The 288,358-nt window shown below is 35.9% G+C and overlaps 2 protein-coding genes and 1 non-coding gene across 3 annotated transcripts; 1 reads left to right on the top strand and 2 right to left on the bottom strand.

Moving 5' to 3' along the window:
- Positions 1-56,122: 56,122 nt before the first annotated feature.
- LOC128772678 (U6 spliceosomal RNA) lies at positions 56,123-56,229 on the bottom strand. Its single transcript, XR_008416827.1, has one exon. It is a non-coding gene; the product is annotated as a U6 spliceosomal RNA (small nuclear RNA).
- Positions 56,230-78,191: 21,962 nt separating this feature from the next.
- On the top strand, positions 78,192-119,120 carry COL3A1 (collagen type III alpha 1 chain). The gene is made up of 51 exons (XM_019461899.2): positions 78,192-78,396; positions 88,945-89,147; positions 89,409-89,459; positions 89,901-90,014; positions 91,329-91,409; positions 93,412-93,465; positions 94,118-94,171; positions 94,941-94,994; positions 95,640-95,693; positions 95,861-95,914; positions 96,568-96,621; positions 97,044-97,088; positions 97,227-97,280; positions 97,745-97,789; positions 98,359-98,412; positions 98,814-98,912; positions 99,512-99,556; positions 99,711-99,809; positions 100,010-100,063; positions 100,153-100,260; positions 100,475-100,528; positions 101,131-101,229; positions 101,541-101,594; positions 101,753-101,851; positions 102,235-102,288; positions 102,397-102,450; positions 102,782-102,835; positions 103,611-103,664; positions 103,993-104,037; positions 104,858-104,956; positions 105,044-105,151; positions 105,411-105,464; positions 107,188-107,241; positions 107,328-107,381; positions 108,079-108,132; positions 108,705-108,812; positions 109,249-109,302; positions 109,529-109,582; positions 109,758-109,919; positions 110,034-110,141; positions 111,059-111,166; positions 112,324-112,377; positions 112,473-112,580; positions 113,015-113,068; positions 113,452-113,559; positions 113,859-113,912; positions 114,009-114,116; positions 114,980-115,277; positions 116,334-116,521; positions 117,010-117,252; positions 118,005-119,120. The coding sequence occupies exons 1-51, from the start codon at positions 78,315-78,317 to the stop codon at positions 118,149-118,151; spliced, it is 4,404 nt and encodes a 1,467-aa protein (XP_019317444.2). The 5' UTR covers positions 78,192-78,314; the 3' UTR covers positions 118,152-119,120.
- A 15,142-nt stretch (positions 119,121-134,262) lies between these two features.
- On the bottom strand, positions 134,263-281,458 carry COL5A2 (collagen type V alpha 2 chain). The gene is made up of 54 exons (XM_019461888.2): positions 281,146-281,458; positions 209,294-209,518; positions 206,263-206,276; positions 201,959-201,991; positions 200,572-200,604; positions 199,549-199,602; positions 194,302-194,412; positions 192,660-192,737; positions 190,430-190,474; positions 189,424-189,477; positions 188,726-188,779; positions 187,605-187,658; positions 184,622-184,675; positions 181,398-181,451; positions 180,196-180,240; positions 179,701-179,754; positions 176,743-176,787; positions 175,590-175,643; positions 173,249-173,347; positions 172,724-172,768; positions 172,508-172,606; positions 171,235-171,288; positions 170,838-170,945; positions 169,711-169,764; positions 169,050-169,148; positions 167,339-167,392; positions 166,525-166,623; positions 166,363-166,416; positions 166,198-166,251; positions 164,754-164,807; positions 163,919-163,972; positions 161,570-161,614; positions 160,915-161,013; positions 159,796-159,903; positions 159,321-159,374; positions 157,065-157,118; positions 156,793-156,846; positions 156,320-156,373; positions 155,804-155,911; positions 155,633-155,686; positions 155,046-155,099; positions 154,142-154,303; positions 153,164-153,271; positions 151,474-151,581; positions 149,951-150,004; positions 147,954-148,061; positions 147,403-147,456; positions 143,890-143,997; positions 143,468-143,521; positions 142,342-142,449; positions 140,146-140,437; positions 139,235-139,422; positions 136,719-136,958; positions 134,263-135,962 (listed from the first exon to the last, which is right to left on the bottom strand). Exons 1-54 carry the CDS (start codon positions 281,240-281,242, stop codon positions 135,816-135,818), a joined length of 4,500 nt encoding a protein of 1,499 aa, XP_019317433.1. The 5' UTR covers positions 281,243-281,458; the 3' UTR covers positions 134,263-135,815.
- Between the last annotated feature and the right edge of the window lie 6,900 nt (positions 281,459-288,358).

Genomic DNA, 288,358 nt, shown 5'->3' with positions numbered 1-288,358 from the left:
CATCTAAAATTGTACAAAATTTGTTTATTGAGTTTGTGACTGTAAAACTAATTTAATGCTATTTTGCTGACAAAGAAAAGTCAATCTGTGAAAAAGCAAATCTCTAAGAAAATGGTCTCATTTACATGGATCTGTGTTTTGCTCATGGATGGTCTATGTAGTAATTCTGTTTACAATTATTTAAATTAATTCAAGGAACGTTTGAATGGAAATCATCAGTGCAACTTGGGATCATGCATCAAATCCCACACTTGGAAGTGTTGGAGGTATCTCTTTTATTATAAGGATAGTTTCTCTATATTTAATAAGCACCTTCTTTTATTATCAGATGCTGTCTCAAGAAAATAAATTGCATATTGGAATCTTAAAAAAAGAAGACACACAAATATTTGAAACATTTTATTTGAGTCATTTTTCTTGGCTATTTGCTCTTTGTACGTGTAGTATAACCATAATCATATGTGTGCATTGATGAGGGCTAAAGCTAAAAAAGGAATATAACAATATTCAAATCACAGCTATTAGCCCATATTCTTCTCTGTGCTGAGAAAATGTAACTTAACTTTTTAAATTTTTATTTCATAGCTGAGAAAATTAACAACCTGAATATTTATAAAAAAACATAAATATGAACGGGGGAAGATTCCATCAATTTTCAGTCTTTTAACTAATTTGTTTAACTAATAATGTTTTATTTAGTTGCCAAGCAAAAGGAGTATATGAAAGGAGAATATAATTTTGACTTTAAAATTTTAAAATCAATAGCTACTCAGTTCATTCCCTTGTCAAAGCACAGGAAGTAGTATCTAAGAAGTAGATTCCCAACATACACATTTCAAGATAACAATTTGAAAACATCTCTTGTAATTTGTTTTTAGTGCTATATTAGTGTTGGTTGTTTTATTAAATTTTACCCTTTTAATTTGAATATCTAAATACTTCTGAGCTTTAAGAAGCTCTGAAATAAAAAAAAATAAGAATTTTTAGCATTTGGTTTCTTGCTATTCTTTCTCCTTCAAGTCAGATGATAAAATGTGTAATGGATGGATTCATTTTTCTTGTATGACTTGGAACAATGTGTGGTCTATATTTGTGTGGCTATGAATCATGCAGGTTTACAAATTGAAAAACAATGAGCCAAGTTCAAAATTCTATAGGGAGAAGTTTAATTTTTCATCTAAAACTCTTGTTATTATAAGGAAATTCTCTATATTGGCAAAAATTTTTTCTATGATCACTATATATATGTGTAGATTTCATTTCATTTGCATTTAATTTTTATTCAGGGATTCCTTAGGTATGGCAGAACATGCACTCATTTCACTCACAATTATTTCTGAGAGCCCATCAATAGCCAGTAACTATATTAACAAAATAGGGATAGGAAAATAAAACATATCTTTATCTCAGGGAACCATAAGTCAGCATGTTCCCTTGAAGCCATGGAAGTGGTTGACATCATCTAGGAAAAGATTAAAGATTGAAAATATAAAGTCACTAAAAACAAAAAGCAAGTAACACCAACATTAATGGACTGGTAGAAGATTATGTCTAAAATAGTTGAGGAGTTGTCATGAGAGAAAACTAGGAAATAGTGATGTCAGAAAAGAAGGGCAAGATGGATGTTGGCTAAATTTCATATTCCTGAAGGATATTGGCCACAATTCACCAAGATGTCTCTTATATTTTTTCTTCACGTAACAAGAATACTATTTAAAGGGGTGCCTGGGTGGCTCAGTTGGTTAAGTGTCCGACTTCAGCTCAGGTCATGATGTGGCAGTCTATCAGTTCAAGCCTCACGTCAGCTCTGTGCTGACAGCTCAGAGCCTGGAACCTGCTTCGAGTTTTGTGTCCCTCTCTCTCTGCCTCTCCCCAACTCACACTCTGTCTCTGTCTCTGTCTCTCTCTCTCTCTCAAAAATAAACATTAAAAAAAAGTTTTAACAGAATAGTATTTTAAAAAATAATCCCAGGGGCGCCTGGGTGGCTCAGTCGGTTAAGCATCCGACTTTGGCTCAGGTCATGATCTCGCAGTCCGTGAGTTCGAGCCCCGCGTCGGGCTCTGTGCTGACAGCTCAGAGCCTGGAGCCTGTTTCAGATTCTGTGTCTCCCTCTCTCTCTGACCCTCCCCCGTTCATGCTGTCTCTCCCTGTCTCAAAAATAAATAAACGTTAAAAAAAGGTAAAAAATAATCCCAAATTTACATTACTTTGCTGAAAGCGAGTTTTTCTCTCCCCTTACCTCAACCAGTATTTCAGCTTCAGGGAAGTAGGTGGAGGAGATGTCAACTCAGGAATCAGAGAAAACCATGGAGTATAGCCAACCACTTCCCATTGAGGGACTGAGGCAAAACAAACAAGAGTGGAGGAATAGTTGGTGAGTGAGATATATGGATCCAAGCCTCCCCTCTCTGGAATTAGCCTGGAATGTGATGAATGTGTTAGGTAAATTGAGGGTGATGCCAAAGAAATGAGGTTTTTTGGAGAAGCAATCAATTTTCAAGGTGATTTCATGCCAACAAAGGGTCCTTGCCAGACTATGAGGGAGGCATGGTGTAGTCAAGCAGGCAAAGAATCTAGTCCTCACTTTATGAAGATTATGGATGCAAAATTTAGAATCTACTTATCTATCATGAGGCCTGGCATGCTGTGGCAAAGTGAGAGATTAGAAAGCCAGAGGACACTGGAGGATGAGGCAAAGATTCAAAAAGTGTACAAAACTAGCAAGAGTCCAAGAGAAGGCAAGCCAGCAAAGAAGGAAACCCCAGGTCTGAGCAAACCAAGAAGGAACAGGCTACAACTTAATGAGCAATCATCCATAGAATGACCTTGGGCAAGTCAGGTCATCCATTTTTCAAGAAAGATCCCCAGTATGTACCAGTTATTAGCATAAAGCTAGTGGGCTCTTTTTCTCTTGTCACCAAAGGTCATAAATGCCTTTCCCTCATACCTCAGGGGTGGAATCTGAAAGTTCTGAGTTATTATGCCAAATAATTGAATTAAGTCTGAAGAGACTCTCAAATTATCATATATTCTAAATTTTTAACTAAATCTACCTATTTAATTTCCTCTACCCACCAACCTGCAATCACTCAGTGGATGAGGGTGATAGGAAGATAAAAATCAGTTTTAAAATAAAAGGAAATTGTATATTTTTTATGCACAAATAGCAAAAAAGTAAGTAATTTTTCAACCAAACTATTATGCATCATTTGATTTTGGTTCTCATCCCTCAACAGATTTTTTTTAATTGAAAAGAGACATGTTGGGTGAATAAATGAGCAGTTCAGATCTTTCCATTATCCCAGAACTCTCTGTTCTCAAGCAAACACATACTTTTTGGATTACTATGCATCTAAAAACCTTTGATTAATGACTGATGCCTTTTGTCAAAAGACTTAACAAGAGAGACACAATTGGTAGCTATTGGCCATTTAGTGTATATTGATTATTGGGTATATTGTAATTAATTCTAGACAAACTTGGAACACATATATAGTTTGTACAAAAAATATTTTACACAAAATAGTATGTAAAAAAGGAGGCAGGGGGTCTGATGTATGGCTATTCCTAGGAAAAGAGAATAAAGATGGAGAATAGACCTAAAAGCATGCAGTTGAAGCATAGGGGCACTAGGCTATTCAGATGGGAAGAAGATTCAAAGCATAGGAGAAGATATTTAAATTAAGGACAAGGGGGACTTAAGGGTAATACCATTAATATTTCTTTTAATTTAAAATATACAAATGTTTTGGGGCACCTGTGTGGCTCAGTTGGTTGAGCGTCCATCTCTTGGTTTTGGCTCAGGCCATGATCCCAGGGTGGGGGAATTGACTCTCATATTGGGCTCCATGGTGAGCATGGAGCCTGCTTGTGATTCTCTTTCTCCCTCTGCCTCTGTCCCTTGCTTGTGCTCTCTCCCTTAAACACACACACTCACACACACACACACACACACACACACACACATTTTAATCACATCCAATATTCTATTGCTCCTTCATACCAACCTCATGTCTTATGTTCTCTATTTTGTCAGTGAAAAGCCCAGGATTCCAAGTAATAAAGTGACTTATCCAAGGCCACATTACATTAAGTGGCAAAACCTGGCTGGAATTCATGTCTCCTTCCATGTCCATTTCTCTTATGATTATAGTCCCAGTAGCAATTTTTTAAGCTTCATAATTTTTTATATGTCCAAGACTATGTTTTTAAGCAACCCAGAACAAGTAAAATCTAAAAAAACAATGTCCCTCCAACATCTAAGAATGTAAATATTTCAGCTCATGCAACCCAATCTAATCTCTTCAGCTCTGTTTTTCATTAATATTTAGACTTGCTAACATGTACCTAAAATCTAGGATTAGTGTCCTTGAAATGATTTTAGTAAAAATGATTTGTTTGTCTATGTAAGGGAAAAGATGGTATGGTATATGAGAGTTTCTTGAATTCCAGACTTGTCAAAATGAGAAAGACAAATGAAATATAATAAAGTATACCAATTGATAATGGGTCTTGAGAAACACTCAAATCTGCAAAGATTCACAATATATTGTAATATTCTAGTAGTAACTGCTATTGTTTAGTAGAGATGCTTGAGAAAGACAAAGATTTACTTTTCCAATTGTAAAATGAGATACTTTTGCCCTCATGCTTCAAGGAAAAGATTTTCATAACCATGAAATGAGCATTTAGTATATCTAGAAAATCACAGATAATTATTAAACACAGGGAAGATCTGCTCTTCAAGGAAGGAAAAGACATAGAATTAAGAAAGAAGATAATATATGAGAGCTGTTTTCACTTGGGTGATCAGTGTACTCATTACCATTTATGAAAATCTATCTTGAGAAAAGAGTTGCCAAGTTATAAAGATTTCTTTTACCTAGTGTTTTTACAATACATATTTAATCTTCCAAACATCAATTTTTCTGTATGTTTTGTTATAGATATATCTTTTTAACTAGTTTATAATTAGATTGTTTTTCATCTACTCGGACAATCTTTGTCTTTTAACATGAACACTTTTAGTCCACCTGTATTAAAAAATGATTACTGTTGTTGTTGCTAAAAGTGTTGAAAAGTCAACTAATTGTCACTACTTTGAAGGCAGTATGTCTTCTGTAGTTATATTTAAATTTCTTTTGTTTTTGATCTTTGTTTATCTATTCATTCAATCATTTTCTAAGGCTAATTAAACTTCCTGAAATAGTGGATGTGTGTTAGTGACATGTTTTGTTATATTCTCACAATTCTTTCTTCCCTGCTTGAATATTCCTTGGTTTACAATGGGCAGAGTATATGTTCACATCTCATTGATAATGAGCATGTCTATATAATGTGCTTTGATCAGTAAAATGTATGAGGGCTAAGGCTGTATGAATACCTAGTGTTTCCATTTGCCCTTATTCTATTGCCAACCAGCATGAGAAATGCATGTTTAAATTAGCTGGTAGTCCCCAAGTGAGTCATATAGAACAGTATTAAACTTGATCCTCAACCAATTCGAAGAATTGTGAACAACAAAAATAAATTTGTTGTACTATAGGCCACTGGCATGTGGAGGTCATTTGTTAAACTATTATTGATGCAGGTTTCTGAGTAATGCAATATCTTCTATCAGGTCTTGAAAAGTCTGTTTTCTCTTTTATTTTCTTCCTTTGTCTCTCTTCCTAGCTTCCAATTATACATATGCTAAACCCTTTTACAACTTACTCTCTTTGAGTCACATATGAAAATTTCCATATTTTGGTCATTCCATGCTCTTCAGATAAGTTTTCTAACCTATATTACAGATCATAAGCTCCCGCTGTAACTGTTTAATCTGCTTTTAAAATATCTATGGAGGTTTTTTTTTTTAATTTCAGTGTGATTCTTTTTCTAATATGGTATGCCACTTTAAAAGATTCCTATTTGCTGTAGATATCTTTAATCTTGTATTTTATTATTTTTTTTCTTCATAATTAGGATAATAATTTCTTAGTCTGCATCTAATCATTTCATCATCTTAAAGTACTCCTTTTCTCTTGTTTTTTTCTGGTTCATAGTCATTTCCTTTGTGACCAAGTCTCTTTTATCACTGGTTATATTTTTAGAATTTTGAACCTATGGAAAATTTCCTTGTTGGGGCAAGATTTGTGTTCTCTTCTGACAGATGACTAGGTATTCCACCTGTCCATGTCCACCTTCAACCATGCCAGTTTCAAATTCCTAGGAGCACTGAAGGGGTAGAAACCCGGATTGTAACTCCATTCAAGAACCAGATCTCTTCTTGTTTACATTCATCTGGAGTCCAAGATAATAGGTGGGCCTCCTGTGAGACTCTCTACCTTATGTACACTCTCAGTTTGAAATTCATACCTCTTCATCATAGGCAGTTTTTTTATTAATTTTTGTTAGTATTTTTTGAATTTATTTTTGAGAGAGAGCACAAGCAGGGGGGCTGGTAGAGAGAGAAGGAGACGGAGGACCTGAAGTGGGCTCTATGCTGTGATGTGGGGCTCGAACTCACAAACCCTGAGGTCATGGCCTGAGCTGAAGTCAGACAACAGACTGAGCCACCCAAGCACCCCATCATAGGAAGTTTTTAATTTTCTAGGTTAACAAATGTCAATAGGGCAGAAGTAGCATCTGTGCGTGTTTGTGTACTTGATTTCTAACATTCCCTTTATTTTGCCATTGGTACTTGTTGACAATCTTGTTCTTTTCTTCATGTTTTAAATAGGAGATTTATTTTTTTAACCTTTCATTGAAGTTTTAAATTGCTTTCAACAGTATGAGTGATCTGAATAACGTATTCCATCATTATGAGAAAAAGGAAGTGTCTCAGTTTTTCTAGGCCTTTTAATTATACTGCTATGTTTTTCTGTTTAATTCTCTTTTCTTCCATCTGTTCTTTCCACTATTTTACATGTCTGTGCTGGACTCAATCCTGTCCCAAATTAAAGTACATTTGTAAAATCTAGAACAGCATAAAGTCAGCATTGCCATTAGTTTGACTCTCATCTTTTGACTTTATGGAGTTGGGAACAAACCCTCAACTTGGGCCTCAATTTGGTAAAGTCATTTTTTTCCCCTTTCTGTGTAAGAGATCATGTCTAGAAAGTCTGGAAAATTTTCCAGCATAGTATCAATGCCTTATTTTCTAAATCTCCTTTTTGGTCCTGAAATCCTGTCTCTACCCTTCAAACCTCATGGCTAGTGTTGTGTTTGTTTAGGAAAAACCATGTTGATGCAGACCTTGATCTCTCCATGTTATTTTCTACACAAATCCTTGCCATAGTGTTTTATTGGCTTTATGGAAATCTCAATGCCATTTTCTGAACCTCTTTGGTACTGTTAATAGAGTTACTTCTTTTCAACCTACTCTCTGAATGCCAAATTCTTCCCCTTGACTCAGTTTTCCCCATCTCCTAGACTCAGATATATGATATGCCCACACATTGTACCCCTCGCATGGATGAAATGTCATCCTGGCTTTTGACCCCTCTTTGATGATGCTATCAGCTCCATGAACTATTTCATAAAGAGATATTTCCATATCTCTGGACATGACCCTTCACCATTTGCTTTTGAGTAGTAAAGAAAATAGATGAAAAATTAACCTGTTGATTTAATAATTTGTTTATACATTTTATCAAAGCTGTGATATTTAAAAATAAATCGACCACTGAGTCAGCATTATCCTTAAAAATAAAAATTTCTACTAATAATAGAAAGACCCCTACTTCAGCCTTTGACAGTTAATTGCATTGGCAGATTCTCTCTCAGCAAAATTTATTAAATGTACTTCTTCCAATATTTTGGCTTGCTTTTGCAAGTTAACTCATGAAGAAAGGTATCAGACACAAAATCTGAATTACAGCTGTGTTGTTTCGAAATGAATAATGTCTACTGGGTGAGACACTGAGTCAAGGGTTTAGTTTGCAGCAAAGGAAAATATTTGTGAGTGCTGCTGGAAAAGCTGACAGCCTAACATATGCAGCCTCTCTTTTGATAGAGAAACATGGGAATGAGAGCAAATTGCTAATTTGGCTAGAAAAGCAAATGCAACTTTTGTAACCATGTCAGTAGTATCCCAGAGAATCTCTGATTACAAATAATCCTCATCTGCTTCCTTGTTTTAGAAAATAAAGTTATGAAAGTTTAAGACATTAAAATAAACCTCTGGTCTTAAATTCCATGAGAAAAGATTTCCTGGAAAAAGGCAGTGAAAGCATTCTTGTTGCTCAACACAGAATGTTATCTAAAAGAGATAATAGGCCTAAATTTGAGTTCACTAGCTATTGCTTCCACAAGTATAAGCAAGCAATGATTATTGTGTTGACCTAGACAAAATGCATATTAGTTGAGGCTACATTTTCTAACTTTAATTCATTGATCAGATAACACTTAAAAATTTCTTTACTAAAAATATGGGTTTTTCATTTAAACTTTCCACCAGAAAGTTTCACCAGACAGTTAATGCTAAAAGTTAGAGGGGGCACCTGGATGGCTCAGTAGATTAAGCATCTCATTCTTGATTTCTGCTCAGGTCATGATCTCATGGTTCATGGAACTGAATGTCCTGCACCAGGTTCTGTGCTGACAGTTCAAAGCCTGCTTGGGATTCTCTCTCTCTCTGCCCTTCCCCACCACCCCTCCCTCTTTCAAAGTAAATAAATTAATGTTTTTAAAAAACCACTTAAAGTTGGAGAAAGTAGTAATGACTTTTCAGGAAAAATGGGTTTTATTATTTATTTATTTATTTTTATTAATGTTTATTTATTTTTGAAAGAGAGAGAGAGAGGGAGAAAGCACAAGCAGGGAAGGGGCAAACAGAGGGAGACAGAGGATCTGAAACAGGCTCCATACTGTCAACCCAGAGCCCAATGCAGGGCTCAAACTCATGGCCCCATGAGATCATGACCTGAGTTGAAATCAACAGTTGGCTACTTAACTGACTGAGCCATCCAGGTGCCTCATCCAGAGGAATGAGTTTTAAAATACTAGGTTGTATGTCTTTTTTACTCAAATTTTAAACACTTGATCTAAATTAAATATACCTAAATTAAACCACCAGAACAAATTGATGGATTTTAAGTTGAATAAAAAGTTTGGTTCATTAAGTCTGAGGAGTATTCATTTGCTCTCATTTTTTAAGCCAAATTTATCCTAATAAGTGAACGTATATGAATATGTAACTTGGCTGTTTACATACTTTGATGGGATTGAAGGACTACTGGAATAACAGACTAATGCATTTCTAGCATCATCATAAACTAGCTGGGTAACTCCAAATAAAGAGCAATCCCCCCCCTTTTCATATGAAAGTTCTGGAAGTACTAAAAGTGTAATAGCACAATGAATAAGTCATCGAAGGGGCTGTCTAAACTTTTCCATAAATCCAAGTATTTTTCAGAGTTAATTAATAAGTATATATTGAGCTACAGACTTACAGGCCATGACCTTGCCTCAGGTAGTTCTTCATCTTCTGGAGACGATACTGATCAACAGGGAGAAGCATAAGGTAGATAATGTAAAAGGTCATCTAGTTTTTCTTTGACAGTTCAAGACCAACCTGGGTGTTCTGACTGCACATGCAGTAAGACTTCAGAATCAAGAAAGTTAGGACAGGGGTGCAGCGCACAAAGAGTTAACTGAAGGAAAATGAGCTAATGAACTCTAGGGAGATAACCATATTGCAGTATAAAACATTTTCTTGGCTTCCAAAGTAAGAATTTATTTAATAATGCAATAAATGAAGTAATATGAAAACAGAGAGCCAATATCAGTCAAAAACCTACTAGCAAGTTGATGGACATGACTTGTTTTTTAAAAAGCTATTTCTGTGGGCAAATAAGTACCATCATTACAAAGTAAATACAATACAGAGATATTTAAATTTAACCAGTAAATTTTAGGAACAAATTGCAATCATTATTAAGAATGACTGTGGTTTTTAGATAACTTGAAAAAAGTCTAAGGTCATGGTTGGTCTGTCATATGAAAAGCCTTAGTGTTGAATTTTGACAATTGCTGTTAACTAGATCCATTATCATACTGTCACTTGTTAATGAAGCTTAGTGAACATTGGAATCAGTTATGTACTTTAGAAGTGACTTGAAGAAGTTTTTAAGTCAATACATTTGGTGCTATGTAAGAGACCAGAGCAAAGAAAGGGGGGTGAGGGTGAGGGGAACAGAGAAGGGAAAGGAAATACAGTCTCTGATGATTCAGCTGGAAATATTTAAATCCTCAGGGATTACCAACAAAATTCTTTAGTCTTACTTAAAATAGCTGCTTTTTGAATTCAGACATATGTGAATTAAATTAGAACAATGATGAAATCAGATAGTGTTGCCAGTAAACTTGCCCATTGTCTTTCCCCACCCCCAACTCCTCTAAGGAAAAATGAAATAATATTCTAGAGTTGAAAAACAACTCTTTATTGTACTGTATAAGTATAGCAAATTGGCTAAGAAATTAGAAATACATACAATACATACATACATTCTTCTTCCTTTTCTCTACCTAAAGAAATGAGTAGAGTTTTATGATGTAAGACATCAACAATATAATTCCTTTGCAACATTGTAAATTCAAAATGCTAAATTCAGACTCCTTTGCTCACATATATCATTTTGTTAGCCATTTTTATCACAAAACATTCTCGATTAATTGTAAGTCATTAACGTTACTGTATAAAACAAAATGAGGTACAAAATAAAATTTCTAAGATAATTGAGAATTCTTGAAATTAGTTGTTGTATGTGGTTACTAATGACTGATCTTCTTCTACACTGGTTTATTTCAGAATTATTAAGTTGTCCAGTAAAGAAAAACCTCATGTATTTTTAAAAGAGAAGATTAGTGTTACCAATAGTTAAAACAAACTTGAAGTCATTATTTATTTCATCCATACACGAAACTGACAAGTCATTTTTAAGTAGAAAGACAATTATTTTCAATGTTTGCATATTAGAAAAAGAAAATATGAGTTCTTTACAAAGCAAAAGTTATTTTAACTTGAAACAAACACAGAACAACAACAACAACAAAACCCCTGCTCTAGTAGTAGATATTGTCCATAGTTTCTCTACCAAATAATACATGGGATGTAGTGTTTGTTGCAAAGAAAAATATTTGATAACGAGTGGATATTTACTAAATGATTGTTGTATATATCATATTGTATATAGTGGTTTGAGTTTTCTTGAACTAAAAAAAGTCTAGCTAGAATGTTTTTACTTCCTTTATGGGCCATAAGGAGTTATTTAAAAATAATTAAAGAAGAGGCAGAGAAGGAAAAAAGGAATTTCAAATCCTTCCTGTTTTTCAACAGAGATGTTATCTTTCACCTACCTACTCAATGGGTTTCCACCTTTAAATAATGTTATCTCTAAACAATATATACATGATACGGAAATTTAATAGAAAATAAAACTAATGTTCTTAGTCCAGTGATCTCACAATATTATTGAACTAATGAATTAGTTAAATAATTCTCATCTCTCATTACTACTTGCAATCTCCCAACTAACAATAAGGGAACCCATAAAGTGATTTCTTTTCCATCTTATGGATGCAGAATCAAAATTAATAAGCCATTAGTTCAAATAATAAGCTTTTTTGTAGTTCTTAATATGTGGGTCTCCACCGAACACTGCCATTCTTGCTGGTATCATATCTTTATATGCTCTTGTTCTTTTATTCTGATATTGAGCATCTACTTCATAACACCATGGTCAAGTTCATTATAAAGAACCAAGTAGTAAATCATAAAGTACCAAGTTCATATTCTTTCTATCTTTATGGAGCCAGTGATCAGATACTTTTGTTCAAGATTTTGAGCCAAGAGTCAGAGAAAATAGTCTGAGTTACATTGATGGTGGAACATTAGAAAGAATGTCTTTCAAATACCACTGCTCATGTTTCCTGACTGCAATCACTACCACTCATGTCTTTGACCCCACATGGTGCTCATGTCACCAGACTTCCCTGGCTTTCTTCCCTTCTTGGTTATTCAACTTTTGCTCAAACTATATAAAATGCCTCAATACATTTCCAATAGAACTTTTGTTTAGATTCTATAAAATGTCTGAGTACACTTCCAATAAATTCCATTGTATACTTAAACTAGATTAGGTAGGTTTCTGTTACTTGCACATTTGAAGAAAATTACAGTATGTAGCTTGTGTACTAATCCACATACAGTACATAATTACTAAAAACCACTTTTCTTGATTTGAAAGAAGGAACTTACACAAACATGAAGGAAACTGGAAAATACATTTCTGAAACATAAAAGAGATTCTCAGAAACTCTGACATACAGATCTTCACATTTTCTCAGCTTCATATTATAAACTGGGTTTGGCTATTTAGAACAATGCTAAGTGTCATTCATTGCATATATTTGGTGGGGAGAGTAAAAACCACTACATCTTTATGTAAGAATTTTTGAATGTTTAGTCTATATAAATATTGCCCAAATCTCACAAGTGAGACAAGTACTAGTTACTAATTAAAAGCACAACATTTGCGACATCTTTTACTCTGTATTCATTGTTTTTGAGAGTCAAACATATAGCACCACCAAAGAAAGTTCCTCATTGTTGTTCAAAGTACATTTATACTCCTTTCTCACTAATATGCTTGTTGAATCAAGAAGTGAAATATTAAATTTTGTGTTTACTAATAATTGATATAGATATAAATTTTCAAGTTGAATGATATAATGGAATTCTCCAGATTATAAAGCAAGATATGTAAATATACAGAAAACAAAAGAACTTATATTATTGCATTACAGAGTCATTCTCTGTGGGCTCTCTGTTTCACACAGCCTCTAACAATCAGGCAGGGTAAATGGTTTTAAAGTAGGATCATGCTTAAATAAATACATTCTCAGCCACCCAAGCGTCGGCTGATTTTTGGAGGTCCAGAAACATTGGTGAATGTCTTGCATTTCTGGTTTCTGACCTGGGTTGAACTGGACACACTAAAATTATGTGAGAAAGATTGTTTTTTTGGCTAAAACTGGAAGTAAATCTGCCAGCATTCCCGTGAGCATGTCTTTTTTTTCTGTCCAGCTTTGACTGTTTGAGAAATCAAGTTATGTTAGGCACAGCCCTTAATCTGAACTATAGCTAGACCATGAAACTTTTTTGAGAATGATAGAAATGTCTAACCCAAATTTGTGACGGTGGAGCTTTTAGGAGGGCTGGCATTGTCAAATCAGAAACATGTCATAAGTAAAAGAAATGAATTGTCAAAACATGTTTTGCTAGATATTTTGTCTCATCCAGGTGAGGTGGCCTGAAAGTAGTTTCTCACCTAGAATGTGACCAACACCACTCCAGACAGAATTCCCTGGTAGAGGTTTTTGAGATATGCTAGTGGAAGTCTATCATCCACATTCAGTGGGAAGAGGAAGGCAATAGTTAAACCTCCAATTTAGTCTTAGCATATTAACTCAAATATTACAAATAGGATATTTGAGATGGCATAATTTTATAATTTATAAGTACTTGCAAACTTTATTAATCTTCAAACTGATCTCCCCCACTAAACATTATGTTTTACTTTCAAATTTATAAAATTTTTCAAAGAGGAACAAAGAGTAATGACTAATCTGAGGCTGTGTGTTATTAACATTCTGATGGTTTTTTTTTTATTTATTCTTTTATCTTATTTAAACATAACTTGGTTCTCTTTTAGAATCATGGAACAGAGTTGAAAGCCTTCTTCAAAGGTCAAAACATCCTAGAATATCCTTTTGAAAAAAGGAGTGGCACATTATCCCCAAGTTATGCAAACATTACATTTTGCCTAGGCCTAGGTCGACAATATAATCACAAGTGAAGCCCATTTTTGCCTTTTCAGTCACCACTGAAGGAAAACAGCTGGATTTTCTCCTTTGTATATTCATCTTTTACATACTTAGAGATCAGGCTCATCTCTCAGTGTTTCATCAAGACTAAACAATAAAGGTCCTTTGGACTTTACTCATCACTTTTATTTTCAGTCCATCAATAATAATGTGGATGACCCCTAAAATTTTTCTCATTTTTCCCTCTCTAAAATTGTAGAATTAGAAGAGAGAATAGTAGTCTCAAAAGGATTAGCCAATCCTGAAGAACATATTTTTAAAACATTTCTTTACAGTTCTTAGAGTTTTTACACATTACCTTACTTTCTATAACAAGCATGGCACAAACTGTTTGTTATTTCACTCATTTCATTTGCTCTGCAAGTGTGCTGATGGTATATAGTTTCTTCCTGTGTGTGCTGCATGCAGCCCCAGCTCCATTCAAGAAGCTAAATATTTACATTTGATTTTGACTAATAACCAATCTGATGTCTACAACCTCCTGATGTCTGTGTGCCTGTCTATATCTGAGGAGTGTGAAAACATTGCCACCACCCATGGCAAAGATTCTAAAAGCGTGTAAATTTAATTTAATAATTAAATAGAAGAAAAAATTAATAGAAGAGCACATTTCGGAATCAAATACACAAAGGTGAATTACCCAGTGACCATTGCTCTAAATCAAACTGAAATTAGACTTTCTAATGGACTCTGCTATCGAATTATCTATACACAAGCAACCAGAACCAGAGGTGTCCAAAGCTGACTTTTGTCATCAATGATAAATTCAAAAGCACAGGAGTCCAAAACATAATAGCTAGATTTCCATGTTTATTGCTGTTGTTGGATATAGTCTGAAAACTAAAAATAGGGCACCGGAACACATTAATGAGGATTTTTTTTTCTTCATTTAAAATATCTACTGTGCCAATATTCTCATCAAATACTATTCTCTAACAGGGTATGTTTGTTAGGAAATATTTGAAAATAGATAATAGAATACCCGACAGTTTGACCATAAAAATGTTTATTATTTACTTAATAAAAATTCTCTGTGTTGGTCCAGCAGCTCAGAATGTTATCATGGGTCCAGGTTATTTCTCTCTTTCTGCTCTGCCATATATTTATATTTTTTCTATTTGTCTTCTGACTGATATATGTCTACCATAGCTCCATACATTATAATGTCCATCTTCAGAGTAGGAAGAAGAGGAAAGAGGAGGTTCATTTCACATTAGTCTTATATTTGGCTCTTTTATTTGGAAATTAATTGGTGTTCCAGAGAAAACCTCCTTCAGGAGAATTTCTCTCTAAGCACCTGGTCACTTCCATCTGCAGGAAGTTTAGAAAAATGAATTTCTATCAAATGAGAATAAAGTTACATGATTGGAGTAAACTAAGCACAATTCATTTCCTGGTTTGGCAGATTGCCTCATTTCCTGGAGATTAAGATTTCTCAGTTCACCACTTAAACAAACTTGATTTCAGTTAGCATAAAAGTAAGGTTTGGGAGTGGTTATTAGTAGGCAGCCAAAATTGTCTACCATCGTAACCATCTCTCCTGAGTCAGTAAGTAGTTAAACAGGTACCATTTACAACCAAACATGTCTTGGATATGTTTCAGGAAATAACATCAGATAATTTTATGTAAAGGTATGCAAGTATTTATCAGAAACAAAACTGTTCTGAGCCAAAGAAAGGCTGGAATGTAGAGATCAAAGGGCTCACTGTGTCTTCAGGCCCCACATCAATGTTTCACCTGAGCAGAGGGCTACTGGGTTCTCTGGGAGGCCGGGCTGTTTCTGAGAATGCCCCTGACATTCTTAACATTCCTTTCTCCACAGTGATCATGCTCTTCCCACTGTCAGGCTGGCTTCCCTCCCTCTGGAACTCCCCTCTTCTCAATCTGACAAATTTCCCATAAGAGCAAGATTCAATCCAATTCAGCCTCAAGAAGACTCAACCAGCCGGTGAAGGTATCAAGCACACAGTGCATTGTGTTGATAGCTGTACCATGACATGGATCTCTCTATGTCTCACTTACCTCCCCTGTGAAATGGACATAATAAAACCAGCTGCTTCACTGGGTTGTTGTGAGGATTAAATAAGATAGTTACACACGATAAAAGTCCAATCAATGTAGTAGGACTACCATAAAAGATGTGGATTTATGTATGTAGTTATTGATAATGATGACTGCTTAGATATCACTGGTAAGATATTTGAGGTTCAAAGGTCAGTAATATCAGAGATTTCTATAAAAAGACACAATACATGTTATCTACACTCACACAAAATGAAAATCATTTCATTTTTCTCCTCTACCACATTGAATGCTAGAAGACACTAGCATATCTACTGAATTTTCAAGTGGAAAGTTTAGGACCTGAGACATTTTTACTCATACAATACAAACAATAGAAAGATAGTTTCAAACACTCAAGGACTCAGAGTGTAATCTATGTAGTCTTCATGAAAAAAAAAAGTTATTCAAAACATACTTTGACTGAGAATAGCAGCCAGTGTCATCCTTTTAAAAAGTAGGTCAGATGAGATCATTATTTTGTTCAAAACCATCCAATCACTCCCTATTCACCTTAGGGTGAGTTGGCAATGGTCAAAAAGGACTGAGAAACTCTGGCCCCAGTTACTTCTCTTACCTCATATCCAACTACCCTCTGTGTTGGTTACTCAGCTCTAATTGCAGTGACTTCCTTGCTGTTCCTCAAATAAGTCAGGCTTTTTTTTTTTTTTTTTTTTTTTTTTGCATCTGGGTCTTCTCAGAGACAGTCCTCTCTGCCTGAAATGCTTATCCCACAGTTATCTGCAAGACTCTTTCATCATCTTACTCACATATCCCTTCTCCCTGTGACTCCTGACCAGTTGTTTATTTGATTATCCTTATCTTCATTCCATTTTCTCTGTGCCATCTGTAGTATGTTCTCTGCCTCTTCCATATCTATGAACTCTTTTCCTTCTTTTTTTCTCTTTCTGCTGAGGTCTGAGCATTTTGCTCAACTTTATTTCCAACTTTCTAGTTACTTTTTTTAAATTAGATCCATACTCTTAATTTAATTTTTCTACAGATTTTTATTTTTTTAAGAGTTGTCCTTGGTCTACGATTCCTCCTTTCCCTAGTATCTTGTTTGTGCTCTATGGCTGATATATTCATTCCCTAAAATATTTCTAAGGATACATATCCAAATTTTTTAATTATCTACTATTTCTTGCATTATTTCCATATCTGGGATCTGTTGTTCTGATTGCCCATCTTGGTCTTTCTTTTCCAGGCCGTCAAATATTCCTCAGAGGTCTAAGAGTCCTTGGCTAATGATTCAAATTTGTAAACAGAGTTTGATCTGACTCTGCATAAATCATGATCAGGCTTTTCCTTTTCAGTAGTGTGTGTCTGTCAGTCTAAATAGGAACAGCTGACTGAGATCCCCATGTAAGTTGATGGATTCTGTTGAAAACCAAGCTTTTCTTTATGGTACACACCTGGGAGTAGAAAGGGCAGCTCAAGAACTCCACAAATCCCAAAGTAATGTATATGTTACTTTGAAAGTTGACTTTCCTACAATGTACTTTTTATAGGCACTGTCTCTTCCCATACAATTGTGCAAATATGCTGTCCTTTTGGCTCCTTCTTTACTTCCTTCACCTGACTACACAGGCTCTGACTGACTCCTCCTCAAATCTACTTCTCTGTATAGAAGGAAAGTCTTGGATTTCCATCTGTGCACAAATGTTCTAGAACGCTCCTCCAAAACTGCCCTGGAAGATGAGGAACCAACTTAGACCATACGCATTTCTGCAACTCTGCAGCTCCAAACATGGAATTTCTCTGGGGCTCAGCTAGGAAGAGCGTCTCCCTCATCTGTAGCATCTTACTCCTGCATCCCAAGTGTGACTTTTTTTCACCCATCTGCTTTATCTATTAGTATAACCCCTTCTACTTTAAGATTTCCAAAAGTTTGTAAAATCTCTGGTTTGCTAGAGGAATCCTCTCTTGTTTACAGTGTTCCCAGAGACTTACCATGTTTTATACTTTTAGTGCCATTCAGTGAGATCTATGGATGGAGGAGAGATGTAAGTACGTGTCCCGTTTGCAACTATGGAGTGAAAAACAGGGTGAAATGTTAACCGTACAGTGACAAGAGGCATATTTCAGATGAAGAAATTAAAATGATAGGAGTAGGAATGCATATCAGGGGTTTTCCTAAGACAAACCACCATGCTATCGCCTATTACTCACTTTTTAACCACCAGGAAAAGGAACTCCACTGTGTTTTCTTTTAATGTTTATATATTTTTGAGAGAGAGAGAGAGACAGAGCGTGAGTAGGAAAGGGTCAGAGAGAGACAGAGACACAGAATCTGAAGCAGGTTCCAGGATATGAGCTGTCAATACAGAGCCCGACATGAGGCTTGAGCTCACAAACTGCGAGATGACCTAAGCCGAAGTTGGCCACTTAACTGACTGAGCCACCCAGGTGTCCTTCACTGTGTTTTTATCTTTATGATTTGTCTCTCCTTGATTCTCAAGGCTTCTCATGAACTGTAATATAATATCCCACTGGAGCCAACACCTATCTTTGTAGTCTGTACCTGTCAGAAAAGTAAATGTAAAAACCAGCCAGAAGTCCAGGCTCTGGTCTTAAGTCTTATGCAAAGGTGACAATAAACTTCACTGAAGAAAACAATGACCCAAGTTCCATGCAAATTATTTGAATGTGACAATAATTTTATAGAAATAGTCTATACATTTCATCGAGAAAGCTTCTTTCAGACATACTTTATCATATCCTTATTCTGACTCTTCTGTCTTTGTTGATTTAAAAAAATTTTTTAATGTTTAATTCTGAGACAGAGACAGAGCATGAGTGGGGGAGGGGAGAAAGAGAGGGAGACACAGAATCAGAAGCAGGCTCCAGGCTCTGAGCTGTCAGCACGGAGCCCAACATTGTGCTTGAACTCACAGACCATGAGATCACGACCTCAGCCGAAGTCAGTCACTCAACCGGCTGAAGCCACCCAGGTGCCCCTTTGTTAATTTTTTTAAATTTGGTCCTTTGATTTGTGATTTATTCTTTCCATCTCTACCTCCTCTGCAAAATCTTGCAAGAAAATAATTCAAGATGATAGACAAGGCAACATCTTAACTTCATTATGTTTTTCCATCCCTTAACAATTATCATGACTAGAGAATGACAGATGCAATTGGCCCAGGAGCCCGATACTAAAATTGAGCTTTTGAGAACAAAAGTCAAGATATCAAAGCCATCAGCACAAATGAAGGAAGTACAAACCTCCTACATTCTCTAATTTTAAACAAAGCAATGAAAATCCTTTTCATTCTAAATTGATGACTCAAATAAATTAGGGCAAGAGAAAGTAAGATATAATAGGATTGTCTAGCGTGATGCAAATGCTAATTTAAATACCATTGTTTCCACATTTGCCTTTATAACTACTGAAATATACATATGTTGATGATGTCCTTCGCTTATAATCTGAAGTTTCATTAGACAGTGGAAAATCTCCTTGGGAGGCTCTATAATTAGCATAGACAATCATCATCTGTTTTGGATGATTTTGGAGACAGAATTTTTAGGCCTCTTCCAACTCTGATCCTGTGTCTGGGTCTAAACAAAATGAATCACTTCCAAACAATGTTCCCAAATGCACACATCAGCACTTTCTGGTACGGCCATGTCTCAACTACAAGTGTAAATTTGGGAATAACCACTCCCCACCTTTTATCTCAATACCACTCACCCCAAAACACACTTCTGGCTGTGGTCTTCCCAGGATGCTCCAGTCTCACCTTCTCACACCTCATTCCCCTTTCTTTCCCTAGTCCACCCACACACCATACTCGAGTACATACACATGCTTACTCTTTCTAGCTCATCAACTAATCCTTCATTTCCCCTCCAAGTAAGGCTGCCCAGCTGCAAAGAACATCATTAAATCATAGTTTATATGTTCTCCTTCCTGCTTTGATGTGAAGTAAATAATTGTTTCTCTTGAAAATTCCTTTCTGTTTTCAAAGAGCCAAGTTTTCACACAAATAAGATAATTAGAAGTTTTGGCCTTGGTAGGTAAACAGGTGGTCACACCTGCATACAATGATCCACCATTGAGCAAAATTATTTGTCAAACTCAATATAATCCCTCTTTGATGTATAACATTAATCCATATCTGATATATATTATAATATATATTATTATAAAATTTCTAAATAAAATTAATATATCTGACAAAATTAGAGTTAAGTAGGTTTATGAATTCTATCTTTCCATTGACTTTCATTATAAAATAAGAGCAGGAAAAGATGGAAATAATAATAATATCTAATGTTTCTTGAGATCTAACCATTGTTCTCAACACTCCAAATGGAAAAATCCATTTAATCCTCACAACAACTCCAAAGAGTGGGTGTATTTCTATCCAGATTGTGTGTGTAAGGAAATGAGATATAGAAATTTTACATATCCCACCCAAGATCACTGCTACTAAGTGGCAAATTCAGGATTCAAACCATAAAATACTTGCAGGATTCCTGGTCTTAATCACCATGCTCAAGATATAATGGGGTAGTGCTAATAGTCCTTTAAAAAACATTTAAAGGAAAATAAAATTATAGAGTACCAATGATAGCATTGAACATTTTAATAATAATAATTATGTGCTGGACAATTTTATCAAAGCAGGTTAAAGTAAACAGCTGCTAACAAGGAAGAAGAAAAACAACCCAAAAGCCTTTCTCTGGTAAAATTATGCTATGCATATGCTGCATTTACATACTCTGCCAGAGCTACTGTGAAATGACAGACAGGTAAATATACAAAATGCAACATGACTAAAATTGAATTTATGCCTGTCTATGTGACATAATTATGATTTTCCTAGTGCCTATATAGCAAGTATCCTTTGCACAATAAATGTTTGTTGAATTGTATGAAATTTTATTCGTAGCCCCTTAAGGGAATTATAAGGCATAAAGTATTCAAGTGCCTTCTTTGAATTAAGTTGAATTTAATTCTTTATGATTTGTAAACTTTGGAGTAATCTTTCTTCAAAAACCTTCAACAACATACAAGGAAGTAAGTATTTTGTCCATAGGCTGTGAGAATGTTAAAGCAGAGCCATTAGAAACTTTCTGATCTAATCCTCTCATTTAGAGGTAAATGGGCCAAGAGTGGTTCACTGACTTGCCCAATCAGCTGTTTAATGGTAAAGTGACTAAAACCCAAGTTCCTTGATGCCTGGGTTGACTTGAGAGATGCACATGTGTACACAAACATGCACAAATTCCGTCTGCCCTAAACTCTCTTGCTCACTAGTATGCTACAGATGCCACAGTTCTGAAATCTTACCTTAAAAGGATAAAATTATATATATATTGGTCTTCTCTGCATCCAATACTTCTTCCAAAACTACCATCCATGAATTTGTAAAATGCCTTATCCACCATCATGGTATTCCACACAGCATTGCTTCTAATCAAGGAACTCACTTCACAGCAAAAGAACTATTGCTATGGGCCCATATTCATGGAATTCACTGTTTTTACCATATTCTTAATCATCTTGAAGCAGATGGCATGATATAATGGTGGAATGGCTTTTTGAAGACTTGGTCACAATACCAGTTTAACAATACCTTGCAGAGCAGGTGAAATGTTCCTCAGCAGGCTGTGCATGCTCTAAATCAGCGTCCAACGTATGGTGCTTTTCTCCAATACCAGAATTCATGGGTCCAGGAATAAAGGGGGTAGAAATGAGAGTGGCATCATTCACTATTACTGTTAGTGATCCATTAGCAAAATTTTGTTTCCTTTTCTCATGACTTTATGCTCTTCTGCTTAATAGTGTTAGTTTCAGACCGAGGGATGCTTCCACCAGGAGACACAATAATGATCCACTGCAGTGGAAGTTAAAACTGCCACCCAGACATTCTGGGAGCAAAGAAGGGAGTTATGGTGTCATCTGGGGTGATTGTTTCTGACTGTCAAGGGGAAATGGGACTACTACTCCACAATGGAATTAAAGAACCACATGTCTGGAATATAGGAGCCCCTTCCAAGTGTCTCTTAGTATTAACATGTCCTACAATTAAGCTGAATAGAAAATTATAACAACCCAATCTAAGCAGAAATACTAATAACCTAGACTTTCCAGGAATGAAGGTTTGGGTCACCCAGTCAGGTGAAGGACCAGGACCAGCTGACATGCTTGCTGAAAGCAAAGGAAATACAGAATGGGTAATGGAATAAATTGATTATAAATGACAGCTATGATTATGTGACCACTTATAGAAATGAGGGCAGTAATTGTCATGAGTATGTTCTTCTTATTTTGTTATGAACACATTTGTGTGTGTGCATATGTATGTTTTCATCCCTCTCTTATTCCCTTATCATGTAATATAAGGTGTATTGATTGATTTTATGTCATATTCTTTAAATATTATTAATTTTACTTCATAGTGTTTAAGTTACAGTACATCAAGAAGAGTAAACATTACTCAAGGACTTTATCTCCTCTTCTAGGGGAGATAGTGTGTTTTGGGTTGTATGCAGAATAGTTGTATCATATTAGGTGGAATTATGACCTTGTTATTGTCTTTATTTGGAGATTAAGCATGGTTTAAGGATATGTGTGTGGGTGCCAATTTAACAAGGGGTGAACTTGTGATGGTTAATTTTATGTGCCAACTTGAGTGGGCTACAATGTGTCCAGATAAAACATTATTTCTGGGCATGCCTATGACAGTGTTCCTGGATAAGATTAGTATTTGAGTCAGTAGACCAAATAAAGTAGTTTACCCTCTCCAATGTGGTTGGGCATCACTTTATCCATTGAAGGTGTGACTAGAACAAAAGGCAGATGTAGGAACAATTTAGCCCTATTTTTCTGCTTCACTGCTGGCGGTGGGGCGTCTCATGTCATCCTCTCTTGCCCTCAGACTGTGATTTACATTATTGGCTCTCCTAGTTCTCAGAACTTTGTACTCAGGCTCAATTACACAACCAACTTTCCTGGGTCCCCAGTTTGCAAATGGCAGATGGTGAGACTTCTCAGTCTTCACAACTGTATGAGTCAATGCCTTATAATAAATCTCATTTTATAGCCCATTGGTTCTGTTTCTCTGGAAAATTTTGACTAATGCAGATTTATTTTTAGCTATATAAATAAGTCAGTTGTTACCCAAGATTTTAAAAGAAAGAGAAAAAAACAATAACCTGACTCCTTACACTTTTCATGAGTTTATTTGTGTTTTAGTCACCAGGCAACTGCTAATTGAATGCTTTCTGCGGTTGCATTGGTAAGCAATACATCATGTATCTGGAGAATGAGCTCTGCACACATCTGAAACTTGCTCTTTTGTAGTATTTTTATTTCTCATCTTAACCTTCTTTATCCTAAAGTGATGTATCCACCTACCCAAGCCTAAGAGAGTGCTAAGTATATAGAGGAAAGCATACGCTGTCATCTCTTGGCTGTCTTACCCACTTAGCAGCTCTGAGATATAAAAAGAAAATTAGAGAATTGAACAGCTAGTACACTATGTAAAGAGAATCACCTTTTAACTCCTTAAGGCCATATTTATCCATGTATTTTTTGGTATAGATTAATTACAAATATAATTGTTCTAATGACTGAAATTGACTCCCCAACATCTAGTTCACCTAGCTGCAACAAGCACTATCAGTACAATTTTGTGACCAAGGTTGGACCCTGATTATTCTGAGATATTCATGATAATCTCATCCCCTTTGCCAGTGATTGGCTTAAAGGGTCCCGTAATCAACTTGGTCTGATGAGACATGTGAGAAAGTATTCAAAGGCTTCTGGAAAGTTTCTTCAGTCTCAAAAACAAGTGACAGAAAAAATTCAGTCCCCCTTTTTTTCCCATACTGGATACAGATAAAGAAACATGTACTCCTTATGCTACTGAAACAATTATTCAATGAAATATCAGGGTTACTCTGACCAGATAATTCTTTATTTTGAGGTATTACGTACAGGATGTTTAGCAGCATCCCTGGCCTCTATAAGCTAGGTGCTAGTAGAAACCTTCCAGTTGTGACAATCAAAAATGTTCTGGACACTGTCAAATGTCCCCTTTGGGGTGAAATCTCTCCCAGTTGAGAAATACTGACTCAGATGAAGCTAAAAAATGGACAATAGTAGGAAGAGACCAAAATAAATTTGATTCGTGATTATGTCATTAAAACTCTAGGTCAACTAATTATGAGAACTTCTTCACATCTGACCTATTATATGAACTAATGGATTTCTTTACTTCTTAACCAGTGTGAGTTGATCCGTCACCTGCAGTGGATACTGGGCAAAACATGGAGTGAATTGGAGAGTGGTAGGCAGAGATAAAATGATACAATCTTAAAGCAAAAGCTTGTGAAAGAAAGTGAGAAATATGGGGTATTGGGCACATGATAGTTTTTAACTTGGGGAAGAAGTACACAAGTAGGTAGTTGAAAAGAAGGCAAGGAATGAGCCAAGGCACAAGACATATTTATTCTATTGGAAAGAATTTTAGACTAATTATATCTCCCATTCTATTGTTCTTCCATGAATTTTTTTCAGCAGCAAACATAATACATTTGTGTAGTACATTTGCTCTCCCACTTCCCTAAATGACTACTTTATATGTCTAATCTCCTCAGACTATCTTCTTACCATATTCACTGTTATCCAGTGACATTGCTCCCTACTACACTGAGAAGATAAAGCCGATGAAATCTATTTATATCCCACATCTAAATCTATTTACCAACCAGCATCTCTTTCCATACACTGTACCTTGTCACTATTACTATAGATGAATCTTTCCAATCTCTTCATTTATACAATAAATCTCATTATTTTTCTCCTAGTACAACTCACTACCCCACAAATTTTCTCCCTTTCTCTTTTCTGTCTGTATCATTCCAATCATTAGGCAATGCTACAATTTCTCCCACTTTGTATTAGTCTGAGTTCTCCAGAGAAGCAGAGCCAATAGGATATCTATATCTATACCATCTATATATCTCTATCTCTATCTATCATCTATCTATCTATCTATCTATCTATCTATCTATCTATCATCTATCTCTATCAATATATTATAAGAAATTGACTTACACAGTTAAGCAGGCGAAGAAGTCCCAAGATTGGCATTTGGCAAGCTAAAGACCTATGAGAACCAATGGTGTAAGTTCCAGTCTGAGTCTAAAGCTAGGACAAGACCAATGTTCCAGTTCAAAGACAGTTGAGAAGAGAAGTAACATTCTCCCTTGCTTAGCTTTTTTGGTCTATTCAAGCCTTCAGTATAGTGGATGAGGTCTGCCCACATTGGGGAAGGCAATCTGCTTTACTCAGTCTACTGATTCCAATGTTAATCTCATCCAGAAACATGCCTATTGATACATCCACAATAAAATTTAGTCAAATATCTGGGCACTCCATGGCCCAGTCAAACTGACACATAAAATTAACCATCACACACTTTAAATTTTAAAAATAGCATTTTTATGACCTCACTTTCCATGCCAGCAACAGACCCATTCATCTACTTTCCTTTACAGCAACCCCTCAAAAGAGTTACACTCATTAGAACTGCTTGTGCTCAATATCTCCAACTTTCTCCCCAACTATTCTCTCTTAATGTCATTATAATCAAACTTTCAGTCCCATTTCTCCATCAGAGCTGCCTTTATCAAGATTAGTAATGACCTTTACATTGCTATATCCAACTGTTAATTCACAGCCCTCATTTTAAATCACTGATCAGGAGCCTTTAATAAAACTAATCACCCTGTCTTCCTCTATATATTTTCTTCACTTGACTTCTTACCTCATTGCAAACCTCAGGTTATTATACTGAGTTCTCTTCATCTCATTCACTTCAATTCTGAGCTCTGTTTTCAGTTCTTGGTTCTATTCTTTTCTCTATGTAAATGTAACTCCTTTGGGGATTTTATTCAATCATGGTTATAAATCGATATGCTGAGGTCTGTCAAATTTATGTTTCCAACCCAGATCTGTCTTAAATCTGAAACATGTGTATGCAACTATCTACTTGATACATTGTCTTAGCAATCTAATAAATATCTCAAATATAAGTCCAAAACTCTATTCTTGACTCCCTCCCACCCAGACCCAATCCACCTGAATTCCACCCCTGCTAAGTTGAAGATGAAGCTATTCTTTTAGTTCTCAGAACAAAAACCTTAAAGTTGTTTATCATTTCTCTCTTTTCCTCACTTTCTAGATTCAAACTGTCTTGAAACCCAGTTGGATCTACCCTCAGAATATATCTGGAATCTTACTGCTTCTTATCAGCTCCAGTACTACATCCTACTGTATATCTTGCCTGAGTTACTGAAGTTACTTCTGTTTTTCCTTTTTCTTCTCTTCCCACAACCATAATACATTCTCAGAAGCCAGAGTAATACCTTTATAAAAGCAATATCATCCCTTTCTTCAAATCCTCTCAATGGTTCTCCACCTCAACTTTACGAGCCAAACTTCTATCAAAAATACTAAAAATCCTATGTGTGTGGCTTCTCTAACTTCTTGTACTGTATTCCTCTTTTTCTCATAGCTCTGGTTGTCCAGGCTTCCTCCATGTTCTACAAACATGCCAGGCATGCTTCTCCCTTAGGGCATTTTGCACAGACCCTCTCTTCTGTCTGGAATGCTTTATCTCCAGATATCAATATAGCTTACTCCTCTAACTTATTATATAAATATAGATATAGATGATATAAGTATTGATATTGAAGAAATATGGCTAAAACATTACCAAAATGTTGTAAAAGACACACACAAATGCACAAATCCAAGAAACTCTATGAATCACATGCCATATAGATACAAAGGAAACCACACTCAGGCATGTCTAACCAAACTGATGGTAAAGCAAAAAGAAAAAGAAAATTTTGAAAGTAGCTAGAAGAAAATTACACATTACATTCAGGGAAAAAATAAAAGTTGACTTCCTATTAAAAAAACGAAAACAAAAACAAAACTTGAGTTTTATCCCAATGGAATTGTATCCTTAAATTCTGAAACAAACAAACAAAACATACAGCAATTACAACAAAAACATCAATAACCACCAATACCCTATCCAGTAAAATACTCTTTAAATATGAAAGGAAAAATAAAGAAGTTTTCAGATTAAAATGGAGAAAGGGTATTTTCAGTAGTTCTGCAATAAAAGAAAAGCTAAAGAAAATTCTTCTGGCTGAGGAGAACAGAAACCAGATGAATACTTTGATCTATAGGAAAGAATATAGAAAACTAGAAATGGTAAATATAAGAGAATTAAAAATGACTATTTTAGTATGACTTCTTTAAAAGCCATATGATTGCATGAAAATAATAGCATTGTTGTGGCATTTATAGTATAAGTAGCTGGAATATATATAACAATATCAGTGACCAGATAAAGATAACTTTACTGTCACAAAGTTATTACCTTTTATATAAAGTACAATGTTAATTTTAAGATAAAGAATGCATACTGCAACCTTTAGGACAACCACTAAAAATAATGTAAATAGTTATAGCTGAAAAGTATTAAATGACTAAATTAAAAATCAATAACTATGATATATCTAGGAACTCTCCAAATATTTCAAAATTTGACACACTGCTAGGTAACTCACAGCTCAAAAACAAATTGCAAGGGAAATTAGAAAATATTTCAAAGAGAATGATAATGAAAATACATCACAACAAAATTTGCAGCGTAAGTTCAAAGCTATGTTTAGGAAAAATTTGTACCTTTAGGATGTGTATATTCAGTTTTTCCCTGAGGAGACTAGAAAGAAAGAACAGCATAGACTTGAATCATATAGAATAAAGGAAATAATGGTGATTAGAGCAAACGTCAGTAATACAGTGTGAGAAAAAAGATAAAATTAATGAAGTCAAAGTTTGGGTCCTTGAGAAGGTAAATAAAATTGATAAACACATGCAAGATTGATCAAGGAGAGAGAGAGAAAGAGAGAAGGGGGACACATTCAAAGAGAATTAATAAAGCAAATTAGGGTAAAACATAAAATAATTGCTGAGGGGTATGGAGAAACTCTTTGTAGTATTCTTGCAAATTTTCTTTATTTGAAAGAATATCAAAAATTGTGAAATAAAAAAAAATCCTATATATTACTTGAAATTAGAGTAATATCTGAAGAGTCTAAGATAAAACTCAAGTTGGCTCATACCAGATTTCACTGGCTGTTGTTGGGAGGATTTACCCTCTGGAAATCAGCAAACTTCATACATAAATCAAGGTTTGATTTATTTTTTTGTTGATTGGCTAGACTTAAGAAAATGATTGAGGAAATGTTAATAATGCAGATTAAAGTATACTTAAAAGTATGTCAGGTATGTATCCTTTATATTTTGAATAGCACAAAAACAATTAAAGAAATATTCTTCCAGTATTCAAAAGCTAGTATGAGATTCAATAAAAAAGAGTTGCTGAACACATTGACCAGTGAGTGAATTTCTGATAGGTGTCTTTATTATTTCACTTTCATCTTAGTCATTAATATAAATGAAAATGTAAAACAGTGTTCATGTCAGAATTTATCCATCATTTCCAATCACACATTGGCTACGGACAGAGTCCAACAAAAATCCAAGAGAGTTTTCTGTGAGACTTAATTGGTTATGTGGAATTGACATGGAGTATTTTATAGTTTATTGATATTTGTAAATTGTGTGCTACACCTCTTTTACATAAGTAAAAGTTACAATAAGCTTATGTATATACATGGGTTTATCTACAAATATAATTACATATGCGTGAATATATATGCATACGTTTATTTTTCAAAAGAGCTGGTGGTTAAACATTTAGCATCACATCACTGAACTCTAAGCACATCCCTAAACTCTGAAAATTTCCTAGAAACAGTTTTACATCTGAAAATTAATATGATTAAGAATTACCTCATCGGTTCAATGTGAGGCTATTGATATAACCTAAAAACTGCCCAGTCTAGTTCTTAATAGAAGATGACGATTACTATGACAAATATTATGATCATTGTTAGTATTCTTACTACTGCTAGATGGTCACAGCTGATCACTGCTGCTCTAATTCCCTCATACTATTCCCCACTTACTTTGTGTGTCTTAGAGAAGTTTATCTGAAATGTATCTGTCCCATCATCCTCTCAAGTATTGTTTCTTTCTTTTCTAGTTTGCTAACCTCAAAATCATAAGCAAAGTTTATATTTCTTTCTAGGTTTCAATTTTCTTATCAGTAAATGAGGGGGTGACATGTTGTCCTTCAGACAGACAGTGGCATACACCTATTTTTGTGAATGACTAAATGTATCCACTGAGCACGACTTACAATTCCAACATTTATATTTGGAAATTGGAAACTCTTCCTCTTTATTTTTCTTCTAAAAGTACTGGAAAACACTATAAGGTAAAAATATCCTCTAAGTCTACCACTTAAAAAAATATATGAAGATGTGAAATTAGATGTAAAAGCCTCCTTCACACTGCCTCTACCCATACCCAGTCCATCAAATCCTATCTCCTGAAGGCAACTACCTGCAATTTGGAGTATAGTTTTCCAGGCGTGGTCATGAGAAAACTTTTCAAGGAAAAATTTTATTGAGACATGAAAATAATAATTAACATTTATTAGTGCTATGTATTATTCTAAGTTCTTACACACTATTTGACTTGTCAAGATTAACACACCATATATGCACATGTATACACACATAGAGATATAATATTGAGGTTTTCCTTTTTTTCTTTTCTTTTTTTAATGTTTATTTTTGAGAGGGAGAGAGGGAGCTTGCATAGCAGGGGAGGGGCAGAGAGAGAGAGAGAGAGAGAGAGGCACAGAATCTGAAGCAGGCTCTAGGCTCTGAGCTGTCAGCACAGAGCCCTATGCAGGGCTCCAGCTCACCAATGATGAGATCATGACCTGTGTTGAAGTCGGATGCTTAACCCACTGAGCCACCCAGGTGCCCCATTATCAAGGTTTTCGTATAAAATATACATACAAATATATGATATAAAAGCTGTATTTTTGACACAAATAAAAATGTATGTATTAGTCTTATTTTATCATGAACATATTTTCCAACTACATATACATCTATCATGTTTTGATAATTACATGTTAATATATTAAGAAAATTTACTATAATGAGGTAACCATTTTCTTATTGCTGACATTTCAGTTGTGTCCTGTGTTAGCCTGTAAACTCCATCCTATAAGCAATATCTTTTTTCTTCATTTTATGTATTGGTATTTTTTATTCTTCTTTTTGTGAATTAGATATTTTCTTTTTCATACCATAACTCATTTGCAGCATAAAGAAAAAATATAGTTTGCCTTATATTTAATCAGCTCATAGTATTTATCTTACTAAATTTAGTAGATTTTTAGTTGAATACTTCGCATTTTTATGACAGTATCTTTTCCTATGTGATATCTTATGTGATTAATTCTGCTTGATATATTGCATTTTGTAGAAATTCCAAAAATTACTTGAATAATAGTGATAATAGAAATAATCCCAATTTCTCCCCAAACTGATGGTGTAGAATATAAGCACTTAAAGATATATGAGGGGCACCTGGGGGCTCAGTCCATTAAGTGTCCGACTTTTGCTCAGGTCATGATCTCATGGTTCGTTGGTTGGAACTCCGGATTGGGCTCTGTGCTGATGGCTCAGAGCCTGGAGCCTGCTTCGGATTCTGTGCTTCCCTCTCTCTATGCCCCTCCCCAGCTCCTGCTCTGTCTCCCTCTCTCCCTCTCTCGAAAATAGATAAACATTAAAAAAAATTTTTTTAGAAATATGTGAAAAACTGATGCCAATAATTTTAATTAGGTTTAGGAGGTTTCCTTTTATTATTGTTTTTTATCAAGAATGGAGGATGCTTAATCAAATGCTTTTTTGCAAAGTAGCATTTCCTGATGTAATGGTTGGATTTGTCTCCTTTAATTTTTAATAAAACAAATTACTATGGTGAATTTCCTAATATTGCACACCTTTCATTCCTGAAATAGGCCTGTTTAGGCAATATTCATTTCACTTTGTTATACAATGATTTATTCACTTTGTTATACACTAGTTTTATTTAAGGACTAGAACAGGTATGGCATATGCTTATTTGATCAATGTGCATAATGGGATAAACATGAAATTTTGACTGCCGGTGACCGGGAATAAAAGCCTGCCCTCCTGATTTAGCAGCTATGTGATTTATGCAAATTAGAATCTTTGAGTTTCAATTTTCTCCTGACATGGGGCTCGATCCCACAACCCTGGGATCATGACATAAGCCAAAAACACGAGTCAGATACTCAGCAGACTGGGCCACCCAAACACCCTCAATTTTCTCATCTTTAGGCAGAACTGTTATGAGTTGCATAGAAATTTTAAAGGATAAAATGTGTGGAGATATATGAAATCCTAGCAAAGACCTCTGCTCTCAGTAAAGGTTAATTTACCTGTTCTGTGAGCTAATAACTAAGAATAGTAGCATAACACATATATATGCTTTCAAGTGGATGAGAGTGGCCTTTTTCCTGAGTTACACTGGAAAAGTCCAACTGTGTATCTATCCATAAATAGCAAGGTCGATATAAATATCACACCAAATCAAATATTTTTTGACTGTTACTACTTTAATAACAGCAGCCGCTGGTGAGTGAATCTCCTGGCTGGGGTACCTTTCCAGCAATCTGTCTTTTGCAGAACAGGACTGTTTGATCCAAGCATGTGTTCTTGTCAAACCTTTCCCAGGACTCCTTATTTATAACTACACCATGGCCAGTGTAGTTCTCCTTACATATAATCTCTAAAACATATTTGCAATTTAATAGTTATGCCATTTCCTTCTCTGAATTTCTTTCTAGGACACATGGAAAGGAGGAAGGCCCACTGTTTGCATAGCCAAACATCCTCTGTGTCCAGAAATTTCCTTTGGCAGTCAATGCGGTAGGTTTCTAAGTATGATGAGGATACATATTACACTGTGAACTGTGAAAGCAGCTACCAGCACTATGCCTGGCACAAACTGGGTTTGAAATAAATGAATGAATAAAGGAAAGAATAAGAATTCAATTAAAAATAAAAGAAGTTACTCTTTTGGAAAATAACACTTTAGAGAGCTGGGAAAATAGAAATATTTTAATAGTATTTATTTGATAATAATAGAAAATATAACTCATCCATCCATCCACTCATCCATTCATCAAATATTGACTGAGGTTTGCTATTTTCCAGACACCGTGCAAGTTACCATGAATATTGTGCTTCACTATGACATGCTGGTCCACATCGAGATTGAAGTCTGCTGAGGAGATAAATATTAAACACAATTTCAAAATTACTGACAGTTATCAGGAAGTCCACTTGCACAAGTATAACAGGGAATACAAATATAGAAATTTCATACTTTATCTATACCATTATAGGATTCAGTTCATCGAACCCTGCTTAATCTACATGTGTACAGTTAATGTTCAAGGACAACAATCAAATATATCATTATCAGGTTCCGAATGTTGGATTGATCTAAATTGTAGTTCAGGGTCTAATGCGAAATAAGTTTATTATAAATTCATCAACTATAAAATCAAGAGATAATATGTACTATCAGGACAACGTTGAGATTCAGTCCAAATTTATGAAATCAATATCTCTTATCTCTTATCATAGCAACATAGCATCAAAAAAATAATACTACTTGAAAACAGAGAGATAAATCTTCAAATGTTAATCTGGTATAACTCATAAAATCCTGATACTGATCAGACAAAAGTAACACAAAACAGATAGCAGAGTATGCTCAAAAAATTGAAATATAATCAAAACAACAAAATATACTATGATTCAGTGTAGGAAAAAAGGTAAAGAAAAATTACAGTTGAATTTCATAGAAGATTGAAGGCTCTAGATAGATAATAAGAAAAGAATACTTTTAGACTAGTCTGAATCTACAGGCTAAGCATGGGTAACTTTCATTTCTGGTGAGATAAAGCAAACCGATTAGCATGAGTATGCTCATCCATGGAAGTAATTATCAAACTCTTTTGCTGCCTTATTCCTATAATTTTCTGGCAACAGTCATTGGACCCTGAAGCTCTATTAGCTTCTATCCACACAAATCCCACTATAACTGAATGAGACCTTGATAAGATCCCTAAAAGCAACATGTATCAGCCACAGGAACCTCTTCCACCCTTCTACCACTTTGATTATAGTAGATAGAGCCCTTCCCATCACTTCCTACCCCTATAATGTAATCCTCTCACAGAGCACAGACTACAGGAAAAACAAGATTCTGGAAGGCAGAATTAACCATCCCCTGAAGCAAGGGATTGCCAAGGTTTGACTCTCCTTAGAAAGGGAAATGGAAAAGTACAGCGACACAAAATACATACGAATATTCCAGTATACACATATGAATATTCCAATATACTCAGCACACTCTCTCTCACATGGATCCCTTGCATCAAAATTCTAAAATCCCAAAGTAACATCAACAACAACAAAAACACCAAGAATAAAAACAAAAATCTCACCACCAGAAACAGCTACATTGTCAAATTCAGCTCAGACTTTTTTATTCCCAAACTTCTTATTGACCTGATTTCACATAGGAATTAAACTTCGACAAAAATTAATTGCCAACCTAATTGCTCAGCTGTTTGCAACAGTTTGGTCAGCTCTTCCTTCTTCAAACATTCCTTTTTCTTTCCCTGCGTAACAACCTCTTGTTATACTCTTAACTCTGCTCAGTGCTCAGCCTTCTCAACCCAGTGCTGCAGTTCTTCAAGGTTATACTGTAAGCCTTCTTCTCATTCTATTCATTTAACTCGACAGTTTCAATTATCGATCTAGCCAACTGGTGACCTGACACTACTGTCTTCCAAATTTCCATTTTTAGCCCCCAGATCATTTCACTGGGTTCTAAGTCTCTGTATAGAAATACTACATAGGACTACACAGTTCCACTAGGGCATCTCAGCTACATCTCAAGGTTAACATGGCCGAAATAAAATTCCTGCTTTCTCCCCATCAAAACAAAATTACACAAATGAATGAACAAAACAAATCCTTCTTCGCAAAAACATCACGCGGTTCTCTTCCAGTGTTGCCCAGCTCAACACAATATTCTAGTTTAAATTAGTATAAATTCTACTAGAAACTTAAAATAACATTCTTCCTTATTCCCATATTCAATCAGTTCTTTAGACTTCAGTTCCTACATGCCTCTTAAATGCATTTACTCTTCTTTATCCTGTCTTTCACAACTTTAGTATTGACCTCCGTTTTCTCAAAGCTTGATTTCTGAATTGCGTAATAATTGGTTTCTTTATGTCCACTCTTACTCCAATCCAATCCTTTCTTCATACTGTCTTCAAAGTAATATTTTGAAAGCTAACATTTCATCACTGCTTTCTTCCTTCCTTAGACACTCTTAATGGCTCTGCAGCCTACTGAGAATAAACACGTGTACCTTTATGTAGTATAAAGTGCCTTCCATGGTTTCACTCCTGCCTGCATCTTCGGCTTTGCCTGCCATCTATTCTTGCTCTTTGCTCCAGCTCCACCAACATTTTCTCAGTCCCTCAAAGTGTCTTGCTCTCTCCTATTGCAGGGCTTTTGCTAAAAGTCTTCCCTTAGTCTCTAATACTCTGCTTTTCCCCCAACTTTGAAGAATACTTATTCAGGTCAAATTTCATTTCCTGATGGAATAATTCCCAAACACCAAGGACCAGGTCAAAAACTTTTGTTCTGGACTCTGGTAGCACAATTTGTCAGTATTTCATAGCACTTGCCATTGTTATGTATCAGAGAACAATTTGTATAGTAATAGGATTAATGTTTCTCTTTCCCAGTCCCTCTCTGTAATACTAGGCACGATGACTACTTTTGTCACAATTACATACCTCGAGTCTAACACAGGACCTATAGCATTATATTGATGTTTAATAAATTTTTGTGGTATGAGAAACTAAATTAACCAATTCTGTACAGATGGAAATTAGTTAATTCAATTTAGGGAAATAATGAAAAATTTTTTGATAACTTTATAATAGAACATAATATAATATGTTATTATGTTATAATATAACATAAAAATGAAATGCTTTTTTGATCTACATGGATATATTTGATCAAATAAATCTGACTCGAAAAAATGCTGATTTCTGGGGTCCTGGGTGGCTCAGTCAATTAAGCGACTAACTTGAGCTCAGGTCATAATCTCATGGTTGGTGGGTTTGGGCCCCTGTAGGGCTTCGCACTGAAAGCATGCTTCAGATTCTCTGTCTTTGTCTCTCTGTCCCTCCCCCTCCCTCTGTTTGTCTCTCTCAAAAATAAATGAATAAACATTAAAAAAATCCTCTAAAAAATGCTGATGTTCTTAACCATGTGCAACTAGTAATATTGGTTGATATTGGTTAGCAGCAGAGCAAGAGTGATCTACAACTTTGTACATTTTGCACCTCTCTATTTGCATGATGCAAAATTCCAGCTCTTATGTATCTATGACTTGAAACATGTAGTTGGCATATATATACACATACATAAACATATATACATATATAATGTGTATATATGTATATGTGTTTTTTATCTTAATATATAATGATAAAATATTTAAGGGAGCTGGGCCCTCCCCATCTCCCACTGTGAAATTTAGATTGAGAGTAGTCTTTTTTAATTTAGGAAGAGATTCTTTTAACATCCTTTTTTTTTTTTTTTAATTTTATTTATTTTGGGGGAGAGAGAGAGAGAGGGAGAAAGAGCACAAGTGGGACGGGGTCAGAGAGAGAAGGAGAGAGAGAGAATCCTAAGCAGGCTCTGAGCTGTCAACATGGAGCCTGACCCAGGGCTTGATCTCACAAACCTTGAGATCATGACCTGAGCCGAAATCAAGTGTCAGACGCTTGACCGACTGAGCCACCCAGTAAATTCAAAAGTGATAGTACATTAACTTAAATATGACCTTAAAGAAGCAATGGGAATTCTCTGAGCAATGCTTGACTCTGCCTTTGAGAAAGCATCTGATTTTAATGTCAATTGGGCATTGCTGGTGATTTACCAGTCACACGTTGGAGACACATGCCAAAAAAGGAGACACATCATTTAAGTGGTTTATATAATTTATGATAGTTATTTCCATCTTTGAGCTATTTGTAAATCCTAAAAAAAAATTACAGGTCACTGATAAAGAATCTATATTCACAAGGCTATATAGTCAATATTTTATCATAGCCAACTCTTTGGAAATCAATGCATAAATTCAATGCATATGTAACATCTATGAAGGTATAAATGTTTTTTAATTATCACACAAGATATCAAAATCCATTCTATATTTTTATTTTAAAATGTTTTTTAGGTGTTCATTGATTCTAAGATTGTTTATCAGTTATAAAATTCTCAGCTAAATGTGTCCTATAACATAATAAAGTAATTATTATGTGTCACTTTACTGTTAGTATCATCAAATCAAAATTTGTATAAGACATTCTTTCTTTTTAAAAAAGCTATAAAGGGGTGCCTGGGTGGCACAGTCAGTTAAGCGTCTGACTTCAGCCAGGTCACGATCTCGCGGTCCGTGAGTTCGAGCCCCGCGTCAGGCTCTGGGCTGATGGCTCGGAGCCTGGAGCCTGTTTCTGATTCTGTGTCTCCCTCTCTCTCTGCCCCTCCCCCGTTCATGCTCTGTCTCTCTCTGTCCCAAAAATAAATAAAAAAAAAAAAGTTGAAGAAAAAAAATTTAAAAAAATAAAATAAAAAAATAATTAAAAAAATAAAAAAGCTATAAAAACAACTACATGGGAAGAAACACTAAGACCAGACTCTGAATACTTTCGAATGAGAACGTGGCAAATGCACATTTAGCTTCTAAAGACCCCTCTTCATTCATTCAACAAATAAATCTCCCAGACACTCAGAATGTTCCTAATAGCTAAAATGGTCCTGTGTATTAGATCTCCAGGACTTATCTACGTACTAGTTCCAAGTATGTACCCTAAACAACATCTCTTATTCCCCAACTTCTTAGCTCTTGGTGACCACCACTTCACTATCTGTTTTTTGGAATTCATTTATTTTTAGATTCCACATATCAGAGCTATCATAGAGGATTTGTTTTTCTTTGTCTGACTCATCTCACTTAGCATAATGTCCTCAAGGTCCAGCCATGTTATTGAAAATGGTAGGATTTCCTTTTTTCTCATAGCTGAGTAGTATATACACAACATCTTCTTTAAACATTCATCCAGTGACAGACACTATGTTATTTCCAGATCTTGGCTTTTGTGAATAATGCTGCACATTAAACTTTCTTGGAGACTGGATCTTAATTGTTCCCACCACTAAAAGAATTAATAATTATGTGGCATCAAAGAGGTGTTAGCTAATGCTACAATGGCAATCATAATGTAATATAAATGTATCAAAGCAATATGTTGTACCCCTTAAACTTATATAATGTTTTCTATCATTCAATTATATCTCCATTAAAAAAAATTTATAAAAAAGAATTTTTAACAGTGAAAAAAAATTACAACCTCAGAGAGCTTAATCTAGTTCTCTAAGAATTTTAATCTCAATTTTGGTAAATCCCATCATATAGAGATTTATTTTTTATTCTCGATCATTGAGCTTGTATTATGATCATCATTATACTCAAATAGTACCCAATAGTATTTGAGGTTGACATTCAATAGTTAGTTCATAGCATATACACCAAGTAGACAAAATACGTGTTTTAATTTATTGATTGTTTCTTGTGTCTTTTTCCAAGTATTTTAAAAATTTATTTCATATGTGCATAAAATAAAACATAAAATAGATATTGTACTTAGAAAGAAAATTGGTTTTTCAATTCCTTTCAGTAGCAGAGACTTCCTATTTTAAATTATTCTAGGTCATTTCTAAAGGCAAATTTTGTCATCTGTTCCTCATAACTATTTATATACCTTCTGGATCCTACCCCTCAGGTTGGCAATAATCTGCATGGTATGTTGTTGGAGAGAAGTATTCATACTCCTGAAGGGGAGCATGAATGAACAGGGTGTGTTCGGGGATCTGCAGAAGTGTTTTTCTTGAACTGCAATGACTGTTCTTTAATTCCAATTGACTCATGCAAAATCACACATACTTCCAGCACAACGAGGGAGTAGGATGGCTATTCTCCATCATGTTATTTGACTGAATTTGGAAAACCAGGTGTCCTCTCCAAGAACTGTTTTCCTTTATTTTTTTCATCAGAATGACATCTTGCATTCTGAGGAACTATATTTGGATGTAGATAGAAATGTCTCATGCACAACTATTATTATTGATGGATGATGTCATTAGGCAAAATCAGCCATGCATGCCTCATCTTAACATTCTTTTCATGTCTTATATTTGTCAATGACACAAATTCTTCATAATCTGACCCTACCATGACAGAGAACCTCAGGGACAGGGAATATATGTTATTTGCATTTATATTACCAGTGTTGACCAAATATTTGGACACTTAGAAGGCACTTTAAAAATGTTTGTAACAGTAGGAACAATATGTACCAACTCTCCATTTAATGTTCTAGTCAATTCATAAAAGAACTCACAAGGTACAGAAGAAAGACACCGGCATTATATCACCAATAGCTTAGATTATTGCTGCCAATCCTGCTTACTTTGTTGATCTTGCAGTGGTTCTCAACTCTGACTGCATGATGGAATCATCTAGGGATTTTTTTAGAAGACCCAACCCAGATCACATCTCAGATTAAACAAACCAAAATCTCTGGAAGTGAGATGCAAACGTCTGTATTTCTTAAAGCCTCCCTGTTGATTTCAATATGCAATTGAGTTTAAAAAGCACTTTTGTGTAGGAACCTGAAGAATACTGTTATTTCACTGATATATCTTAAAAAGAAAAAGCTAAGCTGACTTCAAAAACTGATTATAGTAAAGATAACTAATTTAAACAACCTCAAATTTCTTAGAGAAGAACAATTAATATTTCAGTTCCTCAATCTTGATAAACTGGAAGATATTTTTGGCTGAAAAGACAAAAATGTACTTGCTTGAAAAGTTGTACAAGTAATACAAAATACATTAAACCCGGAGAAGCTTCCTGGATTTTAGAGACCTTCATTCATACAGTAAGCTGTGCATCTCAGTTTCCTCCCCCGTCAAGTGACCAGGCTGAGCTGGATCATCTCTCATTTTCTCCAGCCCCACAATACTATAACTGATTTGAGAAGCATCCTGAATGATTATTTTAACCAGTTTCTAAACTGTACTTTGCATTTGAGGGAGTATCCTTGATAATTGTGATGAGATGTGCTTTTGATGGCCATCAAAACTTTTTGTTTTATATTTAAGAGCTCTATTATTCAAGAAAAATAAGTCTAGAGTCCTTGTATTTTGATGAAAGGTTTTCCTTGGCTCAAATTCTTTAAGGCTCAGTCCAGATACCAAAATTCCTGCCCGCAGTCCACATGAATGATTCCAACAGTGTTGGCTATTATATTCTGTAAATCAGAGTTCATGGAATAGGGTTGATTCTGATCAAGAAAGGGCTTTGCCAACTAAACAGAATCGTAAGAATTAATTCTAGCTGCCACAAATCTGTAGCAGAATGATATGATATAGAATATTTCACGGTTAAGAATCAGCACGATAATACACAATTAAATCTATTGTCGAAAATTTCACAATACCAATCCACCATTCTACTTTGTTTCTCAGTACTTTCACCTGTATCTCAAAGCAATTCTGTGAATCAGAAAACATTATTTTGACATTTTAAAATGAGAAAACTGAGGTTATAAGAAATTCAGTAACTTGTCTAAAGCCAGCCAGTGGCAGAGCCAAAGGCTTGTATCCTGTGTTCTTGATTCCAAGTCTAGGGTGTTTTTGTTATGCCTTGCTGTTTCATAAGCAGGCACATCGTTAGTCAAGTTGCTCTTTTTATTTACTCTTAAAAGCTGGACTCTTACTTTTTTATTTGGTTTAGAGTGACTACTTCTTCAGTTCTTTTCAGGGTAGAGGAAGGGACTGAATAGAGTTGCAGACTCATACTTAGAAAACACTTGAGACAATGTCCTAACCAACTATGATGGGTGTCAGTGATGTCAGTTGTAGCAGAAGAAACAAAGCTCTGGAATTAGAGATGGGCACTCCAGTCTCAGTTTTGCCATCAAATAGCCATATCTTCTTGCGCAAGGCACAATCTCTCTGAATCACAGTTTCCTCTGCAGTAAAGTAAAGGGGTGTGAATTGAAAATCCCTTATCTTTCTTCTTCAATCTCAATGTGATTATCTTAGTACCATACAACAGATGATATTCAAATTGACTAGGTTGTCACTTTTAATTTTTTCCTTCTATCTACTACAGATATCAGCTAATCTTATTTGTCTATAGTGAATGCTGTATAGGTCACCAAATAATTTTTCTTTGACTAAATGTTTAATGAAATAATTAAATGTCTTATTGTGCCTTATCTCTACTTATCATTAGTAGGCAATTGAAATCTTTCTTTGTGGTCTTCATTAAATTACTAGAAATGACTACCATGTACCTGATTTTTCTACTTACATTTGTATTTCATTTACTTATTTCATTGTATGTTGGCTAAATTATAATTTCCCTTGACCTAATAATATTAAATATTGAACAACTTTAAAACTTTGTAGAAATCACATTTCAAATTTCCAATTACGTAGGTGTTAACAAGTCTAACTGTATCTAAATATGTATAAAAAAATCATTGTGGTAGACAGAACTCTAAGATGACTCCCAAAATATTCTGTCTTAATCTTTGAAACTGTGAATAAAATAGATATTACTCCCATGATTACATTCCGTTCTATGGAATGGGTAATTCTAAAGAAGACAGATTATTCAGTGATTATTCTACTCACTAGAATCCTTTAAAAGCCAAGAGTTTTCTGAGTCTTGTTACGGAAGAAGAAGTCAGAAATTCAAAATACAAATGTCACACACCATTGCTGATTTGAAGACATAAGGGTATAGCATAGAATGTGGGTGATCTCTAGGAGCTGGGAGTAGTTCTCTGCAGCAAGGAAATGAAGACCTCAGCCCTGCAACTGCAAGGAATAAGAATGAACTTGGAAGTAGTATCTTCTCTGAGCTTGCGGATGAGAACTCAACCAGGCAATGTGTTGATTTCAGCCTTGTGATACCCTGAGCAGAGAATACAAGTACACCATACCAAACTTCCAGTAAAAGTGAACTGATAAATGGACATTATTTTAAGTCATTACAATTGTGGTAATTGTTACACAGAAATAGAAAACTAATGGATACCACCTTGGCTTTAATTTTCTGTATATAAAGTTAATAGTTATAAAGGCATACTACACAGAAAACAATTATTTAAAAATAAATCCAATATATTTTTCAAGGGAGGGCTCTGGTATAGCATTTATTCAAATTTTCTCCGGGCAAACAGAAATCTAACTTATTCCACCAAATGATAAACTATTCTATTTCTAAGCCATTCCAGAGAGTCCCTGTCCAATCCATTCATGTGCTAAATAATTCATCATTAGGAATTTGTTCTTAGTCCTCATTTCTTCCAAATAATAAAACTTAGCATAATTCATGCATACTATTTACTGCTCCTACCTAGGGATATTATCTCTTATATAAAAATTTGTACATGCTGCTGTTAAAAAAATAAAAATACATAACGAACTTCTTGAAGTTGTTACAAGTGTAAGGGAAAGGACAACAATGAGAACCAGAATGATGGTGTGTGCTCAGGGAGTCTTAGCATCCATCTTATTTCTCTAATTCGCCGCAGGGTTTTCCTCTTAATGTATTTCTCACAACAAATTTCCCTCGATGTCTCATAACTTTAGCTTCGTGTATATAAATGCTATATATTTGCTATAGTCACTCTGTATTGTAATTTTTCAGGTTGCACCCTTTTTCCTAATTGGTAAATCATTTTCTGCATCTGATTCAGATTTTATGAAAGGAATCTGATTGGATTGGCTCACTTTACCCCACCATTTCATGGTTAAGGCCAGGAACCAGCCTAAGGATGTTGCCACTGGATTGCTGAAGCAAGAGAGCGATGAGGTCACAAATTCTATAACATGGCTGCCCATGCAGGCAGTAGAGATAGCGATCCCCCAGAACAGCTTTACCCGCTAATCATGAGCTCTAGTATAAACCTCATAACCTCTCTCTGTCTCTGATTTACAAACTAAAACAAAGGGTAAAAATTTGCCTTATCCCTTCCTATTGAGACAAGAGGAAACCATACTTATTTAATTGGCAAGAAGCATAGGTACAAAAGAACAGTCTCCATAATTGAGAAATAAAATTGCAACTGATCTTCCCATAAAATATTTTACTCAAAAATGTAATTGAACATTTCTATAGCTATACTATAACCAAACATTGTAAAAGTAAATGAAAAGGAAACAAAGGCAAAGTTAACTGGAAGCCATCAGATAATCAGAGCTGAGTTGGGAATAGTTATTAAATTATGTCCCTCAATCTTTCAAAAAATATCTGACAGCAGAAGTGAATTTTGATTTTGACATAGCTTATATTAATAGGGCCATTCTGGTCCTAATTGGCCAACAGGGACAGAGGCTTTAGGCCATTCTAAATTTTGAAAATATGCTAAATATCATAAAAACTCAAAGGGGATATCATCTCTTTCTAAACTAGCTTACAACAACCTGTAAAATTGATCTTGCCTTTGGATGACAGTAGTTCTTGGATACATGCAGAGGGATTGAGAAATGCACTGATAGAGGGGTTAATAGTTTAAGGATGACAACGATGAAAATGAACAATGTCCCCTGAGATAATGTCAAGGCCTGGAGAAAAGCATTCATAAAGTATCTTAGAAGTTGATTTGTACCAGATTAAGCTGTCAGTATGAAGGCAATCTGGATAGAATGATGTAAAAGAAACTGGTCATAACAATTTCATGAATATCAGATAGTGCATTTTATATAATGACTAAAACTGATCCAGCCTTTATTTAACTATATGCCAGGATTTGTGCTTTGTATGTATCAACTCATATAATACTTACGAAAACCCTTTGAGATAGTTGTTATTTTTTTTTTCCATTTTACAGTTAAAGGATCTAAGGCAAAATTGGCCTAATGACTTGCCCAAGGTCATGCAGATTAAAAAAAGAATTTGAGGGGCACCTGGGAGGCTCAGTAGGTTAAGCGTCCGACTTCGGCTCAGGTCATGATCTCGCAGTTTGTGGTTCGAGTCCTGTGTCTAGCTCTGTGCTGGAAGCTCAGAGCCTGGAGCCTGCTTCGGATTCTGTGTCTCCCTCTCTCTCTGCCCCTCCCCTCCAAAAGTAAATAAACATGAAAGAAAGTTTTTTTAAATAAAAAAAAGAATTTGAAACCAAAAATGCTAGTATCTACTTTTTCTAGCCTGTGCTTTCTTTATTCGTGTGTGTATGTGTGTGTGTATTAAGAAAATTGTCTATAGTGTATAGAGAAACCCATTGTATGCATATGTATTTGTGAGATGTGGATGAGGTCATTTTTGTGTTATTGCTCTTGAGTTAATGGGAGAGGAAATGGCAACAATCAAATATGGATTGGGCAAGCACAAACTTGGTAAAATAGAAAGAATATTCATTTTTTTTGAAAATTCATTTGAAAGACTAATAAACAACAATTTCTTTGTGGGCAAATTTGCTTGTGAGCCTTTTTAAACCCTGAAATGTTTAAGGCAACATTCAATATGCCATTTATTTCAAAGAGCATATAGTTTATAACTCTGAGCTGTCATTTATCCCAGTTCCCACAATTTATCACTGAGACCACAGACTTGAATACTCTTTGCAGAAGTTAGCTGGGGTTGCTTTCATCTATTTTTTAAAACTGAGATCTATAAAAATTTCTTGTCAGTTTATTCTTTTCAGGCCAACAATTTGTGATAGTACTAACCATGAAAAAATTTTTAAAGTTGATTATTGTAAAAAACAAACAAACAAAAAACAAAAACAAAAAAAAAGAACCCACCACCACCAAAAAAAACCAAAAAACAAAAACAAAACACCATTTAATGTGGTGTTTGCCTACGATTCTTGGTTGTACTGAAGTGGAAAAAGAAACATCAAATTGATTAGTAATTAGTGATTTTTCCCCTAAATTTATGCCTAACTACTAATATTCATTGAACTTAAACTTCTTTCATCAGTCAAGTTCATGGAGCTGAGGAAACAAGCTTCCTGATCACTCCATTTATTGATTTTTTTTTTAAATTCCAATGACAATTGCAATTACACTCTTTGTTGAAAGAAGTTTTTATTAATTAAATACTTCTGTACTGAATTTAACTGAAGGGTGAAAAAATTCCAAAGAAGTAAGACCACCAAAGCTTGCATAAAAATTTAGAGGGACCTATTTAAATGACAGTGGGTTGTGATAGTAACTTATTTTTTTTAATTTTAAAATATTTATGTAAGTGAGTAAAATTTGAATAATTCATTCGCAGGTCTCACATGGAAGTTCTTTCAACCTAAAAACTTCTACAACTTGGTTGAATGTAGTGGTTTTCCTTTGAGTCAGGAAACCCCTCATGTGGCCTTCTCATGTTTTTATTGTTTTTAAGTTCACTTTAGAGATCTAATTGAACCAAAGAATTCAGCAACTTTAGAAGAAACCACTGAGGTTTACATGGTTTTATTAAACATTCCTCTGAAGTTATTTTGTTTCTAACAATCTTGGCTGTATACAGTCACTTTCAAAAGGCGTATTTGTTTTCTTTCATCTTTGTCTTCTCAAAGATCTTACGTTTTTTTACTGTTCATTTATTTATTTTTATTTTGAGAGAGAGAGAAAATTCAAAGGGGGGGAGAGGCAGTGAGGGAGAGAGAGAATCTCAAGCAGGCTCCACCCTCAACATGCAGTCTGAGGTAGAGCTCAATCCTACCTGAGCCAAAATCAAGAGTCAGACACTTAATCGACTGAGCCACCCAGGCATCCCTCACGATTTTCTAAGATGGATATCTAATGATTAAATTACAATCCAATATCTAAAATAAAAGTTGAATATTTTAATGCTTCAGACTTAATCTCTTGTAAAGATGGGAAGTAACTAGGTTCCTATACCATGAAATCTCTAATTTTTATGTATGCAATGTCTTTTTTTAATATGCCACAATTTTTATTGCAATATAGTCATTTTTGTGAGGGTAGGGAGTTTGATCTATGTATGCAACTGTGGAGAGCAAAATGGAGTCTCTCATGTCAAGTGGGAGCCTGTGTCAAGCCGTGATGCAAGCAGTTAAATGTACCGCAGCTACAAGATATTGCTGAGACCAGCATTAGCTGACACTCCAGAACTGAGAACAAGCAGAACCAGAGGAGGTCTGCAGGGGCCCAAGACCAATCAAATCCCTTTAAAAAGGGGAAGACTTTTGCAACAAACTGTCAGACTCTTCAGGTATGACCTCTGTATGTCTGGCCACTTAAAATGGGCAACTACTGGGGCACCAGGGTGGCTTAGCCGGTTAAACGACTGACTCTTGATTTCGGATCAGGTCATGATCTCACAGTTTGTGAGATGGAGACCCACATTATGCTCTGCACTGGTAGTGCAGAGCCTGCTTGGGATTCTTTCTCTGTGTCTCTCTCTCCCTCTCTGCCCTTACTTTGTTCTTGCACACACACACTCTTTCTCTCTCAAAATAAATAAATAAACTTAAAAAAAAGGCAACTGCTGGGGCCCCTGGGTGGCTCGGTCTGTTAAGTGGCCGACTTCGGCTCAGGTCACGATCTCACGGCCCGTGAGTTCGAGCCCCGCGTCAGGCTCTGTGCTGACCGCTCAGAGCCTGCAGCCTGTTTCAGATTCTGTGTCTCCCTCTCTCTCTGCCCCTCCCCTGTTCATGCTCTGTCTCTCTCTGTCTCAAAAATAAATAAACGTTGAAAAAAAATTAAAAAAAAAAAAAGGCAACTGCTGCCAAAGGTTCTGCCCAATTGATCTCTGAACAGAACTGCGACCCTTCACTCCTTGAACCTAATATTCAGTAAGTGCCGGGAGCTGACCTGAATGGGACCCAGGCCTTATCTCAACTGCGCACCCACAGACTGGCTTTGAGTTTCGTTCCTTAACTTCTTATACCCTTCTGTTATCTTGTTTGTTATAGGGTCTGTCTTATGTACTGCTCTGTGTGTTGTGTAAGAAGCTGAGTTTAATCACATGGTGAAATGTCATTCAGTTTGGAATCCTTAACCTGCTTTATAATTGTGATTATTTTGCTTATGATTGGATAAAGTTGACACCATGGAAAAGCTCAACTTGTGTGTGTGCCTTCATAGTGTGCTCCTGATAGCAATGTTGAATAATACCATCTAAATGGTCTCTCGTATGTTTGTGCACATATGAGTAACCTGATGCTCAATAAAATTTCCAGATTTTTCACTGGAAATTTTCTTCTGAGAGCACATCTTAGGTCTTATTATTTTCTTTAGCCCACAAAAGGTGAACAGAGGTGGCATGCCAGTTACTAACAAGAATAATTAATAGTTGTCTGATTCTCTATATTCTCTCCAGCTGACAAAGGTAACCCTAGAGCCTCCTGTTAATGTGACAGCAGATTTTCTATCAGCCTGATTCCCTGAGTCACCACGATGGGCAAAATCCCTACTGATCTTTAGCGACATGTAGCATAAGCACAAAATAAATCTGTATTGTTTTAAGAGTTCTTTGGGGGGTACCTGGGTGGCTCAGTTGGTTAAGTGTCTGTCTCTTGATTTCAGCTAAGGTCATGATCTCATGGTTTATGGGTTTGAGCTCCGCATCAGGTTCTGTGTTGACTGCACCATGGAGCCTGCTTTGGATTCTGTCTCTCCCTCTCTCTGCCCCTCCCCCTGCTCTCTCTCACACTCTCTCTCAAAATAAATAAATATACTTTAAAAAAAGTATTCTTTGTATATTCTGCATACAAGTCTTTTATCAAATATGTGAATTTCAAATATTTTCTCCAGTCTGTGGCTTGTCTATCCACTCTCTTAGTGTCTCTCACAGAGAAAAAGTTTTCAATTTTAATAAAGTACATTTGTTTTCCTTCCATGGATGATACTTTGGGTGTTGTATCTAAAAATTCATAACCAAACACAAGGTCATTTAGATTTCCTCCTATTTTTCTTACAGAAGTTTTATAGCTTTGCATTTTACATTTATATCTTTGGTCTATTTTGAGTTGATTTTGTGTACGATGTGAAATCTGTGTGTGAGTTTATGTTTTTGCATAAGGGCATCTAATTATTTCAACACCATCTGTTGAAAAGACTATCTTATCTTCATTGAATTACCTTTGCATTTTTGTCCAATATCAGCTAACTATATCTGCGTGGATCTACTTTTTGGCTCTCTATTCTGTACTATTAATCTGGCTTCCATTTTCCTCAATACCAGACTGTTTTGATTCCAGTAGCTTCATAATAAATCTTGAAATGTAATAATGAGAACACCCTGAATTTATTCTTGTTTCTCAAAATTGTGTTCACTATTCTAGGCTCTTTACCTTTCCAATAATAGTTTTTTCATAGTTCCAAAAATGCTAGTGGGGATTTTGATTGAGATTATGTTTAATCTATGGATGAGCCTAGGAAAAACTGATAACAATATTGAATTTTTCAATCCATGAAAATATCTTTTCTTTATATTTATTTGGATATTGTTTGATTTATTTCATCAATAATTGATAATATTCCACAGATTCAGAACATATTTTGTAGATTTAAAGCTAATTATTTCAGCTTTCTTTTTGGTACTATTGTAAATGCTATCTTTTTTTTAAATTTCACATTCTAATTTTTTTAATGTTTATTTATTTTTGAGAGAGACAGAGACAGAATGAGAGTGGGTGAAGGGTAGAGAGAGAGAGAGAGACACAGAATCCAAAGCAGGCTCCAGGCTCAGAGCTGTCAGCCCAGAGCCTGACGTGGGACTTGAACTCACAAGCTGTGAGATCATGACCTGAGCCGAAGTCAGATGCTCAACAGACTGAGCCACCCAGGTTTCCCTTCTAATTTCACATTCTAATCGCTAATTGATGGTATATAGGAAAGCAACAGCCTTGTGCCATTGTTATTTTAAACCATTAAAGCTTGGGAGTTATTTGTTACCAATTGACTGTCTTGATGAATATGAAAATTGTGGATTTCCTAACAAAAATTTAAAACATTTGTCATTATCATTGGAATCTAATAGCTGGTGGTAGGGTATCATACTGGAAACTGAAAAGTTGGAGACTTGTGCTTTACAGCATGGTGAAACATTTGTGAAGGCCTGTAATAACATGAAAGATACATCATGTTCCTAACGCACTTGTAGTTCTAAAGGAATACGTTGGAAAGCAAAATGTTGGTTATGTGTTTTGGTAACCACCAGATAGCTTGGCAATAAATTGCAAGAAACACATGAACCCAGGAAAGAACCAGCCAGTTTCCAAAGCAGAAGGGAAAGGAAATAGAATGAGTCCAGAAATTACTTTTTCATCCCAAACAATGAAAGTCTTATCTTTCATTGAGATATACTTTGTGGAGCCAAAATCTACTAAAACCTTTGAACTGATTAAATTAAATTTGGGCAGAGAGCAAATTAGGAATGAAAACTCTTAAGTCCTTTCAATTAGGAAAAAAATTCATTATTAATAGATCCTAGAGTGTCAAAATACCTGACACTTAGGAGAAAGAGAGAGAAGGAGGCTGGGGTGGAGGGGTGGGGGCTAGAGAGAGAGAGAATGAGAGAGAATGTGGAAGAGAAAACATAGAAATGTAGTTCTGGGAACTATATCTCAAAAAAATAGTGTTGATCTGGTTACTAGTCCAAGAAGCTGACTAAAAGCACATAGATAATAATCTCACTGAGTTTCTGAGGAGTCTTCCAGACTTTAAATGATCTTTGGGCACTCCACCTTATAAAGGAAGAAAATGAGTTAAGAAAGCAAGTACATATTCCCCAGTGGCCACTTAAGATGTGGCCAAGAAATATATTGGAAAAGGAGTACTCTCCCAGAGGGTGTAGCTAGTGACTTGAAAAACAATGAACAAAGGAGTTCCTCCCACTGAATACAATCAGGGCATAACCAAGGAACATTCCATACCCCCAGGATAGGGAACCTCATAATATCTTCCCATTGGAATTTTAGAATTACCATGAATTAGAGTTTAACGAAAGTTCCCCATTCTTTCCCTTTCTGAATGGGAGTGTTAATTGTTTTCCTTTCCCATCCTTGCTTGCTGTGTGTCTATCTGGTTGGGAGGGTAGCACATTTTAGCTGTTTTTAGCTCCCTATTCTCTAGATCAAGGGAAGTCACACTGAGACTTGATGAATAAACCAATGCACATTAGTCAGAGATCCTGGATTCAAAAATTCCAGACCATGACTGGAATGGATTTTTGCATCGCCTCTTTTGAGGTGGTGATGGGTGTGTTCTACACAAGAAAAGCGAACACAATATTTGATGATCAGAGAAGCAAACTGGTAGTTATTAATATTGTTCCCAGAGATTACTGATTCTCCTCTCCCTCCAGAAACATTCATTCTTTAAATTACCCTTGTCCATATGACTTGTTTTGGCCAAGGAAATATGAATGAAAGTGAAGTGTCACTCCTGGGCACTTCAGAAATTCAATTCTCCGTGTTCTTTCATCCTATGGTAGCTAACCTGAAACCTCATGCTTAGATAGCAACAGAGCTTCAGTCAAGGTGGTCTCCTGAGCAATTCCAGTGAGTGGGCTGCCCTTTGCCAACCTGGATTACACACATACCATAAAGAAGAAATCTATCTCTGTTATTTTAAGCCACTAAGAGGTGGTGATTCTTTGTTTTACAGCATAAGGTAATCTATCCTGATTATTTTAAAAGGTAAATTACATAACAACATTTGACACTTCGATGCATTAAAACTCAACAACTTTGCAGATAGATAAAAATGTCCAGATTCTGCATGAAATCCTTAGGGGAAAAAAATCATGATTTTAGTTCTCTCTATATCCTTCCAAAATGCGGTAGCCATAATAAGCATACAAAAAGAGCAAGATATACAAATCTAGATAAAGGCAATCTTATGAAGTTTGTTTTTTGAACTTCTCTACTTCCTTTTTCTGTGGCTATTCAGTCTCCAGAGAGCCTTAATCTCCACTCACCAACCCCAGACTCTAAATACATAATTGTACACAACTCAGAGCATGATCGTTTTGGAGAATATGTAAAAGTGGTGCCATTTGGAGTTAGTGCAAATTATCTCCATTATTTGGTTTGGAAAGCTTGGAGAAAATGATATGGGATGTGAAAAGTAATGAACAGGTTTATACACATCTACACTAGAAGCAGTGTTCAATCATACTTTCCCTCCTCTTCTCACTCTTACCCATTTTTTCCCCTTTTCTCTTTTTTTTCTATTCATCTTTTATTTTCTCCTGTTACTATGCCTCCTTTACAAGGGCAATTTTAAGATAAAATGCAACAATTTGATGTGATATCAGGAAAATATATGTGATGATGTGTTCATTTGAGCTTCTTTAAAATTTTTTTTAACGTTTATTCATTTTTTGAGAGACAAAGCATGGGGGGAGGGGGGTGGGGTGGAGAGCGGAGGAGACACAGAATCTGAATCAGGCTCCAGGCTCTGAACCAAGAGCACAGAGCCCAACGTGGGGGCTCGAACCCACAAACCGTGAGATCATGACCCGAGCTGAAGTCAGACGTTTAACCGACTGAGCCACCCAGGCGCCCCTATTTGAGCTTCTTTTAAATCCATGTTTTATGATGTCTTATTTACATATTATACAAGAATCATAATAAATTCCATTTTAGAACTTGAAACTTAGTGTTCAGAGAAGTTCATTTGTCTGAAGATTTATGATAACAGGGAAATTCAGGTACTGCAGTTGGAGAAAACAAATAGGACTAAATGGTAATAATGCAGGATCTCAAATAGTATAAACAGTAGGTGTGTTGCTTATCATACCAACAATTTTCACTAAATGTTAAATGAAATAAATATAAGCACTTTATTCTAAAATAAAGGCAGATGTTTTATGAAGTACATCCTAGTTCTCCTATTTCCCAAGATGTTATTAAGCATGATCCGGTAAACTATTTTTTTTATGAGTTGTTTAACATCTAGATAAGGCCTAAACTTTCCAGTGTCCTTTAGGTGTAAGAAATTCAGTGTATAATACACTAATTTCCAGTGACAAGAAATCAACAAATGCCCAATTGTTAATAGGTTTTTTCAATCTTATTTCAAAATTAAATGCAATGCATATTGATTTTGATAAAATATGACAGAAAAGTATGTATCTATAGGGCTGTAAAGCACTTAACACAAAATATACACAACAGTGTAAGCCCCTTAGGGTGGAAGCCATTTTGATTCTCTCAAGAATACGTTCCCAGGATCCGACCATTGACTGAGGGTTTTTTTCCATGACTGTGATGAGACTCAGCTGGGCCTCTAACAATCCCCTCCGGGGAGCTGGCAAGTCCAGAGGATATTGCTGCAACTGGCTTCCCTTCCCCCACCTTCACTCTGCTGCCCTCAGTGAGACTGACTGTCTGGGGAGACAAAAGTGTACAGACAGAGGATTGGACACCAAGTTTAAAGCATTGCCAAAACCCACTTTATTTAATGTAGGCTGTGACTTTCCACCCACAGCTTCCATCTCTCTAAACGTTCCAGTCCTGCCGGCTCATGAACAATCTTTCCCTGTGGACAACTGCCAGTTACTTGATTGTTATATTTTCCTTTCTAACTTTTAGCTGAATTATCTTCCATTGGTTGAAAAATCTTTCAGAAATATTCCCCAATAAAAATTAACTCTTTTTTTTAATCTTTCCCTTTACTTGTGGAAAACTTGTAGATATGTGGCTAGGTAGCATTAAAATGAAATTACAGTTACAAAATAAAAAAATCGAATATATTGATATGGGGAAGGAACTGATAGATGTAGGGAAAGTAGTTGATATCTGCTATTATATGTTATTTCTTTTCAACATAGATCTCAACTGCTGATAGCATACTTCCGCTGATACCATACTATTTTTTTTTTTAACTTTTTGGATAATTGCATTTAATTTATTCTCATATTCATTAGTATAGCCACAAAGAGTCTGCTTTTCTCTGGTCCAATTTTACCTTAGAATTCTTCATTATGGCTCAAAGAAGCTACAAGGTGTAGAAGGTACTAACTGTGACTTTATATATCATTCAATATGGCTATCTTGGTCAGAATAGAATGAGAAAGTTCTGGGCTGCCTGGGTGGTTCAGTCAGTTAAGCATCTGACTCTTGACTTTGGTTCAGGGCACCATCTCATAGTTCATAAGTTTGAGCCCTACACTGGGCTCTATGCTGACAGTGCAGAGCCTCCTTGAGATTCTCTCTTTCCTTCTCTCTCTCTCTCTGCCCCTCATGCTTCTCTCTCTCAAAATAAATAAACTTCAAAAAGAGAGAAAGTTTAACCAAACTCATTAAAATCTTGTTACACTGACATTTCTACCAAGTAAATTTGATAATAAAGGATAAGAGATGGTAATGAGAGACTTCAAACACTAGATATAATTATCAGATCAAGAGAAAATACATAAATGATCTTGAATTCTCATCCTCCTTGAAAAGGTGTAACAAAAATTAATCACCAGGTCTAGTTTTCCTAGACCAATTGTTTTCCTATACAGAGTAAATTCCAAATTTTTAAGCTAAATTTCATTAGGAAAGTAATTGAGGCTCAGATCTCATGAGGGATTGGTAAATTGTTGGTTTCTTTGGATATGTGTGTAAACATTGACCTATATATACAATATTCAACGAGTATTAAAGACAACATAAATGTGTCCTATTTTTTACATAAAGAATTTATTGAATATATATACTTTACACATAACATTGTGTAAATTTAAGGTGTACAACATGTTAATTTGATACATTTACAGATCGCTGCCATAATAGGATTGCCATTGTAGCACCTCTTTCATAGCACCATTTAGCACCTCTATCATATTACATAATTATCTTTCTTTTTAGTGTCGGTAAATTTTTTTAGCGGAAAAATGTCAAGAGACAATTCTAGAATAGTGAAGGGCATGCTTTTTGGAATAAACAACACTTAAAAAAAAACACCCTTTGGCTGTCATATTGTAATGACACACACCATTTCTAGTTCCTGTATAAATGCTTCCATTTCATTTGAGGACAGGTGTCATTTGAGGTCAAGAATAGGGTGGTCAGAACACGTATTACACATTGGCAGTGTTAGACATGACTTCTGGATAAAAGAATGAGAAGTTAATATATTTCCATTCAGAGTGTCAGTTAAAAACTCAGTCTTTGGTGTTGGTGACGAGTGGGTGGGGAGAGACTTGTATAGTTTTCTTCTTTTGCTGTGGCTTTTTAGAATGTCTCAAAAATACATACACTGTGCCAAAATAAACCACATAGTTTGTAATAAAATAATTGAAAAATTTTATGAATTTTAATGGTGCTCTTTACTTTGATGTAAATAGTATGGCTTTCTATAGGTAATTGAGGCACTAAAATATTAGTGGCAGTACTGGTAGTAGTAATGAAGATGATGATGATGATGATGGTGTTATGTTTGGCAAAGAGAAGCATGTATGGAAGTTCTAAACAAATTGCACTTGCCACAGTAGCAGATCTCTGTCCAGTTGGGAGGTGACAGCAAGATTTATTTTCATTAAAATCCAAGACTCCTTTCCACCTTCACCAGAGCACCTGTTGACAAAATCCATCAAAACTATTAAGGAAAAGCACAAGGTATAAAGCTACTGTTTTTTAAACAAATTAAAGGATTTTTGAAGTAATATTGGTTGTCACTTTTGCCCCCTTGTTTTCTTAGCTCATAAATTTTAATTGGGGTAGCTAGTTTGATCTCAACAGATACTACACAGAGAATATTTAATTTACTATGTGACTTGAGGAAAACTGTCTTTCCGGACATTCATTCATGTGACATAAAAGCCCAGGATGGTAATTTCCTGGCAGGCAGAGCCACAGTCTTTTATACTGATTGAAAGTATAAAGATTGTATTAGTTTTCTATTGCTGTAATGAAATGCCACACACTTAGTGGCTTCAAACAACACACATTTATTATCTTACAGTTCTGGAGATCAGGAGTCCCAAGTGGGTCTCACAAACTAAACTTAAGGGGTTGGTAGGGCTCTATGCCTTTCTGGATGCTCTGGAGGGGAGTTTTCTTTGCACTTTCCAGCTTCTAGAGGCCACCTCATGACTTGATTTGTGGCTTCCTTCCATCTTCAAAGTCAGCAATGGCTGGTTGAATCTTTTTTACATCATATTACTCTGCCTTACTGCCTTACTGTTCCACGTTTAAGAAACCTTGTGATTATTTTGAACCCATGCAGGTAATAGGGATAATCACTCTATTTTAAAACCCACTGATCACCTGAATTCCATCTACTTCTTTAATCCTTTTGCACTGGAATTTAACAAATTCACAGGTTCTAGGAATTAGAACATCTTTGGTGAGTCATTTTGCCACCTGCCACAGAGCTATTCTTTACACATTTGTGAAGTTGAGCATCTTAAGGAGGTGATTTTCTATATGAAACATGTGGCTACTAATATATTTCCATCTGCTTCTTTTCACAAGGCCATATTCTTGTTATATCTAGCATTTTATTTCTTTAAAGGAAAAAAAAACTTAAAAAAATTCATTTTCCTTAAGTGAGTCACTTGCCAGGAATATATTTAGGCATACAAATTGATTAAAAACTTTGTAGAAAAAGTAATGAAATTTCCATATTTTAATTTTTTTTAAGTATATTCATTTTTGAGAGAGAGGGACAGAGCATGAGCAGGGGAGGGGCAGAGAGAGGGAGGGAGACACAGAATCCAAGGCAGGCTCCAGGCTCTGAGCTGTCAGCACAGAACCTGATGCAGGGCTCCAACTCATGAACCATAAGATCATGACCTGAGCTGAAGTCAGATGCCTAACCGATTGAGTCACCCAGGTGCCCCCAAATTTCCATATTTTAAAAATGGCATGTGGCTCAGCAATAGTTTCAAGAGAATGAGCAATTCTTTAATAATGACTGATTTGTAAAGAACCCTTCAAATCTATAGTTCTCTTCTTTAGAAGTTTGTCTTACTGAAATATTTTCTTTTATGCATTAAGAGGAGACTTCACTTAGTTAATTGCATGCATTCTTGGGTTTTTTTTCCTAATGTTTATTTAGTTATTTTGAGAGAGAGTGTGTGTGAATTGAGGAGGGGCAGAGAGGAAAGACAGAGAATTACATGCAGGCCCCACGTCATCAGTGCAGAGCCCAACGCGGGGCTTGATCATAGGAACCATGAGATCATGACCTGAGCCTAAATCAAGAGTTGGACACTTAACCGACCGAGCCACCCCGGCGCCCCAGCAACCTTGGTTTTTTTTTTTAATATTGGAAATATTAAAGCAATTGTGTGTTTACTGTTTTACATCTTTAAAGGTGTTATATATACTTTACCCACTCCCTCCATCCCAGACAACCATTTATTTGCTTTCTGTCTTTATAGGTGGATCTGCATTTTATAGAATTTCATAAAAGTAGAATCAAATACTACATACTTTTTTTAGTTTGGTTTCTTTCACTCAGCATAATTATTTTCATTTGTTTCAAGATTGGTGACTGAATCCATAGTTCATTGCTTTTAATAACTGAGTAGTATTCCATTGTATACCAAATTATACAATTTGTTATCCATTGACCTTTTGTTGGAGACAGGGATTGATTCCAGGTTAGGATTATTACAAATAACATTTGTGAACAAGCAAATGAAATATGCTTTCATTTTTATTGCGACAATAGCTAGAAATGAAATGACTGGGTCATATGGTAAAAGTATATTTAACTTCCTAAGAAACTGAAAACTATTTTTCAAAGCAGTTGTTACATTTAGTGTTTATGCCAGCGGTGTGTGAGGGTTTCAGTTGTTATACATCTTAACCAACATTTTAACACCTCATCAGTATTTTAATTTTAGACTTTCTAATATTTCTAATAGGTGTGGGTGTTATCTAATTGTTCTAATTTATATTTCTCCAGTGATTAATGATGTTGACCATCTTTTCACGTACTTTTTACCATATATTTATATACTCACACAGACATATATATATATATATATATATATATATTCTTTGATAAAGTAGCTATTCAAAATCATTTGTTTGCTTTTCTTTTTTTCAAACATGAAACCCTTCACAAATTTGTGTGTTATCCTTGCTCAAGAACCATGCTAATCTACTCTGTATCGTTCAAATTTTAGTATATGTGCTGTCAAAGCAAACACTCTTTCTTTTTAATTGGGTTGTTTTCTGTTTCAATATTGAGTTTTGAGAGTTCTCTATGTATTCTGAAAATAAGTTATTTGCTAGATGTGCGGTTTGCAAATATTTTCTACCCGTGTTTGGTTTCTGTTTTCACTTCCTTAACAGTGTTGTTCAAAGAGCCAAAGTTCTTAATTTTGATGATGTTCCATATATCAACTATTTCTTTGATATATTGTGAATTTGGTGTTACATCTAAGAAAACTTTACCCAAAATCAAAAAGATTTTCTCTCACGTTTTCTTCTAGTGGTTTGTGGTTTTTGGTGTTTCCTTTAATTTTATGAACTACCTTGAGTTTATTTTTGTATGGATTAAGATTTTTTAAAAAAATAAATGGATACTCAATTATTCTAGAACACTGTAAGAATTCTATTTCTTCCCTATGGAATTGACTTTGTACCTTTTTGGAATATCAATTGACCATGTATGTGTATGTCCACTTCTGTAATTTCTATTATATTCCATCAATCTATTTGTTTACCCTACACCATGATCACACTGTATTGACCACTATAATTTTTAATAAGTCTTAAAGTCAGATAGTGTTAATCATCCAACTTTAGTCTTCTTTTTCAAGTTGTTTTGTCTATTCTGGGTAATTTGTATTGCTATATGAACCTTAGAATGAGCTTGCCAATTTCTACCAATAGAAAAAATTCTGTTAAGATTTTGCCTGAGACTGCATTATTTATAGTCTAATTTTGGGAAAATTGACATCTTAACATTATTTTGTGCTCCTTTTCGTAAATGAGGTGTGTTTCTCCATTTAATTAAATTTTCTTTGAAATCTTTCATCAGAATTTTAAAATATTCAGCGTGTATAGGCCTTGTACATATTTTTCAGATTTGTTAAGTATTTTATCTTTTAACGCTATTGTAAATACTATTTATTTAAATCTAAATTTCCAATTTTATGTTGTTAGTATATATGATAAAATTAATTTTAGTATATACATCTGGTATTCCCCAATGTGCTAACCTCACTTAGTAATTCCAATTTTTTTATTTTCCAATCTGGATGGCTTTCATTTATTTTTCTTATGCTACTGCACTCTCTAGTGCATCCAATGTTGAATAGAAGTGATGAAAGCGAACATTCTTGCCTTCTCAAAGATCTTATGGGGAAAGTTATATGTATACACATAATCATGTGAGAATAAATTAAATAACCCTTTGCCTCTAAATATGAAAAATAAAGATATAATCACATATAATTATCAATTTCATAAATTGACATTGATATGATACTTATATCTAATTTACCATCAATACTCCAATTTTGTTAGTTGTTCTAGTAATTTCTTTTATACCATTCCCTCCCTCTTTCAGAGCATGCAGTCTAAGGCTAGATATAGTGCTATCTGCCATCTCTCTGTAGTTTCCTTTAATTTTGAACATCTCCAGCAGTTTTCCTTTATTTTTTATGACATTGACAGTTTGTAGAATAAAGACCTATTTTTTCATTTTAAATTTTAGTTAGTTAACATACAGTGCAATATTGGTTTCAGGAGTAGAATTCAATGATTAATCACTAAACATACAACACCCAGTGCTCATCACATGTGCCCTCCTGAGTACCAATCACCCATCTAGCCAATCTCCACTCACCTCTCTGTCAAACCATAGTTTGTTCTCTATCATTGAGTCTCTTATAATTTGTTTCCCTCTGTTCTCTTTTTGCCCCCTCTTCCCAAATATTTATCTGTTTTGTTTCTCAAATTCCACAGTGAGTGAAATCATATAGTATTTGACTTTTTCGGATTGACATTTCACTTAGCATAATTCACTCTAGTTCCCTCCATGTCATTGCAAATGGCAAGATTTCATTCTTTTTGATGGCTGAGGAATATTCCATTATACACACACACACACACACACACACATACACATACACACACACACACACACACACACACACCCCACATCTTCTTTATCCATTCATCAGTCGATGAACATTTGGGCTCTCTCCATTGTTTGGCTATTGTTGATAATAGTGCTATAAACATTGAGGTACATGTACTCCTTAGAATCTGTATTTTTGTATCCTTTGGGTAAATACCTAATAGTGCAATTGCTGGATTGTAGGATAGTTCTATTTTTAGTTTCTTGAGGAACCTCTATACCATTCTTTAGAGTGGCTGCACCAGTTTGCTTCCCACCAATAGTGCAAGAGGGTTTCCCTTTCTCTGAATCCTCACCAACACCTGTTGTTTCTTGTGTTGCTAATATTAGCCATTCTGACAGGTGTGAGATAGTAGCTCATTGTAGTTTTGGTTTGTATTTCCCTGATGATGAGTGATGTTGAGCATCTTTTCATGTATCTGTTAGACATCTGGATGTCTTCTTTGGAAAATTAAGACCATTTTTTAAAGTCTAATGTTCTTCTCCTATGTTTGTCTGATGTTTTCTTATGATTAGGTTGATGTTATGGACACTGCATAGTTGTGTTGTATGTTTCTAAGTTATCACACCTGGAGACATAACATATCCATCTATCCTTTATCGGAGATGTCAATTTTGATCACCTCACCAAAATGGTACCTAAATCTCCACTGTATAATTACACGTTTTTCTCCCTTGAAATTAATAGTTAATCTGTGGGGAGATACTTTAGGAAAATGCAAATATTCTACTCCTAATTAAAAATTCGCTTTAGGGATGCCTTGATTGCTCAGTAGGTTGAGCGTCCAACTTCAGCTCAGGTCACAATCTCACAGTTCATGGGTCTGAGCCCTGCATCAGGCTCTGTGCTGACAGCCTGGAGCCTGGAGCCTGCTTCGGGTTCTGTGTCTCCCCCTTCTCTGCCTCTCCCCTGCTCATACTCTCTCTCTCTCTCTCCTTCTCTGAAAAATAAATATTAAAAAATTCTTTGTAAATTTGTCATACATTCATAATTTTGCCTAATTCAATGTATATAACATATTTATCAAACGATTATTTTCCATGTTTAACATTCCCTCCACATTGATCAGTTAGTCATCTGTATTTACTATAAGGAAGAGATCTCTTTTCTTCAATTATTCATTTCTCCATTTATTACCATTATAGACCCATTAATTCCCATTCATTTAATGGATTACAATTCATTAAGGTGTATAATTATTTTGGTGCTAAAATTGTCCCAGGTTTGGCCAGTAAGCATCTCTTCAGACTGGTGGTTGTATCCTTATAAGAAGCTCCCATCACTCTTTTTTTTTAGTGCTTCTTTACTTTCTGGCACAACAAGAAGTGCCAAAAGCAGCTTGTACTTACTGTGCCCAGCCATGGTATCAGATTCTTCAAAGTGCCCTCGTTCATCTTAGGGAAGAGTGGTAACAGAGAAGAAGTTATGGGCACTAGGTGGTTTCATTGCTACTGGGGTGTCATTTCTTCTTGATCCTTTTCTTGGACAGAGCTAAGAAAAAATGCGTATATATACATATATACATACACGCATATACATACACTTACCTAATTGTAGATACCCACTTACATATGTACATGTGTACATAAACATGCATATACATACATACTAATAAACATACATAAGAAATCATAAGTTCACACTAGTATATCCAATTCCAATCCATCCCTATTGGGTTTGTACTTGCCTTTCCCCCATTTAATATATATTGTTTTTCCAAAGTGAAACATCAAAACATTTACCCATTTATTCGATTATTTAATGCATCAAAAACATAATGCTTTGCCTACAGTAGTACAATCAATAAGCCTATTAAAAATACTTCAGGATTTGTCTGTGATTCTTCACACCGTATTTTGCTCAAGATTGAGGGTATATAAATACTATGCTCATGAATTACTTTGATTAGTTTGTTATTTATTTTTCCTGCAGCATGTTTATGGCAGTCAATGGAATTACAATTAGGACATATATTTCAGTGTTCTTTCAGTTTTTGAGTTACCATTAATTTATATCTAAAAATAGGTAGAATGTTGCATGCTTCCAGATATCAAAATTACAAAGAAGAGTATATAGAAAGTGCCTCTCTCTCTTCCTTATGCCTTCTACTTCATTCTCCCCTCAAGGTTTCCTACCACGTTTGTCTTTTCAAACTACTGTGAAACTGTGATTTATAAATCAGGCCATGACAGCATTTGAACGTGGAGAAAATTCAACATTTATATATTAATAATTTGACTTCTGCTCTTCTTCACTGTTCTCAACTCAATTGCAATGGTTTTATTTGGCAACAAAAAGCTGCAAATACAAATATAAATACAGAGACTAATGTTTGGCACTACTTGGTTATAGAATTGTTGTTCATATTATCCAGAGTATACATATGTGTGTGGGGGGGTGTATGCTTCTCATCAAAATGAGAACACAATAATGTAAAATCTCACAGGGAACACACTGAAAATTCATCTGTTCCAAGGACAAGCAGGATGTGTTCTCTTCTAATTCTTTCTTTGTCAGGAATCACACCATAATTCAGAAAAAAAAAGGAAAGAATGGATGCCACCTTTAATAAGTCTATGCATAAGCCAGTTGTTTTTTGCTCTGCAATTGCATATGAGGTATATAAATAAGTTATATTTTGAAGAGATAAGTAAATGTATAGGTTATATTAAATACAATGTGTGTATGTTCTTCCTAATAGTGTGAATATGACTAATATAAGGCAAAACCTGAATTTAACTTACAACATTTTTTAAGGTTTATTTATTTTGCGAGAGAGAGAGAGAGAGAGAGAGAGAGAGAATCCCAGGCATGCTCTGCATTGTCAGCACAGAGCCGGACACACAGGGCTGCAACTCACAAACCACGAAATCTTGACCTGAGCCAAAGCTGGACATTTAACTGAGCCACTGAGGTGCCCCTTAGCTGACAACTTTTTTTTCACATTCTTCATGTGAGTTTTGGTGGGAAGTGTACTCATTATACAGGGTTTTTTTTTTTTTAATTCACTAAAGAATAAAAAGAGGTTCAGTGATAATAATCAAATTACAGGTGTAAAATAAAATAGAATTTATCCGACTACCCGTTTTCTTGTATCTCTTCCTCCTGTCTTGGCTTCCACTCATAAGCCAGTCAGCACTCTGGCTTCTACTTCACAGACTTCCTCAAATACTTTTTCCATCTCAAAATCTCACTCCATTCAATTCCCCTTCCAAGTTATGTCAGATGTTAATTTCACATTCTTCCCTCTCATTGCTCAGATCTCACTTTAACATATCAAGACTTATTGATCACATAATTCTAGAAAGTACATTGCCGTGAATTGATAATTTTGTAGTGAATTAATACCCAACACATTATCAGATAATTTTATTTTATTTTTTTCAGATCATTTTAATAATTGCAAAAATAACAAAAAAAGTTACAGAATTACAGTATAACAGTGACAGTATATGCCAGATATTTGGCTTTAAATAATAAAATTTGATAAAATCTTATTCTCTTGTATCAACGTTTCATGATTTAAGTCCCCATTTCCCACATTTTACTCTTTTATTCAGTTAAGAAATGATTACTATAGTCATAGGTCTCTTATGTAAGCAGACCCTGAGAAAAAGTAGTGCACAAAAATGTAAGTTGGGCATATTTTGACTGTAACAAAAAAAAAAAAAAAATCAAGACACAATATAACAAGGAATTGCACATTCCTATATAATTTTTAGTTATTATTGTTTTATTTTGTTTTGTTAGTATAAATATAATTTTGCCAGTTTGGTATGAAAGAGACAGTTCTGTTTAATAATATATGGGAGCTCCTCATCTGCATTCTTGTCTTAAGCATAAAGATCGAGTTTAGTTCTCCAATGACACCAGATGCTGTACTATCCTGCAACATGAGCTCATGGTCTGCGGAGAATTGTAACATGTGGCAGACTCGGCAAAGAGATGGATTCCAGATCCTTAGCAGAGTTCTGAAAAACGGCAATAATATTTTAGCGAGGGAAAGTCAATACACATGGTCTTGGCAGCAGTCCCAAACTCAAGACAGCTTCCACCCTTTTTCCTCACCTACATTTCCAACTTTGTTTCAGGCTGGTTATTGTTGCAGATCTGAGAGAGGGACAAAAAGCCTCTAACTTGGGCTATACATTTGTGAGGGTCCACCCAGCCTTTTCTACGGCACGGTTTCCAGGTCCAGGCAGGTCGATATTTGGAAGTGCTTGCCTCTGTATCCTTGAAAGACAAGAGCAGATACAAAATTTGATCAAAGTTGGGGGAAGTAAGAGGGAAGCTGATCATATGGTGGCTTGGAGTTGTTCGAGACATCTGGACATTTTAGAAGTATTGTGGATCCTGGAGAGTTTTGAATAGGTCGTTTGACAACAATTGAGGACACGTATTTAACAACAATGACTAATAATTTGTGGAACTTGATTGCCCAGGAGTTGATGATTCCTGAAGATGTAACCATTTTAATAGCAATTTTGAAGAAAATATAAGTAATATATACATCTGATTTAGAATTACTTGATTAAAAATCCATTATATTAAGGATGTCTGGGTGGCTCAGTCAGTTAAGCATCCGGCTCTTGATTTTGGCTCAGGTCAGAATCTTGGGGTTTGTGGGTTTGAACCCCACACTAACTCTCTGCTGTCCATGCAGAGCCTGCTTCAGATCCTCTGTCTCCCTCTCTCTCTGTCCCTTCCCCACTCTCATGCATGAGGGTGCACACTCTTTCTCACTTGTCTCAAAAATAAATAAACATTTTTTAAAACAACCCATCATATTGAGATGACATCTGAGGTTCTCTTATTTATTTCTATCTGTGGAGTCACCCTCAGTCTTACAGTGAACACTAAGTTGTGTGAACCATACCCTAGCCTGGAGGGCATCTTGAGTGATCTCACTGAAGTATAGTAAATTTATTGAGCAAACAATCTATATATATTCACAAAGATTACCTCTTATCTAGCTGTAAAGAAGAACAATCTTGTGAGTTATTTACCCGATATAAATTTGGCGTCTGTTAAGGCCTAAGGAGGCTGTTGGGTTATTAAAACAATATCGTAGCTTAAAAATAATTATTGAGGGGTGCCTGGGTGGCTCAGTCGGTTAAGCATCTGACTTCGGCTCAGGTCATGATCTCGCAGTTTGTGAGTTTGAGCCCCACGTCGGGCTCTGCTGACAGCTGGGAGCCTGGAGCCTGCTTCAGAATCTGTGTCTCCCTCTCTCTCTGCCCCTCCCCCACTTGAGCTCTGTCTCTCTCTGTCTGTCAAAAATGAATAAATGTAAATAAAATAAAACAAAATAAAATAGATAATTCTTGAAATGTTCTCTAAAATCCAGCAGACCTCAGGAAAGAAGTCAGAGGTGAAGTAAAGGTTTAGGGTTTATTTATTCACTCCCTAATTTTACATATATTTGTTAAGGATCTATCACATCTAACACTTGGCACTTGCATATTTGGTGTTGGTACTACAAGAAAGAATAAAACAGACAGAAGTCCTTGTCTTTGTGGAACTTAGAATCTAGCTGTAATGACAATAACAGAAAAATAAATAAGATATATAATATACCAGAGGATCATAAGTAGTTAGAAAAAAATAATGCAAGAAAAAGAAGGAAGAGGGCTGGTAAGTTGTGAGATTTTAAATGAGATAGTCAAAGAAGTACTTATTGGGGTGAAATTTGAGCAAAGGCCTGGAGAAGATACGCAGATACTGGGAAGGAGGGATCCAGGTGGAGGGACCAGCAAGTACAAAAACCGTAAAACAGGAGTATGTCCTGCGTCCATCAGTCTATGTTGGAGGTTATAGCCATAGAATACACAAGAAAGAAGGAGAAGGAGGAGGAGGGGAAAGGGGATGCCAAGATAAAAAGATATCTAGGTTACTCTAAAATACAGACACCTAAATAAAACTCTTTCTCAAATGTGTTACAAAATTACTCAACTCCTTTAATAGAATATAATGTATAACATATTTCTCTTACTGCTAAACATTATGGAGAGTACAATGGAATAAGATTTGTTCATGGCTAAGCTTTTGTAGATTTGTTTGCTCCTGCTCTGAATGTTTTGAGGCTAATGGGATTATCATCTGGAAAATAAGAAAGAAAAACAGATTTGCCTTTTAGATTTCTTCTATCTATCCTCTTTTTTACTTTATCTCATAAACAGGCTATTGGGGTGTACAACTTAAATGCAACTCTTTCTTACAAAGGAGAAGCAAGAAGGATTATGAAAGCTCTTTGGTTCTCAGAATCTATCATTGCCCAAGTTCACATTCATAAGACTATTCTGGATGGTTGAGGAAGTTAGAAATGGTCCCATGTCAATCTTTTCCAGATAGTATAGGGGATGGAGAAGGGTTGCAAGATCATTATAGAACAGGCCAAGCTTGGGATCTAGATGTCACTGGATGAATCTCTTTGTGTGAGATTGGTGGAAAACAGGAGGTGTTATTTTCTACATCACCTTCTCTGGAAAACCCATCTTGAGCTCTATTGAGGAAATCATGTGCCCTTCGAATGTTTCAGTACCAACTTTATCATGACATTTGTCACTGTGAGCTGAAACTGAAGGCTTCTTGTCAGCCCTCCAGACCAGACCATAGACTTGCTAATGACATGGATCAGGTCTGTTTCATCACTAAGCCCTGTACTAGCATAATGCTAAACACATAATAGGCACTCAATCAATATATGTTTAATTCATGAATGAGGGCATGGGCTAATTCAGCAGTCATATCTCCATGGTAGGATCAACTAAAATACACCAACATTTTTTTTTCTACATCAACTACTACTAAAGCCATATTTCTCCTCACTATATTCTTGTGCAATCAGTTTTTAATGGATGTTTTTACAATTAATCTCTTACGTAACTTGATTTAAGTTGGTTTCAGCCCACCAATACTCTGAGATTTTTATTTTAATTCTAATGCTATCATGCAATATGTAGCTTTGTATCACTTACAAATTTGATAAAAATTTCTGTGTCTGTCATTATTTTATAGGAATATTTAATTAAACTTATTTCATATCTCCCATTTTAATATTATCCCACGAAGATGTCCTCACTTACCTGGCAAAGTATAGTATGAGACACTTTGCCAAATTCACTAATAGGAACTCTGTAGTGTCAGGAAGACAGCTGGCATCTCTACTTAGCCACAAACATATAGAATTGTTTAATCATAAGGTATTAAGTGACTTATGTTCTGTCATTTTTAAGCATATTCACTCCTCTCTACACAAATAAGGGTTACATTATTGTCAGCACTTTCTCAAGCCAGAGTGAAGCATTTGATTAGAAATGCGTAAAGAATGCATGCATGCAAGAGCTTGAGTCTTCTATAGGACAAGATGAATCAGACTCAATTGCTTGGACTGAAAAATAAAATAATGTGACAGCCAGATGAAAACTATGCCTGCCATAACTCAACAGTGCAATCATGAATATACTAAACACCCCACCTCTGAATCATGGATAACGACAGCCCCAATATTTATTAAATAGTTGATACTATTTTTAAAAACCCTACTTCTTTTGATGTGAATTTCTTTGATCTCTTGGTATAAGAAACATTATATGTGGAATGAGAAGGTAAGCTTCTTTCTTTTCTTTTCTAGGCCTATTTCACTGAACTGTACACAATAGGAAAAAGTAGATGTCACCTACCATTAGTGAGAGATTCTAAGCCTGTTGCCACATTTTGAAGCATCCCATTCAAAATTAAAACATCAATTAATCAAGGTGCTCAAAACAAAAATGAAGTCAAGAATGATAAAAATAAATAATAACAGTATAGGTGATTCCAGAATTAGTTGTAATTCTCTATTATAAAGTACAAAAATTTCTAGCATGACCTTTAAGTGAAAAACATCCATATATCAGCTCCAGAGAGAGCTTAAATAGTGTAACATCACACACACACACACACACACACACACACACACACACACATGTTTGGATCTCTTTTTTTACTTTTTAAGTTTATTTATTTCTTGTAGTAATCTCTACACCCAGTGTGGGGCTTGAACTCATGACCCCAAGATCAAGAGTCATATGCTCTTCAACTGAGCCAGCTAGATGCCCCCAAAACATGTTTGGTTTTCTTTACCTGTATTCCTCTGCTATAGGAAAAAGGACAATGTTCTGTTAAATCCAGAGAACAGTTGCGTCTAATTCTGCTGGAGCTATTTGGAAAACAGAAACTTGTCTATAAATACAAAATATATTTTGAGAGAAAGGAACAAATTTGAATAAATAATTATACCTCTTTTAAATTGGGGGAAAATGTGTCCCATATGATTTTTTTTTCTTTTAGAAAATTGCTGAATGTTTAAATGAAAATAAATTTCAGTCAAATTATGTTTTAACCTTATCATTTCATAAATGAATTTGTGATGAGTGGCTGAATAAGTGGTTCAATATTAGATTATAATCTCTTTAAGTCTAAGGTTTATATATTACTTTTCTGTTTGTACCCTAACAAACTCAGTGTGTGCCTTGTACACATTAGGTATTTGAGCAGCATAATTAATTTAGCAAATGAAAACTATTGAAACCATCAGTTAGAAACCACTATTCACCTGGAGGCATGTGCATGAGTTGCTGGGAAGTAACTTGGAGGCAAAAATGCAGAAAGTGAACAATGTCCTTGAAAATCCAAATTTACAGAGTGAAAGGAAATGGCACATCTATCAAATGATAAAAGTATAAAAATGAAATAAAATTTATGGGGCACCTGGGTGGCTCAGTTGGTTAAGCGTCCGACTTCGGCTCAGGTCATGCTCTCGCGGTCCGTGAGTTCGAGCCCCGCGTCGGGCTCTGTGCTGACAGCTCAGAGCCTGGAGCCTGTTTCAGATTCTGTGTCTCCCTCTCTCTGACCCTCCCCCATTCATGCTCTGTCTCTCTCTGTCTCAAAAATAAATAAATGTTAAAAAAACGTTAAAAAAAATGAAATAAAATTTAAAAATGAAATATAATAAAAATTGGAATTTGGTTAGCTGCTTTAATTTATTTAATTGTTAGTCCACAGTTGTCTCCCAGTTTGTTTTGTGCATTCTTCACTTGCTTCTTGTCACCAATAAACATGTAAATCAAAATGAAAATTTCTCTGAAGAAAAAATTTTCTTTGAAGAAATTGAAAATTAATCCAGCTCTTTTTTGAAAAAATGATCAAGAAAGAAAGTGATAAAGAGAAGGTCAAGTTGAGAAATGCTGGAAAAGTCTAGGGAATTCTGTTGTAAAGAAAAACCTATGATCCTTTGGAAATATTTGTCTAAGTATGTCATTTCGGGACAGCTCCTGCCACATATGTAAGTTTGCTGGAAACTGTTCATTTCTGCACTGTCAGGAAGGGATCATCTTGTACAGTTTACAACGTGGACGGGGGCCTGAGGGGAGGGAAGGCCTAATTTTTCACTTTCTGGTTTTGCTTGGCTAATCCTAGCTTAATATTGACTACAATAAACTTGGACTGTCCTAGCAGATTCGGAGAAAAACAGAAATAGGATTAAAAATATGTCATTTGGTAGAGGAGTGAGACTCTTCTCACAAACAGACCGCTCATTTTACAGACCTCCTCATTCCGATGTATATTCACACCATCTCAATACAAGACAGTAGGTTCAAAGAACTCTTATACTGACTTAAATTCCACAGAGCACTGAGATTTTTTTTATCCTTTCTCTCCTTTTCTTTTTACTAACACAACAGAACGGATACATCTTTGACTATGTCTTCACATTATTTTTTAGAAAAAGCACTTTTGGATCTACTCTATGGGATTATCTTTGGAATAATTTTAGGAGACATGCAAGAAAGTTGGAACTATTACCTTATATTCACATTAAAACAAATTTTTTAAGGTTTATTTATTTTTGAAAGAAAGAGAGAGAGAGAGCATGAGCAGGGTAAGGAGCAGAGAGAGAGGAAGACACAGAACTGAAGCAGGCTCCAGGCTCTGAACTGTCAGTACAGAGCCTGACACAGGGCTCGAATTCCTGAATCGTGAGATCATGACCCTAGCCGAAGTCAGATGCTTAACTGACTGAGCCACCAAGGCGCCCCTCACATTTTGTTTTTTGACACAGTTTCACTCAACTTGTTTACTCCCATTTACTCATCAGAAATTGCAGCAAATTGTTTTTGGTAGTCTAAAAAAAAGAAAAAAAAATTAAGCCTGCCCTTAATGGATCCGCCAATGGAAATACTCAAAATAATATATTTCTAACAAGTATGCAATTGAGAAAAAAAAGCTGAACTAAATATAGTTACCCAAAATATTTCATTGAAGATGAAAACACTCATTTCAAGTTTCTGATCTCTTTCAAAGAAATTAATGCTACTCAATTCAATATAATATATGGGGATAAAAAGAATGCATTCCAGAACCAGACTTCACAGGTTTGAATCTTGCCTTTGCATTCACTAACCAGGTGATCTTTGGCAGGCTATTGTACTACTCATCTGTAAAACAGACATAAAAGTATATGCTCATAAGGTGGTAGTGAGGATTAAATGAAATATATATATAATATTTTTATATATTATATCTGAAATACTTTAAATATATATACAGTAAAACCTTAGATTGCAAGTACCTTGTTCTGCGAGCGTTCTGCAAGATGAGCAAACATTGCTAATAAATTTTAACTTGATAAACAAGTGATGTCCTACAAAATGAGTGGTACATGACCCCGGAAGGCAGATGACGACAACTGAGCCAATGGTTCTTGAAGTTTACTTTGATACACAAGTGCTTTGGATGACAAAAATGTTTCCATAATGAATATGCCTGCAAACCAAGGTTTTACTGTATAAGAATTGATATTATTATTTTTATTAAGGAAGGCTTTGTTTATTGTTTTAATTACAGACAACCATCCACAATTATTTTTCCCTGACAATACCCTTCTTCGTACTAATAAAATAAAAACGTGTAAACCTGCTTTATAAGTCATTCATTAAACAGATATTTACTGAGCACCTACATGCCAGGAACTGCATTAGGCATTAGATATTTAATATTTTTCAGATTTTATTATGAGATGTTTGGAGCTCTCTGCTTAGTACTTTCTGGGGCTAAGTGCTTAGACGACACTGTCAACAACAATTTCTGAGAATATTTTCATTGTGGGAGACTCTCTTCCTCTTCTTCACTCAACCCCATTCCTTGCCTTTATCTGTGCAAACCAGCACTAAAGGGCCAAGCTTTTTCTTATAAGGCTTTAGAAAAATTATCTCTTGGATACAGATCCAAAATAAACAGTTCAAATAAGATATGCTTTGGGAAAATGTTAATAAACTTGCCTCAGGCAAATTATTTGAGTTTCCTTCATTTCTTCCATTTGGCAGAGATTTTACTTGGGATTAAAAAAAGAAGAAGAAATGAAGAAAAACGTCACTAGATTTTATAGACGAACACTTTTATTCTAAAGTGATGACTTTCTTCTAAAACCACTATTCAAGGTTGAGAATTGGGATGTCTTTAATTTAAATTTAAATTATATAAATTAGGCAGGAAAAACAGTGAAATCACCAAAAAGCTTAGAGTCATTGGCATTGGACTAGATTCTCAGCATCTCCTCAGTGTACAGGTTCTTAGGGAGAGCCTTCCCTGTGAGGCTGTGTGCTAGGTGCTAGAGAAATGGTGACCACAAGAACAGGCACAATCCTTTCCCCATGGAGCTTGGTTTTGCAGGAAATATAAAATAATAGCTATGAGTGATCAAGTAAATTACCATAATAAATAAATACCAGAAAATAAATTAAGCAGTTTTGGAATGTGATCATTCAATATGGCACCTACTTTGGGATTCTTTCTCAATACCTCAAAATCCTGTGTCTTACAATTTCTTTACCCCAAACTTTTGATGCCGATTTTCCCCCAATTCTATGTTGTTGAAAAGAGAAAACAAGAAGTGTTGCCCTTATCTTTTTTAGCTGAAGATGAGAAAATTTAACTGCACCAATGTAGTGCTAGGAAGAACAAGAAAGGGAACACCATGATGGGTACACAGAGACACTAGAGGTGGCAGACATGACTGTTGTTTCTTTCAGTTCACTTGTCACCCTTTCTTCTTGTGAACAGCAAGGAAGGATTTTGCTAACTAGTATTGGCCTCAATCATTAACAATTTGGTGAGGTTCCAAAATCCACAGCCCCTAGAAATTTTCCTGGATCCCCTACTTGGAGAAGCACTGCAAGCAACTTACAGCACACTAAATCAGAAAGGTTGGCCTGGAAAACCATTTATGTAATTTCTCTGCCTTTGTTTTGGGGAATCTTCCAAAAGAAGTGTCTAGAGAATCAGATATAATTTTGAGCAGGGTATGCTAACGTGGCTTCAGCAATGATTTTACTTTTCTTGTAATTTTGCACTCGACATCATTTTTTCCAGTGGTGTGTCCCAAATGCTGTCCCAATTGACTGGCCATATTTTGCTCCGTTGTTTGCTATAGCAAAAAGTGCAGATATACAATTGCCTTCTTCAACCTGATGTTAATTTCAGTGAAATCTCCCAAGATGTATCCTCTCCCCTTTTCCCCTACTAAATTTACATGATTTCAAAGAGCCCATCCGTTTTTGATTATATTTTGAATAGGAAATAATAACTCTTTGCTATTTTAAAATAATCCAAGAGCCTTATTTTAGCTATGGATTTCTTCTTATTAACTAATCATCATAACTAGCAAACATATTTTTTTCTTTTTTCTTCCTTTCTCCAGCATAAATGTATGTTGCTTACACCACTTCAAGCCGGGAGATGGGGAGAGTCAGGGAATTGTCACACGATCCTACTCAGTTTAATCACATACTGCCTCCAGCTACTAACCATTAGCTGCTGGCTTCCCATTGCCAGTCACACCCTAAATGGAGTTTTAGGAGTGACTGCCTCAGTTCATACCACCAAGAGTGATACAACGCTGATGCGGAATCTAGGTCAAAGAAGGTGCCCACTTGTGAGTTAACCTTGCCCCTAACAACCAAGAACTGGATTCTAATTCCCACACACAAGGGACCTCTTGAGAATACCATTATCTGACTTCTATCTATTTTTCGGCTTGCTCAACTAACCGTACTGAAGTTTCCACACTGCTCCATGGAATTTAAACCAATAGAGCAAGCAATATAAAACAAAGAATTAAACAGTTGTGTTACATTTTGTGTGGGTGTTTGGATTTGTGGCAGGGAAGGGAAATTTCAGTATTTTGATTTGATATTTTACACTTTTTTTTCCTTTTTAAAATTTCAATTGCAAGGAAATTGAGTCAAGGGAAGTAAAACAGCTCAAACAAAAAAGTGTGAGAACTTCTTTTTCAAGTATTTTGTTCTTATGATACTCATTTATATGCCATTTTTTTTTGTTTTTACACTCCACCCCCCAAAAAAACACGTTAAAATTGTGATGAATTTCTAGTTCAATTATTTAAATTCATTGTGAAATGACGTATGGGTTTTCTGTCATTTTCTCTTACAATCCTTGGTAAATTACCTGTGTTTCTTTCCATTGTACAAATTACTTTTTTTTTTAGTGGTCTCTTACTTGTAATACTTGTGGTAAACACAGAGTTTGACTGCTTTCCATTTGTTTGCTAACCACTTCTATTGTTTATTTTTTCTTATTCTAGAAATAAATTAATACCATCTGGAAGTTTTAAAAATCCATTACAAATCCAAAGACTTCCTTTGCTGGAAAGAGTGACCTTTCTTCTTTCAGAGTGATAGAAATACTGGGAGTTATTAGCTTTTTGAAAATTACATGAATTCTAAAGAATACAAAGGAAATAGAGTATTTCATATGTATTTTGTTGAATTAAGTGTTTCGTATTTTAAATCACATGTCACTTGATATTTATTAATCACCTACTGTATGCAAGATTCTATAACAACTGCTATGGGGTATAAAAAGGTGAACAAACCTAAATCTTACCCTAGAGTAGCTTTTCATTTAATAAGGAAGATAAAAAGCTGTAAATCAAAAGAAACTAATAGCCATGGGGAAGATCAGAGAAGTTAGGGGAAGAGGAAAATATTTCAACAGGGTATATCAGAGAGATTTCCTATATTAGGTGATCTGTGGGTTGAGTCTTAAAAATGTGGTAGAGGAAAGATCATACAGAGATGCATATACAGATATAGGAAAGATCATGTCAGACAGAAAGGCAACACAAGAAAAAGCATGGAAACAAATAAACATAGGTTGGATATTAGAGAAAGAGAGCTATTCGATTTAAGAAGGTAGTGCCTAAATCAAGATAAATTGCATATTGGAAACTATCTAAGAGAATTTGCCTCTTGTTGGGGTGGGGATGGGAAATGGAAAGGGTGGATGGACATGAAAGAATAGAAATAAAGTAACAGTAATCTATTCAGTATCATCATCCAAAGATTAGCGCTTTGCATAATCATGATGGCATAATTTTTATGTGGAAACTTTTTACTTGGAGTGGTTATTTTCATTAGTCAGATGTTTTGATTTAATCACATCATGAAATGTATCTAACATCTGTAAAATGGTGAAGGGTGGAAGCAAATTCTTAATATGATTCCTATAAATTTTAAGAAATACTTACATTATTAAACACCTAAAATCTTTCCACACTTTTATTTATTTACTTTTCAATAAGTTTAAATCCTTGAGGGGTGCACCATCATACAGATTCTGTGTCCAATGACCTTAGCAGGAAGATTGCTTCAGAATTTGGCAGGAACTATGCCTCTGTTTTCACTGGCACCTCTCCCCAGATTACTTTGATTTTGTTTGGTTGGCCACCAGGAGTCACTGTGTTGTCCTTTGTGTGCCTAAGAACATTTCTTGTCCAAATAGAATTCAGTTTTATCTCAGGGATAAGTGCCTTCAATTTAAGAAGAGCTATGTGCACCCTCTGGTTCTGGAGACTCCACTTAAGCCATCAAAAATGGTCTTGGACCATACTCTTGCAACCATACTTTCATTTTAGAAATCCTGTTCCCAGCAGGCTTCCATAGGCCCCAAAATGGCAGGAAGAGAATGCCTAATATTTTAAATACTCCATTCCAATCCCATAAATTTTTTTCACATTTCCCAATACCTATTATGTTCAAGGGACTGTGCTTGCTGTTGTGTACGATTTTAAAAAGAAGATGGGGTAATAAATAAGAATGACCTATATGTAGGAATAAAATAAATACATAAATAAATGTAAATATAAAGCAAAGCTATTAAAATAGTGTTGCCACATGAAAGCTAAGATTCCAGAGGGCTGAACTTGGATCCTTGAAAACAAAAGGAGCCCATTTGCCATAGCTCCCTCCCACCAAGAATTTAATGTTGGTATTATTTCATAGAACAATAACATACCTAAATACAGAACTTTTTAAAACTTGATTTAAGGCACAGTCAAAAATAAAGTCTTTAGACAATTAAAACAGGATATTTTTTACATGAACACTATAACCTGAAGACAGGTTAGCTGTATAAAGTAATAGTCACAAAGTTAAACAGAGAAAGGCCACATTTTCGTTTATTTTGGGAGAGGGAGGTCAATGGCTTAAAATTTCTGTGTCCTAAAGAAGAATTATATGGATTAAAAGATCCTAAATCTGGGCCCCCTCTCCCCCAGTGAATATCTGAATATAAAAATATTGATAAGAATTAAAGTTAGTCTGCATTTGAAGCATGCAAATCCAACAAGTTCAGCTTTGGCCTATCTAATGCTTCTATCTGTAGATCGTGATTTGGGCCTCCTTTTTTTTATCTGTAGACGGAATTGGCTACGTTTAAAAAGCTATTGCAGCTGTGTTGGATATTGCTGAAAATTCCTAAGTATGACTCAAATGACAAATTATATTTGATATAGAGTCTAGTGGGATTTGCAGAGAAGAGCTTCAATCCTGAGAATGATTAAGTTAACTGAAGACCCAACAGGGAACTCCTAAACTACAAGATGTTGCATCCAAGCCTCTGTCACCTTTGTGGCAAAATTTATAAAGTAATCACACTGTTCTGGATGAGTCAGTGTGTTAGGTAATGAGATGAATTTCAGTTTTCTATGAATTTTCAAATATAGTTACCATAATAATTATGATGGCAAATGAGTCATCACTGAAACACAAGTATATAAAGACTTCATTCAAGAGGACATATTGACAATGCTTCAGAAACTTTCACATGAATTAAAATATGTATATTAAGGCAATTTCCAGGAAATTGCACTTGCTCAAATTTTTGTCAATCCTTAAAAGTGTGTATGCATATATATGTATATATATACACACATATACATATACATATATATACATATATACATATATATATATATAAACATACACACAGACACACATGTAAACACACTCAGACACACGTGTGAATTTCCTGCATGTCCTAAAATTGGACCCCATCATTCAGTGTAATGGGGTTATACTGAATATAGTATACAATATTTATTCAAAAACTTTTAAATTATAGCAATGCTGGAAATTACATAAAATTACATAAAAGTTAATAACAAGCCAGAAATCAGAAGAATAGCAATTTTTAGATTGGCTATTAACTCTCCAACTTCATTCTTTCTCTTCTTTCCAAACTTTTACAATCCTCCATTAGAAAACATACAAAATTAAGTGCCAAATTTGTGTTCACCCAATTCTTAAATTGCATAAAAATATCTTTACCACAATCAGTGACTAATCCAAGTGGAAAACATTTGAAAAAAAAATTGGAAAGTGTGCTATTTAATTCCAATCCCAATGAGTAATTTTGAGAGTCGTGTAACCTCTTTGAACTTGGGATGATTTTCAGTAGAAAAACATAAGGATAGAAATGCAGAACCTCAGTCAGACCAGCAAAGGATATAAAAAGAATAGATTTGAATAAAGCTATTTAGTGTTTCCAAAATGAGCATGTGGTAGCACACTTCATTTTACTAAATGGCAAGGAAATCGGAGTCTTGTCCAAAAGTAAAACTTCAAGGCTAGAGACAACAGGTTATCAATATAGTTCAATGGGAACAAGAATAAGAAGACAAATAATTCTACCTTGTGCACTAAGAAGAAATTAAAGAAAGGAATCTCAAAGAATTAGTCTTAGTAAATCACTCAAATATTTGTCTGTCATGTGCCCTACCAATGTCATTGCTTCAATCTTGGATTTATCTATGGTTAGATATGCTCAAGTTCTTTATCTACAACATGACATTTGTTTTTAACATTTATTTATTTTTGAGAGAGAGAGAGAGAGACACAGAGACAGCATGCGAGTGGGGGAGGGCAGAGAGAGAGGGAGACACAGAATCCAAAGCAGATTCCAGGCTCTGAGCTGTCATCACAGAGCCCAACACGGGGCTCAAACTCATGAACAGTGAGATCTTGACCTGAGACGAAGTTGGACGCCAACCGACTGAGCCACCCAGGCGCCCCATGACATGACATTTTTCAACCATATTTCTAGCTCAACTACACACATAGTGTGTATTTGTCCAAAATTTTTTTAAAGGGAACATAACTCTCCAAATGTGTTTTCACACATGTAAACTAAATGAACTGATCCATCTCTCCATAAATAGCAAATAAAATCTGCATTGTGTTTTACAATTGGATTACAAATTATCCTATCGTAGGGTGCAATTCTGCTATGGATTTGGTATGTTTTTAAGTCAATCCCATCATAGATACATTTTAAAGGACCTTACAGTGATTTGAAAGCACATAGAAAATGTCCATAAAAATCATGTATCTCCTTGGCTTAGAAAAGAAAATCACACAATGAAGCAGTACAAGTAGGAGACAGAGTTCTCCTCCATGTGTTTCTCATGATGGAGATAATTGATTTTCTTATTGCAATTGTAGAGAGCACTGCTGACATTCACTGGTCTACTGAGTTCATCACAGCTGTGTTGATGCATCTCTCCCAGGCTGCCTTTTCCACTGAACTGGAAAAGATTTGAATTTTTGGTTGATAATTTGCCACACCCTCGTTTTGCCTCATCTTTCCAGTCTCTTTGTTAAAGGAGAGCCACATTAATCAGTGCTTTGAAGGGTACAGGTGTTTAGATTTGTGTTAAAGCTCCAAATGTAATCCAGAGAACAAAATGACATGTCTGTGTGAGCTGGTTAATATCAGTGGATCCAGGGATGTATGGAAAAGAATGATAAAATACAATAGAAAGGGTACATATAATACCTGAAATAAAGCATAAAAAGCATTATTTAAAAAAATAATATAATTTTTCACAATGATTTTAATGAAGAAATTAAACAAATTTCAACTTTTATTGACCAAAGCAATAAGATAATAAATATATATACATGAATTTTTTTTCTGCAAGTGTCAGGGGCACCTAGAGAAAGATGAATCACGTTTCTGGCTTAGTTTGAATGCAAGGTCTTTTTTGTTCTGTTTTGTTTTTATTTTTTAAGTATAGGGTGAAGGTTATTGGAAGACACGAAGATGTATGTAATAGTCTTTTCCCCAACATCTTCACAGTGATCCAGTAAAACAACTTATTTTTTTTTCCCTGTTTACTTTTTTTTTTCCCTCAAGTGGTGATTCTCCAATCTAAAATCAGAAGGCTCACAAGAGATTGGTCCAACCGGTTCTCTTTTCCTGTCATCAGATTATGTCATCTACACTGGGACATCTCTGTGCTTTTTGTAACTGGGCCTGGGATTCAAGCCTACCACTCTCCATCCTTACAGAATAGATATATACCTGGGAATATACATATAGCATGTAAATTGAATAAAAATTGGGCAACATGAATTGAGAGAAAGAAAGAGATGAAGGCAAGTTTAAAGAAGGACAGTTTTGAGCTGGGTCGTAGAGAAGTGACTTCCATGAATTGGTGTGAGATGGAGAGAATTTTCTGGGCACATGCACACATGGAAATGGCCACAGTTGAGTTAACATGGAAAAAATAAAATAAATACAGAGGACCGTGACTAGAGTTGAAGAACCAAGATAGAATATACAGGTGACTGGTGATTAAGGTGTAAATAAATGTCCTCCTTACTAAAAATATCTGGATACTGCAGACATGCATGTTTTTCTGGCAAAGATTTATCAAAGACTTGCAGATGGTATTTACACACCTCTTTCAAATATGACCCAGAAATTACTCTTTAGATCCAGAACTGCATTGACAAGCTATGTTAATGTGGCCTGGAAATTGTACGTATGAACATCTAAATTTAGAAACTTATGCCCATCTAGATAAAATGAGAACTTCTACTGGTACTCTTTTGATATTCCATGAGATAAGCCCTTTCCCTTCCTTTTTCTTACAAAGTCAAATCATGAAAAAGCTAAGTGTTTCTCTAGAAAACTCTGTTCTGGCTTTCACAAGCAGCATGAAAATTTGAAATCTCACCAGAAATCACTCTTTGGCTTGCCAGAGACATTTGTGAGAAATAGAAACAGCTATTGGTAAGTATCTAACTTTTAAGATGCCACGCAAACATAGCTCAGATACTTAGTCTTTTGACATTCGCCTGACACTGAACTTCTAGGACCCAGAGTGGGTGGATGAGAAGGGACAAACAGAGGCTTTTCTTCCAGTTAATCTCTTACAGTTCCCTATTTAAATTGAATGAGGGTGGATTCTGGCAAAACCCCACTATAAAAAACTTCTAGGAAGATAAGATTTGCAAATTAGCCATGCCCAAGAAAAGGGCATCAAGCAATTTCTCAAAATCAACCAGTTGTTAATGTTGTCAGGGGAAATGAAAAATATATACATTTAATTCTTTCACCAAAACACAGGGCAGAGCATGTGGACATACATTCTTAAGTCATACAAACATATATGTATATGAATAAAATACGTAGCAAACTTGTACACAAACCGATGCACACAAACTCCAGATGTATTCTTTTTCTTACTTTGTGGGTTGTGTCTTCTATAAGGGGAAAAAGACATATTAATCACTTCTTTTACTGCTAAGGGGATGGGTGCTGCTCTCATATTTCAGAAAGGGGCTGGAAAGTGAGGGAAGCCAAACTTTTTCCTATTTAAGGCCAAAGCAAAGGAATCTCAGTGGCTGAGTTTTATGACGGGCCCGGTGCTGAAGGGCAGGGAACATCTGATGGTGCTACTTTGAACTGCTTTTCTTTTCTCCTTTTTGCACAAAGAGTCTCATGTCTGATATTTAGACATGACGAGCTTTGTGCAAAAGGGGACCTGGTTACTTCTTGCTCTGCTTCATCCCACTGTTATTTTGGCACAACAGCAGGAAGGTGAGTAGGTACTGCTTTCAAGAAACTTCATGCGGTTTTTGTCTTTACTTCTCCGTACAAACACGTATAAAGGGGAAATTAATCTCCGAGAAGTTAATTGCCTCCGTAAGCTCCCAATTGGGGAATGTAGAACGGACTGTGATGGTGCTTTTTTAGACTTGCTTAGAAAGAATGTTGTCATTTTTGTATTTAAAAGTTTTCTGGTTGTCTAAGATAAAGATGTTCTGGTACTAACTTATTTTCATGTCAGCGGCACTGGAAACTTTTTAAATGGCTTTAAAAAAAGTGCCCCTCCTGGATTGTTAACATCTTGGAATGCTTCCTTAGGCAGTCTGGAAGTTATTGGTCTCTTGTAACACTTTTACACTCTTTTGTATGCTGGATTCTTTGTAAGGATAGACTACTGAGCATTGTTTTCTCAATAAGATAATGCATTTTAAGGACAGCATGCATTCAGAATAATTTAAAGGAAAATAGGCACTATTAAAGTCATTGAATATATTTCTGTAAAATGGCAACAAGTGAGTATCTTCAGTGTTCTTTAAATGGACTCAAACGGCTAAAAATGTTTCATCATTCCTATATTTATTCTGTTTCAAGCACTTACACGGTCGATTAATACATGTTTTCTAATAATTTATTGCTAAGGGTCTGGTGTTTTCCACACGTCCTACATTTTAACTGCATTTGCATTAATGAAGAGAATATTTAAAAAAATGTTTTCAAAAAAATGTTTTCAACAGGAATGTTTGACTTTTCTGCAAACAAGGTAAAAAGATACTGGTACTGTTTGACTTCAAAAGTTGATTTGTTTTATTTTCTAACAACTGCAAACAATGGTTTTTCAGCTCTAATCCCCCCCAAATCACATTTGTTTTCATTATTTGTGTGAAAATATTTCTTTCAATTCATGTTTCTCATAGTCATGAAAATACTGGACGCATTGGGATACAAACTTCCACAGAAATAAATATTTAAATGCTAAATTTAAAGATGTTAGAAGAAATTATTACACATCAATTTCTGTTTGCACGTAATCAAAAGGATTAGTATTTCAATCTAGTTTCTGCAAACATGTGTCTGAAAATAGTTTTTGTGTTTAATTTCAAATCTTTGATGTCCTTGAAAGTCATATATAAGTGGGGGAGGGGGCCGGGGTGGGGGTGGGGGGACACCCAATGACATCTCTTCAGTTACAATCAGCCTGTGGCCACGAAAGAAAAGAAAAATCCATATTGCTTGTTCCTCTCATTTCCTCTCCCCCTTATTCCTCTTTTCCCTTTCTGTCCCCTCCTTCTTCATCTCCCTACCCCTTTGGCTCTTTTTCACCTCCTCCCCCTTTTCATTCCTTCACTAGTCACCCCCCTTTCCTAGGCAAGCCCATGTTTCCTCATCTCTCCTCCCTCTCTTCCTCTAGCACTTCCTCCCTGGTCCCCATGTGTCCTCCCTGTGCCTCCATCTCTCCTGTTTCTTCTTTCCTCTTGCCCCCTCCCACCGTCTTTCCCTAGGACTCTAAGTCCTCCTTCCTTCCTCATTCCTCTCTCCTACTCCTTCCCCCTTTGTCCCTCCCAGAACCTGCTTCAGCTCCTAGTCCTTGGTGAGGGTACCAAATGCCTACTGCCATATCCCTAGCTCAATAAAGACATTTACCTCTTTTAAAGCTCTTAAGTTCTCCTGATTTGGGGGGGGTGGGTAGGTAAAAATCACAGAGTTGCCATTTATTGGAAAGACTAACAAACCTTTGGTGTTTAGTTCAAAAGACTGACAAAATATTTGCAGTTGCCCGGTAATGACAATCTTATATCAGCACTATGGCTGTTTTTCTTCTCCATCCAACTTTAGAGGGAAAATAAGTGTTTAATACCTTTGTTATCTCTACATCACACAAGTTCTTTGCATTTTTCCTTTTCTCTTTAGCTACAGAAAACAACAAATTGTTATGAAATTTGCCATTACATTTGTGTGCTTTTAAGCTCAAAAGAAGTTGAGAGGGATTTTGGTCAGCTTACGATTTTTGTTTGTCATGAAAAAAAATTTAAGTATTTTAATATAGTAAGTACTTTTTGCATTCCCTATAAATTTAACAAGAAAATTCTGCTGGTAGATTAGCTTTGGGGACGGTACAGACAGTGGCTGAATATACAGCAGGCTGAGAACAGAAAAATACAGTTCTGGGTTATAGGTTTCTTATATCTGCTCTGAGAATTTCAGAGACAAGTAGCCCAACCCGAAAGAATACTAACTTCTAGTCCACTCACACACGTTTTCTGGAGCATAAAACATGTCCCTCCCAAAGAATTTTGGTCCCTTTACAAATTTATAAAGTTCTATTTAATTCATGTATTTTATTCCACCAATGGAGAAATGTGGTCTGTTTTATATTTCCTGTAGTTTATAAACATGCCAAATTTGTAGCACAAAGACTCGCCACCTAGTGGCTGACAGTGTTACCATTTACACAACCAATGCCAACATAAATGTTACACAGCTGGATTCCATATTTTAGAATGAGATTTAAAAATATTACATGTGCGAATTTTAAATATGAAACATTACTTTCCTAAGGAAATAGTGTATCACTGATAAAATATTGCCAAACACACATACACACAAACACATGGTAGCAATAGTCAAAGACTGGAAATGAGCTTGAATGTTATGGCCATTTTCAAAATTCCACATGTAACTATTCCACATATAACATATAACTATTTTTTAATATTTGTCAAGTTTTTTATGTAGTCCTTATTTTACATAAGTATTTTAGTCACTTATTAGATGGATAAATTAATAGATATTATTAAGTAATATTGCTTCTTTAGGGTAAGGAGATAAACTTTATTTTAATTAAAAATGTTCTAATGATTGAACTTATATTTTGCTACCCTGATAATTCCACTGTGATAATGAACTGTGGGACTTTAATTATTTTAGGATTACAAAATAAATGGACTTAAGAGAACCAGTTCCTCATTACAGGTTATGAGAGTCTATTTTCCATTATGCTTAAGGAGAGAATTTGTAACCCATAAAGTAGCAATCAAGTTTTCTGGTTGGTGCTGCTCCCCAAATTAAACCTATATAATAAATAAAATATGGCATAAAATCACAAGAAACACTTCTCCCTTTAAGAGAAGAGAAAGCATAACTGCTCATGCATTTCAGGGTCAGTAAATCTCACATGAATTTAGTGCTTTAGTTGAGATTATACAACTAGGAAATGACAGGGTTAAGACTAGGACCAAAACTCTGATAAATCTTAGGCAATTAGAGAACACAAAACATACATTAATTCTAGAGCATCTGACTTTGCTCATTCTTGTAACTGTTTGTCATTGAAAAGGAATACTAAAAAATTGTATATTATCCTAGAAAATATGAGATAATGCATTTCTAAAGGGGAAAAACAGTAGATTTTTCTCTATTTAACACTCAACGTTGAATTGGTAACCCTATTTTTAAACAAGAGAAGCAAAATCTCAGTTATGATTTAACCAGAAATTATCTTCCGTTCTGTAATAATATAAATTTTAAGTAAATAAAGTATTGATACAAAATGTTGTGTTTTTCATTCATGATACCTTGCATATTTTACCATCCACAGAGTATTCAACATCAGATGATCTAAAGACCTATGGGTAATTAGATATTCTGATTAAATTCTGGAATTAAACAACTAAGTGTCATAAGCAGAAAGAGCAAAGCCACTGGAACAATTCTGGGAAAGAAGGAAATACTGTGATAATATGCCTAATTTAACTAATTTAGGTTCCTGGTTTGATGTCTTACCTACAGGCTTATATTAAAAGGTTAAGAACTGTTGGCTCCAGGAGTTTTCCAGGAGTAGAGTTGAGACAAAATAAAAGAAAAAGCCCCTGTTTTACACCTACAGAGTCACTTGCCAGACCTTGAGTAGTCACTCAGAGAAGAGTGCCATCTACTGAAACCTCATGGTTTTCATTGCCGGTGACTGGTGCAGAGTTCCAAAGGTTTTGTAGCCCAGTCTTTTATTTTGTAACATCAAATGATATCACCGCCTTGAAGTCATTAAAGTGGATTGCTTAAGAGTTAAAGTTTTAAAGATGAAAGATGTTATTGCCTTTGCTGGACATGGAGAACATTTGTAAGGTTTCCAGGTCTGCAATAACCTTCTGGAAACGTCTCAGTGGACTGTTTCTTGTAAAACAGTCTTCCCTGGAAAAAAGCTCAGTCCCATTGTTTTCCACACTCAAAAAAAAAAAAAAAAAAAAAAAAAAAGAAGAAGAAGAAGAAGAAGGAGAGGGAGGTGTAGTGTAAAAACAAATCCAGAGTTTTCAAAGGGGAAACTGCCTGTTTCATATCAAAATGACAACGGAAAAAATGAGATAGCTACTCTTACACAAATCATTTGTTAACTGCAGTTTGAGGAGTTACATGAACCACTAGAATGTCTGTCTGTGTCTAATGAAAACACAGCAGAAGTGGATTCCTTTCAGATTAACTAATAAAACCCTTGTATTTTCCATGGCTGAGGTCAAGAACTGCCATTTAAAATGTAAATTAATGAACCAAATGAAAAGTTCAAAGAAGAAGGCAAAAGTTAAAATGCCCAAAAGATCTAAAAATCAAAGACAAAGGATCCAGAACCTATTAAAAGTTAAATTTGCTTTAAAAACTTGCATTGAGAAATTCCTGTTTCAGTGAAATGGCATTTATTTTTCTGAAACTATGCTTTCTATCGTATTTGGTGTGGAGGATAACAAACAGGGAATGTGTTTCTCAAAATTAATTAAAATCAGAGGAACATTCTTTGGAGCTGCAGAGTATGTTCATAATGTTTAAGCTTAGAAGGGAAGCTCTAATGAAGTTAGGAGTTCATCAATATGAAACATTTAGAAAAAATAGATTTTCAGAATCATTATCTTAGTGAGACACCCTAATTATGATTTTTTTTTTTTTTTTTTTTTGCATTGGATACTTCAACCTTATCTGTTTGTGGCTTTTGCTGTGAGGATAAGGCTTCTCTGTATACAGTAAAACGTATGCTGGGTTTCCCAATCACACGTTAATCGTGTTGGTGGTCTGCATGTCATTAGGGTGGCCTTGGAGATATATCTCTTTTTCCTAAGGTCAGGAGAAAATAAACATCAGAATTGAACTCCAGATGCTATCTTCTTGTTTTGAGACCAGATAGAAAAATATTCTGCAGAAGAATGTTATCCCTTAAAAAAAAGAAAAACAAAAGCAAAACACTGTCTTGTTAGACTCTGCTTTTAAGCTTGCAGGGCTTAGAAACCATAATGGGATAGGGTTTGGAAGTTGCCCTTGAAATTGCAGGAAGAGCATACAATGCAAGAGTTAAGAGTATCAAATTTAGAGATAGCTTTTCCAGGTTCAACTCTTAGCTTTGCTTCTACCATGTAACCTGGGAAAATCACTCAGCTTCTCTGGGTCTCAGATCCCTTATCTGTAAAATGAAGATTATAACAGCACTCAGCCATAGGGTCTTGGGAAGATTAAGTAAAATAGATGTGCAAAGCACTCAAAACAGTGTCAGTGACATAGGCAATACTATACCCGCGCTGCCTAGTATTAGTTTTACTAGTAGTGCAAAATAAAATTACTGTAAGGAATTAAAGCACTTAGTGACTTAGTGATAAGTAAAGGAAGATATAAAATCTTGGTGATGAGATGCAAAATTTGAAGATGTTTGCCAACTGTAATAAAATAAGTAGAATATATTTTCTTCAGTATTGCTATAATTTGTCACTAATCAGTTTATATTATAATGAGATTGCTGATTGTTAGATACTTTTAATTCTAATTCTCTAATTATTTTTATTTTTCACAGGACAAAGTGTTAATCACCTTAAAGGAAATTTCTAATGGGAGACATAAAAACTCATTTATCTATAAAGAATAAAACAAGGAAACATCTAGAAATGATGATTCATAAAGCTTTTTGTTTTGTGGTTTTTCTGATGGGGACAAGAATAATCAGGATACGGGGCGCCTGGGTGGCTCAGTCGGTTAAGCGTCCGACTTCGGCTCAGGTCATGATCTCACGGTCCATGAGTTCGAGCCCTGCATCGGGCTCTGTGCTGACAGCTCAGAGCCTGGAGCCTGTTTCAGATTCTGTGTCTCCCTCTCTCTCTGCCCCTCCCCTGTTCATGCTCTGTCTTTCTCTGTCTCAAAAATAAAATAAACTTTAAAAAAAAAAATTAAAAAAAAAAAAAAAAGGAATAATCAGGATCCACCTTGGCCATGTAAAACAACATTTTGAAATTGAAGTTACCCACCTATATAGGTGTATAGATATTTCCTTGAAGATCTTTTTGTTAACTCATCTAACATATTTTAAAATATTTTGGTAGATGTAAGCAGCAGAAACATATTTAATAAAAATGTGTGCTTTCCAAAAAGTATCATTTAATAACAAAACATATTTCAGTTGGAAACTATATAAACTTTATATATTCACACCATATTCAACTTTCTCAAGTAACAGGGAAATAATGTTATGATAATTTGCATATCACATCTGCTATTTTTAATTTTCAGATTAAAGAACACCTTTTCACAGAAAAGAATTCAGTAAGAAGAGAAGAGAAAAAAAAATGAAATCTATCATTCAGGCTAAATTAACAATTTGATTGGATGCTTTGGGACATATTACTTTTACTCCAAAAGTGGAATTAAGACAAACATAGTTTACATTATTTTTTTAGTTACAACAATAAAACTCTAGCAAATCATCATAAATTAATGTTTACAGAGTGGAAGCAAATACAATAAAAAGGAAAGTGTTACACATATCTAAAAATATTAGATTATGTTACTTGATTTTTTTTCCTCTGGAGTTTTGAAACAGAGAGCTAAGCAATAAAAGAAGCTAAGAGTGGATTATGTCATTTACTAACTTCATTTTGTTTTATAATTTTGATCCCAATAAGGAGATGGCTTAGTCTAATGCATTGCGTGTGTGGCCACAAATAAATTTATTTGAAGACTGTGCTTTGTAATAAGGAACAGAAACATCAAGTGACATGAGAGGTGGAGTTTAAAATTAATTACATATTGAAACAGGGAGACTTAGTTCAAGTAATAACAATAAAGGAAGTAACTGGAAAATCTATTACTTGTTCAGTAGAAAAATGAGATTATTTGTCTTTGATTTACCGCTTTAAATTTCTGAATCCCATTTTCTAAATGCTGCAAGTGACAAACTAGAATATTTTATTCCTCTTGAAAACAAAACATTCTTTTTCCTGACTCTCCCATACTTTTCCCACATACAATTAAACAAAGGTACTAACATTGAGGGCCTTGAGACATCTAAGAGGTTTAGCTTCTGGGAGAACATATTGCCAACCATATTTTGTCATGCACGGAACAAGAAATTAGGGGAAACTGCACAAAAGTCTCCATTCTTTCAACAAAGGTGATTGAGCTAGAGCAACAGAGAATGGTCTTTCAACCACGTTTCTATAGAAACTGACTTCAGGAGAGCCAAATTTCTTTTAAACAGATGTGAAATAAGTTATGGCAATAAACAAATTGCATTAATTCTTATTTTTCAAACATCCCAACTTTCTTCTTTTTCCTTAGAACAATATCACTTATAAAAAAAAAGAGATGTACAGTAAGGTAACTCAACCTTTATATTGAGACCTCTGTGTTTTAAAAAGCATAATAAGCATAGTTTCTAATAAAATTTGGAAAAAAGAGGCAAAGTAATAATTTTCATTTAGATAGCATTGGGTTTAACCCAATTCTATCAAATTCACATATAAAATTTTAAGAAGTCAATATTGTGCTTACTTGATAGTTTACAGAGCAAAAGGAAAACACTGTATTTTTAGTGATGTGATGATACTTTCTTTCAATGAGATATAAACATGGGAGGATGAATATACAGGGAAAATTTACGTTAATTTTAGGGCAGATTAAGAACATAAGAAAAGATATTCAAAATATGAGATGCTTGACTCTCACTTTAACTGTTATCATTTGTGTTTAATAAATCATTAGTATTCAATATCTATGTTTTGTAACATAGGTCCTGTGTTACATGTAGAAAGATATTCCTCATCCAAAGACTTGAAAGAATCATTTGAATAAATTAGTAGTATTCTTTTTTTTCTCCCCCACAGTTTTATTGAAGTATTATTGACAAATAAAATTGTATGTATTTAAAGTGTACAACATGAAGATTTGATAAAAATATACACTGTGAAAAATTACCACAATCGAGTTAACTGATAGTCACCCACATAGTTACCTTTTTTTGTGTGTTGGGTGTAAACGCTTAAAATCTACTCTCTTAGGAAATTTCGAGTATACAATACACTATTATTACCTGTAGTCAACATAGTGTTGTACACTATGTGGCATTTTCAAGAAGGCTGGGGAGCCTGAAGTCCACATTATTAAAAGGGAAATCTTGAGCTAAAACTAATCTTTTGGGATGTGACATGTAATGTTAATTGAGAGAAAGTTTTAAAATGATTCATGTGAAGAATGAGAAGCCAATGCTAAAACCGAAGAATGCATTTCATGCAATTTTGCTAAACAATCTTCCATCTCATTAAAACATTCAGACTTTTTCTGAAAAATAGTGAACTTAGTCCCTAAATATAAAATGTCAGTTCCACTTAGAGAAAAATGAGTTTGATACCTCTATCCTTTAATATTATTATTGTTCACAATAATATGAAAAGGATTATGCTTTTCTGAAGCATATCTTTCATAACACCATTTAAATAGACCCACTTCATTTGCATTAGGTAAGCATTTTGGCATTCAGCTTTTATGCTCACTAAGTAGAAAAGAATGTTCCTCCAAAAGCTTAGACAATATTTCTTTCCAATATTCTCAAATATCTGCTTCAAACATGGAGGAAGAACTAGAATAACTTTTTAAAATAAACAGATTCTTGCCTTCTTAAAATTGCAATTAAACAAACGTGCTTTCTTTTATTAGCTGTAGACCACGTTGGGTAATTGTAACACATTGAGAACAGACTTCTACACTTCCTAAATTGAGCAAGGATATTGCACAAGATCATGAAAGTTGTATCTGCACACAAAAATGGAAAGGAGGAATGGAGGCAATTTCAGTATGCTATAGAATCTATAGGTTCTGCGAATACCGTTTTTTGTGCGTGAACTTTTGCTAAATCAGCTAAGCCTCTGAGCCCAAAGTATTTAGCATGAACCTAAATCAATATTACTTCAGATATGAGAGGATGTAGAAGTGGGAACTTATCAAGGTGATCTTCATGGCTGTATGCAATATCCAGATGGAAAAACTTCAGCAGCCCCTCAAAGGTCTCTGGGCCACAAGGCAGCAAAAAATATGGTTGTTAAACCACTTGCTTCCTCCCAAGCGAGCCTCTTTCAGCAGACATTTTAAAGATCTTGGCTCTCAGAAAATAAAATTTCACTGTTTTACAAAAATATAAATCCTGAACAGTACATCATTTGTTGTTTGTAAAAATTTTTGCAGATGTTTAGAAACTTCTTATTTACTCAAGTACTGGCAAGCTATCACAGTAATCCTCAAGAACTAAAGTTGTATTTAACCACAATCCACAGCTAATGCTTTAAGAATTGAGAGCAGGTTTTGTTTTGGCAATCCCTGAGCTGATTCATTGTTAATGGCTGCTGAAATGTGAGTACCTTACATATAATTAGGAAACAAGTTTAAAACTTTGGTTGAAGCAAATTTTTGACCATGTTAAGCCACAAATACACATGGTCATGATTCATATGTTTCCCTATTATTCTTACTCATTCCTTGCCCATATTTATCTTTTAAAAACACTATTTATTTTTAGTGATTTGGAAATCTCTTTACATTCATATGGGATATACGATATATTATGTCAGATCATCTTGACCTACTAATGCCCAATGGAGTGGCAGTGATAGTCAATACATACAATAAGCTTTGCTAGAGCTTTCTCAGGAATCTGGAAGAGTGTTGTGCAGCCAGGAGTATCTGTTTTCCCATGAATTTCCTAATTAGCTTAATAAAATCCAGAAAGTTTTCAGAGTTAGTGACAAAATCATCATTATAGTTTAATACTCTTATCTACTGTTAAAGCAAAGGTAGTGATGGCTAGAAAGGCTTGTTTTCAATCACACAAGGAATAAATAAATGTTTAAGTGCTTGGTGTGATTTCCATTGGTATTAAATTCTTAACTCTAATTGAAATTGAAACACTTATTGGCCTTAAGGAAAATTTACTATGATGTACCATTTTGAAATTAATAAGCAGATTTGGTATTTTAAGCAATCTCTTACCAGTTAGCAAATTATGTAGAGAGAATGTGATGCTCTTGGCAATTTAATGTGTGGATTTTTGTGGGGTTTTTTTTTTTTTGTGTGTGTTTTTTTTTTTGCAAAGGCATGCTTATAAGAACATATAAGTTAGTTTACTAAAAGGAAGAAATCCTTTGTTTCAAACTCTCTCCACTTTGGTTATTGGAAAATCATGATAGCGTAACAAAAATCATATTTCAGCAAAACATAAGATAACAACACACCATCTAACTTATTTTCCAGCTGTTGATGGAGGATGCTCCCATCTTGGTCAGTCCTATGCGGATAGAGATGTCTGGAAGCCAGAACCTTGCCAAATATGCGTCTGTGACTCAGGATCTGTTCTCTGCGATGACATAATATGTGACGAACAAGAACTAGACTGTCCCAACCCAGAGATCCCTTTTGGAGAATGTTGTGCTGTTTGCCCACAGCCTCCAACAGCTGTGAGTTTACCAAAAATCTGTACATCTTCAAGATTCGTGTTTTAATACATGAATAGTTCCTATATCATAGGAACCTGAAAGGAAAATAAAGTAATGTCTGCCAAATAATCATGTTGGTATTACAAGTAAAAGGTGAACATTCTGGCTTAAAACTAGGGACTGGATGTGATTGGGATAAGAAATAAATATGCAAATTGGGGCACACTTCGTGGGAAAGATGTTCTTATGTCTTATTTAATATGTATCTTTTCCATTTATTAGCCTCCTCGCCCTCCTAATGGTCATGGACCTCAAGGCCCTAAGGGAGATCCAGTAAGTAAACATTCTTCAGGGGATTGAAATGAGTTCCTTAAGTAGTTTGCTTTTTTTTCTTCTTCTTCTTCTAACAGCTTTTTCATATTTGAGCCTTCATCATTCAGATATTTCCTTTACTACCATATATTTAAATGACACAAAAGAAGGCAAACAGAGAATCCATAATTGTACATGTGAATATTTAAGTTTCCCAAACTTTAATAATGTCTTTATCCCCAATATCAGTTTGAAAAATAAAATATATGTCAATATACAAAGAAATAAATCATACTGAAATTATTCACATGATTTAGATAAAAGTGTATGAATCCACAAGAAAATATGTATCACGTATATTGATTCCTCATCTTATAAAGTAGAGAAGCTACAATTCGATAATGATTCTGAATCACTAGAATTTTGCACTGTTTTATGAGTTTTTGTCTCTGATTCTTTTAGGGCCCTCCTGGTATTCCTGGGAGAAATGGTGATCCTGGTATTCCAGGACAGCCAGGTTCCCCTGGTTCTCCTGGCCCCCCTGGAATCTGTGAATCATGCCCTACTGGTCCTCAGGTAATAAATTCCAGGACAAAAAGATCCTCCCCTCTTTCCCCCTTTAAAACTACCTACTTCACTTTCTTTTCTTTAGCCTATGTTACATCTCACTTTTGTGGATTCCTTATATCTATTCTCTGACTTTATGTATTCAACAAATCCTTATTTAGTGTTTATGAGTGAGGAGCAGTATTTTAAGTGCTTCATAGATTTTACTTTTCCTCATAATGTCAATGCTGCTGCTATTATCTTTGCAAAATTTCCCAACTTCTCAGCAGGCATATAATATATCACTATGGTTGTGAAATGAGCCATTAACTCCCAAAATAATTAACCTAGAGTATTTAGGAATTGCTGCAACTGTGCCTTATTCTATTCATAACCTCAATGGTGAAGCCTCTGAAAGTTTGGACAAAAAGCAGTTGAAGAGCTGCAAACACTCCTTGTTGACTTCAACAGGATTATTCAAGCTTATGCAGCTACTCTTGCCAAGCCTTCAGAGCACATCCAGCTCCTCCTGAAAAACATGGCAACCAACTACCTCTGCATTTAAAACATCTAAAACAAATAAATAAGACAAGATTTCTGCTACATGGGGTTAGGAGAAATAAGAAACCACATATGCACAAATCACTCTGAGTGCAAAAAAAAAAAAAATGCTGTACAAAAGTCAATTCAACAGAAAGCAAAGCATACCATCTAACTTATTCTTATCCTGGTACCAAACATAACCCATTTTTAGGCCTGGGATTCAAAACAAAATAATCTGCAAAGAAATCCAATAAGCACATGAGCTTTTCTATTATTCTTGTGCCTATTTTCTATGGGGATGTTGACTTGGGGAGTAAATTTGTTAGGCATACTAACCAGAAGCCAGGCAATGCAAATTTTACTTGCATCATTAAATGTTGGTAAAGCAATTTGACTTCTCCATTTTTTCTGCTCAAAATGAGAAGATCAGACTATATGATCTCAAGACTCTTTCAGCTTTCAAATAGTCTGTGATCCTATGTTTCTAATGCTGCAGATATCACTTAGAAATAATAATTTGAGTAAGACCAAATAGAAACAAGTTATTTGGAATTAACATTGCATAGAATTAGTTGAAAGATTTGTGCATTACATAAGCAAGTATTTCTGTAGGGTATCTACTATCTGAAGCTACAGACAGACAGGATAAGCAAGATAATTAAATAATGCATACCACATCCTCTGGCATGCAGAAACTTTTTATCAGTGAATAATAGATGTTACATGCACCTCTTCTAAATGCTTTTGGAAAGAACTATAATCTATATGTCAAAATGATCATATCTGTTCTCTTTGCTGCAGAACTACTCTCCCCAGTTTGAATCATACGATGTCAAGTCTGGAGTAGTAGGAGCAGGAATTGCAGGCTACCCCGGGCCAGCTGTATGTACAAATGTTTCTCAGCATTTTAGAGCATTATTTTGCTTCCAGTTTGTTAATTCTTGAATGGTTGTTTTTCTAGTAATACATTATTATTGCATACTTGTACAAAATAGCTCATTTTCCATTAAGGCTGGGAATGCACATGGTAGGATTATCACAATCCTTCCATCCTCGCTCATTTTTCCCTCACTCCCTTTCATCCCATGCCTGTTTTGCCACCCCTTCCTTCTTTACACAAGCACTCCTACCAGGGGCCCACCTGCCTTCATGATTAGGTCTCAGACTCATGTATTTCCTCATTTTAACCCAGTTTTGTTATTTTTCCCTTTCATTTTCCCTTTTGCTCCCTAAATTGTTCAGAATCTTCTTTTCATGAGCTTTCATCAGTTAAATGCTCCCTTCTAGATGACAATCCGAGTGATGAATTGTCCAAGATTACAATCTGCCTTACCTCAAACCCTAAAATCTAATACAAATATTTCCAGAATTTATTGAGCCTTAAGTTCTTCTATTACAAATGGTAGCTATTCACATTGAACCCGAATGGTTTCCCTGAATGTAAATGACCTAGAGTTTTAACAGAAGAAAATAGAAAAAATCACTGAAACCTGGGCACCTTGACATGATGCATAGTGTCCCGGGTAAATGACCCTTATCGTAGAACAGGCTGTCAGGAAAAGCAACGTGGGGAAGATTATGGTTTTACTGCCAGTAACAGGTATGTAAGTGTAAATGAAACATGACACTGGATTTTCAGGGATTATGGAAGATGGCCCCCCGGATCATTAGACACCACGTTTGTGACTTCCAAAACTACAGAAGACAAAATTTTAACTAATAGATCCAAATGACCACTTTGGAAAGACCCTTAAATTTGATATAAGTTATAAAAAGAGAATTTTAAAGTTTTGAGGAACGTGAATTTTGTGTTTGGTTTTCAAAGCCAGAAGGAGACCTATTTTTTTTAAGTTTATTTACTTATTTATTATTGAGAGAGAGAGAGAGAGAGAGAGAGAGAGAGAACACAAGTGGGAGAGGGGCAGAAAGAGAAAGGGGGAGACAGAATCCAAAGTAGGCTCCAGGCTCTGAGCTGATAGCAGAGAGCCCAATGCAGGGTTTGAACTCACAAATCTTGAGATCATGACCTGAGCTGAAGCTGGATTCTTAACCAACTGAGCCGCCCAGACGCCCCAAGATGGAGAACTATATTAACAATATAAATACCTGGTCTTACTCAGCTACATTGAAATTATGAATTCATTTTTCAACCCTATATACAGTTTTTACTAAAAAACAAAAACTAAAAAGAAAACACTACTTATTAACATTCCAGAAAAGCGGTTACAAGAGAAAGTTTAATTACAGCCTGTAGTTTTATATCTTTAGTGTCAGTGTTTAGATACAGCATGCTACAAAACTGAAGGTTTTCTAGTTTAATCTGTATTCCTGAGCAATGATACATCGATTGGTTATAATTGTAATGTATCATTGTCCCATGTATGATGATTCTCAAATACACATCTAGACCTTCATTTCAACATAATTCAGTGACGTAGTTAAGAACTTCTGGGTTGATTTACATCATTATTTTTAGAAACTTGGATTTACAGTATGCAGATAAATATTTTTCCACAGGGAGTTGGGATGGCAAAAATGCTTCTTTCACCAGTACCAGTTTAATCTTAATATTGCAGAGACTCTGTTAGCATTTTGCATGGATTTTTCCAGATTTTGAATCCCCTTTTGGAGGGATTAGCAATAATTTTAGCAATGATTTTTATTGATTCTGTGGAAATTCCATTTAGAGTGATGTTTTTAGTGATATCTTTACTGTATACCTAATAAAATTAATCATATCCTTGAATAGTTACCATATAACAAGGTATGCTATTCTCATTGTTTTAAATGTATCGTTTCTAAACAGAGGCATCTCTTTGATGCCTGAATAAAGTGTATTTCAGATGCATTTATTTTATATTTATCCCTCAAATTTACATTCCAGGGTCCCCCTGGCCCTCCTGGTCCCCCTGGTACATCCGGTCATCCTGGCTCTCCAGTAAGTATAGCCATTAGTGGTGCTTTCTATTTTCATGCATATTATATAAATCAAGGTAACATGGATCTTGCCGTAATTTCACCATTCCAGCATGCATAGTCACAATTAAGTACAGATATCACATCCAAAAAGCTATCATTTCTTCAAAGATGTTGGAATTTCATATTTAATTCCTTTCTACCAATAACTACGAGCAATTAAAACCTTTGTAAAATTAAGCCATAGGCTTTTCAAAGCCAGAAGGAGAATTATATGTTTTTTTTAAGTTTGTTTGTTTGTTTGTTTATTTATTTTTGAGAGAGAGAGAGAGAGAGAGAGAGAGATTGAGAGAGAGAGAGAGAAAGCGCACAAGTGGGAAAGGGACAGAGAGAGAGAGAGAGAGGGAAACACAGAATCCAAAGTCATAGGCTAAATGTGCATGTGTTATGGCTCCAAGTTCAAAACAATTCAATTTCAATGGAATGGAGTGGATAGAATGGAATAAATATGCTTTATTCTAATCTGAAAAATTTTGGTTTCAGTATTTATAAAATGGAATAAAATTCACTGACTGCCTACACGAATCCTGATTTCACACTGTCTTCAAGATATAAATGTCTGGTATGAATATTACATTACTTTTAAAATATTTACACATTATTCTACTCATTAGGGTTCTCCAGGATACCAAGGTCCCCCTGGTGAACCTGGGCAAGCTGGTCCTGCAGTAAGTAACAATTATATCTACATTTAAGAAATTGACAATTCTACATAGAAACCAGCTTCATTTTCTGAAACATAATCACTATAATGTCCTATAATGTATAGATTGAATTTAAACTCAAATTTTAAAATAATAACTGATATTTTCTTATGAGAGTTGAACTGGTTTCAAAGATCTTTTGGACTCATTTAATGGTTTAGATTTCTTAAGGATACTTGCTATTTATCTAGGAATTCCCTGGCTAATTAGCCACCACAATAGTTCCCCTCCTAGTGTGGATGCAAATCCTCTATCTCTTAAATATAGATTTAACTGTAGCCACTCAGTTCACCTTAATATCTACTCTTCTGACATATAATTTTTAAAACTTAATTTAAAAGAAATAAACACAATCTAATAGAGCCCTGCGAAAAAACATGCTGTGTAAACAAGCAAGTGAGGTGAAGTTAGTTTAATATTTCAAAATATTTGGAAATACCTAGATATCAAAAATTCAATCTCTTACAAAATGTAAAAGTGCACATTGGTGTATAAATACTTACATGTGATGTAAAATACAGGTATGTGATATTTTTAATTCCTATTAAAAATAAGTTCATTAGAGAGTAAAAACTTGATATAATATAGGTGTAATATTAACTCAATGTGTCATTATCATAATGAAAACTGTTGAATTTCCTAAAAGGAGGTTCCTTTGAGGAAAACATATATACTCATAAATTGTAACAGAACAACCTACAGATATATTTGTATTTTATTTCCTTATTTTCAGGGCCCCCCAGGACCCCCTGGTGCTATAGGCCCATCTGGTCCTGCTGGAAAAGATGTAAGTTTTTAAAGATTGAATGGGGATATGGCAAAATTCAAGTTGGCATATCGTAAGTGGCATATGGTGTGTACTAGGCTCAGAAAAACCTCACTCAAAATGTCGCTATCTTAGTGACATTTTAGCTCATATTAATCTTTGAACATATAGTATTTGTATAGCTATATATACATCATATTTTGAATTCCAAACTAACAGAACCCCTACATGTGCTTCTTCACTGTCAAGAGGACCCATCCAGTGAATATATCACTCAACTGGAGGAGAAACAAGTGTCTTCTCTCTGCCTCTTGTAATGGAGAAACTGATATCAATACTTTATGAACTTGGAAACTTAAAAGCACCTTCAATATTGTGCCATTCTTCCTTTCCCATTTAATTTCCAATCACAAATTTTTCTCAGTGGATTGAGAGAGAGTCATAATGTTTCAACGAAGAGTAATGCCTGCATTACTCACAAGTTCATATGGAGACGGGAGAAGCCCTCCCCGTTCCTTCTACCAGGAAAGCTGTCCTAACAACATATGCTTAGCTTCACTTTCATGAGTCTTTGGGGAGAAAAAAGCTAAGTAATTGGTTGGCTACTTGGCTACAATGTGTTTACTCTTACACAAGCACCTATGTATTTTTTATTTCTCCACCTAGGGGGAATCAGGAAGACCTGGGCGACCTGGAGAGCGAGGGTTGCCCGGACCTCCAGTAAGTCTTCAGCATCTAAAGAAATAGTTGGCGTAATCACAATGATCTTAGCTTGAAAATTATGATATAATTAAATGGCATTAAACGTAAAAATAGAAGACATTTTACTACTTCATTGTGATTCTATTTGAAAATTCCTTAATAACTTTTCTATTCCTTATTTTTAGGGTATGAAGGGTCCAGCTGGCATGCCTGGATTCCCTGGTATGAAAGGACATAGAGTAAGTAGAGTTTCTAAATTGACTATAAACTGTTTCATTTCGCTGTGTTTACTTGCCTAACCAATTTTATTGGGCAATTGAGTATGTGTCAAATATATGTTTGACGACCAGTTGATTAGATTTTGTAAGTCCATCAACTTTGTTGACCAAACCAACTAATTATTTTACAGATAGTAATGGAACCGATTTTAAATGTGTGAAAAGGCTTGGGAAATAAATATTTAATTTTCTTATCATCACTGTCAGAAAAAAATGAAAATATATTATTGAGAACTGTATGTTATTCATGGACTTGGTAAATGTAATTTACACTTGAATCAAGCAACTTTATTCTATGCAAGCATTAGGTACATTCAACCAACCGACTCCCAAAAATAACAACTTAATAGAATTAAATCTATGAAGCTGATATTTGCTATAGTTAAGGCAACTTCCTAATTGAACTAAATTGTACTTGCTAATTAGTTCAGATTTTTTACTATAAAATCAATGTCAAATGTCTTCAATCAATTTAAAAGAGCTTTAAATTATTTATGTCAGTGTTGAAAATAGTGCTGAGTGGTAAAAACTAGTTATGAAAAATTCAGTGGTTTTCAACCATTCTGGATAGTTAACAGATCTTAATATTTTTACTACTTTTATACATTTCCTAGGGCTTTGATGGACGAAATGGAGAAAAGGGTGAAACAGGTGCTCCTGGATTAAAGGTAAATCAAAACAAAATCACATTTTCATAAGCAAGTTCATTTAAATGTTATAGCTATAATTAAGATTTAGATTTTGGGGTAAACTTTTTCTGAAATTTACCTGAATTTTGTATTTTAGGAGCTGAATAACAGTGACTAGTTCAGATGGTCTGTTCAAGCTTCAATTAAAGCAGATAACTTGAACTGTCTAGATTAGAAATGATTGTGCATCTCTGAGTAACTCACTGATTACTTCTGTTTCATCCTCAAGTTTTCAAAATGCTGACTGGGATTTATGATAAATAAAATGCTAACAAAAGTTTGATACTGCTAAAACATACATCTTTTTCTTAGGTTCTGTAATATTCTTCATAATACTTCATAAAACTATAAATTGCTCTCCCTGTTCTACAAAATGGTAACATATTTTTACATATTTCTAGGGGGAAAATGGCCTGCCTGGTGAAAACGGAGCTCCTGGACCCATGGTAATTGTATTTCTCATGTAATTTTCAGTTTTATTTTCTTAACCTCCATCTAAAACTAAACGCGCCTTACTCCTTCTCCAGCTGTTCTTACACAGGTCAGGTTTAAAGTACCACCATTGTTTCTGTCTTATTCTGTAGGGTCCAAGAGGAGCTCCTGGTGAAAGAGGACGGCCAGGACTTCCCGGAGCCGCAGTGAGTATAGCCGCCCACATTGCACAGTTCCAGCCCAGAGTCACAGATAAGGGTCTCAGCCAAGTTTTCAGGCTGTGACAATCTTCAGGAAAATCTTCTCTAGAAAATAGCACTTAAAGACGCCTCCGTAAAATCTTAGCCTTAATGGTAGGGAAACAAACAAGGGTTTTATAGTTATTCTCTCTTTTGAAAAAAAAAATTTAAGGGTTATCTTTGCATATGTTGTTAGAACCGTTAATTCACATTCAGTTCTGGTAAATGCAGAATCCAGTTCTTCCACATCAGATCATCTCTGTATGCATCAGAATTTTAAAAATTTGACTCTAAACATATACAATTGGTAAGCAGATTTGAATACACTGGAGGAAAAGTCAACACAATGGAGTCAGCATTTTAGTCAGAACATTATCTGTGACTAGCTTTTCAGAATTAAGAAGATATTTGAGACAAACTTCTCTTTTTAGGGGGCTCGAGGTAATGATGGTGCTCGCGGAAGTGATGGACAACCAGTAAGTAACTTTTGATCTAACCCTGAGTTGCCTCAGGGTAATGACAGATTACATGGTATGGAATGTTGGAATAATATGAACTGTAGACTCAAAGCTCAACACCGTTTATAAACATTTCACTCAAACTGACACTAACTCCATAAACAAAATCTAGACACAATGTAAAGAGACTGAACCCATAAATAGAATTCTGATACTTTCTATTATACTTGGCCAATTACTAACATCTGTATAGTGCATACAGAGTCAGTTAATAGCCAGTACTGGACATGACAATTAAAAGGGCCCTGCAAAACAGATAATAATGTTACCTCTATTTTATAAACAAGAGGACGAGAGCCGAGGGCTAAGAAAATTGCACAAAGTCACAGAATTTGTGGCAGAAAGATTTTACTCTCTAGTTTACCACATTGTTTCTCCACATCATATTCATCCAAGGTGACAAATACTATTTTGTCTGCATAATTGTCTTCTGTACTGTGTATGTGCTAACTTATTACGTACTAGTTGCTATAGTGTTAGATTTTGTTTACTCAAGAGCTCTTGAAATTGTATTTAATTTTTTTCAGGGTCCCCCTGGTCCCCCTGGAACTGCAGGATTCCCTGGTTCCCCTGGTGCTAAGGTAAACATGCATTTCTATAATAGAATATAAAATAGATCTTGGAGAGGACAACAGAAAATCATTGGATTGCTTCTTGAAAATAATATTTTCTTTGTTACCCATCAAGTAGATATATTTTTACTGATTCAGCTTTTTAAAGCCTTATGTTTTTATTCCAAAAAGGGTTATCCCTGGCATTCAACTATTCTGATATTTCTTTTCTCTTTCCCCAGCCTCTTTCTAGAAAGCAGATAACATAGTCACACACATAGTTACCATTTTTCTCCGCCTTTGTGATTCAGGATTCTTTGCTTGTGATAAAGTGTATTGTCCTGCTATCCCAGCCTTTGGGAGATGGGTTTGAACTAGCTTAGTGATTAGAAATGGCAAGAGAAAATGACTACTCAGGGTTTATCCCCTAGGGTGAAGTTGGACCTGCAGGATCTCCTGGTTCAAGTGGCTCCCCTGGACAAAGAGGAGAACCAGGACCTCAGGGACATGCTGGTGCTCCAGGTCCTCCTGTAAGTAACCAATACAGCCATTGTGAAGAGTTGCTACACTCATTTCATGGAACCATATGTTTTAATGTTGCTATCAATTAAAGTATTTTTTTGAGAAAAAATGTTGCTTCGTCCTCTGAAATGACTTTACTGTGATAAATACTGATTGGATTAGTGCTAAAAATCATGTCTTTTGAGGTTTAAGCTCTTCTAGAATTTATGAATTATCTGTTTATACGACTAAGTGAAGTTGAGGATGTCGAGTTATCAGATACTTCAAAGAATGTGCCCCAACTAATCACCAATTACAGAACTTCAGAGAAGAAACAGTATTAAAAACCGCTTCTATATATTATTTAGACCATATACATATGATCTTTATATTCTATAAATATAATATCTCTATATTCTATATATTATTTAGACCATATACATATGATCTTTAATTTATTCAGATTATGATAATTCTTTTGCCTACATTTTATGTGTTGTGCTGTAGTTGGAGGAATCATGAGGAATCACCGAGTCTCTATAAAGCACAACACCCACCAATATATTTACTTTACAAATGTATATTCACTATTTGCATTATTTTTAATATGCTCTTTTTTCCCCTCCAGGGCCCTCCTGGGACCAATGGTAGTCCTGGCGGTAAAGGCGAAATGGTAAGGTGCCCTCACCCCTCACTCTCATTTCATCCACACACATTATTGGCCTCCCTTGCATTTTGCATGACAAGACATTTGCGATGTTTAAGTTGGCTATTCAGAAAAGAAAGTTCAAGTTTGACTAATATTAGTGTCCCTCGGCTATTTTTAGGGTCCTGCTGGCATCCCTGGAGCTCCTGGACTGATAGGAGCCCGGGGTCCTCCTGGACCATCTGGAACCAATGGTGCTCCTGGACAGCGAGGTGCTGCAGTAAGTTGCCTATTTTTCCTTCATTGCCTGACCGGTGTGATTTAACTCCCCCAACAAAAATACAAACAGCAGACTTTTTGTACTTGTTCAGCTGAATTTATGTTGGTTTCACCCCGGTTTTATACTTGGATCAGCCGTTGCTGCTGCTGACTTTGTTGGTCTACTCTCCCTGTTTTTACACCAAGATTTTGTTTCACTAGGGTGAACCTGGTAAAAACGGTGCCAAAGGAGAGCCAGGGCCACGTGGTGAACGTGTAAGTATTCCCCCAACGGAACTGGTTATTTCTTACTTCGGATGAAAATCGAGCAACCAAATTATCCCTTTGGTGATACCCCTTCATAGGGTGAAGCTGGTTCTCCAGGTATCCCAGGGCCTAAAGGTGAAGACGGCAAAGATGGTTCGCCTGGAGAACCTGGTGCAAATGGACTTCCGGGAGCTGCAGGAGAAAGGGTATGTTTCCCAGGAACATCTAAAAGGAGAACAACATCACTATCATCCACATAGAATTTCACCTTCATGGTGAGACGACCGTGATGTTTCTTGAGTACTCTATCTCAAATACTGGTTTTGAAGCATTGTGTAATATGGGAAGATATCGCTACTCAAAAACTGTGAAAAATTGTTAATGCTTTGGGCTGAAACATTTGCCTGTCACTATTTCCAGGGTGCTCCTGGGTTCCGAGGACCTGCTGGAGCAAACGGCCTTCCAGGAGAAAAGGTAGATAATTTATTTTCTATCTTGTAAGGGCTGCTACTGCAAATAGTTACATTCTTCCGTACAGTTCCCCATTAACTGAAACCTAAATATCTGAAAGAAATATATTGGAGTTTAAAAATAATAAAAATTCCCAATATAAAACAATGATTCCAGCCCGGCTCAGCCGTTCTCCTAGCTTTGTAACTAAAGCAAATCACTTAACTTCTATGAGAATTCTTGAGGTTATCTGAGAATCATTTATTTCAGTATGATTGCAAGAGTAAGATAAATTAAAATGCCTGAAAGTCCTTTGAAAACCCTAGAGTGCTATGCAAATATGACTTTACAACATCAAAGATATTTGACTTTATATGCACAGAAATATGTCGCTATGCCCACTGAATATTGCTGGCATGTGATGTGCATCAAAGTTGCCTCCAAATATTCCCAATATGATCATCCAAGCTAATAGATAACAGTGATTTTATACAGGGCATGTAAGCAGCATACCAACTCTCTTTAAGAGACAAAAGGAAGTGTTCTAGTTATAACACCTGAATATGGTCAATGTCCAGGTCAATAAAAGTTCTTTTACATATTTGCTGATTTATCTCACCTCTTAGGGCCCCGCTGGGGAGCGTGGTGGTCCAGGCCCTGCAGGGCCCAGAGGAGCTCCTGGAGAACCTGGCCGAGATGGTGTCCCTGGAGGTCCAGGAATAAGGGTACAGAGAAACACTCATTTGATTGACACAGCCATTTAGTAAGAAGAAAGGCAAATAAAGGATTAAAGGCAAATCAAAGCAAACTATACTTTTATAGCCTCAAAACAAAGCAAAATACTCTTAAGATAACTTAAGGTTAGAATTGATGGAAGAAAAACGGAAAATAGAACACTTGACTGAGACACTTTATAGGCAGAAAAATGTGTGCGAATAAAAGGCTGCACATGAAATCTCAGAATTTTACAGATGGTTATATACATTTTTTAATTATCCTTTTTAAATCACCTGACTGGCTGACTTCTTCAATTTAGGGCATGCCTGGAAGCCCAGGAGGACCAGGCAGTGATGGGAAACCAGGACCTCCCGTATGTACATTTTGACATCTCGTTTTATAAGCCCAGTGAATAATGGAATGCACAGTTTGGCCTAGCCTTGATGTATATTGTATAGCCTTTATATGTATATTGTATATTTTGATGAGATCTTTATCAAACCTCTATTAATGTAATTTTTTTCTCATTAGGGAAGTCAAGGAGAAAGTGGCCGCCCAGGTCCTCCAGGCCCATCTGGTCCCCGAGGTCAGCCTGGCGTCATGGGTTTCCCTGGTCCTAAAGGAAATGATGTGAGTTCCTTCCTTTATTTCTTCAATAAATATTTGACAGAAGGCTTTTACTTTCCATATGGGAGTGTGGAGATGGCCAAAATGTGATCTTCACTTCAAAGCACAGAAGAATATATGAAAATCAAAATACCATGTGAGACAGGGAGCTTTGTGGGGTTTTCTTTCTTTCTTTCTTTCTTTCTTTCTTTCTTTCTTTCTTTCTTTTGGGGGGGGAGGGGGTTCTGGGGGAAGAGTGGCAAATTTATGGAAATCGAGTTCTGGAAAGTTGTTTTTGGTTATGGATGTATGTATGTGTGTGTGGAAGAGGCAGATCGAAAATAAAAGGGAACAAGACAATGAATGATTTCTTTTTGGGAATTAGTAACACCTGGCCACTTCTTTAGGGTGCACCAGGCAAGAATGGAGAACGAGGTGGTCCTGGAGGTCCTGGCCCTCAGGTATGTAGCTTTCATTAACTTCTTTCCAACTTTCTATCGATGCATTCATTTCCAACCTATGAGTTCTATTATCTCTGTGACCTCTTCCCTAACTGCTTGATTTTTTAGGGTCCTGCTGGGAAAAATGGTGAAACTGGACCTCAAGGCCCCCCAGGACCTACCGTAAGTTCACTCGCAGAAGGTGAAGGAAGTGAGTGGGAGTGGGGCGGGGAAAAGACCGCGGGAATTGTATAATCTTTGACACTAACTACATCACTCTAGTTCACCAGAGCAGTTATGAAGTTTGGTTACTTAACTAGCTGAATGCTGAGGGACTAGAAGTAAAGATTAGATTACATGTCTCCTTTGCATCAGTTCCGCAGAGCAGACTCTGGCCTGCTTCCCTCCATTAAGTTTTAAATTAAGTAATGAGCCTGTTGAAAGGAAAACTGTGTCTGCTAAATATGAAAGGATATTTTGTAATAGAACTTCTCATTATATCTTTCTACATTAGGGGCCAGCTGGTGACAAAGGAGATGTAGGACCCCCTGGTCCACAAGGATTACAAGTAAGAACTTGTTATTTTAATATCACTCGGCTCCTGCTTTAACCAGACAATTCAGTACTTTCCCTTGAGAGCTATACCTTTGTTGAGCTAAGTGAATTATTTTTTTGTGACACTACTAGATTGTAATACATCTGAAGATGTGTGGGTCTGTTTTCCACCTTGAAATAAAATGACAGCCAATGTTAATAGACAGGCAAAACTTCCATGTCTGTTCCAGAATTAATTTTTTTTAACTAAGAATGCATAATTCTTTTTTTAAATTTTTTTTAATGTTTACTTATTTTTGAGAGAGAGAGAGACAGAGTGTGACGGGAGAGGGGCAGAGAGAGAGGCAGACACAGAATCTGAAGCAGGCTCCAGGCTCTGAGCTGTCAGCACAGAGCCCGACGCAGGGCTCAAACTCACAAACCACGAGATCATGACCTGAGCCAAAGTCAGATGCTTAACCGACTGAGCCACCCAGGTGCCCCTAAGTATGCATAATTCTTTATGCTTATACTTAATTTTATCATTATTTAAGTTCACATAGCTAAATCTATTTGACCATACTCATTAATTCATTTTTATATGCAGGGAAAAATTAGAGGGAGATAAACATAAGTTTGGAAGATATGATTGTCACATCTCTGCCATTGAATTTTGAGAGCCACAAATATCCTAGCCTTAAAAAGATTGCTAAAACCATTTTGAATACCTTGCAGAAGCATACATATGAGAAGCTTTTCTGTAAGCAGTGTTTGAAGTGATTACACAATACAAATATGATCCCTCGTAGGGCTTACCCGGAACCAGTGGACCTCCAGGAGAAAATGGAAAACCTGGAGAACCAGTAAGTTGCATGCCTTTTTTTCAAAACTCAGAAACCAAAAGAATAAATCATAATCATTTATCAGTTATTAACTTTTGCGTTTTCTCATGCCACAGTTTCTGAGTTTTAACATTAAGCTTTTAAATATTCATTAACAAAACAAACAAAAATTACTTAATCATAGCTATCACATGGAAAGTTTCAATTTTACCATAAAATAAAAGAAAGACTACATAGCTCAAGATTTAACAAATTGTACAAAATGCAAACAAATCAAATGTGTACTTTACTTACATTCGTGTAACATGCATTCTGATATAGGCCTAATCATATAATGCCAATCTTCTAGGGTCCAAAGGGTGAAGCTGGTTCACCTGGAACTCCAGGAGGCAAGGTAAATATCTCTATTTACTTTCTAATTTCGTCAGCCTGTTATAGAGCAATTGATTAGTGATTCATTTTTAGTATATCAAACGAAATGGTCTTTTTTTTTAGAAACACAACATTGCAAATATTTGGTGAATACATTCTGGGTAATCAAGGCATTTCTAGTATATTAGATTTGCTTCATCTGGAAAATCAAATTTTCTGACATGAATAAATGCTATAGAAGCAACTAAGGGCCTGAAATTGCAAAAGAAAAATCTTTCCAGTGCATTGATTCTGCAGAGGAAAACTGTTTTGGTAGAAAAACTTTATTAAATATTCGCCCTTGTGAATAAAATAATAACATTTTCAGAGCAAGCTCATCAGATCAGGAATCAAAGCTACCTCATTGACACAGACTCTTTTTTGGTTTCCATTTCTCATTCAGTTGATCAAATGTCTTTTTGTAACTATAAAAATTTCCATATTGTTCAAAAATATACAGTAAGAAGCGAGTGGTGTGCATCAGAATAATACAATTCAGGGTGGTTTGGTTTTGTTTTTAGCATTGGGCTTTCTTTTTTTTTTTTAATTTTTTTTTAACGTTTATTTATTTTTGAGACAGAGAGAGACAGAGCATGAACGGGGGAGGGTCACAGAGAGAGGGAGACACAGAATCTGAAACAGGCTCCAGGCTCCGAGCTGTCAGCACAGAGCCCGACGCGGGGCTCGAACTCACGGACCGTGAGATCATGACCTGAGCCGAAGTCAGATGCTTAACCAACCGAGCCACCCAGGCGCCCCAACATTGGGCTTTCTAACAGAGCTATTCCATTTTCCTCCCACAGGGTGATTCCGGTGCCCCCGGTGAACGTGGGCCCCCTGGAGCCTTGGGGCCCACTGGACCGAGAGGTGGAGCTGGCCCCCCTGGTCCCGAAGGAGGAAAGGTAACTCTACATCGTTCATTTTACCTAGATTTCACAAAATGCACTCGATCTCCTTCTTCTGGTTTACTATTTGTCCCTTAATTTCAGGGGCCTGCCGGTCCCCCTGGGCCAGCTGGCGCTGCTGGGACTCCTGGTCTGCAAGGGATGCCTGGAGAAAGAGGAGGTCCTGGAGGCCCTGGTCCCAAGGGTGACAAGGTACCGACATATCCGCTGTTAATTATGTCATGAAACAGACTTCATAGTTTGAAGGAAAGAAACATTGTTGTAAAGTAACCTCTTTTCAAAACTAATGTTACCGTTTTAATAGTAAATGAAAATTGAGATGTATTGCCAGGGCAACTATTAATCGGAACACCTACTATACATCACAGCAGACCTTAAGGGTTGGTCTTCTTCTTGACAGATTTTCATTAAGGATGCTTCTAATGGGATGACATTGGCTTTTATTTGACAGGGTGAACCAGGCAGTTCAGGTGCTGATGGTGCTCCAGGGAAAGATGGTCCAAGGGTGAGTATTCGCACTGGGGAAAAATAAGACTTACCCGTATGTGACAAGGAATAGTTCTTCTCCTCAACCTATATTTGCTCTAAGAACTCATCATGATAACTTATATCATGTTTTGCCATTTTCTGGCCATTAGGAAGGCCCAAATGACTGTTAAAATTCCTGATTTATATCTATCATTAGCTGATAGTTCAATAGTGACCTGAGAATAGAAAAATCTCAAAATTGTGATAAAGGTTACTTACAAACTAAAGTCATAGTGACTCACTAAAATCCAAGATAATCAATACTGCTCATGATTTTATGAAAATTATAATTCTGTGGTATAGTCATACCATGGAATACTACTTAGCAATGAAAAGGAATGAACTAGTCATCCATGCAACAACTTATACAGACCTCAAGGACACCATGGTGAGTGAAAAAAAGTCAACCTCAAATGGATACACGCTGTGTGATTCCATCCATGTAACACTTATGAAATAACATAATTAGTGATTGCCAGCAGTTAATAGGGGAGAGGAAGATGGGTGTGACTAAAAGAGGTGATGTGAGGGAGTTTTGCAGTGATGGTACGTTTGAGTATCTTGATTATGGTGGTAGTCGTATAAGGCTGCACTTCATAAAGTTGTGTAGAGCTTAGGCACACCCACCCTCACAAGTGAGTGCATATAAAACTGCTGAAACCTGGAGGCGCCTGGGTGGCTCAGCCAGTTGAGCGTCCGACTTCAGCTCAGGTCATGATCTCACCACTTGTGGGTTCAAGCCCTGCATCAGGCTCTGTGCTGACAGCTCAGAGCCTGGAGCCTGCTTCAGATTCTGTGTCCCGCTCTCTCTCTGCCCCTCCCTCGCTCATGATCTGTCTCTCTCTCTCACACAAATAAATAAAACATTAAAAAAAAAAACTGCTGAAACCTGAATAAGCTCTATAGATCATACCAACATCAGTTTCTTGGTTTTGATATTGTATGATGATTGTGTAAGATGTTAACATTGAGGGATGCTGGGAGACAGGTGCACAGGATTTTCCTGTAAATTCTTTTGCAACCTCCCAGGAATCTATAACTACTTCAAAATAGGGGTTAAAAACAAACAAAATGAAAAAAAGTCACCATCAATTATATTCACATTAGCAAACACATTGTAGAAGACTGCAGCAAATAAGCACAATAATTAAGTCATTACATAGATGTTACATTTACTATGGTTGCCTTAAAGAAGTTCATAAAAATTTCACTTTTAATAGACTTGGGTAAACCATCATCCAATTAAGAAAAAACTAGTATCTCATTTATGTAACACGAGTAAAACTTCAATATTTGAAAATGTCAATCTGAAAACTTTAATATGTGTATTTATACTCTGAGTAGTTAAATTAAACATTTTGGATTATCAAGCAGTTGTATAAGGCCATGTACCTTAATTTTAAAAAGAGATTACTGTAAGATCTTACAGCACATCATTTATCTTCTGCAGTGGAAAGAAAAATGAATCAATAAATGGTCACTGAATCTTATAGTCTTTTAGAGGCATCTCCAGAGAATCTTATATTTATTAAGGTCTGCAGTATTTACACTCCAAGTGAAGCATATCATTGGAGTCATAAAAAAAGTCCTACTACCTAGTTCAGTAGATGAATGTTATGTCTATATTCTCTCTGTTTGATTAACAGGAAAAAGGATGCTTTTTCTCTTTAAAATTAAAAATGTATTTCTATTTTCTCCAGGGTCCTACTGGTCCCATTGGTCCTCCTGGCCCAGCTGGCCAGCCTGGAGATAAGGTAACACTTAATACTTCCTATAAACAAAAAGAAAATATCCTTGGCTTTTTGGATGCAAGGCAATATTTTTTTCCTCTTGTTTTCAGGGTGAAGGTGGTGCCCCTGGACTTCCGGGTATAGCTGGTCCTCGTGGTGGCCCTGTAAGTGTTAAAGACATCTTCAGTGTGCTTGTTAACCCCACACGGGCAGGCAGCTATGTGGGCTTGCTTCTTTGGCAATTCTGCCCCGGGCCCCTGACTCTCCACGGCGGGATACCGTTTTCTTAGGAATCATACGACATGCCAAGGAAGGCCAAAGTCCTTAAATCTAAAATTCACAAGAGACAGTTTTAAATCACACTTTCTCTCCGAAATAATTCTGGAAAAAATATAAAAAAACTCACAAGTAATATACATTTGTAAATAAGTATTTCTCAAGCCTACAGGATTGTTGCCTGAGGCACCTTCTAGATCTAAAATTCTCTACCTTCAGAGTTGGCAACTCAGGACAGATATATACTAAATGGTTTTAATTAATTAATCGATTTATCAATTAACTCTTTTACTACATTTTCAAATACTTCCATTGTTTAGAAGTTCTGTGATTACACTTCAAAATTCTCAAATTATTTTTCTTGCAAATAGTAGAACAATCAGAGGCGGAAAGAATCCAAGGTTTTGGTGTTGTCCACTCCTAATGTTGTTGAGAAATGGAAAAGTCTTCACAAGTTAAACCATATCAGCTAGCTTGGCATACTTTCTGCTTGAAGGAAAGATAAGATGATACAGAGGGTGATATATCATTGCCCCTTTGGAAAGATGTCTTCACTGTGACCAATGAGAATATTTTTCACTTCAGGGTGAGAGAGGTGAACATGGGCCTCCAGGACCTGCTGGCTTCCCTGGTGCTCCTGTAAGTATGAACACATATGAGTCACACAGCCCAGAATCACTCTCTTGCTGGAAAACACACGTTTGAATCTGGATTCTAGTCAAGCCTCAGCTGGTCCTTCCCTATAGCGTTATTTTGCCCACCTTTTTGTTTTTTACTTCATTCATACTCTTTAAAAGATGGAGATAAAAATACCTTCCGTCCCTTTATGCCCCATCAAGGAGGCTCCCAAGATACCCTAGATTTTAAAACACTCTGAAAATTTTTAAAGTTATTCTATTATAAAATGATACTAATTAAAATTCGCTCTAAACCTTATCTTTCTCAAATGAATTTATGGGTGCTTATTTATAAAGCATAATCCTTGGAAAGACTTTCTCCCTAGGACAAATAACATACACCTTAACATTTTCCTGATACTTTTATCATGGAAGTATTTTGATCGGCTTTGTTTTGCCATGTCTTCAAAAAACCTTCTCTTCCAATTCTATTTCACCATCTCTTCCAATTCTATTTTCTGACGAAAGAGTATGATAAGCCAAGTGTATTGTGAAGGGTGTCAGCTCACAAGTGCTTGTCATTTCTGAATGCAGGGACAGAATGGTGAGCCCGGTGCCAAAGGAGAAAGAGGTGCTCCTGGTGAGAAAGGTGAAGGAGGCCCCCCTGGAGTCGCAGGACCCCCCGGAGGTTCTGGGCCCTCTGTGAGTATTCTCCTTCAGTGAGCTTTTGAATAGAAAGCCCTCGGGTTCCTGGATAGTCTAATACTTCGTACTGAGGGAGATTCTCATGGTGACAAGCTTAGAGTCTTCCTTGGAATATAGTTCGGAGTTTGAAGCTTGGCTCCAACAGTCTCAATCAAGTTGCTTTAACCACCTCGTGGTTACTGTCTTGCTGATTTGCGTTTGTTTGTTCATTTGTAGGTCTGCTGTAGCTTTTCCCCCCAGTTTTATTTAGATATAATTGACAAATAGCAGTGGGCCAGTTTAAGGTGTACCACACAATGATTTGATACGGGTTCACACTGCAAAATGATTATCATTATAAGTAGAGTTAGTGTTTTTCAAAGACCTAATGCTTCTGTGAAATTTTGATTTTGGTGCTATTCTGATAAACCTTGTCTACCTCTATTCCATATAGGGTCCCCCTGGTCCCCAGGGTGTCAAAGGTGAACGTGGCAGTCCTGGTGGTCCCGTAAGTATTGATTCTCTTAAACTGGTATTCTCTAAACCCTTATTGAAAAGCAAGAATTAATATCAATCTGTATAAAAACTGCTTTGAAAGCACTAGATCCCTGTAGAGGGTGTAAAAACTATAATGCAGAACCTAGCACGTTTCTCACACTTGATATTTGTTTTTAGCAGTTTGTTAGTCATTCTCCTTAACTTCTGAAATTCACAAACATATTCTCATTTCCCAGGGTGCTGCTGGCTTCCCCGGCGGTCGTGGTCCTCCTGGTCCTCCTGGTAATAATGTAAGTATTTTTAAAAATATTTTTTCTTTATTCCATGAAGAACATTCATATATGCCCAAAATGAGAAACCTACCCCTTGCGACTTTTCTGTATTAAGTCCCATATAAAATGTGAGAGGGAAGACAAATCCACTTTTTCATTAGAAAATACTCAAGTTTCAAAATTTTCTTTGTAGGGGAACCCAGGCCCCCCAGGCCCCACCGGTGCTCCAGGCAAGGATGGGCCTCCTGGTCCACCTGGTAGCAATGGTGCTCCTGGAAGCCCTGGAGTGTCTGGACCCAAAGGTGATGCTGGCCAGCCTGGTGAGAAGGGATCTCCTGGCGCCCAGGGCCCCCCGGTGAGTGGTTTCGTTGCTTTCTTGATTGAAAATACCGTTTTCTTTGTAATGACGAATTCAGTAGAGGAAAACATAGTCACACAAAGAACTAAGGCTTTATTATTTGCTCAACAGGGAGCTCCAGGCCCACTTGGCATTGCCGGGATTACGGGAGCGAGGGGTCTTGCAGGACCACCAGGCATACCAGGTCCCAGGGGAAACCCAGGCCCGCAGGGCGTCAAGGTGAGTGTGGCCATCTCTCACGCGACTCTGGTTTCCTTTGGTAGCCTTTGGAGATCACTTAACCATAATAAGTATGTAATGAGCAAATTTTCCTCTCATAGAAGCAAATTCTTGATCTTTTCGTATTATTAAAAGGCTGCAGAACACAAAAACAACACACATCATAGGGCAGCCTTGAACATAAACACAAATAAGTTGATATCACAGAAAATATCTTGCCATCTTAAATACTTCTGGTAGATTTGTGAGCATTCTTTCATTTGCTGTCAGTTTTGAAGAGGGAAATAGTTTATAGATCTATGAAAGCCTTTAATTAATACCATTTTTCCATCAGCTCAATTTATTTTGCACTCCTAGTGCTTAGCATCTTAAGTACCCATTTAAAAAATGGGGTAATATAATTCAGTATTATTAGGGCTCACATTTTGACACTTTGAGTACCTCTTTAAGTAAAATGTCATATAATATTGTAATGAAGTTCAGATATAACATTTAAGCAACTCAATTTATAAGAACATATCTGATAAATGTATATTCTTTAGATAGAGCAAATGTCGAAAATAACCTAATTCTAATGGTTTTTATAAACCTATAATTTCATGATGGTTAATCATTATTTTTTCTTACAATGGTTATGTCTATTTATACATCTCATATTAGGATGTATTCTGAATAATATAACCATGTAATTACTTAGCTGTTCGGTATCCAGAGTCACTGGGCAATGTGGAAAATGCAGGAAACTTGCTTCCCCACGGCTTTTCCTCAATGGTGGGGATAGTTTTAGGTAAAAATTCAATAGAATTTTAATAAAACAAAGTTTTTCCTTGAAAAATAAGGACATCTCATAACATTATATTGATTGATTGCTTAGGTAAAATAAGAAAACAAAATGTCTTTGATTTCTTTGTGCACAGGGTGAAAGTGGGAAACCAGGACCTCCTGGTCACAATGGAGAACGTGGTGCTCCTGGACCCCAGGGTCTTCCTGGTCTGGCTGGTACAGCTGGTGAACCTGGAAGGGATGTAAGTGCTAACTCTTAGTAAATATCCAATTATCCAGATAGTATTTGGCAATCTATTTAAGCAAGGGTCGAATTGTGCCTTAATGTCTAAGAGTGTAAATATTGCCAAATTCCAGAGTTCTCCTTTCCTTAATAACAATATAACCTTTCTATTACAATTTACAATAATCTTAAATGCTCATGTTCATTAATATTTACCTGATGAATGATCATTAATGTAGAAGCATATGAATGCTAGCTAAATAAAGAAACAAGCTGAGGATGGGGGGAAAGACCCCAATTTACAGCATCCCTCCTGTGTGAAAACGTGCTGCGTGTTATCCGTGATTAAGGTTTTTCTTAAATTGTAGATTTCCATTATCAGCTTAAATTACTATTTCTCAAGTTTTTTAAAAACAATTTATTTTGAGGGAAAGAGAGAGAGAGAGAGAGAGAGAATGTGAGTGAGGAGGGACAGAGAGAGAAAGTGAGAGAGAGAATCCCAAGCAAGCTCTGCACTTGTCAGCTCAGAGCCTGATGCAGGGCTTGAACTCACAAACCATGAGATCATGACCTGAGCTAAAATCAAAAGTCAGGTATTTAACCGACTGAGCCACACAGGCACATCAGCTTCTCAAGCTTTCTCTATTATCTCTTTCCTAGGGATCCCTTTTAGACAATTTTTTTCCCTAATCACTTCTCCCCTTCTCATCTGTGAAATTTTAGTGACATAGGTATACTGCTTATCTATTTACACATTGTGACCCTTTGAAGCGTCACAGCCATTGTAATATCTAAGATTTTTCAGTCCTAAGCAAGAACCAGGTTTAAAACAAAATTTTTTTTAATGTTTATTCAGTCTTGAGAGACAGAGAAAGAAAGAGGGTGAGCGGGGGAGTGGCAGAGAGAGAGGGAGACACAGAATCCGAAGCAAGGTCCAGGCTCTGAGCTGTCAGCACAGAAATCAGTGTGGGGCTGAACTCATGGACCTTGAGATCATGACCTGAGTCGAAGTGGACCACTTAACCCATTGAGCCACCCAAGCACCCTGCTGGGAACTAGTTTTTATGCTCTTTGGATGCTGTTGCTACCATTGAGAATACATGGCTTGGATAGTATTTGAATGGTTCCAAAGAGTTTGATTTCTTTTCTCCTTTTTTTATTTTTTTTTTAAATCAGGGAAACCCAGGATCAGATGGTCTGCCAGGCCGAGATGGAGCTCCTGGTGGCAAGGTATAATAAACCCATAACCCAGGTAATCCAAGTTTGTGTACTTCAAGCAATAACTACTGATCATATTTATTTGGGGTCTGTGAATTTGTCCTCAGGGTGACCGTGGAGAGAACGGCTCTCCTGGTCCTCCTGGTGCTCCTGGTCATCCAGGCCCACCTGGCCCCGTCGGTCCGGCTGGAAAGAATGGTGACAGAGGAGAAACCGTGAGTTCTAATGAGCACTCTCTTTCTTTGCTTACCTCCTTTCCTCCAGATCTGCCAACCAAACGACCTACTATCATTCATTTTAGTTTTTATCCTAGTTGTTCCTTAGGTAACTGTAGTAATAAAGGTGTCTGATGAGTTTCTGGCAGTAGTCAATGAGGAATTCATTAGTAAATTCAAAGCAGCTTTAATCAGACCAATTGTATATTCACTGGGTGAATGCAAGGCTGAATTAACAAGCCTTTCTTGGATTTCCTGTTTGGAGTCCTTGGTAAAGATATACATAGGGAAAGCTCTTTGAAGGAGAAAATGGCACTAACTTTCAATGCTAGTGTGCATACTATTCTTCCATCACTGTGAAACTATTCACTTTTAAAGGAAACAAACCTGTATCAATTAACAAACAATTCCCTGTGTGTTTGGTTTTATTTCAGGGCCCTGCTGGTCCTTCTGGGGCTCCAGGTCCTGCTGGCTCCCGAGGTGCTCCTGTGAGTTGTTTTTTTGTTTTTTTTTTTTAACTCATTCCACGGTATAAGAAGTGTTCTATTTTCCAGCCTGTTCAGAAAAGGAGATGACAAAACACTCCACTATGGGACAGAATTTTAAGTTTCCTTTCATGATACAGAAAGCAGTTCAGGATCTAAAAGTTTCTTGGGGCCAAGGACTTATATATCAGACACTGGAGTTTCATGCCATTATCCTTCCAGAAATGAAAGTTACGAGAACAATCTTTATTGTTGCATGCATGCAGTGTCGATGGGATCTGTACCTAATAGAATGTCATCAAATAGACTTAATTGCTATAAATTCTGTTTTGTTTGACTAATATGTATGTGTGTTTATGACCTTAATTTGAAATGTGTTTGTAAAGGGTCCCCAAGGCCCACGTGGTGACAAAGGTGAAACAGGTGAACGTGGTTCTATTGGCATCAAAGGACATCGAGGATTCCCTGGTAGTCCAGGAGCCCCAGGTGCTCCAGTAAGTGCATTCATTTTGTTAGAAAATCCCCTTCGGTGTGTGTTAACTGATGAGATAGGCAAATGGTAGAGACCAAAAGTAGAAAAATGCCCATCTTTAAGAGAAGATGCTAACAGAGAGGTGAGAAAGGGTTCAAGGGCTTATTTGAAATAGTAGTTGGCATGAGACAGTGGGGAGATTAAGGAAAGAGAAAATCATATTCCACCATGATCCCCACGTTTCTTGATTTGATCTTGAGTGTACAGTTTCATAAATCTCTCAGAAGTCTTCGTTTATATCCACCCTTCTCTTCCTTGCAGGGTCCTGCTGGTCACCAAGGTGCAGTTGGTAGTCCAGGACCCGCAGGCCCCAGAGTAAGTGCCACAGAATGATATTGGAAAATCAGTGTTTTTAAAATGTTAGCACTGGAGAAAGATATTCTAGCACCGTGATATCATGACATTTTTTAGGGACCTGTTGGACCCAGTGGGCCCCCCGGCAAAGATGGAACAAGCGGACATCCAGGTCCCATTGGACCCCCGGGGCCTCGAGGTAACAGAGGTGAAAGAGGATCTGAGGTAAGACATCTCTTACAAATACGTGCATTTAATGTGCTGCAATCTTCATATTTTCAGAAACACTTTGCAAGACTTTAAAACTGAGACAGTGAGTTAAACACAATGTAAGCATCCAGTTTACTTTAGAAAATGAGCAATGGCTTTAAGACATTCTCTACCGCATTAAGACTTTCTCCAGCACACGATAGCCACAAGAGAAAAAAACCTTTTTGCAGTTTGATCGGAGAGCAGTTGTATCAGAATAAAGGCAAAAGCCCAAGTAACCAAATGAACTCTGCCAGTGTTGATTTCACACTAGAGATCTCACAATCATGATAATCATAATAATTTGCAAGCATGTGGTACATCTCACTTCTCAAACAGCTGCCATGACTCCTGTTTTGCTACTGGTATCGTCATTCCTACTGCCTTCCTATCCTACGTCTTTGGCATAAGTGGAATGAAACCCTTATCCCCCCAAGTTAACACATGTGGTAATTGAAACGCAAATAAGTCATCAGCCCAAAGACACAAAATTAATGACAAATCCGGGGGCAGAATCTAGGTTTCTGGTCATATTTCCTCTGTCATGTCAGGATTAGAGTTGTTTACATCATTTATTCAGAAGGAAACATGATAGAGTAAAATTTGTGCTCTGACTCCACTGATTCGTATACAGGCGAGCACAATAAATTTCATGGTAACAAATTGAATGTATTATAATTCGGTTATCATTTGATTATAAAACAACTCAAATAAATCTTTCTTAAAATAATTTTGATGACATAACATGACTGTTTTTAATGCATTCTATTGGCCTAACAACATGTTCTTTCAGCAAAGACCAAGTACACCTCAATGATGCCTGTTCTTACCTGTCCTAGGGCTCCCCAGGTCACCCAGGACAACCGGGTCCTCCTGGACCTCCTGGTGCCCCTGGTCCATGCTGTGGTGCTGGTGGGGGTGTTGCCTTCACTGGTATTGGAGGTGAAAAAGCTGGCGGATTTGCCCCATATTATGGAGATGAACCAATGGATTTCAAAATCAACACCGAGGAGATTATGACCTCACTCAAATCAGTCAATGGACAGATAGAGAGCCTCATTAGTCCTGACGGGTCCCGTAAACACCCTGCTCGGAACTGCCGAGACCTGAAGTTCTGCCATCCTGAACTCCAGAGTGGTATGTTGGGGAGTCTTTTGTATTCATGGCAACAGGACTCCAGAGAAAGCTGCTTATATTAGAATTGGGGGAAAAGAAAACTTTCACTGAAAATAGAAAAAATTTCATAGCCAAAACAGTACTTAAAGAATGTTAGTTGAATTGAAACTGCTTGATATTTTAAGAAAATAGAAACTGAAGGTGTACTTTAGCTGTAACATAAATGCCTTCAAAATATTCCAAACGTAGGAAAATTTAAAGACAGTTTTGCAGAAATTTTAATATAAGTCATAGTTTGGTATGTTTCTGCCTATCATTCCAAAGTTATTTGAATGATAAAGCAACATATATCACAGTGTTTTCAGGATAAAATTTATATAACTTCATAACAGACATCATTTGCAATTTAATTTTTGCAGTATTTATTTAATGCAATTAATTTTTAATAAATCTAATTAGATTTTTAATATTAAGAAACAATGAAATGAAAAATCCCAGACTTATAAAATAAAATCAAATATTGTAATATTGTAAGGTTTTGCATATATTGGGTTAATTCTTTCTGAGAGGCAAAGATTATTTCAGGCTTTCAAGTATCTTGGCAATGGAACATTGTCTTTGTTAGGAGTCATTTCTGAAAATTACTTAAAATAGAGACTAACCATCAGTGGGTTAAACCTACTGGCATAGATCTAGATTAGACCAAAAGCTTACATTAGTTAGTAAACCCACATTAAATAATCATCTTAAAAGAGAGGGAGAGAGTTCAATAAATACAAAATACCAATCAAAATGTCTTGGCTTAGTATATCATTATTGTTCAATATCAAGACGCTATATTGTACATCAGTGCTTTTTAATTATCATAGCTAACTCTTTACCTCAAGAATTTTAATCTAAAAGTTTCTATATTATATTGTACTATAAAATACAAATACATTAGCAAGTAACATTTTGCATGCTTTACCAGGTAAACAAACAAAATCATTCTGACCCAAACTTCATTACTGGATTTTATAACCAATTCCCATTCTTGTGTGTGTGTGTGTGTGTGTGTGTGTGTGTGTGACTATTCAGGAGAATATTGGATTGATCCTAACCAAGGCTGCAAGTTGGATGCTATTAAAGTATTCTGTAATATGGAAACTGGGGAAACATGCATAAATGCCAGTCCTGTGAATGTTCCACGTAAGAACTGGTGGACAGATTCTGGTGCTGAGAAGAAACATGTTTGGTTTGGAGAAACCATGGATGGTGGTTTTCAGGTAATAAAGGATATTTTTTTTAACTAAATCATTCCTACTTACCTGACTTTTCTGGTTCCATTTACTTGTTTATCACAAAGCTAAGTTAGTTAATAAATAGAAGAGCCCAAATGATTTTATGTATTCAGGTGACTAATTTTATAATTTTATAACTTCTCTTCCAAAGCTAGGTTAGACTGAATTATTCTTTTTTTTATTTTAATTTTATTTTTTTAAAGTTACATCCAAATTAGCATATAGTGCAACAATGATTTCAGGAGTAGATTCCTTATTCTTGTATGCAACCCCCTTTCTTTCAATTCTTAACACCTTTTTTACTCTAGCGTTATATGTTATACATGCAATAAAGCATATTTGTATATAAAATATTCATTCATAAAATATACGAATAACCTACATTATAATGACCATATTATACTGCATGAATCCCTTAGGAAATACGGTTGCAACTGAGATATTCAAGCAGTTTTGTTTGTTCCCTTCCACAGTTCAGCTATGGCAATCCTGACCTTCCTGAAGATGTCCTCGATGTCCAGCTGGCATTCCTCCGACTTCTCTCCAGCCGGGCCTCCCAAAACATTACGTATCACTGCAAGAATAGCATTGCATACATGGATCAGGCCAGTGGGAATGTAAAGAAAGCCCTGAGGCTGATGGGTTCAAATGAAGGTGAATTCAAGGCTGAAGGGAATAGCAAATTCACATACACAGTTCTGGAGGATGGTTGCACTGTAAGTAATAACATTTTTATAAGCAAGGGTCACAATGATCTCAGCATTTTTAGTTCAATCATGCTATTTTGAAAAGCAGAAAGGAAAATAATGAGGGTGAACAAAAGATAACATTTGGTGCAAGTCGCATAGAACCTACTGATTCGTTGCAGGGAATGTTCAATACTACACAAAAAAATATATCTTCCCAACCTCCAGGTGAAATCAGTTGAAATGAAAGCAGTTGAAATTTAAATCCATAATATAAACTTTATCAGATAATCCGGATGGTTACTATACATTCTGCATAATAGCCCTCATATGGACTCAAATCTAAAATCTCTGCTTTCTTCTCAAGTTTCAAGGTTAACTTTAAATCTATTCTTTGTTTTTACCATTTATGACCAAAGGGAGAAAACACTTCTAGAATTACAAATTCCATTATGAGAGACCTATCCACTTCTAGTAAACCTGTCATATACTTGGTAGCTGTGACCAGACAGAACCAGGCCTCCTGAGAATGCACTGGCCTGTAGCGATCTCTCTGCCGGGTTTACTTTGAAGCTCTATAAGGCTTTTGATGAACAATATGGTTTATTATCTCGTATGATTATAGCTTTAAAATGGAACAGGTCTCATATGCATGGAAGATAACATGGCAAGTTAGCAATTCCCTTAGAGCAAACTATTTTTTTTTAACTTGGTCAGTCAGAGGAAGTGTCTGAGTAATTATAATGTCATAATCACTTACATTGTTTTGCTCTTTTTTACAGAAACACACTGGGGAATGGGGCAAAACAGTCTTCGAATATCGAACACGCAAGGCCGTGAGATTACCTATTGTAGATATTGCACCCTATGATGTTGGTGGTCCTGATCAAGAATTTGGTGTGGACATTGGCCCCGTTTGCTTTTTATAAACCAAACTCTATCTGAAACCCCAGCAAAAAAATTCACACCCCATATGTGTTCCTCTCGTTCTAACCTTGTCAACCAGTACAAGTGACCAACTCGATTCCAGTTATTTATTTCCAAAAGTTTTGGAAAAAAGTATAATTTGGCAAAAAAGGATACTTTTTTTTTTGCTGTTACACCAAATACAGTTCAAATGCTTTTTGTTCTATTTTTTTACCAATTCCAATTTCAAAATGTCTCAATGGTGCTATAATAAATAAACTTCAACACTCTTAAAATAACACTGTGTTACATTCTTTGAATCCTAGCCCATTTGCAGAGCAATGACTAGGCTTACCATAAAAAGATAACCTTTCTCTCTGAAATAGTCAAACATGAAATTAGGAAAGACCTCCCTGTTTCAACTACCTCAACCTGGTCAGAAATACAGATGAATTCTAGAAGTCCCAGAAGATGAGAAAAATTATATAAATCGGCAAAACTTATGAATTTCATTCATTCACTTCCCAAAAAAGTGATAGCATAAGAAAAAAGTATAGCATAAGAATTGAAGGAAATATTTTAAAATCCACAATTATTTGAATCTTGGATACCAACTGCTTTTAAAGGTGCTTTTCTCTTTTCTTGTCATTGCTGAAACGATCAAGATTACTGATATTTGGGAAGACTTTGAAGACACATATTATGGTGCTAATGTACTTTCACTTTAAAAACTCTAGGTCAGAGTTGTTGCCTTGCCTTCAAAACATAAATGCACACCATCTGTACATGTCTCCTGTCAAAAAGATTTATTGGCGTGTCACTTCAGAGGACTCTCTCCCTTGATCCTGTAAAAGTCAACAACAAGAAACAAATGAGGCTGCTGTTGTCACAGTAACACAGAGAATGTGTTGAAACATAACTTTGTAAACTTGTATGTGGTTGTTGATCTTTTATTCTTACAGACACCCGTAATAAAATATCATAATAAAACACTCCTGGTTTTTGTCACTTTTCATAGCTACAAGAAATGCATGTGTACACTCATGAACTCTGGAGCATACTGAATTCTTTAAGCATACTTGAAAAAAGGCATATTGAATTCTAACTCTCTAGCTTAATAATGTAATGAGCTCAGGAATATGAGATAATAATCTCTGTTCAGAAGAGAGATAATGCTCAGTGGGAAATCTCGCAGATTTTTACATCAGATTTTTACATCAGTGAAACTCCTGGGACATATTGAAAACTGAGGATGTTCTATCTCAGTCATCCCTGGAAATGATAACATTGTAAATTCGATGGTCCCCAAAGTGGGAGTAATCAAGAAGGAAGATGCTGGTAATTTAGCGGAAGAAAGCAGGGTCTGGCAAAATAGACGTTAATATTAAGAATAATTGGAGGTTGAGGCTTCTCTATCACATTTTTACTGCACACTGCCTCATTGCCCTCTTGAGTCAGGTCCTTTTCTACCATCAAATTCTTATTCTTTTAGTTACTATAAGTATAGTCTTGCACATTTGACTTTATAGTTTGAAGTTTGCTTAGTCTATATGATTTATTTATTTAAAATTTTTTTTAATGTTTATTCATTTTGAGAGAGAGCAGGGGAGGGACAGAGAAAGAGGGTGACAGAATCCCAAGCAGGTTCTTCACTGTCAATGCAGAGCCAAATATGGGGCTCAAATCCACGAACCGTGCATATATATATATATATATACATATATATATTTGTGACAAAGAGACAGAGACCGAGAGAGAGAGACAGAGAGAAAGCTGAGTTTGCATTATGCATTAAAATTAAATGATGTGGAGTTTTAAATTTAGGCATCTTCAAAGCCAGAAATATTTGGCCAAGTCTTCTTCACATTGCATCACTCTGGCATTGACTCTCCTCCCTCTTTTATTTATAAGGATTCTTATAATTACACTGGGTGCAACTTTGACAATTTCTGATAATCTCCCCATCTCAGGGTCAGTTGATTAGCAACCTTAATTCCATCTGCGGCCTTATGCCCAAAATAGCATCTAATGTGCAGTGCTATGATGGTTTCACCAGGCTGCTTTTGGGGTATGATTTTGAATATGGCACTGAATGTCAGCATTCTCTTCATTTCTGTTTATTTATGAGCCTGGCTTCTATAGCTTTCTCTGAATTTCCTTGAACTTTTGACAAAATCTATAAATTACATTTCTACTTAAAACAACCAAGTTGATTTAGGTTGTTTGTAACAAAGAACCCCAACTAGGTCAGCAATTGATAACAGCGGTGATGGTGGTGAACAGAAATTCAGGAAAATGGAAAAACTCTGGGATCAAATGTTTGAGCTGGTTAGGGGTAAATATAGGAAAATCCAATGTGAATGCAGAGATGAGAACTTGGCAGCCTAGGGAGATAAGACTCACATCTGTCATCACCCGGAATAATTTGCACTTTGAAGCTAAGGCTGAAGAGGATGAATGACCTCTGCTACACAGCAGGACATTTAAATTTCATGAGAAATTGCAGTCCTGCATGTGGGTGTGTCTGCTTTATTGGTGATGCACAGGAAGAGAATGACAAGTTCAAACCCCTAACTTCTTGGCTCAAGGTGCAGGAGGAAGTTTCGTCCTTTCTCTGTGCTGAAATAAGTATATAAATGTGAAAAAACACATTTTAAAACTCATCTATTTGCACAGGCTTTGAGATTACCAAAAAGCAAATATAAACCTTAATTTTGCAGATCAGCAAACTTCAACATAAATCTAAATGGATTTTCAAATTCCTTGTTTGACTGATACATAAGTGGGAAATAATAGGACCCAAAAATCCGCATGGGATTTTTGAAAGAACTCTCTTCAAATATTCCTGTTTCATATTAAATTACTCTAACCATGTAAAATAGGACCCTTTATTTTCTGCCTGGTAATATTTTTGCCTTTCTTGAGATGAAAAGATGTCTGTAAGAGAACAATTCTTCTCATACTTCACTCCCACCACCGCTTATTGTCTACAGATTTATAAATAAAGCCAGATCCCAGAATGCATTGAAGAGCAATTATAACAACTAAAAAGTCAATCTCAGGAGGAGGCTTACACATAAAAAGAAAGAAAAAATTTAATTAAACAATTTGTTCTAAAATCTGGACAATATGTGTGGAAGTGGGTTCTGAGGTACTAGACAAAGAAGAATTGTGCAATTCAGATTAGACAAAATGTACCAATATGTGAAAGTTAACAGAAAATTCTAGGTTATAATTATTAACATGGTTGGTTGACTGAACCAGGCCTCTAAGGCAGCCCAAATTAAATGAACAAAATGATTTGAGACATCGCAAAATTCCTACCAGATGGAGAATTAAAGAACTTAAGATAGAAATGTTGGAATGGCTTATCCTATGTGAGACACGATATACCTTCTAACTATAGTCTCAGGATGGACCACCAAGATCTCGAGAGATACACAGTGAAGTATTGCCAGCGCTTTTGAAAACCTCCACATAAGTGTGTCTTTAGTCTGGAGATGGAAGTGGAAAACAGACTAGCTGAAATAAACTCCTTGCTTCAGTGGAGATGACAGGAGTGAGCAAAGGCCAAAGAGCATCTCTAGATCTCACCAGATCACCAGAAACAAAGTGAGAATAACTGTTCAAAGCTGTTAAGAGACAACAGGGTTAGAACGGTTAAAAAAAAAAAAAAGCCTAACTGTGAAATATAATATCTTTGGTGATGAGTAATTGATAAAGGGCCTACTATTTGGGCCCTATTAGATGGGCTGACTGTGAGAGCCGGGCTTAGTTTTTTCTAAACAATAATGACAAAAAATTCCAATGCAGCCCAGGTAGAAAGACAGCTTGGTTGAACAATCATGTAAGACATGACTTTCCACCCAGTTTCCAGACCATGAGACACTTCATACAGCCAGAACCTTGAATGAAATAGAAGTTCAGAACTTTTCAGAAGTTCAGAGGAATTCTCCTACAATAACAACATAACTAATGAGCCAAGCATTGTGAATATGGCCAAACATTGTTCTAGTCACCTTAAACTTATCAATTAATGTACAATTCAATTCTATGAGTATTATTATCTTCATTTTACAAAAAAGAAAAAAAGAAAAAAGAAAAACATCATGAAAGATTAGGTAAATTGCCAAAGGTCACTTAGCTAGTAAGAGGTTAAGATTTGGGGTTAATTTAACACAAGCAATCTGAATTTAGAGCTAATTCTACAAATCATGACAGCAGTCTAAAAGTTACCATGCTAGTGGTACACTGGAGAAAGGGGAAATGCCTGTCTTGGGGGAAATTCTTTCTCCATCTCTATCCTCTTCCTCTCATCAGTCATTACACTGCCATTAGTCTTTCTAATATCTCCCCCGCACAATCTTATCTATGTCCAAAACTTCAGTCAGTACTTTCCCTGAAGATAACTCACAAGTTTACATCTGCATTTAGTAGAACAAATGAGCCATGTATTCTGTGGTCTAACTGAGATCCTCACTAAAGTTTCCAAATATCTGTCAGGAAGCAAGCAATATGGAGACCTTGAAGAAGATTGCTTCAGACAGAGGGTACAGTAATTGCAAAGGTCTTGAGAGTGGGATGTTCTTGGTGTGTTCAAGGGACAGCAAAGGTAGCATGGTAGGAGCAGTTAGCATGTGGGAGAGTAATATAAGAAAAGACCACAGAAATAGACAGGGAGGCAGATAGTATGGACTCTTAGAGGAAGGGTGACCATGGGTCCTTAGTCCAGCTTTGCCTGGGAAAGCACTAATTGTAAGTATTTTCTGGATGTCTCATGACATTCAGCATCTTAGCACTCTTGTAAGTATTCTGATTTGATGATACTATATGGCCACTCTACTTCTATTTGACCACTGCAAGGATCTTGGTCTTTGCCCTCAGTAAGATAAGAAGTCATTGAGCAAATGGACAGCATGATCTGACGAACAGTTTTAGCATGTTGCTGTAGTTGCTCTTTTGAGATAACAGTGTGTTGGAGCAGAATCTATGAGAATGATTAGGAGTCCATCACCATAATCTGGACCAAAGATCATGGTAGCTTCCACCAGAATGGTAATAGTGGAAGTGATGAAAAGTAGTTGAGTTCTAGATATATGTTGAATATGGAGGCAAAAGGAATTGCTAATAACTTGGATGTGTGATCTAAGAGAAAAGGAGATGTCAAGCATGAATCCAAAGCTTTTGGCCTGAGTAACTGGAGGAAGAGAGTCGCTAATAGCTGAGATGGAGGAGACTGTCAAGGTTAGAGATTTGAGGGGTTCAAGATTCTAGGCTGGACAGGCTACATTTGAATGTCTATCAATTATCTAAATAGACTTGCTGAGTTGATGGTTAGACAAATTCGGAGGTCAGAGGGGAGGTCCAGGTTAGAGAAACACACTTAGGAGTTTCAGCATATGTATGGTCTTTACATTCATGGAAGGAGATGCAATCATGAAGTAACTGAGTGTAGAAAGATAAGAGAAAGTGAATAAAAACTGAACTCTGGAGTATTCCAATATTTACAAGTGGGAAAAATGAAGAGGAAGCAGCACAGAAGATAGAGAAGTAATGAAAGTAAACCAGCCAAGTACCTAGGCAGCAAGATGAAAAAAAAGTTTGTTGTTTCAATTTTAAAATCACAGCATACTATGAGGATAAGTAAGCTTAGAATATGTATTCCAAGGTCACTAATCACAGATTTTAAAAAGTGAGATCAAGTGAGGTTCTATCAGTTTTCCAGTGTCTTATAGATTACAGTGATGTGATACAATCCCCTAATTCATATTATCATTTTAAAACCATATTATCACTTTATTATCTCTTACTCATTGAAGGATTGAACACAACTCTCTTTACCTTCACACTGGCATTTAACGACAACTTTATTATTTGAAGTCAAATTCATTTTATAAGTCTTGAGGATGAAATTTATATAGTCATTGTAACATATTGGGAACATGCAGACAAGTAAGAAGGAAAATGGATTATCCTTGTCCCATACCAGTGGATATTTCCTTAAAATATTTTATGTATATTCTAACATAACTGTGACAATACCACAGAGGCAATTTTGTATTCCACTTATTTCATTTAATGTGATACCACTTTTATATAAAAATATTTTTTTTGATTTTGGGAATAATTAGGAAAAACACAAAGGCAATCATTTTTAATGAGTAATGGCTTCAAAGTTAGAAATCACACCAAAATGTCTTTACTTTTATCTAGTTTATGCTAAAATTTTACTTGTCTGGGTTCTATCTTAAAGGAATGTGCTTATTTTTAAGAGTGAGTCATAAACTGTGAAAAATGTTTTCCTTTCAGACACAATTCTCCATTGAGTCATAACTCACTGAGTTTGATATAATATTAAGGACACATTCTACATGATAGAACATAGACAAAAGCTCTCACCAAATCTTTGTGTTTCCCAGTCTGCCACACTATGGTTTTCACAGCCCTTATAAAGAATCACTTGTTGAATTCATGTCATAAAGAAAAAAATATATATCATCTATGGCCAACATTTTTTTAAACAAATTCTTCTCTGATGATAATTTTGCTTCTCTTTTTTCTTCTCATCTCTTTAAATACTGTCCTAAAACATACTTCCTTTTAAAACTCCTAAATGTTTTACTAAAATGTACAGAATTACTTGGTATCTTTTAATCATATCTGATATGATTCTTATTAACAGAAATCAGACTACCTTTTGTGGTCCATAAAACTTATTTCACATCAGTTTAATGATGATGTGAAAAAAATGATATGCTTGTTGCAATGTTGAAAATGAGATACTTCATAATTAAATAGGAAGAGGAAAAAACCCCCGAAAAACTAAGCTCATTCTTAGATTGAGTTCTCTGGAAACAGACTCTAAACTGGCAAAGTGTGAGCAGAAGATTTATTAAGGAATCATTTCAAGAGATACAGAAAAGCAGGTTTGGACAGAAGAAGCTGACCCACATGCAATTGACACTGAGGTTTCAGACAACCCTGTAATAAATTCTGGAACCGAGATGTCCTTTCAGAGTTGTTATAATTCACAGTAAGAGGGATGGGTCTGTGCATCCTTGAGTTAGTCATTGACTGGACCTGGAGGGAATGGAATTTACCTTCAGTAAGACAGTCCTGGTGACTAAAAGCAATTCTCAATGAGGGGCATGGTTGTGAATTCTCAGTAACAGCTACAGGTATTCCCAGGTGCTGTTGATGCTTTGGCTTTGAAGAGAAAGTATGAGTGGAGCAATGTATTATCTACAATAAGCTCCTACTCTGTGCTCAGCACTCTGCTGAACACAATAGGGGGATATAACAAATAATTGCTTCTCCTTAGGAATATGTTGTCTAGAATTGGTAAATTGAACTCATACGAAATAATGCAAAAGCATTCATGGCGGTAAACAATTAAGTGCCAAATTGTGTGGGTTCAACTAAGGAGATACAGACATTACATGAGAAAAAGAAATGGTCAGTGATGATTATATTGTCAGTACAGTCTTCAAGAAGATAAAACTTGAGTTGTGCAATAAAAAAGGAGTATGATTTGGGCAAATGGTGGAGAAAAGGGAAGGAATTTCAGACTAAGAAACAAAAGAAGAAGAGAAATAGAGGCAGGAACAATTATTCTATGCCCATGGAATAGTGAAGAATCCATACTACCTAAATCCATTCATTTGAATTCAGAAACATTACTGAGCAATTATTTAATGCAAGGCCCAGAACCAAATGCTCAAGAAGGCTCAAGGAGAATGAGAGACCATGAAGTTTAGAAAACACAAGACTCAACATAATAAGTTGTGTTAGAGAGACATGAGGTACTAGAAAGGCACAAGGACGGAACAATCATGTCCACTTAGCAGAGCTCATGAGGGGTTATATACAGAGGGTGGCCTTTGAGGCAGACTTTAAGTAACAGAATGTTTTCAGGGAGAGAGAGAAAAGAAGTTCACAGGAAATACTGTAAAGAAACAGGTGCAGAGTTATGGGGTATATTTGTTGTTTAAATTCATCCAGTTTCAGATGGAGCATGGGTTTCTTGTGGTGCTGTAATAAGATAAGGCTGAAAGTATAGTCTGGACCAAAGAACTTAGAAAGGTAAGGTGACAGGTTTGTTTTTGTTTTTGTTTTTGCTTTTTATTTGATTCTTAATGCAGAGCCTTATAAAGGTTTTAATTATTGGAAGACTATTGCTTGAGGAGAGTACAAGACCGAGGGAGGTGTGGGGGGACAGGATCAGATTTACAGGCAATTAAGGTATATCTATTTTGAAGAAGGAAGAATGAATCACCATTTTCGGGAATAAGTGGATAAGACTAAAAAAATTTGACCAAAAAAATCAGAGTACTTTTTTTTTTCAAAGACTAGACAAACGAGTCACAGAGAGTAGACATACTTGATGGGAAAATTGGGTTAAGAGGAGAAAAAGGGGTCAGCAAAAGGAGGACATCAAAAGTCATGCATGAGATGTTTCTGTTTAATAAGGGAGGACTAAGTGGAAAGTTACACAACTTTCTACGTGGCAGTTCAACATAACAGTGATTCATCTGGAAGAGTGGTTGAACGTGATAAAATGTGTGACTGATTGGAGAATACTAGGTCAGGGGCGGCTAAGTAGATTTGGAAATTATCCTTCTACAGATGGTCGATGAAATCATCTGGCTCCAGATGAAATCATTAGGGAGCAAAACTTCCAAAGGAAAGGGGAAAAGGTCAGCATGGTGTATACGTGGTGGGAGGGAGGCTGTGGAGAGAGCACCAGCAAGAGTCTCATTTGGCATCCTGTAGCTTTTAATGGTTGAAGAAAAGGAGGATTGAATTTTAAGGGCTAAGATGGTGATGAATTCAAGGGCTATGAGCACAGAAAGGAAACTGAACAGGAGGCAGGTATTGTTAGCGCTGTTGATAAAAATGATTTGGGCCTGATTGCAAATTTTGTCTTGAATTTAAGCCACCTGGAGACTATTCTCTGTGGAGGCAGCAAGAGCACATATTTGAAGGAATTAAGGCATTCACTGCCTGGAGGAACCCACAGAGCACAGCGTTATGTAGCGAAACACATCAGATGTCCCAGGGAGGAGCATGGACTGCATTGCACTTTCCTATCTGAATCTTTGGGGCTTACATTTTCATTACAGATGTCTTCCATTTCTGTTATTAGTGGCTAATAATTGTTATCATTCTGTATCTCCAGCTGCCTTCCCTTGTATGATCTATCTTAGAACAGCTTCAACTGTTGGAAAAATCGTTCACATTGACATTGCTGTTCTACCTTCCTCTGTTTATTACCATTGAATCTGTTATTTTTTATTTCACATACATGCAGACAGATCTCTTATGATACCTGTGGCATTTAAGCATAATTGCTTATATGAATAGGCTTTTGGTGTGCCGTCCTTGAATGGTGGTAAATCATATTCTTTGATTCAAAGAAATACAGTTTGGGTTTTTGGTTTTTTACCTTGTAGAGATAGTCACGTGGTAAGGTATTAATATGAATTAAATATCATTTGAAATGCTTCTTGGTGGCATCAAAATAAAATTCATCAAAGACTTATAAGCATAATTTATATAGAATTATTGGGGCTCCTGGGTGGCTCAGTCTGTTGAGCATCTGACTTCAGCTCAGGTCATGATCCCAAGGTCAGTGAGTTCAAGCCCTGCATCGGGTTCTGTGCCGACAGCTCAGAGCCTGGAGCCTGCTTCAGATTCTGCGTCTCCCTCTGTCTCTGCTCCTCCCCTGCTCACACTCTGTCCCTCTCTGTCTCTCAAAAAAAAAATAAATAAATAAATAAAACATTTAAAAATTTAAAAAATTATATAGAATTATGCTGACTTTCATCTTTAGGGCTTCATATTGTAACAGCCTCACTGGTATCTTTGCCTACATTGATTTTCAACCAGAATTTTCATCCACATATTTTCTTCTGTTGGGCCTTCATGGTTTTAGTCATGAAAGTGTAAAAATGAGAACAAGAACTGCATTACAGCATCAGAGGTGGCTTCAAGCTCTCTTTTCCAAAGTTTGTGGTTACTTTTAACAACTAAGTTTCAGGATGCTGTAATTAAAAAATAATACTGGTAGTAATAGGAATATAACTTTTCTCTTTCTCTTTTTTCCCCCTTAAACATCAATGTTCCCAGTGATCTGTCCTAGTTCACTGCTCTCCTTTTAATTCCTTCTTGAGTGATCCAAAGCTTTAACAGCTCGTTGATGGGAAGGCTCAAATATCTTTAAGTATAATACCAGCCTACGTCCAGCTGGATGTTCCGCAGGCACATTGCATGTGTCCTCGGCCTGTCCCCTTAACCACTCCCCATCTTAGTAAATGCCACCATCTTCCATCCAGCTACCGAGCCCAGAAACTTGAGAATTATCTGAAATTGCTTGCTGCCTCACCCCCTTCTTTTTCATCATATTCTATTGAATATCTCCCAAATCCATCCCTCTTTCTCCATCCTCAGTGGCCTTGACTTATTCCTTGTTTCTTTTTCTCCAACATTGTTCTAACTAATCTCTCTATTTTCAGTGTCACTCATTTTGAAATTTCTCCCTTAAGTATTGTTTCCAAGGTGATGTTTCTAATATGCAAATCACAATATGTGTCTTCATTTCATTCAGTATTTTTCAATAAGCGTTCTATTTATATTTTGGATGGTTTCGATTTTGTTCAAAGAGATTGGCCTGCATGCAGGATATTCAGCATCTTTGGCCTATGCACAAAACACCTAGAATATCTCCCAATTTTTATGCTAAGCACAAACACCCTCCTCACACACTTCCAAGGGCCCTCTAGAAGGTATGCTGACACTCTCCGCCGAAAACCAAAAATAGTTTCCTAAAAGAAACTCCTCCAGGATAATTTTCATTCTCTTTAGCTTGACACTCAAGCTTCTTCAGGATACCTCTTTCTGCTGCTTTTATTTATTTCCCAACAACTCGCATGCAGCCTATGGCCATGCCAGCTCACTTGGGGCTCCCCACACAGGCCACATCTTTTAAGAACTCCGTGCCTTGATCTATGTTGTTCTCTATTTCTGGTCCCTTGCTCAAGACAGTTCTTATCCTTCAAGACTCAGGTATCCCTCTCTGCTTTCCCTTCTTTGCAAATCCCTGCCTAGTTTAGATGGCTCAGTTCTGTGGTTCCACTGTGAATACTTGCTTCATCAAGATCAGCTGTCACCACGTATCTATCCAATTCAGTTGCTGGGTTGTTCTGTTTCACCCACTTAACGGTAAATATAAAGCTTGAAGTGGCTTCCTGTAGCATCGGCTGGATAATCGTTTCACATTCCAAATTTAAAAAGTGCCAATATCCTTACATGAAATACACATGCAAATCATGCACCCACCACCAATTCCTAGGCTATAGCCTAAATCAGTCTGCCACCATTGTAAAATTGCTTTTGTCATGTGGATTTTAAGTTCCACTCTGTTCGTTATCTGTTCTTGTAATTTTTACAAATGATGCTTTAAATTACTTGTCATCCTGTAAAATTGATGGTCCTGGAAGATACCCCATTGTACACCTGCTCTTTCTCTTCCCTGCAGATCACATCTGGCCACAGCAACTCTTCACATTAATAGGAATCCAGATAAACTAATTTGAGAAAATGACTTCCACATTCAGTTAAAAAAAAAAACAGACAAAAAGTATATGTTTTCCTGCATCTTCTTTTATACTTACTACAATCAGACATTTTAAAATTTGTCAAATTCTGATAGAATTTAGTATCTTACTGTTTTCATTGCATCTTTATTTCTAATAATATGAAATATCTTCCACATATTTGTTGGCCTTTATATTATGGACTCTGTGAATTATCAAGATAGGATTTTGCATATTTTATTTGCTTTTTTCTTATTGATACCTAAGAACTTTCTGTAAGTAAATCTATTAAGCCCTTTCTGTCACGTTAATTACAAAAATTTTCTGGACTCCTGGGTGGCACAAGTGGTTAAGCATCCAACTAGATTTTGGCTCGGGTCATGATCTCACGGTTTGTGAGTCTGAGCCCTGCATCGGGCTCTGCCCTGACAGTGCGGAGCCTGCTTGAGATTTTTTCTCTCCCTCCCTCATTCCCTCTCTCTCTGCCCCTCCCTTGTTTGTGCACTCTTCTTTCTCTCAAAATACATTGTTCTAATAAATGTTCTAATGTTAAATATATATATACATATTTATATATATAACATTAAATATAAATATATATAAGTATATATATATAATTATAAAACTTTTCCAGTTTGAACATGCATGTAAGGTTTTATAATCTAGATTTAAAATGTCTTTGAGAATCTGATCTTCCAATAGTTTATTATTTATATATTTGTTTTCACTCCCATTCCAAGATTATTAAGCTGCTCAAAATATTTTATTCTAATATATTTAGAGGTTTTTCTTTTCAAATGGAAATATGCAGTTCATTTGGGAAATTTCTTGGTATGAGGATTAGAGAAGGAAACATGCTTTAAAATTATAAATGTATATTGGGGTGCCTGGATGGCAATCATGATCCCAGGGTCCTGACCCCAGGGTCAGCAGGTTGAGCCCTACGTTGTCCCCTGCACTGAATGCTGTGTAGCCTGCTTAAGATTCTCTCTCTCTCTACCTCTGTCACTTCTCCCCCACCTGAACTCTTTCTCTAAAATAAAAGAAAAATAAAATAAAATGATAAATGTCTATCAAGTGCCTGTAATATCTTTTACTAAATGAAAATTTAATTATATGTTAAATTCTAATATAGATACATAGATTCATTTCTGAATACTCTTCCACTGTGGCCAGTGGCTTTTTTTCTATATTTTTCATCTAATTTTATCTAGTAGAGCCAGTGACCCATCTTTACTCATTTCTGTTTTGAGAGGGATTCCTCATCATTTTCTTGCATATTTTTTATTCCAATGAACTTTAGAATGATTTTGTCATGTTCCACGTTTTTAAGATTCTATAGGGATTTTGAGTGGGGTTGTAATTAATTTAGACATGAATTTAGGAAAAACAATTACATTTCTCAAATACTGAGCTTCTCTATGTCAGAGTAAGTCACATTGATTCCCATTTTAATCTTATTTTACATATCTTAGTCAAATGTTATAGTTTTTCTAGTCAGGTTCAACAAATTTATCATCAGGTTTAGTTTTTAGTGTTATATGCTGTTATTGCCATTGGAGATCGAATCATTTATTTTTTTTGTGTGTTTCCTATCCAGTAATACTAATAGAAACAGAAACAATAATACATAGTAATAATTATATATACTTCACACTAGTAAATCAAGTATTAATACTCTCTAAATGTACTTTTCCAATTACACAGTATATAATTTATCATCATTCAATGAATATATTTTGGACAAACACAAATACCAGGGAGTATGTTAGATCCTTATAAACAGCCCCTGCCCTTGTAACAATGAATAGAGAAGACTGACACTAACTGAATAATCATACAACTGTATAAAGCATTGTAGTTGTGCTACAAGGAAAAGTACAGAGTGCCAAGAGAATTTATAACAAGGACTTTATTTAACCAGGGTGATAGTGAAGGGTGAGGATGTATCTAAACAGAATCTAAAAGATGAGTACAAGTAAACTGAGCAGAAGGAATACATATCCAATTAGATTTTGACAGGCTGGGGAATCCGCCTTTCAGGAAATGGACATAAATCCATTGTGTGTGGAGCAGAGAGTAAGGTTGATAGTGGCAACATGAAGCTTCAAAAGTCAGGTGTCAGGTCATGGAAGAGGCTCAGAGTTTAAGGATTTTTATCTTTATCCTAAAAGTTTCTACTAAAGTTTTTTTAAGGGGTGTGTGTGTATGTGTGTGCATGCACGCATGCACGTTGGAAGGACGAGGGAGAATGAAGTGACATATTCAGATCAGTATTTCAAATTGACCATTCTGGCTCTTTGGGAAGAATGGATCAGAAAAACACAACAATAAATACCTGAAAACCTATTGGAAGGCTACTGAAGGAGCCCAGGTGAGAGATAATGATAATGTGGACTAGCATAGTGGCAGGGGACACAAAGAGAAGAATATGGTTTTAAGAAACATTAGGCTGACTTAAAAAAATACAAAAGCACCAGTTATTTTACTCAAAATGAGTTTATTTGGAAATAGCAGAGGAATTGCAATTCGGAACCAGCAAACTACTGTGAACCCATAAGCCATAGCAAGTCTGGAGTCTTGTTTTTATAGCTGAAGGGAGGAAGCTGGGAGGGACTGTTTCACTGAATTCTCATTGGTTGTGCTGTTGCTAGGCAAAGAAAAATTCTTCCTTCCACCTGCTGGGGTACATAAATTATGCTTCTTTCCTGCTGGGAAATTCAAGATATACTTCTTACAACAAGTGGTAGTTTGTAAGAGCTCTCCCTTCAGGGCTTCCCAACTCTGTTATAAATTAAGTTTCCTTTATTTTCACAAGGCAAAATTGAAAATACTTAGCAATGCCAGAATTCTGGCTTGGTGAGGGAGGGAGGTGACAAGAACAACTCCCAGGTTTCTAGCCTGACTAAATGGATGGATGGTGAGGCTATTGTCTGAGATAGGGAACACAGAATATAAAACCAGCTTTGAGATAGAAATATCAAGAATTTTTTTTAAGATGCTGTGCTACAAGTACTTCTGAACACTGAATGAAGATGGTGAGTTAAACATTTATGTACGCATTTCTCGAACTCCGAGGGATTTGTGCTGTGTATATGCATTTTGGAGCTACTGACACATGGTAATTAAAACTGTGGGCATAGATAATGGCCAGTGATGACAGAATATTGTGTGTGAAGGTAAAGAGAAAAAGACTGATCCTTGGGGAATGCCAACAATTAAATTTGGATAAAATGATGCAAAATGGGAAGAAAAGCTGTTCTTGGGTAATCCAGCCATTTGATTAAAAAAAATCAGTTTATGGACATGCCTTGTGCTCCACAGGCTTTTGGTTGTCATGTGGTATCATTGCCTTGGTTTACCATTGTTGGAACTCTGCCCCCAAAATTACCTTTTAAGAGATTATTCTTAGTCTTTCCTGAAATCTTCATAATTTCAAAGAAAAAATGTTATTTTAAGATGCTCTTTTCCATGGTGGGATAGGGACTCTGAGGTAGTTCTAATCAGTGTTCTTTTTCTCCTCCAGTATTTTCTTGCATCTGCTTTCTGCCATATAACACCACTCTATTGAGAAGGAATTTTGACTATAATTTCTCTGAATCTCTTTTCAATTGGGAATAAATTATTCAACTTGGCCATAATTTAACACATTTTATGAGTTTGGGCCTTTTTCAGCATTCTTTATGCTTTCTTTGCTATTTTTTCTTTTTTTTTTCATTTCTGTTAATTAGGCAAATTTTCACTTGTATTTTTAATAAATTAATATTAAATTAATGTCACCATCCTCCCTAGCTATAGATTAGTTCACTTTTGATCATGTAGAGTTTGAAATATCATTTAGAAAGGTAAAGAGGTCCATGAGTCTAGTGGAACCTATCGATCTAGAACTCAGGCAAGTAATTTGAGGGCTTTTGGAATTGTCTAGGGCAAACTTTTATTCCTGAGCTCCAAATAAGAGCTGGTATTTCTATAGCTAGAGATTATTTAGTGTTTTTGACTTAAGAGAATCACCACATATTTCTGGTTTATCTATCTAAACTTGTACAACCTTTATAGGTTGGATTTGAAGGAAGTTTTAATACAAACAAAACTCACAAATGTCCTTAGGTATATAAATACTCAAATGTAAGATGTAGAGCTCAAATAATAACCAACTTGGGGAAAAATAAAGTTGTGAAATAAATACTGAAAATAAAACTCTGAAAACATTTAGGCTAAATTCATATGTGTTATACTTTGAAACAGACATTTTATTATCACAGTTTATTCAACCATGAAAAACCAGTTGCATTTCTCTTTTTATCAATAATACTACCGAGATTTTTAAAGGCAAAGACAGTGATAATTAGTGTCGTGTTGCCTTTGTGGGTGATTTTAAAATTGATTTTCATTTCTAAGCCAGTATGTACACAATGGGAGGTATTTGTTGTTTTATCCTTTAAATAAATGGCAAGTAAAGAATACCACAACACTTTACTTTTCACTATTGGAAATAAAATGGATCTAATATGTTCAAAGGAATTTCACAAAACGAAAACCATTGACATGACAAAAGCGTGCATTTAATTTGATGCTTTGCAGAGATACATGACTAAAGTTGCGTGCATGGCTTGTCCTTTGGGATGGTCCCAGCTGTTTATTTTTAAAGAAAAAATAAAAATGGAGCCAACAAATGCAATTAAGGGGGGAAAAAACCTTGAGACACAAGGGGACCTACATGTTCTGGTCTAAGAAACATGCAAGTATCACAAAACATTCCAGATACAGTATGACAGATGAACAATGAAAAGGCACTGGAACAATGCTCCTTCTTTCAGAAATGGGAAGTCTAACAGTTATTTTTTCACAAATGGTATTGGTGAAACCATCTTTATTTTTAAAAAAATTTATAAAAGGAATTTTAGCACCATCATTAGAGGAAAAATAATAATACATTTTAGCCCTGCCTATCTCCAGTCTTGGAATAATAACAGAAGCATAGCACCTTTTAGTATCTAAAATATAAACAAGAATAGTAAGTCCATCCCAGCTTCTAGAGATGAGGTAGCTCACGCTAAGAAATGTTGGGTCACTTTTCCTATGAGAGTTCAAAGGCCAAATGTTCTACTTCCAATCATCACATTTGATTAGAGTCAGCTCCACCACTTGAGTTTCTAAATCTTTTTCTTCATTATAGCCTTCAGGATGATGAGATTGTACATGTGGAAGACTCTCGACTTTGGGTCCTGGACATATGTTTATAAAGTTGTACATGTAAATTATTTTTCATTCAATGTCTTCTTAAACAAGAAAGTGCAAATGTATTCAATGGTATATTCATGGTAACTTCTATCTATATTGATAGACTGAGTCAAGAGGGAAAGGTACCTTTAAATTTGAATGAGAAAAAGTCTGAACTTACCACCCTTTACAAAAATTTCAGATCACTTTGTTTTCCAGAAATTCCAATCAATGTATAGTATTTAAAAATTCCATTTAATACAGTGAGAAATTGATGGGGTTTTTTTCAAGTTCTCTTTGAAGAGTCCCTACGGTAGTTACACAATCTCTAGACATGCATGTGGGTTTCAATCACAAGGGTAAACATTCTGATTTCATTTTTAATTGATAATTTGGGAATGAGAGGTCACAAAAGGGCACTACTTTGTATTTTTCAAACTACAGTCAAGTGAAACAAACATGTGTTGTGGTTTTACATACCCCACTCTTTAAGCTACCTGCCAGGAAGAAGAATTTTCTCATAAATACTAAGCAACTTTGTCATTACATTGAAATAAATTGAAGAAAACGGAGATTCATTTTATTCAATCAGTTTACTTTTTTAAAAGGTGGTCAATGTCATTGGTCGTCTTAAACCTAAACTGCTGTATTGAAAAATATTTTAAATCAATTAAAACTTGAGGATTGTAAGTAAAATAAATATTCTGAAGGATAAGGAGGCCAGGCACTTAAGACCATATATACAATGCTGATGCAGGATCAGCCATTACTTCAAGAGTCTCAGGATCAGCTTCAAACAGTCAAAATTCTTGTGAATGGTGGTGGTCATTGATGGCGGGGGTGGTGCTCATTGTCGATGTATCTTGGCTTGCTTTACACAAAACAAACTGGCCCAATTTCGATGCCAAATTCTTGGTCTGTGCTGCCAACATCCACAGGGGCAAGATCTATGATGGGCAAGCGTGCCACATTCTGTGTTCTATATTCAAAGATGGTCTTGCCCACATTTCCATTTCGTTTCTAGAATTAAATGGTGCAACAGGTTAATAGTATATACAAATTATTCCAAAGATGTTAGGCATAAACTTCCAAGCCAAACTTGATAATGTGAAAGCAATTTCTTTTAGTGCACTACTTGAAATTAAGAGCACTGTTAATATCAAGCTGTACTGGCATAGCTGGAGGCATTTCTTACATACTTTAAATTGAGAAAATGCCTTTTGTTCTTTTGCAGCTTCCCAAATGGTCACTAACAACAAACTGTGAAAGCCTTTTTTGCTTTTCACAAATGAAATAATTCACCATGAAATATTTTCCTTTTTTATATCTATATATACAAATGGGGAGACATACAAATCAGTGAAAAATACAAGGAGTATCTCAGATTGATTATCTGTTTTAGAATCAAGGAATTTTAAGCATGTAACTGAGCTGAAATAAAGTGATTTGCAGGAGAACCAAAGTGCGTTTGCAGAAGAGCTGGGTTGAATCCCAAGGATCCAGTCCTTTGTTAATTATCGTATTAAAACTTCTACCATGCTTCATGTACTAATACACATTCACATTTATGCTAAAGAGTATAAGTGAAGCTATCCTAAGCTTCACTAAGCTATACTATACTATTCACTATAGCTATACTAGCTATAAAAAGTATAAGTGAAGCTATTATACATAATCATATACTGGGTAAAATTGCCCCCACTTCTGCCAAAGCAGCATTTTTAACAAAATACATTTTTACTCAACCAGATCAATATATAGATTAAAAGTACTTACAGAGCAAGTATCTTGAAGAACTATGTATCTGAATCTAACATTTCCCTCTGCTTTGATTTCCAAGTCATTTGACCCTTTGAGAACCACAGCTTTCTTGAGGTTTTTGGCTTGATCATCCATGTATCCTACACTGTTTTTACAGATGTAAGTAATGTTCTGGGAAGCTTCTTTTGATAAAAGGCGCAAGAAGGTCATTTGAGTAATGGCTGCATTAGGTGACCGATGGTCTCCATAAACAAACTAGAGAAACAAAGAGTCTTTGTTATAGGAAACACTGAAAGGTTTTAATAAGTGCTGTGTGTGTGTGTGTGTGTGTGTGTGTGTGTGTGTGTGTGTGTCTGCATGTCTGTGTGCATGTGTGATTTCAGACATCAATTTTGAAGAGTATTACTTTTATTCTTTCATATAACAACATACTCTACCTATATATAAAAATATTTTAAAACTTCTATGAATACTCGCAAGGGAGAACCTCTGTCTTTATTACCCCAAACAAAAGGTAATGAAATCAATGACAATTACAACTCACTAGAGAAAATATAAGTATTTTAGAAATCTGCTTCTGTTTAAAAAAATCTTGCATATTGCTTTTTAGCAGTTATACCTGAGCACTAGCTCAATCATGTATCAAAAATAACTCACTGTCCTTATTGCTAATTATAATAAGAATTGGAACTTAATTTTTTAAACCCACTGTTACATACTTACAGGAAATATGAATTACAAGCTTTCTATCAGCTAACAAAAACAGATAATCAAAAAAATTTGAAACATAAAGAACCTTCTTTTCTGCTCTTCTCTTTTAAGCTCTATTTTCACAGCTCCTATTTAAGCCTTTTACATAGTATATTGACTAAATTACATTTCAATTGGGTGTATTTAAATGTTAAAATTTCCTACCCATTAAATAATTGTAGATTCTAGTATATCCTGTACACACCTATAATATCTCATTATGTTTACTAGTAACATGAATTCTGACGAAAGGTCAGAAGCAGAGTTGAGAAGAAAGTTTCAGAGTTAGGCTGCCATAAAGAGATCCAGAATGAAATATTCTTATTATAATAGGAAATGGCAAGGCTGGTTGAGAATCTAAATACAGGACCATGAAAGAGACATAAAGGAAAAATATTAATAAATTCATATGCAGTTGACCGTGAATAACATGGGTTTGAACTGCATGGGTCCACTTACACATAGAATTTTTTCAACATACACAGTACAGTGCTGTGAATGTATTTTCTCCTCCTCCTGAGTTACATTTTCTTTTCTCTAGCTTACTTTATTCTGAGAATAGAGTATATAATCCATATAACATACAAAATATGTGTTGATCAACTGTTTATGTTATTGGTAAGTCTTCCAGTCAACAGTAGGCAATTAGTTGTTAAGTTTTGGGGGACTCAAAAGTTGTATGCAGATTTCTGACTGCACAGATTTTTGACTGATTTTTGTCCCTAACCCCTGTGTTGTTCAAGGTTCAACTGTAATTACAAAGACACCTTAAGTTTAAATAATACTACAAACTTTACAAAGTGATTTAATTATTAAAAATACTATTACAGTGATTATCTAATATTTATTTATAGCTTATCATGTACCAGATATACACAGAGACTGCAATATATTATCACTTTCACTTTAAAATTGCAAAACTGGGGGCACCTGGGTGGCTCAGTCAGTTAAGTGGCTGACTTCAGCTCAGGTCATGATCTCACAGTTTATGAGTTTGAGCCCCAAGTTGGGCTCTGTGCTGACAGCTCAGAGCCTGGAGCCTGCTCCGGATTCTGTGTCTCCCTGTCTCTCCTCCGCTCCCCAGCTTGTGCTCTCTCTCTCTCTCTCTCTCTCTCTCTCTCTCTCTCTCTCTTTCTCTTTCAAAAATAAATAAACATATAAAAAAATAAAATAAAATAAAATAAAATAAAATAAAATAAAATAAAATAAAATGGCAAAACTGGGGCGCCTGGTGGCTCAGTAGGATGAGCAACCAAGTCTTAATTTCGGCTCAGGTTATGATCATATGGTTCATAGGATCAAGCCCTGTGCTGTGCTGTGAGCATGGAGGGATTCTCTCTCTCTCTCTCTCTTCCCCTCCCCGTTCATCCTCTGTCTCTCTCACAAAATAAATAAATAAAACTTTTTTAAAAATGCCAGAACGAGGCTCCAAAAGGTTAAGTGACTTCCTGAGGTCACAATGTCAGCAAGAGATGCAGGTACTTGTCACCAAGGTCTCCTGACACTAAGGATAATCCCTGTCTTTCAACTCTGGCAAGATCCTTTTAGATATACTCCACAATCAGTGTCACACGCATTAAAGGAACTAATATTAAAAATAGTTACTTTTCCACATTCCAAGCAAAATTTGTCATGCAAAATTTATGTTAATATAATTTATAGTAAAATTTGTTTATGCAATAATAAATGTGGTCAAAAATAATAGCATAATCCTAAATAAAGAAAGTACAATAAATAATGAAAAGCAAAGAATACAATTTTAAGTAAGCATATTAAATTACCTGAGATCCTCTATTCATATCAAGACCATACCAAACAGGCTTATGGTCAGAAGATTTGCTGGCCCACCAGGTTTTACGAGGCACACTGGATGGGTTTGCTGAAATACATGTTTCTCCTGTTTCCATGTTGCAGTAAACTTTGATTGCATCTTCAGCAGATCCCTGGTTAGGATCAATCCAGTACTCACCTATTTTCCAAAATAAAAATATTAGCCACATAAAGAGAATTTCAAGCATGATTATGAGTCTCTAGAAGAATTAACAGAGGGTTTGAAAATATGAATTCACTGATGAAGGACTTTTTTAAGAGAGAGTATCTCAGTTAAGAAAATACTCTGCAGTTAAGGAAAAAGTAACTGGTACACATTTGAGTCCTTTCTACACAGGAAGCACTGTTCTAAGGCACTTTGCCAAATCATGTGCTTAAGGCTCAACATATACATGGGAAGGAAATATCATAATCCTCATTTTATAAATGAGAAACCTCTACCAAAAAGAGATAATCCACCATAATTAAGTGGCTTTGCCAAAATGAATGTGTTCTCATGAAATTTATAAGGATAATATTTTAAAGCAAACTATAATTGGAATGTAATAAAATAACATATTGTGAAAACTATGAATAAAATAAGTAAATGAGTTGAAATACAATTAGAATGCTATAAATTATCTCTGTAACTACATGAAAATGGATCAATAGAATATGTCCTCTTTTGTAATACTTATCATCTTATCTTATAATTTTTCATGTCACTGACTGTCCCCACCACTAAAGCATAAATTCTGTGATGTTTGCCATTTTGCCTTTTGTGTCTGTCTGTAAGTAGAGAGTCAATCAAATATTTTGGGATGCAGTCGAGAACACAATGGGAAACAATGGACTTTGCTCAAATGGGCACGTGTGTACTCACCACTCTGCTTTGCAGAATGGCAAAGCTTTAAATCATCACAAGTCCGGGCTGGATGCTTTTTAGAGCCATCAGGGCTGCGCATAGTTTCAATCTGACTACTGAGTGACTTCAGGGTAGCATGGACCCCTGGGTCAGTTTTGTTTTTGTCATCAGGAGCCGCCTGATCTTCAGTAAACTCTGGAAGTGGATCTGGCATGCTCTCATCGTAGTGACCCATGATATCCCCAAGAGCAGCGGTAAGGTGCCCGGGGGGGCCCGGGGGACCAGGTGGACCAGGCTCACCAGGAGGACCCTAATTTTTAAAAAACATCAGAAATACAGTTAATATATTTTTTTGGTTTTTGTTTTTCAGCTGGACACAATGGCACTGATGGGACTTGGTGCATAGGGAGTTACACGGCTATACTGCAGTCTGATGGCACTGACCGATCTATGACCTCATGACCTTTTAATAAAACTAGATGGCTCTGGCCTGCCAACCTCTAACTTCCTAAGGATGAGAAATGATGTGTAACTTTTATCAGACAACATTATCTGCAAGTCAGCATCTGAGATCAATAAAAATCAAAGTGCAAAACATTTGCTCTTAAAGATACAATATATTTTGTGTTAAGAATGTATAGATATGTATATTCGTTTCCACACTATTTGGGGCAAAGCACAACTAAAACGTTTTAAAAGGATTTATGGACACAAGCCGGAAAAGGAGATGTAAAAGATTTGTGGGTGCTAGTTCTTTAAGACCTCATATCTCTATCAAGGACATACCCACAAGAAACACTCACAGAAGAATTCTCCCCATCTTCCAATTACAGGGGAAAGTATAGAAAGTCGTTTTATGTGCATTAATTGGTGTGTAGATCAAAATTCTCTGTACTAAACAAAACTGGAGGAAGTTCTCCTTAGCTTTTTTATCAACAAAAGTAAACAGCTCTCTCTTTCTCTCTCTCTTTTTTTTTTTTTTTTTTTTTTTTTTTTTTTTGGTGCCAAACAAGAACTATTGGAATAGTAGGGAGATAAGCACAAAAAGTTTCAGGGGCTTGGAAGTGGATCCTCGCCATCAATCCTTTCTGCAATTTCCCAAGGAAGAGCTCAGTGACTTGAGAGAATCAGCTGACAACCGGAAGAGATGTGGCATCCATGTCTCCTGTGGGGAGCACAGTCCTGGCAGTCAGAGGGCTGAAGCTCTGAACTTGCCATGCCACTCATCAAGTGGCTCTGGACAAGTTGCTTCACCCTTCAGTGCCAACCCTGCTTCATCCTCAACAGACTGTTAAACCGTTTTTTCTTTCTTTCTTTTTTTTTTTTTTTTCCCCAGTAAGGTCATATCATGATTCTATGCATTCCTTTCTGATAATGAGGGGAAGAGTTTTTTGGTTTTTTGTTGTTTGTTTGTTTGTTTGTTGTTTTTTCTATTAAGGACTGCTGACCCACAGAATAAAGTCAAACAAGAGCCACATAAGTCAGGTATTCCAAATCTGTAGCTGTTCTTCATGCACAGAGAAATAAATAGGAAATATTCCTCTTGACCATAGAAAAAATAAGGCTATTCCATTCATATAATAAATAATAAATATTTAATTTAATGATAATACCAGTAAAAGGAAGAGACAGGATAAGGAGGGAAAGGTAAATAAGACCAGAGAGGAAGAAACACCAGAGAGGGATACAAAACTCGTATACATACATGCACACACATACACATGTGCATGGCAGATATATGAGGATGTTTCCCGAATTCCTGCTGTTTCCCAACTTCATATTGTTGGAAATTTTTTCAAAAAAGTTTTAATTTAAATCCTTTCTAAATGTCATTTTCAAAAGAGAAAAACTTTAATTTCATACTTTCCCCTTTCTAACATTTCCATGAATGACTATATTTATCAAATCTCACATTTAGCATATTGCCATTGAAAGCAAAGCAACATTTTCATAATTTTAATTATAATTGCTCTTTTCTCTCCTTGATGTCACATGAAGTCAAGTTACATTTGGTAGCTTGGACTCTAATTTTACATACTCTGAATAATCGGTATTAAAGTATTTGAGTTACTTAGACAAGCTCTTGTGTGACTTTTAGGTTTGTTTTCAGAGTTCCTTAAATCTCTCGTCCATCATGCTGCACAGATGTTCCCTGGATAGAATCTAAGCGATGGGAACCAATAGCATCACCTGCATGCAAACCCCTGTGATTACCTCAGGTCCTGCTTCTCCGACACTGCCCCGCACACCAGGAGGCCCTATAGGCCCCAGTGGCCCGGGGTTTCCTTCTTTACCTGAAGGACCAACTGGGCCTGGCGGACCCTGCCAGAAACAAAGACTGTATTTTAGATTCTATGAAGAAAACGTTTACAATGACCATCTAATCAAAGAATTATTTTCCTTATGGAGTTGTCACAAAGGTTTCTCATGCATATTCCTAATGACTAGTCAATAGAGTTCTGGCTCTCTAATGTTCCCTGTTTCATCACACATGAACTCTCCATCATACAAGCTGCTCAAGGCATTCAGCTTTGGTTTTAACCAGCATTCAGTTAAAAACTTTAATGGACTGGTTATCTACTTTTTTTGGAAGAAGGCTGTTTCATCAAATCTCATATATTGGAAAGTTAATTAAAAACTTAATTAACTTAGGACTAAGAAAATGACAGAAGTTATAGGGATTGATATAAGTTAAATTTGTGTGTATCCCCCAGGATCTCATCACATCTCAGTGTTATGTATGATTTGTTTACACTGTATTTAGACATAGCAGAAATTCTTTCCAATGGTTTTTAAAAATAATTATGTATCAATTGTCTTATGACATTAATTGGAGGCATATTGGAGGCCTATTGGAGGCAGGATTAACACTAATGTAGAATTTTTAAAAGCTTCAAATATTGCTTTCATTTTATGATTTGCTTCCAAATTAGGCTTATGCAAACTCATACTTTCTGGGAAAGTATCTCACTTACTTAAAGAAAAAAAAACATATCCAGCCTCAAAATCTGTTTCTACTTCATGGTAAGTCCTATTATATATTCTCAAAGAGTACAAATGTAATGGAAATTTCTATGAACACAGAGTAAGAAAATGAAGTAACAGATGAGTATATGCACACTAGGTACTTCATGGTTCCATGAAGTAATATGTCATATTTCAGAATATTTTTACACAAAGGTAATTGCTGAATGGTTTGTCTCATGTATTTGCTGCCAACTGCAGACAGCCTGGGCCTGACTCCCGCTTCAATGCCATGAAAATGATACTGAAGCCCAGGCATTTTGTTACCAACAGCATTATTATTTACATCAGCAACCTACTAGGTTTCATTACTTACTCTAGGGCCAAATGGTCCAGGAATTCCAGCACTGCCTTGTTCACCATTTGGACCCTAAGTAGGAAAAAGTAAAAAATGTTGCCAAAATATTTACACCTACATTTTGCCATTCTCAGCTTTTAAAAATGTGCTCTCATTGACTTTAGCAGCATACGCTAATTTCTTAAAGTCTTCAATCTCTATGATGTATACATAAGTTGACTAATACTAAACTGTAGGAGTAAGGGAACATATATCCTGACATATATACATATTGGCAAATTATAATGGGCAACTGGGTAATTAAATATTCATCAAGATATGCTTCAAAATGAAAATAAGATACAAAAAGTCCAACCATTTTATAGACAAATAAATATTCATGTCAAGATACCTGTGTGTTTTCATATAGCAGGCAAATAATACTTCAAGGAATAACTTACGGGAGGTCCAGGAAGACCCTGAAGACCAGTGAAACCTCTGTGACCCTTCTGACCTCGGTCACCTCGGTCTCCATGATCACCTTTGTCACCTCGAGGTCCTTGGGGTCCCTAGAAATAGGGTCATGGAATGGATATTGCTTGTTAAGATTACAATTTACTACGATTTTAATTTTTACAATTGTATTTAGTACAATCTTGCAGTAGTCCCCCCTTATCTATGGGGGATAAGTTCTATGATCCACAGTGGATACCTGAGCACTATATATACTATATTTGTTCCTATACATACATACCTATGATAAAATTTAATTCATAAATTAGGCACGAATTAAGAGATTAATGGTAACTAATAATAAAATAGAACAATTACAACAATATACTATAATAACAGTTATATGAATGTGGTCTTTCTGTCTCAAAATATCTTATTGTACTATATTCGCTGTTCTTCCTGTGATAATGTGAGATGATAAAATGCCTATGTGATGAGATGAGCCAGGTGAATGATGTAGGCATTGTGACGTAGTGTTAGGCTGCTATTGACCTTCCGATAATATGTTAGGAGGATTAATTGCTTCCTGACTGCAGTTAACTATGGGTAACTGAAAACCCACAGAGCAAAATAGGGGAGGAGGGACTACTGTATGAACTAACATAGTTACTTATAGAATTAGACCTAGAAGTTTTTGTCCTTTTTTCTCAAAAAATGAAGGTGATCACTAAAAACATAAGATATATAATACTGCTTTCCTAATGATTCAGTTTTTTCAATGTTTATCCTGCATTACACTAAAATGATGTATTTTTAAAAAATTTAATGTTTATTTTACTTTTTAGGGAGAGAGAGACAGAGTGCCAGCTAGGGAGGGGCAGCAAGAGAGGGAGACACAGAATCCAAAGCAGGCTCCAGGCTCTGAGCCGTCAGCACAGAGCCTGACACGGGGCTCGAACCCACAAGCCATGAGATCATGACTTGAGCCGAAGTCAGACGCTTAACCGACTGAGCCACCTAGGCATCCCATAAAAATGATGTATTTTTAAATTTGAGCTAACCTATCTGAAACATTTTCCAAATACTGTATTTCATATATTATGCTGATATCATTATGTAAAAATATTGCCACCATACATAGATTCTTTTATCAATGTTTATTTATTTTTAAAAGACAGAAAGAGACAGAGCATGAGCAGGGGAGGGGCAGAGAGAGAGAGAGGGAGACACAGAATCCGAAGAAAGCTCCAGGCTCTAAGCCGTCAGCACAGAGCCTGAAGCGGGGCTCAAACTCATGCACAGTGAGATCATGACCTGAGCCGAAGTCGGACACTTAACTGACTGAGCCACCCAGGCGCCCCCGTAGATTCTTTTAAATTAAAACATGAGCTCTTATTCACTTATACTACCTCTAAGAAAGGAATGTTTATGATTAAATTTGCACATGTAGATACATTAACTGGATATGACAGCTGGGACTATATTAAGAAATTGGCCATATTTGAAAGTTGCTAAGAGAGTAGATCTTAAACATTCTCACCACAACAAAATAAAATTTGCAGCTATGTGAGGTGACAAGTCCTTGTTAAACTTACTGTGGTATTGTAGTGATCATTTCACAATGTATACCTACATCAGATCATTGCGCTATGCACTTTAATAATGCCAATTATATCTCAAACTTGGGGGAAAATACAAAATTGGCAGTCTTGTTCAAACAAGTGTCAGAAGAATATTATCATTAAGCCACTCTCCTCTAAAGAAAATACAGTGAAATACTTGTTATCCTTATATCTGCAATATCTGTACCCAAATCTATCAATCCCAATCCTGAGAAACTAAAGAAAAAGCAATAATAAGCATCTTATTGTGGGATAAAAGCTGTGCCTAGAGAAGAGGTGGGAATGAACAGATCAGTCTGATCAGTCTTGGGCCGCCCTTTTATTTGGTTGTTTTTGTTTGTTTGTTTGTTTGTTTGTTTTTTTAAGTCTTAGGAAATAGAAGCAGCTCCAGGGGTCCAGTGGTTCATGGTAAATGGCCAAGAAGCATAGGGTCACGTACTATATAGCAACAGCTTCTGCTCTCTTTAGTTTTCCTAAAGACCATTCAAACTGTCAGTCTGACTTCAGAGAATGAAAAATATCATCAAATAGACTGGCTCTCAGGTTAATTTTTCTCTGAATATTTCTTGTTCTTATTTTTTTTGGTTCTCTCCCCCCCCCCCTTTTTAAATTTGTACATCCTAATTGTCAAACAGTATGCGAATCTTTTTATAATAAAATTAGTTCTCAGTTACTTTTACATATTCTATATAACAATACAAATTTAAATACTAAAATCAGCCTGAATGCTTTCATGTTAGAGAGGTTCTTTTATTTTGGGAATGCCCTAAAATTTTTAAAATGAAAATAAACTAAACCAGAAAATACCTACTTAAATTATTAGCTAAAATTCATTTAATCATGAAAAAGAAATCACGTTGTTTTTGTAACTAGTTAGAAAATCGTTCACTTGACATGCTATGTAACTATGAAATTTCCAGTCAGGCTCAAATCAAAGCTGAGAAATATGAGTTAATAACAGATCATGAACTGGAGAGTGTGATGCTAAGTGAAACAAGCCATACAGAGAAAGACAGATACCATATGGTTTCACTCTTATGTGGATCCTGAGAAACATAACAGAAACCCATGGGGGAGGGGAAGGAAAAAAAAAAAAAAAAAAAAAAAGAGGTTAGAGTGGGAGAGAGCCAAAGCATAAGAGACTGTTAAAAACTGAGAACAAACTGAGGGTTGATGGGGGGTGGGAGGGAGGGCAGGGTGGGAGGGAGGGCAGGGTGGGTGATGGGTATTGAGGAGGGCACCTTTTGGGATGAGCACTGGGTGTTGTATGGAAACCAATTTGACAGTAAATTTCATATATTAAAAAATAAAAAAATAAAAAAATAAAAAAGATAGAAAAAAAAAATAACAGATCATGAATTTAGTCTATAATTTTTCTTCATCGATATAGAGATTAATTCATATAATGAGTGTCAAAGGAACATGGCCTATTAGACTGCCCATCAGACATGATTCATTCATTGTAAAACATTTATATAATAATCATTAACCTGGAGGCAACTGCAAATAGCAAAAAGATCAGAACATGGGCAGGGTAGTCTAGCTGAAATTAAAACATATTTGGCTAGCACATTTCAAGTTTACAAAGAGATTTCAAACCCATTTTCTATGCGATTCTCAGAAAATCTCTGAGAAAAGGGCACTATTATTCCTATTATTTTGGGAGAAAACTGTGACTCTAAAAGTCTTCATTGATCTCTGAAAGAATTAACAGTGAAACTCAGAGGACATGTGTTTGAATTATAGAAACAAATACAAATTCCTGAGTATTAAATTAATATTTTTGTCCAAAGTTTGAAGAACTCGTTGATTTTCATTGATGAATCTTAAATTGTGCTTCTTCGGCAGTGTATTTTGTGTGAGATGACTTTTATTTTTAAAGAAAAACAGAGAACTTACAAGTAAACCACGTTTTCCAGTTCGACCAGGTGGTCCTATAGGACCCCGAGAACCCTAGAAGAAATTTTCACAAAAATTGGTATGTAAAAAAATATGCATATACTATATAGATATAGGATTCACAAATATGTAAATTGTATATCTATGTGTATACTCTTATGGCTAATTGATTAAAATCAAGCTAATGTCCTTAGGTATACAATGACACTTACTTAGTCCATTTATTAATTGACTTCACGGAATGAAGATCACCTTAGTCGACTATGGTAGGACATTACTTGCTTAAATTTAACACAATGCATACTTACTACATTTCCTATACATCACAACATTTTTAGATGTTGAAACTCAAAACATCAGGATTTTTGAATATCTATTAGAAACCAAATGTTTTCCATTAAGATTTAAAAAATTAAATCATAATTGGCTGTCATTCTTTGTATAGAGTGCTTAATCAAGTGCACGTGTATGATTGTATGCAGGCATACCTGTCGCTCACAATATGGCCTCCTGATATTTATAACTGTCAGTATGAAATTGACTCTCCTTACCGGATCTCCTCTTTGTCCTGCATCTCCTGGAGCACCGACAGGACCAGGAGTTCCAGGGGCACCCTGAGAGCCTGGCAGACCTGCAGGCCCAGGGTCTCCACGATCACCCTGATGAGAAGATCCATGGCATTATTCTTTCGATATTTATTCTAAAATAATGGCATTCTATATGCTCATGCTATTCATGAAAATAAAATATATACCTCTTTTAAAACTCATTTTTATTATCCAACTTATACTTTACTTAAATATTTTACTTACATTGACTTGTTAACCCCAATTTCAGATGTCCTCCCCCCCCCTCACTCTCACCCTACTCCTCCTATAGTCAGGATTGCTGGAGCATAGCAGCGTCAGCTCCCGAATTTACGTGTTTCTTACACCAGCAGTCTTCAAGTGTATCCATTAACTTGGGGTAAACAGAGACTTTCCAGAGTGTGAAAGCTGAGAAAATTTTAAGGAAACCACTTTCTAGATTTTCATCTCCATAAGTGATATCTCAGAAAACTGATCTGAAGCATCCTTCCCTACTTCCTCTTTAATAATCACTCCTCTCCCATTTTATGAAAGAAAAAACAGACATTAAAATCTGTCTGCAATCTTTTTATGATGCAATGCCCCCAAGGAATAAACACCTCAGGGCACAAAACTAAAGATTTTTCCAGAATTCATAGTTCTCTTGAGAATAAAGCAGAGATATTTGGAAAGAAAGAGGATGTTGCTTATTTTATCCAGGTGACCCAACTATGACAAGGCTCCAAATCTTATTGTCTCCTTAAGAAAGTCAGAGATGAGATTATTATTATTATATAAACAATGTTATATCATAATTATTTGACTTGAAAAATGGAGTCAGACCTATTTTGCTGACAGAAATTAAGTCTTATTGGACTGATTAGTTTGGCAACCAGGATAAACCTTGGCCATTAGGTTAGAGAATGGACATATAATACATTGAATAAGCTAAATCGGCAAATACAAGATTTTGAAAAAAATATACTGAAAGCACATACACATTTAGAATTTACCAGGAATTACTCCTTTTGCAACTATTTAAATTTAGAATTAAAATAAAATGTGATGACAACTTAAATTGTGCATAGGGTTTCACAGACTATCGAAATTAAACCAGGGAATGCATCAGAAAAATCTTTGAAGATTACTGCACTGCATAATGTATACTGACCAAGGGAAAAACCCAGGTGCCAAGAGAATTTGCATTCCCTGGCTTTATGGTAGATGAGGGGAGGGGCTTACTCCAAGAGTCCTCAAAGCTCCATACTCTAAACATGTTATTTAAAGCACAAATGTCCAGTGGAATAGGCATCGATCATATTTAAAGCATTTGAAAACTGACGTTCCAAAGATTTGTTCAAGACCTCATTGCCAGTAACTTAAGGAATTAAGATTCTACTTGAGGTCTGTCTGACTGCAGAGCCCATTCTGCTACATGATGAGCTCTCAGAATGAAAAGAGCCGTTGTGTCATAATAGACATTAGAGGAGGGATTGGAACTTCAAATAAAGTTGGTGATATTTTCAGTTCAGCAGTCATGGGATTTCAAATACATCATGAGATATATAAATATTTAGGTAGCCACATGGTTTATTTCCTCATGGGGCATTCACTTTAGGAGATGAGTAGAGAAATTTAGATGTCACACAACTCTATTTCTGCTTCCATACTTTTGTGAATGAGTTTGCAATTTAGACTACTTTATCTGTATCCTCATCCAGAACCTTCATGTTGCACCAACTATGAAAGCAATTTGCTTCCCCATAGTTAATAAGAAATGCCATCTCACTTTGCTGCATATTCAAATCTCATTTCATTTACAAGATCTATCTAAATTATGACATTAAAAAAAAGTAGCTACTATCAGAAAAATCAGGGCTGCCCCGAAGCTATGAAAGAAAAGGCAGATTTTACTCTTTAGTATTACAAAAATTTTAAAAATACATGACTGCAGATTTTCTAATTAGTGAAAATGCCCTTACACGTTCTCCAACAGCACCATCCCGTCCCGGAGTGCCATCATTACCAGCTGGACCCTATAAAGAATCATATTTGAAAAATGAGTTAACTGAGTAATGCAAAAAAAAAAAAATAATAACCCACCTAATTCCAATTGCCAGAAAAATTACAGCATGTTTTCCACTTCTCTTCTATAAACTATAAATTAGCACTTATGGAAATTTTAGGCAAAGAAAGTCTTCTGACAGCTTTTCTATTACTTGGAATTGCTTGTAAAATTATTAACACATTCTTACTTTTTTGGGCCAGCTTTAATACAGTTTTATTGAAGACATTGCATTTTCCACTTACAATACAGTGCTTATAAAGTGTAATGTTATGACCTTCCCTGTGCACATATTCCATATTGAAGCATGAAGAATGCCCAGTTATTTACCATGGCAGCTGAACTTTAAAACTACCATGGAATTTGCTACAAATTTGGGTCCTTCAGTGTCTTGTGTGGAACAATACTTAATCTATGCTCAGGTTGGCTTAATGATCTTCTTCAATAGTGGGGCTAGAGGGGGGAGTGCCAGATGGAGGGAGGAACTCTACCAGCAGGAACCACCCACCCCCTCCAGACACTCCTGGCATGCCTCCTGCACTTAATCTAAATTCTTGATTTCTATTTTTTATTTTAAAACAGGGCAAGGGGGATCCTCAAATCCTTTGAAATACATAGGCAACAATTACATTCTTGCCATTTTATGTTTTGTCTGTATTACCAGTGAATGGTTTTCCTTACGTTCATATCTTAAGTTTATCCAAACAATACCCTTAGAGTTTTAAAATAAAACAACTATGTTTAGACATTAAATAACTTGGTGAAATATATGTTCTTTATTATTTTTTTTCAGAACTCTGTTTTTATCATTTGACCAAAAACTGCTCTGAAAGGCATTGACTTTTTCAAGACAATGAGACACTGTCCAGGAATGGACTCATTAAAGCACTGTACAGAGGGGATTCCAACCTATAACTTCTCAAATCACGTTTCAAAAATTGATTTCCTCTCAAATGACACTTAGGGATCAGGACATGCATCATGTTACTTTAGAATGATAATTAAATAAAATTATCTTACTTCTCTGTTTTTGCAAGCTGCAATAGTTATATTAATCCTATCACCACAGAACTTGGCAATTTTGACAAATACGCCATTATAGAATGGAATAACAAGGAAAAAGATTAATGGACATGTCCTTTCCCCTTCAAAATAATTTGGCAACAGCCTAAATCAACTAAAATACTTGGCTCTAGATTAGATGAAGGGTCAGTGCAAAGTACCAGTCTTATTACCTTCTGTTTTTGTCATCATTTAGTCTACTTTCCTGGGAAATAAAGGACATCAAATAACAACACTAAGAAACTTCCTTCACATCACATGTGCAATCAATTTCTAAATTTCTAAAATGATTTCTAAAACAAACAAACAAACACACAAAAAACCGTCCCCATGACACCCAGATAAGGAGAGGAGAGTTATTTTCATTGCAGCACTCACTTCCGGTCCAGGTTCCCCTACGGGGCCATTTGAGCCTGGGGGTCCCACAGGTCCAGGTGGACCTTTATCTCCGGGTGCACCAGTAGGTCCTACTTTTCCTGGTGTGCCCTGAAATCAAAGTATAAACATGTCAATGGCTTCTGAATAAATGTAAAAATGCCAGTTCACAAAAAGGCTGTGTTTTTTTTCAAATGGCACTTCAGTCCCTCCTTCTCCACAATGATTGTCCATTATCCCACAACATCCACGTCATTGTAGTACCTCCTTAGAGGCATGCTCGCTTATTATCACAGTCATTCTGACATATCCCAGAGACTAAAAAGCATCCTTTGCCATCAGTTCAGGTGTGTGGTTTGGATTCAAATGTGTTATATAGTCAGTTCTGGCTGCTCTAAAGGAATCTGCATTGCTGGTGAGACATGCTCATCCACATTCACTTCCACTTTGTTTACTCACTTTATTTCTGCTGTATCCTGGCACTTTGATCTCACTATGGGGAGATTTTACTTCTGGGTTTGGCTCACTTCTTCTTCTTTTTTTTTTTTTTTTTTTTTTTGAGGGAGAGAGAGAGAGGGAACGAGCTGTGGATGGGGCATAGGGAGAGGGAGAGAGAGAATCTTAAGCAGGCTCCATGCACAGCATACAGCCTGACTCTGGGCTTGATCTCACAACCTGAGATCATGATCTGAGCCATAATCAAAAGTCAGACAACTTTTTTCTTTTTTCTTTTCTTTTTTCTTTCTTTTTTTTTTTTTTTTTTGAGAGAGAGAGAGCACATATGTGCATGAGTAGGGTGGCGGGCAGAGAGAGAGAGAGAGAGAGAGACAGAATCCCAAGCAGGCTCCATACTGTCAGCTCAGAGCCCAACACAGACTTGATCTCACCAACTGTGAGATCATGACCTGAGCCGAAATCAAGAGTCAGAAGCTTAACCAACTAAGCCACCCAGGCGCCCCTCCTTGGCTTACTTCTGAAACAATAAAATATCCCCTAACTCCTGGTTTGCTGGATTCAGACCTCTATCCACATGCCCCCAGTTCCAAGGTCCCAGCAGTACATCTCCCTGTCTACATTGCATATAAAAACATTATTTCTTTTCCACAAGCATGTAAACTTTCAGCAGTAAAATTTAATTTCTTCAAAGCTAACAGTGAGTCAAACTTCTATCCACATCCCAGGGAATATGAAGTTCTTAGCACCCTCCAGGGAAAAGGAGATTACTTTCAGAGTCCATCTTTATAGCTCACCCCACTTTCACCTCCAATATTACTTTAGCTTAACTACTCTTCCCTTTGATGATTTATGAAAACTTACCCTCTGAACTGTGAAGTATGAATGTTTTTGTCAGGCATGTTTATTTAAAAAGCAGCTACCTACTCACCAGAGGAGATTATCCCCCTTCTTTAGCTCCGTGGATATTTTTAATCTTTGAAGAAAGCTTTAGAGTCATCAAAAATCCAGATCCTTATTTGTCTACTTCTCTAGTCCCAGGGTTAAATAAATATATTTTTCAAAATTGTTGTAAGGTACTTAAGTAAAGAATTTGACATTCAAAGTCAAAGGTTTTTAAGATAGTCAGAATTTGTGTCTAAAAAAGACTTTAAATCTACTAAGCACACACTCACAACAATAAATTCTCTCTTCACAAATTATATAATCAGATAAAATATTGACCAACACGACCACTCACCGCTGGGCCTGGCAGGCCGGGCATGCCTCGCTCTCCACGCTGCCCTGGCATTCCGACAATTCCTCTTTGCCCAGTAGTTCCGGCTGGACCAGGGGGACCATCCGGACCCTAATTGTGAGGATAAACTATAATTAGAAATTCTCTGGGACTTCATAATAGATCACGGCTTTATAAATTTTTCAGTAGAAGAAAAAAATTCTCTGTTTCATAAAACATGATGATACATGAGTAGTCCTAATTTATACTTCACGCAGAGCCTCTAACATTGTTTCAAGGTGAAAATGGCTCATTAGTTGCAAAGAAACATGAAGAGTGATGTGAATATTAATGGAATAAAAGAGATGCTATTCACGCAGATATTCTTCCTCTTTTTAAAAAGATAAAGAAAATTTTAAAAATAAAATAAATAATGACCTATCTAAACACATTAGTGTTGAGACATATAGATATTTAAATAAAATAATGTACTTTTTAAAAGTTTATTTATTTATTTTTGAGAGAGAGAGAGAGACACAGAGAGACAGACAGAGTGAGTGCACAGCACGTGGGGGAGGGGCAGAGAGAGACAGAATCCCAGGCAGGCTCCACATTGCCAGCACAGAGCCCTATGCAGGGCTCGAACTCACAAACCATATCATGACCCGAGCAGAAACCAAGAGTTGGATGCTTAACCGACTGAGCCACCAAGGTACCCCTAAAATAATGTACTTTTTAAAAATTTACTTTATCCAGCTCAGATATTTAACAAAGAATGTTTTCTTGTTTGGTTTTTGAACACCACATCCATTACTGTTATATTTTATACTTACACTTTTTTTCTAGAGCTGAGAATTGTAAATTAAAAACATATAGGGCATAAGGATTTATGAAAGGACCCAGGTTAATGTATAAACAGCTTCCTTGTGGCAGTGTATATTATGGATTTCTATTGTAAATATCTCTATTCGAGGTGGCCTCGAACAAAGATGCGAAACTTACAGGTTGCCCATCTTCTCCTGGGTCCCCTTTGTCTCCTGGGCCACCAGGGGGACCTGCTGGTCCTCGATCTCCCACTCGCCCATGAGAGCCGGGGTCTCCACGAAGACCTGGGGGTCCCTCCTTCCCAGGTTCCCCTAAGGGCCCTGCAGGTCCTGGAGCTCCCTAGTATAAGACAGAAAGAAACCCGGGGTGGGGGTGGGGGGCAAAGTGGAAGACACATTAGAGGACTTGATGCTTGATGCAAAGGCCTCTCGGGTCCATTTTTCCTGTTAGATAATCAGTCATCCACTGGATTTAAATAAAATTAAACCAAACACAGCTGCAGATTCATTTCCCAGGATGAAATCTAAATTATTTGCAGACAATTACCTTTGAGTCAATACCAAAAGTGTGCTGAAATTAACTTGACTTTTCAAACTTCTTAAGGTTCTGCTCCATTAATAAATATATAACATTTAATTCTATCTGGCCTAATCTTGTAATGAAAGAATATCATTTATTTAACTAAATTTCAGAGATGCCGCCTAACTTAAGGAAATGATTATTAGCACACCATATTGTTAGTATTTAGTACCCAAATGGAATAATGGTAAAACATTGGGGCTAAAAAAGGACTTTTAAATGAGCTTTTCATTTAAAGATGATTAAAGATGAATTTACTTTGACAAGATACCAGTATGTATGAATTCTTAGGATAAGGGTTGTTTACATGGGTTAATCATTAAGAGATTAAATAAAAGAATGAAAAATAACTCAATATATATATATATATATATATATATATTTCTATATAATGTGTACATATATGTGTGTTATCGTGTGTGTATGTGTGTGTGTGTGTGTGTGTGTGTGTGTGTGTGTGATGGCTTCACTACTAATGATCTGAATTACTGAAGTGACTTACAGGAGGGCCTGGAGGTCCAACTCTGCCGGCAGAACCAGGAAACCCTGTAGCACCCTAGAAATATAATATCATATAAGACATTTTAAAATAACTATTAATTACATATTCTTTCTGGGATCTAGTTTTTCACAGGGATACTTAGGCCTTTAGATTCCCTTTCTTGTTGTAAACAATAAATTTATTCTTGTATCCTATACAAGAATGGATCAGAATTAATCGGTTGGAAAGATGCTATTTTTCTCTTTCTACCTTTCATTTATCTTGAACGTATACAAATGTGCGCAAGACTAGAACTAGAATCACATTAATATTTTGCATAACAGAGTTCTGTAAAGCAATTCCCTGTTATTCATTACCTACGTCTTCAATAGGTAATATATTATTTATGTTACATATGAGGTGGCTGGGTCTTCAAGATCATAAAACTAACTGTAACCCAGATCTCCATTTAAGTGCCCTTTCCATTACAGTTTGTTATCCAAGTAAAAATTTGTTGTTACAGCTTCAGATGAACTTTTATATGGTCACAAAGTGCCACGTATCTGTGACTAGCTGCATGTAACTCCCAGAGCTTCAAAGCAACTTACAGGTGGACCCTGAGTTCCTCGACCACCTTTTAGTCCAGGAACACCATTAGGACCCTATATAGAAAGACAGAAACAAAAGATCATTATAGTAAAGCAAAATGGGCTAAACACAAAGTCTAAACATTGGGTACTTGACTCAAGTTTTTGGTTTTTATTTTTCTTTTAACTTACATGAGGGCCTGGGGATCCTGCTAGACCTTGTGGTCCAGGTGAGCCAGCATCTCCCTTCTGCCCTGGCTCTCCAGGTTCACCTTTTACTCCAGGCTGCCCATCAGGACCCTATATTAGTTGTATAAATAAGCAACTGATTATAATACTTGTAGACAAGTTATTTCACAGTAATTATTACTAACATATCACTTAACCTTATATTGTAAAATGGTGCTTTGTGATCGGTATTAAAGCACAGAAGGAAAAATGTCCTCGTGGGATCTTTGAAGACAGTCTGAAAAAATAAGTTATCCCACCACATTTTTATTAAAACAAATAAGTATAGAATTTTAAATGGTGCATTTTAGTGCCAGTCATGAAAAAAATGTATTGAAAATGAGAATATTGCCCAGAAACCTGTAAACTTCCCAGAATCTTTAATATATCTTCAGTACATATCACAATGATGATTAATTAAATCTATTGCTATAGCAAGAGGAGTGCCCACTGTAAATTAGAGATATTTGGAAATTATACCTGAGGTCCAGCAAAACCAACAGCCCCAGTTGGGCCATTTTCACCACGAGAACCCTAGGATAAGAGAAGTATTATTGTTGTTTTCACACGTTATTCTAAATGGGAACAGTATTTAAAAATATAATTATATAAACTTGTAGGATCTTGAAAGGTACATGTAGATGAATTAGACTTATTTCTTAAGGAAGACTTTTAAGGGTGAGATAGAGATAAGGGCCATATAGCATAATTTCCAATGTCTGAAGTCTCAAAAAAGCTTAATTATTTGGTAAATGAACTGCTTAGTTGGGTTTAACAGATTGCATAAAAATTACAGACTGTTAAGTTTTTGAGTCTCCTGTAAACACTGAAAACTAGGAAGTTCTAAGTAGCCTGACCCAACAAGCAAGGTTTTATACAAACATCAATACAAAATGATGAATTGTTTTTCTGCTTAACCCCATTCTAAAGAACATCAAAATACTGTCACTTACAGGATTGCCACGGGAGCCGGGAGGCCCAACTAAACCTCGAGGGCCAGGTTCACCCTAGAAAGCAGATGTCAGATGGTTATTGTCCAAAGCAGGAACAAAACATAATACACCTGGGGGAAGCTGAGCCCTGTGTGTAGGGCAGACAGTGGGGGAGAACTCTGAGATGATCTGGCCCAACTACTACATATTAGGAAAGAGAAAACATTATGAGAAAGAGCTATCATCCAGACTCCATGATTCTGAGTCCACAAAATACCAATTTATGATACTACCTTTTCTCCAGTGGGACCTGCAGGACCTGGAGGGCCCAAGGGACCTGGAAGACCCTGTTAATGAATAGAACATAGGTATGTTGAGGAAAAGAATGAATGGAATTTCCCACGATTATACAAACATTCAAAGAAGGTATTATTTTGTGATTGCTTTAGTTGCCTTTGCAAAACATTGTCTATAACAAGTGATATAATCTGTATATTGTTAAGATTTTTCTAGTTACTCTAAAACAACTTCTGGAATTTTCTCCACAAAGTGTCTTAATCTCTTTCATCTATACATAATACAATACTGTGTTCAAACATTAGCTCTAAATTAATGTTATTTTTCCACAATATTTCTACGTTTCTTAGCCTATTTAATATTGAAATTTGCGAATAGATTGAAAACAAAACTTTTCTTCTTTTGTATAGGATACTGTGTTCTTAAATTATACAAACAAAATATCACTCTATTTTATTTTTTTAAGTGAAATTCTGATAAAGCATTGAGTTTTCTACACTCTCCTAAGATCACAAGGAGTGTGACTACCCAGCCACACTGAGGCTGAGTCCTTTAGGCTCAGAGCTTAGGACGCTATCACATGGGGGTTCAAACCACGTCTTCTTGGTATGTGGTCACAATCTTTAAACTGCTTGACTGTATTGGAGGCTTTTCTAAAATGGGTTTTCTATCTGATATTTGTGCATTGCCTCTACATATGAAGCCTAAATATTCTTTTGTCTTTTAATTTTTGTATGTATTATGGAAGAAATTTAAAAAACAAAAAATTACTTCATGTTTTTATGCTCTTATAAGGACATAAGAAAACTGTGATCACATGTTCTCTAGATCTATAATGGAGCAATAATCTTTCAATAATCTCCCTAATCTATTTCCTTAAAGAATTGGATTAAATATGAGGATCACTTCATTAAATTCACATTTTTTTTCATGCAGAGAAAGCATGTTATTAATTTTTCCCCTTTACTATGAGATTACAATAAATGGTCTGCTCTGCTTCCTCCCTAAAGCAATGTATTGTCATTACTAAAAATAAACCAGTCATTGCTTAAGTCCTGTTCCTATCACACTGCATTTTCAAAGTTAGTTCATAGAAACAACAGATATGTATTTCAGAATTCACCTTAAAATACAGTCAATGCAACATGCCTTCAAACAGTACTGCACTACTTTACTATGCACTATAGACCATCTATGACATAAAATACAAACAATATGCCAGATTTACCTAGACCATTTTTGAAATATGAAGTTAAACATTAGAGTTTACTAAAAGGGAAGAAATATCTCGTGTTCATAATTCGCTAAATTAAGCGTGTCACGCTTAAGTAGATATTTAGAAAAAGAAAAAAGGGTTAATTACCGCTAAGACTAAAACTTGTCTGTATTTTACTTTTTTTTATTAAAAGCTAATGTAAACAATGTATTAACAGTGGCTCAATGTGCAGCATCAATATGTTAATGATGGTTCGATGTGAGCTCTTTCTGTATGACACAACTGCTCTTGCCAGGGCACAGCATGACAACTAATAGCAAACCATGTCATCAAATATCAGGAATTACTCCAGGGACTGTTGAATGTCTGAGCTCTATCTTACATGAGAGAATCATGTCATTAATGTCTAAAAAATCATATTCAGTCTGTCCTGAGAATTGTAAATGCATTCTATTTTTGAGGACCTAAAGCTTATTAAAGGTCAATTTCTCACATGACATTAAACAATGCCTTGGTATCAACCATCTTTCTTTACATTTCACTTCTTCATTCTCTTTATTGATGAAAGAATTAATTCATTGGGCAGTAATTTTCTAATCCTTAAATATACAGTATATCGGGAAATATTTATCTCAACTTGGCTGCTCTACAAAACTCTAAGTGCCTGCCCTGGAATGAGGTCTAGAACAGCTCACTAGATCAACATTTTAACAAAAATAAACATTGCATGAGAAATAAAAAGATGATAGAAAAAGATAAAGAGGGCCCCCCTGCTTAAAGCACTGGTCTCAGATGCACAGGAAAATGTGTTTTATTTCATTCCCTCAGCAATGACTGCTTTTTGGCTTGCTCTAATTCAAAGTAAGCAAAACGAGTATCCATGATTTTTCAACATCAAATCTCAAAATTCATCATTTTCCAAATCCTGATTATTATAGAAACACAATGAACTTTATTTTGGAGAGTTCAGGCAAATTCACATAATAACGATAATACTGATTCCTTGCTTAGCTGGGAAAGGAGAGATTTCACTTACTCTTGCTCCGTCATTTCCAGCTGTGCCTTCAGCACCTTTCTCTCCTATGCCACCCTGGGAAAACACACGAAACACCATTATTCATTTAATTGTCTTTTTTCTCTCATTTGCCTGGATGCTTCATGAGGGCAGGGGCTTATCCCTCCTGTTCATAGATAAATCCCCTTGAACCTAGAAAAGTGCCTGGCATTCTGCGTTCTGCATTCTGAAAGAAAGAAAGAAAGAACAAAAGAAAGAAAGAAAGAAAGAAAGAAAGAAAGAAAGAAAGAAAGAAAGAAAGAAAGAAAGAAAGGGAAAGAAAGAAAAGAAGGAAGGAAGGAAGGAAGGAAGGAAGGAAGGAAGGAAGGAAGGAAGGAAGGAAGGAAGACTGATTGACTTGTGACTCAGGATGGTAGAAGTAAAAGCCTGCCCAGGAAATCATGTTCAGTAGAAATGTAGAAAGTCTAAATGAATGAACTAAAAAAAAAAGACTTACCCTGTCACCCTTGGGGCCAGGAGTTCCTGCGATTCCTCTTTCTCCTGGCATACCTTGAAGACCTGGTGGGCCTGTATCTCCAGGGGTCCCAGATGGTCCTGGACTGCCCTAAATAAACCAACAATAAGTGACCTCATCAATATAATATTAAAATTCAGCCACATTAAATTTCTCTTCTGGTAGGCCAAAAAATAGTTGCATGTGAGCAATTTCATATGGTTCAACTTAGGCCTTACATTTTTCATTTGTGAAATGTCTCTGAAGTGATATTTTGAAATAAAAAGAAAGATTTTGCTGTTTTGATTTTTGGTTTATATATTCAAGTTTTTTCTTTGGGGAAATTGAGCATTGATTCAAATAAAAATTAAAAAAAGAAAAAATAATTTTCTTTTTTTGACAACATCATGGGGATCCTAATAAAGAATGAAGACATTACATTTAGAGAGTATTTCACTCTCTCTCTAATGAACCCATGATATTAAGCTTGCTTACAAGCTAATTCAGTGATTAAATTGAAGCAGATCCTATGTAATCACTCTGGACCTTGAAGATGACAAAGGATCTAATGTTATATGAACATGAAAAATTCTACTTTAATTGTTTACACTGAAGTTGTCTTCTTGTCTTCTACCAATCTTAATGTGGCACCCAAACCAAATAGTACTGATTTTTGCCTTATGATGTATTCTACTTTCATAATTAAAATACAACATCCTTGCATATGATTAGTAAGCAGAACTATGGAACCTGAGACAGAAAAACAATGGAACACATAATTAGGAATACCTCTTAATAAATTATGCAATTTTCTATTTATTGCTTCTGCTTATTAATGGAAGTCACTAGTTAAAGTTACACAAACAAATATTAGGAATGGATTTCTAGATGAGAATGTATTACCATGTGCACTAGACCATAATTCGCATCACAGAAAAGAGGCTTCTTTTCAACTGATTCTTTAGCGCCAAGGAAAAAGCCTAGTAGATGTTCATTCAATATTTGTTGAAGAGGAAAATCATATAATCAAATTATGTTGGAACCATTAGGGAAACACATTCTAGTTCTGTCATGTGTTTACAGAACAGTAATCTTGGGACATTTGGTCAGGGCCATACTTACTTTTGGGCCATCAGGGCCATGTCCTCCAGCCATTCCCTTCTCACCAGGGAGTCCGGTTATTCCTGGTTCTCCTCTTTCCCCTGGATTTCCGCGTTCTCCCTAGTGCAACATTGGGATGTCAGACAGTCTTAGCAACTGATCTGAAAGTAGGTTAAAAAGGTTTCTGGAAATCTGCAAAACTGCTTCTACTGGAGGAAAATTGAGAAATGAGCAACTATTGAGGCTCAATTTTCCTTTAAAAATTTTTTTAATGTATATTTATTTTTGAGAGAGAGAGGCTGAACACAAGCAGAGGAGGGGCAGAGAGAGATGAAGACAGAATTCAAAGCAGGATCCAGGCACCGAGCTGTCAGCACAGAGCCTGATGGTGGGGCTCAAATTCACAAACCATAAGATCATGACTTTCGCCGAAGTCAGATGCTTAACTGACTGAGCCACACAGGAGTCCTGGGGCTCAATTTTCTAATTTAGTATTAAGAAATGAACCTGGAATAAGGATGTGCTAGTTTCACAGCACAAGATTTTCTCATAAGATTGATTTTCATCAGGTTAAAGAAACTGCATGCTTAAAATAAAGCCCAGTTTATGATGAAAGATGCTTTTTAAAACTAAAGCCAATGGAAACAAAGTTAATGACGAAGGAGAAAATACTTACTCTAGGTCCTAATGGGCCAACTGCTCCAGGATCTCCAGGAACACCCTATAAGATATAATTTTAAAAACCGGAAGAATTGCTTTGAGCTAAATTTTAGGTATTTATTACAAATCTTTCCGTATCACATGTCTAGTTTCTTTTAATTTAATATTAGAAGTTTTGACTAAGCCCATACATTAGATGGAAATATTTTTCTAAAAAAAAGTTTATTATACTTGAACATTTGATTTTGGGCAATGAAACATGCAAAATATTATCTCAGAAATATAATGCATTGGTTTTTTTAGAGACAACAAAATATACAGTAATTTTATTTCCTAACATGAACAAATTTTAACAGATGAAACTGAAATAAAAAGCAATAAAGAGACTGATCTTTTAAACAGAACCAATTCAATTTAATAAATATTTTTTGACCATACACTATGGACAATGTACTGGGAACTGTGGGTTCAAACTAGTGCAGTCATGATATATTACAAGTTTCAGTTTGTTCTTAACTAAAGGAAATTTTGTCATGAAGTTCAAAACTTTTTTCTTTGATTGAAAATAGTAACTAATGACAAAGGAAAGATGTTGTGTAGAAAATCATGGTTGTCAAAGAGTGAGATGAAAAGTAATTTAGAAGTTGGGTTGGTTCTGAATGAAGTTTTAAGGATAATTTAATCAAATTATTTTTCTTTCATTTTCTTTTTTAGGTATGCTAATGAGTGATATATGGTTTAAAAGAAAATCTAAATATAAACAAATCTGAGGGTTCTTTCAATAATATTTTATCTCATAAGAAAAATATTTTATCTCATAGTTTAATCAGCTTTATGTGGTATTTTTTAGTGATATGTAGTTAATGGTACATCTTGCAATTACTAAATATAATATTGCTTACAATTTTGTGGTAGATAGTGCACTATTCATAGTGTCTTGATTTATACCATTACACCCTGCAATATTTTGAATAGAGTATTTTTTGTCAAAGTAGCATATTTCTGGCAGTTTGGATGGTGACAGATAACTATGGTCACTAAAACCTCTACCGTCTATGTTTACAAAATCACAAATGTTAATCTCAATATATTCAGTTATGCTTGCTTCCATCATAATCCTCCATCATGAGAAATTTTCATTTGTCTGCTAGAAGAATTCTCTTGGGCATATGGATATGTCTTAACTTTAGATAAGGCATCAGTGTCCACCTTCCATCCCCAGCCCAGGACCTTGCCAGGCAAAGTGAAACATGAAGAAGCATAAACTGTCCTTGGATGGTAACTTCACATCCTCTGAAATGGAGGGCTGGCATTTCCTGTGCATTTAGCACCAGCACATAGGCTGGTAGCAGCCACACTAGAACGTCACTGCTACTACTGACTTAGGGACCTGCCTCTTATGTCAATTCCTCAAACAAACTTTGCCTTTTTCTAAAAACATGAAACAAAACAAAAACTGTACCAGGTGGGCCGCCAATCTGAAGAACGCTATCGTTCTGCATGTGGTGTGGTCTTCATAAAACCCAAATCTAGTCGTACTACTCCCTACTTAAAAGCCTTTCATCATCTTCCATTAGAAGAATAAGAGCAAATAATATTCAAATTCAGATTTTCTATAATCTGGCTCCTGTATCACCCACCAGCCTCATCTCTACCTCAAGTTATACTCTGCATTCCTGACTTACCAAATTTATTCAATGCCTTAATTTGATCAGCAAAACCTTTGCACCTGCTGTTCCCATTTCCCGGAGTATTTTATTACCTTCCCTTCTCCCTTACCATCACTCATCCTTCAGATCTCATAAAATATATTACCTGGTCTGGGAGACTTTCCCTAAATCCCCAAGTCTGAATTAGGTACACCCATACACACAGTGCCTCCCCAGAAACTCTACCTCATGTCCATTTTGTTCAGCTGGTGGGGGCCAGGGATGATAAATATTTGTTGAAAGGTTAAGTGAATGAATGAATCACTCACAGAAAAATAGATTAAACTGATGTCTTAATAAAATAATAGAAATAAAATGGTTAGTATCTGTTCATAACCATTTATAAAGCCTCCAGTAAAACTCTGTAGATATGACAAGACATAGACTTAGGGATTAAGAACAGTCTTGGGAAGCACACTACCAGGATTCAAATAATATCAGCTGGGTCACTTTGGGAAAGTTACATAACATCTGTGTGCCTCATTTGCCTCATCTGAAAAATGGTTATAATAATAATATGGATACCTAGATATATAGGGTTGCTTTGAGGATTAAGAGAGATAAGGCAAACCAGAACAGAACCTCAAATATAATAAGTGATATTATGAACCTACAATTTTTAGTATTGTTATTGTTACTACTACCTTAAAACTTACCTGATCACCTGGCTTTCCACCTTCCCCAGGAGGCCCTGGAGGACCAGGAAGCCCCTAAAAAAAGAAAAAAAAATTGTAGATTTGTAAAAGTTTAATAGGCCACTAGCATTAACAGGTTACCTTTTATATATCATGGAGTCTCCATGACTATACTTTCAAGCAAAAAATTGTTTAAACACAATCAAAACAGAATGAGAAAACCATTATCTTCTGTGATAATGCAGCAGCCAGTCAGCTTCTAGGTTTAGATTTTCATTTGCACACCACTTAGCAAAAAAAAAAAAAAAAAAAAGACCTAAGACTCTAACAGGAGATTCTTAACATTGGCCCAGTTTTTATGGGTCAGAAAGCAATATTTTAGGCTGCTAGAATAATAATAATAATAATGATAATAATAATAATAATAATATTAAAAGTCATTCCTAAAAGTTTTCTTTGCCAAATTATGATTATCCATGCTATTAAATAATGAACAGTTTCCCACACCACATATATTTAAATAAATCATGAAAATTTGTTCAGCGAAAATTTTAAGACATTTTGTCAATAAAACTAGATAAACCTTAAAATAGTTCAATAAAACTTCTTGAGGTATCAAGAACACCTAAAAATTTTAATTTGTTAATAATTTTGGATTTTGATCCACTTTTCAGGGGAAATCTGTTCCTTCCCTTTGAACAAAAATGTTGGGTTTTATCCAAATCTTTATTTACTAAAAGAGGGATGACTTTTTAAAAAATTGTGGAATTTCACATCATTTGACCATATCTTTTTATATTTAAAAAAATCAGTTTAATTAATGGTAGAATACATGGAAAACTGAATTATTACATACCTGAAAGCCAGTGGGTCCTGGGGGTCCCTGTTCTCCTCTCTCCCCAGCTAGACCCTAAGTCATAAAGGAAAGAAAATCATGAAGAGAGCCAGATCTTTACACCTGCTTCCTGTTTATGTGACCCACTGGAAGTATTGATATTTGCTTTTTTTCCAATCACATGCTTTTCACTTTAGCCAGATTATAAACTAGCATTACAAATAGTTTAATGAGATTCTTTGAGGTCCCTGCTGGTAAGAAAATGTCTTCTAAAGCCAGAAGAGAGACTGAGGACATGTGTTTATTTTTTGATCCAAACATAAAATTGTCTGGAACCAAACACAAACTTCTGAGGAAATTGGAGAAATTGAACATGGAAAAATTCATTACTTTCACACATTTAATAGAAAGGTAATACAAGTGTCCCCTGCTTTTCCAAAGTTGGCATTATGTCACTTTGCTTTCATGAAAGACCTGTATTAGTACCTCTTTGTGCTAACTGAAAGGACTCTGAAGAGAATTTTTGCTTTTATGAAAAAAAGGCAAAAGGCATTCAGAGTTTGTTTTGCAGTGAGCTGTTATAGAGGCAGTGCACACCCAACTCTTTCTGGGAAACTAGACTTAGCATCTCAGCGTCATCTGTGTCTGTGAGCATCTGTGCTTTATCTGGATTTATTTTGCGCATCTGTTAGAGCAAGATATAGCCTAAGATATGTCCTAAGATATGCCAGAAAAGCCTAAAAGACGTTATTTTGGGATTCTGGGAATCTTAAGAAATTTTTCACATAAATTAATAATTGCTTCTTTCCTTTACACCACTTTGGCTTACAAAAATTTTCACAGGGACGCTCTAATTTCTGTTCCAATTTAGTTCTCAGTGTTAGAAGAACCATTAATCAAGCCTTCAACACTAGAGCAGCTGAAGAAAGCAAAGCTAACATTTTAGAAAGATATTTAAATTGCCCCATCATAAACAAATAAATATGCCAAAATATTTCTGATAAATATTTAATTTTAGAATCCTAGGATGCAGATGCACCTCAAAGGACAAAATACTTTCTTTTTTAGTCCCTCTCAAGAAAAATCAGCTAGCTTAGACAAATTTATATGAGACATTATCAGAAGAATGTAAGTATAGTTCAGTACTTATATTTTTCAATAAGAGACAGAACAAAGTATTTGTCAAACATGATTCTGTTCAGTTGATATGTTCCTTAACTGTGACACATAAGGACAATGAGGTTGCTTTTGCCATCAGCATTTTAAAGAAGTTTAAAATGAAAAGTCCAATCGCTCCATTTAAAAAGGCAGAAGGTGCTGGCACAGGGGTCAGAAGAAAAGATTAGAATTCTTCAATCTTGCACTTTCTCATTACCTGCCCTGAAACTTACTCATAAGTAAAGTCTTAAACAAACATCATCGAAAAGTGCAATGTGAATGTAATTCTCGCTAAAAGATCACATACCGGGGGGCCCACAGGACCAGAAGGACCAACTTCACCATCTTTTCCAGGAGCTCCCTAATATCACACAGAGATAATATGTGAAGTAAGGCCGTGAGACATTTGGGTCATTTCATATATATTTATATATATTTCCTCCCTTTTGGCAGAAAATGTTTGTATAGTTACCCTCTGCCCAGGAACACCAGCATTTCCTGCTTCTCCAGGTTTTCCAGGGTCACCCTAAAAGAAGGAATAGAAAACTACCTTAAAATTCAATCAGTTTGCTCATAACATGCCTACTTCAGGTGAGGATGATGATGAGATAGCAAACATATGCACTGTACTCACACTGCTACCTTTGGGGCCTGGAAGACCCATACTCCCGGGCTGCCCTCTGATTCCTATGGAGCCTGGAGGACCTGGCCGGCCATCCTCCCCCGGAGCACCCTACAAAATTGACAGGCGCAGTGTAAGTTTTACGTAAATTCTCTCTGAATATCAGGTCACCCAAATTGTCACTTGCCTTTCTTTGCTTACTTCTGAAAGTTATATAAGTTTTAAATTATCCTTCATCTTTTTCTCAGTGAATCAGAACAGTTGAGTGTTTTTAAAAAAAAAGTGCTGAAGGATGCTGAGTATTTAGAACAGAGATTTTACTCTGGTTCTACACATGACCCTCATCTTCACAGCTCCTTACGCTCTTCTATTCATAGGGGAAATTGTCCTTTTACTCTTTAATTTACTCTAGCTTGCGGTAATGAAAATTTGGGACTTCATTTCACATTTTTTGGTATAAAGGAAGGGCCTAGAATACATAAGTTACCAAAAGTCGTACCTACTTATCTCTTAAACCTGTAAAGTTGGGAGGACATTTATGAAATGAGAATGTTTCCAGTAGACAAATTTCACCAATACTGGAAGAATACATAATTTCGACTTTTTCCCCAGATGTTAGAGAAGCAACTTCAATCTCAAACATTTATATCAATTAAACTTGATCAATTTTTAGTGAATTTTAAAATATGAAGGTCCTATGAATTTGCTTTGGCATTTTAAACATGTAAATATGATCAGCACTCACATGATTAAAAACACTAACCTCAAATAAACGTCTTACATTATATGTCTATCATGGCTGTGGATTTCTGTTTACATCACTTACCAAAGGCCCAAGCTTTCCTTCAGGACCTTGAACACCAGGATTTCCTGTCAGACCCTGAAAATTAAAAGTGATTGTCATTTTGTTGCTGACCTGCAACTGAGGTAAAGATTCTAGAGAGTAGGGGCACCTGGGTGGCTCAGTCCGTTAAACATCCAACTCTTGATTTCGGCTCAGGTCATGATCTCAGAGTTTGTGAGTTTGAGCCCCATGTCAAGCTCTGCGCTGACAGTGTGGAGCCTGCTTGGGATTTGCTCTCTCCCTCTCTCTCTCTGCCTCTCCCCTGCTCACTCTATCTCTCTCTCTCAAAATAAATAAATAAGCTTTTCAAAAAAAGATTCTAGAGAGTAAAAATAGCACTTCATTAAAAGGATCCAGTTCCACTACACAATGCCCATTCTCAGTGGCCTTAGGCTCCTCTAGACAAACTTCACAGGCTAATCATGGGCCTCCCCCAGCCTGGTTTTGGAAGGATACAGGGCAGAAAACACAGCATGCCAACAGGCAGCATCACGTGGGACTCTCCACTGGGGGGCAGCCCTCACAGCATGGCCTCCAAGGGCATCATCTAAGCCTTCTACAATGGACAGGCCAGATATGAGGAAATGAGTCTACATGGCAGGGACAGGAGCCACTCTGGCTTAGAAATCTCAGGTAACCAGTATTTGTAACAGCACCTCGAACACAGTATACTGATCTGGCAAGGTGAATGTGCAGGTACCAGTTTCTCCAAACTCAGGATGCCCAAAGCCATGCTCCCCTATAAGGTTTTTATAATTCATAGTCCTCCCAGGTCCAGATGTGGTCTACAGTCAGGCATCATTTTTACTATAAGCAATGCTGACTGCTCATTCACCTGGCATTCCAACTTTATTAGGTATCTAGGGAAGAAGTTCTAAGAAAGTTCCAGTTTCCTACATAGAAGGAGAAAGGGCTGTAGTAGACTTTTATTCATATATTTAAAAACAATGGGTATGGGGCACCTGGGTGGCTCAGACAGTTAAGGGTCTGACTTTGGCTCAGATCATAATCTCAGTTTGTGAGTTCGAGCCTTGCGTCGGGCTCTGTGCTGACAGCTCAGAGCCTGGAACCTGCTTCAGATTCTGTGTCTCCCTCTCTCTTTGCCCCTCCCCTGCTCACACTGTCTCTCTCTGTCTCTCAAAAAATGAATAAATGTTAATAAATACATAAATAAATAAATAAATAAATAAATAAATAAATAAAAGTGTTGGGTTCAAGATTATGTGGAGCCAAATGTATATTTCCACCCAACAACTTTTTGTATAATTCCTTTCTTTTTAAGGAGCATTGTGGACAACTGAATGTAACAACAGCAATTACACACTTCAAATGAATTTTCAAGTAACATTTGTTCAGGATGAAATTTATCAGGAATTCTCTCTGCCAAAAGCCAAACAGATTTTTGTTAGCAAGTAAAGAAAAATAAAAATTGGCAAACAGGATTTTTTTTTCCATATCAAGTGGCAAAACTATTAATGCATACTCCTTTGAGAAAGGGAGACTAGAAATTACCATGTTTTTCTATACGTCATGAAAATAACAAAGCAGTTTTTTTTAAAAAATAGTAAATCAGGTCAAAATCGTAAAAACAAAAGAAATGATCCAACTTGTCAAAACTAGCTTAATTAAAAAACACTTCACTGAGTACCGACGAGCTGTTCTGGGTCGATGTAGCAAACTGCTGTGTTCTTACCCGAGCACCTGGAAGGCCAGGTTCACCTGGACGTCCTGGGTCTCCCTGCCCTCCTTTAGGTCCTGAAGAACCTACAGGACCCCTCTCTCCTTGAGCCCCCTGTTCCAATGCAAAGCAGAATGTGTCAGAAAAAAGAAAGAGTGCAGGAAGATAAAAGCAAGTGAATATCAAAATTGCCTGTTACAAATCAAAGCACTAGAATAACATACAAATACTTTGTTGAAGTGATTACAAAGTTACAAAAACTATCACTACATATTTTGTTCTAACTCCTAGTTCTTATAGAATAATGGTTTTTCATTATTAATAAAAATTGTATTTAGATTATCACTCCAATAATCTAGATTTGGGTGAGGGGGAACACCAAAATTCTAGAGTCTAAATTTCTAGATAAAGGAAAGGTCTGTGACTTTTTCTTCTCAGCTGGGTCTCCAGGAAGTCTGAAAACAAACTCCTACATACTTGCAACCATTATCCTTCTCCCCTAGCCGTCTATAATACATAAATTGCACAAGAGGGATTTGGCATTAGGCTTGACATCTGTGTCTGACTCTTTTCTGGATCTGAAGCCATGTGGACCAAAGCTAGATCACCATTCTGGACAACGGCATCTTTTGGGGCACCACCCACATGAATGTCAACATGGATGGGATAACCTCACCTTTGGTCCAGGTAAACCATCAGAGCCTGGAAAACCACGATTACCAGGAGCACCCTACAAATGACCAAAATGAGATTCTTAATTGTTGTTGATGTTTTTGCAATGTATAATGAGTGGGTAATTTTTATTTTTGGCATTACAAGGTTTTAGGAGTTGTGATCAAGCCAACATGGCAAAAGATAAAGTGTAAGGGACAAAACCCTAACTACATAGAAATATTTAAAAATTTTAAATTTTTGAGAATATGTCAGTATCAAGTCAAAAATTATTCAAATTAAGAACTATCCTAACAATTAATTGCAAAATAAACATAGAGCAAAATGGATATCTAGATAAGCAGCAAAGGAATGGCACCATCTACCATGATCAAAACGTCAGTGATGACATACATTAGTATTGTCTTGTATGTGAAGTACTGTGCGTTCTTTGAACGTCTCTACAAATGTAAGGTGATATTATCATTGTCCCTTTCAGACCTGTTTCATTATACTCCAGTCACGGCAACCTCTTCTAATCTCTGAAATCACCACGCCCCTGCTGGCTTTGCACTAGCCATTTCCTCTGCTGACAGTGTTCTTACTCCCAAGGTCTCTTGCTGGTTCGTCCTCATCTTCAGGTAATAGCTAAAATGCCATCTTCCCAAAGAATCCACTTCTTAACCACCTAATTTAATATCACACTACTATCACATACTCAAAGCTACTCTCTACCACATCACCCTGTAATTCCCTAAGTGTATATGGAGCTCATTAAAATGTATAATTATATTTTTGTTTGGCTGTTGACTTGTTTATTGCTTACCTCCCCACTAGAATAAACTGTTGCTTACTAGCCTCCACATGAAGGCTGGAACCATAGCCTTCTTGTTCACTGATGTATCCTAAGTACCAATATATCAAATTGGCACAGTGTCAGTGTTGGCTGAATGAATGAATGAATGAATGGGCAATAATTATTAGACAGTTGGTTCCTTTAATACACAGTTAACCATACTCAAGTGTGCAATGCATTTGCAAGCAATTCTTTCAATGACTCTAGCTTTCCTTATTATCCCCAAACCTCCCCACATAATCCACCCCCCCACACACACACAACTCTAAGAATTTATCTTATTATTCAAATTTTACCCTTTCTCCCATTGGGCCTGGAGGACCAACTGTTCCTGGATCACCTCGGGGACCTCTTTTGCCTTCTTCACCAGGTGGACCTATTGGACCCTGAATACCATGTGGCCCCTATTAAAAACAGAAGGACAGTTACCAGCAACAGCCATTTGACAACTGAATTATAGTCAAAAGCTTCATTTAAATAAGTCAATTACAAATTTAAAACTATATTAAACTATTTCCATCCAAAGTAATGAAGTCAGTTACAAGTTTTAAACTGAAGTATTGCCACTCAAAGTTATATTTCTCATTGATATTATTTTAAACACTTGAGCATTTTGACCTGTGCACTGCTGGACAATATTCATGGTCTTCTTATCATTGAAACAAACAAACAAACAAAAAAATGAAGACTTACTGGTTCCCCTTTGGGGCCAGCTTCTCCTTTGAAACCTGGAACTCCTGGATCACCCTAAAATAAAAGTATCAATAGTTATAAAACCCAGGACTTTTAGCCAGTCCAACTTGCTTTAATTAATTACAGTTAACAGGCCCTAAAAACTTTCTGCAGCTGAGTCTGTATTAACATTTTTCTAATTTTGCAAATCTTGTAGAATGTATGTGAAATTTTATAAAACCCAGTATAAGTAGTTTATAGAAGTCTGTCTATTTTACAGTGGTCTTCAAAGGACTTATTTTTAAAATCTTGTGTGTTTTATCATGCATACTAGGAAAATTAGAATTATTCAGTTATTCCAATTTGATAATTAAAATTAGAACTAACAGTGACAACTTTTACAGATAAATCTATTTAGGGTATATTTTAGGAAATAGAGTTATTTACCCAGAATCAAAATAACTTTATATTTACGTTCTATTTATTGAGAGTTTGACAAGTTCAAATTCAGCATTTCGTCTTCGGAGTGTTCTAGGGTTTTGGTGTGTATGTGTCTTTAAATACCAGTTAAACCTGTGGGAACCAGGTGGCTAAGAGAACATGATAAAATCAAATGTGAAATATCAGCAACACTCATATTTTAATAAATCTGCCACCAGGATTTAAAGGGATTTGTTAGCATAACTAAGTTACTTGGAACAGAATCTAAAATATTTGTTTTAGGCAGTGTTAAGAAAGAAAGTTTTAATTTTTATACAGAAGCTAAAAATATATAAGCACAACTTCTCAATGTGTTTATTTCTTATGGATTTAGCATAACATTTTTTCCAATAAATAATTTCACAAAGTATGGAAATTTCTTTCAATATGAATAATATGGTGGAATCACTCTTCAAGATAACTCTCAAGAAATAGCTGGTGAACCCATTTTTAACCAAATTGTCATTATAACCTCCACATTTCTTCACACTGGCTTGGAAAATATTTCTATAATGTGTACTATTCAACCACTCATAAATATCTATGAGATAGACTATAAAGTTATGACCTTATTATTTTAAATTTTAAAAAACCACTAAAATTTAACACAATGTAATAACGTTCCCTTTTGAATTTAAACACCTAAATTGTACATTAACGTGTGGCTTCCACTTTACAAAGATTCCTATCTTCACTTGCCTCACTCAGATATGTCCCATTATCCATGTTTCATTGGTTCTCATTGAATATTATTTTGCTTGGTGATCTTAGTTGGATTATACTAATGGATGATAGTTATTTGAAAGGACATTACCGGTTGGCCTCGAATTCCTGGAGGTCCTGTGCTACCCTGAGGTCCTGGAGATCCAGGGGGCCCTGCTAAGCCAGGAGGACCAGAGGTCCCCGGAGAGCCCTGTCAGAGTAGAAGAGTGACATGATGAGCAGAGAACCCAGTAGAAGTCTACTGTCAATGTCCAAAGGATTGTATCCATTTGAACTTCACGTGGCATTGATGCAGTTAGTTACTCACCGTTGGGCCTTTGGCACCAGGTGTACCATCAGTTCCTACTGCACCCTAAAAGATCCATGAAAAGTTTACAAAATATTAAGCCATATCTAGGATGCTATCCAGATGTCCACCCACATTCCAAAAGGAGGCAGAAAAATTATTGTAAAAACTTAACCACCGTGGGGAACCTGAGTTCGAGCACCATGCCAGGCTCTGTGCTGACAGCTCTAAGCCTGGAGTCTGCTTCAGATTTTGTCTCTGTCTCTCTCTGCCCCTCTCTAAGTCACACACACTCTCTCTCTCTCTTTCAAAAATAAACATTAAAAGAATCAACCACCATTATATCATAAAACTCGCTTTCTGACTAATTCCCTCTTCCATAAAATAGATAAAATTTTGCAGAGTTGACAAGAGAAATAGGTTTCTTTAATCAGTTGGAAACACTCATTCAGAATTCAAAGAGGATATATTAAAACTGTTCTGACGTTATAAAAGATGTCAAGCTTTCTGTCAAGAACACAATTCTTAAATGTACTGGGAACTTACGGGAAGACCTTGAGAGCCCACTGGACCAGGTGGCCCAGTTTCACCTCTTTGTCCCTGGGGACCTTCAGGGCCTCTTGCCCCAGTGGGACCCGCTTCTCCCTAAATGGGTACAAAAAGAAATGTTATAGGAAAAATATAAATGTGGTGTCATTCAAAGTTTATTGCTTATTTGGAGCCCTACATGCTATACTCAAGTATTTTTAAAGGGTGATGAGCGCTAATCAGTTTATAAGGGTTGTGTGTCTAACCTAGCTTAAGGAGTAGACTCATTTTCCAACCCATCAAGTATGATAATATCTTCAGTATTACCAGCAGAGTAAAGTGGTCAAGGTAACCTGATATCTACCCTTATTTCAACCCATGAAAGTAGTCCAGATAGTAAATAAAAATACAGATGCCTCGTTAAGTTTTAATTCAGATAAATAACAAATAATTTAAGTGTAAGTTTGTCCCAGGCAATATTTGGAACATATCTATACGAAAAATTTATTCTTTACTTATCTGAAGTTTAAACCTAAGTGGGTTTCTGTATTTTATCCAACATATTAGGTCCCAATGTAGATCTAATCCTAGAGAAACCTGGACCTAGAATTTCAGAACTAAAATTCTAAGCCTGAGGAGGTTCATTAGTGCTAATAAATATATAAAATCCCTACTGACTCTCTGAAATTCGAAGAACTGGATATGGAAGTTTATTTTTCATCCAGAGAAACAGAGACCATGGAAGTAGTTTATAGGTATAGCAGAATCGTGGCCAAAAATGAAGATCTGGAAACTTTATGCTTGGCAGGAGAGGATGGTAGGATAGGCAAACAATTTCTGAGAAAACCAGTTTTGCTAAGCGTTTGGCTTTATTAAACAGTCTTTAGTAGCCAAAAGCCAGTACTAGAAAAACCCAGGAGGAGAAGGAATTATGCAGAGTGAGCTGTTATATAAATTGCCATTGCTAATGAGGTCTTCACTAGATGCCATAGTAGGAGCAGAAACTACTTTCTGCCAAGTCTTAGTCCTGGGCATTGTGAGCATTCTTTCCTTAATTCTCTGGCCAAAGCTCAGTTTGAGGGTAGAGGGTCTCACAGGAAGGAGAGAAGGAGTTTTGTATATTTTGATGGGAACATGGGAGGTTGGGCCCTCCATGGCCAGAGTCAGTGGTGGTAGGATTAGCACTTCAGGGAGGTCAGAAACAGAGGGATCTCAAGAAAGTCTTATCTGCTTGAGTGCACAGTGAGCTCTCAGTGAAACAAGGGACTGGTTGATGAAATGACTTAGGGACAGCATCATTTTAAAGTAGCAGCGTTCCTGTGGCACAGAGTTTAAAGACAGTGTTATAGAGAGCCCGAAGAATAATTTAACCCGATGACTCTCACATTTGAGAGTATTTGAAATGTTAGCTATGGACTTTTTGTTGTTTTTGTTTCACAGTTCAAAGTCCATTTGTGTAGCACTACCAACGAGAAGAAAGGACCTATATTGAGGGCATCCTCTGCATCAGGCAGTATTAGAGTTTGCATTGCTCTCTCATGTAATCTTCAACAAAATCCCATGAGAAAACAAGACTTACAGAAGGGAAGTGACTGCCATGGCCACAATCATTTTTGTACAGCAGAATCTTGTGAGTAAATCCCTTCTTTGAGATGAAGAAAATTATGGCCAAGGGAAACTGGGCGTGAGGGGTAATCCAATGTACTGTGTTGTTTAAAGTGTGAAAACAGTGTTCTGAATGTATTCACTAATTTAGCTAATATAATCTTAATAACCTCTTACTGTAATCCTTGAATTTATCACCCAAAATACTGAAAGAACACATTGTGACTCACTACAGATGTAAATCATCCCAGCAGAATGCTTTAATCCAGTCCCCTGTGGAAAGCCAAATAGCCTCCCTGCCTATTCCTTTCATGGTTGTGTAAATGGTAGGGGGCCTGGGTTGGAGTGAAAGCCAGTATTGTGTGAAAGAACAGCCTTTTGACAATCTTTGATTTATTTTAACCTCCTATTGTTTAGAACATTCTGCTATTTATTACTGCCAGGCACTGTATCCAAGAGCAGAGTTCCAATTCAGATTAATCTCTTACTATTTGCAGCTGTTACAATTGTCTAGTTTAGAGTTCTAACGCAGCGGATTCTTTGATATTACAATTGTATGATTAGCAGTAATTCTCCTTTAACTACATATTGCATAGTAATCTCATTTTTAAATTTATTTCTTTTCCTACGATTATACACACTGAGAATGCTCTAGGTTTTTTCCTTAGTTAAGAGTGACTTCCATACAATTAATGACATTCTCATATCATCAAGTAATTCTTATAATCAAGAGCTAAATATATTAACATTTTACCTTCATTCCAGGATTTCCTGGAAAACCGGAAGATCCAGGAATCCCAAGAGGACCCTATTAAATGAAACCAGAAAAGTGATCAGATTTTTAAATTAATATCTAATTAAGTCATCTTTTATTCTTTGACAACATTCTGTATTTTGACACATGAGAAAAATCCACTTAGTACTTCAACATCACAAAGATAATGTAATTTTATTATAGTATCTTCCAACATTGATATGAAACAGTGCTAAAAAACTTGTCCAGTGGTATTAAACACAATAGAATTTCTTAGTTGTACTATATAAGAGAGTAAGTCCATCAAAACACAAATTGTTTGAAATAACTGCTTCTTGAGAGATGTACTTTCTTTGTATTAACCAAGTAATACAGTTTTGAGAAAGTTATGTTTTATACCATAATCTAGGTCTCTTTAAAAAAAATGATGCTTAAGAATCATGAGGATATTTCAAAGTGATTTTTGAAGGGCTAATATGTGGATATTTGTCACCATCCTACATTTGGGAAGACATGCATAGAGTTTAAGCCATTGACTTAAAGGTCAGATTTAAAGGAAATGAGTATAAGAGGAATTCCATTCTAGGTTATCCTGATTCTTCTTTGAGGATTTGTTTTAATTCCATCAGTTTTTCAGTAACAAACTCTCTTTTAAACTACAGTTATTCTTTTCCTCCCTTCTTTTGTTTCCTTTTTATGAATAACGAGGGAGAAAATATCCTAAGGGCAAATAATTCAAATCTGATTTACCCTCCTAGTATTCCCCTGAACTCATCATGTTTTTTTCATCTATCCATCGGATAAACCATGCTATATTCCTGTTCATTTTATACACTCATCTTTCAAATCTTAGCTTGAAAGTTACTCCTTTTAAAGTCTTCCTTGATATATTTATCTCACTATAAACGTAGGTGCAGGTACCCTATATCTTGTTGCACTCTATAGCATAGCAGTTAGCAACAGCATTATGATACATTATTAATCGATATATCTCTCTTCCTTGATAGACAAGGCAGTTCCCAAAGATAAATTCTGTGTGTTTATCATCTTTTTATTCCAAGTGTCTGAGATACAGTGGGTGCTCTGTAAATTTTAATGAATGTACAAATGGAACAATAAATAAATGAACAAATATGAAAGTCATACAACTCACCATTGGCCCAGGTTTTCCAGGCATACCATGTGTACCTCGTTGTCCCTAATTAGGAGAAAAGGGGACAAGATAAAATTATATTTTCTACAGTATTTGCTCATAATTAATTCGTTTTATGAAAATTTCCATGTTAAAAACTGAAGAATAAATACTTAAAGTTAACCAACAACAACCTTAACTAGGTCAAAAGCAATTAAAATACATTTTTGTACAACAATAAGGTAGGAATAAACACATCTACCCTTATAACAATAACAAAGAACAATCATGACTTAAAAAATGAAACTGATTAAAATGATTCTTCTTACTTGAATGTATGACTTTCCATCAAATGAGCTCAAAGACAATGAAATTTTGTATACCTCAGTCTTTTTAATAAGCAGATTAACTCAGAGGAGTTAAGACCCTCCCACAAACTGCCCTCAGCTAAGGTAACATTCCCAAAATTATGCCACTTCCAAGGTCAATGAAGCAGTACAAAGGATTGGCCCTCATTCAAGACAAGTGTGAAAAGGCATCCCGGTCCCATAGTTCTCATGGAACAGAAGACTCATGGAGACTGGGGTCTTTGTTGTAATTATAGTACAGTTTATATTCTCCATGCAACAAAGCCTGTTTTTTATTCATTTCTTCACCAATGTAGTTTCTGAGAGCACTCCCCAATAAATTTCCTGCACACCAGTCTTTGCTTTGATGCTGTTTCCTGGGAAACCTGAACTGAGACCAATACCATTGGTACCAGAAGTAGTACAAAAAAGCAGACTCTAAAATGGAATTTTAAAGCTGGATTCCTCACTGACCAGCTGGTGATCAATGAAGTCTGATTCACTCTTGACATCTGGTGGTAATGCAGCAATAAATATTGCCTCCAATGGTAAACTAAGAGAGGGCACAAGTGTAAGAGAAAGGGCTATGGGTACAATAGCTCAGGCACTTGAAAAGGTTTAGAAGAAATAGCAATTATAAAGTTGATGGAATTGCATGAACTTGTTGAATGAATACACTGGAGAAAGACTTTGAAAGGCTAATCGTGATTAATCATCAATATAAGATTCCTTGGAAGCATTTTAAAATCTTGTGATCTTCTACAGTCTGAGGGAAGAAAATCCTGAAGGTTGGGCCCAGGGCTTGATAAAGGTTCAAGAGTTCTTGAGAAGGTTGAATTCTAAAACATGGAAAGGCTGTTATGCCATGGTCAGGGGCTTTGATTAGAAGGAATGTAATTTGACATTAGGATATCTTAAGAACTTTGAAATCTCAACCCTGAAGCCTATGGGCCTGTAGAAATTCTCACCATTCCCACCTTTAACAGCTTATACTTCTCCCTTCCTTAAAGATGTTGCAGAAGCCTCTACTTTATCGGACAACATATGCTATCACCACCACCACCACTTGCCCCTGCTCGTTGGCCACCAGACCAATAACTAGCATCAAGTCACAAAATAACTGAGTTGAGGAAAATCTTCTTCTGATAAAAGAGGGAAAATACACCCCAAAGGAGCTATGAGTCCTATACATCATGTACAGCCAGAATCCAAAAGAGAATGTGTGGGAGTAGGTCCTGAAGGTACTGGATCGTGAGGGAAAGGATATAAAGTGGAGAACTTTAATGATATGGAAATACTCTCCCATGATACACATTTAACACTCTCATAAATATCCTGAAAGATGGTATTAACATGGAAGATGGTTCTTGGAAACTCAGAAAGAGCAATGCCCCACACTAAGTGAGGTAGAAATGCCAGAACTGTCTTGGCAGACAGTAGAAGAAAGCACAGAGAAGTGAACATACTAGATCGGATATATTATGTAAGGATGGATACATCAACAGTTGACTATATTCTACAATATTTTCTATGTTTCCAGAGGACAGTCTATCTTCAAGGGGACAAGGATTGGCCTAGTGAGAAGGTCTCACTTCTCCCAAACCAGGGCCCTGACTTTGACACCATTGAGAAACTCTAAAGTGGTTTTCTTCTGTAAGCTAAGGGTAACATCAGGGGATGCTGTAAACCTGAGTGAGATTCCTAATACTAATGGGGATGATAAATGTAAAAATAATAGAGGCAAGGTGGCAGTCCTTAATTGTCCAAATGAAAACAGGTAAAATATAATGAATTGCAAGGTTGAAATATTAGCTGCCTAATCTTCAGAGATCTATGAAGAGAATTAATAGAATATTCCCCTTTTCTAGCTAGGTTCAAGGTACACAGGCAGACAGTAAAAGTATTTCTCAATCTATGCATTTAAAATAAATCAAAGACAAGGGTGCCTGCATGGCGTAGTTGGTTGAGCTTCGGACTTCAACTCAGGTCATGATCTCACTGTTCGTGGGTTCGAGCCCCGCGTTGGACTCTGTGCTGACAGTTCAGAGTCTGGAGCCTGCTTCAGATTCTGTGTCTCCCTCTCTCCCTGGCCCTCCCCTACTCATGCACTGTCTCACTCTGTCTCTCAAAAATAAATAAATGTAAATTTTTTTAATAATAAATCAAAGACAGATGATAAAGAAACTCAGCTCTTGTAAGGGTACACTCAGTACTTACCTTTCAGGATTGTGATGGATATAAAATAAAGATAATGGAAGAATGCTTGGCATATAAAACCTGCTTGAAAAATGTAACCTATTATTATAATTTTACTACTATTCCCAATTTCATATTTTCCCATGGACTATATTCCATGTTGCTGTAGGTTTTTATAGTTTTCTTAACTTCAGCATTCAGATAAGTAAGCAACAAATATACTGTGGTTGTATAAGATGTTAATATTAACAAAAGGTAGGTGAAGCGTACACAGAAACTCTCCATAGTATCTTTGTAACTTTTCTGTAAACCTAAATTTATTTCAAAATAAAAAATAAAGATAAAAAAATAAATTTAAATGTAGGCAACCAGTACCATAGTCTCATTTAAAAGACATGTTCAGTTCATTTGAGAGAGTTGAAATATACATACTTACAGGAGCACCCTGTGGCCCAAGTCTCCCTCTTTCTCCTGGCATTCCCCTTGGACCCTACAGATGAGAGAGGGGAAAAAAAAAACACCTCTTAAAGCATCTTATTTGAATTCTAAGGTAGTTTGACTACATCACACAACTCAATCGAGACTCAATATTATTAGCTACCAAACAATATGACCAAACAAGGAGCAACTTCAGGTTTGAAACTCTCTACCTGTGGGGATACATAACCTACCACCTCTTACCTAAACAGATTTCACTTTATATAGCTTTAATGGGCTAAGTCTATAATAATCCTGTTTAAACACTAAGAAACAAGAAACTTTTTCTATTCAAAGGGTGCAATTCTCTGAGCGTGCTGGTCTGCCAGCTGGTAATCAAGATTACTTCATCAGCTATCATATTTCCTCCATGTTTTTTTTATTTTGCATTTAAACATTCACTTAATATAGTCTAAAAAGCAAAAAATGCTCAAAGTATTAAATTGATACATACCATAGGACCCATGGCACCCATTGGACCAGTAGGGCCAGCTTCACCCTAAAGCAAAAATGAGATTATAGTACAGTATAAGAAACCTACAATTGATATTCACATCACTTTTTCTACGTGTATGTCATTTTAAAAGTATATTTTCAAACTGGCTATTTGAAAGGCATACTTGAAATGACGGACCTCAAAATTCTGCTGTATTACTTTTTCTCAAAGAGCGATGGCAATTTAGTTTCTATGGAAATAAGTATAAAATAAATTGAGGATATAAACAAGATTGATGGAACTATCACATTCGCCCACATTAATTAGTATCAACAAAGTAATTATATGTTTATGTCTGATGATACTTAAGCTCAAGTAAAACTTTATATAAAGTTAAAATTGATTAATATTCCTTTAAGATCTATTATAGGAAGCTCAAAAATTAAAAATTTAAAGCCAACACACACACACACATACATATATGTATGTACATATATCTCACATTTATGTATATTTCACATGATGCTTCCCACTAAAAAGTCCTCTCTGTCCTTCTTCTATGGTCTCTCTCTCTCTCTCTCTCAACATAAACACATCTTGGGAAGAAACAACAATGGCTAAAAGGCCCTGGAATCGAAAGGGTACTTTAAAAATTGAGCTAATCGGGGAGCCTGGGTGGCTCAGTCGGTTGAGCGTCCGACTTCAGCTCAGGTCACGATCTCGCGGTCCGTGAGTTCGAGCCCCGCGTCGGGTTCTGGGCTGATGGCTCGGAGCCTGGAGCCTGCTTCCGATTCTGTGTCTCCCTCTCTCTCTGCCCCTCCCCCATTCATGCTCTGTCTCTCTCTGTCTCAAAAATAAATAAACGTAAAAAAAAAAAATTAAAAATTGAGCTAATAAACTACCTAAACCTCTCAGATATTTTTGAAGGAGAAAAAAGAGTGAATTCGCAGTACCATCTTCATCCACCCATCTACACCCATCCTACACTGGTATAAACCCAGTGCCATGGTGGCTACTCTCAGGGGCAAATTTATCCATGTCACGTATCCTGCTGAATCTGTTGCCACTCATCTATGAAAAATTATATTTATCTACTCAACTATCCCTTTTCTATACTCCTCGTTCCTCCAGAATTTAAGTTGGTTCTGAAAAAACTGGTAGGGACCTGACGCAACCCTGAAATGCAACTGTGGGATTAGATTAAGTTACTGTACAGTTACCTTGGAACCAGGTGCTCCAACTTCACCTTTAGGGCCTTCAAGACCTTTGTGTCCCTAAGAAGAAAAATATAAATTTGTGTTTTTCTGCTCTTTTTGGTTATTAGATGTGTAAAAGAAGAACCAAAAATAAGCTCACAGAAAGTGTCTTATAAAAACAGATATTTAAAGTCGTTACCCAAAATGTTTACAAATTCTCAACATTTTTTGAAAGCCTATTCAAAGAAAATTAAATTAAAGGTTTTTTGAAAGCCTATTCAAAGAAAACTAAAAAGGTTTCTCCCTTCAAATAACATTTTTAATTTATGATGTTCTCACCCTTTAAATTTTTGTGACTTCATAGAAATTTATTCTATAACTACAAATGAAAAACTTATGGTGGCTTTATAGAAGACAAGTAATTGTAGAGTTTATATACTTACAAGATATGGGTTATAACCGGGTTGATGTTCAAAATAATTAATAACTAGTAGAGCACCAAGCATTCTAATCAGAAACTCACTACTCAAAACAGAGACCAACCAGTATATACTTATTAAATATCAGCCATACTTTGTGATAGATAGATGATAGAAAGATGATAGATGATAGAAGATAGATAGATAGATAGATAGATAGATAGATAGATAGATAGATCTATCTACCTGCAATTTTTGGAATTTTGAGATTTGCTTCATTTGAAGGTAAATATTAATGCTGTTACATTCACAAATATGCTAACTTAAATATCCAATCCTATTTATCTAAAACACACATTGCAAACATACAAATATCTATTCTCTCCATATGTCAGAGCGCATTCATTTCATGGTTTGGAAATGCAGAGAATAGACTCCCCTTAAAACTGCAAGTCAGGAGGTGTTTCTTTACAGTTAACTTTAACAAAATTCATACAAACTAGTAATTAACAATGATCTTCTTTACTTGTTAACTCACAAGGAAACACATTCAAAACTGCATTTTGTTAAAGTTTCTGTAGTAAAATGTAGAAAAACTGAACTATGCAAATATTGCAAAGTTAAAAATTCCTGAATTTTTTGTTCCTGGTACCACTACCACAATTTACTAGGCAATATACCTGATGTAATGAAAGGCAAAGACAAAGACAAAGCCACAACAGATAAAAGACCTCAGGAACATACATCAATTTAACACCACGTTGCATTAGTCAATAATTGCACTGTTTGCAAACTGTGGCTATGACAGACGTGAACAAAAAGGGTTTCCTGTTTAAGCTGAAATAACTTTTCTGACTATGGATCATCACTCCTCTCTGGCAGATTTTTACAGTTCCTCTCAGGTATTTGGGATGACTGCCTCAAAGTAACCTGCAGCTTTCCTGACAACTCCTCGCTCTCTCTCCTGCTAAGAACTGTAGCTTTTTCTTCTGAATTATTTTAGCAGCTTGTACCACCATATCCACCACTTCCACCACCAGATCCATAACGATTACTGTAGGGACAAGCCCACGTTTCTTCCACCAAAACTGCCCCCTTCATGAGTCTATAATTTGATTGCTATTGTCCTCTATAATTTCCAAAATCATTATGGTTCCCACCACCACCATAGTTGCCTCCAACATTTCCTCCTTCATGGTAAGCATTATATCCTCCACCACCAAAGCCAAATCTGCCTCCTTGGTTTCCATATCCTGGTCCACCACCACCATAGCCTCCTCTACTATTGCAACCAGGACTACCCCCATAGTTGCCACCATCACCTCCAAATACACTTTATCCACCATCACCTCCTCCAAAACTACCTCTGCTGCCATTGTCTCCACCACCATAGCCTTCTCTTCCACCAAAGTTTCCACCATGGCCAAAGCTACCGCCACCTCTAAAGTGTCCTCCACGACCCATAGAGTTGCCAGATCCAACTCCATGACCTCTTTGTGATCTAGCAGACTGCATTTCTTGTTGAAAAATGGCCTTTTCCACTTCACAATTATGCCCATTAGTAGTATGGTATTTCTGAACAACAATTTTATCAACCTTATCATGATCATCAAAAGTTACAAAAGCAGGGGCGCACTGAGTGGCTCAGTCGCCTAAGTGTCCAACTCTTGATATTGGTTCAGGCAGGTTGTGATCTCACAGTTCTGTGCTGATAGTGCAGAGCCTGCTTGGGATTCTCTCTCTCCCTCTCTCTCTCTCTGCCCCTCTCCTGCTTGTGCACATGCGTGCACTCTTTCTCTCTCAAAATAAATATTTTTTATAAAAGTTATAAAGGCAACCCTCTCTTTTTTCCACTCTGCCTGTCCTCCATAACTTCTATGGTTTCAATCTTGCCATACTTTTCAAAGAAGTTTCTCAGGTTATACTCTTGTATATCTTCTGTCATACCACCAGTGAACACTTTCTTCATCGTTAGATGGACAGAATCCTCTCTAGAAATATCTCTCTTTGGTTCCCCTTCACACCCATCAACCTTTTGTTGTCAAGCACACATTGCTATTGCCTCCTCCTAACACAAGAGCAATTCACAAAACCCAAACCCCTGGGGTCTCTCATCACCATGAAATCTGTGAGTGTGCCATGTCTCAAAATGCCCTCTGAAGCCATCATCTGTAGTTTCAAAGCTCAGACCACCAATAAACAGTTTTCTCAACTGCTCTAGTTCTTTGGATCTTCCTCCTCCCCCTGCTGGCGGCAGCCACTGCTGAAGTCAGGTTGGGGGCTACTGGGCAGCAGTTTTACCTCCGTTTTGAGTGAAATGTAATTTCCATATATGTAGATAATATATAATAATGACATATTAATTATCTTGAGTTATAAAGACAGAAGCATTCCATGCCTTCCACATCGGGGTTGACTGGGTCCATCCTATGTTTTAGAGCACTTTCTAGTATCATGTCACTTATTTCATTATGGAGCAGTTATTTTTTCTTAACTGTAAACCTTATTAGCCTGAAGCTGACAACCATGGGATTTTTCTCATTCACCACTATGTCTTCTTTTGTAGCACAGTAGCCAGCATGGGGGTAAGAACACAAAATATATTTGTTATAGAATCAGACAAAATTCAAAGGAAATAGAAAAAAGCATTGTGAAGTTGGTGACCAGAGATGAATACTGACACTACAGCCAGTTAAAGACAACCGACAAATAGAATTGTAAAGATGTTAAAGGTAATGCCCCACCCACCCCCACCCCACCCCCCCCCCCCCCCGGACCCTACTGGTATAAGCCATGGTATCTGCAAGGATTATAAAGGATTGAACTTACTCGGTGACCCTTCAGGCCTGGAAGACCAGGAGCCCCAGGAAATCCTCGAGCTCCCTATGGGAAAAAATAGAGAAGGCATTTGAGAGTCATTAATAAGAACAGGAAACTGCTTAATACACTTTTTGTTCAAACTGAATATCTAATACATAGTTTTCCACTAACATACCAAAGAAGAGAAAGGGGCAGTGTACTTTTAATCTGTCGAAATACACCTAGATGATCAAAAATTAGCAAAGCAAACTCACTGTTAGGTATGGAAACATGACTTACACAAAGACATGGAATAATGCCAGGTATTGATTTGATGACATTTCCAAATTTTGAAATTATATCACTGCATTATAATTAGTAGCAAAAAAAAAAAACCCCACAACATAGAAAAAACAAAGAAAAAACAAGAAAATAAGCCTGAATCAACATGTTCAATGTCTGAATCAACTAAGTCACTGTATATGGAAAAAAACCAGAAAAGTAACTTAAGGAAAACTATGCTTTCTCTATATTGTGCTTTACTTGTGGCAGAAGAATCAATACACTTGTACACACCAATGTGTTTTATTTTCTCTGAACTACTAAATATTGGCAGCAGAATATGATTGGGGAGATTGCATTAAAATGTGATCAGAAATTGATTTCAAGTAAAATTTTCAGAAGCTTTATGGATTTGTGATTGTTTAAAAGATTAATTGAAGAAATGAAATATCCAACAGAAGGGATGGTCAAGAATACGGAGAGAACAAGTTGGTTCCTTGACTCAATAACTCCTTAATTGATGCTAATTTTGTGCATCCTCCACCTAAGCATAGTGAATAAAAAACAATAGAAATCAAACAGAAAATTAAATCCAAATGGTATGACTACTTTGAAATGATGCTTCAAACTTTTTCCTCATACCCTCTTAAAATAGATAAGGACCCGGTGACTTAATTATTCAGTTATTCTCATTGCCTACATTAATTTGGTTTTGAACTGAATGCTATTACCACTGGTACCAGTCGATTGAGTACACTGATAGCATAGGTTGCTGTATCAATTATTAACAATTATTACTATTAATCTGCATATGCCTGGCACTAAGCCTTATGTGAGTGGGCATATCCCTGGCACTAAGCCTTACGTGAGTGGGCATTCAAGGAATAATCATTGTATAAACAACTGAAGAAATGGTTTAACATTTCTCTTAACACTCAAGCACTTTTCCTAAGCCTTCCTAAGGAACTTCTCTTATTCGAACACAATCTTACACAGATGGAAAAGTCTTCTGTTTTGTACATCATTGCCTTCATTCACTGTTTCCTAAATGAGTGAATACTCCTTAAATGAAATTCATATGATAAAAGCAAAGCAATCATTCCTCTGTGACCTCTTGTAGGGAAAATGTCTCAGTAGTGCTTTAAGGAAGGATTATAACAGTCAGGGCACATCAAACCACGTTCTCTGGACAAATAAAGTTCCACTAATTCTTCTGTTTACACAGCCCTGCTTAGGAATTCCTCACTTCAAGAACTTCCTTTAAGTTTTTCCACTGGAATGCTCCCCTTTATGTAGATTTGCTCCCCCTCTTTCCTGAGCAGAAAACACAGTACACTGAGCCTATAGGAGAATTACTGAACTATGTTATTTCAAGTAATTAGTTAACTTTGAGTTTTTGTGGTCTGCAAGGAAATTCTCAAGTGATTACATATCTCTAATGCAACAAGAAAATGAACCAGATGTACCAGTACTCATAAAATTTTCTCTTTCTGCTGACCCAAGACTGTCATCACACCCCAATCACATGTCATTGCACAGCGCTCGCAGAGTGCATCTGTGACATGCTGGCAGGGCCTGCTTCCTCCCCATGGAGGGCCCACACTGAGAGGATGTGCAAGAGTGCAGCAGGGTGGGAGTTCAAGCCTGGACCGGCTGACGTGGACATCTGTGCTAATGACTAAACCTCATGCCTTTGTCTGCACTGACTCCCCAGGCTGATGGGGGAGGAAAGGAAAGAGAGAGAGCAGGGAGCTGGGAAATTGGTTTTATATTTGAAACTAATCCTTACAGCCCTGTAAATTCCCTTAAAAGATGAGCACTCATTTATTTAAAAAAAATCCAAGCATTGAACCTCAATACTTTTCAGGAAGTAAATGGAGACTAATTCAGCACTATTGGTTGTATTGATTGCAAGAAACATTAGAAAATCATAGGAAATGTAGGGAGTAGAAGGTTAAATCCATTTAGAGGATGCCAGACAAGAAGAAACTTTAAGAGCAAGAATGTTAAGAGGGTTTCGCTTGGTGATCTCTAATTTTCCCCATTGGCTGCGTAGCATATCCTAGCAGAGGGCCTATAAAAGTAACATGAGTGAGGACAGAAAGGTGGGCTTAGAATATGGCCAAGGGGCTCAGATCCTGAATTCTTGGTGGAGTGCGTCACCAGGGACATGTCTCTGTAGTAAACCAAGGGGGGAAAAACAGCTCTGTTAGGAGTGCTGGCCATCAGTATATCTTGTCATAAGATTTTAGGGTCCAGAACACCAATTATGGATTTCAGCCAACATTAGGGTTTGGAGAGCAGCCAAAGAGGCATAATTTATTGCCCCTATCATATATAAAAAACAAATCAATAAATTTTCAAGCTGTTCTTTTTGATATGTGAACAACAAAAAATAAAATATTAAAACGATAAATGGGATTAGGATGTTGGGAAATGTAAAGAGGTCAGGCTGGTGACTTTGCAAATTTGACAGTAAGTTTGGAGAGTATCCGTATTAGGTTATAAAATGATTATCTGATGCCAATTGTTCATATGGGGCCAATGCAAAGTAGGAAATTGGAATTAGCTATCACTCTGGCAAAATGTACTGCTTCACGATGACAGAAGGGAACATATGTTGGTGAGAGCAACTAGTCCACATGCATAGAATGAAGCACAAGGTAATTTTAATGTTCTTTGCCTTTCAAAGTTGGCCTTCATGGCATTGTACTGACAATTATAAACTTACTGGAGATCCTGCAAATCCCACTTCACCAGGGTTTCCATTTCTACCAGGTTCACCCTTTAAGGTAAAAAAAAAAAAAAAAAAAAGGCAAGGTGAGGGAGAAACAAAGAGGATTCAAATGTTCCCTTCTAAGACTAGATGACGAATCAATTGCAGACAAAAGACTTTTTAAGAAAGCTCATGCCCAAAGCTGTAAACAGTATAAAAGTACTGGCTCTACTCCTGATGGCAATCCATTAGAGCAAGTCAGTTTGTGAAGTTCTCATTAATTTATCCAGAAGAAGAAATTAATATAAATTATACTAGTCTGACCTAGCTTACCATTTCATAAACGTCAAAATTTACACACATGTACACACAGAGGCATATGCTATGAAATTCTATATCCTCATGTGGCACTGAATTAAAAGTTTTTAAGAGTACTACTTGTCATTTCTTGTGATAAACTAAGAACTACTAGACATATTTTCCTTATGACCAAATTCAATGTAATCTCCTTAAATAAATCTCACGACACACAAGGAGAAAGTATTTACTTGGTGTAGTATCACAGAGAAATTAATGATTTAACCATGGCTTTATCCTCAGCTTTGGTACAACTAACAAAAAAAATCCAGAGAAGCAAATCTGTTTTTGCACCCTGTTTTTAGATCACATGTTATTACTGTTAAAATCTGAAGTTGAGTCTCAACTTTAAAAATGAGGAAATGGCTTTTTCAGCATTGGAGAACAATATTGGCACTATACTATCAGCACGTTAAAAAACTCCATTCAATGAAGACCTCGTGATGATGGTTAGCCATCAGAGCAATGTATTTTTCTTTAAATTCATTTCAAAGGTTCCACCAGCAAAAGTCGTGGCTATCATGACAGCAATTCTAGTATCTTACAGAGAAATTATAATGGACAAAAAAAACCTGGGGAATACAAGGAAAAAGAGAATACCACCAAGATTAAGAATACTTTTAGATTTTGTAAAACCACACTCTGAGTTCTCCAGTTTTGTGTGCATTTAATGGAAGCTAAAAGTGGAGAAAATAAATTGGGAATTAATGAATAATATTCATGTAGCTCCTTCTTAATTTCTGCAAAATTTCAAAGCAAAATGAAGGATGGCAGCTTACATCTTCACCAGGTTTTCCAGGAGGGCCCTCTGGTCCACGCGCACCTATTGGGCCCTAATAACAAAATAAAACAAAAGGAAAAAAAGAAAATTTACTTATATTTACCTATACCTACCAATGAGATAATCTAAAATATTGTTGAGACAAATGAAAAATATCACAGAAAATAGCTTTATTAATATTCTGAATTTTATGTTGCATGCCTCGATTAGGTACTCAAAGGAAAGAATTTTAATTTTATGAATGCAAATATCTCAGCATGGTCTGCTAACCATATTCAAAGCCTCTGAACTTAAATACTCTACTACAGGGGCGTCTGGGTGGCTCAGTTGGTTAAGCATCCACTTCAGTTTGGGTCGTGATCTAGACATCTGTGAGTTCAAGCCCACGTCAGGCTCTGTGCTGACAGCTCAGAGCCTGGAGCCTGCTTCAGATTTTGTGTCTCCCTCTCTCTCTGCCCCTGCCCCACTCACACTCACATTCTCTCTGTCTCTCAAAAAATACATAAATATTAACAAAATTCGAATACCCTGCTATAAGAAACATATGTCTTAAGCACTGTCCATAATACAGGCCTCCTGAACTGGACTGTAATTTCTTGCTACTTTAGGAAAGAGCTGGTAAAATAAATAATTCACAACATTATTATAATGCTGGGCCCATATTTAACTGGGTCTACATGCTTACTTGACATTTACCATTGGTCCAGGTTCACCAGGTTCGCCAGGAGGTCCTGTAGGGCCAACACCACCCTAAAATTGAGAACAAATTATGTAAATAAATATAATTATATGTTTATTATATATACAAACCAAAGAAAAACAGAATAAATTAAATTGTTGGCTCTACCACTTTCCAACTTTGCGTGAGTCACTTAATCTCTCTATACCTCAATTTCCTAATCTTTGAAGTGAGAATAATCAAGCTACCTACTTCATTAGGCTATTGTAACTCTCTTAATAACAAATGCATGTTAAGAACCTAGAATAATGCTGGCACAGAGTGTTCCATCGATGGGATAGCTATCATCATGATCATGATTGTCATCTTCTTCATCATCACCAACAACTACATTTTCTATTCACCAATGGCAGTAATATAAAATGGCGTGAGGTAAAACTCCACACACATGATAATGACAATATGGTAAGAGCTAAGAATTCTTTCTTTCCCTTTCTCTTGAAAACTTATTTCCTACTGCTGGTTAAATCACCACAAAAATTAAAAGAGCACTACGTTACTATTTTATTGGTATTTGATATGCTATAGAAACAAAGTATAGTATTATATTCTTCTTAAAGATTCCATGGATTGATTACCTTGACTGTGATTTCTAACACCACATGGTGGTAGCTTCTGTGATCTGATTTCACAGCCTCAGAGTTAGCACATAACCAATTATGAGAATTTTCATTATGATGTGAGATAATGATCTGTTATTTCAGAAGCGAAGGTACAAAAATTCTTTTCATTGGAGGCCAGTCACATAAAGAATCCAGATGATGGAACTTCAGTCCCATGAAGAAACTTGAAAAACATATTGCATATATTTCTGAGCAGAAGTTAATTAAATACAGCCTGTTCAAAGTGAGCATTACAATATGAAATTGAAAGGCTGGCCAAAAAACACTCATGTCACAGAGACCTTATTTGTATTTGTTTCTTTTTTGCTATAGTATGTAGTTTAATCATAAAAAGACTTACTTGCTGCCCTTGTAGGCCTTGAGGTCCCCTTGGGCCAACAGGACCCTTAAAAACAAATGAGAAGAAGAGTTGGATAGTGTTCATGACAATTAGGCCAAACATTTCAAAAATGTTGAATCAGGCTTAGAATCTGGAAAAGTGAAGCTCTGACAGCAGAAGATGATGACATTCTCCATTTGTACTCATCTGGAATGCAGCTAAATTCAAGAAGATTAAAGTCTGGACAACATTTGGGATGATTTTATACATACTTTCAGTCTCATAAAGGGAAAAAAGGATATGCCTGTATACACCCAATGTCTTTGGAACAAGAGCATTTGCATGCATGAGGGTGGTTCTGTTAAGCCAGAACAGCCAACAAAAGAAAAATCTTGGCAGTCATTATCAAACTGTCTATATCAAACTGTTCTTCAGCTTCATGGCAGAAAACTCATAATTTAAGTGAGCACATCAAATTAAAGACTTATGAAGCCATCAACAATATTGACTAGTTTATATTAAGTGTTAATTTACAATTATCTATGGCACTGAGATTTCTGGATTCTTTCTGTCTTTCATAACATACATTTAAAGGATCCACACAGGCTTTCCCCTATTAAACATGAAATAATTATACCAAGGCATGACAAAGGGAAGAAAAGGAAAATGCAATTTGAAACATTTTATTAATAATATATCTACCTAATTTTACCTAATTTTGCAAATGTCAGGGAAAGTGAAATAAAATCAAAACCATTTGTTCTTATGGCAAAAAAATTAAACTTTTATTGTGAATTGATCAGATTTTTAGCTAGTAAGAAAGTAAAAGCCCCATTAAAAAAAATAAACATAGGGATGCCTGGATGCCTCAGTCGGTTAAGCCGACTTTTACTCAGGTAGGGATCTTGTGGTTCCTGAGTTCAAACCCAACATTGGGCTCTCTGCTGTCAACGCAGAGCCAGATTTGTATCCTCTGTCCCCTTCTCTCTCTGCCCCTCCCCTGCCCTCTCTCTCTCTCTCTCTCAAAAATAAATAAATATTTAAAAAAAATTAAAAAAAAAGATTCTCCCATAAAATAATAAAACAACAACAACAAAAAAGATTCTCCCTCTCACTCCGGCCTCCCCTGCTCATACTCTCTCAAAATAAATAAACATTTAAATAAATAAACAAACAAACAAACAAACAAATAAATAAACAAATATATATGCAATTGAACTTCTAATGGATGAAAACTCATATATTTCAGAAAAATATCCCAAGATAATCATTGTATGAGCCCATACTGCTAGTGACTTAAAAAGTATACAAACAATATTTAAGTCACTCATAATGCTGGCCTTAAGGATGGGTAAAGGCGGTGGTTCTGTGGTCTAATTTTATACTTGCTATTGCCTTGAAACTCCATTAATCTGGGATGCCTTTGAATTATGTTATGAACAAGAAAAGCGTGGGATTGTTGGTTTGATAAGTATTAATTCATTCAGTGAGCTTGTATTCTCCGAATACCCAGGTTAAAGTACTTGCCCAGAGAAAATGGGACTCTTTTTGGCAGTTGAAGAAATTCAAAAGAGGATCGGAACGGTTAGCAGGTCCAGTCAGGAAACTTCAGAGTTGTTGGCATAGGCATCCAGAGGATATTATGTAGGAAATAATGAAAATTAAAATGGCAAAATTTCCCATGTCAAAATTTTGCCAGATCACTTTTTCTAACACCATTAAAAGTACAGTTTTTGTTGTAGTAGGTTATATGTTTAAATTTTTTATTTTCTTCCAATTTTAAATAAAATATATAGGCAGCCCTTTATTAAAGTCAACAAATACTTCGCACAGTTATAAATGGAACACCCACTAGGCTTTTTTAATTGGTGCATGGCAGGATTTGATACATAAATTGAATGAATTAATGGGTGGATTTATTTAAGAAGACACATATTACTTCTTGGGGTGCCTGGGTGGCTTAGTCAATTAAGCATCCCACTTGATTTCAGCTAAGGTCATGATCTCATGTTCGTGAGATCGAGCCCCACAGTTGGCCTCCAGGCGAACAGCATAGAGCCTTCCTGGGATTTTCTCTTTCTACCTCTCTCTCTCTGCCCTTTCACCACCAACCCCCACCCCTGCCCCAATCTCAAAATAAACTTACAAAAAAATAAGACACATATTACTTCTTAATTAGCAAATTCAAACCTTGCTTTACAAAATGTTATTTTCCACAAGAACCTTGATTATCAGTAAAATTTTCACTTACCACAGATCCAGGCATCAGTCCTACTTGACTCCCAAGTCCAGATTTTTCATCCAATCCAGCCATCTGAGCTGAAAATGGCTATAAATGCAATATCTTCATGTTATTTCCAAAGTAAGAGACATATATCAACAAACTTAAATTCAGAAATGCACATTCTCTGGGATTCTTATAGAATGGCTCTGTTGAGAATCATTTGATATTTTAGACTTTAAAGCACAGAAAAAGATTCAAATTCTTTTTCATTGTATGTGTTTGATTGAACAATCTTCCTTAGAATATTCATGACTATGTTGCTTCAGGATAACGACTTCAATGGGCCAAATGTCTCATACTTGGTAAAAGCATGTATCATTCTTCCAGTCTCATCGATTTCAGCTTTAAATCTCTTTATCTGATTTTCTCCCGTGCCAAAAATCTGAACAGAGCCTAAGAGATGCTTTTAAACATTTTCCCTAAAGATTCCAGTTTCAATTTGAGACTATTTTACTTAGATGGTATTCTTGTTTCTTTGTTCATGACCAGTAAACTTTACACTGTATTTATATAAGTTGATAAAGATTTTACAATCCTTCTAATCTTTGACTATTCTAAGAATTGGCAACAGTTTTACCTATTTTCTTTCACATCACAGAAACTCTGGTAACCCAACTGACCAAAATTGTCCACATATATTCCGGGAGTTCTTTCCAGATTTTGGGGGGTAAATGTGTATATTATTAAAAAAATTAATTGGCAATTACTTCTACAATCAGTTGAGAAATAAATGTATAAATTGTTATAAAACAAAAATCATATTTCAGGGCTCCATATGTTCCTTTGTTTTGCTATGCAATCTACTCATAAATCACCTATGTCTGCCACTAAGAATTCAAAGAAGCAGGTATAGAAAGATATTTTGCTTTATTTTATTTCTCGCAGGAAACTAAAATTTGGGAAGTAATCAGATAACATTTTTAGTGTCAACTAGGTAGCCCTTTCTATATACATCATAATGGATCTGTCATCCTCCCTTCTTGTGGAGGAAATGACACAGATTTTGTGACCATTCTGAGCCTAAGAACAGCAGAAGATTAGAGATGTTTCCCTTTTCAATTCATATTGGGAACAATATTAGCAGTCCTTTAGAATCAGCAGAAAGAACCAAACCAGTTCCAGAACTGACACTGAGAAATAAGTCACTCAAAGCGGTACTTTACAAAATGCTCTTGTGAATTTTCTGACAATTCTCTGTGGGTTTCCGAGTTCACTGCATTCCCTTAGCTGCTGTTGCAGTCAAGGGCCAACTTCTGAACTAAGACAACTTAAACTCTTAATAATGTATCAAAATTTTGGGTGAGGATGGGCAAAATAGGTGAAGGGGATTAGGAGGTACAAACTTCTAGTTATAAAATAAATAAGTTACTGGAATGAAAAGTACAGCATAGGGGATTCAACGAATAATATTGCAATAATATTGTATGGTGGCAGATAATAACTATACTTATCATGGTGAGCACTGAGTAATGTATAGAATTGTTGAATCAATAGGTTGCACACCTGAAACTAATATAACATTGTATGTCAACTATACTTCAAAAATTAAAAAAAAATTAAAAACTAATATATAATCTAAATATAACAGTCAACAATATATAGAACTTACCCTGCTCATGCCATCAGGTCCTGGGTGGGATGGATGTCCAGGAGGCCCAGGGGCACCAGGTTGACCAGGAACACCCGGTTCTCCATCAATTCCCTGAGGACCACGAGGACCCTGGAAAAACAAGCCCATGCTCATTAGAACCCATTGCCAAATATGTACTTAAGTAGAAATCTAAAAGACAGACTTCTTGATGGAGAGGAAGTGTTCATTATGTTTAAAATGAATAGCCATACTGTATGATTCCAACTCTATGACATTCCTGGAAAAGGCAAAATTAGGGAAACAGTGAAAAAGATCAGTGGTTCCCAGGGGTTGGGGTGGGAATGGGGAGATCAAAAGGCAAACCACAGGAGAATTTTAGGACAGTGAAAACACTATGAATGGTACTGTGATGATGATGTATGTATCAGTATACACTTGTCCAAACCCACAGAGTGTACACCACGAAGAGGAACTCTAATGTAAACTATGGACTCTGATGGGAGATGTCGATAATGGGGAAGGCTATGCATGTACGGGGACAGAGCATATATGAGAGCTCTTTGTGCCTGCTTTGATTTTTGATGTGAACCTCAAACTTCTCTAAGAAAAATAAAATCTTAAAAAAAATAGATTGCAATCCAGCCAACTACAGCAATTTCATCAGCTCTGCTGACACTGCTGACTTCAGCACGGATCACAGCCTCTGCTTAGGGGCATGGTATATTTTGGGTAAGAATTTTAGTCTTGATGTGTTAAATCCCCAGTAATGAGCTGTCTTGGAATAATTATAAAATTTTATTGAGTTCACCAGTATTCTAGAATAAGCTTCCTTATTTGGTTGGTTTTGTGGTATTTAACCAATAAGTTCTAAATTCACATGTCTGTCTTAGATTATGGTTAACTATATATGTGCTTGCTTAACCTCCTCCTACTGAAAATATACACATATATATATATATATACACACATATATACATATGTATGTATGTGTATATGTGTGTGTATATATATACATACATATGTGTGTGTACATATATATAGAAGCTCCTTGACTGGTATTTGTGGCTTTTTTAATCTTTCTAATATTTTGATGTTTTGTATAGTTCTTGGCACATAGTAGACCCTCGATATATGCTTATTACATCTTCACATTTCAATCCTCTTTATTCTACTACTTAAGTTCTGGCATGCTTTGTTTTTCTTACCACCCCTAAAGGTGGATCAGACCAATGAGAAACAGAGGAAAAGGCACAGTGATCCAGCCAAGTCTAGTTCTCAGAGAAGTGAGCAATGATTTCTAGCTGCCAAATTCCACCCTCCTCCCAACCCACATTCTGAAGGCAGCTTGGTGAACAGCCACGTCCTCAGTTCTGGAAATGTTCTGTCCTCCAACCTCATCATTCCCACAAGTCTTGTGAAGTATTTTCTGTCTGTTTAACCCTGAAGAGTCTTAACAGTCTTCAAAAAGAAAGAAAGGGCCAAAGAACTCAAAGTCAATATGATTTTTATAGTTAGAAGCAGGGATCAAGAAAAACATGATAAGTGAATTGGAGTTTAAAAAAAGAAGCTTCTCCTCTGTAAACATGAGAACACCTCCTGGCTCACAAAAGTAATTCAAATATGAGCTGATACAGCTGAAGGAGGACATATAAAATAAGATGAGGTGGGAAAGGGGGCAGCTGGCATATGATGGCTTTGGGGAGGGTGGCATAATTTAATTAATATATTCAAATATTTGTATAGATTCATATAGATATATGTATTTCTTAGAAGAGTAGAAGATAAGCAAACGCATCTATTCAAATAGAAGTAGATAGTCTGAAAAACACTTTGAAAACTGATTTCTCAGGAAATTATTCTCATCCTTTATCAAGTCAAATGCTTTCTGACTCTTAAACCACTGTAGAGTCACTTAACTCTTTTCATTAGACATAAGAGGCTGGTGTAAATTGCTGTCTAGGATTCCTGATCATACACATGAGAGCAACATGAGCTGGAAATTCATACTGTCAATGGTGGCACAGACAAAGTTAGTAGTATGATCTACTCAGAGCCTTGTGTGGAAAACTTTTAATGTGTTTCTGAAATATGAAATTGCTAACTGATAACCAGGTATCATTGTATACAAAAAATGAACTAAAACATGTCTCCTCCCAAAAAGATTTCTAAAGACAAAACCAAAAACTGCATTTAGTTTCAATGAGAATAGAGAGAGGCTTGGGTGGTATTGATCCTCAAAAATCATATGCTTTCTCCATCCCTCTGTGATTAATTAATCTGTGATTACTGCATGGCCACCACCCTCCACCGTGATTAATTAATGTGAAACATTAATAATCATGTTTCAAAGTCTTGTTCTGAAGACAGCCCACTTTTCTACTGACTTCATGATGCATTCAGTGTCTCCAAAGAATCTCCTCTAAATAGCCTACATGAGTTACACTTCTACAAATTGAGATTAAAATTAATAAAAATTTTTTAAGTTATCCAAAATTAAGTGAACATAATTATAAGTGAAAGTAAGAAAAAATATAATACATGAGCAGTTTTACTGATAAACATTGAAAACAAAAATATAATTTGGGAACACATTAAAATATATACTTTCATATTTCCAAGTGAGATGAATTACATACATTTTATATTAAGGTAAATATTCTATTTATCATCATTCTCTCCCATTCCTGAAGATACTCTAGTACTAATTTCAGGCAGCCATTTACAATACAAAGTACTTATAGATTACCACTAGGTGGCGACCTTTAAACATTCACAAATAGAAAGGACTAACTACCTCAGTCCTCAGGAACTTTATTCACTACACACACACACACACACACACACACACACATTATGAAATGTTAGAGTTGGTAAAATATAGCATATTTCCCATTTTACATATGTAGAAACAGATCTACAGAGGTTGAGTGTCACATGCAATTAGAACTCAGCACACCCTATCCATCTCCTGACAGATGGCTAGTTTGTCACTATGAAGTTACTAGCATTACTTAGTTAAAACTAAGGACATATGATAAGAGACAGTCCTGGGGGTCACTGACGAGTCATGAAGACTTCCGGAGAGTATTTATATCACAGTAGTTCTCAATCCTGAGCACTTTTGCTCCCCTCCCCTGGAGACACTTGGTCACATCAAGAGACATTTTTGTTGTCGCAATTGTATGTGGGAGGAGGACAGGTGTTGCTACTTGGCATCTAGTGGGTAGAAATCAGGAATGCTGCCAACCATCCTACAATGCATAGCTATTATGTGGCCCCAAATACCAATAGTGTTGAGGCTGAGAAACCATGCATTACATAGTGAGCATTCTGTAGTGTCTGATGGTAACGGAAGCAGGAGGAGAAAACGGTATTTATGATTGCAGTACCACCCTACGTTGTGCAAGCCACAGCTTTAGTCTAGTTAAGCAGCTCCTGCAAGTCTTGGGACCTGAGGCAAAATGCTCTACCAATGGATATTTTGTAACATCATGCCAGTATCTTGCAATTGGCCATAGTGGAAGTATTTACACCAGGGAAATCAGCAAAAGTATAGGCACATTTTTTTAATGAGACAGTTGTTAAAAACTATCATCCCACTGCTTGCTAGGATTAACAGAGGAACAGACTGCCTATTTGGGCAACTGCCAGGATTGTTTTTGCTTAATTCCAAATAAATAACTACTCCTCACTCTTTTAAACACACACACACACACACACACACGCACGCACGCACACACACACACCCCTAATTCCCATTGATTATCTCAGGGCTAACCAAGATAGGAAGGGCAGCATATCACACACTAAGTCAAGAAAAGAAGACAGGGTAACAGCAGACTCACTGAATCCTAACAAGGAATTCTGAAAACGCAATCACTATTTCTATAGTAACTTCCACCTAGACTTAGGACTAAGTGTTATCAATTATCCTGGGCACAAGTATATTGATGCACAATGTTACTGCATGGCTACCACCCTCCACCTAATTGAAATTATCTTCTACCTGTTTATGTCATTCTAGACCCTTGGACAGGCATCTAGAGAGCTACTAACAGTATTCAGGTCACCAATACTCGTGAAGCAGCTCAGTAGAACAGCAGTGAAGAATGAATACCAGCATAAGATAATCAGAATATAGCATTACTGCACACATATAGGACTATGCCCCATTTCTCTGGGGTACTGTCATTTACCTGCATGCCTGCCAATACCATCCATTACTCCAGCCCCAATTTTGTAGTACTGTCATCATGCAATACTTGGTCAAACGTATTCAAAGATGAATCAAGAGGCAAGAGTTCCAAGCAACATGATCTAAAATACATTTTTCTTTATTTACATATTCAAGGTTGTCTGTTGCTCTCCTGCTCATCTATTTCTCCCATATAAATATGTATAAATACATATTTGGAAAGCTAAAGACCTAGAGAGTTAAATTTAGTAGACATTAGACAGAAAATTAAACAGCACAAGTTTTTCTGATTAAAACATAAGATAATGATAGCAATACAAAAATTAAGCGAGTTATTTAATACAGAAAGACATTAGTTTCTGAGGATAAGATATAAAAAGAAACAGAATCGCTATCCTAGGACTTGCTAATAAGAAAAAACATCTGACATGTGTTATATAATATCTTCATGTTTTATCTCCAGGGTATCAAGTTGATCATTTAAATTTAAAGGTGTTCCCTTTGTTCTGGTAATGGATTTGTTGATTTTTAAAATGACTCCTTTGATAGTTCTGCAGCAGCTGCACAGTGAAAATAGATAGAGTGTTATTTGGGAAATAAATTCATTGTACAACCACTTGAAATAAAATTTAGTCCTCTAATAATTTTTTTTTTCCTTTATCCAGTTTGGTTATCCCTGCGGCAACCACAGATCACAGAACTTTGGTGTTTTATCTCAACAGTACATTCCTGGCATTGTTCACTCATGATTTACAACTTCTGAAAATAACATGAGGTATTCATTATGTTTCCTTAGGTTTTCTACTTTACTTTACTTTGACCTCACGAGGGACAAAGAAATGTCATTTGTGTTACCTAAAAAGATAATAGGTAATTATTACCATGTGATACTTTCCTCTGAATCAGAAAAGACCCACAATCACTTCATGACCTGAATTCTGTCACATTTAATAGAGATGAGAGAGAAACAGTGCCACCAACTCTTTGTTGCATCCAGAGAACGTGGTATAGATGGGCTTACCCGGTACATGGTACACTTCACTGAAAAGGGAACTCTGCTGTCAACTTACAGGTTTTCCTTTTGGGCCTCTCTCTCCTCTTGGTCCTTGTGATCCTGGAGGCCCCTGAAATGGAAAGTGATGATTAAGCCTGCAAAACACGTATACTTCAGATGTTTTTATTTTAAATGTTTGCTTGATCTAAGAAAATCGGAAAACAGAAATATCACTTTTTTTTAAATTCAGTTCAGTTGAAGACTGTAGAAAATAAAGCCATGTGCGTATAAAAGCTCTGTGTACACAGAAAGGCTATTTATATTAGCAATGAAGCTTAAAGGTCTGTAAAGAATTAAAGAATTAAGTGTTACATTATAGCATCATGGAGCTCAGTGAGCTAAATATATTGCTTGAATGATAATTACAAAGTTTATGAGGATCATTTTTGCTGTCTTGTCCTAAGCAAGCCTTTGTCACTACATTATGGCCATAAAAACCTACAGTTTGGATTTTTAGAACTACATAGTTGTGCAAACCCTAAATTATCAATGATCTGAGGGAATATATGTATGTGTTTTCTGTCTAGTTACCTAGAATGCTACTGCTAATCCAAACCTGAAATCAGTAGTCTTTTGTGCTAACCCAGTAATATGCTATTCTGCTGTATAATTTCTCAAATTCTATGGAAATACGATTTAATTTCATTAACAGATAAAATTAACAGTTTGTTTCATTAAACAGATAAACGTAGTCTATCTTTAATTATTGCCAAACAATAGGTAAGTGTGTCTTAATGAGTAAAGCTAATCTAAAATTAACAATGTAACAATAGATCATTTTGGCTTTCACATAGCCAATAAAAACACTAACATGGAGGAAAAATAGGGTTCATCAATTTCAGAATGAAATGATCTTTTATATATCATTCATTGCTGCAAAGGAATGCTTACACTTGAAGATGTTTCAAAACAAAATGTTTCAAGAAACCAAGCATCATGGTTTTCATTCTATTGTCTTTTGATGGATATAATATTCATAAAGATGTTCAGTAACTGTAAGAACTTAAGAGTACCATGAATGTTGGAGGAAACTACTTACTGCTGGTCCTGGACGACCACGTATGCCTGTTACCTAAATGATAAACAAGATAATCTGTAAGGATGAAGTTTCAATAGAGTTCAAGAAAAATCAATAGTCAAACAAATAAGAATAACAACAAAAGCCCTAGTGAATTTTTTCAGAGCAAACAGATGTTGTCAATTGATGCCCATGTCCTCCTTGCTTATGCCTTAAGATGTTATCTAATTTAAACTCTCATATACAGAGGCAGGACTGCTATAGGGATTAAGAGCACCACACTGGAGCCAAGAGGCCTGGGTTCAAATCCTAACTCTATCCCTTACCAGTTGTCTGACTTTGGACAAATTACTTATTACTTTATGTTTTCATGTTCCTCTTCTATAAAATGATGATGATGATTATGAAATTACCTCCTTCACAAAGTTGTCATGAAGACAAATATTTGTAAAGCACTTAAAATAGCATGTAAGACATAGTAAGTACACATAAGTGTTTTTAAATGAAAGACAACAATATGAATGGTTTACTTTTTAGGTAATCTTTGTTAAAAACAAGCCAATTTCAAGGCAAAGCAAAAAGTCAAACACTGCCAAATAAATCAACATGCATATACTTTTCTTCTGACAGAGTGATGATAACTCCTTTGAGATCTATGAAACTGATGGTTGAAGAATTTTCATCCCACTTAACAATATACTTTATGATCATGTACAAGTCTAAACAAGTCTTAAGAACTCTTATACAATATGAAATTTCAATCAGGAAAATGGCAAGATATATATCCAGAAGTGTGGAACATTAAGTCATGCCTTTTATTTGGATTACATGACTATTTATACCACAAAAAATAGGGGCACCTGGGTGGCTCAGTCGGGTAAGTGCCCACCCTTAGTTCTGGCTCAGGTCATGATCTCCCAGTTCGTAAGAACTGGAGCTGGGAACTGACAGTGTGGAGCCTGCTTGGGATTCTGTCTCTATCTCACTCTGCTCCTCCCCTGCTAGCACTGTCTCTCTTTCTCTCTCATAATAAATAAATAAACATGCAAAATATATAAATATACAAATATATAAGTAAATAAATAAATATATATATATATATATATATATATATATACACACATGTTAACTATCATTTTACATCCATATATAATATGCTTAACTTTAGAAAACCCTGATTTCCATTTTTAGTCATGGGACAATAAAAGTCAGGAATATTGTAATAAATAAACATTAAATAGTATATTAAAGAATTAACCTCTTTTGGTTTGTTTGTCTTATACTATAGCTTGGTTATAACATAACTAACATCCATTTTCACAAGAGTGTGTATATATGCAAAACTTTAAAACTATACTATAGCTAAGTTTTTTAAAGACACATGAAAACAATATATACATATACTTACAACAGGCACTAATCCTGGTTCTCCTTTTTGTCCCTATGAAGCAAAAATTGTTCAATTATCAAAATATAATAGCTTGGTGGGGATAGTCATATCATATTAGAATATTCCATGTAAACACTGAGAATTTCTATGTAAGAAATGTAAAAAACAAAAATGAGAAAAGAAGCAATATTTATAGTAGTCAGACATTATTGATGAAAAAAATTACTACTCATCTGAAAGACACAAAAATATCAATCCAATGTTTGAAATGCATAACTTCAGTCTTTATAGTGAATAAATCTAAAGAACTGACTAGACCAAGAAATACTTGTGATTAAAAAGATGTAAAGTCAAAGCACCATAGGAAAAACTACCCAAAGACTGAAAACTCAGAGAAAATACAAAACTTGGATATGTTGAATTTTCACACTCATATTCTATGCCACCTAGTTTTAGTAACTTATCAGATGCCATTCCTAAAACTCTTGCCACCTTTTTTAAAACTCATGGAAGAATCTGAGAAATAACAAGAGGTAAGTTTGCTCATCTTCAAAAGGAGGAAAGAAAGAAAGAAAGAAAGAAAGAAAGAAAGAAAGAAAGAAAGAAAGAAAGAAAATACTTATATTGGTTAGGTAATTCTCAATATCTGAAGAAAATCAAGACAAAATATTAACTGAATAGGAAGATAAAAATAACACAAAAAACAATCATAACATAAAGGAAATAACATTGGACAATTTAATTGCCTTTTATAATAGATGTAGCAAACATAACAGATGTAGATGGGATTCTTAGAACTTCAGTCTCTCAAAAATTGTATTCTCAGAGCATGATTTCAAGTACATAGGTAAAATAATATTGGATGAATTCTACCTTCATATACCTCTATTTTACCATGTATCTACTTGTATTATTTATTTTTGAATTTGTCTTCCAACAGATTTTGGTCTCCTTAAGGTTATGATCAAGTCTACTTTACATCCTCGTTTTGTCTAACAGAAAACCTCAATAAATTCTTGACCATATTAATTTCCATTAATATAGTATGAAATAATGCTTTTTACTGGTTAATTGCAAAGTATGACTACATTAAGGATTATATCCAAAATGTAGAAGAAGCAAGAATAATGAGTTCTAGGGGCACCTGGGTGGCTCAGATGGTTAGGCGACCAACTTCGGCTCAGGTCATGATCTCACAGTTCATGAGTTCGAGCCCCTCATCGGGCTCTGTGCTGACAGCTCAGAGCCTGAAGCCTACCTCAGATTCTGTGTCTCCCCTCTCTCTACCCCTCCCTTGCTCACACTCTGTCTCTCAATAATAAATAAATGTTTAAAAAATGTTAAAAAAGAATAATGAATTCTATTTTATTTAATTTTTATTTTCACATATATTGCTCTTTTATCTGATTATAAAAAGTATATTGGTTAACAGAGAATTTTGAAAATATTGTAAAGTTTTGAAACTTACAAAAGAAATTAAATATTATACCCAACACCCAGGAGATAACCACTTTTAACACTGTAGTATTCTTAGTTTTCCATCGTTTACCTGAACTTGGTTTACTTAATCAATGCCTCAGTATTTTACTCTTAGATTATACTTTCACTTTTACAATTAAAAATATCATTACAATGAATACCCTTGTTTATAAATATTTGTGTAGTACCTCTAACTAATACCTTATGGTGTATCTCTAGAAGTTGAAGTTGTAGGTTAAAGATCATACATATTTTTTGGGTGTTTGATCCAGATCTCCTAAGTGTACTCCTGATAGGTACAATTTAGTTATATCCTTCCAGTAGTATCCCACCTCTGACAAAATTTTGTAAAGTGATATTTAAAAATTATTTTACAATCATCATAGTCTTAATAATGGATTCAATAGCAGAACAATACCCTGATCATCACTGCTGATTCTACTGCCAAGATTAGGAAGTCAGGAATAAATTGATAATTCAGCCCTGGGAAATTTCTCTACAGAGGCAGGAGGGAGCTCTATATGAGTTAAGTTCAAGGTAGAACACAAGAGACTAAAAGACAACCTACAAAAAGACTAGAGAAGAAAGGGATGAACACATATGGTCAGTAAAACAGAGCAGGCTTATTTCTGCATTTCTAAGTCTCCTAACTTCTAGCTTGGGTCTTTCCATTTATAACATAATCTGAAAGTAATAAAAATTCATCTTTTAAGAGCTGTAAGGGCTTTCTCTGAGATGCTGAAAGAATTTGAATTATTTAGGAAGGGTAGGTAAATGTGTGCCGAACACCTAAAGGACTTTATGAGAATAATGCTGAAAAAAAAATCTTTATTTCTGGAATAAATTTAGAAAAAACAAGTAAAAAGTGAGGAGAAATTATTTCAACCAAAGAGAGAAAAATGAAATAGTCCACTAAGAATGACTGGGAAATCTCCATTTTATGAGACCAGCAATTACAATGCAGCCTTTGCTCTTACTTTGTGTTTAGGAGAATGGTATTTGCTTGTACTTTTCTCAACTAAATTGTAAGTTTTTTGATGTCTTATTACAAACTTTTTATTGCTCCACAATCCTTGATATGGGATTCAGTGTTACATTATCAGGTTCCATGATAAATTTTTCTAATGATTCTGTGATAATTCTTATTTTGGAAATAAGCCACTAATGTAAGTATTTGTTGCTTTTTTTAAATATGGGCTTTGAAAAAATAAAAAATAAAAAATAATATGGGCTTTGAATAAGTTAATTTATATGCAATGAAGATTTATCTAAACTTTTGCTAAATGTGATTTTCATACTCACTGGGAAAGATAACATTCAAATACTCTGATTCAGATGTGAATTACAGTTTAATTTTACCTCTTGTCTGTTACTTATCACTTAAGGCCACATGGACATGCCTCGTCACTTTTCTAGGATGCCATTACCATGGAGACAGTCACAGTGTTTTGCCCACCATTGCATCATCTGCATCATCTGCCTCATACAGGGATATAACAAAGCCTCAGTAATTATTTGGGGGTTAACATGCATGAGAGAATAGATTATAAATAACAACAGTATTAATATAAGCCAAGCACAAAATACATTTTTATAACATTACTCTGCTCTAATAGTTCTGATGGCACATGATAATAAATGACAGAGTCATGAATATAGCGGCACATAACTAGAATGTGGTAAATTGGCAGCTGGTTTGAGTATGTCTTTCTCCCAGCTGTCCCATACTGCTTTTGGAAAACTTCAGATTTAATTTCAGATGTAAATAAATGTAAGCTGGTATTTTTAGACCTATTCATTTGACATATATTCAAATCTAAATAGCTTCACTGATATTTATTCCAAATAAGACAATTTTTGGTACTGCCTTTTTAATCCAAAAGTATAAAAGTAGCCAGGACCTCCCTTGATAGCATCACTTTCATTTACCATGAAGGTGTAGCATTGCTTTATCACCTTACTGAAGTTCTACTGTATGCAAAAGTAAAGGCAATTTAAAGTCGCTGGTAATCTGCCTAATATCTGCCATGAAATTTGGGATGACTTCCCATTTCCATTCCTGATCCCTGTGCCCATCCCATCTGGATAAGACTGAAGCAAATGCCACAGTTTTTAAATTACCTAGAAAACTGAGAACAATTCCAAGGGAATGTAACTCTCTTCACTCAGGGGGATTACCCATATCCAGATGACAAGTGGCTAAACTGGCCAACTGTATCTAGGCTCATAACAATGTCATACATTGTCCTCTTGAGTGTAAGGCTTGCCTCTGGGATTAGATTTTAGGCTCCTTGAAATGGCAGAAGGGGAGAGAAGAGAAGGTGATGTGTGTTTGGTAAAGTGTTCAATTAATTCTTTTAGACATATCTTTACTTCCCAACCAATAGAAGCAGGACCACAACCCCACTGAACAACAGCCATCACCCACTCACCTACCCTTCCTTCCTTCCTTCCTTCCTTCCTTCCTTCCTTCCTTCCTTCCTTCCTTCCACTAAGCAGTTACTGCACTTCTAATATGTGCAAGGTATATACTAAGTACAGTGATACATGTAAGTAATTCAAAGGCTCATGTGGCACAGTCTCAATCCCTAAGAGATTTACAACCTTCTAGAAGAAATATCTATAAACAAAAATTAACAAAGTGAATAAAATAGAGGCAGTTGTAATCTATAAGCAAAGTAGCTGAACTGTGTTTATATATTTTTATCTATATGGTATGTACTTACAAAAGAATTGTACTTTACAAAAGACTTTCAAATACACAAAGCACAGTCCTGTGTGAACAGTTATCATAGAATAAAAAAGAAATTTATGAAAATGGAACTATGCAAAGTAAAACTTACCTTTCTTCCTCTACCTATAAAAGGGAAAGAATAAATATGTTATTTTATGAAGAAACAGTAATTGAAAATCTCCTAAATATTTATTTTCAATAATAGGTTTTTTGGGGAGTCAGAATTTAACCTAAACAGGTTTCCCTATTACCAGTAAACAAAATTCAAAAGTTGTTTTTGATCAATATTTCCATTACAGGCAAAATATGAATCCCTTTGGAAAATTCCAACATTATTTGATTATCCTTCACACCATTCATATAGCATTTAAAGTTCACTAAATTATAAAATTAACTATTAAAATTGTAATGAATTTTCAATCAATATCCTCTATTTTTTTATGCTTTTTTGAGTAAGCTATTCATTCATATGGCTGAAAAACGAAAATACATTAAAGGTATACAATTATAGAGTGAAAATATCTCCTTCCATCTTGCTCCCTTCCCCTAGTTCCCACATTTCACCCCCACCCCAGAGGGGGTCGCTATTACTGTTTTTTGTTTCTATTATTAGTCTTCCTAACCCAAAACATAATGGGACATTCCATTTATTCAAGTTGTTATTTGAGTTTGTGCTGTTTTATAGTTTTCTTTTTTTTAATTTTTTTAATGTTTATTTATTTTTGAGAGAGAATGAGAGTGTGAGTGGGGGAGGGACAGAGAGAGAGGGAGACACAGAATTGGAAGCAGGCTCCAGGCTCTGAGCTGTCAGCACAGAGCCTGACATGAGGCTCAGATCCACAAACCGTGAGATCATGACTTAAGCTGAAGTCAGAAGCTTAACCAACTGAGCCACCCAGACACCCCTGTCTTATAGTTTTCTTCAAATAGATCTTATACATCACATGTTTATTCTTAGCCATTTTATCCCATCTGTTGCTATTATAAATGAGGTATTTCTTATTCCTATTATTTATTCTATGGGGTGACTGTATATAGCAAACTTATTAATTTGTTTGTTAAATTTACACTGCACTTATTTTTTTAGTATTTTTTTACCTCATTCCCCTAAGTTTTATAAGTACACAATTATATTCTATGCAACTAATCATTTTACCTCCTCTCTTCTCATTTCTAAACCTCTATTTATTTTTCTTATCTAATTGTTTGTTCAGATATTAAATTGTAATGATAACAATGGATATCCATGTTCCATCTCTGAGTCTGGAGAAAGCGATTCTAGTATTAAATATTATAAAGCTTCTATGCTGACATGTAAGTATTTTACCATGTTAATGAAATGCCATTTGGTACTAAGTTACCAAGCATCTTTATCAAGAATACTTATTCATCTTTGCCAAATATCTTATTTCAACTTTTCAACCAAAAGCCCTTTTTTCATAGCTCTGTTATCTATGTTATGGCAGTATTGATTCTTCCTGTGCTTCTTCCTATGTCATCTTCATTTCCCTATGATGGTTTTTGGTTTTGCTTCCACTTCCTTGCTTATCATTAATTTTTGCTATATTTCTAATGTAGGCCTTTCTTAATAAATTACTTCACTAGGTTTTACTTAGTTTATGGTGAAATGGTCATAATTTTTATCCATTTTGTGGTATTTACCAGCGTGTTATTTGGTAAACTTAGCCAAACTCTCCCACCTTTTTTTCCTGAGAGTATTTTTGCATCAGTGCTCTTGCTAACTCTGTTTTTATTATTCATTTTGGAATAAACTGGACTTTTCAAACCCAGCTATTTGTAGAATGTCACATATTTTGCTGGTTTTTTTATTTTTTAAAGTTTTTATTTATTTATTTTGAGACAGAGATAGAGACAGTGCAAGTGGGAGAGGGGCAGAGAGAGAGAGAGGGAGGGAGGGAGAGAGAGAGAGAGAGAGAGAGAGAGAGAGAGAGAGAGAATCCCAAGCAGGCTCCACACTGTCAGCACAGGGCCTGGTGTGGGGATTGAATTCATGCAACTGTGAGATCATGACCTGAGCCAAAATCAAGAGTCAGACACTCAACCCACTGTGCCATCTAGGTGCCCCTATTTTTTTTTTTTAATTTGTCATTATAGTCCCAAGATATTATTGACATATCTCTACAGGTTTAGTTTTACTTTGTTCCTGGAGCTTCGTTGCACATTGCATCAGCTTTGGATAGCCCTTAGGTGTCTTGTTTTTAATTCTTTCTCTTATACCTTCTTCATTATATTGCTAAACTTTGAGTTTGGTTATTTATTCAAGGCATATTGTTACTATTGAATGATATCCAAGAGGAGAGTTGGTAAACTACTCTCTAATTTTTCCATGAAAATATGGTTGAATACTTCATTAAATTTGTTGTGATTTGCAATGGAATTTTTGGCCGGGGGAAATAGGTATGCATGTCACCATTCAGGACTCTGCTAAAACAAATAACCTAATAGTTTAATGCTAATCTTACCTGGTTCACAAAATATGAACTTATTTCTCTTATATGTAAGTGTCTTTAACACATGTATTCAAATACATAGTCTATATTAAACACAGGCATTTTTCTCCAAAATAAGTTTTAAAAACCAGTAATTTATATCATCCTTTTCTCCAGGAAATCTATCCCATTCTCTTGTCTTCCTGAGCCATCATTAAAAGCATTCTGCATTTGTGAGCCAATGTAAGAGAGGGTACTCTAGCATTAAATTACATTAGAAATAATCATTCCATTCTCAAGAGCAAATTTGGCACAAGAGAAGATAAGCATGTTTTCTAGATCTCCTCTTGGACATTAATGTACCTCATAGAATACCAACAAATATCTTGGAGGTACCCAGCATGGATAGGGTAACAAATGACCATCTTAAGTGGTATAAGAGATTCTCAAATTAGACATAACACCACCAAATTCAGCCAAAAATTCCCCTGGTTTTTAAGAAGACAGCGAATTATTTCCCCCCCTCTCACTAATGTTACATAAAGTGAGTGAGCAAAACCATTAACCCCAAACGCCTCTGACTAGTGGTTTAATTATTCTCTCTGGTTGCTGAATTCTGAGAGCAGAAACCACTGCAACTATAAAGATGAGTCACTGGACCAGCTCTGAGTTGGCCTTGAGCATTCTTACCAAAATTGGTATTGCCACCTCCAGTTGTGTGTGGACAGACAGGACAGCATTCTCCAGGGGGAGTTACAGGGTCAGCACATTCAAGTACATCCTGGCACTGTATCTTGTCACAAAGGATGGCTCCATTGTCACACACACAGATTTGGCAAGGGGCAGGTTTCCAAATGTCCCTGTTTAAGTACATCTGACCATTCTGAGTGCAGGCTATTTCTTCACCATATCCTTCTAGAATAAGAAAAAAAAGGGGGGGGGGGGGGAAGGAGGTTAGTAATCTTCTGAAATTTTGGAATCTGGGAAATACTTAAAAAGGGGAGTCATCTTGTGGGTTCTAAAAATTCTGGGCTAAGCAGTAACCTACCAAGGAGGCAATATACAGATGAACTTACTTTATTTGGTATTTACATACAAAGCAAAATGCAATTCACAATGAAATGCTTATACTTCTAGCCCAGCATGATGGGGGAAGAAAAAAAAGTGATAGTGATCAAAGGAGATATATTTAATCAGATAATGCTTCCCAAAAGATTTCATTTGTGAAGGTATAGATAACCAAACATAGGAAAATCAGTAAGAAGAGATAAAAACAAACCATTTGAAAGGGGGAGGAAAAGAATAGTTCAAAAGGGAATATATAACTTCCGGGTTTGGTGAACTTTTATGTGATTTTCAATTCCCTAGAAATTTTAGATTAGTAAATCCCACAACAATAGATGACAATATATATTCTTGCACCGTGAAGAAAAACTTTAAAAAGAGTGTATGGGTTTTCAAAAATTAGTTTTAAACAGAACGTAGAAAACGAATAATAGTGTTCCATTTCATGGACTGTATTTGCTAAACTAAAGGTGTTTACTCAAGGAATAGCAAAGCTTAAAAAGGCAATGCAGTAATTATCTTCGCATAAAAATTAATTAAGGGGACTCCAGACCACGACAATATGGTAAGTTATTATATAATATTTGCCAAATACTTTTCTACACTTAGATAAAACCTTAATGCAGATTTAGAAAATATATACACACGTTTACACACATAATAACAATACAATTATAAGATAAATATAATTTATTTATTATAAGATAAATATATATATATTTAACTTTGTGACTTTTAAGAAACAAAACTATAGTATTTTAAAACACAATGTGGATCATATCATATCATATCATACCATCCTAGTTTAATTCCTGTAGACTGTTCCCAACTACTCAAAATCTAAAGCCCAGAGATTCCTCCCTCCCAGTCCTTACACAACTTTGCCCTCCCTCCTTGAAGGCACACAGAGTTCACTATTACATTTTGCTTACTGTCACCTGCCCCCACAGTTCTCTGACTCCTCTATAGAAGTAGATCTCCCTCCCCCCACTCGTGCTCTCTCTCTCTCTCTCTCTCTCAGAAATAAATAAACATTAAACATTTTTTTAAAGAGACCGCCTTTATCCAACTAGTATGACTCTCAGTACTTTTTGAAGAACTCAGTCGTCCACCCATCCATTCATTAATTTTGTTTTATATGCCGGCTAATTAACCAGTTTCTAAAATGTGAACAGACAGGCAAAAATCACAGCCCTCATAAAACCTATCACAAGTAATATTAATTTACCATTTTTACTTTTTATTTTTTATCTCCTTCACTAGACCATAAATGCCATGAAAATAAGGACTAGTTTTTCTTTTTCATCATGGTATTTCTAAAGCTTGACTCCATACCTTGCAGGGAGCCAACATTCAACAAAATAGATATGAATGAATGAGTGAGTGAATCTGAATTATGGTTCATTAACTTAATTGCACCAGCATTAATGTATACTTTACAAAAATAAAACTGAAACTTAAAAAATGCATTAGTTTATAAGATAATTTATCATTTTTCTTTATTTTAATGACATATAGTTGATATACAATATTATATTTTCAGGTGTAAGACATAGTGATTTGACAATTATATATACTATAAAATGCTCACCACGATAAATGCAACCATCTGTCACTAACCAAAGTATTACAATGGAAAGAATTTATCATTTGCCATATAAATATACTCAAATGATAATGCAGACTACAGATAAAAATTTCAGCGTAGGATAAAGACATTGGCCCATATATCCATCTTCCTAACTTTAGAAAGCTTTCGTTGGATAACATTTTTTTCACTGCTCCATGGAATACTTGGCTTCACATATCTAGCCCTTCATCACAGCTATATGGCAAATGGAAAGTTGCTTTCAAAGCGTGACACCACATCCTGGTTTCTGTGTCATTCACAAGGAGATTCTAAGACACTAAGTTTCTAATCTGTTTCATTTTCATCAAAAGATGTTTATCACAGAACACACAGCTAATCAACAAAACAATATTGGCTCTGTGTACCTGGTGCTGTTTCACGAATTTTAAGCCAGGGAGAAAATAGAATTCCTGCCTTAACATGTAATACAGGACTATTCTGAAACAAAATAAGAAATTTGTACATCAAATAAGCCCTGTTACTTTTGTTTATTTTGTTTATTTGTTTCATGTCTTTATTGACAAAAAAAAAAAAAAGGTCACAGCACTTCAGACTTTATTCAGATACACAGTAACAAACCATACCCACAAGTGATAGGCATGGTCCCTAACCTCTGGGTCAAAGGCCATGCTGGAGGGTGTGGGTGTCCTCTTGGCCACCGCCCCAGCATCTCTGTCCCTTCCTCCCCTGCACCTCGCTGACACCCCTGAGATCAGTTAACACTGCAGAAACGAAGCCGCTCTAGAGGTTGGGCTGCACTCACTGTCAAGGAAAAAGCAGGTTCTGAGGAAAGACAGAAGCACACTATTACAGCATCTCCTAGGAGAGGCCAGGCTGCTTCCCCAGCTGGGCCTGTATTGGCCCCGGCCTCAGCCCCAGCACAGAACAAAGAACACATTCCCCACCTGGCAGCACAGGGCAGCTGGAGATTGTGGGTCACTGGTCATGTGACACCCCCAAACCGATGGCCAGACCTCCCTCCAAAGTCATCCACCGGACTCTCTCTCCCAAGGGGAGAAGGCTTTCAGTAAAATAGACTGCTCTGGTTCATAAAGGGCTGGGATGGATTCTTTTCCAAAAACCTTAAGAACTGAATCATCCATGGGGGCACCTGGGTGGCTCAGTCGGTTAAGCGTCCAACTTCGGCCTAGGTCATGATCTCAAGATTTGTGAGTTTGAGCCCCACGTTGGGCTCTGTGCTGACAGCTCTGAGCCTGGAGCCTGCTTCGGATTCTGTGTCTCCCTCTCTCTCTTGTTCGCACTCTCTCTCTCTCTCTCTCAAAAAATAAGCATTAAAAAATTTTAAAAAAGAAAAGAACTGAATCATCTTCAGATTCAGGAGCATTGAACAATCGTCACTGGGTTGCCTTGAGGAGGGAGACCTGGAGAAAACTAGCCCTCTAGGAGAGCAGAAACATCACTTGCAGTTTGTTTCTCAGAGCACCCAGCATGGGGCTCAGCAGCCTTTCTAAGGATCCACTGTGGACTCTGAAAAGAGACATGAATAACAATGCATTCCTGAGGGGCCTGCCCTCAGCTGCCCTCTGGCCACCTCACTTCACTCCTTCCTGCAGGCTGGGGAGCACAGTCTGAGGACCAGGCATTCCCCAGGGGAAAAGCAGATCTGATTGGGCTCAAGGCCCCAAATGAAGCTGCTTTCCCTCGTTAGAGTCACATATGACTTTTTTGAATAGGCCAACGAGCATGTCTTCCAAAGTCCTCTGTCCTCCCCAGGTCAGAGCAGCTTTTCCCTGATACACTCAAATCTTGTGTTTTCTGAACGATCATAGGAGGATGCCTGTGACCTTTTTGGAAGGTGACTGTTTTTACTGTAGGGGGCAGTTCCTCTACCATTTTATAGCTGTAGAAATCGTGGGCACAGGCCAGAGTTCTGAGGTGCCCATGTCAACATGCACACTCACGCTGGTGTGTAGACACACATGTACCAGCAGACACCCCTGTACACACATTTCTATCCTGCTCTACACACAGAGAGATAAGGTCAAAGTGTGAACCCTGGAGAAGAGGGGCCGTCTACACATGGGCAGGTTACAGACTCAAAAGGCATTTGGCACTGTCTGTAAGTCAGTCCCAAAAGTTGCGGCCCCAGACCCACCTCTTGAGCACTGAGCTATGGAGCAGAGAGAACCTCACTGTGAAGGGAACCAGGAGTTAGTGGTGCAAAGTGGCTGTTACAGATGGAGCGTTCCCCAGAGGCACCTTCCCCTTCCCTGGGCCGTTTGCCACACTAGGAGAAGTCAGGATTCTCCAGTCCTTTGCGTTCAATGACTGCTCACCAAGACTCAAGAGCTCAGGGAGAAGGTCAAGACACAAGCTCTGCAGCCCCAGCCCAAAGGAGGGCTTTCGGAATTCCCCTTCTTGGTCAAACAAGAGTTTCATTCTCCATGACATGGCACTCTGCAGACAGCAGTGATGGTAAGGGGTGGGCTCAGAGACGCGGGGAGTTCTCAGACTGCCCAGCAAACACATACACCCTACCGGGAATGGTGTGGGGTCACCGACACGGCTACGAGGCAAGTTTGCCAAGGTTAGAACCCAAGAAGACACCGTCGAACAAACGTCGATCAAAAATTCAGTCAAGGCATTTCCCAGAGATAATCACAGAAATAGCAACACTTTTGGATACTACAACAGAACACATTTGGCAACTTTCAAAGAAATAGATGTCCCCACCCCAAGCCATCAGAGGGTACAAAGTCCCTTTATCTTTGGTCCAGTTTAAAAAGTCAGGGAAGGAAGATGGGCCAACAGAGGGTGAACAAAGGCTGCAGACCATTTGTACCAACTACCTGACGCTCCCATCTGCGTGTGACACAGTGTGGGATGCTGCCTGCCTCAAACGAAAGCAAGCTACTGGAAGGTCAGAAGCCTTGTAAGTTTTAGGTGAAAAATCACTTTGAAATAATGTAGTTTCATCAGGAAGCTACATTTCTATATGTAGCTATATAGAAATGGACTTATTTCTATAGTCTACTGAAAAGTTCAATTAGGTAAATACCTTAAGAATAATTTTGTTCGTTAAGTTTTTTTTAAGTTGTTTCTTTAAATTCTGGTTAGTTAGCATATAGTGTAATATTGGTTTCAGGAGTAGAATTTAATATTCATGAAGTTTTATGATTGACAATGAAATAATCCAATAACACTAAATGCCATTGGCTGAAAATGAGATTCACCATAAGATCAAGTAGCTTGTTTCTTCCTTTCTCCACCCTAAGGGGACAAAAGTGTTTGCACATATTTACAGAGAAAATTAAGTGGGTATGTGCTTCCTATTGCATGTGCAAAATACTGAAAGTATATATGTTCTGTTTTCAAAAGTTATATATTATTACTGTAAAGTAGACCTCAGTTGCACCTATGAAACAATTAGATATGTGGAAACAGAGAATATGAAAAACAAACAAAAATCAAAATGACATGCAATAAAGTTGCCAATTAAAGATCATTAAAATGTGTGAGAGACCTCTTCCGGGTGAGTTATCCTGTTCTCTATGGCTTCTTTGAGGTTGCAATAAAAAGATACATTCTCTCTTTTGTGTTAACTCATAGAAGATCACTTTCTTCCTGAAAGTTTAAAACAGCATGACCTCAACCCAAGGGACAAAGAAGTGAGCCACTATATTACTTTCTTTAAATGACAATGTTAAAAGTTAGTTATATACTCTGAGTCATCACTGGTCCTTTTCCCCAGAGAATTTATAATTAAATTTAAGATGATGTGGAAAGTTAGTTGGAATGCTTTTAAATGGCAAGGAGATGAAAAACCACATTTGCTGCTAAACCCTGTCTTCTCTTCCCCCGCACAAGAATCCATACACATTACAGAGGGCACAAAAACTCAGTGAACTCTCATTGTTCATGTCTGAATGAAAGACATGTACAAAGAAACACTGAGTAGAAAATACAGGGTGTCTTGCAGCTCTCGGGTTTGTACATGGTAGTTGTGCACCTTATGATTAGTTTGCCCCTCTGCTTTCTACATAGACGTTCACGTAAATGAAAAGAAAAGTAAAATGGAAAGCAAAATTGTAGACAATTTGCAGTGGAGTTGTCATGACACAATTATTTTATAAATGACAATATTATAAAAAAAAACAAATAGGAATTTTCATATGACATTCCAAGACATTCAATACTATCTTGACTCCTTTACCCAAATCATAAAAATTTACCCATGCTAACATTAACCTTGATTTAAAGCCTAGAACTTAAACAATTATTGGTCTTAGAGTACGTGGGTAAACATTTTTTTTTTATAAAATCTGAAAAAAATTCCAAAACTGCAATATTGTGACTCTTGTATTTTGCTATTTATGTTTCTTTAACTTTCCTAAAATTGAAGAGGACTGGTGGATGTCTGATAATTTTGCCATTACTTTGTAATCTTCTGTGGTGTCGTAACTTCCAAAAATCTTGTCTCCAAGCTATGGGGTTCTTTTACCCTTACCAATTGTTTCAACAAATTGAACCAATCCACTGTGAAGTCATTACCACAAACGTCCTGGCACTGATATCTTAGAGAGAAGAGATGTACTTTATCTATCCACATTTTATTCAAGAGTAACTCAATTGTCCTCTGTTTCTCCTACATCCTCATAGATTTGTCTTCTCATAAAGCTTTTATGTGCTTTTAAATGTAGCTGTAAGAATTCAGTTCTTAATCACTAGATGGCAGACCAAACCCACCATCTTATTATAACAGATTATTAGAAATTCAGTTATCAGAGCTGTGGCTGACCTCTGTGCTATGCCCCAGGTCTATATCCCTTTATATAGTTGTACAAAAAAGCATGCATAGGAATGGCCATATTGAAACCTTTGACTGCTCAGGAAAGATGTGATTCTCTTTGTATATTAAATGATTGGGGTCTACCTAAAAACTCTGGAAAATATATGGAATAAAAATCCCTAAGCCTATGTGGAATATTCCTAGACATTAACTGAAGTTGTTCCTTGCAGAAATAATGTAGAGTTCTCAAATGTCACAAAAAATTTGAATCTCTTTTCCAGACAAGTGTTCAGATAATTTCCCCCACCGGACTATGAGCTCCTTGGGAGCTAGAGCTACATTCATCTCAGTAACCTTCACACCCAATGTCATCTAATCCACCTTTCATAAATATGTTTGCTGCATGAATGAATGATGAGTGAATGAAGGAAAGAAGGAAGTGTCCAGTAATGTACTTATTAAAAAGATAGCACAGGAAGCTCTCCTTCATCCTTCCCTAAACTTCTCAGAGAGGATATGCACTTGGGACTTCTATTTGAATGAAAAGGAAACAGGTCACTTGATGCTTCCTGTCAGGTGTGTCCCTCATATCTAGACCTCTGTGTGACCAGAAAGGAAGAAGACTGTGTCAGTCAAAACAGCTCATATTTTGGAACAATTTTCAGAAAGTGAGAGCAGTCTTTCAGCTTTCCTAACCCAGCTGGCCACGGCCCCTTCTGGGGTTATGAAGGTCTGGGCTAACATTATTTAAAGTTTCTCTGACTGCGCAAGTCCTTAAAAACACTACAATCACAGCACTGTTGGCTGCTGCTCTCATTAAATGGGCAGAGAATGCCTTATGCAACAAATGAAGTAGCCGCAGGGCTGTCCCACGTGTCCCCCTGGACCAAAATGCAGATGCTGCCTTTTCCAGTGCACGGCACAGCCCCAGCTGCTGGCTTTGGTTCCAGAGAATCTTCCAAGGAACACTCCCCTCTTCCTTCTGCTCTTGGGCATTGTTTATCATGAGAGAGAGACAAAGAGGTTAGAGTATTCGAGACCTTCCTTCAGACTTTTCTAAGTAAATGCCAACAATCCCACATTCATCATTTTCCTTTCCTCATCTGATCCCCAACATTTACAAAATTAGATACATATGAAGCCATCGGGGATAGTTGAGGGGTATTTGTCTCATATTTGGACAATATTTTTCTTTCTTTACTTTTTTAAATGTGTATTTATTTTTAAGAGAGAGAGAGTGCGAGTAGGGGAGGAGCAGAGGGGGGGGGAGGGGCGGACAGAGGACCCAAAGTAGGCTCTACGCTGTCAGCAGACAGCCCAATGCAGGGCTAGAACTCACGAACCGTGGGATCATGACCTGAGGTGAAGTTGAACATTTAACCGACTGAACCGCTCAGGCACCCCTAGACTATATATATCTATATCTATATCTGTATCTATATCTATATCTATATCTATATCTATATCTATATTATTTTTTTTTAATCTCAGCCTTGAAGTCAGTGAGAGGGTCAGGGGGTAGGTGAATATGGAGCAGGCCTATGGAGTTTTCATCTTTTGTTCTTCAATCCATTACAGACTTTCCAAAGAGCTCTCCAAATTTAAATCTCCTTTTAGGATGATTATCTAAATTTTTACTTTTGTTGTACCTACCTCCACTCTTTTATTGCACCAACTGAACAAGAATAGACATGCAATGATTATTTGAGCTGAGTTAAATTTCTATATTACAAAGAATAATCACATTTTACATTCTAAAGCAATAACCTTGAAAAACTACCTTGAAATCTGAGAAAGTAAAAAGAAGACAATTCATACACAGGATTTCAATGAAGCATACAGATAAAATGAAATTAGATAAACTGTTTAAAAGGTGATTAGTTTCTTCAGTGCAGCCAGTAAACATTCCTCAATCTCATATGTAAAGGCTTTTCAGTTAACTAGTAAAACTGCTGTTTTCACTTGAGTTAAAATGGAAAAAAATTTAAAAAAGGAAAATCTCTCATGTTAGGTACTACTTAAGTTTCTTTCCATGTATCATTGGGAAATCTAAATGATTGTGGCCAAAATGTGAAACTACAATTACGCATAATGCACATGCAATGCTCATCTACAGTTCTGTCTGGAAAACCAACTTAACAGTCTGCTAATGCATTTGACATGGATTTTTTTTTTCTCCACAAACATGGCTCAAACTATTGAATAGCTGTAAAGACACCACAAAGAAAATTAGGCCTGCCTTGTGTTGAATACACTAGAAATTTCGGTAGTAACTTCTATCACAAACCCTAGTCCTTTTCTCAAATGTTAATCCTCATGAACAAGCACAATTTGTGCTATGCCAAATGTGTCTGCTGACCTAAATGCATAAACAGCTTTGAATTGCTTTGAATCAATTTGGTCTACTTAATCTCTCCCCAGCATGATATTGCTTAAAATGAAGAGGGGAACCAAAAATCTGCTTAGCTATTTTTCTGTCAAATGAGTGGTATCGTGACTTTTATATATACAATCTGGAGATAAAGTAAGTAAATAAGCAGTAAATTCTGGCCAAGATATAATACTCGCATTCCAGCTTCCCATCATTTCCTTCAAGTCTTAGCTCAAATGTCACCTTTTCCATGAAGCCTAATCTGACCACATTACAAAAAATGTAAAAATTGCCACACACATGTCACTCTCAATCCACTAGTTCCTACTCCTTCTTTTTTCTTTTAATATAGTTCTTTCTTATCACTTTTAAGCCTACTATATTACTGTATTTATGGTTATTATTTGCCTCCCCATGATAGAATAATAGCTTTATTAGCACAGATATAATTTATTCTGGCTTGTTCATTGATATATCTCAATATCTTATAATAGTTTCAGGATCCAAGTAGATGCTTAATAAGTATTTGATGAATTAATTTGATGAATATTCAATTGTAAGAATACCAAGGAAAAGATCTAAACATTTATTTGCTTTGATCCTGGGATTATTACATAATTTTTTAAAAAGCTTCATTTTTCACAACTATTCAGATGTGGGCCCTATCTACAGGGATTTAAAATAGCTGGCATTGTGGGAATATCATGTGTTAATGTTATTTATTCCAGATATGATGCCCTGAAAAGAACATATATTTTTATAACTAAAAAGAGTTATTTTTATATTTTGAGAGAATCTGGGAGACTCAGATGGGTGATGAATGGTAGCTATACTTGTAGTGAACATAGAATAACGTATAGAGTTGTTGAATCATGACCCTGTACACCTGCAACTAATGTAACGTTGTGTGTCCACTATACTAAAAAAAAAAAAAAGACTATAAAATTAAGTACTTTACATAATGAAACATTTTTAGAATGATTTCAACTCTTTATCTTAAGATTTCTTTGCAGCTGAATTTTGCTTTCTTTCCTTGTCTTCCCTAACACAGAAGAATAGTTAGGCCTCTAGAGAAACTCCAGACGTTGTAGCCAGGTTACGTCTTCTAATTTATTTTTTACTGACTTATTCTTTATTCACTGCCCTTGCCCTGACCAAACTGAAATTTCATTCACAATCAACCCAACATTCTCAATGGCTCTTTGATCGCATTCATTTGACTATCAAATATTGTAAAATATCTTGACGCACTCTTCTCTCGGGAGTTCATTTCTGGGGGAAGCCCCCCCCCCCCCCGCTTTCATCCTGAAGGCATAATTTCTAATTTTATCCACATGGGTATATTTAGGGACTTGAATTAATACCAATAATACCTACTTTTGTCCTGATCTACCTAGGTTTAATTTATGTCTATTTTGTGGCCATTACAAATTAGGTGATTTCACTGAAGAACATAAACGAAAATGGATTTTACCCTTATTTCTGGCATTCCTTACTCAAGTCACTTCCAGAGCAGGTAACAGATTCTTTAAAACAAGACTAAAACCATTATTTCCGAATCTAAATCCATCTCTTCGTCCTCATGTTCAACTGACCTTCTATAATGCACATTCATGGTTGTATGCTGGCCCTCTTATTTGCTGCAGTTTGAAGATAAAGCCCCAACATGCACCGAATCTCAATGCCAGACAAATACCACAGTAATATTCAGGAGGAGAAAGAGAGACTGCTGCTTTACTGAAAACTATATTAATAACTTTCTATATTCACTGGGAAATTTCTGTGTTTGTAGGGGGAACAATAGACAAGAAAAGCAAAGAAAGAAGAAGAGGAGGAAGAAGGAGAGGAGAAGGAGGCTGAGACCAAACAAGGCAATATTTTTCCCCCTATACACTTTTACTACATTGAGAAGGAAGATTTGCAAGTTTCTTTAGCAAAACATAGAACTCAGCTAGGAATATCTTGTCTTATGATTGAATAAGAAAAATTTTTAAAAAAATGGAATCCAATATTTTGATCTGTAGATGTATGTGCTTTTGAGAGGTTATGTCCCTGAATAAGTAAATGAATGGAGACCAAATGAAAACACTCTTTTGTAGAGGTAACATGAACATGACAAGCTTTATCAAATTTTAAAAGCTTTAAATTATTTATAATTGTTCAAAATTATTCCTTTTGGCTCTGTTAAAACTCTGAATTTTATCATTATTGTTTAATTCATATGTTAACTTCTTAAAACATGGTGGCTATGAATATATGTAAAAGAAAAGAACACTCATTACCTTCTTAAAATATCTGTAGTGAGATTTAGAGTTTTCAGAACTTTTAATTATTTATTCAATCCCAAATAGCCATGGAAAGGTTATTTTGTGCTAACAGTGACTAACAGGAGTTAAGATCAGAGAAAAATGTGGGACGTTTGCTAACCTATGGAATGTAAAATTTAGGTTGTACAAAAAGAGTAACTGGGTTATTTGCTTTAATAAATGGAAAAGGAGACTCGGTGTCTCTGTTTATCAATGTATAGGAAAAATAAAATATGAGCCTTCACTTTTAGGTGAAATGAAATATTCTGGGATATCACAAGTATGTTTGCCTTCAACTGTTGCTAAAAGTTAATCTAAATAAATTAGTCAATCTGGCACAAGGAATGGAGGCATTATTTAATCCATTTAGTCAATATTTATTTATACGGCAAATTTTACTGAATACTTGTCTAGTACAAGAGTACACTGTGGATCATGAAATGAGACATTTGGAGCCCAGCCTCCTTGCCAAAAACAATCAAAATATACAGAAGCTACAAAAGGTCATGAAACTTTCTTGTAGTAGAAAAATAAGTTTGTGTATATGTGTATTCCACCAGTACATTCTGGAAAATTTGCATACACATTGAAATTTTATAAACTCAATTCTGGATATTTTCCTCTGTGTTTTGCAAGGTCTTTGCCTAATGCTATTCATTTTCATTAACCAGAACTAATTCTCAGGAACATCAACTGAGGATTTTTTTGAATCTGAAGCAAAAATAACCTTCAATCATATGAGGGGGAAAGTTATGTTTATAAAAGCAGACTTCAAGTAAGCTAGGAGTAAAAAGAATACAGAATTCCAAATAGTATTATGTTATCTTAGGAATATACTGATCATTTATTTGACTGTCCTTCGGTGTCCTATTTGGTAATAAAGTGTATTTCATATTCTAGGGCAGTCTGAATACATATCAGTGAAAGAGTAGAAGCCCACACATGCATACCACCTAATGAGTTCTCATAATACAACAGTCTTATGCCAAGGCCAGTTATGAGATCTCCTGTGTGGGTTTTGGCCTTCTTTGTATGTTTTAGTTTCCAGAATCTTTGGCATTAAGAGTGATTTCAGGGGCACCTGGGTGGCTCAGTCGGTTACGCGTCCGACTTCAGCTCAGGTCACGATCTCGCGGTCCGTGAGTTCGAACCCCGCGTCGGGCTCTGGGCTGACGGCTCAGAGCCTGGAGCCTGCTTCCGATTCTGTGTCTCCCTCTCTCTCTGCCCCTCCCCCATTCATGCTCTGTCTCTCTCTGTCTCAAAAATAAATAAACGTTAAAAAAAAAAGAGTGATTTCAAATGATAAAGTAAATGTACTTACTCTAGAAGCAAATATAAAAATAACACAATGAATACATTTTGATAACATAAATTTATTCATTCAACAAATACTCATTATCTATCTGTTACTTTGTCAAATATTGGGAATTCAGAAGTAATGAAACAAATTAACTACAAAGAAAATTTTCCAGAATGTACTGCTGAAATGCATACATATGCATTGTTTTTCTTTTCTCTTTTTCTTTGAGTGAGAAAACTAAGATCCAAAGTGGTTTCTTCCAAAAACTCACTTCCGAGCCATATAATATTGTCACTCCTGGCTCATTGCTGGTAACTGGCAACGGACTCCTTCTCTTTGCCAACTGGCCAGGATGGATCTGAAGGAGTACAGCACTTCCTCTCCCTCATTGCTTCCTATTTTCATTTATTTTTGCCACCTCTTCTCTTGCCTGAGGGTAAAACAACAGCACTCTTGTTTCTAAACCTCCTAGCACCTCCACAGCTAGGTGCTTTGGAGAGGACTGGAGGCACAGGTCATCAGTCGCAGAGCCAACCAGCTGTGCAGAAGCCAGGAACTGGCGCACAGCAACATGGGAGGATCCAGTTGCCCTAATGACTAAGCCTGGCAATGCTGAGATGAAGTAGAAATGCATTTTTCCAGGTCCAATTCTACAACCATTTGGAAATTGGGCAAAGCCAAATTTAATACCACTTTTAAAATTTAGATACAGAATTCTGAATTATATGGCCTTGGCATTTTAGGAAGTCAAACATAGCTGTATTGTCTAACATTTAGTTTGAAAGACACTGAATTTCATCCATGGATGAATGCAAGTTTATAATTTAGAAAACAGTGAAAAATAAGGTATCAAATATCTATGCTAGAAGTTCTTTATGTTATTTCTGGCAAACCCATTCATATCCATTTTCACAGATTTACTTAAGGTAGCAAATAATTTATGTAAGATACTAGCTTTGAAAAATTATGTATAAGAAGTTTTAAAAGATGGGATCACTATGAGCTGATATTATCTGAGAAAGGATGAACAGAAATGGGTTTAAAGTAGGCCTTGAAAAATGCAAGGTGTTTGAGATGGTGAAGGTAAGGAAGACTGCCTGAGAAGGGAGAAGGGGCCACCTAAAAAAAAGCATGGAGAGGAGGGCAAACATGTCATATCAGAAAAGGATGGTTCCATCTAGAGTAATGTGAATTCTGGGAAGAGTAATGCTTCTACCTCTAGAAGGATTCCATGACTTGCCCCTTCCCTATATGTAATTTCTCTTCTCTGTGCTCTGATTTCACCTTGCCCATACATCTAACAAAATATCTGCAACAATCTATCAAACTTACTTGTTTGCTTACATGTAAACTTTACCAGAGTATACATTTGTCCCGGATAAACATTTCTTTTACCTCTGTATCATTAGTGTAGAACAATGCCTGATGCATAGAAGATCTCCAATAAATGCTTGATGGGTAAATAAGTGAATGAAGAGAAGAATATAGAAGTAACCTTCAGGAACATTAATCTATAAACAGAATTGAAGATGAGCTGGAAGCAGGTGAGACTAAAGGCACCTGGGTGGTTCAGTCGGTTAAGCGGCTGGATTCTTGATTTCAGCTCAGGATATGATCTCACAGTTTTGTGAGTTCAAGCCCCACATCAGGCTCTATGCCGACGGTGTGGAGCCTGCTTGGTATTCTCTCTCTCTCCCTCTCTCTCTCTCTCTCTCTCTCTCTGCCTTTCCCCTGCTCTCACTGTCTCTGTCTCCAAATCAATAAATAAACTTAATTTTTTTTTAAGTAGAGGCTACTAGTTGAAAATGTTATACTGTAGTTAGGAGAAATAGTTATTCTGGGAATGAAGAAAGAGGGGTAAATCCATGAAACACCGGATATGAAATATGCAAGGTCTGATTGACTATAGGTGGGACAAGATATTAGAAAAAATTTAAAAATGACATTCAAGGTTCAAGAATGAATGGAGGAAGTAACACCTATTGGATATGGTTGTGAGTTGAATTATGTGCCCTAAAAAGATAGGTTGACCTTATTTGGAAATAAGTCCTTTGAAAATGTAATTACTTAAGATGAGGTCACATTAGAATAGGGTGGTCGCTTAATCCAATATGCCTGGTGTCCTTATAAGAAGAGAAGGCACAAAGAGACACAGACACATGTGATGGAGGCAGGGGCTGAAGTGCAGCTGCAAACCAAGGCAGTGAAGGACTGTGGGCGACCACCAGCAGCTAAGAAGAGGCAAGGAAGGATTCTCTGTCTACATGGCCCTGCCATTATCTTGATTTTGAACTTCTGACCTTCCTAATTGAGACAATAGATTTCTGTTGTTTTAAGCCACCCAGTTTGTCATACTTTGTTCTACAGCAGCCTAGAAAACTAATACAGATGCCTACAGGAAGGAGAATGGTGTAGACATAGAATAAAATCAAAGTTTTTGGAAGATAAATTGGAAGCTTGATTGGAAAAGATTCTAAATCCGACTGAGGCATATTAGGATGAATATGTAAGAAAAAACAACCCAGTGTAAATACTAATAGCTATGAGGTATTGTGTTGTGAGAGCTATGCTAAATGTCATAGGGAAAGTTTATACTTAATCCTTACAACCACTTGGGGAGAGGCTTAGAGTCGATCATCACAAAGTCAGTGAGTGACAGAGCCAAGATTTGAACAACCACACACTCTTAATGACTACATTCTAAGTAAGACAGTTGCACTGCTACCATAGAGAGAAAATAAAGGGAACACAAGTTTTTATATATAAAACTTAAAATTCACACTCTGAATGTGGATTTTGCATAAGTAAGAGTAACAAACTGATAGTCCATATGAAGAATGAAGAGGAAGAGGAGTCTGGATTAACTTGAAAGGAGAAAAAGAGTAAAGCATGGTTTACCTTAGAGATAAGAAAAGAGAGACTACGATGTTTTGGGATTTTTTTTAGCTGAATTTTTTATCAAAGGGAAGCAAGTGAAACATACTAAGAATGTAACTCCATTCTTTCTATTCAGTTCCCAATTCTAAACAGTCAATATTTCATTTCCTGATGTTATGTCTGTGTAGCCACCAAATGTTACCATCCTAATATCCTGTGAAATTTCCCCTAGCTTTCCTGAGGCTTCACAGGATATTGATGGGGAAAAACTATCTCCATGACACAAATAAGCCTTCAGGCATCTTGATGAGTATGAATAGTAAATGACTGCATACCAATATTACTTAGTCCCTTTTAGACTCTTTTATAGGACACAGGAAATGAAATTTTCCCCCAGAAAATTCAGCTTACACTGTATAAATATGACTCCCCTAATAACAAACATTGTACTTCATTCTACCTACTTTATTTAAACTAAAGAGGTGATGCTGAAAAGGCCAAATGGGAAAAATTCAATAAAATTCAACACTGAAAAATACAATTTAAAACAAACCAATAACCACTAGCTATACCTTATTCAGGTTTTCCTTTCCTTTCATTTTTCTGAAGTCTAAAATAGTCTTTACAAAAGTTCTTAACTGTTTTCTTCTTTTTTTGAAATTTAATCTTCTGTTAATTGAGAGCTTTGAAAATAGAAACCTCTCTCCAAGGACCAAGGTACAATTCAATTTTGTCCTATTCAGTAATGATCAGTTCAGTCACAATTAATCTGAATGGCAGTAATGATTAGAAATAAAAGCAAACAATGGAATAAGTGTGATTGCTCATTTTGTTTTAAAATAGGGCATGTGATCTTAAAAAAAAAATTTAAACCTGATCATTTGCATGCTGATTTAATGGGAGGTAACTGGATGAAAAGATATTCTTATGATGTTAATGGAATAGCTGTGATTTAAGAGTTATTTAAAGCAACTCTATAGGTTAAGTATCAACTATAAAAGCTAATGGAATTTATCATGAGCTCAGCTAAACTTTTCATGACTGGCCCACATGACCAAATGAGATGACAAGATGGGGAAGATACTTAATGAACTTTAAAAAGAAACTTAAAACATTGCTAACCAGAACAGTAAATTTAGAAGCATTATTTCATGCCTATCTATATTGACCAATTATCTGGGAGTTAGGAATTCTAGGAATAGACAAAATCATTCTCCATATGCATAACAAGCAGCTTGTACACCAGAATATTCAACATTATTCTACCTCATTCACAAAATGATGGACCTCCCCACCTTTGTATTCCTTTAACTATCCAAGAGTGAGTAAAGAGTTTATCAAGAGCTTATAGGAATATGAAGTATACAGTGATAATGCTCTTCCAGACAGGACTTTAGGCTAATTTGTGCCAGCCCATATATAATGAACTACAAACTCCACTATTTAACATGCTAAAAATGTCAGCATCTTTAAAAATTTATTTTTATACAGGACCTATATTATATTTAAAGTTATTTGGGATTAATTTAATCATTCAGTTTTTCCAGCTTAATAGTTAAATAATTTAAAATATCAGTAAAGGAAAAAAGCCAATGTGACAAAAAGGTAGCAACGTGTCTATAATCTAATAGTCAGTATAGGTAGATTCTTTATAAAGGTAGTATTTTGTATGATGGAAAGAGACCACGGCAAATTTTGCTCAGTTATCATTGCTGAATTAAATTAGTATTTCTTACTTTTATGAATATTAATACTTAAAAAGTATCTTATTATCAAAAGAAAGTACTTCTGTTTCCTAATATCGAAAAAAATTATAAAATTTTCTTTCTTTTCATGTTGCTATACAAGAGTGGATTTCAAGAAAAGTAATTTGACAGCAAGAGCACATTAAGTCGGACATTCTGCAGAATTTCTTAAGAGGAAAGAGGAAATCAGCTCTTTGGCAATTATAGCAAAAGGTCAAAGAAATCCTAAAACTCGGGAGGAATAACATGTTTTTTAGTAAAGCATGTATAAACAAAATAATGCAAATCAAATATCATTTCCCCTATTAAATGACCATTTAATAAATGACCTATATAAAACCCGGTGTGCTGTGTAGGGGCCTGGAAAGGTCTTGGCAAGGTAAAGGGATGATTTAGAGTCTCCAAAGAAATAATCCACAGAAATACTCCAAGGAATCCTAGGGACATGAACAGGGAGAATATGATCTTTATCCATCCAATAGATGTTGAGTCCCTACTATGTGCCATTTCCCCACTGGGTACTAGAGTTGAACAAAATAAAGGACAGCATTCAATTTCCAAGTAGCTATAGCCCAAAGAAAGAAACAGATAATCAAGCAATTAAAGTCCATAGTAAGTACCTTGATGGAAATATAGGATTTCAAGAGAGCACACATAAGCCTTGTTTAAGGCATTTTGCAGGAGGGGTAGGTTAGTCTTGGGTAGGTGGAAGTGTTGGGTCAACTGAGAATTGAGAAAGAAGTAGAATGTATCCAGGACCTATATGGAATTCACTACTGTTAGAAGGAAGAGAGAGAGAGAACAGAAAGCAGGGGAAAGAGACTGAGTGGTGGGTAAAGGGACCGAGCTAGAAGAAATGGCAGATTGGAGGCTTGGAGCACAGATTTCTGATGCACTTCAGGCCTCTTACTTTGCCTTCACTTTCAGGGTAAGTAGCACTTGGCTCATTTACCTCGAGAATGAGAATTTACCTCGAGAATGAGAATGAGAGGGCAAACGTGCAGCTCTAACTCAGACACCTTTCAGATGTACTTTGACTCTTAAGCTAGCTACGGGGAACTCCTAAAAGGCAAAGTGATGTAGGGGAAATGGAAATTAAGGAGTCAGGGAAACCTAAGCGCTTTGTTTTATTTTGCTTTTTTAACCCTGGCACTGAAAATCCCTTGTTATATAACATTTGGCAAATGGCAACTTTTTTGAACCTCAAATTTTTTCATCTAAAAATGGGAGTGATATACTCCCCCTTCAAGGTTGTTTTGAGAATCAAATAGATGTGAAAGTGCTTTGAAAAAATCACTTTTTGTGTGTTATTTAAACACAACCATTATTATTTAGCAAAGAGGTCCCAGACTTCTCTTGCCTGCCTCAACCCCACTTACACGTATATCAACAACAAATTCATGCTCACTTCTCTCCCCTCTATGGAGACCTATCAGAATCTGGAGTAGGGTGAAGGAGAGATAAATCATGCACTGCCTTATATTGGCAGAAATCCATTTGTATAGGGCTATGATGACAGTGGAGGAATCCTGTTTCTCCCACAAAACACCCTGAGGTCAAGTATTTAATCGTCAGGCTTTGGGTCTGTCCACATAAATAACATCCCAACATAGGAGTGTGCTCAGATTTCAAGAACAGCAGTGATAACACATAGGGAAGAGAGGAAATAGGGCAAAGGAATTTTTGTGAGTTAGCATATTAGACAAAGCCATTGTAGTAATTAGTATGACCTGTTAATGCCACAATACCTGAGCTACCTGCCCACAGCAATACACCTGTGTTTAATATAAACACAGATGGAAAGTTTTTGAGACTTAGTATATGGTATCCTTGACAGGAGGCTTTTTAAGCTGTCACAGAACATTTAGTGATTTCAGCCAATATATCCACACCTTGCAAGTTATGTTTTTATAAAGTAGGTGGCATTGAGCCTGCAGGGTTGGGAGGCAAACCCCAGTATCATCTTTCAGAGCCATTGAAAGCTTCAGGTTATTTTTATGATCATATTTTATGATCTTTCAGTTCTTCCTCCATTCAAAGATTTCACCCCAAATCAGTCCCATGAAAATTATATGTGTTTTGTGACTTTAAATGCTATGTATTCCTCAAATTGAAGAGTTTTTTTTAATTTAAAAAAAATTTTATTTTAATTTAATTTTACATTTCAGCCTTGATTCTGTTTTAAATTCATGCTTCTCAAATCTGGCTGTGCATCAAAATCTCTCAAAGAAATTATTTAAAAATATCATCTCCTAGACCCTACCTCTTGTGATTCTGATTTTGTTTTGCAACTGGAAATCTGTATTTTTTAAAAGCTTCTCTAGTATTTTGCTGCCAGATTTGAGTATATTACTTTAGTCATTAAGGGAAGCACCTGCAATGATGCACTGTTTTCTTTAAATGGAAGAAACAGCAAGAAAACTATTGTTTCTTAGAAAGATCATGCATATTTGGGGACTTGCCTTCCTTATGTCCTGTGGCTAGAAAAGAATATATCTTCTGCTCCTTAAGACAACACAGATAAAAGCTAAATGGCACCCCCCCACCCCCAAAGGAAAATTTACCACTAAAAACTACCACAAATCTGAAATCTCAATAATTTTTTTTAAGGTGTAAAAACTCTAAATTAAAATCACTTTAAGAACAGCATGACTCCTTGGTGATTTCAGAAATCTATCTCCCTGGAAATAGATCTAGCCCAAATTAGATCAGTACAGTGAGATTCTGGTGCAAGAATCAGAAGTTACAAAGCTCCCCCAGAATCCATTTGTGCCTTCATGATCCACTAGTGAGTAGAATCACTGGGTAGAAGTCACAGACCAAAAAAAGAAATCTCAAGAAAAACATTTCACAGGGAGAATTTAACAAGAAAAAACAACAACTACCTTATAGGAAACAGATGGGTAGCGTTACCAAAGCTGGAGGCTGCTAGCTGCGCCTTCAGTCTGTTTTCTGTGCTTTTATAAATTGGCAGGAAAAAAATCCATTACATTTTACCAAAAGGGGCCCAGTCCATAAATAATTCACTAGAGAAATAAAAAAAAAATCCATATTTCAAATATGAAATATGTAAAATGATTGAAGAATGACCTTTTAGTTTCTTTTCTTTTGAGAGATGATCTTGAGACATTCCTTAAATATGCAAGAATCAAGAGAAAATGATGTGGACCAAATAATAGTTTATATGTTAAGTATCATTTTTGTTTTTATCTTTTAAAACCCTGTTCTCTGCAAAAACTACTAGGTGATGTTTACTTTCAGAAATCACCTATTTAATCTAAAAATGGACAAATTATAGTATGTGGCCTAGGAAATTATTTTCAAGTTAGGAATTGAAGGGTGATTTAACTGTATTATGTGCATCAACTCAAATTTCATTTGTGCTAAGATTTGGAGACAGTGGTTGGATTATAAGTTAGCCACTTATTAAATAAACACATTATACAGCTACAATATAGAAGATAGTGTGCTAGGAGGTTTATAATGATATCAAGTTCATGGCCTCATGTGGCATGAACACCTTAGTTGTTTCAAATTGTGCTCTTTTAATGGCTCTGTCTATGGCAGTTATGAATTTTATGCCCAGAACTGACCCTGAAGCAAAGAGAGAGAGTCTTCTAAAGAAATGAACAGTTAACTGAAGTAAGATGCCTGTATTGTGATATTCTAAAGATCATTGTGACCACAGAATTAAAGTATTTTTCCCTCCTTATATTCCTTCAGTTCAATTTGACAAAATGCATTTTTTGTCTTCTTTGTGCCAGACACTTCCCTGGACACTGGTGGCAGAGTCATGGACAACACATTCCTGAACTTTTACTTCTGAAAGGAATTGTCTCACCTGATTTTGCATGAGAATTTTCCTTTCTCTGGTAATTCATGGAAAGATGGCAGTATTTTATAGGTAGAATCTGTGTTGTATGTTTTTGGGCAATTTACCCCAAATCCTATTAATCACAGAGAAATTGTGAGATGAGAATCTATTGAAAAAAAAAAGTTTGACTTTTCACTTACAGAAATAAATTAAATTTTGATTTAGAATTTCTTTAAAGTTTCATTTTATTCATTAATCTAACAATTATTGAGCACCTAATATGTGCTCAATTTCAAAAGGATGCTCACTTTATAAAAAACTGACCATATTCATCCCTAATTTTGTTCTACCACCTCCTAGACTGCACTCTCCACTCTGTCTTGGGTAGCATGGCAGGGTATCTTTGTCTTGTTCAAGGCTGTATCATTGACACCGAGCAGGGAATCTGAGACATAGTGGATGTTCACTGTAGAGCTGCGTGAACTGTAAGGGAAGGAAGGAAATAAAATAAGAGGATTGCTTCCATACTTAAATAGCCACTTTGGCTTTGAGAATATTTTACATGTATCTATCACCTCTTCTACAGGGATAAGTGTCCATTTCATTTTATAGATTAATAAATACTCAGAAGATAAACCAATCTACAATCCTGCCTTTTGCACAAGTAACTATGAACTATGAGTCCAGTTTTTAAATCTCTAGTCACATCAAGAAGTTCAATATATTTCTTATTCATTCTTTCATTCTTATTCATTCATTCAATGTATTCAATGTACCTGCTATACATTAGGCACCATGTCAGTGTTAGGAATGTAAATGTGAACAGAACAGGAAAAGTTTAGTCTTTAAGGAGTTTACACACTAGTAGAGGGAGACAGAAAATAAGTAAATAAATACAGAATCATATATGTCTAATAGTGACAAATGTCACAAAGAAAACTGCAGAAAGGTAAAGGCAGAAAGTGCTAGGAGAGAAATGAATTGAGTGGGGAGGAGAGACTAGGGTTAATTTTAAATAATCAAGGGTAAACTCACAGATAAAGCAGACTGAGCAGAGATCTGATGGAAATAGCATATTTTTATTTATTTATGTATTTGAGAGAGAGGGGGAGAATGCAAGTAGGGGAGGGGCAGAAAGAGAGGGAGGGAGAGAATAGCATAATATTTTTAAATAGAAGAAATGTCATCTTTAAGTATTATCATCATGAACAGCAATTTCAAGTTCTTTCTTCGGTTATAGGAAATGATTTTGACAGTTACGTGCATTGTAAAGTTTATGTAATGAGATACTTTTCCAATGTAACTTAACAGCAAGTATAACACAAAGCATCAAAAAGTATTCCTTTTGCCCTTAAACCATTCATGCCATTTCAAAAATTTCATGAAAATATGGCAATCATTCAGTGAAAAAATTTAACTTTTGCTTAGAGTTCTCAGCTAAAAAAGAAAAAAATGTTTAATAAATTAGATGGTCTTAAGACACCAAGATAGTCTTAGGACACTTTATTGGGCAAAAGATTTGACTCAAAGGTTGGCTTCGAGCTGCCATTGGACATTGACAGCCGCTATAAACACTTTGCTTAATCCATAGAGAAAGGTATGCGTCATGACCAGTGGGTTTCTGTTGGGCAGAAACAGTGAGCAACTAGGTTCGGAACTCACGGATGAGACACTCAGCCTACCTGGACCTGGAGAAAGGAAAATATATGATGATTCTCCATGCAATTTGGCTTCAGGAAATCACAATGATGATACCCTCCTTAGCCCCAAAAGGTGAAAATTTAGCAACTCTAATGAAATATGAATTTAAGAACTGAATTGTTAGGGTGCCTGGCTGGCTGTCAGAAGAACATGTCGCTCTTAAACCAAGGGTCATGAGTTAGAGCCCCATGTTGGGTGTAAAGACTACTTAAATAAATGAAAAATAAAAACTTTAAAAAGTAACTGAATTATTGACAAAAATAAATATTCAACTATGCTTCAAATGTTCCTTCCAGAGTATTTCATCATATGTGTGTGTGTGTGTGTGTGTGTGTGTGTATAGCCTTTAGCTACACTCACTTCTTGTACTTAGTAAAACAAATTAGAGAAGAAAAGGAGAAATTCTATGTGTTAATAATCACATACTTCTCATGTTAAATTTTACTATTTTGAAAAAATAGTTCCATGTAATGTAATTGATAAAATTTAAAAAGGAATACTGAAGTTTTGATTAATTCAGAGCATAACAGATTTTGATTGTGAAGCATCAGTTCATCCACTGAGGTTTATGTTTTGCTTGTCTTATATTAAAATGTCTGTTATTTGAAATATTAAGTCACTGAGATGTACAGACATGTGATTAAACATGCTCATGGCAAGGTTCTCTGACCTCAAGAGGCCAGAATAGCCACGTTTTACATCTATTTTTATGATATGTAATCATAGCCTACTTTTTAGAGACATAAGTAGAAGTTTCCTACCACATCAACATTCCAGAATAACAGTATCATTTTAGTACAAACAACTTCAGAAAATCTGAGAAAAAAAAAGAGAACTTGTTTTAGAAAAGGTTACAAACCTGATTATATATTAAAAACCTTTGTAAAAAAAAAGAACAGCCTTTGTTAATAACTAAAATTAATTTTGTGTGCTTAAAGGAGTTGTAGAAATTTATTAGCCCTTGCTTCAAGTATTTAGTAAAAGCTATCGTAACTTTTCAATAATTTGACAGTACTTCTATGTAAAACGAAGTCAATTTTAGAAAAGCATAAAAGAATTGAAAAACAGTGAATGAAATTCAAATAACCAAATCAAATGTATAGGGAAAAAAAGGTATATAATTTTAACTATCCATCTAATTTATTGTCAGACTTCAATAAAACAAATTAGTTGAGCACTCACTGCCTGTGAATGTCTGGCTAGGAGCTTTGGCAATAACAACTGGGAAGATACTTAAGCAATTACTCAGAGATGGGGTGTGCTTGGGGAGCATACTCAGATTTGGTTTGTCTCATACTGAGTATTCCATCTAGGGAATAAGTGGAAGAAATGCCAGAAAGTGTCAGTTGCCTCCAATCACAGAAATCCTGAACACCAACTAACAGTGTTGTATTTAACTGGGTTGATGGTAATGTGATAGCATTGAAGTCTTTCCCTTCATTGAGCAGCAAAAGGAAAGAAGGAAGATTGAGTCTTCTGAGATTGTAGAGTAAGCGGGGAGAATCATAGAGGAGAAAAAGAGTCCATGCAGCAAACCAGATAAGTAGTCATTATTCTCGTCCTAGTATGAATCAAGGAGGGTTCAGCCTAAGGACAGAAGGGGAAAAAAAAGAAAAAAAGTTAGAGAGGCAGGTGAAGCCTGATGTTGGTGACAAAGTCAGAGGAGTTCAGAAGTTCCATTTCTTGCAAAATGGAGATTTTCTGGAGCATTTGTCCTGCCTTGAAGAGTGGAAAGACAATTTCTTTCAGTTTTCTTTCAGGTGTCTATTTCTGAATAAGCAACTGGGGAGATATGCAGGAAATCACTGCCTTGCCCTCACAGACCTTACAAACTAGTAAGGACATAGCCATACAGAATTGGTTCACCATTCCAGAAAGCTCTTCTTTCGCCAATAAAAAAAGAAACAAATGTCAAAAATGGTACGCTGATCAATGTTCTTTTGTAGTGAGACAGATTCCTAGATCTAACATCTTCTCCAAGCCATTCTGAGGGTTATTTAGTACCTCTAGACTTCCATTATGTTCCAATGTCAGTCACTGTAGCAACTTTTCCTGTCACCAGCAAGGAAGCTTTTACAGAGTTGATAGTAATCATAACCTGAGCCTGAAAATTATTCTATTAAGGTACCTGAAAATATAAACATAACAATCCCTTGGCAATTTGCTGGACTGCATTGGATTACATCATTTTCAACAGTCTCACATAAAACAAATTCAAATTTGATGAACTATAAAGTAAAAAAAAACCACTTAAAAAAAGATTTTGGAATTTAGGAGTTACAAAACACCAAGAAATAAAGGGCAAATTGTATCATAAATGGCAATGCAAAAAGTTCTATTTATATCTCTTAAGCCTGGCCAAATGAGGGAGATGGGGTGGATAACCAGTTTTAAGATTTACAAAATGAAATCCCCCTAGTTCCAATTAATCCATCATTAGTGAAAACACTACCTCCTACATGCCTTATTAACCACATGAAATTAGTACAATCTGAGAAGTTATAAGAGGGATTATTTTCAAAGCCATCTTGCCCATATCTCCAGGTCCACAACCTAGGGTTAGCTGGAATATGTATAATGTATATAATAGATCTTCAATTTATTTCACAATTTTCCTTCTACTTCAATTTTTCATTTCAGCTTACGTTTATGGCTGAAGTCAAATAATAAAAGCACTAGCTTGATTTAAAAACAACTAACTTCTCATTCAAACCAACCAAACAGCAAAAACAAAACCTACCACAGACAAGTCATGGATTTCTAGATTATTATCTCAACCCCTTAGCAACTTTTTTCTTGGATAATAACATTGATAATAACATGTAATATGTAATTTATAGTGAAAATATTTTATGACCAAATATTGCCACACAGGTAACTGTGTGTTATTTATAGTAACACACACATTTTCAGTGCTCCATGAAACCACAGAGTACCTATCTGCTAAGAGAAACACTACCTAAGCTTGCAAATATAATATTGCAATGATTTCTAACAAATCCTACTCATTTGTGTCATAAATAGTGGTTACCAACAGTGATCTGAAAAGCTAAAGGCACTACTCCATGAGGCAGTTTATTGTTAATGATAATCTGCAGGGCTAAAGTGTTTCAATTGTTTCCATTGTTTCCATTTCAAACAGTTGCAAACATTATGACCATACCTACACACTTATGGAGGTTTCCAGACTGATGACAATGAACTAGTGACTCGGAAGTTGTATATTGGTCTTTTTTTTAAATTTATTTTATAAGAGTTATTAAAATAGAAGACAATTCAGTCTAAAAGGACTTTCTTTACTCGATAGCTGTCATAGTAGTGGTAGCTGAAGTAGCCATCGAATATGGCTTTGAATTGAGTACTTTATGTGCTAATACTGTCCAGAAGTTTTATATACTTGATCTCATGTAATCTTCAACAGAGTGTCATTCCCATGAGGTGACAGTAGTGGCTCACAGCAATTAAACAGCTTGTCCTGGGTCAAGATTGCCACACTTTAGAAGTGAGAGGCCCAGATTTGAAACTAGACAGTATTTGTAGGTGTGACCTTTTCCATCAGGAACGAAGATCAACAGAGAAGTAAGATTTTGTTAATCATCCATTCTTCATCAATCACATTCACTCCCTAGATGGGAAGTGGTCAGGTAGATATTATAATAAAATCACTGTTAGCATGGAATCTGCTGAGGCAGAGCCCTGATTCAATTTCTGATTTCTCAGCACTGAAAGTCTAGAATCTTAATGTTTCATCCAAGCTGTATTCATCAAATTTATTTTTTAATGTTAATTTATATGGCAAATATTCCTAAGAAATTATATGAAAAATCAACATATTCTGCATACCAGAAGTTTCCACTGAGTTTATTATCATAGTCTAATTGAAACATTACTGTTATATATGTAAACATATATAAGAAATATAGTTTTGTATGTACGTGTTGTGGTTATAGATATTTTCTTTTATAGAAATGGTTATATACCCTCATATTAGGCACTTGTAAATCTTTAAAATAAATACATATATAGACAAAAATATTACATATCTATAAACATCAAATTGTGTGTTTATATATTCATACATACATGCATATAGACATGCATAAACATGATAAAACTTATGATGCCAACAATTACGCAATGATACTGGGGGGAGAGGGAGGTGGTCAAATTGTCAAGCTTGGTTTATTTTTTTATGCTCTTAAATTTTATTTTACACTATATTTATTTTTATACTTAAAATTCTACCTAAATTCACTTTTATTCCAATAAGTATAACCTTTTTTTCCTTCTTGCCATAAGTTCACTTTCTTGATAAATACATTTAATTTGGTACAACCAGTAAAACATGGCAAGCTTCAAGCTTCCAGCCACTTGTAACCTAGACTTTATTTTCATTTAGCCACTAATGGATCAGACATTTTATTTTCTCATAATGTCATCATTTTGAAAACAAGACAAATGTCAAATAAAATGCTTAGTCCATATTCCATCCACATCTTTAGCATACTAGAAATCTATATTCTACAATTAATAACTTCTTTCTTTATTCATGTCCCTTCTGAATAAAACTAACTGAATAAAACCAACTGGACTGAATGAACAGACAAAATCACAAAGACAGTACTTCAACATAGCAGTAAAATGTCATTTTTAGATCTTGGGTAAATTATTTTTTATTGGCCTTTTACACAAAATAATGTGGTTCAAGATTTATAAAAACTTTCATAGAAAATAAGAACATAGAGATGGCTTCTAAAGATTTAAAACTAGGTCACATAATAATGATATATATATCAAATCCACATCAAAATCCAAACTCTGTGTTGGATCATATTACTTTATGAAGTCACTTTGTGAAGTGGCAGGAAGTTTAATGTTCTGATCCTTAGTGGAGAACGAATTTACTGGTTAGGGTTCATTTTGCATTGGAATTTTAAGCAGTATTACTTTGATACAGTCACATTTTGCATATTAAGCAAATAGGGATATTTCCTACTTGCATAGAAAAATATGTGTTCTCTCATTTTACTTAAAAATATATATCTGTATCTATATCTGTGTCTATATCTGTGTATCTATATCTGTACCTATATCTATATATGTTACAGACTATAGATATATATATGTTATAGGCTATCTTTCATTTTCCCACTGTGTTATCCATGGATTCAAAAATCATTTTCCTCTCCTCCTCACCATGGGAAAAACAACAGTACATGTGGGACGGAATCTGAGCTGGCTTTTCCATATCCAGGAGAAAACACGGTGGGGGTGGACAGGAGCTTGTGCAGTCCTCACCAAGATTTGAGCCGCTGTTCAATGCAAGGCGATTGGTGAATGAATAATGAGGGTCTAGAGTTTCTCAGATATGATAAACTTTTAAAGAGAACCTAGAAATCAATATTTGGGGTTTTTTTTTGTTTTTTTTTTGTTTTTGTTTTTTGACATCTCTCACTTTTTTTAATGTTATGTAATTCAAAACATTTTAAAAGCACTGTATGCACAAAACAAAACATACGTGCAGGCCTTATTCAGCCTATGAACTCCAGGTAGGATTCTCTGGTTTAGGGTATACTTTTATGATATATTTCCAGACTTTGCTTAGTTCTACCTTTAATTATTCATTAATTTGTTCTAATTTGCATCTATTTTATATGATACCCCACACATGGGAAGTTTAGGAAGGAACGCTGTGAATGCTGTGAATGAATAGAAACATAATTCATTAAAATATTTATAGGTATATGTATATACACCTGTTTGTATAAACACACATATTTCCTTGCTCTGTCAATTGAGATGGTATAAACAAAAAATGACTCCCCAGTAGCAGTGAACATATCTAGGTCCCAGATTGTGGTTTCTAATACCATACTCCAATAAAAGAAGGCTCTTTGGAGAAAACACAGATTCTATGACCGAAACAGGAAATATACAATATATGCCTACAGTGTCTTATAATGCTAAAAAGTAAGCACTAACAAAAGAAAAAAGAAAAAAAAACCCACAATGATGGGGGTATAACAAAGATATACCACAGCCACTTGGAAGAATTCCCAATGACCAAAGTGGGAACAATTTGACCAACAACAAAAAAAGAAAAGTAGCATTAAATTATTACCCAAAGTTTAAAATAAATACCCATGAGTACACACTGATATAAATAAACGAACAAATGAATGAATGGATGAGTGAATGGAATGTGCAGAATTCCAAATAATTTATGGAGATACTCCACCTCAAGGAGATGGAACATAACTCTCACTCCTTAGGTGTGGGCTGCACATAGTGACTCTTCCAAAACAACAGTAAATTTACAGTAGAGACAACTGACAGACACTACTTCAGCCGGGGAAGGAAGTTTAACATCAGTAGAACAAGTCATGTTGATGGTTGAGAATGGCACTTTACCTCTGAGGATGTCCTCCCCCAAATCCACAACCCCAGTCTAATCATTAAAAGAAAACTTAGACAAATCCCAATTAAGAAGCATTCTAAACTGTCAAGGTCCTGGAAAACAAGGTAAGTCTAGGAAACTCTCACAGCCAAGAGGAGCCTAAGAAGACATGACAACTAAATGTAATATGGTATCCTGGGTGGGATAGTCCTGGAACAGAAAGAGCTCATTAGGTAAACCTCAAGGAAACCTGAATAAATATGAAATTTAGTTAATAATAAAGTGTCAATATTGGTAATTTGTTGTTAATGTAAGATCGTAAGAAGAGGGGAAATTGAGTCGGGAGTGAATCTCTACAATTTTTCTGTAAATCTAAAACTTCTAAAATAAAAACGTATTTTAAAAAATACATTTAATACATAGTTAAATTATGCCAAAATAGAACCATTTAGCATTTCTATAATTATCAAGTATAACAAGCAAGAATGAAAATAAGCATCAAAGTTAAGAAAATCATTTATACTAAGAAAGAGAATTCATTTTAACATATATACATACTCCATTCAACACTACATAGAGTAAAAACCAAAACAAAAGTTTCCCAGTATATTAAAACACAAAGAACATGCCCAAGGCTTCAAAGATAAACAGAGCCCCTGACTCCCACTCCAGAGCCCTTGCCTGGGGAACAAGTTGCCTTCTTTCCTTTACTCGGTCTTAGATTAGAGAACTATTGTGAACACCAGTACCTTTTAAGCCAGGAGGCACATTTAGCATTTGATCATGAAACAAAGATATGTTTATAGAATGGAAAGCTAAACATAGAGATACCACTGCATTTCAGCAAAACTAATGATAAGGATACAGAAAATGTATGGATATGTATGTATATACAGAGAGGAAGACAGAGAATGGGGAAGTTTATCTTTGCTCAGATTGTAAAATGCCATATTGTCAGAGCTTTAAATCTTCATAGTCCTTTCCTTTTAGGCTGTTATCTTTACCCTTTCTGATTTCTGTAGTAAGTCTTATTTTTCACTGTAGAAATTTAGTACATACTAGGAAAAACAGTGTCTTGTATCAAAAGAGCCAGGCTTAGTAATTACTAGCAGGGACACCTTGAGTAAGTTATTTATTTTCCTAAGGCTCAGTTTTTTCTAATTTAAAAACTAGGTTTACTAATTCTCACTTCAAATAAAATGAGATAATTTACATTAAAAAGAGTAAACTATTAAGTATGACTTATTTTAATATTTTGTTAGTTGATATAATTCAAATATTCTATCCTAAAATGTCCTAAAAAATCATACCTTGCCCATTTGAGATTTAAAAATATTTTTAATAATAAATAATTATTCTTTTATGAAAGGAACTTTTAAATAGCCAGGTGTATTCCTTTTAATAGAGATGTGCTGAAGTAAGGCATTTTGCGAATTAAAGCAGGATTGACAGGCAGAGAGATGGGAGTTGAGTAACATGAGCTAAGGAAATTAGCTGGAAATATAGTGTGAAACAGACCAATGAAGACACTGGTTAATTCATATGCATAAGGTCACAGTAATAATAAGAATCATTTATTAAGTGTTTACGTTATACAAGGCATTTTTCAGATGTTATCTGATAAGTGTTCAAATTTTTATTTGAGGTAGAAATTATTTTCCTATTTTCCCATATTATAGATAGAAGGACTGCAGCTCACAGAGGCATATGATTTCCCCAAAGTAGTAAAGAGTCACTTTTCAAAGCCTTATTTACGTGACTGCAGAAGGTGTGTTCTTCATATTACTTTAGCTAACAGCTATGTCGTTAATATACAGTAGAGTGCCCTTCTGAGTAGGATGATTTATTTGTGGCTCTGGTTAAAGATTTCCTCTTGCCCAATAAATGAAGTAAGTTTATACAGTCACATGGGTCACATGGTTAAAGCAACATTTAAAGTTAACAAATTTTCATCTCTCAACTTTCCCCTGAATTTTTGAAATCTACCAGTGCTGCAGAGAAAGACTGAAATACACTGCTAACTTTCTTCTGGATTCTTAGGGTATATTTTGACCTATAAATAAAGTTAACTGGCCAGTTAACTGGATCAAAGTGATTATAGGATTTAGTAGTAAAGCTATCTCTTTTAAAATCTTTTTTAAAGATCCAGTTGTCCAGTAATATTTTAGTTATTTAATTTCATAATGAAGTTTATGTCAAGAATCAAAGACCAAAAGTTAAGCTTCATGATACTAAGGAAATAAATTGAGATGTTTTATGGATAATCATTGTATAGATACTATCGAACTCTTTTCTGGAGTCTCTTAGGTCTTATGCTAAGTGACAATATAAATTTGATGTAATTTTTCCCTTATCTATGTAAATATTGAAAACATTGCATAGACTTGGCAAACTGCAGTTGGAATAGATGCAGACTAGTCTAAAAGATTTATCTTTTTAAGTTTATTTATTTATTTTGAGAGAGAGAGAGAGAGAGCAGGGGAAGGGCAGAGAGAGAGAGGGAGACAGAATCCCAAGCAGGCTCCACCTGTTAATGCAGAGCCCTACTTGGGACTTGAACTCATAAACTGTGAGATCATGACCTGAGACAAAATCAGAGTCAGATGCTCAATTGACTGAGCCACGCAGGCTCCCCACGGCTATTCTATAAGATTTAAATTAAAACTACATTTTGATAGTTGAAAATAACTTTAAACCAAAAATCTCTTCATAATAGTCAAGTTATTTCTACTACTTTCCAACTAAATATGTCTACTACTTTCTAACTAAATATGTCTAAATATGTCTAAACATTTATAATTCGCAAATTCCTTTTTTTCTCATTTTTGAGATAAATGCCTAAAATCCACAAGTAGACTGTAGACTAGGATTTTCCATATGGCAGTCAACAAGCTCACCATAATTTTAATTTTTCTAAATTAGTACATACCACATACCATTATTTCTATGTATTTTCCATTCAAATCTATTTTAGGGCACCTGGGTGGCTCAGTCAGTTAAGCGTCCAACTTTAGCTCAGGTCATGATCTCACAGTCCGTGAGTTCGAGCCCCGTGTCAGGCTCTGTGCTGACAGCTCAGAGCCTGGGGCCTGCTTCAGATTCTGTGTCTCCTTCTCTCTCTGCCCCTGCCCTGCTCATGCTCTGTCTCTTTCTGTCTCAAAAATAAATAAAAACATTAAAAAATTTTTTAAATAAAAAAAAATTTAAAAAAATCTATTTTAAGTTGACTCTTCCATTTTTAACCTTTAAAACTGTAAACTTAGTTCTTTTTAGAACCTCAGATTTGACAAACTATATAGTTTTTCCTAATATACATGTAAACATAAAACTTGCAAAACATAAAATGTTACATGCTACCTAAAATTATCTTATGTACCATCAAGACTAATGTCTTATGTTAGATCATAGAACTTTAGACTGTAATTTTTAAAGTTAGCTTATAATCATAAATGGTTTATAAATTAAGGAAAATAAATCATCCTACAATTAAAAAAATACTTTTTAAGTTTATTTATTTATTTTTAGAGAGTGGGAGAGAGAGAGAGGCAGAGAGAGAATCCCAAGCAGGCTCCACACTGTCAGTGCAGAGCCCCATGCAAGGTTCGAACTCATGAACCATGAGATCATGACCTGAGCTGAAATCAAGAGTCAGATACTTTAACTGACTGAGCCACCCAGGTGCTCCTAAAAAAGAATACTTTAAACCCATGCTGAGGAGATCATACTTTTGAATGCCACCTAAGCACTATGTACTTGCTTTACTTGTAAGGATGCACTGTATGTAGGTTTAATAATTGAGTGCACATATTAAGAACTCAATAAACTGTAGTCTCAAAATAATAATAATTATTATTGTTATGTTCATGAATATCCATTAAGGAATAATAACTTAAATCATTATCCATTCCATTTCCTCAACTTTCAGAGCACTCATCCTCAGATTTTATACTCACATAGAGTCAACCAGAAATTTCTCTCCATACTTCACCTTGATCATTTCCCTTTCTTTCTACTTTCAAGAGCACAGACATCTGGCAGATTTCTTTCTACTATTGCTACCCTGAAATCTATTTTAAATGCAGCTACTAAAACTGTCTTCTTAAGTGGCACTCCAACCATGTCACCTTTCTCAAACCTCAGCAGTTGCCCTCAGTTGTACTCTGTCCCAGTAACAAATTTGTCCACACCTTCAGAATTGAGTCATTTTCTACATTCTGATCATTGTTCACATCTTACAGACCTTATCTGCTGTCCCCTTACCTGTCTGTGAATTGGCCTATTCATTCTCTTAAATGTTATTTTGTATGCTAATTAAAAACCTAGATTCTTACATAAATCTTTCTCACATCTCTCTCCCAATTTGTGACCCATAATATTCCCTGGGTTCTTAGCCTCTAGTTTTGTGCCATGGAGTATGCCATACAGAGTAAGTACTTCCTAAACTACCAAGCTTCCTATACTTGCATGCGTCATCTGTACCACTATTTGGAGAGCTGCTGAATATTGTTTGCAGTTTGTACACTTCATAAAGTCTCCAACTGAGGGAGCCAGTGGGAGCTGACATTCATTCCAAGCTCCCCTTGTCACACTATAAGCCCTAGTTTGAAGTCCGCACCTACTGGAAGAAGGAAGCCCTTTTTGTTTGCACAAGGTGCAAGGTGTAGTACACAAGGTGTACTACTTGTACAACTTGTACTACTATCTACTTGCCTAGGGTCACCGAGAGGTGATGCCTTCTCTAATTCATACAAAAGCTATGTAAAGGCTAGACTTGGCCCTGTAGTCGAGGTTAATATTTCACAATGTAGAATTTTTCCTAACTTAATTTCTTCCTAACATTGTCGCTCCCACATTCTGTATTAGAGTGAGGCTTCTTTGATGGTATTAATGCAGTCTTTATTCAACAACTAGGGCCTGAATATCCATTATGTCCCTTATACTTTACAAAAAAAAAAAAAAATCTTGTTATCAAACGACTTAAGCTCTTATTGGAGAACCAAAGCACACACATGAAACATTCAAACCAACATACATTTTGATTTCAGTGTGAACACCAGTGCTCTAGGCAATGAAAGAGAGATGCATGAATATTAGATTAACCCTCCAAAACTTCACAGGGGAAGCAAGTCTTAAACCAGCCTTTGAAAATAGAGTAAGATGTGGCTAGGCTATAGAAAAGAATGAAGACATTACAGCACCATGGAAAATGTCCTACAAATGGAATGTCACATATTGTGTGTTCAATCTTTAAAAACATATAGCTGAAGAAATTAATTCTTAAAAAATTTGACATGAGAATGAAGATTAATATTTTAGGGATCAACAGGGTAGAATTTTAGGTCCAATCTGTTTCCCAGATCTTTAGGGAGAGAAAAAAAGCCTAGTGTTTGTATTTATCATCTGCAAACCAGATGGTTATGGAAAGGGGTGCAGGCTCTCAAAGGCATTCTTCCTCTGTATGAAGCATGTTGCTGTGATGTAAGACTCTCGAGCCTCTAAAAACAGTAAACTCAAAAGCACTTGAGGGTTTTCTGAACAAATCAAATAATCAAAAGATAGATAAATAAAGAATTTGCAATGTGATACAGATTAAAAATAGGAATCTCCGTTTCAGTAAGCAAGTACCTAGTTGGGAATTTTCTTACGTTCACCTCGTTAGGACAGCAAAAGCGTTGTTTTGAGTAAGAGTTTTCTTAATGGAGAGGAAGGAAAAACAAATAATCAGTGCTTGTTTATTATAAATGTTGAATTAGAAAACTGGACAGTGATTTTATAAATATATCCTTAGCTTCATAAGGACTGAGTAGGCTGCAATGTCCTTGTTGTAACTACACAGTGCTGAAAGATTGGAACCAAACGAAAATATATGACCAAACATAATATATATGATTATTTTTCAGATAATCTGACTGGATGAATTCCATGAGGCGTCTTGTTACATTTTAAAAATACACACATTTTTATCAGGTTTTTTTAACTGTAATGAACCTAAGAAATGAGAAAGTGCTTAAAATTCCAAGTAATGTGAAACGCTAGATACACTATCTAGTCTGTATGAGTAGAATATCCTGAGTGGTAAGTACAATTCGAGTACTGAGCAGCCCTGACTTGCTGATGTGAATGAAGAATTCTCCATTTGGTTCTGAGTAGGAACAGATGCCTCATCTTCTTTTAGAAAGGAAATTACATTCTACATAAGAGGAACTCTGTACTGCCAAAATAATAAGATAAGAGATTTCATCATCTCCTGGAGTACATTAGCACGCAATTTCCCTACTATTACTCTTACTGAACTAGCTCTTCTTTGAGTTTGGAACCTCATGGAATGCTGAACACATTGCTAGTGTTCAATGCTAGTTCAATGCTAGTCCACAAACAGCATTACCTTCAGAGCACTGTAGAACTGTTTTTAAATCTCTACACTATGGAACACTGGAAGCCATGTGCTTCCTTACCCCAGACTCTGAGTAAGTGTGGTGTATAAGGGGATATAAGGATTTTTGCATATAGAAAGCATTAGAAATACTACATGGGTACTATTGGAGCACCTGAGTGGCTCAGTCTGTTGGGTGTCAGACTCTTGATTTTGGCTCAGGTCATGATCTCACAGTTCGTGCGTTTGAGCTCTGCACTAACAGTATGGAGCCTGCTTGAGATTCTCTCCCTCTCTCTCTCTCTCTCTCTCTCTGCCCCTCCCCTGTTTGTGCTTTCTCTCTCTCTCAGAAAAAAAGAAAAGAAAAAAGAAGAAAAAAGAAGAGAAGAGAAGAGAAGAGAAGAGAAGAGAAGAGAAGAGAAGAGAAAAGGAAAAGGAAAGGAAAGGAAAGGAAAGGAAAGGAAAGGAAAGGAAAGGAAAGGAAAGGAAAGGAAAGGAAAGGAAAAAAAGAAATACTACAATACTATGCAGGTACCATACATCTAATAGATATCTTACTTAAATAAGTAAAATAATGTGAAAAAATCACTTACATCAGGAATTAAGAATAACTTATTCCTTGAGCATCTTTTTCTTGTTTAATATTTTTCCATAGGTTCATGGCAGTGTTCACTGAGTTTCCTATTTAATAGTAAAAATATGGTAATGCAGATATATTATAGCTCACTAAAATCATGCAACTAAGCTGAAAATACAAAAGATTCATTCATACAACCCCAAATATTTATTGAATACTTATATTGAATATTTATAGCATACTATGTAGGTGCTATACTGAACTCCAAGAAAATAAAGTGAATTAAGACATCATCCCTCCTTTGAGATTTACAGACTAATAGAGGAGATCAATTCACAAATAATCAGTTATAATAGTACATGGTTATATGTGAAATAGAAGTATGTACTAGATGCTGTGGTAGCCAGAGGAGTGGCATCCAAATCAAAATCAAACTGGGGATCAAAATCAAATAATTTGTAATTATGTACAGTTTCTTGGATAACATACTAAATTAGAAACTCTATGAAGGCAAAATGTTTATCTGCACTTACACTACTGTATAATCAGTGCCTACTACATTACCTAGATCATTGTAGGCATTTAAAAAATTAAATGAGCTAAAGAAGCTTTCATTCAGTAGAATTTCTATGGAAAAAGTACAATATTTTAAAGAAAAGAATATATTTTCTGGGGTGCCTGGGTGGCTCAATCTGTTAAGCAGCTGACTGTTGATTTCAGCTCAGGTCATGATCTCACGGTTTTTGAGTTCAAGCCCTGCATTGGGCTCTGCACTGACAGTGTGGAGCCTGCTTGGGATTCTCTGTCTCCCTCTCTCTGACTCTCTCTCTCTCTCTTCAAAAATAAGTAAAATTTTGTATATATAATATAAATATATGTAAATATATAATATATATTTGCTAAGTTGCCTATCAGAGAAATTCTGTAAGAAAGGTGAGTTCAAGCTACAAAAATATATAAGATAAGGAAAAGTTTTTTTTTTTCTGAGAACGAATATAAGGAAGAAAAAAGAGAGTAGAGATATAGAGGCAGAGAGAGAAAAAAGAGAGAGAGATGGGGAGAGAGAGAAGAGTGAGGAAGGATGGAGAAAGAAAATATTGAAATCTTATTCCTTAATAATGTGAATTTGTCTAGAACCCTAAATCTTCAATTCAATTATTAAATCTTCACAGGCTTGGCATGAATGCCCTTTATTGTGTATGAGTGAGGTGCTGACTCTCACATCTGGAATCACATGTGTCAAGACAGTAGAATTACACAGAAGGCAAAGGATCATGGATTTAGGGAAGTTATATGCAATTTAACTGGAAAGTGGCCTACAGCTAACATTTTGATTATAGTGAAGACATCTTGATCTGATTTGAATATGTATGAGCAATAAAGAAGATGGGGAAAGGTATTCTAGGAAGGTCTTGGAGAAGATACAAAATTGTGAAATGATACCACTTAAGAACTATGCTGGGAAAGAAAAGAAAGCATTCATGTGGGTAGTAAGTGAAGATAGCATAATTAGGAACCAAATTATTAAAGGCCCTGGCTGTTAACTAAAGAAAATGAACCTTATTCAATGCTATAGGGAACCATTTTAAGAAAAATAATCAGAACAGTATACAACAATTAAGAAAGTGGAAATATCTAACACAGTAATAATAATGTGGATTTATATTGTCATTATCTCAAAGGCAGATGGTATGCACACTGGAATGCAAAAATACAGGCCATTACAGACATCTGCTTGCTAAAATTGAATTTTAAGCATCTAGACAGATTTGAACAGGAATTGATGCCGGCTGTATCATGGGTGCTTATTTCTGTCTACTAATTATTTACAACAATTCAACTTGGCATTTGGGTAAAAGAAGGAATGCTATATAAATCATTTAATTTTAGGAAAGGGAGCTTAGGAAAATGTGGTCATTATAAAAAAGTAAAAAGGAATAGTTTAAAACAAAATAAACCACAGAAAGTCTGGAGACTATTTTAAAGTACACCATTAGAAGCCCAAGATGAATTTTTTGTCATGAATCATAAAAACAAGCCAGACACAAAAAAGTAAAAAAAAAAAGATGCTTTCACAGCAAAATGTTACAGTAAAAGCTGACTTCACAGAGAGTAATAGGCATAAATTGTAAAGATTTCCAAATCAAAGGGAAAAAGGGAAACTTCTTAAAGGTGACAGATCAGATACAATTAGAAATTAAGCCGACCAGAAAAATATTTGTAAAACTATCTTATAAGAAAATTCAAGGACAATAATGAAAAGAATCCTTAAAAATGTCAAAGAGAAGAAGGAATCCAAGTACAGAATACATAGGAATCCTAAATATAAAATCATACATTGGAGTAATACTCAAATAATGTTTAGTTATTTTCTATTTTGGTTTATTTATTTGAAGATTTCAAAACTTTACTGTATATTGAAGTAGGCATGCCACAGGTACTGAATTCAAATTGCCAAAAATGCATTGTTTTATTCCTTAGAAAATCTGGCCCAGGTAAACATCTATGAGGCAATAGCATCTACAAAAAAAATTATGAAAAACTTAAAAGTGAATAGGGAATCAAGGCATGTTATCTGTCAATAACAAATTACACCAAGCCAGAAAAGGTAAATTGTCAACATGACCCCCATTCCAGAATCCATTGAAGACCTTGAAAATCTAAGACTCATTTCACCCAGTCAATTCAATGGACTCTGTTATAAAGTGGGGGATAACTATGTACTTAATACAACAGAACTCACTGGGAATGGTCCTAAAAGAGGAAAGGATGCTTGACTAACCTATTAGAGTTGTCAAGCAAAGTAAGCATTTGGACAGAAGACAATTGGTGAATATAATTTATTTATATTTTCAAAAGTTCTCTGACAAGGTTCAGACCAAAACTACTTGAATGTTGAGTCACCATGGGATTTAGGAAGATGTTTTGACATGCATAAGGAGTCAGCCTAGAGTCAGAAAACAAAAAATAGGGCCAATTAAGTACTTCTTCAAGTAGAGAAGTTCAAATGTTGGAAACTTCCAGGGAGTAGAGTGTTATAACTTCTCTAGAAAAAGCAGTGCCTACAAAATTCTCTGGACTTATAGATAACATCAGAGTGATTTTTACCTTTGAGTCTGACCATACGACTTCCCCAAAATTCCAGCACCCCAGCAATGTCTCATGAGTAAGGCAATGAGAGGAGAAGAGGAAGGAGTGGGGAGGAGAAGGAGAAGATTTATCTCCTCTCTGGTACTTTCTGCTCCTCTATCAAATGAGCTGCTAGGAAATTTCTTGAACATTTTATCACAAATCCCTAGAATCACTACTGGACAATCCTAAACTCTTCTAGGAATTAAAAAACCAAATTGTGAGTGATTATCATAAAAAAGTTCCATGATGCTCTTGGTAGATAGATAAAGGACTAATGAACTTCTTTGTGGAAAATATATTTGCACAAAAATAAATTTCTATTCATTTGGGGGCTGGGAGATCCAAATTTCCCTTAGATGACAAGCTACATTATGATGGGAAAGACTCAGAAAAATAATCTGAGTTCTGCATAGTTCATCCTTAAGATAGTCCAGCAAGAAGCTAGTTTAAAAAGCCAACATATTTGTGAAGAGAGAAAAGTGTACAAGTAAAGTAGTGCCTGATACTTTACAGTCATAAATAGCTGAGCGTAGAATATGTCATGGGACTTGGGTTGTCACATCTAAGGAAAGATCAATAAAGAAAGAATCCAGTGAAGGACAGGCACAGATCCAAGGCAGGTAAGCTATCTGAAGAAATCCACAGAGAAGATGTGGGGCTTCCAGGCTGAGAAGATGAGATCAAGAAGAGTGTGATAGGCCAGCAAAATATACTAAGTCTTGGAGGGTGTAAACAGAGAAAAGAACATATAGAGTTGGTATTAAACAAAATCCATACCACTCTCCAATATGATGCTAGAAAATTATAAAATACCGCAAAAACCAAGATTTAGCTAAACCTAGGAATAGTAGACAAGGTGTAAGATACTTAGGAGTACTTTTAAAAGTCTTTTACCCTTACATATTCTAGAATCACAGATTTAGATGAGTCTTCATTTTTTTGCAAAGAATCTTCACTGCACAAACTTGATCCTACATACAGATTACTAGTTCATACAGACCATGGCCTTAATCAAAGATGAAATACCAAAGATATGTGAATGCTAATTAAGCTAATTTTAATTGTGACATGGTTTTCTATAAGAAATACTGATTGCACTCTATAAACGTTGGAAATAATGGAAAATGTTATCCCTCCATCAAGGCAATTTCACTCTCTTTTTATCAAAAAGAAAACTTGATACTATATTTTTGTGAAGATTTTCTCACCGTTACATCTTCAGAAGCTAGTGATGAAAACAACTAGAACTAAATTTCTACAAACTTCAAACAAGACTGTTTTAGAAGTGAAATAAATGCAGTAATACTTGCTGATTAATAACCTTGTAACAATATTTGATTGATTAGTTTTTGGCTTTCCCTAATGTGAAATATTTACTAATATACTTAATATTGGATCTAAATTCCATTTATTTCTGAAAGTCTATGATACTTTTAATAGCCACATGAAATGCAATTTCATTGGCAGAAGTCTAACAGAATCAAAACAAATGTAATACTTTATGTTAAAAAAATAATAATTCACCACACTATTAACCAAAAAAACAAACAAACCCCAAATTACACATGATAAAGGTTGATTACAAAATTAAATTAGACTTGGCTAAATATCAACATATTCTGAAAATGCAGAAAATGAAGAAACTATAAATGCTTAAAAATGACTGATTTTTTTAGTGAGTTAAGATCTACACTCTACATTTCCCCTTTGCTTCTTAAGTATTTAGTGGTTTCAAGATAGTTTGGAAGGTTAGCATTAGAAAATTCCATTATCAAATCATTAACCTCCAGAATAAAATGTGACCTTCTATACCAATATTCTTTTTCCATAAACAATTTTTCTAGAGAAAAAAACTCCATGGTAACACTTATTAAAATAGAACCTTTTATTCAGTGTTCTTTGTAAAGTCTTAGTAGAAACTTAAAACATACACTTTTCAAAAATGATATATGTCCTATATGGCTATGTAATTTCAAGCTTAGTGCAAAGCAAGGGCTTTAAAATCCCTCTGTGAAGTATATTTTATGTGTATCCTCAGTTGTTATGGTTTGCTTTAATTTATGTAATTATGTATGAGGTCAATATGGAAAACTAGCCCTCACTCATTACTGGCAAACATTCCTGAACAATCTGTGTGCCTCCAGGAATCAAACTAACAGACTCACAGAACACAGCAAGGTCAAATGAAAGCAACCAATTGTTTAGCCACTAAACGGTTGTGATTGTTTCCTATTTTACAATTGTACTTTGGAGATGGCTTAACAGGCAATAAATTACGTCCAAAATGCTCTCAGATGACAAGCAACAGCAAAGGAAGTGAACAGAGTTCATGCTAATTGTCACATATAAGGCCACAAACACAAATCTCATTCTGTTCGGTCAATATAAAAATCCTTGAGGCACAGTGCACAGAAGGGGTGCCTATTTGAAATTTAGTAACTAGAATTCTTTGGGACAATATTTGAAGATGCAAATTTTAAAGACCCATAAAAGTTCTCAAAGATTAAGGGGTGCCTGGGTGGCTCAGTTGGCTAAGGATCCGACTTTGGCTCAGGTCATGATCTCACAGTTTGTGAGTTCAAGCCTCACATTGGGTTGTATGCTGACAGCTCAGAGCCCTGAGCCTGTTTCAGATTCTATGTCTCCCTCTCTCTCTGTCCCTCCCCCACTCATGCTCGTGCACTCTCTCTCTCTCTCTCTCAAAATAAATAAACATTAAAAAATAAATAAATAAAAGGTTTCAAAGAGTAAAATGTTAATTTGAAATGTAAGTTGTCTCTGTGGTTTACCATTATTTTTCATTTTAATCTAAACCAGGCTTGGGGGGCGCCTGGGTGGCTCAGTCGGTTAAGCGGCCTACTTCGGCTCAGGTCATGATCTTGCGGTTCGTGAGTTCGAGCCCCGTGTCGGGCTCTGTGCTGACAGCTCAGAGCCCGGAGCCTGTTTCGGATTCTGTGTCTCCCTCTCTCTGACCCTCCCCCGTTCATGCTCTGTCTCTCTCTGTCTCAAAAATAAAATAAACATTAAAAAAAAAAAAAAAAAATAAACCAGGCTTGGATTTCATTACCTCCTTTAAAAAAATATCTTTAAAAGATAAAGAGTTTCATATATTTAATAAATGTTCCATGATTTTTGTTGAAAACTCTATTGTCCATTCTTTTTTCTGGAATGAACTTATGGAGCTTGTCTTTGGCTTCTTGAACATGAATTCATTTACACAAATCATCAGAAGAGAACAAGAAGTTACTTAGTCCAATTTCTTAGGAATTCCTTCTGAGTATCCCTAAGCTACTATAAAGCCTCTGCTTGGTTGTGGTAAATTGGAAAATTTACCACCTTGATTGGAGCGCATTCTATTTTTAGTTAAGTCAACTCGTTACCAAGATCTTCCATAGGGAATTCCACACGTCATTTTAGAGAGGGTTTCTATATATAAATACTGAGCAGAGTCCTCTTTAATGTAATTTAATCGACATCGTATGCACTACCTGGCAGCCAAAATTGACCTACCTACACTTTCTACTACACGGAGCTACCTTGGTCTGTTAGAGTTATAAGAAATAAATCTAATTCATTTCTACACAGAAGATCCCTTCAAATATTTTATAAGATACACTAACAGGGACCCTACCTTGTTATCTTCCCTTCTTATCTTCTCTGATATGAACTCAATCACTTCACCCTTTGAATTACAAAAGAATTATCATATTCTTCCCTGGACATACTTCCAAAACATACTTTCTTTAAACTAAAATGAACTCTATGGAAAATGGTATTGTAGTCAGTCCCAAAATTATTTTATGTTTATATATAATAAAGGCATAATGACAAATGAAGCAATCTTCAGACTGAAGACACTTATAATCTAGATAACAGATCCTCTCAAGAAAAGCAATAATGAAAATAATTGTGTTTTGACTGTCTTATTTTCTATTATATCCATGACTAAAGACATGAATGCATGTCAAATGCTTAAAGAGAAGTGATGGTCTAGATAACCTGCAAATTAAATAAAAACCTGACATATAGCCATTGCTTTTATAAAATGCCGTATCACTTAGCTTACTCTCCTTCCACAATGGATTGCCAACATGTATTTAAATTAAAATCTTAAAATCAAGGTGTGTTTTAATTAAATTAAAAGACCATAAAAACATACATTCCTCTATAACTTTTTCTTACATTCTTTTTTTTAAGTTTATTTATCCATTTTGAGAAAGAGAAAGAGACAGAGACAGAGAGAGAGTGCTGAAGCCAGGGGAGGGGCAGAGAGAGAGAGAGAGAGAGAGAGAGAGAGAGAGAGAGAGAGAGAGAGAGAAAGAATTCCAAGCAGGCTCCACACTATCAGCACAGAGCCCCAATTCAGGGCTCGAACCCACCAACTCTGAGATCATAAGTTGAGCCAAAACCAAGAGTCGGACACTTAACCGACTGAGCCACCCGGGTGTCCCTTTTTCATACATTCTTAACTTCAAAACCACTAGAGTACCTTCTCAAGTTTTATTCTCTATTATTATTTTCAAAGCTCTGCTATAACTGAGTTTTTCAACTGACTGCACACATCTTACATGCTTCTTAATAGCTTTGGTAAAACTATATCCTAGTAAGAAAGGATGTAAAAGCCATTTTTATTTTAAAAGCCATTTTGTTTTTTTAAAAAAAAACATCATGCAACTATGAAGTTCATCTGAAAACTGTATCCTTGGGTCTATGATCCTAGTATTTACATTAAAAAGAAAACAATGCCATTCAGTGTTTACTGAAGAGCCTTAAAAAGATAAAACCTTATAATTCAAGGCATAAAACTGTTTTCAAACTTCTAGGAGGAAAAAAATCATAATCATCTAGTATAGAAGAAAATTTGTATTAGGTTACAGAAAATCTCATTGGTCACATTTTTTTTAAGTATTGAGTACCTATAATAAAAATAAACCTGGGTGCCTGGGTGGCTCAGTTGGTTAAGTCCCTGACTCTTGATTTTGGCTCAAGTCATGATCTCATAGTCAAGAGATCAAGCCCTGTGTTGGGCTCCACATTGAGTGTGGAACCTGCTTAAGATTCTCTCTCTCCCTCTCTCTCTGCCCCTGCCCTGCCAATGCTCTCTCTCAACAAACAAGCAAACAAATAAACAAAAGCTAAGAAATTTTGTAAGTTTAATCCATACCATGAATTGGGTTAAATGCTTTAGGTGTTCTCTGATAAAGGAATTAGGTAAGCAGTGACCCTCATCCCATTTTACAGATGAAGGAATTAAGACTTAGTAAGGTTAATTGTCTTGCTCAAAATTACATACAAGGAGGTAGCCTGAGATGTGGATTTGTTGCAGCAAGACATCAGGGACCCCACTCATAAGAATGTTCCATATACCTCTCCTGGACCAAGCATATGCTAGGTATTGGGGTTGACACAAATACACAGAAAAAAAAAATCATCTCTCCTTTAGTCACTGAGGAGGGAGAGTCAAGTAATTACAATGCAATGTGGACAGATTAATTCAAAACTTCACAGAACTGAGATGAGAGTCATCTACTCTGTTTTATGTACTTTGACGCACATGATTCATTCAATCGTCATACACTATAAAGTAGTCAGAACAAGTATTTTATATCCTCTATGTTTTATAGATGTGAGGTCCTGAGGTCAATGTGCATGATTCAAAATAGAAGATCATGCAACTAGTAGATGGAGGAGCTAGGATTTATGCTAAAAACTTCTAATTCCAAGTATAATAATAGGCAAGGTCAGCATTCTATGATGAAGTCATGATACCAAAAATTCTGAATTGTATCTCTGTGATGCTTCTTCAGAGAAATTAGGATGACAAAGGGCAGGGCAACTAATGTGCTAATTTGAAGTGGCAAGCAGATCAAAACACAATGTAGCTCAATTCAAAATTTAGACTTCAAAGCTTCCCCAGCAAATTCACAGTGGAACACGGCCAGATGTCCAGGTGTGGAATGAGCTAATTCCCCACAGGATGTCTTCCTGTTATCCTGGCTCCCGTTACTCCACCCCTTGGGAAAATAGTTGGAGTATGAATTAGGTTTTTAGGTTCCAACTCTTGCAGAGGCTGGCCTTTTGGAAGAATCTGGCCTTTTCTGGTCTGGGACCAGGTTTAGCACAGAGATTGGGGGAAAAAAATCTCTATTTCAGAAAAGATCTGGTGAAGAGAATGTGATAGAGGGAAGGGGAGAAATCAAAATGATTTAGAAATGAAAGTCCAAGATCTCACCAAGATATGGAGGCAGATGGGAAATTTCATTATCTTGAACTGCTTGGAACTGGTTGACTAGTTTGGGATGACAATTAACAGTCTACTTTTTAAAGTCAACACACAGGTTAAAAAAATATTGGAGTAAAAGAAGCACAATGGACATCTGGTGTGTAAAAGGAAATATTCCAATGAGGATGGATGTTTATTTTCCTATTTTCTTCACCTTTTAGGAAACAATCCCAAAGGAATGCCTGATATGTAGACAGAATACCTGGCTGCCTATGTGATTCTATTACAAGAGTTTAGAAAAAGCCAACCTGGCTAAAAATATCTGATCTATGAGTCTGCCAACATTATATTCAATTCTCAGATGTCTTCTGAAAATGTTTTTCCTAACTGGACAAAAACATGTGAATTCTGGAGGTTTGTTGCCGGCGGGGGCCGGGGGGGCGCAGATAGGAGGAGAAATTTATTTATGTGTGTACTTCACATACATTATTTCATTTGATTCTCACAATAGGACTTTGGCAATGAAATTATAACCTCCCTTCTATAGATCAAAAAATTGGACTGTTTAGGGGTTAAGCAATTCATTCAAGGTCATCCTGGCAGTAAATAATGAACCCAGGATTTGAAGACAAACATGTTTAACTCCAGTCATGCATGTTTTACTAACCCCATAATATCTAACAAACAAATTAGCTGGGAAGAGTTTCCCTGATTAGAATATTAACATCAATTTTTACAGGAAAGATAATGAAGGTAGAGGAAGGGGTAAGTGGAGTGTATAGCAGTGATAAGCATGTGAGTGGATCCCACGACAGAGGCAAACATGCTTTCACTACATGCAATTAATTGGGGTTCCAGATCTTGTTTTCTTGGCTCAACTATCTTCCCTGTATCTACACTTTCTGGGTTCTGCTTGCTTTGCTTGCTGTGTGCCTGATCCCTCTTACATCAGTGCTTCACATCCCTTCTGGTTGTTCTGGCAAGACGTGCTTCAGTTTTCTGTAGCAGTTGCCAAAACAAGCATTTCAACATCTGGAAATCATCTTCCATCACATTCACCGGTAAGATGCATTTGCCTTAAAAGGTAGTTCCCATATAGACCCCCTGAGATTCCATATTACCTTTGAGTAACAGCTTTCCAATATTCCCTGGTTATATTGGAACCCACTGACTGCAAACTCTGGCACTTTCTATCACGTTAATAATTACATATTTTATGAATCAGTGTTATAACATCCTGAAGTAAAAGAGTTTAAAAGGAAAAAATTAAAACAAATGATCAAACACTCAAAAAAGCACATGCACACGCACACACACAAATTCTCTGGATTCCTTAAAGGAGACAACCATCCCAGAAACTCTTTTCTTTTTTAGTACATAAGACATGATCATTGAAAGTCAGTACACTAATGTAAACTGCAAAAGAACAGTGAAATGAATATATAGCAACAACAAAAAACATGCACTATCAACATAAAGTTCTAGTTCAAGACTTATTATTAGCAGGACTTAAAGTTTGCTAGAGATGAACCTCATTTGCTGGGTGAACCATAATTCATGACTCCTACTTTCGCTTCTTCCATTGATGTGGGTTGTGTTTTTGCCTGGGTTAATCAGTTCCACAAAATGACCAAGCACTTATGGCTTTGCGTTTTGCTCCTTCAGCCTGCGGTGCCCCTCCCATGGCTCTTCGCATGCCCAATTCCCTCTTATCATTCAGATCTTCACACAAACTGAATCTGCCTTATGCAAAGTAGTGCCACTCTCCAGAACAGCACTATCCAAGAGAACCTTCTGTGATGACGGAAATATTCTACCATCTACACTATCCCATACAGTAGTCACTAGCTACACTGATAGCCCTTAGTTTTTAATTAATTTTAGTTTAATTTAATTTAAATAGCTATAAGTGGTTAGTGTATATTATACTGGACCACAGAGCTCCAGAATCCTACTCTGTTTTAACTCCTTTATGCCAATTATTATCAAAAATTATCTATTTTTTAAAGAAATATTTTGTTTATATATTGTCTTATCCTGTTGTCTTGATTTTCAATTGTTGCTTTTAACAAATATCACAGACTTAGTGGCTTAAAGACAACACCGATTTTTTATCTTAAAGTTCTGGAGGTTAAAAGTCCCAAATGAGTCTCACTGGCTAAAATCAAGGGGTTGGCATTCCTCCCATGGGCTTTAGTGGGGTAATTAATTGCATTGCTTTTGTCAGCTTCTAGAGGTGACCTACATTCCTTGGCTCCTTGTTGCATCCCAGCTTCAAAGCCAGTGACATTAGGCAGTCCATCTCGCACTGCTGTTTCTCTGGTTCTTCCAGCCAATTCCCTCTTCCTCTTTCATGTTGTATTAGTTTCTTACTGCGGTTGTGACAAACAACACAGATTTGTTATCTTACAGTTCTAGAGGTCAGAAGTCTGAAATGAGATACAATGGGCTAAAATCAAGGTGTCCTCATGGCTGCTCTCTCTCTAGACGTCCTAGAAGAGAATCCATTCACTTTGCCTTTTCCTGCTTCCAGAGGCTCCTTGCATTCCTTGACACGTGGACCCAGCTTTAATTTTCATAACCAGCAGAGTAGTATATTCAAATCTCTCTCTCTGACTCTGACCCCTGCTTTTGTCGTCACATCTTTTGCAACTGCATCTTTTCCGCCTCCTTCTGATTGCATTGGGCCCACCCAGTTAACGCAGCTTAATCTCTCTCTCTTAAAGTCAGCTAATTAGTCTCCACAATGTCATCTGTAAACTTAATTATCCCTTGCTGTCTGAGGTAACACATCCATGGGTTACAGGGATTAGAACTCGGGCATCTTTGGACGGCTCTTATTTGCCAGCCATACCCTGCAGGAGAATTTCTGTTCCATGTGGTCAGAAGCCTATTCAGTGTTGTATCCCCGGAACTAAGGAATGTGTCTGTCACATTGCACTCAATAAATATTTGTTAAATAAATGAATTTTAACTTTCCTTTTTTAGGGAAACAATTTTTGGCTATGGATTTTGAAGACCATAGGACTTTAAAAGAATAAAAAACACCATAAAATTATAATATATATTATATCTGGAAACAAGCCAACATATTGTGTCTTCTTTTCAACATATTTCCTTTTCACAAGGACTTGTCAAGACTTGGAACTTTCAAATATGCTCAGTTTTCTGAGATGTATTGATGGCCTCGCCCTCATATATTAATTTTGAAAGAGTCTGGTTATTTTGCTTTGTTAGAAACTTCCCCAGTGAGACATATGCATTAAATAAGCAGAATGTTATCACACATTGATGCATTAATAGAAAAAATAATGTAATTTTTGTATATCCCAAGATATATATTGATGTGTCACAACTATATTTTTGTACCAAATATTTCAATCTGTTATCTAAGAATAGATTCCATTAAACTGACAGTGTAAAATCACATTATCATCTGAAACTTCCAAAACAGCTAGAACAAAATCCAGTGTTAATTTACACCAGGAAATATAATAAGCATATGCTCTATTAAGTTACTCTAATAATTTGCAATAAAATAGTGAAAATATGATTGAGGATTAGTTGCCATGGTAGCTAAAATATAACATCTGGTAACAAAATGGAAATTCAGCCGAGGCAACTGTTAATATGACTATGTAATGGCTCTGACCACCTTGTATATTTTTCATCCATCTCCCCAGTGGACAGCACTCAGCACTCACGCTATAATGAAGCAAGCAGTTAAACATTCTGTACCGTTTAATGAAAATTATATATGAATATATACAGATCTCTCTCTCTCCCCCATATATATAAATATATATGTGTTTATATAAAGATGTAAATACAAACAACTATTAGATCACATTAAAAGCAGTACTAATTTGGTAACTTAAAAAAAAATTGTTTCTTCAGTGTTTACCAAAGCATATGCAAATAATAACACATCTAGAGATTTAACCCAAAACAAAAGGAAAAAAGCCTGGAACAGTGGTACAGAAAAATTTAAAATATTCATTGACTAATTCGAGCATGTTAAAGACATTTGAAAAAAGGTCCAAAAAGAACAGAAATATAATTTTATCATTCATCCTGGACAATAATCACACAGGATTCTGTTATCTTCTCCCACTAGAAGTGACACTTGTACCACTTTGCCAACAATGACTGGGCAGAACAGGCAACATAGAACCCCAACCCAGACTATTGTCTACTTCAAAGTGGATTTCACATGTACCAGTAACAGAAAATTTGGAATGTAATGTGCTTTTAATGACAAAAATAAAATGCGGGCTAATTCTTCAGTGAACTAAATGTTTTGTGGTATTCTTGTCTGAAATAAAACTTTGCCAAGACTTTGGTCAAAATGCCCTATTCTCCCTGGTATATCCTGGTTTGAAGAAACAACTTACCATTCTACCATCAATGAAATCACTGAAATAATAAACTTTTCATCTGATATTAACTATAATATGGGACTATTTCTTTATCTAACTAAGAAAAAAAGTTTGTTTGTGACAACTTAATTTTTTAAACATTCACGTTCTATATGCTGGTTTTCCCTCTCTCTCTTGACTATGAATTCAATGAGAATAACGAATGTGTCTCAAACTGTGGTATTCCCATAGCCTTGCTCAATACCTGAACACATGTCCAACAAAATGCTTGTTGAATTTTAATTAGAAAGCCACAGTTTTTAGGTAATCGTGTCAGTAATTAATAGGAGGATCTCTGAGAATCTGCATGGTGATACTGAAGGTATGTGCACTGACTTACTCCACAGTAATGACTTTATTGACGAATCTATGGAAATTTGTGTTAGTTTAAAACAAGTATTCTTATCACATATAGATTAAACATCATCAATCCAAGAAGGATTTTATGTAATTTTCAAGTATAACCCACTGATCACAGTCTACTTTTGTACAGTACCTCATCAGCACTACAAATTATTTCTTAGCACTAAAAATATTAACATTATGGGAACACCAACAGATTGGACACTTCATTTCATTAATAATATCCAGTAAGTCCTTTAGAAAAAGTATAGAACTTAAAAAACAGAAAGAAAATGATAAAGAAATAAATTAGCTGATTAGAATTTTACTTCAATATATGACTTAAATTACTATATGAAATTAGTTCAGAAATCAATATATTAGAATGTATAAGAAGTCTAACCTCTGCAAATTTTGCTTTGGTTACTATTTGAACAACTATTCTCTCAAAGGTCATCAGAAAACTCCATACTGCCTGGTTCCCTACCTTTCTTCCATCACCCTTCCCTCGGGCCTCTGTGACACAATTATAGTTACTCTAAAAACCTTTCTGTTGGCTTTCACAACACCCTATTCTCCTGCCTGCCTCCTCTCTGAAACCTCTCATTTTGTAAAAGCTCTAGCCAACATTTCCCTTTCCTAAATTTACTCCAGGCTTATTTTCAAAAATTAATGTATTTGTGTTCAGTGCTTATGTATCCTATTTCTTAGCTTAATTATTTCAAATGTTTACTTTGAAACTACATTAGAAACTTCCTAAGGTTAGGAACCACAGCTTCGAGTTCTGAATTTACTACTAACTATATAAGTTGAGTACACCATATAGCACATGACTTGGTACACAGAAATCAAATATTTGTTACTATAGTTTGATTAATTATCAATGGGCAGCATTTACACTTCTAGTTCTGAATTTGTTACTAAATACATAGATTAAGTACACATAAGTCAAATATTTGTTATTATAGATTATCAATGGGCAGCATTTACACAAATGTAAAACATTTCTGCAGGTGATTAAATTTTTAACTGATTTGTAACCACCTTCATGGAATGGTGAAAAAATATTATGATAAAAAATGTCACTACAGAAGGAAGAAAATATTTTCATTTTTTGAAAGGAGAAATCAAGTTTTTATTGCTAAATCTCTCATGAGTAACTTTATTTTTCAAATTCTTTCTTTTTTAATGTTTATTTATTTATTTTGAGAGAGAGACTGAGAGAGTGTGAGTGGGGAGTGGCAGAGAGAGAGGGAAAGAGAGAATCCCACACTGTCAGCACAGAGCCAGACTGGGGAGTGGGGGTGGGAGGGTTGGGGGGTGGTGGGGGTGGGGGTGGGGGGGTGGTTAATCTCACAACCAGGAGATCATGACCTGAGCTGAAATCAAGAGTCAGACGCCACCCAGACACCACCCAGACGCCACCCAGGCAACCCAGAAGGAGGAAAACATTTTCTTAGCAAATAAACATTTTTACTGGAGATCCTTCTACCAAAAACGTTTGGTGCAAATTCTGCTTTGTTTTTATTTTGACAGAGAGAGAGAGAGAGAGCAGGGTAGGGGCAGAGAGAGAGAGAGACAAAAGATCCAAAGCGGGCTCTACACTGAGAGTGGAGAGCCCAATGTAGTGCTCAAACTCTCAAACAGTTAGATCAAGACCTGAGCCAAAGTCAGATGCTTAACTGACTGAGCCACCCAAGCTCTCCTAGCAGATGTCTGGTTTTTATAGATTTTAACTAATTTATAGACCAGCGTAAGCAGATATGCATGCATGCTGTTACCTATCTTTATAGATTTTAACTAATTTATAGACCAGCGTAAGCAGATATGCATGCATGCTGTTACCTATCTATCAGTTCTCTTTACAAAGTTTTACAGCTGGTTGTATCTCCCATATTGGGACTCTGTAAGTAAGAAGACATTTCTTATTTTTCTTTCTACTTCTAGTGTCTGACCTGGCGCTTAGAATCCAGACACTGAGGGAGCGAAGACACAATAATATCTGGCCAGTGACTTTTTAAAATTAATTTTATAATAAATGGAGTATATAAAGCCAGGACAGAAAGCCTAATAATTAGAGGTGTCTCACTGAGTGCTAAACCCGCATATTTTTTTTTCTTTCCAAAAGTCATTTTTGGCTCTTACCCGATAGCACATCTTGTGATTACATCTGTTTTCATCTCTATGCAGACTCCTGCTTACAAGGTTTCCTATTTCATCTCAAGTAACATTTTTAGTTGGGTAAATTAAAAGTCGCTTGGTTATTTCCTCATTATAGGTCTCCATGAAAATCCCCAACTTCCATGTCTGAAAAAAATAAAATCTAAAAAAAAAAAAAAAATCTAAACTTCTTCAAGATCGAATAATACTTCCCCTAATCATTGCCTGCCACAGGTTTGGTCTCACTGAGGTCTCTAAGAATCCAACACTAAACAAAAATGATTTCCATATAGGGTGGGGTGCTTTTCTTGTTGACTAAAACTGTCTCACTCCCTTCCTTTTCTCCTTTCTATAAGATACAATTGAAAGAGCCATGGATCAGGAGTGAGAAAACCTAAGTTCTATAGCCCTGTCCAAAATCCACTGCATTATTTATCTATTGTGAGTCTCAGTTTTCTCATCTGCAAGCGAAGGTACTTGGGTTTTATGTGTGCATCAAATGAGTAAATGTACTTTGTGAACTGTACAGTCCTACCTATAGTGTGATATTACTTATAGAGGCAGAAAACTCTACAAACAAATGTCAACTGAATATAGACCACTGGCCAGTACAGAAAACCCTAGCCTGACCTCTGAGAAAGTGAATATCTTTTATCATTGGGATCTAGTAACATGCAGTGAGGGCAGGTAGGGGTAGTTAGGGACTGACAGAAAGTTGAAGCTGACTATCCAAAAGAACAGCATGTCACCCAGTTGGGAAAATAAACATTATGCATCATCATGCAGAAGCATTTTGAGCAACTCTTTGACATTTAACCAACATTCTCAAAACAAATAATTTACTGATAATTTAATCTTAATCATGTTAGCACAAACAGAGCAACAGTTAGAATAGTCTCAAGGGACAGTCCAAGATATGTAATTTAATTAATTACATTACATTAAATTAATTTTGTATTGAATTACATTGATGCATTCAAGTAACTAAGCATTAAAATAATGTAGGCAATAGGGGCGCCTCGGCGGCTCAGTTGTTTGAGAGCCCTACTTGGGCTCAGGTCATGATCTTGTGGTTTGTGGGTTCGAGCCCTGCGTCAGGCTCTGTGCTGACAGCTCAGAGCCTGGAGCCTGTTTCAGATTCTGTCTCCCTCTCTCTCTGCCCCTCCCCCACTCATGCTTTGTCTCTCTCTTTCTCAAAAATAAATAAACATTTAAAAAATAAAATAATTGAGGCATTAAAAATAGTTTTTGTATCAAGCATGAACTATCTCAACCTTCCATTCCCACCTCTGGGACCCCCAACAGACTGCTTTCAACTGAAGTTACATCTGTATCTTTGCATCCTTGCATCTAGTGTCAAAGATGTAATATCCCATCATCTCTTTGAGGCTAACCTCTCTACCTTTACACCAAAACTGTGCCTTTCTATATCCTGGTCAATCATCATTGCCCTTTCTTTCTGTATTTTCAAGATCTCTCTGTCCCTGGGACACTTTCTTTCAGGCTATAAACATCCCATTCTGTCATTTGAAAATAAAATAACACAAAAATCCTCACTTGACTCTACCTCCTATCTCAACGATGGTTCTATGTTTCTTCATCACTTCACAAGTCAGCTTTCTAATGGCTAAAATAAAAAAATAATAATCTTTATCTGTTATCTCTACTACTATTAAATACAGAATTTATAAATAATCAATCAATAAATTGTCTAAAAAATCACATTTCTTTTTTTTTTAAGTTTATTTATTTATTGAGAGAGAGGGAGGGAGAGAGAGAGAACGAGTGGGAAAGGGGTAGAGAGAGAGGGAGAAAGTGAGAATTCCAAGCAGGCTCCATGCTGTCAGCACAGGGGTTCGATCTCACAAACCATAAGATCATGACCTGAGCTGAAACCAAGAGTCAGATGCTTAACCGATTAAACCACCCAGGTGCCCCGCCTCAAAATCACATTTCTAATAATGAATGAGATGATTATGCCTTCCATTCTATGCACCAAGACAGGAAAGTAGCTGCAGTTTTCTGCAGTTTTCCTGCAAAGAAATGCTGATTAATACTTCTGAGTATTTCTTCATGTCTTTTTTCCCCAACTAGATGCACACTCTTGCTCCTCTCTTGTCTCCATTCTGCTGGTTAGCACACATCCATCATTTATGTTTGGGGTCTCTTTCCTCCAGGAAACCAACCCTTGCTATATTAGAGTAGATACCTCTATGCCATTCTTTTTCATCAAATTTATTACATTGTGTTTCACTTTTTTGTTCATATGTTGATTCTCCTCATCATGGATGTTCCTTAAATACCAGCTAGTGTGTTAAATCATCTTTGTGTCCCTAAAGCCTGACTAAAGTCACTATAAATAAAATAGATAAATTATAAAATTAACTTTTGTTTCTATTTTGTACCCAATATGTAGGCTTTGAAGTATGTATTTATATGAAGCTTCACACAAAAAGCCACCAAATATAGCTAACCTATACATAAAAGCTGATTCCACCTAAGTTTACTATTTATATAACAGCTTAGGCAAGATTGAGTAATATAATTAGAAAACAATCTGATAATTAACTGAGAGAAGCCACTTGATTTTGAACCATCAAAAAATATATTTTGCTTGAATTATTTTTTTAATTTTTTTTTAGAGAGAGAAAGAGAGAGCATGTGAGCTGGGGAGAGGGGCAGTGGGGAAGGGAGGGAGACAGAAAGAAAGAGAAAATCTTAAGCGGGCTCCACATTCAGTGTAGAGCCAGATCCCACGACTCTGGGATCATGACCTGAGCCAAAATCAAGAATTGAACACTCAGCCGACTGAGCCACCAAGGTGCCCCTATTTTGCTTAACTTATTAATCATAAATATTTATTGAGTATCTACAATATGCATAGTACTGGAAATGTATTTAACTTTTAAAGAGGTTAGAGTGGGAGACAGCCAAAGCGTAAGAGACTCTTAAAAACTGAGAACAAACTGAGGGTTGATGGGGGGTGGGAGGGAGGGGAGGGTAGGTGATGGGTATTGAAGAGGGCATCTTTTGGGATGAGCACTAGGTATTGTATGGAAACCAATTTGACAATAAATTTCATATATTGAAAAAATTAATTAATTAATTAAGAGTCAATAAATAAATAAATAAAACTTTAAAAAATAATAAAAAAATGTATTTAACTTTCTGGGGTTTGAGAGATTGTCTTCTTTTTTTTTGTTGGTTTTTTGTTTTGTTTTTAGTTTTTATTTAAATTCCAGTTAGTTAATGCACAGCGTAGTATCAGATTCAGGTGTACAATTTAGTGATTCAATATTTACATACAACACCTGCTGCTCATCAAAACAAGTGCCCTCCTTAATACCCATCTTTATTCTCAAGGAGCAGATGGTAAAACTAAAGATCAATAACATCTATTGATAAATGAAACTAAAACAATGGACAACACAGAAAAGTTTCTTTTGAATGCTAAAGGTGTCATAGAAAGGGGAAGTGCTGACTACTGTCATTTAGACAAAAAGAACAAAGATATCTAGGATAATCAAAAACGTTTTCAATGGGGCACCTGGGTGGCTCAGTTGGTTAAGCATCCGACTTCAGCTCAGGTCACGATCTCAAGGTTTGTGAGTTCGAGCCCCGCGTCGGGCTCTGTGCTGACAGCTCAGAGCCTGGAGCCTGCTTCGGATTCTGTGTCTCCCTCTCTCTCCACCTTTCCCATGCTCATGCTCTGTCTCTCTCTGTCTCTCAAAAATAAATAAATATTAAAAAAAAAAAAAAAAGGTTTTTAAGAGAATGCACATCAGACCTGATTAGGATTTGAAGGATTTGTGTGTATGACAAACAGGATGGAATGCAGATGAAGGAGATAATGGAAGAAACACAGGGGAATGACTCTGCTCCGGTGTTCCCTCCTCTCAAATCTTCCCTGACCTCCCATCCCAGCCCTCCACCTCTGAGGTATTGAGTAGTAGGGGTGTCTTCCTGGTGCCCCTAGTATCCTCTATCTCTGTCTCAGTACAGACCATATGATATTGTCCTTTATTTCCCTTGTGCCCATTAGATGATTAGCTCCCTGGGGACAAAGATTAAATATTTGTTTCTGCATCATTCGGAAAAGTGTCTGGTAAACAACAGGTACTCAGTAAATGTTCACTGAATAATAAATAAATGAAGGAATGCAAGTAACTGCCTCAACGGTGTGTGGTGAGAATATCTTCTTCTGTAGAGAAAAGCAAGTCAAAACCACCAGCAGCATTATTTGTTTTTTAAAAAAAGTCAAAAATTTCAGAATCATCTGAATTAAATTCTAATGTCACTAACACACTTATAATGGCCTTTGAGGGGGATTTATATTCCCCCCGAAAGTAAATTATGACAAGTGCTATAAGATGACCAAGTGGATCTCACTTATCGAAGAGTACATTCATCTAGAACCTGACAGTTCTTTCCCACTGGCCTCTGTGATTTGAACATGGAGGTGAGCATTTGTGAGTATTTTAATCTTTTCAGATTTTTAACCTAAATTTTTCATGCACCTGAATTAGACACATACTTCTTATAGAGACATTTTTAAAAGGGCTGTTTTCTACCCCTAGGATATCTGGGAGCAAAATTCTAGCAGGACTTGGGGACATAAATGTTTACAAGACTCAGTCGGTGTTGTTGAAGGAAGGAAACTGGGAAAAGAAGCACAGAAATGGAGTCTCATTTTCCCTGAAAAAAAAGGACATGCAGCATGTTCCAAAAGTCCTGTGTGTAAGAAATATCAATGGGACAAATCAAATCTTCTAGATATTCAGACTAAACATGTACATATCTCCCAACAAACATAATTGCAAAAAAATAATAAGGACTCCAGAATAAGTTTAAAATATGGACTCAAGAACAAGCATGACTACCCCATGATCTACTCCTCAGGTGAAATCCCATAGCCTCTTAATTCTTCTTCTCCTTTTTTTCCTTTTTTTTAAAGTCTGGAAAGAATAGCATTTTAGTAGGTTCAATTGTCAGGAAAAGTAGACAACATTCCCGCTACAAAGACAAATCCATCAGTTATGAGATTGAGAGTATAGGATGCTGCTTAACTTTGACTGCCTATTCCGCCAAAAAAATATCTAAAGAACATGGAGTCTTAACGGTTGTAATGGTGTAATACAATGCATGACACATTTACACATTTTCTCTGTCGTTGGAAAGCTCAAAGTTATACGAAACCTACAAAATTTGAGGCCATAGTACCATAATTTTTTTCCATAAGCTCCTTTTAGAAACTTTGCCTAGAAACTTTGCTTTTAGACACTTCTCTAGAAACTTTGTTGTAAAGCCATTCACTAAAAAGCATACCATTTTCCAAAGTTATAAATTGGAAGTTGTATTCCTGAGATGAACCCATAGTTAGGTAAATAACTAGAAACCTGGATAAGAACTATCAAATCTTAATTTAAAAGTACAGCAACACATCGTTTACAGAGACTATGCGTGATACCTCAATCTACCAAAAGTATGCACAAGAGTCCTCACAGTATAGCACAAATCTGACCTATGTGAAGTAACTTTATGTAAACCTTCTACAGTCACAGATTTTCAGGGCAGGAAGTGTCTCTGGGTAATATATTGCAGGTTTTACAAAGAAGGAAACTGAGGCCCAGAGAATTTAGGTCACTTCCACAAAATCACCAAGTTAGTTCATGATAGAGCTGCAATTAGAATGAGATTTCCTGTCCTGCTCCAGTCTTAATCTAGAAGCTTTTCTTTAAAATTACTTCAACAATTTATTCATGAAAGAAAGTAACAGTCTATTTAGTTGAGGCCCTCATCTCTTTAACTGCATGTTTCTCTCTGTACAAGTAGAGAGTCTTAAAATATACCAGAAAGTAGACAGGCCTGAGGGCTGATGGAACCTTTGTCTAAACACTTGGCTCAGATTGTTGTGGATATTTGTCACCAGTTTAAACTTTTAGTTCAAAGTCACCTTCTGACCTAGGCAAAAGAGATACCATTTTACAAACAGGCCCTTAGAGCTTAACTTTGATTTTGAGACAGGCTTCCTGATGAGAGATGAATAGGGGAAAAGTAATGATAATAGTGGATTCAGCTTTCTGCCAGGAAGCTACATTTTTGCTTGTAGAGAGACTACAGTCCAATTATATTACAAGAATCATGGTGTGTTTTTTTTTTTTTTTCCATCTGATCTGTTTACCCTCACATCAAAGCCTCTGTTCTTATTTTCTCCTATTTTGGGGCTTTGGGAGGTTCCTAGATAGTTATATAAGCAAGTATTTCACTTTCCTCAATTCGAGATTTAAAAAAAGAAAAAACACTAACTTTGCTTTCTTTCATTTCTATGGAGAGTCTTATATTCCTTTGGAGCATTAACATGACCATTTGCTTAAAAGAAAACATTTAGTCTGCATTCAGCTAACTGTTCATCACAGCAAAGGCATGCTAAGATAATAACACTACCCTTATATTGGCCTTTCTAGCTAACCATAGAATTTCCGCACATACTATGAATTCTTTATTTTGAACCTGAGAACTGATAAAATCAAAAATATTATTCCTGCTTTATAAATGAGGAAATTAAGGCTCCAAACATTGTATTTATAAGAAATTTATAAGCAAAGAGTCAGGATTTTATTCCAGTCATCCAGCTCAGGGCTAGAGCTCTCTAGGTCCCACTGCCACGTTGAGTTAGTAGAAGCTGAGTGACACACACACAGCGCCTTCCTTACCCTTCCGTGGCCACCCAGGTGGAGGCACCTGCTTTCCCTCACAAAAACATTGCCCAGGGTTCAAATAAGTATGCCTTGACATCAGTAAAATTTGAGGAAAGTAAACAGAATTGTTATATATTAAGGATAGTTTCACTTTTCTTGAACAACTCTACCTGAATCAAATCTGCAAACAGTTGCCAAAATCATTATATTAGAAAAAAAGAATAAAATTAAATGAGTATGTATACTGCCAAGTTTGTGAAATGCATCCTGATACCAAAGTATAACTTTCAGGGTTTTTGCTGCTTTGCTTTTCCTAACTTGCTTTATGAATAATCAAGAGTTGGGCACAGTCCTGTCTCAAGGGAAAAACACGAGATAAATAAAAATTCTTTATTGCCCTTGCAAGCCTCCCAATTATACCTCTGCCTCCTAACCACCTCTTCTGCCCCTGCACCCTCCAACCTTTTTCCTATCAAACCTAGTAACTGGGAACAGATTGATGGAAATTATTTCAGTTATGGAGAAAACAGTCTGCAATGGCCTAATCAGGGAATCTATCCAAAGTATTAATAATATCTGTTTTTCTTCAGTGCCTATAAAGTGCAATGAATTTTAACTCAATTCTTCAATATGCAGATGAAAAAACTGAATCTCAAAGATGAGCAACCTGCTAAAGTTCACAAGGTTACCAATGGCAAAGTCAGGACTCAAATGTCAGACTCCAAAGACCCATGCCCTATTAACCGCTTATTGAAAGTGAGTGGAAAAGGAGAAATTCGAAGCATAGAAATTGTTAACTGTTAAAAACCCTAAATATTGAAAGATGGCAATACGTGGGAATTGAGGGAATTTCACAGAATCAAAAAAAAAAAAAATCTCACTATGAAACAATGACCTATTCCTTTTGTCCATAGGCTTGTTTGATAGTATATATGCTGTTGGCTAAAAAAAAAAAAAAAAAAAAAAGATATAGTATTGTGGTAGTGTTTATTTATTTTATTCTAAAATGGCTACATTTGAGGAACATAGAGTAAAAAATTAGAGGAATTAAAGAACAGAAATTAAGAGATATCACAAACTTCCCCAACCTCTTCAAAATTCTAAATAAATCTCACAAGACATGATACAATCATGAAGTCTCATGTTAGCTTGGTGCCTGACACTTCAGTGTATTACAATGAAGTTAATTGGCACCCTTACATACCCACAGAGAACCCATCCTTCCATGCTTTTATGCCTTCCATAGGATGCACTACCATAGGGTTCTATCCTGAAGAAACTCAAAGTTCCTCTTCAGAAACAATGGGAATCTGGTGGGCAAATTTCCATTTTGATTATACTAAGGCAACTTTTAGTTTCTATTAGAATGGATCTGAAGTGATTTTAATGTCTTGATTGTGGAACCTTCCATGGGCAAGTACAGAATGTCCAGGACAGCCATGTTTCATCCACCTAAAGCGTGAGTCTCAGAGTCCATCTGATGATACTGGAGTTTTCATCCACAGCCATGATGTCCACTGATTCTGATGGCCAGAGAATAGTGAAAAAAAGATTGCAAAAGGCAAATTACCATATAATTGGCTCTCGTTATAAGGGAGTAATATTACTAACACTATGCATTAGAATAGTAACTAGGGGAGCATGTGCTATATATTAGTTTCCTATGGAGTAGGAAAGAAAAGGACAACAAACAGTAAGTTCTGATAGGAGAACAGGCTCCAAGGAAAAGTCTGTAATTTAAGGCAAAATTTGGGAAGGTGACATCCAGGTGGAGTTGCAGTGAGACCCTGATTTTCATGCAGAATTCTGAATGCTTTCCCTTCAAACAGAAAGGAGGCTGAGAGCATATTTTCCTAAAACAAAACAAAGCAAAATAAAATAAAAGTCATCTATTTCCAAGTTGTTTTTCTAGAACTGAACCTGCTCTTTCCTCTAGGACTTTGCAACATTGCCTCCATAGAACAGATGTGGAAAGAAGACAAGGTAGCTCAGGTAAGTGTTCCTTTGGCAAGTTTATGGAACATACTTATCTATATGCTGCAAATGCTAAAATAACATTTAAAAGTACAAGTTTAATTATCAATATTTTATCATCCTCCGTGTACCAAACCATCACAAGCCTTGCCAATGGAACTTCAAATGCATTCACTGATTAATTCACTAATTCTGTTTCAGTTTTGTCTCTTTCCCTACATAAAGGAATTACCCCACTTTTTTAAAAAATAAAATAAGCAGATTGCAAGAAGACTGAATTCTTCTCAGGCTAATGAGAATTCCATTTGTTCGGGAATTTATTAGTTGTTTCTCAGCAAAATCCAGTTCAGTTTTACGATGCTTGAGGGAGAAAAATAAAAGCACAAACCCTTGCCTAATCTCATCAGTGGACACCACGACTTGAGGGGATATGGGAAATGGTTGTAGAAAGAAGTGACATTTTGTATGAATACTCAGAAAGACATAACACTTATAGCACCTGAAGGCCTGAACACAAGAACTCTGATGAAGTGTTCAGTTGTTCTTCCTTCAAGGGCCCAATGTCATTTTTCTTACCAGTATAAACTTGTGTAAATGAAAGTTCTTATATCAGAATCACTCATTTACCTTGGAATGACCAGTACCCTTCTGCCTTCTCAAAATAAAGTATAAGGCTTGTTTATAAAGCTTCAGAGATTTAGTGTTTATAGTCAAAGACCTGAAAACTAGGCAGGTTTTTTGCAGTTCATCTACTATGACAATCAATTAACTTCACTGTCCACCAGCCCATCCTACCAGAAATTCTAGTTCAAAAATTAGCACTAACATGAAAAACATGCTGTTCTGAATTAAACTGTAACTTAGTCATTTCTTCAATATAAAGCTCTGCAAAGAGTGAGACAGAAATGGCTTAAAAGTAATTTCAAACTAGGGGCATCTGGGTGACTTAGTCAGTTAAGCGTCTGACTTTGGCTCATGATCTAGTGGTTCGTGAGTTCGAGCCCCGCATCTGGCTCTGTGCTGAAACCTCAGAGCCTGAAGCCTGCTTCAGATTCTGTGTCTCCCTCTCTCTCTGCCCCTCCCCCATTCATGTTCTGTCTCTCTTTCTCTTTCAAAAATAGATAATCATTAAAAAAATAATTTCAAACTAGCATAAATGGATAATTTATGGATAATTTCAAACTACCATAAATAGGATAGGTTCCTCTACCTCAGGAGCAAGTAATAAGCATACAACTACTATTTAAGATAAATAAAAAGATTAAAGCTCTATAAATGAATTTATTTGCTATGGAAACCATCCATATTTTTAGAATTCCATAATGAAAAAAAAAAAATCTAAAGCTGATGGCCACAGAACAACCATACTGGATAATAAAGATTTAGTTAAAGAAATTCATAGCTACAAATTATCTGGTAAAATTCCATAAGCGTGCCTCCCTCTAAGTCAAAACCATCATTTTATTAAAGTGTGAAAAACTGGGAAGAATGAAAAGTGCAGCAAAGTAGGGAAAGCATGAGTGTGAATAATGTGCCTACTTCCTACACAGTTTCTGCTTTCTGGAGTAAACTTCACAAAAATCTCCTGGGAGTAGGAGTGAAGAAACCAGCAACCTTTGGAAAATGAAGAGACTTGCTGCGAAGTCTGGGAAAAGATGGGTCACCCCACTTCTGTATCCAAATAGTCCCGGGAGCTGCCTTGTAAATCCCTGTGCAGTGAAGCAATTCCTCTCATTCCAAATGCAACCCAGAGCAATGCGGTTTGGAAAATAAGCTTCCAATTTTTAATAGAGATTTTTATGACTATCATATTTTCAGAGAATAAACTCTGAAATAGACATAGCTGGTAGACAGGCATGAGGTAGCACTGGGGCATGGAATGAATCGTGCTTGGCTTGCTCACACACTGGAAACCATTGCACAGAATGAAATGTGTGTGTGGGGGGGTGTGAAACAGGAAGTGGGGGGGTGATGCTTCAGACCACATGGCCATGAGACAGTCTCCAGTCTCCAGTGGAAAGATGTTTTTGTTTTTTTTTGTTTTTTCCCATAGTAAACCTATATAAGGAGCCAATACAGTAAAACTCTACTGTTTGAAGAATAAAAATTTTAAATAGGTTTAAAATATAGCCCAATTAGAAATCAGGTAAATACATCGATGTATTATCAAAATGACCTAATACAATGGTAGGTAAAATTTGCATTTTAAGTTTTACACTAGACGTTCATCTCTTTGAGAGCAAAAGTTGTTTATTTTTCCATACTAACAGTTTCATCGTCATAATCACCCAATAAGCATTTATCATTATTTCTATGTTATTAAGTAGTAATGGAATAATAATATCAACTATCATTTAATGAGCTCCTGCTATTTGCTAGGAGCCATACTATATAGGTGGTTTATATGTGGGACAGTGTTCATAATAATTATTTGAGGTAAATATTATCATTCTAATTGTATACATAAAGAAACCAAGACAGAGAAATAAAAAAAAATTGCTCAAGAATATGCAAATTTGCAAAACCTGAGTTTGAAATAAGTGCACTGATACTTGAATAAATGGCAGGGGGAAAAAAAAAGAAGGGCACCTGGATGGCTCAGTGGGTTCAGCACCGACTTTGGCTCAGGTGATAATCTCACAGTTGGTGAGTTCGAGCCCGCATCAGGCTCTATGCTGACAGTGTAGAGCCTGAAGCCTGCTTCGGATCCTATGTGTCCCTCTCTCCCTGCCCCTTCCCCTGCTCGTGCTCTCTCTCTCTTTTTTTTTTCTCTCTCAAAAATAAAATAAACATAAAGTAAAATAAAATAAATAAATGGTGGGAAATTTTTTTAGATTTTAAAAATTAATATTCAACTGGGATATGAATGGAATAACTATTATGTACCTAATACATAAAATGAATTCATAACATGGAGTGGAATCTGAAAAGCAGAGGTAAAAAAAGGAAAAGTGCATGTGTGTATGTGCAGTGGGAGGTCAAAACTACAAGCAATTTCTTATTTTGAGACATGGAGTTACAGCTGATCTGACTCACATTCTAGAAACAGGCCAGGTCTTAGAAGGTCTTGTGTGCCATGCTTAGGAGCTTGAACATTATTCTTTCCCCAAATTATTGGAGTCAATGGAAGGTTATAGGGAAGGTAATGATGTGATCAGATTTTAGGTTTTTTGATTTAGATTTTTATATCACAGTGGCAACAGAAGAGGTCTATACACATGCAAGTGGGAAGTGGCCACACAGGAGGCAAGGCAGGGAATTTAAATGCTACTGCAATTATCCAGGGATATAATGTAGGCCTGAACTGAGGTGTTTGGAGAAGACAGGGAGAAGAGGTATATTGAGGAAATATTTAGTGGATAAAACGGAAGAATTTAGTAACTGATTGGAGTTTTGCTGGAGTGACCAGATAAGATGATGTTGCCATTAACTGATATAAGGAATACACAGGAAAAATTATCCTGTCTTAGGGGAAAGATAATGAGTTGAGTTTTAGATACACTGAACTTGAAGTGGTTATGGCCCATCAGTGGAGAATTCTGAAGTTCATGTAGAAGTTCAGGATTGGAAAGAGATTTGAGAATTATCGGCAGTTAGCTGTTAAGCAAAACCCTGAGAGTGATTGATTCCTAGATGGATCTAGGAAGAGAATATACAGGGAAGACCAGTGAACTAAATCCTCTGAGAAAACAAAGTGCTAAGGGAAAAAAGGAGAGAAGGAGCCCATGCTGAGAAGAAAAGGTAAGGTAGCTAGAGGAAGAACTTTCAGAGAGTAGTCTTTCAGGAAAGCTGGAGTGGTTAATTGTATCAAATAAAGGCGAAAGGCCTGATAAGACAGGTAAAAGGAGCCCACTGGAAACATCGCCATTTTCGTCTTCATCTTACTCCACTAGCTTAACTGGAATGGGACAGGGAGCAGGCAAAAGTCAGAATGCATAGGGATGAGTGAGGGCATGGAAGGAGAGACAGAAAACTATATTACTCTTTTAAAGCAGACAGGGTAAGAATTAAGAAAGGGTGGGAGCCAGACAGGGGCCCTGGGAGAGAGCTGAGATTGTTTATAAGATAACGGGAAAAGCACCAAAGAAAGAGAGTGGTTGTAGTTATAGAAAAGAGAACATGATTGATGGAGCAAGTTCCTCTGGGAAATGGAGAATAAAGAAAGTACAGAAGAGGAACAAATCCAGAAGTTTTCTCAAAATAAATTCAAAGATTAGGTAAAGTAAAAAATATACCACTAAGGTTTGTATCGGTGATGACTGAAATCAGATTGAATATCACTCTCTGTGTCTCATTTAAGTGCTCTAAAATTACCTTCAGGTAATTTTCCCAAATGATCTGCCTAGGAGTCCCATCAGATTGACAGGGGTGTGTACGTTTTCCCTGATTTTAGATGAGGACTCAAAGGCTTGGTGAGACTAAAGGACTCTCTGCAGGTTGCAAAACAGCTAAATAGCAGAGATGGACCAGAACCCATGTGTTTTCCCAGTGATTGTTGGACTGGGCTTCCTTTCCTTACTACAGTATGCAGACTGCAATAAGTCTATGATGCTTATGTTGCAAGCAACATTTCCACTGAAAATATATTTGTTGCCTCTTGAAACTGGGTTTATAACTCTGATTGAGTAGACACCCAAAAAAGAAAAAAAAAGAAAAAAAAAAGAGAGAGAGAGAGAACTGTGAGACTGTCTTTTCTCCTTCCCAGGAGAAACTTAAAAAAAAAAAAAAAGGATGCAAACATTTTTGAGTTTGAACATTATACCATAGAGCTACAGGGACAAGTTTCCATTAATTCATTAATCTTAATTTATTAATATTGTTAATATCACTACCTTCTCTGTAGAAGGCAACATGGGGATAAGAAAAATCTTGCATTATTGTGATTTATCTTATACACTGTTCCTTAGAGAATATATTATGTATAAGATGAAAACAACTTGATTCCTTTGGAAGGGCTTAGTTTTGAACATCAATAAAATATAATAAAAACATCAAAGCTGCCAATGTGGCCACAATTTTAAGGCAAAATATTCCATAAGACAGTCTGCTCCTCTCGTCAAGCAAATGCAAGAGTAGATTAAAAATATTGTTCTAAAAATATTGATTATAACAGCTCAACATCTTAAAGGAAATTTAGATGAAATACATGTAAAATTTACATGGAAAGAAATTGGGAGGAAAACTGAATTGTCAATATCTTCCCAACTCCATTGTTTTATACAAACTTGTACAACTTGCCCAAATTTGTATAATAAAATCAATTAATAACAATTTTAGTCTTTTCCTCTATCATTACTACATCTTTCATATGTAAATCTAAATTTTTGAATGTTGTGATTCAAAACAAAACATAGTAGGTCAAAAAATGACTGATTTTTAAACATTTTATGAATGTGATAAAAGGCCACTGATGATGTATGGATTGTCCTTCAAGTGGGAGAACATTGTTTAAAAAAGATTTTTTTCTGTGGCCATAGATTAACATTATTCCAAACTTGTAAGTCCCAGCTACTCAAAACAAAGATTTCTCTTTGTGTTGTTACCTCACAGTCAGCATTATGTGCATTTCTAGACTGAACAATACAATGAATTTTAGACCTGTGGTGAAAAAGTGTTCTAAAAATGTGAAGACAGGAAGCAAGAGAGAAAATGAAAATTATATAACCACCTGGAAATATATTTTAATAAGATGTACTCATTGCATAGTAGAATGATTTACCTAACTGCTGTGAAGAAGATTTGGGCATTGAGTTATTTTTCCAGAAATGCCACAGTGGTGAATTTGCCACAGTTTCTCTACAAACGTTAATTAGGCAACTTTGTAAGTGAAAGGAATAAGTAGAATAGCAAGTTATTTCCACACCACAGTTGTGTAGTCTTGGAACAAGAAGCCAACTGGTCCACGTCAATATCAAAACGATGTTAGGCAGAGATGCAGTATAGTGGTTAACCAACAGGAATCAGAATCACCTAGACAGCTTCCCAAATCCCATCCAAACCATCTACATCAAGATATCTGGAAAAGAGGGAAGCCTAGAATCTATATCAGTAACAAGCTCTTCAGATGATTATTCAGCCAGCTCAATGTGGATCTGTGGATTGCTTACCCACTAACCTAAAGAGTCATGGTCAATGCACATGTTGTTCTGTCAATATAAAAAATTATCTGTATCTATCAATCTACCAGTCTACATCTATAGAGAGAGATATACTCTTCAAAATAAAGCCTCACTTTAGTTTGGATAAAAGTTATAGGTACTTCTAAATGTATTTTAAAAGAATTAGAAAGCAAAAAGCTGCAGTCTAATTTAAGTGCCATCCAATGTTCTTGGCTTCATGGACTACGTGGAAGTGACCAATAACAAGGGTATATCTGGTCACACAACTATATCCTGCCCAGTGAAACTAGATCTATTCCAATGAAAGTGGGTGACAGTTACACTCATTGCGGTTGGGACTATATTTGCCTCCTAACAGCTATTCTCTCTTTTATTTCTCTCGTAACATAATTCTATTCAGTAGAGTATGCTGCTAGTGCTACTCACCTAAAAGACTGCATTTCCCAGCCACCCTTGTAGCTTTGTGTGACCATATGACTGAATTCTGGCCACAAGTAAGTTGAAGTGGGATGAAGACTTAATAGTCTCCATGAATAAAGAGAGAATCACAGCCTTCGTCTCTCATCCTGTATCCAGATGCCTGGAAAGTAAATGTAACGGCTGGAAATCCAGCAGCCATCTAAGACCATAACATCAAGGATTATACCCCAGGAATATGAGAGTAGAGAACTAGAAAGAGACGGAGTCTTTGATGACTTTGTACAGCTAATATACCAGCCTTTCACTACCTAACTAAAACTTTCTTTTATTAAAAAAAAAAAGCACTTTAAAAAAAATTTAAACAATTGCATTCTGGTATATGCAGCTGAATCTAGATTAAAACATCCACTATGAAAGAAAAGGTTGTATGTCCTACATAATCCAAAGTATCTATTTCAATAGTAATGAGTTTAAAACAATTTATGAATTTTCAAGTATCGTAAGCTATGTATTCATATTCTCTACTTCCTATAAAATGATCCAATCCAAGTACTACTTAGTAATGTACTAAGTACCATTTAAAACAATCTGGGCCAAGTAGTACTAAGTAATGAGCACTTGTGTCTTCAAGTTTGTATTATAATAATGAGATAAATGGTAGATGTGGCATAAAAATGGAAGAAACCATGATATAAAAAGGACTCTGAGCCCTTCATCTCTTAGTAATCAGAAGCTGGCTTGGGTCCAGGATATCAGTGTAGGGTTGCAACAAGAGGGTTGCAAATTTATGGTCCATGAGCCAGACTTGGCGGTCAGAGATATTGTATTTGGCTTATGCAATGCTTTCTGGAAAACACTGGTTTTGAATGCCTTAAAGTGGGCATATGCATCTTCAGTTCTCCACAGGCCCATCATCCCCTGTTGATATACAAACACTCACTTGCTTCACTTGTTTATGTCACCTACCTGGTCTCTGGAAATAAAATGGTACAATGCTGCACCTTTCCTTCTCCCCATTCTTTCTCTGTTGTTGAAATCAACGATTCATATCAAAGATTATATTCTCAGATTAAGTCTGTCCATTTCTAATAACAAAAATGTGCATAACTCAATAGGTGTTAGACCTTTAAGAGTATAAAAATTACTATAAATTCATAGTATTTTCTCCTAGAAAAAACAAATGGGGAACCTTTTTTTTTAATTTTTTTTTTTTTAGCGTTTATTTATTTTTGAGACAGAGAGAGACAGAGCATGAACGGGGGAGGGTCAGAGAGAGAGGGAGACACAGAATCTGAAACAGGATCCAGGCTCTGAGCTGTCAGCACAGAGCCTGACGCGGGGCTCGAACCCACGAACCATGAGATCATGACCTGAGCCGAAGTCAGCGCTTAACCGACTGAGCCACCCAGGCGCCCCTAAATGGGGAATCTTTTAAAGCATCCCACCACCACCATCACAGACACATATACCCCAAAACTCATGAAAAGCTGATTTTGTCTTCTTAACTCTGCTTCTTGTTACTGAATAGTGTCAACTAAAGTTAGCCCAACTTCCCTTCAGTTCTTAGGAATGTGAAAAATTAATTCAGTTCTTATATTTATTGATAGGTAGTAATTATCTGGGCCTATATGTCCTAAAACTTTATTTATTTCCTCTTATCTCATCATTCATAAGTATTTCTATCAGGCAGACACTGTGCTTATGTTGACATTTCTGGTAAATAAACACAGTCAAACAGATAAAAAAATATACATTGAAGTCTTGAAAAGAAAACTATAAAAGCTTGTAAACATGTAGTTACCTGTGATAACATGTGTCTACATTTCAAAGGGGACATATTTTTACACAAAATCACTACCACATTATATCAATTAGTTATAGCCAAAATTTGAAAAATATACTTGTTTTGCCTGTGAACCTTAGCTATTTCTTTAGTTTAAAGCATTTACTTGAACTTACTCTTCCCCAAACTTAAAATCACATGGAGTTTCAAAATTCTGACACTTTTATTAAGCTTGTGTCAAGCCTGAACAGGGGGAATAAAGTATTGCCAAGTATCCATTCAATGTAACTGAAACCAAAATATGAACAGTAAGTAAGTACAATACAAGTTACAAAACTCTGAATATACTAGATTCTGGAATTCTTGTGTATATTACCTTTAATTTGGGCCATACAACTTTCTATTGCTATTGAATTTTTATCACATATTTTCTCCTGGGTTGAGTAATAAAACAGAGGAATTTAAGTTTTACCATGTGTATGTACGGAATTATACTTTTTCTGTAAAATCTGATGTTTGGGATTCCGATTGCTGTGCTGTTTGGTTATATAGGGGGAAGAGGGGTTGGTATGGAGATGGAGACTGTTTTGCACCAAATATCAAATTTCTAAAATTTAGGTAAATTAATATTAGAAAACATTAAACTCTCCTTATTTTTCAATAACACCTACAGAGTAATTACAATTATTTGGAAAAGTCTTTTAACATATGGCTTATTCCATATACCTTATGAAACACTCTTTTCGTTTATTCACATGATCAATTATTTCCACACTTTATAAAAGTAAGTTGTTTATTTTAAAGTATATTGACATGGAAAATTGTGTTAATTAAGTTTTAAACTAAAGTTGTTGATTGTTTTGGTGGGGGAGGGGAGTGAACTGTTCCTTTTATAATTAAATTTGCTATTTCTATTGTAATTTTTCCATATTTTTTCCTCCCCTTTCCTGACTCCTAGTACCTATTCAATTATTTTCGCCTCCCCTCCAAACAACTAATGTTTTTCACACCATTTCAAAGAAACTCAACAGTTTTACCTTTTATGAATTGCCTCGTTTTTTAAAACATAAAAAGTAACGTAAAAAGTTACAAGATTTTAGAAAGTGCCCCCTCTATGGGACTCTGGACAGATTGTTGGGTATTCATTTCACATTCTTATTTTCACTCTTTAAATGATTTTTAGACCTTGTGGCCTGTAGATTAATTTTATGAACATCTTCAGAGCAAAAATACACAGAAGCAGGTATTAAAAAATATACACACACATATGCATATATCTGTATATATATATATATATACACTCAAAATATATATAAAAGACAATAACAGAAAAGTTTAAATGTGCTAAGTTTTAAAAGCTTGAGTTTGATGTTAAATAGTTATGAAAATCTATATGGTCTATTATGAAAAAAAACATGTCTGGAGAATAAGGATTTAATAATCAGTGGAACCAATTTAAATGTTTTCTTATATTCTATAGCAGCCATGCATTTTTGCTTAACCATACCATGCCACCCAACTCTAACCATGAGCAAATTGCATAGGAAAAAAAAAATCGGTAACCAGGCAAGATTTGCCTTAAATCAGAAAAAAGAAATGAAACTTGTGTCTAAAGGATAATGCCCATGCAAATACTCCATGATAAATACAATATATATAAGGCATGCCGATTTGCAGCCTTCCGCCATCCAGCAGGGAGCCACCACTGTCCTGATAATCAAGTCAGTAGGGTGGGAAAATACCACTGTTTAAGAAATCTGGCTTCTATCAGCCTCTGTCACGGACAAGTAAACGAGACTGTCTCTCAGTAAGCAAAAGTGGTTTAAGATCACAAATGAAAATGGGAAAGAAGTAAAAGTCTGTAAAGAGAAAAGAATAAGGAGCCAAAGACAAAGAAAAATCAGTTATCAGAGTGGCTGCAGAGGTTTTTCTAAACAAAGAATTGTATGAAGCAGCTGAAGTTCCGTACAAAAAAGACTCCACCCTACCCAGCTCCTGCTGCGACTTTTCCTTGCTCTGAAAACTCCAGCCCACAGAACAGAACTCCTCTGACTAAAAGTGCTTTTAGTGCTCCGTTTTAAGCACTCTCCATTTCTTTTAAACTTCCCACTGTCCACATTCAGGCAAAAGGACTTCTAGGGTTTCCCAGAAACATGCAGCCCAACGGCAGATGGAGAAGCTCCGCATTTACAAATATCCTGATTGTCTTCCGAGAGAGAGCCGTTTCCCAGGTGCAAATCTGTCAGCCCCCTTCTCAACTTCAAACCAGAACTTCCTCTTCACGCTCTTCCTTCCCGAGGCTTAACATTCCACCTATTTCCCAAACCGTGCAGTAAACACCACAAGCAAAGCAAACAGCAAACTCACCATCCTCGCCTTCTTCCTGGGCTTTTATTGAGACAAACTGCCCTAATAAAACAGTAAGAATGAGGAGAGGTCTTGCTTCCACCCAGTTTGCCATCATGTCTAAATATTAGACATGTGGGTCCTCCTGGGAGTGAAAAGTAGATTCTAAGGTTATTGTAGCACCATGAAGTCAGCTGCGGGCTCTTTTAGCACCAGCCCCAGGGCAGCCTTTGCAAACCCCCTTTTTCAGCACCAGCTCCAGCACAGTCTGAGAAAACTTTTTTCAAGCGATGCAGCTTTAAATAGGAAGAATGCTGCCTCCACTTCTTTTCCTGCCCCTTTTCAGCTTGTTCAGGCTCATAACCATCCAGTGTCTGCCAAGCAACGGTCTGATTGATGGTAAACAACCAAATCAGAACACGCGCCTCTGTGCCTTGAACTGTCCCTACTTCATTTATGTTTTAAACACAAATGAGGGCTTAATCACAGGAACAAATGTTTATTTCTCTTTCTCTTTCTTTCTTTCTTTTGTTTTTTAACAGAAAGCCTGTTAGAAGGAAATAGTCCTAGTCTCCCCTCCCTAATCCTTCCCCCAGACACACACCCCTTCACTTTTTTCCCTATAAGCTACACAGCCTTTTTGCCTACTCTTTGGTGTCTAGATAATTCAGGACTCTTGTCCACCTTAAACTTTCAAAGGATCAAATTTTAACCCTTTCTTTTCACTGAAGAGGAAGTATTCTTGTCTCCTTGACAGACTGTGTTTCTTTTTCCAGATTCAGTTTCTTTTCCCAGATTCTGGAAGGGGACTATTAAAACTGTGCCCAGGTAAGCTTCAGGTGAAGGAAACTGCTTGAGATGAATGAATTTGTGATGCATCCTACTTTGAATTAAGATGATCTCCGCATTTCTCCACATCTCTTGTTTAGTGGAACACATCTGCAGATCCCTTTTGGCCCAGAAAGTTTTATTACGTAGAAAACTAGTCGACTATGTTAGTGTAGAGGAATGGGAAGTATACTGCATTTGGATCCAGCAAGTCTCATTTTAAACAACAGCTCTGCCACTTACCAATTTCGTAAACACAAAGTCCTTTATCTCTGGGCACTCCCATTTTCTCATTTGAGAAAAGGGCTCTGCCTTGACCAGTGTTTAAGGTTTAGGGACACTAAAATGAGTAGTGTATTATTAACTAAGTTCCAAATTGCAAAGAGCTACATAAGAGTCGATGGTGGAGTTATTATTCCTACACCAGTCTTTCAGGGACTGTGGTAGTCCCAGTTGCACATGCCCTTTAAGAGCGATATTCATGAATTTTTGTGCCACCCCTCTTGCTTGCCAAGATCTTAATGACCTCTGAGTGTTGTACATGATCTAATACATTCACTGCTTGAGTACACCTAGACCCAGAGTGGCTGTCCTATACAATACAGGTGAGCCAACTGCTTATAGTAACTACGCAGTGATCAGGTACCTTGCACCATGCGAAGCACTGAGGGAGAAAACGACATGAAATAACTGAAGGCCTTGTCCCATTGTCATCAAGGAACACAAGTAGATGCTAAAAAAGATAAATTTACATGAAACAAAGAAACATAAGCCAGAGCATATAAATACATTGGGGAGTGCATTAAGGCCAGTAGAAATTCAGAGAAAGGACAGATATATAGAGTGCAATTAGCTAAGTAATACATGATCACTTTTAATAGAAGAAATCCAAGAACCTTTGAATTTTAGCTGGGAGCTAGAATCTCTGGAGAAATATTCCAGAGGGGCTCAACTTTCCAAGCACCTTGAACCCTGGATCTCTCAGTTTAATTTTTCACTTTTACAAGAAAGATTAAAAACGCAATTCAGCCTCTCACGGTTCCCTCCAGCTTCAGCCTCTTCTTCCTATCAAACCAAAAGCACATGGTATGATGGGGACACAGCAAATATTCTCAGGACAGCTGTGATAAATTAGCTCGTCTCTGGGAGCTTTGTGACTCAGGCTTTTCCTCTATCATCTATTAGGATCCTACATTACAATTTGCAAGAGTAAAACGTACACAGGTGTTCACCAGGTGTGTCTGTTTTATAGATGTGGTTGCATTCAGGATAGAGGACTCAACCATTTCTTAGTCCTTGAAGAACTGATTCTAGGCCTCAGTGCTTACGTGGGGAGCTCATAAATCCATCTCAATTTCAGTGAAGCCCTTCCCAAGTATACACATGATAATAATACACACCTCCTGAGTAAGCATTTACCAATTCAATTTCCACAGCAACCTTGAAAGTTATTATTTTTTCAAATCATATATAAGGAATTATGATTCAAAGAAATTTACCTGCTCCAGTTTGCTCAGCTACTAAGTGGTAGATTTAGGGTTTAGGGTTCTATACCAGAGATGTCTGACTCCCAAGTGAGTATGTTTATTTCTTCCTACGTCTTAGATCTGCCTGACACCAATATTTCCAGTCTCCAGAGAAAAGATGTCTCAGCACCCTCACAGTTGATCATTCCCTTGACACTCCTTTTTTTTTTTAGTTTACTTATTTTGAGAGAGGGAGAGAGACAGCAAGAGAGAGCATGAGCAGGGGGAGGGACAGGAAGAGAAGAAAAGAGAGAGAATCCCAAGCAGGTTCCATGTCTTCAGTACAGTTCAGCTTGAACTCACAAATTGTGAGATCATGACCTGAGCCAAAACCAAGTGTCAGACACTTAACCAACTGAGCCACCCAGGCACCCCTCCCTTGGTCCTCTTTATCCCATCCCTTCACATCTCCTGCAGGACATTTTTCTGTGTCATCTCTATCCTCAAAAAAGAAACAAAAAAACCAAAGATTTCCCTTAAGTACTCATCTTGTGTAGTCTCTTTTTTCCCCTTCTACTCCCTCACCCCTCAGTTATACTTCACCCTTTGCATTAGAATATCATCGCCAGCAGTACCAGAGACATCCATATCTCTTTATTGATAAACCCAAAGACTTTTCATCTTCCTTCCCTATAGTATTTGATACTCTGACTATTCCCTTCTTACTGAAACTCCTTCCTCTCAAGACTCCCTGGTCCTACATACTCCTCTTATATTCCTTGCTTTTCTGGTCAAACATCCTTTTCTAATTCCTTTCAGAGAGTTATTGTGTTTTTCCAACATTGTCCCATCAGCATGTTACCTATGCTGCCCATTCTCTTGGGCTATATTAATTATTAGATCCCTGGAGTTCATTTTCATTTACATGCTAACGACTTCCAGTCAAGGCTTTCTTCCTGAATTATAGATCTGCAGACTTGTATTTCTTTTTTTTTAATTTTTATTTTTTATTTTAAGATGGTGCTGCATACACAAGGGGCAGAGAGAGGGAGACAGAGGATCCGAAGGGGCTCATCACTGACAGCAGTGAGCCCTATGTGGGGCTTGAACTCATAAATAATGAGATCATGACCTGAGCCAAAGTCTGATGCTCAACCTACTGAGCCAACCAAGTGCTCTTGCAGACTTGTATTTCTAAGTGTCTGCATTGAACATCTTCCTCTGAACAAGTTCACCAAGCTCAAAGAGTCCAAAATGAAACCATTATCTCTCATTGTTCTTTGTACCCATTAACACTGCCACCATTATTATAGTCCCAAAGATCAGGAACATAGGAAGACACCCTTCCTTCTCCCTCAACATACATCCAATTGATTGCCAAGTCTTGTTGGCTTTATTACATGTTTCTTCACTCAATTATTTCCCCCTTCTAAAAAAAAAAAAAAAAAAAAAACCCTAAACTACATTAACTCCCAAGTACTTACAAGATATAGTGACATAATATTTTAAGAGGGAAGGAGGAGGAGGGGAGAAAGGAGGGCACAGGGAGGAGGAAAATGCCTACTTCTTGGTTCCCATCTCTTTCTGTTTTCCTCTTTTGGCTTCAGCCATTGGAAACATAAATTTTCCCAGGCACATAAGCAGTTTCACACCTCAGAATTTTGCTCAGGCTCTGACCTTTGCCTGAAATAACCATTTCCCTTGTCTAGTTCATTCCCTTATTCAACAAATATTTGTTGAATACCTATTATTTGCCAGGTTCTACTCCAGGAACTGAGGATATATCTGTGAACAACACAAACAAAGTCCCTGATGCTGGAGAGCTTACAACCTTGAGTGGAAAAACAATAATAAATAAGTGAGTAAATATGAAAACAGGTAATTCCAGACAATGATATGCCATGAAGGAAATAAAGAGTTGTTTTAGAGTTGTTCAGGAGGTGGTGGTGGGAAGAATGCTGAAGATTAGGGCCATCTGAAAGAAGTAACAGGGAATCTGAGACCTAAAATTTGAAAAAGGCTCTATCACTAGAGAACAGGGGGAAAAAATGGCATTCTAAACAGAGGTAACAGCAGGTGTATATGGCTTGGAATTATATATTAATTTTCTATGGCTGCCATAAAAATTATCACAAACTTAGTGGCTTAAAACAATACAATGTACCATCTTATAGTTCTGTAGGTCAGAAGTCTGGGTGTCATTGGGCCAAAATCAAGGTGTCAGCAGGCCTGCATTCCTTTTTAGAGGTTCTGGCAGAGAATCCATTTCCTTGCCTTTTCAACCTTCTAGGGGTCACTCACGTTCCCACAGCCTCTTCCTCCATCTTCAAAGCCAGCAACATAGCATCACTCTGACACTATTTTTGTGACCACATCTTTCTCTGACCACAGGCAAGAAAGGTTCTTTGGCTCTAAGGACACATGTGACTATACTGTTTCCACCTATATCATCCAGGATAATTTCTCCCATCTCAAGATCCTTAATCACATCTGCAAAGTCCTTTTGAAAGTTAACATATTCACAGCTTCTGGAGATTAGGACATGGACATCTTTGGAAGGCCATTATTGCTCCTATCAAACATAGGAATAAACTTTGAATATGCAAAAATAAAAAGAAAGCCTGTATGGCGATAGTCTGTTGGTAAAGTCTCACAGATCATGAAGAGGAGTTTAGATTTTTTTTCTAAATGCAATGAGAATCTATTAAAGAGTTTTTTTAAAAATTTTTTTAATGTTTTTATTTATTTTTGAAGGAGAGAGAGAGAGACAGAGCATGAGCGGGGGAGGAGCAGAGAGAGAGGAGACACAGAATTTGAAGCAGGCTCCAGGCTCTAAGCTGTCAGCACAGAGCCCAATGCGGGGCTCAAACCCACAAACTGTGAGATCATGACCTGAGCCAAAGCCAGACAGTCAACCGACTGAGCCACCCAGGCACCCCTATTAAAGAGTTTTAAACAGAGGAATAATGTGCTCTAGTATTAGTACTGTTTTTTTTTTAATCTAAATGACTTATGAGAAATGTATTTTAGCAAGGCGAGAATGGAAGTGAGGATACAGGTTACGAAGCACTTTTACACCAAATGAAACATGATGGTTTCTTGGACTAGGGAAATGCAGTGAAAATAGAAAGAAGCAGAGGGATTCAAGATGTATTTTGGAAATAAAATCACTGAGAAATTAGATAAAGAAAGTTGAAAGGACATCTCTGCCAATGAAGAGTATGATAGAGCCGGCAAAGCTCAAATTTTACCACCTCACCCTCCACGCGGACAAACCAGCCTGTTCCTTCATAGAACTGGCCACCATGTTCTGTACAGACTACTCTAACACCACATTATATTTACATGTCTGTTTCCCCTATCAAATTGGAAGCTCCCTGATATTATAGATATTGTTTGGTTATTTATATTTGCCCAATGGTTATTTGTTGAACCCATATTGTTTGGTAAACAATCAGTAGAACTTGATGATTGAAAGGCCATGACAGAAGTGGCAGTGAAACAAATGAAAATGATTCTAAGATGTCAACACAGAGGACTAGGAAAATGATGGTCCTGGTGAAAGGAATAGCTCAGCTAGGAAGAGCAATGGGTAACAAAATAGAAGAACGGCACAGAACTGATTAGGTGGATCTCTGCACATATATGCTATGAAATACCATAACCATAATTTCTGAAGAGAAAAAGTCTGCATATTATGAATATACTCTCTTTCTGGCAGAAAGTCACTGAAAATAATAACCATAACAATAGTAATAATGGTAAAATGTATTAAGTACTTGTTGCAAAAACTATGTAAGCGTTTTATATGTATTAACTTAATCCTTAAATCAATGCTATGGGGTAAGTGCTATTATTTTCCCTGTTTTACACATGAAGAAAGGAAATTGAGGCTCATAGAAACTAAATAACTCATGGCGTGTCATACATCAAGAAATTACCAGATCCAGGTGTAGAACTCTGGCTGCACAGTCTTTTCATAATAAGGAGCTGAGGTTCAAAGACATTATATGATGTTTATTTCCTTAGCTTAAACTCCATCACTGATTTTTTTTTTAAACAAATGACAACACTGGGAGAATCCCTTGAAATGTATTTAGCACCACATTTTTCCAAGTAAACAAATATATGAACCAACATATTTAGTCACGAATGCTATCCGTATCCAAACTTTATAAATATAGCTTACCTCTAGCTGAGTATTTGTAATAAAAATACATCTTCCTACACCGAGGCATAATTAGAAATAATTTTTTGTATTTGAAATTGTTAACTTCTTATGTTATGAACTTTCATTTTAATGTAAATATGTTTCAGAGTAAGTCATATTTTGAGAAAAGTTTGCAATTTTACATTCCAAAATACAGTCTTATCTCCTGAGGCAATCAATAGTCACATTTAGAAGTTATGGAGCATTCTGTGTGCCAAAATTCTAAGTGACCTACCTGATAAATAATGTTGGCTTGTGTGGCATCCTACTCTTTACATACTATTTGAGTACACACATAGTCTTTGAGACTCACAATAACCCAGTAAAGTAATATGGTCAGGATAATCACGTTTTATACTGGGATTCAGAGAGATTAGTGACTTTTCAGAAGTTACACAATGCAAACAGTCTCAAACATAGGCTTCCGAATCCTAGCACTCTATCCATTGTACCTCATGATAATTAAACTATAATTCAGATTTTTACTAACTGGAAAGGCAGTATCAAAAAAGTCTGCAGAAATGAGATCTGATGTACAGCATAGTGACTATGTATACTTGAAATGTGCTAAAAGAGTAGGTCTTAAATGTTCTCACCACACACACAAAAAGATAATTATATGAGATGATGGATGTGTTAATTAACTTGATTATAGTTGTTATTTCACAATGTGTATATATATAAACATATATGTGTATATATATATAAAATCACTTTCTACACCTTAAAG

Source organism: Panthera pardus, unplaced genomic scaffold (genome assembly GCF_024362965.1).
Source record: "Panthera pardus isolate Hobbes unplaced genomic scaffold, ASM2436296v1 HiC_scaffold_10, whole genome shotgun sequence".
In the NCBI taxonomy this organism is placed as follows: Eukaryota; Metazoa; Chordata; class Mammalia; order Carnivora; family Felidae; genus Panthera; species Panthera pardus.
Note: the sequence above shows the minus strand (reverse complement) of the source record. Positions and strands in the feature narration are given on the sequence as shown.

Bases quoted from the DNA above. Each gene is read 5' to 3' on its own strand.
- COL3A1 (XM_019461899.2), top strand. From the start codon at position 78,315: ATGACGAGCTTTGTGCAAAAGGGGACCTGGTTACTTCTTGCTCTGCTT. The intron at 102,836-103,610 runs GTAAGAACTTGT...GATCCCTCGTAG, and splicing joins CTGGTCCACAAGGATTACAA to GGCTTACCCGGAACCAGTGG. The intron at 109,303-109,528 runs GTAAGTATTGAT...CTCATTTCCCAG, and splicing joins GTGGCAGTCCTGGTGGTCCC to GGTGCTGCTGGCTTCCCCGG.
- COL5A2 (XM_019461888.2), bottom strand. From the start codon at position 281,242: ATGATGGCAAACTGGGTGGAAGCAAGACCTCTCCTCATTCTTACTGTT. The intron at 187,659-188,725 runs GTAAGCTGCCAT...TTTACCTTAAAG, and splicing joins CTGGAAAACCTGGTGAAGAT to GGTGAACCTGGTAGAAATGG. The intron at 155,912-156,319 runs GTATAATTTCCA...CAACTAATATAG, and splicing joins TTGGTTTTGCTGGACCTCAG to GGTCCTGATGGGCAGCCTGG.